Below are 276,778 nucleotides of genomic sequence, written 5' to 3'. Positions count from 1 at the left end.
AGTAGCTCGTGAAGATAAGTCAGTAATTTGTATTTCTTTTTAATTTCTTTTTTGAAGCCGAAAAGACATCCACCACTGGCACGCCCAAATCTATTCACTTTAGTTGCGTCCTGCCACTGCAAATAGTAGTTTTGTAAATAAGACGAGAGATACGTTTGTTTATTGGGTAATACATGTGTTTCAAAGAGAAAGAAAATATCAAAATTATTAAGGTAGGTTATAAAATTTCCATAATTTAAAGAACTTTCGAGATTTGAAACATTATATGATAACAAATGGCACGAATCAAATTGCTATTGCGATGATGGGGGAACATTAAGGGTAACATTTTCAGCATTGTTGCAATAAACCTCAATGGGACTACCGTTATCAACAAGAATGTTGCTCAGAAATTTGGCATCACTTAAAGTTGGAGCTAGTATTTTTCCGTCGGCCCAGCAATATCTTTTATCATTCAAGAAGAGACAGAACTCTCCTAACCTAACTTTAACGTCTTTTTTATGCTGGGATACGATTTTGCCAACTTGACGCAGGTTGTATCTGGTAGACTGTTCGACAGCAGTATAATCCTTTTGTATATATATAAATTGGCCATGCAATTTTTCTTTCGTATTTAAAATATTTTGCACTTGGGAATTGGTGTCCAGTGTAAATACGAACTATTTTCCTGAAGATAACATTCTAGCGTACGATATGTTAACTACGATGTTTAATTTGTTGTTGCAGATGTCGAGGAATTCTTTTTTTGCCGTAAATGTAGTTCTACTTCTAAGTCCACTCACCACAATATTTGTAGTACGAGATTTTCTGTCTAAGGTTTCTAAGCGATTTGTTAGTTTCTTGATATCTTCTCTCAATTTACAATTTTCCTGTTTAAGTTCTTCCACTTCATATTTGATTGCAGTAAGGTCCTCTTTTTTGGCCACATCTTTCAACTTATCATCCAACACATCGCCCAGCTTACTCCACGAAAAAACATCTTGTTGGTTATTTATGTTCATTTTTTGATATGGTGAATACTTTTTTGGGGTACTGTGACTGTTTTCTGGTGATATCGATAATAGCGTTCTCTTATTATTCATTTGCTAATACGTAACACCCTGTGTTTTACGTTGAACGATTATATCGGACAGCTGTTTGATCGTTATCGACAATGTGGTTTGATAGAAGAGCGCAGCTGTTGTTTACTTATAGCTATTCGTTGTATTAGTATTACCAGCGCCTTCCAGTGATATTACAAAGTTTAATAAAATAATTTATTTTTTAAATGTGGTTTTTAACGACAACGGGAGTCGAATGTATGCTGCAAACTCTACTGCGGCAACCTCCAACGTAGCTCTATGGCTTAGAGTTATTTCCAATAATGGATGATACGCCTGACACGAAAAATTGGCAGAAAACCTGGGAACCAACAAGTAACACACCCGACCGTATGTAAGCAACACACAACACCCATTTACCCTTATATGTGTTAGAGTGTCCCAAATAACAAAAAGTAATTTTTTGAAACGCATACCCTCTATTTTTTTTCTTCCGACGCCGGGCCGGGCCTAATCTTATATACCCTCCACCATGGATCGCATTTGTCAGTTCTTTTCTTATATCAAAAAATGATCGAATAAGAATTGTGCCCTTTGGGGACTCAAGAAGTAAAACAGAGAGATCGATTTATATGGGAGTTGTATCAGGGTATAGACAGATTCATACCATAAAAAACACGTATATTGATGGTCATGAGAGGATCCATCGTACAAAATTTTAGCCAAATCGGATAAAAATTGCGACCCCAAGAGGCTCAAGAAGTCAAGATCCCAGATCGGTTTATATGGCAGCTATATCAGGTTATTAACCGATTTAAACCCTATTTGGCACAGTTGTTGAAAGTCATAATAAAAGACGTCATGCAAAATTTCAGCCCAATCGGATAAGAATTGCGTCCTCTAGAAGCTCAACCGATGGACCGATTTGAACCTAACTTAGCACAGTTGTTGAAAGTCATATCGAAACACGTCGTGCAAAATTTCAATCCAAGCGGATAAGAATTGCGCCCTCGAGACCCACGATCGGTTTATATGGCAGCTATATCAGGTTATCATCTGATTTGAACCATACTTAGTGCAGCTGTTGGATATTATAACAAAACACGTCGTGCAAAATTTCATTCAAATCGGATAAGAATTGCGCCCTCTATAGGCTCAAGAAGTCCCCAGATCGGTTTATATGACAGCTATATCAGGTTATGAACCGATTTCAACCATACTTGGCACAGTTATTGGATATAATAATAAAACACGTGGTGCAAAATTTCATTCTAATCGGATAAGAAATCCGCACTCTAGAGGATCAAGAAGTCAAGACCCAAGATCGGTTTATATGACAGCTATACCAGGTAATGGACCGAATTGAATCATACTTAGCACGGTTGTTAGAAGTGATGGTAAAACACTATGTGCAAAATTTCAGTCAAATCGGTTGAGAATTGCGCACTCTAGAGGCTCAAGAAGTCAAGACCCAAGATCGGTTTATATGACAGCTATATCAGGTTATAGACCGATGTGAACCATACTTGGCACAGTTATTGGATATCACAACAAAACACGTCGTGCAAAATTTCATTCTAATCGGATAAGAATTGCGCACACTAGAGGCTCAAGAAGTCAAGACCCAAGATCGGTTTATATGGCAGCTATAACAAAACATGGACCGATATGGCCCATTTAGAATACCAACCGACCTACACTAATAAGAAGTATTTGTGCAAAATTTCAAGCGGCTAGCTTTACTCCTTCGGAAGTTAGCGTGCTTTCGACAGACAGACGGACGGACATGGCTAGATCGACATAAAATGTCGCGACGATCAAGAATATATGTACTTTATGGGGTCTCAGACGAATATTTCGAGTAGTTACAAACAGAATAACGAAATTAGTATACCCCCATCCTATGGTGGAGAGTATAAAAATACGAAATATTATTAACGACAACCCGTAGCGATACGACATCAACAGTTGGATGTAATGCTTCGCAGGGAATCCAGTTGAATAAATTAGGTTCTAGTATGAAATTGATAAGCTAAGTACGATATTTATTTTTTTATTATAAAACAAGTAAAAATGCATAAAGTTCGGCCGGGCCGAACTTTGCATACCCACCACCCTGGTGTATATATGAAAACCCCTTTCGCCGCAATCTGATGAAAATTGGATAACTTATGCACCCAAATTCGGCACGGACATTAAGTGGTCAAATAAATATAAGTCACTGTTGAATTTTGTATTTCAAATATCAACAAAATCGGGTATTAAACAAAGCTTTTATGAGCTTCAGACCCTTAACCGGTATATCGGTCTATATGACAGCTATATCTAAATACAGTCCGATCTTTACCACATTTGGGTCGGATGGCGGGTAGCCTAAAACTATTCATTGTTCCAAATTTCAGCGAAATCGGATAAAAAATAAAGTTTATTGGGCCGCAGACCATTTATCGGCAGATCACCCTGTATGGAAGCTATATCTAAATAATGTCCGATACAAACCATATTTGGGACGGACATCGGGAGACCTAAAACTACCCACTGTTTCAAATTTCAGCGAAATCGGGAAATAAAAAGAGCTATTATGGGCTTCAGACCCTCTATCGGCGGATCGGTCAATATGGCAGCTACATCTAAATATAGTCCGATCTAAGCCATATTTGGGTCCTATATTGGGAGGAATAAATCTACTCACTGTTTCAAATTTCAACGAAATTGGTTAAAAAATAAAGCTTTTATGGTCTTCAGACCCTTTGCCGGGAGATCGCTCTATATGATAGCTATAACTAAATATAGTCCGATCTGAACCATATTTCGGTCAGATGTCGGGAGGCTTAAAATAACTCACTGTTTTAAATTTCAGTGAAATCAGATAATAAATAAAGCTTTTATGGGCTTCAGACCCTTTATCGACGGATCGGTCAATATGGCAGCTATATCTAAATATAGTCCGATCTAAACCATATTTGGGTCCTATGTTGGAAGGCATAAAACTACTTACTGTTTGAAATTTCAGCGAAATTGGTTAAAAAATAAAGCGTTTATGGTCTTCAGACCATTTATCGGGAGATCGTTCCATATGGTAGCTATATCTAAATATAGTCCGATCGGAACCATATTTAGGTCAGTGTCGGGAAGCCTTAAACTACTCACTGTTTCAAATTTCAGCAAAATCGGATGAAAAATAAAGTTTTTATGGGCATTAGACCCTTTATCGGCAGATCGGTCTATATAGCAGCTATATCCAAATATGGTCTGATTTAGCCCGTTCTTAGACGTTAACCAGATGGGTCAAAAAGACGTATCTGTGCCAAATTTCAGCTCAATATCTCAATTTTTTAAGGCTCTAGAGTGATTACAACAGACGGACGGACAGACACACGGACATTGCTAAATCGTCTTAGAACTTTACGACGATCCGAAATGTATATATTGTAGGATCGGAAATTGATATTTCGATGTGTTGCAAACGCAATGACTAAATGAATGTACACCCTATCCTACGGTGGTGGGTATAAAAACACAAACTTACACCTTAACAATGCTGCAGATTTGATAAAATGTATAATACGACTCAGAAAATGCTGATTCGTCTTAGCCACATACGTCTCTCCACATATTCTATCTGTTCTGACTGTGCGTTTGCCATTTTTATACCCTCCACCATTGGATGGGGGTACACTAATTTTGTCATTCCGTTTGTAACACCTCAAAATATTCGGCTAATACCCCATAAAGTGTATATATTCTTGATCGTCATGACATTTTAAGTCGACCTAGCCGTATCCGTCTGTCGAAAACTCTCTAATTTTCGAAGGAGTAAAGCTTTTTTTTGCACAAAACTTTTCTTATTAGTGTAGGTCGGTAATTATTGTACAAAGGCCAAAAAGTCAATGTTTTGATATAGCTGCCATATAAACCGATCTTGGATTTTGACTTCTGGTTGATTTGGTTGAAATTTTGCACGAGTTTGTTTGCTATGACTTCCAACAACTGTGCTAAGTATAATCTTAATCGGTTTATAACCTAATATAGCTGCCATATAAACCTATCTGGGATCTTGACTTCTTGAGCTTCTAGGGCGCGCAATTATCATCCGAATTTGCTGAAATTTATACAATGACTTTTACTACAGTTTTCAACATTCAATTCATTTATGAACCGAATCGAACAATATCTTGATATCGCTCCAACTGCAAAGCAATTATTATCCATTATCCTTTGTTTGACTCAATAAAAAGAGATACCGGGCAAAGAACTCGACAAATGCGCACTCAGAAGACAGTTTTGTTGCCTCAATCATTTTTTTTTTTTTTTTTTTTTTGTTAACCTCAACTTTGATGTTGAGACAACCAACGTTGGAGTTCAGGTTATTATTATGTTTATGTTATGCTACCAAAAAAAAAATTGCCTTAAGCATGAGACGTCGTCCGAGTGTGCTGCGCTGCTTATCTGTTCTTTCCTGCTTATTGTTGCTCTCCCTCGGGATTTTCTCTCTCGACTTTAAAATGAATTCTATTAGTTTTGTCGGAACTGAACAATAATGAGTTTCTCAAATGAATTAAAATTAAAAATGTGAAAGCGTGCTAAGTTCGGCCGGGCCGAATCTTATATACCCTCCAACATGGATCGCATTTGTCGAGTTCTTTCCCCGGCATCTCTTCTTAGGCAAAAAAGGATATAAGAAAAGAGTTGCTCTGCTATTAAAACGATATCAAGATATGGTCTGGTTCGGACCACAATTTAATTATATGTTGGAGACCTGTCTAAAATTTCAGCCAATTCGTATAAGAATTGCGCCCATTGGGGCTCACGAAGTAAAATAGATAGGAATTGCGCCCTCTAGAAGCTCAAGAAGTCAAATCCCCAGATCTGTTTAAATGACAGCTATATCAGGTTATGGACCGATTTCAACCATACTTGGCACAGTTGTTGGATATCATAACGAAATACTTAGTGCAAAAATTCATTCAAATCGGATAAGAATTGTGCCCCCTAGAGGCTCAAGAAGTCAAGACCCAAGATCGGTTTATATGGCAGCTATTGGGTTGCCCAAAAAGTAATTGCGGATTTTTCATATAGTCGGCGTTGACTATTTTTTTCACAGCTTGTGACTCTGTAATTGCATTCTTTCTTCTGTCAGTTATCAGCTGTTACTTTTAGCTTGCTTTAGAAAAAAAGTGTAAAAAAAGTATATATGATTAAAGTTCATTCTAAGTTTTATTAAAAATGCAATTACTTTTTTTAAAAAAACCCGCAATTATTTTTGGGCAACCCAATATATGAGGTTATAGACCGATTTAAACCATACTTGGCTCAGTTGTTGGGTATCATAACAAAACACGTCGTGCGAAATTCCATTATAATCGGATAAGAATTGCGCCCTCTAGAGGCTCAAGAAGTCAAGACCCAAGATTGGTTTATATGGCAGCTATATCAGGTTATGGACCGATTTGAGCCATACTTGGCACAGTAGTTGGATATAAAAACAAAACACGTTGTGCAAAATTTCATTTCAATCGGATAAGAATTGCGCACTCTAGAGCCTCAAAAATTCAAGACCCAAGATTGGTTTATATGGCAGCTATATAATGTTATGGACCGATTTGAGCCATACTTGGCACAGTAGTTGGATATAAAAACAAAACACGTTGTGCAAAATTTCATTTCAATCGGATAAGAATTGCGCACGCATTTCAAGACCCAAGATCGGTTTATATGGCAGCTATATCAGGTTGTGGACCGATTTGAACTATACTTGGTACAGTTGTTGGATATTATAGCAAAACACGTCGTGCAAAAGTTTATTCCAATCGGATAAGAATTGCGCACTCTAGAGGCTCAAGAAGTCAAGACCCAAGATCGGTTTATATGGCAGCTATATCAAAACATGGACCGATATGGCCCATTTACAATACCAACCGACCTACACTAATAATAAGTATTTGTGCAAAATTTCAAGCGGCTAGCTTTACTCCTTCGGAAGTTAGCGTGCTTTCGACAGACGGACGGACGGACGGTAGGACGGACGGACGGACGGACATGGCTAGATCGACATAAAATGTCGCGACGATCAAGAATATATATACTTTATGGAGTCTCAGACGAATATTTCGAGTAGTTACAAACAGAATGACGAAATTAGTATACCCCCCATCTTATGGTGGAGGGTATAAAAAAATGTAGAAACCACTTTTCAAAAAAAAAAATTGTTAATAAAAAATACATATTTTTTTAAGCCGAATTTTCATAAATAGTAGAAAATTTAAAGAAAAAGTAACCAAAAAAAAAATTTGGCCGGCTGTGGGACTCATACCTCGGCTTCTCTTCTTCAGTGGTATGTGAAGATTTTATATGCAGTACTAACTGCCGGAAAGATAGTTAGCACAACTTTCGGTTAGGAATTAGTAGAATTCCGATATGGAAGTCAGTACAACTACCGGTAGGGTAATAAACAAAACTACCGTATGGGTATTGTGTCAACTCTTTGGTGGTACTGCAGAAAATAAAATATTTTTGACACAATAGGCAGAAGAAAAATAAATGTATTCTTTATGGAAACTATTGATGGAACTGATATATCGGTAAGTAAAATCTTCTTTTAACCCTATTTATGGTATCGTGGTTAAGATAGCTACTGAACTATGAAAGTAACCAAACTGTGGTTCAAACAATTGAAATTGTTTTGGCATTATTTTCTTTCTCTGGGTGCGATCCATGGTGGAAGGTATATAAAATTCGGCCCGACCGAACTAAGCACTCTTTTACTTATTTTAAGTTAAGGTAGAGATCGCACTTTTTCCCAAACATCGCGAAATTTTTCACATATTTCTTTTTATACTCACCACCATAGGAAGGGGTAGATCGAAATATTGATCTAAGGCCACATAAGGTACATATATTCTTGATTTTCTCGACATACTGAGTCGATCTTGCCATGTCCGTTCGTCCGCCCGTCTGTCGCAATCACGATAAGGGTGGAACGCGTGATGCCAGCCGCTTTGCACAGATACTTCGTATTGATGTAGGTCCCTAGGGGTTGTAAATGGGCCATATCGGTTTAGATTTGGATATAGCTCCTATATAGACCAATCTCCAGATTTGATTTCTTGAGACCCTGGAAGCCACAACTTTCACCCGATTTGGATAAAATTTTGCATGTGGTATTCTGTTATGTCTTCCAACAACTGTGCCGAGTCAGTCTATAACCTGATATAGCTCCCATAAAAACCATTCTCCCGATTTGACTTCTTGAGACCCTTAGAGCTTAAATTTTCATCCAATTTGGCTTAAACTTTGTACATGGTGTTATCTTATGGCTCCCAACAACTGTGCCAAGTACGGTTCAAATCGGATAGCTCCCATATAAACCGATTTCCCGATTTGACTTCTTTAGCCTTTACAATACGCGATTTTCATCCGATTTGGATGAAATTTTGTATAAAGTCTTCTGTTATGACTCTCAACAACTGCGCCAAGTACGGTTCAATTCGGTCTATAACCTTATATAGCTCCAATATTTTAGCAGAATCCATGGTCGGTGGTTTCCAAGATTCGGCCCGGTCTAACTTACCACGCTTTTGCTTGTTTAGCCTAAAGACAAACGCCATGAATTTTTAGTCGAAATCGATTCAGATTTCGCTACACCTCTCATATATATAATCTTCCCGATTTAAGCTTATAAGGGCATGGTCCCCGCAATTTACCACCGATTTGGTATGAAATGTTGTATTAACCATCTGTTATAATAAATTTAATCAAAATCGGTTCAGATTTCGAGCCCATCCAGCTTTGGACGCCATCTCGGTACGGATTATTGTTAACCGATAGCCAAACTATTTTGAATTTTGCTTATTGGGAGCAAAACGAAAAAATGGAGTGTATGCGAAATATGTTCTGGATTTCTTCTCTTTCGAATCAATAAGTTATTATCTCGTAAATGAAGAGCAAACATTTCGTAGGTGTTCTTTGTAATTTTTCTTATTATTTTAATAATAATTAATTTATTTATTTTGAGTTTTTTATCTTTTTTTTTTTTTTTTTTTTTTTTTTTTTTTTTTTTTTTTATTTTAATTGCAACTAGCTTTCAATAAGAAGCTAACAAGCAATTTTTTTCAAATTTAACATAATTATCATTGAAAATATGTAAATTTTATATAATCTATCTGAAAATTTATTTTACATTGGAAACAAAAAGAAAATAAATAAGTTTAAAGCTCATGATATTAAGAGATCATAGGGTTTAGTTCTATTCAGTCTACGTCTGGTACTTGGATCATTGAGATTAATGGCTTCTGGATTTACATGAAGGCGTAATCTGGCATCATGTTTCGTTGCTGCAATTGATATTTCCTCTGACACTGTGTTCATGCGGAGGTCTCTATGGAGATCACTGTTGCGAACATACCAAGGGGCGTTAACTATGCTCCTTAGTACTTTATTTTGAAAATTTTGAATCATGTAGATATATTTCTTATGCGTGCAACCCCATAGTTGGATGCCATATAGCCATATTGGTTTTAATTGTTGATTATATAAAAGTAATTTGTTTTGAATGGAAAGTTCAGATTTCCTGCCCATAAGATATTTGAGTTTTGACCATTTAATATTAAGTTCTTCGATTTTCTTCTTGACATGCGCTTTCCAGCGTAATTTCGAATCCAGGGTCATACCAAGATATTTCGCATTGTCCGAATAAGGGATACTGACTCCATTTATATGCACGGGGATGTTCCTGGTAGCTTTATTTGTAAAGTTTACATGAACCGACTTCGAATGGTTCAACTTTATTTGCCAAACAGAGGCCCAACGATTTATTTCATTAAGAGCGTGTTGCAATTTAGTGATTGCTTGCTCCTCTGTATCTGCCACAGCAAGTATAGCAGTATCATCCGCAAAAGTTGCAATGACTGAGTTTGGTGGTTCTGGCAAATCGCTAGTGTATAAAAGATATAGGACGGGACCTAGGATACTTCCTTGAGGCACACCTGTACCAATTTTCTTCATGTCTGAGTAGGAGTCATCCTGTTTAATTCTGAAGAATCTATCCGATAAGAATGATTTTAGAAATTCAACATATATTTCAGGCAACATCCTGCTTAATTTCCTTATAAGCCCGACATGGCATACTTTGTCAAAAGCCTGCGACACATCTAAGAATACAGCAGAACATATTTTTTTTATCCTCAAAGCTTTGTTCAATAGTATTAGTTATGCGGTGTATCTGGTCAATAGTTGAATGGGAATTTCTAAAACCAAATTGATGGTCTGGTATGAGATTTTTTTCTGCAATAATGGGGTTTAAACGACTCAAAAACAGTTTTTCTAGCAGTTTGGATAACATTGGTAGTAGAGATATTGGTCTATATGAGGTTACCTCTGTTGTAGGTTTACCTGGTTTAGGTATCATACGGATTTCTGCAATTTTCCAAAAAGTTGGCATTCTTCTTAACTTGAAGCAGGAATTAAATAATTGGGTTATTTTAATGATGCAATTATATGTAAGATTTCTTAGTATTTCAGTATTTATTAAGTCGAAACCTGGACATTTCTTTAGCTGCATACGGCCTATTTCTGCATATACCTCACCAACTGTAACATTCTCGATGCTTTGTTCGAAATTTCCTATACCTTCATTACCATTAGTTGGAACTTCATTGTTATTGGAGAAAACGTTCTCCATGTGTTCTGAAAATATTTGCGCCTTTTCCATATTCGTTTTGGCCCATGATGAGTCATCTTTTCTTATTGGATAATTTCTTGGTACAGGCCTCTTAACTCCTTTTGTTGCTTTCCAAAGTGAATAGTCGGTACTTTTATCAGTTGTTAACGACAACAGATGTTGCCTAAGTTCCATATCTCTGAAAAGTTTGGTTTCTGCACTGAGTTCCTTAGTGATTTTATTTAAGAGTGTCTTGTATGACGGATGTCTAGTTTGCTGCCATTTCTTACGTATTTTGCGTTTCAGTTGAATTTTTTCTCTAATATATACCGGGTAGGTTTGTTCAGAAGCAGTACTTCGATAATCAGGAGTACTTTGCCATGCGGCTTTCTGAATAGTTGCAGTTAGTATTTCAACTTCATTTTCCAAATCGTCTACAGAGATTGGTGCTTCGACTTTCAAATCTGCATTCCACAAGATTAAATTGAAATATTGCCAGTCGGTAAATTTATTTATCAAAAAATTTATTTTTTATCTGATAGTAACAATTTGATTTGAAGGAATAGTTGAAAGCGAAACCCACAACACAACCGATAAATTCATTGCGCTTATATCCACTGTGGTTAGTTTGTTTTATGTCCCGCAAAAAACACTGCTATGTATTGTACCACAGCTGTAAATTCTTTTAAATGTTTTGAAAATTTTTGTGTGGCTGGCTGACCAATAACTATTCCATAGCACGTTGAGTTTGCAGTCAGACAGCGAATATTGCTTAAGTCAAAGTTGCAGCTGATCAATCTAAGCATATGTACGACAATAGGTAAATAACTAACTGCTCGTAGGTATTGGTGTAGTAATTGTTTTTCTTTCGTTTTTATACCCTACACCATCACTGTGGTACAGGGTATTATAACTTTGTGCATTTGTTTCCAACGCTAATAAGGAGAAGAGCAAGACCAATTGATAAGTATACCGATCGGCTTAGAATCACTTCCTCATTCGATTTAGCTATGTCCGTCTGTTCGTCTGTCTGTCTGCCTGTGCATGTATTCGTGTGATCAAGGTACAGGCCGCATTTATTGTCCGATTGTCACAAAATTTTGTACATGCCACTTCTTTGGTTCAAGGATGGACCTTATTGATTTTGATCAAAATCGGTTCAGAGTTAGATTAAGCTCCCATATATACATTTCATCCGATATGGACTTTTAAGGATGCAAAAACCACAATTTTGGTCGGATATTAACAAAATTTAGCATGAGGTGTTTTATTCGATGTCCTCTGATGTGTGCAAATATTTATCAAAATTGGTCAAGGGTCTGATGTAACTCCCATATATATATTTCACCCGATATGGCCTTTTAAGGCTGTAGAAGCCAAATTTTAGCCCGATTTTTAGAAAATTTAGCATGAGGTGTTTTTTTTTTGACGTGTCAGTATGTCTGAAATATTGTATTAAAATCGGATCAGATTAAAATATAGCTCCCATTATGTAGGGCATTATGTAGTCGGCCCCGCCCGACTTTTGCCTTTCCTTACTGATTTTCTATAGTTTGACTCTATTGCGCGCCCAATTGGGATAGTATTTATATTGTTATATGATTTGAGGATAAAGGTATATAGATTAGTCATTCCGTAACACCTGGCTGATATTTTAGATATAGTGTTTTATTACGACTTCAAACAGTGCCAAGTCCAAATCGGTCTTTAACCTGATAAAGCTCCCATATAAACTGTTCTCCTGATTTTAGATCTTGAGCACCTGGATGCCGCAATTGTTAGCCGATTTGGTTGACATTTTGTAAGCAGTGTTCTGATATGACTTCCAATCGTGGTAATTACGTTCCAATGCTGTGTAGTGCTTGCGTGATATAGCTCCCATATAAACCGATCTCTAATTATTCTTCTACGTCTCTAAGAATCTATTACTGAAAGGAAGCAAGAAGAAGGTCAGCATAGGTATTGGTATCATAACGGGACACATAGGACTACGAGCTCACTTATGTAAAATCGGTGCGGCAAGTTATAGCATGTGTAGGGCATGCGGGGAAGATGATGAGACGTTGGAGCATTTCCTTTGTCATTGCCCGGCTTTCGCGTCCAACAGATACCGGTACTTAGGTGGAGACACAATATCAGACATGAATCAACTTAGGGAAGTGGTATTGGAAACAATTAAGGATTTTGTAAGTAGCACGGAATTCCTAACTTAAAATTTTCTTTTAAGAGGTTATTTTATAGTTTTTTGAGCGCACAACAAGCCGATTACTGGCTTAGGTGTATGTCCATAGTGGCATGGGGCGGATTAATATCTGCACCCTTTTTTCAACCTCCTATCCATGGTGGTGGCTTCTCTAGATTCGTTTACCGGATCAATAATTATTCTCTTGTGTCAATAATTATTCTCTTGTCAGGGACAGAAAGTGAGTATTTAAGCGTATAGACCAGTGATGGTTAAAAAGTGATGGGCTGGTGGCTTACTCGGAAATTGACAATTTTTAAAGTTTCGCCATGAGTATGTCCATTGACAAAAATCATTAGAGTTACATGCAATGCATTTTTTTTCAAAACATCGAAATAAATGCAAATATATTCTGAAAGATTTTTAATTAGCAACTTTGATTTGCTTATAATTGATAAAAATTTGAGTTAGAATTGTGTTACAACATTAAATTAAACTTTGGATCCTTTTCATGACATTTAATTAATTTATACGTAAAGAAAAATTAGTTGAAACCTCTAATGACATTCTATGTATCAAGAAAGAAAGGTAATGTCAGCGTAAGAAAAAAAATTTATATTTGACCATAAATAACCAAAATCCATTTATAATCATTTTCACAAAAGAAGTTTACTTGGTGAAGTTTTCTTTTGTATGAAATTAATTATTTTTTTTTAACATTTTTGAATTCATGAATATGACAACACTTGTGCATAAATAAGAACGTGCTCCTATAACAGGCGAGAACATCTTACTTTCTTTACTTTAATTGGCTTTGACAGAACATTTGTTCCACTAGCTGAAAGTAGAATAGCGTTCCAAGCTGCTTGATCTTCTGCGTTCATTTTATAATATCTGACACCAAGTTTCGAGGTGTCTCCCACCACTTGATCTTACCACGGGGCTTTTTGTCGTCCCAGTTTGCGTATACCACCGTGTTTGCCTTCAAAAGACTTCTTTGCTGAAGCTTCTTCATTCAATCTGACAATATGACCTAGCTAACGCAGCCGTTGTATTTTTATACATATAACTATGCTATGGCGTCATACAGTTCATACAGCTCGTGGTTCATACGACGCCTATATTCTCCATTAACGCAAACTAGTCCATTTACTGCCAGACCATTTTTCACTGACTCTCTTTCGATTATTTCAAAGGCTGCAATTATTACTTCCGGTGACAGACCTATGATATCGATGTCGTCGACAAAGGTGAGTTGCATGTGTTCTCTTGTGAGTAGTGAGCCATATCTATTTACATGTGCATTTCGTATAATCATCTCCAGCAGGATATTAAAGAGATCACACGATAAGCTGACTCCTTGTCAGAAACCTCGTTTGTTATTAAATGGTTCGGGGAGATTATTTTCCATTCTTACTAAGGTACGCGTATTAGCAAGTGTCATCCTGCAGAATCTTATTAATTTTGCAGGGATACCAAACTCAGATATGGCTTGAAATACTTTTGAACGTAAAGGGGTATCGAAAGCGGCTTTATAGTCAACAAATAGATGGCAGGTGTTGATTTGTGCTTCTCGGATCTTTTCCAGGATTTGGCGCAGTGTGAATATTTGATTCAGGATGGATTTACCAGGTCTAAAGCCGCATTGATAGGGCCTAATTATCTCATTGACTTTAGGTTTAATATTTCACACAGTACGATCGAGGGTATCTTGTATACGATGAGGAGGAGTCTTATTCCTCTGTAGTTGGCACATTCCTTTCTTGAGTACGGGACATAGTATGCTGAGGTCCCAATCATCGGGTATGCGTTCTTCTAGCTAGATTGCGCAGATAAGCTGATGCATAAGCCTTATCAGAGTGTCGCCTCCGGTCTTAAATAGTTCAGCGGGTAACCCGTCGGTTCCTGCTGCCTTGTTGTTCTTTAGTCGGGTCACTGCTACTTGGACCTCATTCTGACTAGGAGGTAAACATTCTATACCATCATAAGGGATTGGTTCTGCGGTATCCTCTTCGCCGCCAACGTCGAACACTAGCAGTTGGGTAAAATGTTCTTTCCATATACTCAGCATGTTACCAGAATTCCATCTATGAATCTGCAGGAGGATGTGCCTGCCCCAGAGCCATCGGTTTGATGTTCAATTCTTTGGTAGAATCTCCGGACTTCATTCTGTACATCTCAATTCGCTCACACTCACGTCTTTCCATTTCCTTTTTCTTTCTGCGGAATAGACGCTTCTCCTCTCTCCTTTTCTTCCGATAGCTCTCCTTCATCTGGCTCGTTGCTCTATATTCCGCATTATTGGTTTCAGTAGCATCTCGACACTCTTGGTCGTACCATGGGTTTTTTGGAGGAGACTTTCGGTACCCAAGTACGGATTTCGCGGCATTTTTCATGGAGTGGGCAATAGTTTGCCACTGCGCCATTATATCATCGGAACATGGAGTGTTTTCTTCAAGCAGTTAAGTCAGTCGAGTGGAGTATGCCGCTGCCATTTGTTGTGTTTGCAGCTTTTCAATATCCACCATCCGTGCAGTGTCAGATCGTACTTTCCTCGCCATGTTCAAACGGGTGCGAACCTTTGCTGCAACAAGGTAATGATCCGAATCTTTATTCGCTCCACGGATCGCTCGTACATCTAACACGCTGGATGAATGCCTTCCATCTATCACAACGTGATCAATTTGGTTCCTCGGGTTTTGATTGGGTGACAGCCATGTGGCTTTGTGAATATTTATATGTTGAAATCTGGTGCTACTAACTACCATGTTTTTTGCCGCGACGAAATCAACCAGCCTCAACCCATTACTGGACGATATCTCGTGGAGGCTAAACTTTCCGACTGTTGGACCAAAAATGTCTTCCTTCCCTATATTCGAATTAAAATCTCCCAGAACGATTTTAATATCATGGGCGGGGCAGCGGTCATATTCTCTCTCTAGGCGCTCGTAGAAAATATCCTTGGTCTGCTCGTCTTTGTCTTCCGTCGGGGCATGGGCACAAATAAGGCTGATGTTATATAGTGTTGTAGTGACCCCATTCCCAGTCCATCGCACTTCCTGTAAGGCGGTTATATCTGCCTTGTACTTCTCTAATACATCCGCCAGCGCGTATACTGCACCTTCTCTATAGAGAGTACGGACATTCCAGGTGCAGATCCGCAAATCATGGTCCTTTTTTCGTTTGCGTGGGTCGTCAACATTGGGCGGTCCGTTTTAACTATTTCTTTGTTTTTCATAGTAGTTCTATGTTTTCCGGGGGCGGGTTACTGGGTAGTCAGCCGGCGGGTTATTTGGAAGTCATAAAGAGTGCGGACATTCCAGGTGCAGATCCGCAAATCATGGGTGGGTCCGTTTTTACTATTCCTTTGTTTCTCATAGTTTTCCGGGGGCGGGTTACTGGCTCAGCGCCCCAACCGCATGGGTTTTGTGGAATTGCGGGATCCCTCGTTGTGACTAGCCGCTTGCTCCAGGATCCGACGCTTGCCTCCAGCCGTCCCTAACCTGGGAAGTTGTGCTCTAGCATTTACCTGATATAGGGAAACATATACATGGTGTTGGCCATAGGTTTCCGATTAACAATGCAACGCAATTCTTTAAATGCTAAACTTTTGTTTTCACTTTCCTTTACAAACTTTGCAGTTGATTTTATTCGACCGTCACAACAACAAGTTAAATTCATATTTTTAAGAGTTGCTCCACATTACTGCAGCATTGTTCTGCTAAAAAGCAATAATTGACGCTGCTGCATGGGTTGAATCGGGCTAGCTGGCTGCCTGGCATTACGCCGATACTGGTGGAGGTCTGGCTGCAGCAATTGACTTTGGTGTTGGCAGCAGAACAACATGCTCTTGCTGGTGGCAATGGGCGCTGGCGATGGAGGTGATATAAAAGCGTTCAACTCTTTGAGTTTCTTTTGAGTCCGTTGCTTTTCAGAGTCTTGTGCAAGTGCAAATTCTATTGATTTTTCTTTGTGCGAAGCAAAACTCGCTAATGTTTTTGTAGTGCACTTAGATCTTGAATCCCGCCTTTTCAGTTTTTACCTCCAGTGCTCTTAGTTCTTTTGTTATTCCATTATCCCACATAAGGTCAAAAGATTGGTTTAGCAACGTTCCATTAGTCATTTTGGCCAGACCAAAAACGAAAAGCCAAAAAAAAAGTGAAAACTAAAAAGAGATCTACTGATATCCGTTGACATTACACCCTCGCCTAAAATCAATTGTGGTGTTAGGACAACAAAGTTCTAAGAACTGCCGTCATCTACATTGGAATTCAGCTACATTCCTGTACAGACTGTTCGAAAACATAAAACAATAAAAAACATGTATAAAGTGGTAAGCATTTTGGACTACAAATGGCGATATGAATTTCTAATGAAGTGAATGGGACTCGTGAATGTTTGAGGGATTACGTAAAAAGGCCTTTGTTTTAACGGAATGCAAGTGTAAACGAGAATCCACAAAAACTAGACAAGAAATTTCTAGAAGCAAAAAATAAAACAAAATGCAAGTGGTTTTAAAATGTTCGCAAAAATAGTGTGAATCAACTGGTCTAGAGAAGTGTTTTGCAATTGCAGTGTTTTAAATAAAAGCTGCCATATGTGAAAAATAGATACAAATTGATTGCGATTTAAGTGAACAATTATTTGATTAAGTAAACAATTATTCAACGATAATAAAATATCATTGGCAAAAATCATACTATGCAGTGCCTAACTCAACTTGTCTAATGCGTTTAAAGTTGGAATTTAGAAAGTTAAATTCGCAGGGAAAAGATCATAAGCAAGCAAAAAGGCATTAAGTTCGGCCGAACTTTGGATAACCACCACCTCGGGTATATATGTAAACCCCATTTCGTCACGATCCAGTGAAAATTGGATAACTTAAGCACCCAAATTCGGCACGGACATTAAGTGGTCCAATATATATGTCACTATTCAATTTTGTAGAATAAAATATTGTTCTTTTTGGCAGATATATCCAATTATAAACCGATCTGAACCATATTAAGGTCGGATGTTGGGAGTTCTTAGCCTACTCACTGTTTCAAATTTGGCTTCAGACCCCTTATCGGCAGATCGGTCTATATGGCAGCTATATCTATATATAGTCCGATCTGAACCATATTGAGGTCGGCTGTCAGGAGGCTAAATATAACTGACTGTTTCAAATTTCAGCGAAATCGGATAAAAAATAAAGCTTTTATGGCCATCAGACCCTTTATCGGAAAATCGGACTATATGGCAGCTATGTATGTCTAAATATAGACCGATCTGAACCATATTTATATCAGAATTCGAGAGGCTTAAAATAACCCACTGTTTTAAATTTCGGCGAAATCGGGTAATATTGGGTTGCCCAAAAAGTAATTGCTTTTCATATAGTCGGCGTTGACAAATTTTTTCACAGCTTGCGACTCTGTAATTGCATTCTTTCTTCTGTCAGTTATCAGCTGTTACTTTTAGCTTGCTTTAGAAAAAAAGTGTAAAAAACGTATATTTGATTAAAGTTCATTCTAAGTACTATAAAAAATGCATTTACTTTCTTTTAAAAAATCCGCAATTACTTTTTGGGCAACCCAATAAATAAAGCTTTTATGGCCTTCAGACCCTTTATCGGGAGATCGGTATATATGGTAGCTATATCTAAATATGTACCGATCTGAACCATATTTACGTCAGATGTCGGGAAGCTTAAAATAACTCACTGTCTTAAATTTCAGCGAAATCGGGTGATAAATAAAGCTTTTATGGGCTTCAGACCCTTCATCAGGATATCGGTCTATATGGCAGCTATATCTAAATATGGACCGATCTAATCCATATATAATCGAATCGGACTATAACTTGATGTAGCTTCAATAGCATAAAAGTTCTTATCAATTACTCTTTGTTTGTCTAAAAGGAGATACCGCTCAAAAATCTCGACAGATGCGATTAATTAATTTTAAAAAAGACTTCGCATATTCAATAGACTGCACAGTTCAATTTTATGTTGTAACACAATTCGGGCCTAAATTTTTACCAATTATTAGCAGATCTAACATGATAATTCAAACTTTTTCAGAATAAATTTGGATTTATTTCGATGTTATGATACACACTTATATTAAAAAGCTTTCATGTTGCTCTAATGAATTTTGAATTTCTGGGTTTACCACAAGCCCATCACTTTTTATCCATCACTGGTCTATATGCTTAAATACTCACCCTCACGCTCTAGTACGAGAGCCATTATAATAATGATTGATCCGGTAAACGAATGATCGTTTGCGGCTATCGAGACACTATTGCCATTAAAGGATTTTTGGTTTTACAACAAAAGGTAATTTTGCCGCAGTCGGAGTTGCTAAAGGGTTTACAATAAACAAAGGGCTTACAAAAAAAAAAACAAACATTGACTATCCCACTCTAATTAATCCTAAGTTTGTAGACCAGTTATTTTCCCTAGTTGACAACTTACATCACCAAGTTGTCCTTAGCGACATAAGCAATGGTTCTTGAACCCATATTACTATTGTTCGCCTTAGTCATTTTGGAGATGGGACGCCCTCCAGGTGACCGCAGCCTTTTAACTGACTTGGTGCCGTTTTGTAAGTCCAGACATGTAGATTGTGTGTACTGTGTGCAGCAAATTTCCGGGTGCAATAAAAAGGCTCTCTCCTTATCGGTCAGAGTTTTGGGATCACTCACACCAAGCTTATCAATAATCCTGAGAGCGATGTGTCATTTATTATTCCTGCCTCTCAAAGAGCGTATTAGTTTGCAAGAGAAGGGCGAGGCAAATTATAAAAGATAAGATAAAAAAGGTTCGACCTAGTCCTCAAGACTCGAACCAGGTGTCTATATCAATAAACCCTGGGGACCAGTCGTTGGTTGGTTAGTAAATCCTGGCACAGCCGCTCCATCAGTCGTTGTCTCAGTAACAGATTTCAACACCACAGATGTTTGGTCTTTGGAGCCCATTCTAAGCTTACTCCCTGCCGCTGCTCTGGAAACAGATGCAGATTATCAAACACCTAGTGGATAACATTATCGCAGTCATCTTAAAGTGACTTATTTTTTCCGAAAAATTATTTCCTATTATGAGTTGCAGAATATTTTTATGAAACGAAATAACAAAACGTCCGCTCCACCAAACGGTTTAAACTAGAATCTTGCCTTTTATTAGAAGTATTGTATTTTGTATGACCTTCAACATCCAAATCACGAATGACTCAAAGCCGTCAATGGAATTAAATTTAATTCCTATATTTACAAGTTTGCCGATTTCACCTCTTGAACGCATACAGGGAGCAATTTTATCCCAACACAAAAAAAAAAAAATTAACAAGTAAAAGCGTGCTAAGTTCGGCCGGGCCGAACAACACAAAACTAAGCCCAGAAAATATATCAGCAACGTGCTCTATTCTCATATATCTGAACCCCATATTGCCATTTGCCTCACAATTATATATCAAATTCGTTTTCTAATCTCAAATACCATTCACTTAAACCCGTTATTGAAAAAGCCAGCAAATATGTCCGGTTTGGGGTATGTGCCCTAAAAACTATGAATATCGAGTTCCACTGTCTTGAAGATCCAAATTGCCTTGGTGAGCAAATATGTCCTACTTGGGGGTTGTCATGGTGGTGGGACGTACCCTAGAAGTTGGTCCTGAATGTTGATGTCAGATTCATGGTCTACTCCCAAATACCCTTCATTTGAGCTCCATTTTGCCAAAGTCGGCAAACATGTCCGGTATGGGGGGTGTTTTGGGGGATGGGGCGGTCACTCAGTGACTGGTTGGGTTTGAAAATATATACCAGATTCGTGTTCTACTCTAAAATACTTCTTATTTGAGCCTCATATTGCAATGGTCAGCAAATACTTCCTATTTGAGTGGTGTTTTGGAAGTGCGGTGGCCCCATAGACACTTTCCCCGAACATTGATATCAGATTCGTGCTTTACTTCCAAATACCTTTCATTTGAGCCCCATTTTACTATGGTCGTAAATTTGTCTTCTTCGGGGTATGTTCTCGGGGATGGGCGGCCCCCCAAACACTTGGTCCCACATCTGTGTATCAGTTTTCTATTCTACACTCAAATAGCTTTTATTTGAGCCCCATATTACCATGGTCAGTAAATAGGTGTTTGGAGGGTGTTTTGGGGAAGGGGTGGAATCCCATAAACTTTATCCCAAATTTGGATATCAGATTCGTATTTTACTCGCAAACACCTTTCATTCGATTTCCATATTGCCATGGTAGGTAAATATGTCCTATTTAGTGGTGTTTTGTGGGTTGGGGTTGACCCCCAAACACTTGGTCCGACAATTGGATATCGGATACGTTTTCTAATCTTAAATTCCTTTCATTTGTGTCCCATATTGTCGTGATTGGTATATATATATATATTTGGTTAATTTTGGGTTTTAATTTAATTTAATTAATGGATTTAATACCCCATCCGAAATTTGGATACCAAATTTTTGTTTGTAGGTAACTACAGAGGGCACACAAAATTTCGCTTAAATCGCATCACCCATCTCCGAGATCTGGCGTTTCTGAAAATTAGGGTAAGGGGGAGGGTCCGCTCCCCCTTTAGAAATCAAAAAATGTAGTACCCTTTTTTCACCACGGGATCATTATGCACCATCAGTGAAAATTTCAATAACATCGTTTCAGCCGTTTCTGAGTCTATAAGGAACATAGAAACAAACAAACAAACCTACAAACAAACACAAATTGATTTTTATATATAAGAATCCCAAATTCTTATCAGATTTGTCTCAAATTTTGTATAAGATATTTTGTTATGACTTCCAACATCTGTGCTAAGTACGGTTCAAACCGATTTAAAACTTTATGTAGGTCCCATATAAACCGATCTCCTAATTTGACTCTCTGAGCCTCTAGAGGGCGCAATGCTTACGCGATTTGGCTAAACATTATTTTAACGACTTCTCCTATAACCTTCCACATACGTGCCAAATATGGTCTGATTGGGTCCATAACCTCATATAGCTCCAATATCAACCGATCTCTCGATTTTAATTTTTAAGACACTATAGGTTTCAATTCGTATCCAATTTTTGCTGACATTTGCTGACATCTACTATGGTATACCTGAATAACTGAAATAGCTCCAATAGCTTTGCAATTTGTATCCATTATCCTTTGTTTGCCTATAAAGTGATATCTGGCAAAAAAAGTACAAATGAGATCCATGGTAGAGGGTATGTAAGATTCGGCCCGGCCGAACTTTTCCCGCTTTTACTTGTTGTCACTCGATGAGTTGTCACTCATCGACTTGGCGAAGGAATCGAGCGACAAAACGAAAAAAATGTGTGCTTATCGGCATGCCACTTGGGCTCGACTATAAAAAGGAGGCTTCTTATCTTTGAGCTAAATTTTCAATCATACCCGCTCCACTGAGCTTTCGCTTTCAAGACGTAGAAAAATTTCACCTCTGTAACGTAACCTACTCTCTAATAGCTCTGATTCTGTGTACGTTCATTGAGCCTTCCCTCTTACAGTTTAGTACAAACTTGGATATTCGCACTATACTAAATAAATTTTTATCTATGGCAAAGATAGCCAATGAAACTACCTGAAACACTTACCTTAGGGTGGGAAATTTAAAAAATAATATAGCAATAAACCTCAACGAAATTTCTATACATTACTTTTCTTTATTTTAGGAACCGATAGGTTCCCATAACAAAGATAAATGCCAATTTTTACCACTCTGTCCTCTCTCTGTTCGTGGTGGCGTCTCCACTAACATTCGTTTAAATGTTAGTGCTGCCATCAATAAGGGAAAGGTTTAGACTTTGATACCCAAAATATTAACAAAATAACTTAAAAGTTCTCCGTTCAATGTTGCCCTGGATGCTTGCTTAATCACATTTCTCCCATCTGTTAGAGCTTTTTTATACCCTCCACCATAAGATGGGGGGTATACTAATTTCGTCATTCTGATTGTAACTACTCGAAATATTCGTCTGAGACCCCATAAAGTATATATATTCTTGATCGTCGTGAAATTTTATATCGATTTAGCCATGTCCGTCCGTCTGTCCGTCCGTCCGTCCGTCTGTCTGTCGAAAGCACGCTATCTTCCGAAGGAGTAAAGCTAGCCGCTTGAAATTTTGCACAAATACTTATTATTAGTGTAGGTCGGTTGGTATTGTAAATGGGTCATATCGGTCCATGTTTTGATATAGCTGCCATATAAACCCATCTTGGGTCTTGACTTCTTGAGACTCTAGAGTGCGCATTTCTTATCCGATTGGGATGAAATTTAGCACGACGTGTTTTGTTATGATATCCAACAACTGTGCCAAGTATGGTTCAAATCGGTTCATAACCTGATATAGCTGCCATATAAACCGATCTTGGGTTTTGACTTCTTGAGCCTCTAGAAGGCGCAATTCTTATCCGATTTGAATGAAATTTTGCACGACGTGTTTCGTTATTATATCCAACTACTGTGCCAAGTATGGTTCAAATCGGTCCATAACCTGATATAGCTGCCATATAAACCGATCTGGGGTCTTGACTTCTTGAGCGTCTAGAGTGCACAATTCTCATCCGATTGGAATGAAATTTTGAACGACGTGTTTTGTTACGATATCCAACAACTGTGCAAAGTATAGTTCAAATCGGTGCATAACCTTATATAGCTGTCATATAAACCGATCTTGGGTCTTGACTTCTTGAGCCTCTAGAGGGCGCAATTCCTATCCGATTTGAATGAATTTTGACACGTAGTATTTTGTTATGATATCCAACAACTGTGCAAAGTATGGTTCAAATCGGTTCATAACCTGATATAGCTGTCATATAAACAGATCTGGGGACTTGACTTCTTGAGCTTCTAGAGGGCGCAATTCCTATCCGATTTGGCTGAAATTTCGCAAGACGTTTTTTATTGTTACTTTCAACCACTATGTCAAATAAAATACAAGTCGGTTCATAACCTGATATAGCTGCCATATAAACCGACCTGGGATCTTGACTTCTTGAGCCTCTAGAGGTCGCAATTATTATCCGATTTGCCTGAAATTTTGTATGACGGATTCTTTCATGACCATCAACATACGTGTTTATTATGGTCTCAATCGGTCCATAGCCCGATACAGCTCCCATATAAATCGATCTCTCTATTTTGCTTTTTGATCTCACAAAGAGCGCAATTCTTATTCGAATTGGCTGACATTTTACATAGGTCTCCAACATATAATTTAATTGTGGTCCAAACCGGAGCATATCTTGATATCGCTCTAATAGCAGAGCAAATCTTTTCTTTTCTTGTTGAACATATTTATGTTATGAGTGTTTTGTCTATGCTGCTACTCCCTTGGAGCGGCTTAGCGCCTATAATATTGACCATGATGTGGTAGTTGTCTATAACGTACTATATGGCTACCTGTTGAATAGTCATAATTTAGTCTTTTTTAAATCAAATCAAATTGCCATATTAAACGATTCTCAGTGGTAGAGAACTAATTTGCCGGTTTTATATTAGGTGCGGTGGCGACAGTTCTTAATAATTTAACCATTTAAAACTTTTTAACATTAAAGTTTTGCCCCGCAGCACGCTGTTTGTACTTGTCTAGGAGAAGAAGGCTCCTTGTTGATGAGCTAAAAATGGCGCCCACCTAGTTCTCCTTCCTGACCATTTTCGTAATCTACTCCCAAATGCCTTTCATTCGAGTCCCATATTGTCATTAAACTTATTTTATGAGTTTAATGACAATATACTTATTTTATGAGGTTTTGGGGTCGGGGCGGCCCCCAGTTACTTGGATCCGATTTTAATATGAAATTCGTAGTCTAATCTTGATTACCTTTCATTTGAATCCCATATTGTCCCGATCGGTCACTTTTATTTTGGGGACGTACACTTAGGGTTAGGGGAGGGTCCGCCTCCCTACCAATATAAATAAATTATATAACCTATTTCTCCTTCCGGACCACTCCCCACAACCTGTGAAAATTTGAAAGAAATCGGTTCAGCCGTTCTTGAGTCTATACGGAACAAATAAATTTACAAACCCACAAACAGACAAACAAACAAACACAAATTGATTTCTATATATAAGATATTTTTTTAATCCGATGTTGCCATATGGCAACGCAAAATTTTTTATGAGTTTTTCCTAAAATTATAACGGTTTAACATTAAGAAGTAAGTTATCATGATTTTTGAAGGTGAGAATTACGCCTTTCAAACAATTGGTTTTTTCGTCATGTTTGTAATCGTATATGTCAGAAAAATAATTCACAAGAAATCGTTAAAATTTAAATTTACCTAAAAGTTTCAGGCTGATTCGGGTTAAAGCTGGTTAATACCGATGGCAAAGGGTTCTTCAATCTCACTGTATTCACATGTTAGTCTTGTTTTTTATTTACCATTTTCTGTGGTATTGATGTTATATGAATTGAATTCTTGATATGAATTATTAAGCTCCAGCTTTGGTTATATTTGGCTGTAATCTTATACGGAATGTATCTTTATGCCTTTCAATAGCTGTACCAAGTCAGCCCAGAGAGGTTTAATTGATATAGGCCTTATGTAAACCTTTTTCAGCATTTTAATATTATGTTCGATTTAGTATGAAACCTTCTCGCATGCTGTTTAATTTAAATGATTCAGATAGATTCACGAGTAGATATAAATATAAATGGTGTAAAGTGTTCATAAAATCCATGGTGCTGGTGGCGAGTAATATTCGGCCTGGCCTAAGCTAAAGCTTTTTTACATGTTTTAAGGACATTTTTATATTGCGGTTCGTTCAATTAATGAGTGTTCTTAAATCGCAAATAAATTACTCATGTGTAAATAAGAACTTGTTCATTAGAAATTTGTTCTATTCCCTTGGAGAAAAGTATATGTCGATAAGAAGATTATTTCAGTTGTCCCTGTTGAACATTTGCCGTCTTTATGAGGCAAATAAACTTGAAATGACTCTATACACAAAAAAACCCTTCTCGGCATTTAATCGGTAAAACATGAATTATTATCTAATGAATATTGGTTTTGCTTTGCTACGCTAACAGGTGTTCAAACATATTAAAAGACTAATTGCTATAAAATGTGTAATAGTTATTTTTGCGTTTCAAAGAGAAGGGGTCTTAATTGTGTAAGAAAATGTCATAAAACAATTCCTATTCTCATGTGGACAACGTCAATTAACCAAACATGTTTGGTTGGTCTGAGAACCTTGGTAACTGGACTTTTAAATATTTTTTCATATGAATCATATTGAAATTGTATTTACCTTTGCAAAGCAATTAGTAATCTCTTAGTCATGTTAAGGGTAATAAAAATGTTACTTCATATTTGGAATTAAGGAAACATAAAAACTCTGGAGCATATTTTGCAACTATTAAACGACCTTGACCTTGATTTCCAGCTTTGCAGAGGGGTTCTCTATTCTGAAAACTGTAATTTTAAATTTTAGTTATTTTTTGTAGGGAAGAAGTACATTTTTTTTTAATGTGAACAAAATATTTTTAAACTGTCTTGAGTTAATTATTTATTTTTATTTAGAGCGCACAACAAGCCGATTACTGGCTTAGATATATGTCCATATTGGCATGGGGTGGATTAATATCCACACACTCTTTTCAACCTAACCTAATGAAACTTATTCCAAATTTTTACAACAAGAAATACAAGAAATTTTCAAAAATGTGGTGTTGATGTTTTTAAACAAATAGACCATTGCATTCTTTTTATAACAAAAAAAATTTTAGATAGACACCAGAAGTTTTGGCTATTTGAAATTCAAATTCTTAGTTCTGTTAAATTTAATGCATACCACTTTTGTTGTTCGTTTTATACTATTCTGTTATTATCCATTATGGATAAGCTAGTTAGGCTAGTTAGGCAATGACTTATTCAATCTTATGCAATATCCCAATACGAACTAAATAATAAATGTAATAGTTTGACTAGTCGAGTATGTTCTTAACAATTCCTAGCATCAAATATGGGAGTTAAGGTGTGGCCAAATGTTTAGCAACAAAAAGCATACCACCTCTACCGCTTTGAAATAAAAAATGCTGATGCCATATCAGCAACTTTGTCCGCCTTCACACCTCCAATGAACTGCAAGACAATCTGGTCTTAAGTTATTAAAGAGTTTTTTCCTTTGAATAACTCAAACTAGAGCGACATTGGTATCGAAAAGGTAGGGTATTAAATTGATCTATATTATGGTGTGTATATTGCCGAGTAAACAAGCACTTAACTGATGATTGATATAAATGATATCGGAAATATGTTTCCAATTTGAAAATGTTATGGGCAAACTCTTATTTTCCTACTTGCACTACTGTACCTAGTATTACGATCAAGGAATATAGTAGTTGACATAAGGAACTGCGTGTTTAACAAGTATCAACACAATTTTTTACATTAAATTTTTAGAAACAGTCTGTTTTAAAGTTGATATTTTAAAAGTGACTTTTTCCAATAACTCAAAATTTTTACTCAGCATCGTTTGATGCTATTTATATGAATAACAAGTAAAAGCGTGCTAAGTTCGGCCGGGCCGAATCTTATATACCCTCCACCATGGATCGCATTTGTCGAGTTCTTTTCCCGGCATCTCTTCTTAGGCAAAACAAAAAAGGATATAAGAAAAGAGTTGCTCTGCTATTAAAACGATATCAAGATATGGTCTGGTTCGGACCACAATTTAATTATATGTTGGAGACCTGTCTAAAATTTCAGCCAATTCGTATAAGAATTGCGCCCATTGGGGCTCACGAAGTAAAATAGATAGGAATTGCGCCCTCTAGAAGCTCAAGAAGTCAAATCCCCAGATCTGTTTATATGACAGCTATTAGGTTATGGACCGATTTCAACCATACTTGGCACAGTTGTTGGATATCATAACGAAATACTTCGTGCAAAAATTCATTCAAATCGGATAAGAATTGTGCCCTCTAAAGGCTCAAGAAGTCAAGACCCAAGATCGGTTTATATGACAGCTATATCAGTTATAAACCAATTTGGACCATACTTGGCACAGTTGTTGGATATCATAACAAAACACGTCGTGCAAAATTTCATTTCAATCGGATAAGAATTGCGCACTCTATAGGCTCAAGAAGTCAAGACCCAAGATCGGTTTATTTCATTATTTCATTCCAATCGGATAAGAATTCCGCACTCAAGGGGCTCAAGAAGTCAAGACCCAAGATCGGTTTATATGGCAGCTATATCAAAACATGGACCGATATGGCCCATTTACAATACCAACCGACCTACACTAATAAGAAGTATTTGTGCAAAATTTCAAGCGGCTAGCTTTACTCCTTCGGAAGTTAGCGTGCTTTCGACAGACAGACGGACGGACGGACAGACGGACGGACATTGCTAGATCGACATAAAATTTCACGACGATCAAGAATATATATACTTTATGGGGTCTGGGGCAACCATTAAGATGCCCAAGCGGACATATTGGTCGATAGGGAAAATATGGATCTGATATGATAGCTATCTGGGAGAATAGTACAAATCTACGTACAAATTTGGAGTCAAGTTTTTTCCGAGTCGTTGCACTCCTAAAATAATAGGGTGGGAAAAATAGGAATAACGACAATATGGTTCACATCTGATAATCAAATTTGTTATACCTCCAATCCAATCTACTTAAAATGGCATGACGACCATGAATATATATATCTTGATCCTCATGTCATGTTAAGTCTAATCTATCCATGTCCGTCCGTCCGTCTGTCTGTCGACAATAATAATATTCTAATAAAATACTTTTTATTAGTGTAGGTCGGTTGGTATTGTAAATGGGACCAAATCGGTCCATGTTTTGATATTGCTGCCATATAAACCGATCTTGGGTCTTGGCTTCTTGAGCTTCTAGAGGGAGCAATTCTAGTTCGATTTAACTGAACTTTTGCACGTAGTGTTTTGTTATCACTTCCAACAATTGTGATAAGTATGATTCAAATCGGTTCATAATCTGGTATAGCTGTCATATAAACCGATCTTGGATCTTGAGTTCTTGAGCCAATAGAGCGCGCAATTCTCAGCCGATTTGGCTTACATTTTGTTTGAGGTGTTTTTTTATGACCTCCAATTACAGTGCTAAGTATGACATAAATCGGTGTAGAACCTGATAAAGCTGCCTTATAAACCGATCTGGGATCTTGACTTCTTGAGCCTCTAGAGGGCGCAATTCTCATACGATTTGGAAGAAATTTTGTACAACGGCTTCTCTTATGACCTTTAACATACGTGTCTAATATGGTCAGAATCGATTAATAGCTTGATACAGCTCCTATATAAACCTATCTCCCGATTTTGCTTCTTGAGCCTCTACACGGCGCAATTATTATCCGAATGAACTGAAATACCACATAATGACTTCTATAATGTTCAGCATTAATTTATGGTCGGAAACGGATAATAACTTGATAAAGCTCCAATAGCGTAACAGTTCTTGTTCAATATTCTTTGTTTGCCTAAAAAGTGATACCGCTCATAGAACTTGACAAATGCTATGGACGGTATATAAGATTCGACCCGGCGGAACTTAGCACGCTCTTACTTGTTATTTTAATAGATTGTTTCTTTAAATTCGCTGATGCTAGTGCGCAGAGGTTTAAGAAATTCATGACCATGGGTCCTTTTCCGATCTATACTCAAATTCATGTTATAAAGGAACCACATCAGATACAACATTATAAAAAACCCGAAAGTCCTTGCTGGTTCTACGATACCTCAATACTTTTCTAAGATACTTTTCTCACAGGGCTTGTCGGGTCCCGTTTCGAGGCCTTCGCCTCTTGTTTTGATCGTGATATGGCGATGTGGTCGCTAGTTTCTCAAGTGTCCAGCCACAACTGCTGAGTCGTCTCCTGATTCTCCAACCCCACCGCTACAATACACCTTCAGTTTCAACCTTTTGAATCCGTAGGATACAACTCCTTCAGACTTTTTGTTGTCTGCGAGACAGTCGGAATTTAGTACGAATAGTGCATGTCTCCGGTCACCATCAGCCTCATAGAATCTACGAATCTTCCAGTCAGTGGGTGAAAAATTGGGACTACAGTCCCTAAGTCTCCAAGTATGGTTTCAGGATCTGAGGGAATTCGTGGTATCCAAGCGTTGTCATTGTTCGAGAAGGAATAATTTCCTTCTTGAGTAAATCCAGTACCGCGCCTGGCCAGATTTCGTCAATCTTCCTTAGGGCGCAAAGATACGTTTCAACTGAACGTTTATCCCCGAAAGCAATTCGTTTGTATTGGCCCTGATGCCAGCCGCATCGTCACAGACTGGAGGAGGCCCAGACAAGTCCCAGAGATACTGTCCTATACCAGATACAGAGATCAACTCCTTTGGGTTCTAGCTTATGGAAAAAAGTAAAAGTCGATATGACAAGGTAGTGGACATTTCATTCTTTCTACTCCAATCCTTTCAAGGTTAATAATCTGACAAAGCATTCGTTGATAATCCTGTGAACATCTTGGTGTTTCTCTAGAAAAAGGAAAATTAAGCTTTACAAACATCACATCGTTATTGGAGAGGTTTAGACAAGACATGCATACGTAAGTACTGTGGCATTCAGTAATGAGTACAAGTTTAAATATCTGTACATGTTTCACCAATTAAAAATAAACCATTGACCAAATTATATTATTTGTCATATCTTTCTTTTAAAAGTTTTCGAAAACATTACTGTTTGTTAATAAATGATAAAATTATAATTTTAGGCAATCTTTGTTTTCGATACATATTCGATTTGGCTGAAATTTTTGCATGAGGTGTTTTATTATGACTTTCAACAACTGTGCTGAGTATGGTTGAAATCGGTTCATAACCTGATATAGCTGTCAACTGTGTTAAGATTAGTTCAAATCGGTTTATAACCTAATATAGCTGCCATATAAACCGATCTGGGATCTTGACTTCTCTAGGCTCTAAAGGACGCAATTATTATCCGACTTGGCTAAAATATTGCGTGATGTGTTTGGCTATGAATTCCAACAACTGTATTAAGAATGGTTCAAATCGGTCTAAAACCTGATATAGCTGCCATATAAACCGATATGGGGTCTTGACTTCTTTATCATCCGAATCAGCTAAATTTTGCATGATGTGTTTTGTTATGAAATTCAATAACTGTGCTAAGAATAGTACAAATCGGTCCATAACCTGATATAGCTGCCATATAAACCGATACGGGTTCTCTCATGACCTTTAACATACGTGTCAAATATGGCATGAATCGGTTTACAGCCTAATACAGCTCCCCTATAAAATAGGGAGATCGGTTTGATCTCCCTATTTTATTTCCTCAGCCCCTAAAGTGCGCAATTCTTACTAGATTTGGCTGCAATTTTACACAATAACTTTTACTATGGTCTGCAATATTCAGTTCAATTATGGTCCAAAATGAACCATAAATTGATATTGTTCCAATAACATAGCAATTCTTTTCTTGTATCCTTTTTTTGCCTAAAAAATATACCGTGACAAGAGCTCGACAAATGCGATCCATGGTGGAGGGTATATAAGATTCGGCCCGGCCGAACTTAGCTCGCTTTACTTATTTTTACCATCATCAATCAAATGTTGGATTATTTACCTTAATTGCATCATGTCACTTGATCCATTAAAATACAATAAAATCGAAGTGCTACTTGGTAGAGAAACATGGTTTCCTTATATCTAATTATCATTAATAATATAACATTATCGCTTATTTGTGGTATTTAACTACAAAAAAGTAGCTCCAGTTAACAAATTCATTAACCCGAATATATTTTATGGCTGCAGTCATAAAAGTGTGCAAGAAATTACTGGTACCCCCCCACCCCCAATTATGGTCGTTGAGTGATGTTCGATTAGGTGACAACTACTACCACTCTTGGCAGCTGTCATATTGTTCAACGAGTGCTTATATTGGAAAAAATAATTAAGCTCTTGTCGCTAATCGGTATATTTTATTTCATTATTTTTCATGTAGAAATTGCAGTTCTCATATATGTCAATTTTGTGATAGAAATGGTTAATGCCCTAGCTATTTATAGACACTCAAACAGACTGATATACATACATAGCCGGATCGTCTTACAATTTCGCGATCGTTTTACAATTTCCAGAATGGTTAGTCCTTGCAAAAAAATAACTGTTGGAATTGTTATGGTACAATGAATGTTACCATAAGTATTTTTATACCGTCCACCATAGGATGGGGGTATACTAATTTCGTCATTCTGTTTGTAACTCCTCGATAAAGTATATATATTCTTAATCGTCATGACCTGTCCATATGTCCGTCTGTCTGTCAAAGGCACGCTAACATTCGAAGGAATAAAGCTAGCCGCTTGAAATTTTGCACAAATACTTCTTATTAGTGTAGGTCGGTTGGTATTGTAAATGGGCCATATCGGTCCTTGTTTTGATATAGCTGCCATATAAACCGATTTTGGGTCTTGACTTCTTGAGCCTCTAGAGTGCGCAATTCTTATCCGATTGGAATGAAATTTTGCATGACGTGTTTTGTTATGATGTCCAACAACTGTGTCAAGTATGGTTTAAATCGGTTCATAACCTGATATAACTGCCATATAAACCGATCTTGGGTCTTGACTTATTGAGCCTCTAGAGTGCGCAATTCTTATCCTATTGGAATGAAATTTTGCACGACGTGTTTTGTTATGATATCCAAAAACTGTGCCAAGTATGGCCCAAATCGGTCCATAACCTGATATAGCTGTCATATAATCGGATCTTGGGTCTTGACTTTTTGAGCCTTTAGAGGGCCCAATTCTTACCCGATTTGATTGAATTTTTGCACGAAGTATTTTGCTATGATATTCAACAACTGTGCCAAGTATGGTTCAAATCGGTTCATAACCTGATATAGCTGTCATATAAACAGAATGTTCCTTAGTGGAATGTTCATGGGCAAAATTTGCAATTTGCATAAACAGATTCGGGGACTTGACTTCTTGAGCTTCCAGAGGGCGCAATTCCTATCCGATTTGGCTGAAATTTTGCATGACGTATTTTATTTTTACTCTCAAAAACTGTGTCAAATAAGGTTTAAATCGATTCATATCCTGATATAGCTGCCATATAAACCGATTTTGGATCTTGACTTCTTGAGCTTCTAGAGGTCGCAATTATTATCCAATTTGCCTGAAATTTTGTACGACGGATCCTCTCATGACCATCAACATACGTGTTTATTATGGTCTGAATCTGTCTATAGCCCGATACAGCTCCCATATAAATCGATCTCTCTATTTTACTTCTTGAGCCCCCAAAGGGCGCAATTCTTATTCGAATTGGCTGTTTCCAACATATAATATAATTGTGGTCCAAACCGGACCATTTCTTGATATCGCTCTAATAGCAGAGCAAATCTTTTCATATAGCTTTTTTTGCCTAAGAAAAGATGCCGGGAAAGGAACTCGACAAATGCGATCTATGGTGGAGGGTATAAAAGATTCGGCCCGGCCGAACTTAGCACGCTTTTACTTGTTAAATATATTGGTGTCGTTTGCTAGAACCAAAGTCTCAGTCACAGTGTACGTCATGACAGCTCACTGTCTGAACGGAAAATATATTTTGATAGACTGAAGGTTGCAAGTAGCTTGGAAAAAGAGACTGTGGAACATCTGTGGCGTGTGTCCCGCAAATAGAGTTCTCCTTTCGCTTGTAATTTATTTGGAGACTTGTCTGACACTTACTCCCAACCTTCATCCTATAAATAGACGCCGCTCAACGGACTTATCCAATGAGATTCATGCTTTTATGTTTTCATTATTACTTACATACTTTATTTGGCCATTACAGAACATTTCGTAAAATAGATTTCCAACAGCCTCGGTCTTCAGCGTTCCTTCTCAAATCTCTGACACCCAGTTTTGTGATGTAATTCTCCACTTGGTCTCTTCATCGGAGTTTTGAGTGTTCCATTATGGTAGCCTCTTATACCCTCCACCATAGGATGGGGGTATACCATGGTACATAAAGAGGTATCGTCAACCTACCCCCAACGAAACTACCTTGAGTGATAAATACTGTACATTGAAATGTCAAAATGGTTTTAGAAATAAATTTTGTTTTACAACCTATCTTCTTCAAATGTGTTTTATATTTGTATTTTCATCATTATAACACTGTTTTGTTGCTTATGTGTGGAATATCGGATCAAATAGAACATCTTCTTAAGATTTTAGAAAAAATCACAGCTATGTTATCAAATCTTTGACATTTAGATTTACTGCAAAATCAAAACAAAAATAAAGAAGTAAAAGCGTGCAAAATTCTCCCGGGCCGAATCTTGGGAACCCACCACCATGAATTCTGCTAAAATATTGGACCGTACCGTACGCCATAATTGTTGCAAGTCATAGCAGAACACTGTGTGCAAAATTTCAGCCCAATCGGACAAAAATTGTGGCTTCCAGGGCTAAAGAAGTCAAATCGGAAGATCGGTATATATGGGGGCTATATCAAGTTCTTGACCTATTTGGACCTTACTTGGCACAGCTATTGGAAGTCATAGCAGAGCACTGTGTGCCAAATTTCAGCCAAATCTGAAAACAATTGCGGCTTCCAGGGGCTCAAGAATTTAAATCAGCAGATGGGTTTATATGGGAGCTATATCTAAATCTGAACCGATATGGCCCATTTGCAATCCCCAGTGACCTACAAAATTTCAAGCGTGCAAAATTTCAAGCGGCTGGCTTTACGCGTTCGACCGCTATCATGATTTCGACAGACGGACGGACGGACATGGCTAATTCGACACAGAAAGGCGAGACGATCAATAACATATACACTTTATGGGGTCCTAAAGTCATCAATATTTTGAGGTGTTACAAACGGAATGACTAGATTAGCATACCTCCACCCTATGGTGGTGGATATAAAAAATTTTTCCAGGAGGTATACCAACCTAGTCATTCCGTTTTTAACAGCTCGAAATATTGATCTGCGACTACACAAAGTATATATATTCTTGATAGTCCAGACATTTTGAGTCTATTTAGCCATGTTCGCCCGGCCGTCATTAAGCCCTTCTTTCGAAATCATGATAGAATTCCAACGCATAAAGCTAGCTGCTTGAAATTCTGCACAGATATTTATTATTGTTGTAGGTCATTGGAGATTGCAAATGGACCATATCGCTTCAGATTTGGATATAGTTCCCATATAAACCGCAATTGTTATCCGATTTGGCTGAAATTTTGCATGTTCTGTTGCGACTTTCAACAACTATAGCAAGTACGGTTGAAATCGGTCTATAACCTGCTATAGCTCCCATATAAACCCTCCTCTCGATTTTAAATCTAGATCGCCTAGAAGCCACAATTTTTGTTGAATTTGGGTGAAGTTTTGAACGTGGTGTTCTTTTACGACTTCCAACAACTGCGCAAAGTACGGTTTAAATCGGTCCAATTAAACATTTTGAGCCCGTAGAAGCCCCAATTTTCATACGATTTGGCTATAATTTTGCATGTGGTGTTCTGTAACAACTTCTAATAACTGTGCTAAGTACGTTTGAAATCGGTCTAAAACCCGGCATAGCTCCCATATAATCCGATCTCCCGATTTGACATCCTTAGCCCCTGGAAGCCGCAATTTTTGTCAGACAACAACAACTGTACTAAGTACGGTCTTTAACCTGATGTAGCTCCCATATAAGCCGATCTCTCAATTATCCTTGTTCGGTTCCTAGAAGCGTTCATTTTTGTCTATTTTGGCAGAAATTTTGTACGTAGGCTTAAATTAAACCTTTTAACAAATTTTATTTTGTGTAAATTTTTCGCAAAGATTCGGCCCGGCCGAACTTTGCACGTTTTTACTTGTTCTTACTATTTTTTACTATATGCACATTATGTATTCTTTGCAGTTCATTGCATCTTGTCTTGTGCTAGCCGTCCACAGTGCCATGGGGCAGCATCAGGATTACACAACACCAGTACCGATTTTGAAGCAAATCAATAAACATAACTCCGATGGCTCCTATACATACGGATATGAGGCGGCGGACAAAAGTTTTAAAATCGAAACGAAGTATCCAAATGGAGAAGTCTATGGCAAATATGGATACGTAGATGACCAGGGTCAGGTGCGTGAAATTGAATATGGAGCAAGTAGACGTGGATTTGAACCGGCAGGTGAGATCTTGAATTATATTTTAGAAAAAGTTTATTTAAAATGTTAACCATTTCTCTACATTAGGCAGTGACATAAATGTCCCCCCACCCACGTTAACTGCTAGCAAATCCACCCCATTGGGCCCTAATGAGATTGACGATGGCCAATACCGCGAAGATCCAGCCGAATACTACAAGGATCAGAAATTCAATCGTCCAGTGGCAGCCAGCAAATTTAGCCTTAATCAACCGTCTTACCAACAACCAAGACCACAGCCTGCATACAATCCAGCTCCAGCTCCATACAACCCTGCGCCAGCTCCCTACAGACCACCAGCACCAGCACCAGCTCCCTACAGACCATCAGCACCACAATACTATAATCCACCACAACAGCCTCAACCACAACAACATTACCAGCCCTCGTATTATCAACCTCCAGCACCTCAGCCTCAATATAATCCTTACAATCCCAATAGTCAACCCAGTCACTTTCATCCTGCTGTCAAGAGCCTAGACATTTGGAGCGGTTCATATAGTTTGGACTATACGGGACGAAAATAGAGCTTTCGGAGTAGGGCTACAATGCTTGATGTCGTTTATGGGTGAAGAAGTGTCAGTGAGATAACATGGTGATTTTCGTGTTTAGATAGAAACAGCGAGAGGAGTCTCCGAAATTCTGTTATTTTTTAAGACTAACGAACGAATGATTAGTTTTAATATTATTTTAAAATTTTATGCTTAAGTAATAAACTATGGAAACAAGTGCAAGGTGCTGATGTAAACCAAACTCATTGTTAAGGGTGTCCATTTGAATAGAAGATTTGAAAGATCACATAATTTATGCAAAATATTACAACTCATCATTGAAATTAACGGGTTAAAATCGTGGGCGACGCGTCGTACGAAATGGTCGGTAGGACGACGAAAATCCTATGGGAAGATCCGAAAATCCTATGGAAGATCCTGAGAAGACGAGGTCATTACTGATTGGAAGTAAGAAGGAGGTCAGTTTAGCTTTCGTTATCATATCGATACACACAGTACTAGATGCTCGCTTATGCATTTGGGGATGATGACGGGACGTCGACTTTGCCCGCTTTCGCAGGGTGAGGACATGAATTCACCTCTTGAGAGGGTGAGGATATTAATCCATCCCATGCCACTATGGACATGCACCTATGCCAGAAAACGGCTTGTTGTACGTTCAAGATGCCAAATAGTGACCTCGATAAAATTTAAGTAAGGATTACGTGCTACTCAAACCATCCCTTTTTGTTCTGCACTCCACGCCCTTAAGATGGTTCAAGTTTCGTTTGTAACCCGACCAAAGTGCAGGGGTCTGTTAGCTGCCAAAGTCGAGCAATGATATAAGAAATGCTCCAACGCACAATGGTCGCTGTCAATGGCCAAAATCCAAAAAATAAAGTTTAATTTTTGGTACCAAATATATATGCATTAGCTCCAAATAGGTTAAGCTTCCCCAAAGAATAATAATCTTGAAAAATTGAGAAGATGAAATTACTTGGTTTCAGATGTGATTTCATTGGAAAAGTGAGTGAAAACAAAACATCAATAACAACATAAATCAAATTTATATTAACAAAATTTATGATGAATATTGAAGAGAAATGTATAAAATTAAGTTTTATGCAGTTTTATGTACATATGTTAAATTGTTGTATAGTTAATTTATGTTAATTTTATGACATTTCGTGAATATTATTGAAGTTCATGTAAGGATTTGGTTACGTTACCCCTGAAGTCTGTAATGAAATTTTATTCCAATGTCAGTGGTGGTGTAAAATTTCAGCTGCAACTTATTGCAACCCTGGGTGTTGTGACCAGAATACTAGAGAGACCTCCATGTGTTTCTGCTAAATATTGGGTTGCCCAAAAAGTAGTTGCGAATTTTTCATATAGTCGGCGTTGACAAATTTTTTCACAGCTTGTGACTCTGTAATTGCATTCTTTCTTCTGTCAGTTATCAGCTGTTACTTTTAGCTTGCTTTAGAAAAAAAAGTGTAAAAAAAGTATATTTGATTAAAGTTCATTCTAAGTTTTATAAAAAATGCATTTACTTTCTTTTAAAAATCCGCAATTACTTTTTGGGCAACCCAATATTTACCCATATGAACAAGGTATTTATTTGAACTATTTTGAAGAAATCAAATATGATTATGTTGAAACTATTTTCTAAAGGAGCTATATCCAATCGATAAAATGAACCGCCCATTTCCAACGACGATGTACATCACTAAAAAAAGTATGTGCAAAATATCAAACAGATATCTTTATTCGTTCGACTGCTATAGTGATTTCCACTAACGGACATACAGACGGATATGGCTAGATCCACTTAGAATTGTTTAAATAATCAAGAAAATATTTACATATATACTTTATAGAATCGCAAATCGATATTTCGTAATGTTTCAAACGGAATGACTAGTATACCCTCCATTCCATGGTTGTGGATATAAAAATTATAGCATTATCTTCTTCTTATATATAACAAGTAAAAGCGTGCTAAGTTCGGCCGGACCGAATATTATATACCCTCCACCATTAATCGCATTTGTCGAGTTCGTTTCCCGGCATCTCCTCTTAGGCAAAAAAGAAAATAAGAAAAGATTTGCTCTGCTATAAGAGCGATATCAAGATATGGTCCGGTTTGGACCACAATTCAGTTATATATTGGAGACCTGTGTAAAATGTCAGCCAATTCGAATAAGAATTGCGCCCTCAAGAAGTAAAATAGAGAGATCAATTTATATGCGAGCTGTATCGGGCTATAGATCGATTTAGACCATAATAAACACTTGTGTTGATGGTCATGAGAGGATCTGTCGTACAAAATTTCAGGCAAATCGGATAATAATTGCGACCTCTAGAGGCTCAAAAAGTCAAGATCCCATATCGGTTTATATGGCAGCTATATCAGGTTATGAACCGATTTGAACCTTATTTGACACAGTTGTTGAAAGTAACAATAAAATACGTCATGCAAAATTTCAGTCGTACAAAATTTCATTCCAATCGGATAAGAATTGCGCACTCTAGAGGCTCAAGAAGTCAAGACCCAAGATCGGTTTATATGGCAGCTATATCAAAACATGGACCGATATGGCCCATTTACAATACCAACCGACCTACACTAATAGGAAGTATTTGTGCAAAATTTCAAGCGGCTAGCTTTACTCCTTCGGAAGTTAGCGTGCTTTTGACAGACAGACGGACGGACGTCATAAAGATCGACATAAAATGTCGCGACGATCGAGAATATATATACTTTATGGGGTCTCAGACGAATATTTCGAGTAGTTACAAACAGAATGACGAAATTAGTATACCCCCCATCCTATAGTGGAGGGTATAAATATCAATGTGTGTATGTTTGTAGGTTTGTTTGTTGAGTGTTCCTTATGGACGCAGAAACGGCTGAACCGATTTTCTTGAAATTTTCACTAATGGTGCATAATGACCCCGTGGTGAGAATATGGTACTACATTTTTTGATATCTGAAGGCAGAGCGGACCCTCCCCCTAATTTTCAGAAACGCCAGATCTCTCTGTGCTCTCTTATAGTAACCTAGAAACAAATATTTGGTATTCAAATTTCGGATGTGGTACCTATGCAGGGGGGGGGGCGCCCCACCCCAAAACCTACCAAATACGACCATGTGGTACTCAAATGAAAGGTATTTAAGATTAGAAAACGTATCTGATATCCAAATATCCAGATGTGGGACTACGTGTTTGGGGGCCGCCCATCCCCGAGAACATACCCCTAAGAAGATAAATTAATAAAAGCATTATGGGGCTCAAATGAAAGGACTTTGAAAGTAAAGCAAATGCAAATTTTGCCCATGAACATTTCACTAAGGAACAGGGGCGAACTTCCCACATATCAATGAGTGCAGTCCGATTCAAGTTTAAGCTCAGTGATAAGGGACCTCCTTTTTATAGCCGAGTCCGAACGGCGTGCCGCAGTGGGACACCTCTTTGGAGAGAAGTTTTACATTGCATAGTACCTCAAAAATAATGCCAGCATTGGGAAGGGAAAACTACCGCTGAAAATTTTTCTGATGGTCTCGCCAGGATTCGTACCCAGGCGTTCAGCATCATAGGCAGACCTGCTTACCTCTGCGTTACGGTGAAAGTAAAGCACGAATCTGATATCAATGTTCCCCACCCCCATAAAACCACCCAAATATGAAGTGTTTGTTGACCATTGCAATATGAGGCTCAAATTAGAGGAATTTTAGAGTAGAACATGAATCACATATATATTTTCAAAGCCAAGTCGCTGAGTGGCCGCCCCATTTCCCAAACCCCCCCCCCCCCAAACCAACATGTTTGCCGACTATGGAAAAATGGAGCTCAAATGAAGGGTGTTTGGGAGTAGACCATGAATCTGACATCAACATTCGGGACCAACTGTCTAGGGGACGTCCCAACATCATTATAACCCCCAAGTAGGACGTATTTGCTCACCAAGACAATTTGGGGTTTCAAGACAGTGGAACTCGATATTCATAGTTTTTAGGGCACATACCCCAAACCAAACATATTTGCTAGCTTTTTCAATAAGGGGTTTAAGTGAATGGTATTTGAGATTAGAAAACGAATTTGATAGCCAATTTTGAGGCCAATGGCAATATGGAGTTCAAATATATGAGAATAGAGCACGTTGCTGATATATTTTCCAGGCTTAGTGTTTGGGGGACTAACCCACTCCCCAGCCCACTCCCTTAAACACACGTCAATGTGGGGCTTAAATGAAAGGAATTAGGGGGTAGAGCAAGAATTGATACCCACTTTCGGGACCAATTTTTTGGGGGCCTACCCATTTACCAAAATACCCCACAAACAGCTATTTTTTTTTTGACCTTCGCAATATGGGGCTCAAATAAAGGTATTTGGGAGTAGAATACGAATTTGATATCCAAATGTAGAACCATGTATTTAAGGCATCACCCCTTCCCAAAAATACCCCCCAAAGGGTAAAGGGTTCTTGAGCCCCAACAAGGCGCAATTCTTATCCGAATGAACTGAAATATTACACAATGACCTCTACAATGTTCAGCATTCCCTTATGGTCCGAATCGGACTAAATTTATATATGTAGCTCCAATAGCATTACAGTTCTTATTCAATATTCTTTGTTTGCCTTAAAAGAGATAACGCGCATAGAACTCGACAAATGCGATCCATGGTGGAGGGTATATAAGATTCGGCCCGCCCGAACTTAGCACGCTTTTACTTATTCGAAATAAATTTATAATTTCTCAATATCGATTAAGAGTTTTAGTACCTTTACCCCGCGAGGCCTATATAACCTAAACAGCAAAATGTTGGCTGAGATCTACAGATTACAATTAAAAACATTTCAATTGCAGAAACTTGTAGATTAATGTGTGGCATCATTTACACTAAGTTAACCTCCATGTTTACAATTTTGGTTATTTCCATGGGCTTCACATTAAAATTAAGTTCTATGGGTTAAATACAATATAAAGATAAAATTCCTTGTGTACCTAAGTTCCATGAGAAACTATACATCAAAATATCGTTTAAGGTCTCAAGAAAGCGTCTAAATAGATGTTATCTCCAGAAGTTTGCAGATGTGTGTGTGTGTGTGGCATCATTTACACTAAGTCGATACAAATTTAGAATTTCTCAAATGTATGTAGCATTTTTGTACATAGTCTCCGCGAGTTTAATGACAAACTATACACCAAAATGACGGCTGAGATCTGCAGATTACATTTCATCTGCAGAAACGTGCTGGTGAATAAGTGGCGCTATTTATACTAAAACAACCTCGATATAAATTTTGAATGTTTCAATATTCATTTAGAGTTTAAGTACCTTGAATATTCGAGTTTGCCAAGCTTTTGATTTTATCTTCATATATGCTGAAAATTTTGTTTCTTTGAAATCGGAATAAAATTGTGGATGCTATGCTCATATCGGACAAAACTTTATATGAGAGCTATATCTGAATCTGAACCTATTTGTTCCAAATCAAGCACATTTGAAGAAAATAATGACAGTATAGTATGTGCAAAATCTATTTTAAAATTGAAGCAAAACTGTGGGTTTTGTTATCACATAGACGAAAATCGGACAAAAATTATATATATACAGCTACGATTTTCGCGGTTTATAGTGAGAGGATCAACATCATTTTGTATATTTCAAATTCTGTCCCTGTCACGAACTCCCACTTAAAATTTCAGGCCGAAATATCAGTGTTTACTATCTTTGTCACCTCTTCCCATACAAGTGTCACCACTGTGCATAGGTGTGTAAAAGAATGGTTCGTGGACTAAGAATTCCTGGATTTAAACTACACAAGGGTACGTGGAATGGGAGACACAGAGCCTGCTATCTTGGAAAAAGTAGTCGGAGATGCCGCCATCAAGCCTTAAGTTGCTGGTTGAAGCCGCATCTACTGAAAAAAGCCGCATTGCAGCATATGATGCTAATGCACGTCACCAAATATGGTTAAGTTCGGATAAGTTGCAATCTGACCATTTGTATTTCTGAATTCGAAAACCTCTCTCTACTGTCGCAGATTTTTAAAATTTTCTGGGTGCCGGGCCACAGAGATATCCCAGGGAATTGTACAGCGGATGACCTTAAATCGTGAGATTGGTCAATATGACAGCTATATCTAAATCTGGTGCGATCTGGGCCAAATTGAACAAGGATATCGAGGGGCCCAACATAACTTACTGTCTCAAATTTCGGGGAAATCGCCTTTTATGAATTGTAATATATATAATATATATATTACAATTCATAAAAGGTCGGGTTGATTTTCATCAAAAAATCGTATAGCAAAATCGTAAATCACGTACAATTCTAAAAAGTTTCTCTGAAGAAACTATGTATAAAAATAAAATCCTAGTCCGCGCCTCTCGACTTAAAAATGTATTTCCTGTTCTTTCGACATTCGATATTTGCTATTTTTGTGTTCAAGGTGAAGGCAGCATTTTTTGTTCGATTATCGTAAAATTTGTAACAAGTCACTTTTTTGGAACAAGGACGAACAGTGTTGATTTTTAACAACATCGCTTCAGATTTAGATATAGCCCCCATATATATATTTCATCCGATATGGTTTTTTAAGCTCTAGTAGCCATAATTTTGGTCCCATCTTTACAAAATTTTGCTCAAGACGTTCTATTTAATGTTTCAACGTGTGCGCATAATTTTGTCAAAATCAGTTCAGTTTTAGATATGTCTTCCATATATATCTTTCATCCGAAATGGCATTTTTAGGCTCTAGTAACCATGTTTACATGAAGCTCCCATATAAAAAGATCTTTGATTTCTCTGGCCACTTGATGTTGCAATTATTATCCGATTTAAGTGAACTCCTCAATGGCCTCCAATATCTATGACCTTCTCATCCATGCCGACTGTTGTCTGAATCAGTCCATTATTGCTTAGCGGAAGTGCTTGCAAGGCCCCCTAGGTACCCCAATTTTTAATGCGATTTGTGTTTTTGGATACTTTTAAAGTAATAACAAAAATTTGCATAAATTGGTCCACCCATCTCTGATATATTGCGGATATACCGCAAAATTTTGGGACGCTTCGTCTTCTCAGGACTCAAAACTCTTTACCTACCCCCAGATAATGACCCAGAAATTGTTCGATAGTCTTATTAGAGATAACGTCCTAAAGGCAACGAATGGTACATGTTGTGGTGTGTAAACGCTCGAAGATTATGTGGTCCAAGCTACATTCGAATAGGGTTACAACTTTTCTGTCGTTGGCTGTAACAGAAGTTTCATTCATGGTGTACTTCAAAGCATGTCACACCTCTGATTGGAAACATAACTGATTAGCTAGAAGCCAAGAGATCGCCAAGGAAGAAGAAATTATAGAACAGCTGTTGTGTGACGAACAAACGGGAAGATTTCACTTTATGTTCTTGAAAATTGGTCTGAATAAGAGGAAATGGACATGTGCATGTTGTTACGGTTAAAGCGATCTGGCAGATTTACATTTTTATACCCTCCACCCTAGGATGGGGGTATACTAATTTCGTCATTCTGTTTGTAACTACTCGAAATATTCGTCTGAGACCCCATCAAGTATATATATTCTTGATCGCCGTGACATTTTATGTCGATCTAGCCATGTCCGTCCGTCTGTCTGTCTGTCGAAAGCACGCTAACTTTCGAAGAAGTAAAGCTGGCCGCTTGAAATTTTGCACAAATACTTTTTATTATTGTAGGTCAGTTGGGATTGCGAATGGGCCATATCCGTCCATGTTTTGATATAGCTGCCATATAAACCGATCTTGGGTCTTGACTTCTTGAGTCTCTAGAGGGCGCAATTCTGGTCCGATTTGACTGAAATTTTGCACATGGTGTTTTGGTATCACTTCCAACAACTGCGCTAAGTATGGTTTAAATCGGTCCATGATTTAATATAGCTGCCATATAAAGCGATCATGGGTCTTGACTTCTTGAACCTCTAGAGGGCACAATTCTTATCCCATTGGAATGGAACTTAGCACGCCGTATTTTGTTATGATATCCAACAACTGTGCCAATATGGTTTAAATCGGTCCATAACCTGATATAGCTGCCATATAAACCGATCTTGGGTTTTGAATTCTTGAGCCTCTAGAGGGCGCAATTCTTCTATGGCAGCTATATCAGGTTATTGACCGATTTGAACCATACCCCCACAGTTGTTGGATATCATAACAAAACACGTCTTGCAAAATTTCAGTCAAATCGGCCCTCTATTGGCTCAAGAGGTCAAGACTCAAGATCGGTTTATATGGCAGCTATATCAAAGCATGGACGGCTATGGCCCATTTACAATCCCAACCGACCTACACCTATAAGAAGAATTTCTGCAAAATTTCAAGCGGCTAGCTTTATTCCTTCGAAAGTTAGCGTGCTTTCGACAGACAGACGGACGGACGGACATGGCTAGATCGACATAAAATGTCATGACGATCAAGAATATATATGTATACGTTATGGGGTCTGAGACGAATATTTTGAGGAGTTACAAACAGAATAACGAAATTGGTATACACCCATCCTATGGTGGAGGGTATAAAAAGGACGTGCGTGAGTAAAATTCCACTCATATTCACATCTCTACTTGTAAATGTATAAGCTTGTTAGTTACTGCAAATATGTAATACCCGTCCTTGGAATGGGTCAAATGTGATTTCGAAATGCTGTAATTTGCTTGGAAACCACACAACAAATCATGTGAATAAGAAATGTCAGTATTTTCTCGATTATTGGAAAACATAACAAATTCAAACCAAATCGACAAAGCAAGCAAAATTGAAAACAGAACCACACACATTGACTATTGCTCCCAGGTCTTGTGAGGGGAAATGAAACACATTTTTTTTCAAATGAATAACTAAAAATAAAAAAAAACTACAAGAATCTTGTATTAGATTGTTTGCTGCGAATGCCACCACATTTAAGTTGATTTAAAGTTTCATTTCATTTCATTTTACCATACGAGTGCAAACCGGGTTGAATGGAATCAAAGGTGAATGGTTGGTTGGTTACCATTGCATGGCGTTGGGTGGAGCAGTTTCTTTGTGTACCAAGACTCTTGCAACTAAACAACATGCTGTTTAGTATCAGAGTTTATATGATTAAATTAATGCAAATACGAAAAAAAGATGGATGGATGGATAGATAGATAGATTGGATGGAGCTAAATACGAGTATGTGTAACTATGCAACTGGTTCATTTGAATATCAGAATACTTCGAGGACAATATTAGGAAACATAAAATCATGTTTCCATTAAGGCTTGGTAGTTGCAGTGTCCCTCCAAGGACTTTTCTTATTTAACTTTCCAATTTCAAAGTAATATATTTTTCAAGCAAAGGCCATAGATTGCTTTGCATTGTGTATTTTTACTGTCTCAAGCGATTTGAATTTTACTCTGCCAGAGATACGCGGAAAGAAATTACTTAAGCTCGATAAACTCCATAAAATGTGAAAATCTTGAAAACATAAATTTAAGACTAGTAACTACAGACTTAAAGCGACTTAAACGTATTTTGATAAGTCAAACCCGAAACAAAAAGCTCACACATTAGGGAACAGTTTATCGATTACTGCACAAAAAGGACCACGAATTTTTGCCCGCTACCTGCCTTTGATTTTCGACAGTTTTGTAGCGCTATGTTGCTACTCATAGCCCGTACTTATGATGTCAAGGACGGCCATTAATTCTTAGTGGTAGCAGGCATGGAAAATACAAATTTTAAAATGGGACTAAAAAGGTACTTTTTGAACCGACAGGGTACTTTTATGTTTTGCATAAAGGTTTCAAGAATATTGGAGTGCAGGCATACAAAGTATATGTCTGGAAAACTTCTGCCTTACCGATTTCAGATTACACAATGATATTTAAGTAAAAAAAAACCGAAAAAAGTTTTGGTATATATAACCCTAACCGAAAACGAAGGCGGCCACCGTTGCGCAGAGGTTTGTGTATTTGTAAGTTATCTAACCAAGTATATCTACGAAGTGGTGTCTCTGTGCAATTAGCCATTCGAACTCGGCACATCGTTGAGCTAGAACTTTAATCGCACTGCACTCTGTAATAAGGGAGAAGTATCCCTTGTACCTTAATGGAAGCCGAAGACGAATCGTTTGCGATATATCCGAGATATTCATATATCGGAGATAGTTGAACGAGTTTGAGATTGTACAATGATAGTTACACAAGTGTGTAACTTGGGGGTAGGCCCCATCCTTAACCCCAGTGTTTATTACCCAATTTGGCTGGAATTTGACAATAATTTTTGTTAAGATCTTCGACATCCATGTCGTATTTGGTCGTGATCGGTCTTTCTTTGGATATAGCTGTCATATATTCCAATCTTCCGAATTAAGGTCTGAGGCTCATGAAAGCTGCATTCATTACCCGATTAAGCAAAACTTTGGCACAATGATGTGTGTTAAGATCCTCGATATCCCTGCTGAATATGGTTTAAATCGGTCTATATCTTAATATAGTCGCCAGATAGAACATTCCCCCGAATAAAGGTCTCAGTCCAATAAAAGCCACATTGAATGCCTGATTTCGCCGAAATTTAAACAGTGAGCTGTGTCCGGCCCTCCGATCGGACCATATAGACTGATCTCCCAATTAAAGGTCTTTCATCCATTTTTAGCGCATGTTTTATCTTATTTTGCTTAAATTAAGTAGAGTCAGCTATGTTAAACCCCTACATACAATCCCCGAATATGGTGTAGCTCATGTCATATTTGAATTTAGCTGTTATATATGTATATCAATCTCACGATTTTGCTGAAATTTTGAACAGTGAATTGTGGCAAGTGTGATCCAGATCGGACCGTATTTCGATGTAGCTGCTATATGTTCTGAATCGTGCATTTTTCCCGAGATTTTACTGAATGTTGTTTATTATTATTTATTTAAGTACTAAGCTTTAAGTAAATATAAATATAGTATCTGGGATATGATAGCATTGGCTGCTAAGGCCATCCGCTGAATGTTGGTTATACATATATATCCGAGATGTTGGGTATCCACCGAACTTTTTATTTTTTATATAATAGATTCTCACCCGATTTCTTACTTTTAGAGCCTTTGTCAACGTATTTATAAATAGATTTTCTCAAAACTTTTCAAAATGTCTTCTTTTATGTGTACCGGTTTTGGCTGAGATCGGTTCAGATTTAGATAAAGCTCCCATTTCTATTCTCGTCCGATTTATGACTAATACTACAATAATTTGGTAATTTTTTACCGACTCTAGCAAAATTTGGCACGTCTCTTTGGCAAAATGTCTCTTATAACTCTTGCGATAACCGATTAATTTCATAGAAATTGATTTAGATATACAAATAGCTCCTATATGTAAGTATCACCTTATTTTCACTTCAACGGCCTTTGCAAGATGGCACAACGCTTTCTTTTACCTACCTACTTTTACTACCAAAATATGGCAAATCCAGTGAAACAGCCCTACACGACCTAGTCGGCTACATAGAGGGTTCTCTCGCTGTCAAGGAATATACAATGGTAGCATTTCTTGACATTGAAGGTGTTTTCAATAATGTAAAACCGATGTCAATCGTGAAGGAGTTGGAGTTTCTAGGCATCAACTCTACCGTAAGAAAGCTTGTTAATAACTTTCTTACTAAAAGATGCATTACGGCAGGCTTGGGATCTGTGGATCTAAAAAGATTGGTCAAGAGAGGAACTCCTCAAAGAGGTTTACTGTCTCCTCTACTTTGGAATATAGCCATTAACAATATATTATTGTCTCTGGAAGAAAAAGGCGTAAAAGTGATCCCGTATGCTGATGACGTGGCAATTGCGATTAGAGAAAAGTGTCCTAGCACTCTAAGAGATATACTTCAGGAAGCTCTACGTGCAACATCAAAGTGGGCTGCCGAAAGTGGTCTGGGTATAAATCCGTGCTAGACAGAAGTAGTTATTTTCAGCAGGAGATACAAGTTGCCTACAGTGGAACATGTAGGGTTGGGAGAATGTTCCATTTACAGAAAGCGCAAAATACCTGTTGATGTTGTGGTCTGGTGGACGGCGCTTCAAAAATCCACCTACTGCTCAATACTTAACCGGATCCAAAAAATGGCTTGATTGTGCATCACAGCCGCACTGAGGACAACAGCATCTGATGCACCATCGACCGCCCTCGACTGTCGCAGATCTCTCAACGAGATGGCTGAACAGTTCAAAATTCACCTTTTCTGGGTGCCGGGCCACAGAAATATCACAGGGAATTCTAAAGTAGACGATCTTGCGAATCTAGGAACTACCTTACACACTCCAGGGACACTGGAATCTGTGGGTATGCCTCTAACGACATGTTAGCTAAGTTTTCAGGACCAGGCCAAAATGAGAACGAATGATAGATGGTCACAAAGAGGGAGCTGTGAGCATTCCAAAACTATGTGACCTCATCTAGACTTGGCTTGTACAGACGTCTCAGTCATTGTGTGCGTCATGACAGGTCACTGTCTAATAGGAAAACATGCTGACAGACTGAAGGTTACCAGCAACGATTTTTGCAGAAGCTGTACGGACATCGAGGAAGAATAGACTATAGAACACCTTCAGTGTGTGTGTGTCCCGCACTAGCAGTTAGAAGGAGTTCCACTTTAGGTTCTCATTTCTATGAGAACCTGTCTGATTTAGCGGATGTGAACATTCGCAAGTTACTGGGCTTTTTAAAGCGATCTGGATGGTTCAACGGTATGAACTTGAAGGCATCTTCTTTCTTCTGTTCCTGTGGTATCACAATGAACGAAAACGTCTAAGTGAGTCTAATGGCAGACTTCCACTGAAACCAAACCTAACCTAATCACATTATGTATGGATTTTCTTCGGAATCGGTTCAGATTTAGATATAGCTATCATACATATGTATGTTCGGTTTCATTATTTAGTTTGTTTAGTTCATGTACTTTTAATATCATATCATGTAAATAACATAACGTACAGGACTTTTCTGGTTAAACTATTGTACACTCATATGCACAGAACTTTCAAGGACCTTTCATTTTGCTCTCATGTTGTTTCGATCGTCCTATATATCCGTTCGATCGTACTCTACTCTCAAAGGCTTTAAATTTTAGTTTTATATTGCTACGACCTGTCCCTGCACTCATAAATCCCACTGGAGGGCTCAGACTCCAGGTGGATTTATGAGGTCAGACCGGCCAATTCTGATATCGGATTCATACTCTCCTCCAAAGACCTTTCTTTTGAATTCCATATTGATCCGATTGCAACACATGCCCGGCTTTGGAGCATTTTTGGAGGTGGGGCAGTCCCGTTTACACTTGGTCATATATCTTATTGCCAGATGCGCCCTTTACTGCATTTGTGTCCCGATGATTGGGCACCGCCTCAGATACGCTAAATTCTGTCCAAATACCTTTCATTTCAATTTAATATTATTCCTATCGCCCCATATGTCAGCTGGGGTTTTGTTTTGCAAAGGGACGACTCATCTGACACTTTGCACCTAGGTCGGACACCAAATTCGAACTCTACTCCCAAAGATCTAGCATTTGAGCCCCACATTGTATCGATCGTTTCAAATTCTTACTCTACTCCCATTTTTCTAGGTGGGGTACATAAATAATTTCCATATTTTTGTATTGAACTCATTTTTTGTTGAACTACTTACTGAATTTTCCCCTGGGGAAGACGGGGCTGTATTTATGGTTTTTATATTTGAATACTTTGTGAAGTAATTGCCTTTTAAATATTAAGGCAAGTTTAGTAAAGTATTTACACTTCTCTTAATTCTCGTAAGACCTATTCATTGATTTCATTTCGCATATTTTTTTCTAAACTTTAGTCGGCTGCAGAGATATGACAATGGGGCCATTTATGCAGACTGCCAAATAATGGTTCAACATCTATTATACTCCTCTGCCCCATATCCACTTGTGAAGCGGGAGCAGCGAATTGGTGGCGTGCAGGGGTACAACGGCTACATTCGACTCATTGGCGTGGAGCTGATTTAGTTTCATTGGCTTTGTTGGTCACTCACATTATTATGGTGATGGTTAGTCGGTTAGTCGGTGTTTTGGTTCGCTGGGCAGACAGACTGACAGTTAGTCAATGGGTTGTTTTAGTGGGTTGAATATTTTATTTTGGTGTGTTTAATTGTTGGTGTTTGGGTTTTTTGCCGCATGTCTGAATTTATTCTATGGACTTAGCCACCAACAACATTGCATAAGTCAAACAGGAAAAATTCCAGTTCGAATTAAACTCGCAGCACTTATGCGGTGGTGCTGTAGAAAAAGTGAGAGCATATCAAATATTTGTTGGGTTTGCTTTTAGTTTCGATTCTTTTGTGTTAGCAGTTTGGTCGAACTGTTTTGGGCAACGCGGTTTTCAATGTGTTGCAATGGAGACTTCAGATTATTCAGATGATATTTCAATTGTAATAATTGGTTTTTTGAATTATTTATCATAACCACAAAGAAAGATGCAATCGAATCGATTTTACTTTCAAAGGAGTATACTCGCATCTATAAAAATATATAGCTTATGACTTTGAAATCACCCGAATCAGATAAGAACTGCGTTCTCTAGAAGCTCAAGAAAAGCAATCGGAAGATTGGTTTATATGGCAGCTATATCATGTTTTGGACCATAAGAATGGATAAGAATTCGCGCTCTAGGGGCTAAGTAATTATAATCGGGAGATCGGTTTATATGGAAACTATATGAAAACATGTACCGATGAGGCCCATTCCCAATCGCAATTGACGTACACTTATAAAAGGAATTTGTGCAATATTTCAAGCCCTAGTTTTACCTCTTCGAAAGTTAGCGTGCTTTTGACAGACAGACAAACATATAAATGGGCAGACGGAAGGATATGGCTAGATCGACTTTAAATGTCATGGGAAAAAAATTTTTGTCCTGCATAATACTATTACACAACAGCATCGAGGGTACATTATTATCTTCGGTGATGAATACAAAGCATCAAACACTTTAAGCAAAACTCGTAGGGGGTGCTTTTCCAATGAACCAAATAAAACGATAAAATAAGGCACTAAAATAAACAAGTAAAGAGGCGTTAAGTTCGGCCGACCCGAACTTAGGATATCCACCACCTAGGGTATATATGTAAACCACCTTTCGTCAAAATCCGGTGAAAAATGCAAACCTTATGCCCCATAGCAACTATATCGAAAAATGTTCCGATTTGGACCAAATACTTATAAGTACAAGTCATTGTTCAATTGTGTATAGCAAAATATTGGTCTTTTTATTAGCTATATCTAACAAGTAGAAAGGCGTTAAGTTCGGCCGGGCCGAACTTTGGATACCCACCACCTCGGGTATATATGTAAACCACCTTTCATCAAAATTCGGTGAAAATTTCATACCTTATGTCCCATATCAGTTATCTCAAAATATGTTCCGATTTGGACCAAATATTAATAAGTACACTAGCTATATCTAAAAATAAACCGATCTGAACTCTGTACGACACGGATGTCGAAAAGCCTAACATAAGTCATTGTGTCAAGTTTGAGTGAAATCGGATTATAAATGCGCTTTTTATGGGGCCAAAACCTTAAATCCAGAGATCGGTCTATATGGTAGCTATATTCAAATCTGGACCGATCTGTGCGATATTGCAGAAGTATGTCAAGGGGCTTAACTTAACTCACTGTCCCAAATTTCGAGGACATCGGACAATAAATCAGCATTTGATGGGCCCAAAACCATAAATCAAGAAATCGGTCTATATGGCAGCTATATACAAATCTGAACCGATCTGGACCAAATTGCAGAAATATATTGAAGGGCCTAACACAACTCACTTTCCCAAATTTCAGCAAAATCGGACAATAAATGTGGCTTTTATGGGCCTAACACCATAAATCGGAGGATCGGTCTATATGGCAACTATATCCAAATCTGGACTGACCTGAGCCAAATTATCGAAAGATATCGAAGGACATTACACAATTCACTGTCCCAAATTTCATCAAAATCGGATAATAAATGTGACTTTTGTTGGCCTAAGACCCTAAACCGGAGGATCGGTCTGTATTGCAGCTATATCCAAATCTGAACCGATCTGGGCCAAATTAACGAAGGAAGTCGAAAGGCCTAACATAACTCACTGTCCCAAATTTCAGCGAAATCGGATAATAAATGTGGCTTTTATGGGCCTAAGACCCTAAATCGGAGGATCGGTCTATATGGCAGCTATATCCAAATCATGACCGATCTGAGCCAAATTGACGGAGGATGTCAAAGGGCCGAACACAACTCACTGCCCCAAATTTCAGCAAAATCGGATAATAAATGTGGCTTTTATAGGCCTAAGACCCTAAATCGGCGGATCGGTCTATATGGGGGCTATATCAAGATATGGTCCGATATAGCCCATCTTCGAACTTAACCTGCTTATGGAGAAAAAAATAATCTGTGCAAAATTTCAGCTCAATATCTCTATTTTTAAAGACTGTAGCGTGATTTCAACAGACGGACGGACATGTCTAGATCGTCTTAGATGTTTACGCTGATCAAGAATATATATACTTTATAGGGTCGGAAATGGATATTTCGATGTGTTGCAAACGGAATGACAATATGAATATACCCCCATCCTTCGGTGGTGGGTATAAAAATAAAGTATGTCGAGGGGCTTAACTTAACTCACTGTCCCAATTTTCGGCGACATCGGATAATAAATGCGCCTTTTATGGGCTCAAAACCTTAAATCGAGAGATCTGTCTATGTGACAGCTATATCCAAATCTGAACCGATCTGGGCCAAGTTGCAGAAAATTGTCGAAGAGCCTAACGCAACTCACTGTCCGGGCCAAATTGAGGAATGATGTCAAAGGGCCTAACACAACCTTCTGTCCCTAGTTTCAACAAAATCGAATATTAAATATGGCTATTATGGGCCTAAGACCCTAAATCGGCGGATCGGTCTTTATCTAAGTTTAAAGACTGTAGCGTTATTTCAACAGACGAATAAATGCTTCAATGCCTATAAAATATTTATATTCTTGATCGTTGCAAAAATCTAAGACCTATAGGCCTCTCGGCATCCTTCTTTAGTCTTGTGCCCATAATCGGCGATTCAGGGTCTTGTGCCCATAATAGGCGCATTATTGTCCGATTTCGCTCAAATTAAGGACAGTGAGTTGTGTTAGGGCCTTCGACATCCTTTTTTAATTTCACCCAGATTGGTTCAGATTTGGATATAGTTGCTTTATAGACCGATCTCTCGATTTAAGGTCTTGGCTCATAATAGGCGCATTTATTATCCAATTTTGCTGAAACTTGACACAGTGATTTAGGACAGGCTTTACGACATCCGTGCCCTATATGGTTCAGATCGGTATATATTTGGATACATCTAATGACCCAACAGTTCGATGTTTGGTCGGTAAAAAAAGGCGCTTGTTTAAGCCGATGTTTGAGGGCTTGAATTGTCATGGTGAACAATGATTCATCTTTGAATTTCTCCCAAGACGTCAGGCACACAAATTGTGGTGAGCCGCTCAGAGTTGACCCTCTGAGATGTACTACGGGTTTAAAAGTCAACTAATCGATTAGTTAGCTATTATCTTTTTGTTAACATTGGATAAACAGCCCAGCACGTTACTTGTTTTTTTATACCCTCCACCATAGGATGGGGGGTATACTAATTTCGTCATTCTGTTTGTAACTACTCGAAATATTCGTCTGAGACCCCATAAAGTATATATATTCTTGATCGTCGCTACATTTTCGTCGATCTAGCCATGTCCGTCCGTCCGTCCGTCCGTCTGTCTGTCGAAAGCACGCTAACTTCCGAACGAGTAAAGCTAGCCGCTTGAAATTTTGCACAAATACTTTTTGTTAGTGTAGGTCGGTTGGTGTTGTAAATGGGACAAATCGGTCCATGTTTCGATATAGCTGCCATATAAACCGATCTTGGGTCTTGACTTCTTGAGCCTCTAGAGTGCGCAATTCTTATCCGATTGGGATGAAATTTTGCACCTCATGTTTTGTTATGATATCCAACAACTGTGCCTAATATTCAAATCGGTTCATAACCTGATATAGCTGTCATATAAACGGATCTTGGGTCTTAACTTCTTGAGCCTCTAGCGGGCACAATTCTTGTCCGATTTGACTGATTTTGATTTTGTACGACGTGTTTTGTTATAATATACAACAACTGTGCAAAAGATGATTTAAATTGGCTCAAAACCTGATATAGCTGCCATATAAACCGATCTTGGGTCTTGACTTCTTGAGCCTCTAGAGGGCGCAATTCTTATCCAATTGGAATGAATTTTTGCACGTAGTATTTTGTTATGATATCTAACAACTGTGTCAAGTATGGTTCCAATCGGTTCATAACCTGATATAGCTGCCATATAAACCGATCTGGGATCTTGACTTCTTGAGCCTGTAGAGGTCGCAATTATTATCCGATTTGCCTGAAATTTTGTACGACGGATTCTCTCATGACCATCAACATACGTGTTTATTATGGTCTGAATCGGTTTATAGCCCGATAGCCCATATAAATCGATCTCTCTATTTTACTTCTTGAGCCCCAAAAGGGCGCAATTCTTATTCGAATTGGCTGACATTTTACACAGGTCTGTTAAGAAAGTTCATCGTGCGCCTCTTCCATGTTATGGACGAAGCTCGTTTTTGGCTCAATGGTTACGTAAAAAAGCAAAATCGACCAAAAGCATTGCAAGAGCTACCAATACATCCAGAAAAAGTCACAGTTTGGTGCGGTTTATGGGCTGGTGGCATCATTGGACCGTACTTCTTCAAAGATGACGGGAATCGTAACGTAACCGTGAATGGTGAGCGATTCCGTGAGATGGTTAGGAAAGCGTTGTACAAAGTTTTGGCAAGATTGGTCAATAAATACTTTTGCAGTTACCATAGAAGCGAAAATCGGGTGAAAAACATATATGGCAGCTTTATCTAAATCTGAGCCAATTTCTATGAAATTCTCCAATAATTTCGAGAGTCAAGAGAAAATCCATCCTACCAAATTACAAGGAAATCGGTAAACAAATGAGAATTTTATTTCAATATTACTGCAAATCGGACGAACATATATATGGGAGCTATATCTAAATCTGAACTGATTTCAAGCAACCTTCTCAGATATAGTGGCAGTAGTCGGCGAAAGCGCTGTACAAAATTTTGGGAAGATTGATAAATAAATGCGTCTGCAGTGGCTCTAGAAGTGAAAATCGGGCGATATATATATATATGGCAGCTATATCTAAATCTGAACCAACTTCTAGGAAATTCATCAGTAATATCCAGAGTTAAGAGAAAATCCTTCGTACCAAATTTTAAGAGAATCGGTTAACAAATGACCATTTTATTGCATTATTACTGCAAATCGGACGAACATATATATAGGAGCTATATCTAAATCTGAACCGATTTTTATGAAATTCACCAGTAATATCGAAAGTCATAATAAAATTCTTTGTGCCAAATTTCGAGAGAATCGGTTTACAAATAACCATTTTATTATTATTACTGCAAATCGGACGAACATACAAAGTATTGTAATTCTATGGGAGCTATGTCCAAATCTGAACCGATTTTTTCCAATTTCAATAGGTTTCGTCTCTAGGCCGAAAAACATTACGTACCAGATTTGAAAACTAAGTTATAGTACCCTGCCCACAGTAGTGGTGTAGGGTCTATAAAGTCGACTTTTTGATAGTGAAAGAAAGTCGAAAAGTCAACTTTTTGATAGTAAAAAGAAGTCGAAATGTCGACTTTTAGAAAATCCAAAAAAGCTGAAATGTCGACTTTTCGACTATAGAAGAAAAATTGAAAAGTCGAAATTTCACTTTAGATTCCTGCCTCCTACGTTGCTCAAGCGCAACAGTCGCCATATGACCAGTTTTGCTGAAGAAACAGGCGACCATTTGCTACAAAGTAATTCTTTCACGATTAACTTTAGTTGAATTGGGCTCGTCTTCAAAGACCCACACGGTTGATTTTTCCGGGCTCATACACATAAATCCATGATTCATCACCTGAGGCGATCTTACAAACGTCTTTAGAAGCATCGTATTTTCCTCTTAAAACTTCAGGCGCAAGCAAATGTTGGTGTACCACTCGGAATTGACCTCCTTCGTTACTCAAGCGGAACAGTCGCGATATAACCTGTCTTGCCGAAGAAACAGACGACCAATTGCTTCGAAGTGATTGTTTCATGAACAACTTTCGTTGGGTTTGGGTCGTCTTAGAAGACTCACACGGTCGATTGTTGTTTTGTTTCGTGCTCATACGCATAAATCCATGATTCGCCACCTGTGACGGACTTACAAACGTATTTTAAACCAATGCGATCCTATTTTTTTAAATTTTTTTTTTTTGGACCAATCGTCACGAGCTTTGTTTGAGAGATTATCAAACTCTGCGAGATTCAACTCGCGATAATTCATGGTGCGAGAAATGCCCAATAATGCCTATATCTCAAACTTTCCAATGGAAAGTCAGATTGCAACTGCCGAAACTTGGTGTTGCCTAAGCTTGAAATATTTATAGCAGCCCTCGTATCACGTTTGGGGGCGTTTTGGGCCATAGAAAATCAAAGAATGAAAGAAACCAAACTGAGATATATCTGCTAAATGTATTAAGATATGCGACCACAAGACGCTCGAAAATGCAAGTCAAATGGTACATAGCTAAACAAGGTTAAATGCCGATTTTTACCATACTTGGCTCGGATGTACGATTTCATAACGCAATAGGACTTATTTCCTTCTCTTGTTTTTGTGTTATCACTATAGCATTCAATTGAGACTAATTGGAGAGTGTCACCATAGCCGGATTGGTAAACCGTCATTATCATTATCAGTATAGTTACCTTAAAATGTTCTAGGTTTAAGTATTTAATTCTGTTTCCTAGCTTACCGCCCCATTGGTAAAAATAAATTTGAATAGAATACCAAAGATATTAACAATAAATATATCGATTCATTTAATGCCTCATTCATTCCATTACTTTTGTTATGCTGATGTGCGTCAATGGACAGTTTTTATTGCAGAAAATTCGAGTTTCTATCACAAATGGCATCCGCTTGGGTTGTCTCAATTTCAAAAAAAAAAAAAAACATTTCATAAGTGGAATAGTGATATCATTGCAATTGTCCGTTGTAAGAAATAATAAATTATCGAAACATCGATTGTAAACAATTTTTAACCACTCTGTTGAGGATTTCCTCAACGTTTCAATGTCAGTGTATATTGCTACATAGACCATTGCTTATTTCATGGGATTGGGGCTTTGCCAAACATTGTGTAGTGATGTCAAGCAATTCCCTAAATCGAACAAACTACAGACATTGCTGAGTTAAGGAACTCCGACAACAGAAACCAGAAATGAACCAATATTTTGATAAGTTAAGGCAACAAAATTTGCTTTAGTAATTAGGTTAGGTCAGGTTAGATTGAAGAAGACAATGGGAAATGTGGGAATGGCCACACAATCATCTAAGTTTCCGACATATGCCTGGTTCGATATTTGTTGTCGTGTGTAAAATACGACTAAAGAAGAAGGTTGGAGGAATTCTAGCAACAATTTTTTCTGATAGATGTTTTCCGACAGACCAACAATCAGGGATTGTGTACAGTGGTCGAGTGCTAACTGAAGACCGACAACTATAAACATGGACAGTCGAATAGCCATTGGGGGTAATTAAAAGTGATTATGTTAGGTTAGGTTGAAAAGTGTGTGCGGATATTAATCCGCCCCATGCCACGACGGACATACAACTAAGCCAGTTATCGGCTTGTTGTGCGCTCTAAATACAAGTGATTAACCCTTACCCTACACATGGCAGGATGCATATCACAATGACTGGTCACAATGAAGTAAGGGGAAATTAGAAAGCGGAAATTCTAATAGAGGTTTGTCGACGATAAACATCGCATGTAAAAGCGTGCTAAGTTCAGCCGGGCCGAATCTCATATACCCTCCACCATGGATCGCATTTGTCGAATTCTTTTCCCGGCATCTCTTCTTAGACAAAAAAAGGATAAAAAAAATAGATTTGCTCTGCTATTAGAGCGATATCAAGATGCGGTCCGTTTCGGACCACAACTAAATTACATGTTGGAGACCTGTGTAAAATGTCAGCCCATTCGAATAAGAATTGCGCCCTTTGGGGGCTCAAGGAGTAAAATAGAGAGATCGATTTATATGGGAGCTGTATCAGGCTATAAACCGATTCAGACCACAATAAACACATATGTTGATGGTCATGAGAGGATCCGTCGTACAAAATTTCAGACAAATGGGATAATAATTGCGACCTCTAGAGGCTCAAGAAGTCAAAAAAAAAACAGATCGGTTTATAAAGCAGCTATATCAGGTTATGGACCGATTTGCTTCTTATTTGGTACAGTTGTTAAAAGTCATAACAAAATACGTCATGCCCTCTAGAAGCTCAAGAAGTCAAGATCCAAGATCGGTTTATATGACAGCTATGTCAGGTTATAGACCGATTTGAACCTAATTAAGCACAGTTATCGGAAGTCATAGCGAAACACGTGCAAAATTTCATTCGAATCGGACAATAATTGCGCCCTCTAGAGGCTCAAAATGTTAAGACCCAAGATCGGTTTATATGGCAGCTATATCAGATTATGGACCGATTTGAATCATACTTCGCACATTTGTTGGATATCATAACAAAATACGTCGTGCAGAATTTCATTCCAATCGGATAAGAATTGCGCCCTCTAGAGGCTCAAGGAGTCAAGACTCAAGATCGGATTATAGGGCAGCTATATTAAAATATGGACCGATATGGTCCATTTACAATCCCAACCGATCTTCACTAATAAGAAGTATTTGTGCAAAATTTCAAGCGGCACAGCCTGACGGAAGGACGGACTTGGCTAGATCGACATAAAATGTCACGACGATCAAGAATATATATACTTTATGGGGTCTCAGACGAATATTTCGAGTAGTTACCAACAGAATGACGAAATTAGTATACGCCCATCCTATGATGGAGGGTATAAAAATGTGAAAACTTTTAAGGCTTCATAAATCTAGTAAAGTTCTTGGGTAAAAAAATGGAGATTTTGAAATAAAGCTACATAACATTAAAATCGAAGCTAATAATACGGGAAGAGATCACTGACACCATCGGCATCGCTATGAGTAACAAGTTATACCTGCACAAGGTAGTTGCAGCTAGATGACCCTGTCGGTGGGTCAATTTTTTTATTACAAAAAAGACACTCGGACTAATGATACGGAAAGAAATCACGGACAGACGGACATAATCAAAAATCCTTCAACCATTTAGTGTGGGCGTAGCAGATCAATTAGTAATGGACGGACTTGTAGATTTTGATAGCTGCTTCAACAGAAATCTTCAGGTGTATGGCTTCAAATGGTCTGTTTTCAATCTTATCTAACTTGACGTGGTATGGTTAGGTTGCAGTCGTCGGTTTTGCATTCTTCTACAAACATAGATGTAGATGGATTTTGAGGCTTCAGTTTTAAAAGCAATGCTAGCTACCCATTGTTTCTGCTACTTTATTATTCTTCAGTGGCTTACTGCGTTTTTTTTACCTCTAAAAAATGCCGAAAGTTATATATTACTGTGGTATGGAGAATCACCCATTTGTAAGCGTACTGATAGAGTCAGCAGCAATTCCTGATACGATTTTCGCCACATCGGTATGTCTGTCCATATTAATTTGTGAACAAAATATATATACCGTTTGTGATCGGGCTTTCTTGAAATTTAGCACATTTATCTTAAAGCGGGGTCGGTTCTGCGAAAGATTATAGGCCAATCAGTCCGATTCTCTGGAACCATGTGATAAACGAAGTACAATTGGATATCAACGGGATGGTGTGAAACTCATAGCATATGCGGACAACGTTGTCCTATTGAATCGAGACGATTTCTGTCGACGGTCAGCAAGATTATGGAAAGGTCACCAAGGAGGCTATCGAGATGGGAAATTTGGCAGGAAGGACTTTCTTATGGCTCTCGAAATTACAGCTGAATTTCGGTGAAAATCGATTCAGCTCCCATTCATATTTTTAGCCCGATTTTCACTTGTAGAACCCATCTTCTCAGAATTTCGCACAACGCTTTCCTTGATGACAACAACGGTATCCAGAAAGTTTGGTCAAAATCGGTTTAAATTTATATATAGCTTCCAAATATATGTTCGCCCAACTTTGAGTAATGTGCAATAATGTGGTAATTTGTCAACTGATTGTGACAAAAATTAGCTCATATAAATATCTTATTAGTATTGAAATTGTTGTTAAAATTAGCCAAAATTTAGATTTATATTAAGCTTCCGTAAACATTTATACATCGCCCTACTTGTAGATATAGAGCCCTAGTTATATCAATTTTGTACACATTGCTGGAAATTTGATACGGATTACTGTACAAACCATATGAATACCTCCACAGGGATCCATCAAATTCTGTGCAGAATTAGATATAGTTCTCAATTTTTACTTATGGGTTAGGTGTAGGGTATTATATAGTCAGCACCCCCCGACTTTTGCCTTTCCTTATTTGTTATACCCACCACCGAAGGATGGGGTATGATCATTTTATCATTCCGCTTGCAAAACACCGAAATATCAATTTCCGACCCAATAAAGTATATGATGGTCGTAAAAATCTAAGACGATCTAACCTTGTCCGTCTGTCTGTTAAAATCCCGCTACAGACTTTAAAAATAGAGATATTGAGCTGAAACTTTGCACAGATTCTTTCTTTGTCCATAGTCGGGTTAAGTTCGGAGATGGGTTATATGGGACTATATCTTCATATAGCGCCCATTAAGACCGATCTGCTGACCTTAGGCCCATAAAAGCCACATTTATTATCCGATTTTTCTGAAATTTGAGACGGTGAGTTGTGCTATTTTTTTCAAATTTTGCTTAGGTCGGTCCAGATTTGGATATAGCTGCCATATAGTCCAATCTTTTGATTCAAGGTCTTGGGACCATAAAAGGAGCATTTTATGTCCGATTCCGCTGAAATTTAGTGAGTTGTGTTAGGCCCCTTAATATCCTTCTTGAAGACTGCCCATATCGGTCCAGATTTGGATACAGCCACAATATATACAGATCTCTTGGTTTAAGGTCTTGGCCCATAAAAGATACGGTGACTTATGTTAGGTATGGTTCAGATCGGCTTATATTTGGATATAGCTGCATGGTTTTAGGCAATTAACCTGATTGAGGTAGGTTCATGCACATGCAGTTTTTTTTGATTTTTCAATTTAACATGATTTCGTATAACTTTTTTTTGAATTGGATCTACATCGAAAAATGGCCAAATGTTCACCTTTTCCATGTTATGGATAAAGGCCTAATACATTCGATACATCTATAAAAAAGTGACGTTCGTCATTTGAAAAGCGGCTAATTTAATCCATTTTAAATTTCATCGAAGAATAGTACTAGGGGTTGTTTTATATGTATGCACGATTTGGATTACTTTTTGTGTTAAAATGGGAGAAACACCTGTGTCTGGTTTTGGTATGCAATTTCCCTTAGCGACAGTACAATTGTGGAATGTTAAATTTCTATAAAATGATGTCTTTATCTCAATCCACAAACTAGGAAATATTTGCTCTCAATAAACGACTATTGCTGCTAAATAATCGAACGACCTTGAGTTAAACACTGCCTGTAACACTGGAGGAAAATATGGCAAAATGACGTTTTTCGTCTGTCCGTCCGTTTATTTATAACTATAAATGCGTTCCTACAACTGCACAAAAGTACGTAGAAAAGTCATTTGAACTTAACACTGCGTGTGAGTGAGTTTAGACGATATCGAACACTACCACACCAATGCTTACAGCCAATAAACAGACAGACGTACACTCGCCAATAAGTTGCCTCGAGACAATTATGAGGCAACACTTTAAGCGGTTTAAAGTGAACTAGAAAAGAAAGACTGCAGAAAAAAATTGAAGAAAAGTAAAACTCGTTTCACTCAACCGTCTCTGATTGTCTTCAGTCGTAATGCCCTCCTAGCATGATATCTGGTAGTTCCATATGTGGCTGGATTTGTTGGTTATAGTGTTCTTGTAACGTGTTGTATATTGAGCAGGCCAACTGAACCGTTGAGTGCTTAAAAGTGAAACCAGAACCATTGAAAGTAGTTGTTTGACACTTTTTCATAGTCCGGTTAAATGATTTCTGTCCACGAGTGTTACAGAACATTAAGGTGGTTTCAAGCTAAATGATAAGGTATACTTTTCTGGAAAATAAAGTTCAGATATAATATAAAATTATTTTACCCCTGGTAATAATTGTAGTCAGTAACTACACAACGGTGTTCAAGATCATTGAGCTTAAACTTCAATGGACATCACTCATTCATACATGAGAAACTTTTCTTTAATGGATTATTCGTGAGAAAATTTGCAACTCCTTGTGGTGTAGTCCTGGCATATATAGAAACAAGTAAAAACGTGTTAAGTTCGCCCAGGCCGAATTTTATATACCCTCCACCGTGGATCGCATTTGTCAAGCTCTTTAAATAACTTTTTAAAATATATATAACTGTATCAAGTTATTGACCAATATGGACCGTAGTTGTCATGACTGTTACAAGTCATAGAATAATACCATCTCCAAATTTTCAGCCTAATCGAATAATAATTGCTACCTACAGAGGGACAGAGACAGACAAATCTCTTCATATTTTATCAATCGATTTAGACCATACTACAATACAGTTATTGGAAGTCATACCAAAACGACATATGCAAAATTACATCCCAATATGATGAAGAATAGCGTCCTCTAAATGCTCAAGAAGTCTAATCGGGAGATCGGTTTATAGGACAGCTATATTAGGTTATGAACCGATTTGAACCATACTTTGCACAGTTGTTGGAAGTCATATCTCAACGATATGTACAGAATTTCATCCAAATCGGATAAGAATTGCGCGCTCTAGAATATCAAGATCTCTGATCGGGATATGGCTTTATATGCCAGCTATATCAGCTTATGAACTGACTTAGACCATATTTGGCATAGTTGTTGGAAGTCATTTCCAAACGACATATCCAAAATTTCAGCGAAATCCTATAAGAATTGCGCCTCTAAAAACTTCAAAAGTCAAGACCCAAGATGGGTTTATATGGCAGCTAAATCCAAACATGGGCATATATGGCCCATTTACAATCCCAACCGATTAATCCAAAGTCTTTTGGATCGACGTAGTCCGAGTTAAGGGCGTGATGAACTAACGAGCATGTAACACTGGGGAACAGCGAAGTGGTTGTTAGGGCGGAGATAACCCTATGGGGAGATCCGGATCGTGAGAAAACGAGTCTATTACCGAAAGGAAGCAAGAAGGAGGTCTGTATAGCGTTCGGTATCATAACATGTATAAATAAAGTGGTCACCTTGCTAATGGCGCTGCTATTGCAGTAAGGGGCAAATTTCCAGGTAAAGCTGCCGCACAGTGGGCCAAATGGCAAAAAAATTGGAAATAAGTCTACAACTTTTTATCTGTTGATTTTAGCCATACAAAATGTTCTAGACATTTGTAGAGGAGGACATAGGCTTTCAGAAAAGTGCTGTTGTTGGTCCATATCTTTAATACAGGGTGAGCTACAGGGTGTGAAAGTTGACCACTTTTGACTTCTCCAAGCTTCTGGGGGCCATAACTTTTGATCTACTCAACCGATTTACATGATTTAGGACTCTAGAGAAAGAGCTTGACAAGATCTAAAAAACTTATGCATAAAGTACCATGCCATCGTGTACTGTTAAGGAGTTATGAATTGTTTAATTTTAAAATATGAAAATTTGGCCTTGGTTTTTTTCAGTGTTTTTTTAATAACTCCGTCAATTTTAAAGCTATAAACTTCATACTTCACACAAATTATGCCAGCATATGTGTGCATAAAATACAAAAGGAATCACGTGAATATCTTTAGCGGTTTAAAAATGGCATCGTTTTCAATATGAAAAATATTTTTTTTGTCAAAAAATTGCAAAATTTTTCAAAAAAGATACTCCCATTTCCTTTAAGTTTTCGCAAACTTTGGCCGTCAAAGCATTATCATTTCTTTCCATTTTCACAAAGTCGAGGTATTAAGAAAAGTTTTAAGTGCTAATTTGGCTAATTTCGATATCAAACAACACCGTTATCTTAAGACCAAAATGGCCAATTTTTTTACTAAACTTCAAAAGTTTCTCACTGGAAAAAAAGTTCCACGGGGATTTTTTCGCTTTTTTTGAACTTAAATGAAAGCTTAAAATGTTCCCAACATTTTAAGGTATGTCTCGCCATATCCTAGCCATAAATGAGATCGTAGCGATCAAAATACTGAAAAAAGTCAATTTTCAAGTAGTGCTATATTCATTGCTAAAAAACAAGTATTACGTCACATTTTATTGCAAAGATGTTAAATAAACTTTTATTTGGTAACACTTCTTCTACAAAACACAAAAAGAATCATGGAAATATCTCTATTCTATTCCATTTTATGGAACCGGCAATAAAAAAGTCAATTTTTCAAAAAAGTCGAATTTCCCAAATTTTGTTTTTGTTGTCCTAATTGCACATGACACACTATAGCCATATTTACGCAACATACCTTATCGTAAAGGAAATTTTCATACCTTTCCAACGATGTATAAAACATTTCTCAACTCGGATTCTATCTACTCTAAAATTCATTTACACTTCATTAAACTCTATATAAAAATGTCTATTTGTGAAATGGAACCTTATATGGGGCCTACACTAAAACATTGATAGATTTGCCCAGGGTTTACAATACAAATGTGTTAGAATAAAAAAAGGTCTCCTGCCAAAGTTTAAAAAAATTGGAATAAAAATATGTGTTTTAGAGCGAAAACACTTCGCATCGGCGTGCGTTTATATGTATATTAGCTACTCCCAAAATAAAAAAGCATTTTAGTTTTGTATTATTTGATTTTATTCTCTACCAAATAATCTAAGGTATCAAAATTTAAAAGCTCTTTAATTTGAATGGCATCGGGATCGTCCTTATCTATATCGTCACATATTTTTGGTAGCCATTTAGTTCTGATGCTGTATAGTACCGGATCAGACGATAACAATAAATATTGAAGTAAATCATAATTTTGGTTAAATTTGGTGCTCTTTCGGGTATTGAAAAGCCGGAACTGTTTAACATCTCTATTACGGGATTCCTGAGCTTCTTCTGTAAGTTCTCCTAACGGAAGTATGTTGTATTCCACAATTTCCTTGCCATGATGTAAGACTTTATGTACTGTCGGTGTTAAAGCTTTCCACGAATATAAATCAGATAAAATGTTTTTTGTGTCATTACTATAAGCTTCAAATTTGGTTGAATTTATCATCTTTTTGCTATTGATTACAGCCAAAATCACTTTGAATCGTCTTAGCAAGTGTTCATCAAGACCGGTTATTTTAGATGTCGATACGGGGTCCTCAAAAAACCGCCTTGCCGAGTTGCCATCATTTGTGCTTCCGTATCCGTAAAGAGGTTTATCTATTATAAGTCCCTTTTGTTTAAACTCCAACTGGATTCGATTCTTCTCTTCCTGCCTCATTTTGTGAAGATCTTGGTTGTTTCTAGCAGAGACATCGCGGTTTCCAGGGCTAGTCCGATATTTAAGGTCATACGATAAATGCAAACAATACTCCATGAATCGAATTCTACAGTGCAGGGGCGAAATACCGAAATTGAGCGCATTTTCGTTTACTAAATTTTCATCAGACTTGTCCTCGAATTGCCCATTCTTCTTGCCACAAATATTGCATCTCCAATTGGACATAACGCCAGTTAATGCGTTTGCCACCTTTCCATCGATCATAGTGAGTTGTAGTTGAAACGAAACTTTTATATTTCTTCCCAATTGGTTTATAACAATCATGGGTAATGCAGCAATTTCTTCCTTTATTTCGTTCACCAAAGATCGTGTTGTGTTCCGGTCTTCCTTTGTATACTCAAACCGAATTGGGCGACATAAATATTTTGACCCAGGTGTTCTATTTATCCATATATCTTGAAATGCATTTTCTTTCGATGATGAAGATTGGTCCTTGTACAATCTCATTCTCAATGGTACTAATGATGCCATGAAAATTGATGCGAAGTTGGTATCTATTTCTGTTTGTTGCTTATATTCGGAAAATCCAGATGATCCATCACAACCCCATTTGCTGATCAAAACCACTTCGGAATTATTACATGTGTTCAACTGTTCTTCAGTAAAATTAGAAATAATTCTAACAGCTGTATTTTCAACAAGATCAGCAAGTTTCACTCTTGCTTTTAATTCGTCCACGTATATATTTGATGGCACCATTTTCGTCCTGGTGTTGTACAATTTATGTTTTGAGGGTAAACAACCCCATCCTTTTTCACGAAGAGCCTTCCTCATTGTTGAGTATTTGTTTCTTGAGAGGCCTAGGTTCAAAATCAGGGCCAGTGCATCTTCCTCCGTGAATTCTGTAGTCGATTTTGGAGTTGGAATACTTTCTACCATTCTCTTTACCCTTTTCGGAGATGCTAATGGTAAAACATCGACAATTCGTCCAACATTTTTTGGTTGTGTTTTTAACAATGCTGTTTTGAACGTATCTTTTATTAAATTTGGCGGATGTGCCGCCAATAGTTCCTCTTGTTTTTTCTTTTTGGTTTTCTCCGTAACTTCGTCGTATGCTTTGCTAGGCCGGCCGGGAATCAGCGGTTTAATTTCAATAAGTAGATCCGATTTCAGCCACTTCTCATACATTTTGAAAAACTTGATTTTTGCGAATGAACATTCTGGCAACCTTCTCTCAAATGATTTGTAGAATTTTTCAAGTTTGTCTAAAGCGTCTTTATTTAGCCTTATTCCATATATGTGGTCCAAAGTGTAAACAAGTTCCTTAAATGACTCCGTGTATGATTTGGAATCATTTTTGATGTCCCATACAATTTTCGAAAGAGTGGAATACTTCAGTATGACTTCCATAACTTATAAATGTCCTTTACGCCTCTACAAAATATAATGAAGAAAATTTGGATTTTGTTCAAATATTTATGCAATATATTCACAATTAATGACCCATTTCAGGTATCAGACGCAATCGTAAAAAGGGGTCCAAAGTGCCTCTTTTTACTTACTCTTCTATAATTATTTACCTGGACTCGAATTTGGTTAAAAAAAATGACAATGAATTTTTTATGGGTAGGTTTTTTCACATTCATTGATACGGTGGATTTCCTGGGAATTCGACATAGCGAAACAGGTAACATTTGTCTGCATCAAATCTTAACACAAATATATATATATATGCAGGTATATTTCTAGGTTACTTTTTATTCAAAAATCATCAGCTTACATTAAAAATAGATGTAGGTACTATACAAACGCACGCCGATGCGAAGTGTTTTCGCTCTAAAACACATATTTTTATTCCAATTTTTTTAAACTTTGGCAGGAGACCTTTTTTTATTCTAACACATTTGTATTGTAAACCCTGGGCAAATCTATCAATGTTTTAGTGTAGGCCCCATATAAGGTTCCATTTCACAAATAGACATTTTTATATAGAGTTTAATGAAGTGTAAATGAATTTTAGAGTAGATAGAATCCGAGTTGAGAAATGTTTTATACATCGTTGGAAAGGTATGAAAATTTCCTTTACGATAAGGTATGTTGCGTAAATATGGCTATAGTGTGTCATGTGCAATTAGGACAACAAAAACAAAATTTGGGAAATTCGACTTTTTTGAAAAATTGACTTTTTTATTGCCGGTTCCATAAAATGGAATAGAATAGAGATATTTCCATGATTCTTTTTGTGTTTTGTAGAAGAAGTGTTACCAAATAAAAGTTTATTTAACATCTTTGCAATAAAATGTGACGTAATACTTGTTTTTTAGCAATGAATATAGCACTACTTGAAAATTGACTTTTTTCAGTATTTTGATCGCTACGATCTCATTTATGGCTAGGATATGGCGAGACATACCTTAAAATGTTGGGAACATTTTAAGCTTTCATTTAAGTTCAAAAAAAGCGAAAAAATCCCCGTGGAACTTTTTTTCCAGTGAGAAACTTTTGAAGTTTAGTAAAAAAATTGGCCATTTTGGTCTTAAGATAACGGTGTTGTTTGATATCGAAATTAGCCAAATTAGCACTTAAAACTTTTCTTAATACCTCGACTTTGTGAAAATGGAAAGAAATGATAATGCTTTGACGGCCAAAGTTTGCGAAAACTTAAAGGAAATGGGAGTATCTTTTTTGAAAAATTTTGCAATTTTTTGACAAAAAAAATATTTTTCATATTGAAAACGATGCCATTTTTAAACCGCTAAAGATCCTTTTGTATTTTATGCACACATATGCTGGCATAATTTGTGTGAAGTATGAAGTTTATAGCTTTAAAATTGACGGAGTTATTAAAAAAACACTGAAAAAAACCAAGGCCAAATTTTCATATTTTAAAATTAAACAATTCATAACTCCTTAACAGTACACGATGGCATGGTACTTTATGCATAAGTTTTTTAGATCTTGTCAAGCTCTTTCTCTAGAGTCCTAAATCATGTAAATCGGTTGAGTAGATCAAAAGTTATGGCCCCCAGAAGCTTGGAGAAGTCAAAAGTGGTCAACTTTCACACCCTGTAGCTCACCCTGTATTAAAGATATGGACCAACAACAGCACTTTTCTGAAAGCCTATGTCCTCCTCTACAAATGTCTAGAACATTTTGTATGGCTAAAATCAACAGATAAAAAGTTGTAGACTTATTTCCAATTTTTTTGCCATTTGGCCCACTGTGTGCCGTTAGACGGTAAGACATATCATATGTAATATCAAAAACAGCAACTCTGAAAGTTGTACATATCGTGTGATACGTACAAAAAATTTAATAAATTAGTTTTTAGTATGGTGCAAAACAGCGGAAACAATAGGAAAATGCCAAACTAATATATAAGACATAAAAGTAGGGAACAAGGCGGATTGGGAGAACCTTTACCGGTGAGAGTATAGTCCAGCACGTACTGAACATTAGAAAGACAAGAGGACTAAGTGCCTGGATGGAATCTTTGCAGTTGTGGGGTAGTGACATAAAATAAAATCTCAACTGTTTCCAACTACTCCTCATCACACACATTCTCCAGCAGTGTGCCTCTCCCTGTGTCCATTGCGACATTAAGTCCGTGCTTCGCGAAATACCCGGCCATGGACTTTCGCCACCCTGCAACCCACAGCATGTTTTTGACTCCCCCAGTCTGAAAGCCTACTTCGTCGGCACAACCCTAACATACGGGTGCAATGGACTAAGATCGAATATGGCATTAAGCGCAACTCTCGGTAGACTCCAACTTATTACTGAGAACAACACGTCGTACGTTCCTGATCGTCCTGCGGAGGTCACCATTGTGCAGAGACCACTGGCACACCAGACATATATAAGTGAGAAATAGCCGATCAACCGACGTAAAAACCCAGTGTACCGCCTAAGACCCCAACATCTTTCTAATGAGTTGCGACAGCAGAAAAGCGTATTCAGACCCCTTTCGATCTTTTCGGTATGATACATTACTACTGGACAATATGTTAATGTTTCATAATGCTACTAATAAACCGATCCCTACCCATTATTCATCCTCTGCCAACACACTTCTTGATCTATTTTTTTGTTAACAATCCGAATAACACCCTTTCTTTGCTTTGATGCAAAAACTCATCATGTTTCTCTTAACATGATTTTATTATACCCTCCACCATAAGATGGGGGGTATACTAATTTCGTCATTCTGATTTTAACTACTCGAAATATTCGTCTGAGACACCATAAAGTATATATATTCTTGATCGTCGTGAAATTTTATGTCGATCTAGCCATGTCCGTCCGTCTGTCCGTCCTTCTGTGTGTCGAAAACACGCTAACTTCCGAAGGAGTAAAGCTAGTCGCTTGAAATTTTGCACAAATACTTCTTATTAGTGTAGGTCGGTTGGTATTGTAAATGGGCCATATCGGTCCATGTTTTGATATAGCTGCCATATTAACCGATCTTGGGTCTTGACTTCTTGAGCCTCTAGAGGGCGCAATTCTTATCCGATTGGAATGGAATTTTGCATGATGTGTTTTGTTATGAAACCCAACAACTGTGCCCCGTATGGTTCAAATCGGTCTATAACCTGATATAGCTGCCATATAAACCGATCTGGGGTCTTGACTTCTTGAGCCTCTAGAGGGAACAATTCTTATCCAATTTGAATGAATTTTGGCACGTAGTATTTTGTTATGATATCCAACAACTGTGCCAAATATGGTTCAAATCGTTTAAAAACCTGATATAGCTGTAATATAAACAGATCTGGGGACTTGACTTCTTGAGCTTCTAGAGGGCGCAATTCCTATCCGATTTGGCTGAAATTTCGCAAGACGTTTTTTATTGTTACTTTCAACAACTATGTCATATAAAGTACAAGTCGGTTCATAACCTGATATAGCTGCCATATTAACCGATCTGGGATCTTAACTTCTTGAGCCTTTAGAGGTCGCAATTATTATCAGATTTGCCTGAAATTTTGTACGACGGATTCTCTCATGACAATTAACATACGTGTTTATTATGGTCTGAATCGGTCTATAGCCCGATACAGCTCCCATATCAATCGATCTCTCTATTTTACTTCTTGAACCCACAAAGGGCGCAATTCTTATTCGAATTGGCTGACATTTTACACAGGTCTCCAACATATAATTTAATTGTGGTCCAAACCGGACCATATCATGATATCGCTCTAATAGCAGAGCAAATCTTTTCTTATATCCTTTATTTTGCCTAAGAAGAGATACCGGGAAAAGAACTCGACAAATGCGATCCATGGTGGAAGGTATATAGGATTCAGCCCGGCCGAACTTAGCACGCTTTTACTTGTTTTCCTTACCGTTAATTTTAATATACGTGCGGCTGAACACACTCATTTCGTGACTACCGTAGTTTGGACTACTGCTTTTTGAAGCATAATTTCCATCAGATAAATTGGAATGAGTTTTACTTTCTCATTACTGCTGATGAGCAACTGGAATTTCATCAGGATTATTTACTTTTATTGTATAATTTTTCGGTTCTTATTAGGAGTAAGAGATGCGGTTAGAACGTTTATGAATGATAGGGATAGAGCATACTCTAGGTGGAACCGCTACAAGACACCGGAATTCAATGAGGAAGTTCATGCTGCAAGAAGGTGTGTGAATAGTCAGATTGATAAAGCAAAAATTTAATACTATTATAATCGATTCAGTTTGGCCATTCATTCTAAGAGTAAATGGAAGGTCATTAAAGGAGCCTCTGGCTGCTCTGTTGGTGATGTGGACGAGCTCAACAACACATTCAATAATATACCAACGCTACTGGCAGATCCCTCATTTTATGAGTTTGATGATGGAGTCGTGGATGGCTTGCATGATGACGGTAACTTTGAGTTCCGATGTGTTACCCATGAAGAAGTTCTAAGATGTTTTACACAGCACAGTTCGAGCTCATTTCCTACTTCTTGGAAACAGGCTAAGATTGTGCCCTAATATGGAGTTTCGCAATCAGGTTTACGCACTGACCACAGTGGTATCTTCGCCTTTATCGAGGTCTCGTAATCCATAAGGAGCGACGTTGATGACAATAAGGTCTGCTTTCTGGTTCTACTTGACCACTCAAAGGCCTTCGACACCGTTGCTTGTGCTATAAAGTTCGTCGATCTTTCAATTTTTCTACTACATATACAAGAGGCCCCTGTAGCGCAAAGGTTAGCATGTCCGCCTATGACGCTGAACGCCTGGGTTCGAATCCTGGCGAGGCCATCAGAAAAAATTTTCAGTGGTGGTTTTCCCCTCCTAATGCTGGCAACATTTGTGAGGTACTATGCCATGTAAAACTTCTCTCCAAAGAGGTGTCGCACTGCGGCACGCCGTTCGGACTCGGCTATAAAACTTGAATCGGACTGCACTAATTGATATGTGAGAAGTTTGCCCCTGTTCCTTAGTGGAATGTTCATGGGCAAAATTTGCATACAAGACATATAATGTCATACGAATCGATTATAATCGGTACATACGGGGTCCACGGCGTATGGAATACTGACTGTTAATAAGGTTGTCGCCAAGGGTCTATCGTCGGTTCACTCCTTTTCTCTATGTATGCCTTCAGTTAGTCTACTTCCTCTTCAGTTAGTCTACGGCCGAGTACATATGTATGTAGATGACGTGCAAATCCACCTGTGCAGCCATATGTATGATATTGATCAGTGTATTCGAAATCTTAATGACGATCTCTTACGTGTTTGTGAGTGGGCCAGGGCGAATGGTCTTTATTTGTATCCTAAGAAATTGAAGTGTCTGATTGTCCACAGATATAAGAGATTGTCGTTGGGCGATATTGATAGTGCGACGTTAAATATACGGTTGTGAGCTCTTTGCTCACTGCGACTCGCAGAGTCGGTGCAAGCTAAATGTGGCACATGATAGTATTGTACGCTATGTGTATGAACTGAGTAGAATGCAACAATTATCGCCTTATATCAACTCCCTTTATGGATTCAGCTTCGACGCACTTCTCAATATGCGAGCACTTCAATTTCTGCACAAGATTATCGTCAGACTCAGGTTTGCGAGATCGAATAGGGGGAAAAAAATCACACCATTGGGTCGGGGAAGTCTAGTATCCGAATGTCAATTTTGGATTGGTAAAATCCGTCTCTGGAATACTTTTCCATTTAAATTACAGGGCATCAATCACGCTTTTACATTTAAAGTCAGACTTTAATTCTAGAACATTGAACAACATACATCAATATAAATATTATGATCATCGTGTTTAAGTTCAAATGAATGGCTTATTCCTTGCTCTACCCCGTCCTTTGAGCTTTTTCACACAGCTGGACGAAGAAAGAGTAGCTCTTATAGTTTTCCTACAACATACCATGGAGCGTATTCGCTACCTCGGATCGTAAGGGGATTCTTCCCATTAGCGGAAATTCCCCTACAACCTCTCCGTGGCTTTCTTCACTAAACTGGACTGTAGGAAGATTTCTTAAGAGCACTTTCTCTTTTTACGCCTCTCTTAGAAGCTTGTTCGCATAGTTCGGAGATAGAGACTTCTAACACCCTATCCCTCTTTTTATACCCTACACCACTACTGTGATACAGGGTATTATAACTTAGTGAATTAGTTTGTAACACCCAAGGAAGAGAGATAGACCCATTGATAAGTATACCGATCAACTCTGAATCACTTTCTGATTCAAATTTAACTATATCCGTCTGTCCGTCTGTCCATGTTAATTTGTGTACAAACTACAGGTAGCAATTTTCATCCGATCGTCTTCAAATTTGGTATGGGCATGTTTTTCGGAGTAGAGACGAAGCCTATTGAAATTGGAAAAAAATCGTTTCAAATTTGGATATAGCTCCCATATATATGTTCGTCCGACTTGCAGTAATATTGCAATCAAATGGTCATTTGTTAATCGATTCTCTTGAAATATGGCTGGAAGGAATTTCTCTTGAATCTCGACATTATAGATGAATTTCATTGAAATTGGTTTATATTTAGATATAGCTGTCTTATATGTATATCGCCCGACTTTCACTTCTAGAGGCATTGCAATCGCATTTTTTGACCAATCTTGCCAAAATTTTGCACAATGCTTTTCTCGACGAGTACCACATTATCTGAGAAGTTTGCTCGAAATCGGTTTAGAATTAGATATAGCTCCCATATATATGTTCGTAAAATTTAGGGTAATTTGCAATAACGTTATCATTTGTGAATCGTAGTTATTACAGTTTGAACATATTTGCTCGAAATGTGGTATGGATTGTTTAAGAACCCATCTGAAAACATCCGACGAGGTCTATCAAAATTGTTTCAGACATAGCTCCCACTATACCTATAGGGTAGGTGTAGGGTATTATAAAGTCCGCACGGCCCGACTTTTACCCTTCCTTACTGGTTTATATCTAGTTTAATATAATTAATTTTTATATCCACCACCGAAGGATGGGGGGCATAATTTCTCATTCCGTTTGCAACACATCGTAATATCCATTTCCGACCCTATATAGTATATATATATTCTTGATCAGCGTAAAAATTTAAGACGATCTAGACATGTCCGTCCGTCTGTCTGTTGAAATCACGCTACAGTCTTTAAAATTGAGATATTGAGCTGAAACTTTGCACAGATTTTTTTGTGTCAATCTGCAGGCTAAATTCGAAGACGGGCTATATCGGACTATAGCTTGTTATAGCCCCCATATAGACTGATCCGCCGATGTAGGGTCTTAGACCATTTAAAGTCACATTTATTATCCGATTTGCTGAAATTTGGGACAGTGAGTTGTGTTAGGCCCTTCGACAACTTTCTCCAATTTGGTCCGGATTTAGATAAAACTGCCATGTAGACCGATCTCTCGATTTAATGTCTTGGAACCCATAAAAGGCGCATTTATTGTCCGATTTTGCCGAATTTGGGACAGTGAGTTAAGTTAGGACCCTAGACATCTTTCTGCAATAATGCACAGATCGGTCCAGATTTGAATATAGCTGCCATATGGGGCGATCTCTCGATTTAAGGCGATTTCGACGAAATTTGGGACAGGGAGTGGGAGTGGGTAGGTGGGTATCCAAAGTTCGGCCAGGCCGAACTTAACACCATTTTACTTGTTTTTTGTTGGTCTTTTATTTCCCTATCGCATTAAATTTATTTCTGCTTGTTGTTTTCCATGTCAAATTTGTATACCTTTCAAAACCTTTAAAATTGTATCCCCAAAATTAACCTTTCATTTAAACTTTCATAATCTTTAAATTTTATTTAATTTGATTCATGTACTAGATTAAGGCTGGCATGTATCTAAATTTAAATTCCTGTACTGAAGGAGTAGAGTGTAATCGGCCATCCACCTTGATGACGTCCGCGTAGGCGACAAACTTTTCTCTCCTCCTCCTCTCGAAAGACCACAGAATCCCATTGATAACCAAAAGCCATAAAGGAGGTGATAAAGCATCTCCTTGTGCAGTTCCTCTTGTTTCAATCTTCCTAATCATCCGAGCCCTCCGCTAGTGTCTGTGGTTTTCCACACTATTTGGTCAACGCTAGAACGCTTTTATTTACGGTAAAAATCAGCTCTCAAATATACATAAATATAACGCCCGATTTTGGTGTAAGGACGTAGTTTCTACAACATTCAACCGATGTTTTTTCAACATTCAGTTATAACGGCGAAAATATTTGAAATTTGGATGGTATCTTCATAAGAGAACTATTGTACAAAATATCGAACTCTGAACCGATTTCGATCACGTTAAGCAGGGCTTTTAGGTGTGAAATTAAACATTCCGCACCAAATTGATTGTAGCTGTAGTTGTTTGGCAGAGAGTGTATTTTTACCCCGTCCGGATGAAAACCACTCAGACCTCCCACCACTCAATCGGAACTTAGTGCAATGGCAAATTAGGCAAATGGTACAGCTCTTTGCAACTTAGCAGGCAGTACGCAATCAGTCACCTTGACTTGTAGGATTCTAACGAAAGGCAGTGAGCCCCCTCCCCATTATCATGTCCTCACGACACTGTGTTTTATCAGAGGCACTATTTTACTGCACATTCACCATCCGGCTACGTCCAAGCCCTCAGTGAAGTGCGTGACAGCTTGTTGTTCGAATGTCTCGGAGCTAGACTCCGCCCTGGTTCAATCGTCTCTCAGAATGTTCGCCGAAAAATGTATCTGTCAAACTCTATGCAACAATAACAACTGTAACAAAAGCAAAGAATCCACAGAAATGCATGTATTTTGCGTAAGTGTGGCTTTGGCGATTATCAAACCAAAAACATATCTTAAAATAGTCTTTTAATTTGTTTGATCCGCTCTAATGCACGAATGTAGAGGTATTTAAACCCTATGTTAAATATGAACGCTAGTGCATAGCAACATACTTGAACAAAACCAACAAAAGTTTAGATTGCCTTCTGTTTAATATTTTTTAAATCTTTTAATATTCGGCCTGCAAAGGGTGTCCATCACATTTAAAAGAAAAATGTGGAAAGTTATGCATACTGGTGAACCACGTTTTAATTGCCAAGAAAACTTTGGGATAAAAACTGCTTGAGAAGAAAAAATCCATTTTTTCACAAAAATAAATTTGTACGTTTGCCTATTTGTTATAGTTTAAGGCTAAAGTTACATATCTAATATCCGAAATCAGCAGAATAAGTCTGCTGTTGTAGCAAATAAACACTGATTCAGCAATCAGCAAAGTTGCTATCTCATAAAATACTTTGTTTAAGACAAACATTTTCTGTTAGAACCTCATTGACGAAAAAACAGCAAAATTGATATTTTAAAGTATCCCAGTCCAACGCTTTGTTAACTAATTTCTATCACGTCGCCAAAGAACATACTTTGAAAATAAAAAGAAAGAACTGGCGCAAATGTTACGAACCAGTCAAATACGAATTAAAAACACGAGATAAAATATTACGGTGGTTCTATTCGTAGCTTTCATTAGAACTCGTTAGGGTATGACGTGATATGTAATTGTTTTGTTTTTAATTTTGTTGTAATTTAAGTCAACATTTTTTACCCTGTATCAAACGGGTCTATCGCACCCACTTCTGCACAGCAAACATGTTGAACGTTTACAATCACCCAATAGACACAATGAATCATTTAAAAAATGGTCTGTAAATTATGAAAATGTAAAAGAGCTTTGCTAGTCCTGTCCTTCAAAAACGAATTTTCAAGTTTGGAAACAATTGTGCAAATATTATTTGGCTTGAATTACTCCCCAATAATTGCTCCATTGTTATTCTAGAGAAATATTTTCCATTAAATTTATATATGCTCATATTTAAAGGAAACCTATTATTAGAATTTAAAATAAGTAAAAGGGTGTAAAGTTCGGCCGGGCCGAATCTTATATACCCTCCACCATGGTTCGCATTTGTCGAGTTTTTTGCGCAGTATCTCTTTTTAGGCAAACAAAGAATATCGAATAAGGGCGGTTATGCTATTGAAGCTATATCAAGTTATAGTCCGATTCGGATCATAAATAAATTGATTTCTGAACATTGTAGGAGTCATTGTGTAATATTTCAGTCCATTCGGATAAAAATTGCGCCTCAAGAAGCAAAATCAGGAGATCGGTTTATATGGGAGCTGTATCAAGTTATAGATCGATTCTAACCATATTGCACACGTATGTTGAAGGGAGGAGCCGTTGACATTTTATATGACAGCTATATTAGGTTATAAACCGATTTGAACCATACTAAGCATAGTTGTTGGAAGTGATATCAAAACACTACGTGCAAAGTTTCAGTCATATCAGACGAGATTTGCGCCCTCTAGAGGCTCAAGAAGTCAAGACCCAAGATCGGTTTATATGACAGCTATATCAAAACATGGACCGATCCCAACCGACCTACACTAATTTGAAGTATTTGTGCAAAATTGCAAGCGTCGAGCTTTACTCCTTCAAAAGTTAGCGTCTTTTCGACAGACAGAGGGTATAATGTATAATAGAGTACAGGCCTTGTTATTCACGGTTGTTGTATTTACCTTTAAGTGGTATAGGATATTAAGTTGTAGTAGCCGCACATTTGCATGTGTAGTTAGCGTCCATGTCTAGCTGTCATATGTGAGCAAGGTCGGTGCGGTCCTTAAACCAATCACCTCGGAAAGGTGATGACCATTGGTTATCTAAAGGCGCCAATAACTCGACTTGTCATATCGAGTATTTTACGCACTCAATATTTAAGCGAGATCTGGTGTCACCTGGCCTCTCACTGAGGCTCTCCATTCGATACTGCTGATTGTACGCTACTGCAAACACTAATGCCCCTTATATTGATTTTTGTATACCCACCACCGAAGGATGCGGGTATATTCATTTTGTCATTCCGTTTACAACACATCGAAATATCCATTTCCAACCCTAAAAAGTATATATATTCTTGATCAGCGTAAAAATCTAAGACCATTTAGACATGTTCCTCCGTCTGTCTGTTGAAATCACGCTACAGTATTTAAAATTAGAGATATTGAGCTGAAGCTTTGCACAGATTATTTTTTTCCATAAGCAGGTTAAATTGATGGGCTATATCGGACTATATCTTGATATAGCCCCCATATAGACCGATCCGCCGATTTAGGGTCTTAGTCCAATAAAAGCCACATTTATTATCCGATTTTGCAGAAATTTGAGACAGTGAGTTAAAATTGGCCCTTCGACATCCTTCGTCAGTTTGTCCCAGATCGGTCCAGATTTGGATATAGCTGCCATATAGGCCGATCATCCGATTTAGAGTACTAAGCCCATAAAAGCCACACTTATTATCCGATTGTGCACAAATTTAGGACAGTCAGATGTCTTAGGCCCTTCGATATCTTTCTTCAATTTGGCCCTGATCGGATCTGATTTGGATATAGCTGCCATATAGGCCGATCCCTCGATTTAAGGTTTTGGGCCCTTAATAGGCTCCTTTATTGTGCGATGTCGCCGAAAATTGGAACAGTGAGTTAGGTTAATCCCCTTGACATACTTCTGCAATATGGCACAGATCGGTCCAGATTTGGATATAGCTGCCATATAGACCGGTCTCTCGATTTAATGTTTTGGTCCCATAAAAGGCGCATTTATTGTCCGATGTTGCCGAAATTTGGGGCAGAGAGTTAAGTTAAGCCCCTCCCAATGGCGCCTCCGGCATTCAAACCGCACCAAAAAATTATTTTTAGTGGATGAAGTGTTGATTCGTGAAGAACATGTGGAATTTCACTTGTCCAGCAACGCATATTTTGCTTATTCACGAACCCATTAAGCCAAAAATGAGTGAAAATGAATTGTGTCCAAAAAATAGAGTTAACCTTCTAAAGGTAGCCGTCACCGACTTCGAATTTCGAAAATAAAATTTTATGAAATGCAGACGTTGTTCCTTCGTGTACCTTGCCATGATGTGAATGTTAAGTTTACTGAATAAACTGACAGTGGCAGTTCGATGATTAGTGTAAGAGTGAGTTCACAGATTAAGTCCAAAGTCGTCAAGTCCCTATTGGAAAATCCATTACCTGTGCAGCAATCTGTGGACCCGCCCGGTAGCTCTCAAATAAGTTTCTCATCATAACGCTAAACAAAACACATATCTGAATTCAAAGTTCCAACCATTGCACAGTTTGAGAAAATAAAAAACAAGTAAAAGCGTGTTAAGTTCGGCCGGGCCGCATCTTATATACCCTCCACCATGGATCGCATTTGCCGAGTTCTTCTCCCAGCATCTCTCCTTCGGCAAAAAGGATATAAAAAAAGATTTGCTCTGCTATTATTATATTATTACATGTTGGAGATCTGTGTAAAATGTCAGCCAATTCGCCCTTTGGGGGCTCAAGAAGTAAAATAGAGAGATCGATTTATATGGGAGCTGTATCGGGCTATAGACGGATTCAGATCATAATAAACACGTATGTTGATGGCCATGAGAGGATCCGTAGTACATAATTTCAGGCAAATCGGATAATAATTGCGACCTCTAGAGGCTCAAGAAGTCAAGGCAGCTATATCAGGTTATGGACCGATTTGAACTATACTTGGCACAGTTGTTGGATATCATAACAAAACACGTCGTGCAAAATTTCATTCCAATCGGATAAGAATTGCGCACCCCAGAGGCTCAAGAAGTCAAGACCCAAGATCGGTTTAAATGGCAGCTATATCAGGTTATGGACCGATTTGAACCATACTTGGCACATTTATTGGATATTATAACAAAACACGTCGTGAAAAATTTCATTCCAATCGGATAAGAATTACGCACTCTAGAGGCTCAAGAAGTCAAGACCCAAGATCGGTTTATATGGCAGCTATATCAAAACATGGACCGATATGGCCCACTTACAATACCAACCGACCTACACTAATAAGAATTATTTGTGCAACATTTCAAGTGGCTAGCTTTACTCCTTCGGAAGTTTGCGTGCTTTCGACAGACAGACGGACGGACGGACATGGCTAGATCGACATAAAATGTCGCGACGATCAAGAATATATATACTTTATGGGGTCTCAGACGTATATTTCGAGTAGTTACAAACAGAATGACGAAATTAGTATGCCCCCCATCTTATGGTGGAGGGTATAAAAATAGTAAAAACTATACCGTGTGAGAACGGTAAATAGAAATTTGGTTAGAGCTGAGGTGTTAGCGAGATTTTTTTTCAAGGCCCTATGTTGTCTGGGCATCTTTGGTCCCCTAAAGTTGGTCACCTTGGTATTTCGAAAATTTGTTGGGGCTGCGAAATCTTCATTTATGGTCCTATTTTCAAATGCAAATATGAATTTTGCCATGAACATTCCACTGAGGAACAGGGGCGAACTTCTCACATATCAATGAGTGCAGTCCGATTCAAGTTAAAGCTCAATAATAAGGGGCCCCATTTGTATAGCCCAGTCCGAATGGCGTGCCGCAGTGCGATACCTCTTTGGAGAGAAGTTTTACAAGGCATAGTGCCTCACAAATGTTGCCAACATTAGGAAGGAAGAACCACCACTGAAAATTTTTTCTGTGCTCAAAAATCCCTACAATAAAGTCCGCTTGAGGTGTACAATATCTCTACTGGTTTCGGGGATATACGAGTTTTAACTTTTATTTGTTGAAATTTTGGACGAGATTGGCATCGTATTTTGCAATTAACGAATGCATTTGTGGTTCGATTTTCATTTTAATGCATGATTTGGATTTGTGACAAAATTAACAACAACCGCAAAGAGATATCTCTACCTGTTCTTGCACGACATATTTTGTACTGTTTTTTTTCGATTTTCTCGCACTGTACGATAGGATGTTCATAGTTATCCCGGGTTTTCGGTCTATCGTAAATGTTTACGTAGCAATTTTTGGTTTTCAATAATTTCCAAAATGATGATTACAATGTGGTTGATACCATAACTATGAATTCCACAAGTATATGGTCACTGCCAAATGGTGAACAATTAAAATCAGTTTGTTTGCATTCAAACAAGCATAATTGCATACAATTAGTCAAACGAAAACCTAAACAATTAGTTCATTTTATTTAAATTTGACAAAGTGGTTAGCTCTGCTGTTCATGAATATGTGCAGCCTTCCTTTGTTTTCCACGAATGGTTTCGTTATAACAACATAATTAATAAATGTTTCACAATTGGCTTGAAACCGATGGTAAATCATTTTAAATTTATTTGCTTTTTGAAAAGAAACCGCAAATTATGTTAGCGTATTAAGTAAAAATGGTTTTACATTTTATACAAATAATGTATTCTATATTTTAATAATCAATAAAATTCAGTCCTGCAGAGCCCTGTGTACTCTCCATAATGGTTCGCATGCAGCTAGGCTCGCCAGGTCCTCCAAGTCAGAGGTCAGGAAATTTAATTTAAAAAAAAATTAGAGGCTCAAGAAGTCAAGACCCAAGATCAGTTTATATGGCAGCTATATCAGGTTATGGACCGATTTGAACCATACTTTGCACAGTTGTTGGATATCACAACAAAACACGTTGTACAAAATTTCATTCCAATCGGATAAGAATTGCGCACTCTAGAGGCTCAAGAAGTCAAGACCCAAGATCGGTTTATATGGCAGCTATATCAAGTTATGGACCGATTTGAACCATACTTCGCACAGTTATTGGAAATCATAACAAAACACGTCGTGCAAAATTTCATCCCAATCGGATAAGAATTGCGCACTCCAGAGGCTCAAGAAGTCAAGACCCAGGTTTATATGGCAGCTATATCAAAACATGGACCGATATGGCCCATTTACAATACCAACCGACCTACACTAATAAGAAGTATTTGTGCGAAATTTCAAGCGGCTAGCTTTACTCCTTCGGAAATTAGCGTGCTTTCGACAGACAGACGGACGGATATGGCTAGATCGACATAAAATGACAGGACGATCAAGAATATATATACTTTATGCGGTCTCAGACGAATATTTCGAGTAGTTACAAACAGAATGACGAAATTAGTATATCCCCCATCCTATGGTGGAGGGTATAAAAACAAGTAAAATGCGTTAAGTTCGGCCGGGCCGAACTTTGGATACCAACCACCTCGGGTATATATATAAACCATCTTTCGTCAAAATCCGGTAAAAAATACATAATTTATGCCCCTAGTAACTATAGATTAGATTAGAAAGAATAAAAAAACACAAGTAAATGGCATTAATTTCGGCCGGGCCGAACCTTGGAACTTTGGAACTTTCGTCAAAATCCTGTAAAAAATGCATAATTTATGCCCCATAGCATTGGACCAAATTCTAATAAGTACAAGTCATTGTTCAATTGAGTATAACGAAATATTGGTCTTTTTGGTAGACATATCTAAAAATAAACCGATCTTAACCATATACGACACGGATGTCGGAGGGCCTGATACAACTCACTGTTCGAAGGGCCTAACACAACTTTCTGTCCCAAATTTCGGCGAAATCGAAAAATAAATGCGACTTTTACGGCCCCAAAACCTTAAGTTGAAAGATCGGTCTAAATGGCAGCTATATCCTAATCTGGACCGATCTAGGCCAAATTGAAGAAAGATGTCGGGGGCCTAACACAACTCACTGTTCCAAGTTTTTTCAAAATCGAACAATAAATGCGCCTTTTATGGCCCCAAAACCATTAATCGTGAGATCGGTCTATATGGCAGCTATATCCAAATCTGAACCGATCTGGACCAAATTGAAGAAAGATGTCGAGGGGCCTAACACAACTCACTGTCCTAAATTTCAGCAAAATCAGATAATAAATGTGGCTTTTATGGGCCTAAGACCCTAAATAGGCGAATCGGTCTATTTGGGGGCTATATCAAGATATATCAAGACGGTCATGGCTAGATCGTGTTAGATTTTTACGCTGATCAAGAATATATGTACTTTATAGGGTCGGAAATGGATATTTCGATGTGTTGCAAACGGAATGGCAAAATGAATATACCCCCATTCTTCGGAGGTGGGTATAAAAACAAAATCAAAGAGTTAAAAATCTGTTTTATATACAAAAAAAAAAAAATATGAAAAATGCGTAAAATACGTTGATTTGGAACATATTGACCATGTTTTATGATTAAATCGACTAAAAATTGAGCCTTCTAGGGACTTCAGAAGAAGTGGAAGATCAACATTTGGATGTTGAAAGTCGGAGCAAAGCGCATTATGGAAAATTTTGAGTCAAATTGGATAATTACTAAACATAATGGAGCTGGATAATTTCTACACATAATGGAGTCAGATATGGGAACTACAAATATCAAGTTAAAGGCACCATGGACCAACTAGTTGTGTTTGTTAGATGTAATAGCACAAGAACATGAGCAAAATTTCATCACAATCAGTTAATTATTACGGCTTCGATCAGCTTATGAAGTTAAATTGGATGATAGGTTTATATGAGACTATATCTAATAATATAGTCTGGTTGGCCTAAGGAAGGCCTGCAGAAAACTCTTCAACAGAGCAAAAACGATAAGAGCACCACACGAATGGGACATCTACAAGGCTGAGCTAAGAAAATATAAGGGCGAGCTGAGAATTTTGCAGCTCCGGGGAGGATACATATGAGGCCTCTAGGCAAGGAAGATTCTGTCCTCGAGACCTACTACGGTGGGGCAGTGGGGTGACAATGTCTAGCGAGGAAACATTAGAACTACTCGTTGATACACATGTCCCAGGAAATTCTCCAACGGCCAGAAGAGGTTGTCACTGATATGCATTCGTCGAAGGCCATTAGGGAAATTGTTTCTGAGCCGAAAATGCTTTGGGCGATAACAAGTTTCGACTCCTTTAAGTCGCCAGGCCCTGATGATGTATCACCGGTTAAATTACAATCTGTGTCTGAAAGACTGGTTCCCTGGTTTAGGGAGATATACTCTGTTTGTATCAGCATGTCATATATGCCTGTGGAATGGAGGGACACGAAGGTCACTTTCATTCCAAAAGCAGGAAAATCCTACCACACGAAGGCGAAAGATGTTCGTCTGTCAACCTTCATGCTGAAGATTCTTGAGAGGTTGATAGAAACATATCTTAGAGCAAAGATACCTGGAGATCGCCTACCGCGGCAGCATGCATATAGTAAATGCAAATCCACTGAAACAGCCCTTCATGACCTAATCGGCTACAAGTCGGCCCGAAGAACAACGAATGATAGATGGCCACAAAGAGGGGACTGTGAACATTCCAAAACTATGTGGCATAATCTAGACTTGAAAAGGTCTACTGCTTTGACGTCTCAGTCATTGTGTCCGTCACAATGCTGACAGACTGTAAGTTGCCAGTAACGTCTTTTGCAGAAGCTGTGAGGATATTAAAGAAGAAGAAGCTATAGAGCACCTTCTGTGTGTGTGTCCCGGAGGAGGAGGAGTTCCATTTCTCATTTCTTTGAGAACCTGTCTGATTTAGCGGATGTGAATATTCGCAAGTTATTGGGCTTTTAAAGCGATCTGGATGGTTCAACAATAGGAACTAGAAGGCATCTTCCTTCTTCTGTTCCTTTTGTATCACAATGGACGAAAACGTCTAAGTGAGTCTAATAGGAGACTGCCACTTAAACCTAACCTATTGTGCGCACGTTTCCCCGTGCGAGTATGTTTTTATGTTATCCTTGTAAAACACCTTGTCATTAATGGTTAAGACCCTGCTTATAAGGTTCGAGGCGGTATTCAGTATAAACTACTGTATGCTTCGAGTGGAAATTCACCAATCTCCCTGGCGCGTTTGGTTTTTGGCATCAATTAATCCGTAGTCTGTTTCTATCTCTGGTTATGGTCGTATCTAGGTACGCCAGTTTGCCCTCTGTTTCCTTTTCGATAATAAATTGAATACGGTGGTCAAAGCCATTATATTCGACAGTACATTGTCTATAGCACAAGTTTTTAAAATCCCAAAAAGGTCGTCAACACATTAAGTTAACGCCTTAGTAGTAGACCTTTTATAGTAGACCGTTGTATATTTTTATACCTTCCACCATAGGATGGGGGTATACTAATTTCGTCATTCTGTTTGTAACAACTCGAAATATGCGTCCGAGACCCCATAAAGTATATATATACTTGATCGTCGTGTCATTTTAAGTCGATCTAGCCATGTCTGTTCGTCCGTCTGCTGTCGAAAGCACTCTAACTTTCGAAGGAGTAAAGACAGATTGATAAACCTATCACCCGATTTTGCTTCTTGAGCCCCTACAAGGCGCAATTCTTATCCGAATAAACTGAAATATTACACAATGACTTCTACAATGTTCAGCATTCATTAATGGTCCGAATCGGACTATAACTTGATATAGCTCTATTAGCATAACAATTCTTATTCAATATTCTTTGTTTGCCTTAATACAGATATCACACATAGAACTCGACAAATGCGATCCATGGTGGAGCGAGTATAAGATTCGGCCCGGCCGAACTTATCACGCTCTAACTTATTTGGTGTTTTTAATTTCAAGCTTTTTGTTTTTTATTTGAAGTATTTAATGATATTTCGTATGTTAAAATCGTATTTTATTATCATTTGGATATATCAAAACTTTGAAAATGTATTCCATTGAAATATTGATGAGTAAATTAAATAAAAACAAGTAAAAGCGTGCTAAGTTCGGCCGGGCCGAATCTTATATACCCTCCACCATGGATCGCATTTGTCGAGTTCTTTTCCCGGCATCTCTTCTTAGGCAAAAAAAAAGGATATAAGAAAAGATTTGCTCTGCGATTAGAGCGATATTAAGATATGGTCCGGTTTGGACCACAATTTAATTATATATATGTTGGATACCTGTGTAAAATGTCAGCCAATTCGAATAAGAATTGCGCTCTTTGTGGGCTCAAGAAGTAAAAAAGAGAGATCGATTTATATGGGAGCTGTATCGGGCTATAGACCGATTCAGACCATAATAAACACGTATGTTAATGGTCATGAGAGAATCCGTCGTACAAAATTTCAGGCAAATCGGATAATAATTGCGACCTCTGGAGGCTCAAGAAGTCAAAATCCCAGATCGGTTTAAATGGCAGCTATATCAGGTTATGCAACCGATTTGAACCATACTTGGCACAATTGTTGGATATCATAACAAAACACGTAGTGCAAAATTTCATCCTAATCGGATAAGAATTGAGCACTCTAGAGCCTCAAGAAGTCAAGACCCTAGATCGGTTTATATGGCAGCTATATCAAAACATGGACCGATGTGGCCCATTTACAATACCAACCGACCTATTCTAATAAGAAGTATTTGTGCAAAATTTCAAGCGGCTAGCTTTACTCCTTCGAAAGTTAGCGTGCTTTCGACAGACAGACGGACGGACATGGCTAGATCGACATAAAATTTAACGACGATCAAGAATATATATACTTTATGGGGTCTAAGACGAATATTTCGAGTAGTTACAATCAGAATGACGAAATTAGTATACCCCCCATCTTATGGTGGAGGGTATAATAAAGGAACAGGAACAGAAAGACCCGGAGCTTGAATTTAAAAACAACAAAATTAAAAATATCTTATTAATGTGTCCATACTCCAAACCGTGGTACGAAACGATTTTTAAGTATTTTAGAATTGCTTAGTATTATAAACTACAACGAATCTGGCACAAATTACCCATTTGCATGGGCCAACGACCATCAATAAGAAATAACTAGGAAAAATTTTCATGCGGATTTCCTCATCCGTTCGAACGTTATCATGATATCGGCTATCTGTCGAATGGATGGACGAATATGGTTAGGCTGACTTAACCCATTAACTACGAATAGGTAGAAATATACCCAAGAATATAACTTTCTTAGACAAATTCTGGCTTGTATTAGAAAAGAGGCAATCTAATGAAATTTTTATTGGCGTAAAGTGGACGAATGAAACTAGCTAAAAAAATTCCCGTCATATAAAGTCATGTTTTGGTGGGAAATTGGTTTGTCCAAAATTGTCAAATGTTTATATCTCAAAATATCAAACAAACAATTTTCTAAAAATTTGTAGGAGTGAGATTTCTGGAAACCGTTTTAGAGTCTAGTTGTATTTAATGGCCTACTATTTTTGAAAGCAGGCGTGGTTTTATATCAAAGTTACTAAAATCCATTTTTTATAAAAATCCGTACTTTCATAAAAGACATTTTGGTTCAGGAAATAAAAATCATTAAATTTTAACAATTAAATGATCTAAGTCGACTCCGGAGTGTGAATTGAGAAATCTACCTGGAGTCGGAGTCGAATAAAACTTGCTCGACTCCACTGCCCAGACACTAACTAAAAATTGTTGTAGCAAATATTTTTTTAATTGCATCTACATCCTGATCATATCGATGGTAAAAAGTTTCAGTAAAAGTTTCCTCGCGGGACCATCAGAAAAAAAATTCCCCTCCTAATGCCAGCATTTGTGAGGTACTATGCCATGAAATAACATCCCTCCAAAGAGGTGTCGCACTGCGGCATGCCGTTTGGACTCGGCTTTAAAAAGGAGGCCTCTTATCGCTGAGCTTAAAACTAGAATCGAACTGCAATCATTGATATGTGAGAAGTTTGCATTGTTAATTAGAGGAGTGTTCATGGGCAAGATTAAGAATTTGCAAAAATTTTCTACATAATTGTTCTTTCATACACATTTTATACCCTCCACAATAAGATGGGGGTATAATATTGTAATTTCATCATTTTGTTTGTAACCCCTCGAAATATGCGTCTAAGACCCCATAAAGTATTCGAAGTCGATATAGCCATATCCGTCCGTCCGTCTGTCAGTCCGTCCGTCTGTCTGTCAAAAGCACGCTAACTTTCGAAGGAGTAAAACTAGGCGCTTGAAATTTTGCATAAATACTTTCTATTAGTGTAGGTCGGTTGGGATTGTAAATGTGCCAAATCGGTCCACATTTTGATGTAGCTGCCATATAAACCGATTTTGCGTCTTGACTTCTTGAGCCTGTAGAGGGCGTAATTCTCGTCCGATTTGACTGAAATTTTGCACGTGGTGTTTTGGTATTACTTCTAATAACTGTGTTAAGTATGAATTAAATCGGTTCATAATCTGGTATAGCTGTCATATAAACCGATCTCGGATCTTGACTTCTTGAGCCAATAGAGCGCGCAATTCTCATCCGATTTGGCTGAAATCTTGCACGTGGTGTTTTTTTTATGTCTTCAAATAACTGTGCTAAGTATGGCGCAAAAGGGAACACAATCTGATATAGCTGTTATATAAACCGGTCTGGTATTTTGACTTCTTGAGCCTCTAGAGGGCGCAATTCTCATCCGATTTGGCAGAAATTTTGTACAACGGCTTCGCTCATGACCTTCAACGTACGTGTCTAATATGGTCTGAATCAATCGTAAGCTTGATACAGCTCCCATATAAACCGACCTCCCGATTTTGCTTCTTGAGCCCCTACAAGGCGCAATTCTTATCCCAATGGACTAAAATATTACACAATGACTTATGAAATGTTCATCATTCAATTCATTTATGGTCCGAATCAGACTATAACTTTATATAGCTCTACTAACACGTCAGATGTAAAGAAGCTCAGTCAGTCAGTTGAGCTTCTTTACATCTGACGTGTTTCTAATGGATCTCCCTCCAAATACTCTTTGTGCGAAGTGCTTCAAGGCTTTGAACGGGAAGTTCATAGCATGCCACATTTGCAGAGCTAAGCTACACTTCTTTTGTGCCAACGTCGATACTAATATTGGCGAATTATTTGTTAAAAATTCAAATATTGTATTTAATTGCAATGACTGCCTATCAGTTTCTTCTGATTTGGTTGCTCGCATTGCCTCTTTGACCAGTGAAGTGAGAGAGCTAAAAGTCTTAATAAACTCATCTTTATGTGCTGAAGTGCGAGAGATAAAAAAAACAGTGGAGAAAAACAACAAACCTCCAAGCAAAGAAGTTCATCAACAAAATGCAAATCATTATTCTGAGACCAGTGGTAGCGATGTTGTTGGTACTGTCCAAAGTCTTATTATACCAGTTACATCTACAGGTGCACAATCCATGAACAAGCCGAGCTCGCAACATGTTGTTTCATATGCACCATCGGTTTCGTCAGTGAGTACAAATGATGTTAATGCAGTAAACAATAGGAATGAAATGTTCGAACCAAACCATCAAGCAAGTATGGGTTGGGAAACTGTTCAAAGGCGTAGACGAAAAGGGGGCAAAGTCATATTCGGTGAAAATAATGTACCTAATGATTTGGAAGTGGTGGCGACCAAGAAATGGATTCATATATCAAAGTTTAAGCCAACTGTTTCATGCGATCAAATTATCAATTATATTGCTGCCAACTCCAACATTGATAAAGCTAATATTGAATGCTATAAATTAGTAAAGAAAGACGCTAATTTAAGTGAATTAAAAAGTGTTAATTTTAAGCTGGGTGTAGTATCTAGTTTTTATAATGATATTTTTAACTCTAAATTGTGGCCTACCGATATCAGGGTACGTCCGTTTAAAAATTTTCAAAAAAGGGAAATACAACCCTTAGTTCAGTAGTAGATGCTGCACATAATCTAAAAGTGTTTTATCAAAATATGTCAGGTATTCGCACAAAGGCCAATGAAATCATGAATTTTACGTCCCAATGTGACTTTGATTTAATTCTCATTGTTGAGACCTGGCTTAATTCCGACTTTTATGATGCCGAATTTTTCGACATGAATTTGTTTAATGTATATCGGAAGGATAGAAATGCTTATCGTACAGGATTATCCCGGGGTGGGGGTGTTCTTATTGCTGTAAAATCTAAATATAAATCCTATTTATGTAAAATTGATGATGATGATGGTCTTTTGGATCAAATTGCACTATATGTAATTGGATTTAATCAAAAACTGTTAATATCTCTATCGTATATACCTCCTGGAAGTCATGATAATATCTATTCTAAACATGTCTCTAATATTGTTAATTTGGAAGAGAATATGTGTTCTGATACTAATTTATGTGTAATGGGAGATTTTAATTTATCAAGTATTTGTTGGACCATGATGAACGACAATTATTTTTTAACGCCTAGTAATGTTAATAAAGGGTTTGAAGTTAATTTTATCGATGCGTTATTGAGCGTTGGTTTGGTTCAAATTAATCATATTGCTAATAAAATGCGTCGATTTCTTGATTTAATTTTTGTATCACGCGACTGCAATTTCAAAATATATGAATGTTTGATTCCAGTATCTCCTCCAAGTGTTCATCATGTTCCTACAATTTTAGAAATGGAATGTTTTATGTACATCCCTAATGATACTTCTGAGTGTTTCAATTTTAATTACAACGCATGTAACTTTAATGTGCTAAATTCGATGCTTTCATCTATAAATTGGGTATCGATGTTTCCTACGTGTGAACCATCCAATTGTTATGATATTTTTCTGGCAAAGGTTTTAGACATTCTTAAATTGAATGTTCCTCTAAAGAAGAAAAAGCCCTATAAGCTTCCATGGTATACTAAAGGCCTAAAAAAACTAAAAAATCTGCGCAATAAATTCCATAATCGATTCATTAAATCTGGTAATCTGGAAGAGCAAGTCAAATTTTTACATTATCAAAAAGAATTTAATTTTTTAAACAAATTTCTTTATAAACAATACATTCTATCTAAAGAGAATGAAATTAAAGTAAATGTTAAACATTTTTGGTCGTTTGTGAAGTCTAAGAAGAAATCTTCAGATATCCCATCTACTGTTCAATATAACAGTTGCATCTCGCAGTCTGGCCATGATGTTGTAAACATGTTTGCTAATTTTTTCCAATCTAATTTTGAGCAGCCTTCCACTTGTAATATGACGCTACCATGTTCTTATTCAGCCATAAATTTGGGAAGTATTTATATCTGTGAGGATGATGTTTTTGAAGCTATTGGTGCAATCAAAAATAGCTATAAAAGTGATGCTGATGGTCTTTGTGCTTATTTCTTAAAAAGTTGCTGTTTTAGCATTGTTTCCGTTTTGACTTTTATATTTCGCCTATCTCTTAAGAAAGGTATTTTTATAGCCAAGTGGAAGATAGCATCAATTACTCCTGTATTTAAAGAGGGTAGAAAAGATGATGTTACATGTTACAGGCCAATATCAAAACTTTCGTGTGTTTCGAAAATATTTGAAAATATCATTTTCAAAAAATTATTTTTTCTTTGCAAGTCTACTATCTCTCCTTACCAGCATGGGTTTTTTTCGGGTAGATCTACCACATCGAATTTAACATTATTTACAGATTACTGTATGACCGCCCTCGAGCGAGGTAAACAAGTAGAAGTTATTTACACTGACTTAAGCAAAGCTTTTGATAAAGTTTCGCATAGTATTTTACTTGCTAAGTTACAGAATCTAGGTTTGCATTCAAATTTTCTAAAATGGATTCATTCATATCTAACTAACAGAGTGTGTAAAGTTAAAGTTGAAGGATACGTGTCTCAGCCATATTTTCAGACATCGGGAGTACCTCAGGGTAGCATCCTTGGCCCACTTCTTTTTAACTTATTTATCAATGACATCTCTTCATGTTTTTCGCATTCCAATTTTCTTTTGTATGCTGATGACTTGAAATTTTTTACTAAAATTGAGTCTCTACAAGATATAAATAATTTGCAAGTTGATTTAGATAACTTAGTCATGTGGTGCAACATCAATAAGCTTTTTTTGAACCTTTCAAAATGTTTTCACGTTTCTTATTTTAGATCACTTAATCCCATTCAACCAACCTTCAAAATTGGCAGCCACAATCTTACTAAGCTAACTTCCATTCGTGATCTAGGCATTATATTTGATACATCACTATCATTTATTCCACATATAGACCACATTATTCCTGAGGCCTACAAGGTTTTTGCATTTATCAAAAGAAATTGTGCGGAATTTTCTGATCCTAATACCGCAAAATTAATTTATACGGCATTTGTTAGGTCTAAACTGGAATACGCTTCAATTGTTTGGGATCCTCAATGTAGTGCTCACATTGTTCGCATTGAGAGAATTCAAAAAAACTTTACAAAGTTTGCCCTTAAAAACTTATTTCCTGCTCAGATGCCTCCATATAGATCTAGATTTTTGTTACTTGGCTTGCAATCCTTAGAATCTCGTAGAAAATATCAATCGGCTTGCTTCATATTTGACTTGCTTAATAATAATATTGATTCACCGGATTTGTTGTCTTTAGTTCCAACATTTGTTCCTCCAAGAAGCTTACGAGTTGTAAATTTGTTTGACATACCGTTCCACCGCACCAACTATGCGAGAAATGGGCCTTTAACACGAACTTTTTTGAATTTAAATTTTATCAACAACAGGCTTCAAAGGGAGTCAAAACCATGTATTGATTTTAGCACATCAAAAGAAATTTTTAGATCCATTTTATATTATATATTTTTGTAGTATGCACCTCTTTATTATCATACATTACTATTTAAACATTTGTTACGGAAGTCATCTTAGTCTGTAAGGATATTTGTTCCATTGACTAATAAACAAACAAATAAAAAAAAAAAAAAAAAAAAAAATAGTTCTTAGTCATTATTCTTTGTTGCCTTAAAGGAGATACCGCGCAAAGAATTCGACAAATTCGATCCATGGTGGAGGGTATATAAGATTCGGCCCGGCCGAACTAAGCACGCTTTTACTTGTTTTAGTATGCCACAGATAACAATTTATTGTAGAATGTTATTTTTCTTGATTTTAAAATCAAGTCAACGATTTTTCTAACTGTTACGAGAATACGGGGGAAAAATATAGGAAATTTATATACTTATTCGCATAGCATGATATTAATGCAAATTCTTTGGTAATAGGGTAGGATTTCCGTAGTTATCCGTTTCATAATATAAGAGATCCAGAAGTGAAATAAAATTTATATACCCTATTTGGGAAAATTTTTACTATGAAATAAGATATTCCCTTTTTCCGTTCGGTTTCCACATATCTACCACCTAAAATTTTGATAAAAATTCTTGTTTGATTTTTTGAACTATAAAATATAGACGATTTTTGGCAAGCCAATTTTTCCCAATAACTTTGCTATATGTGGCGGCCTAGTTTCATTTGTCCGAAGTCCACCGTATCGCAGAGGTTTGCATCACCGCCTTTGACGCTGAATGTCTGGGTTTGAATCCTGGCTGGAACATGAGAAGGATTTTCAGCGGTAGTTATAGCCTCCTAATGCTCTGTCATGTATTTACCCAAATAGTTGTCGCATTACGGCACGCCGTTCAGACTCAGCTCTAAAAAGGAGGACCCATATCATTGAGCTTAAACTTGAATGGGACTGACTGCACTCATTGAAATTCAGAAGTTTGTCCCTGTTGATGGGAAAAACTGCATTTGGAATTTCATTCGTCCACTTTACGCCTAACTTGAGCTAGAATTTTTCTAAGACAGCTCTCTTCTTTTCTACCCATACGGCATTAATGGGTTAGATTGGAAATGCATAGCTTTTGGCCGTCACATTGATTGACTTCCCTTCTTCCCAAAATTGGTTCTTGTTTCTTAAAGCGGTTTTCACAATGCTTGCCCATAATTTTCAATCCGCTTCACTATAGTTTATTTATTTATGTTCTCTTCGAGTGATCGAATGTTAAAAAGCTTTCGAATGAGAGTCAATATTTTCATATGAAAAGCTTTGGCATAATTTTTCTTCGACATTATGCGAACTGAAAATCCGTGGTGAGTTTTAAACAAACGACAAAAAAATGCAAATGGATACTTTGAAATTTCGCTATAGGCTTAAAAGATTAGTAAAAAGTTTGAAATGGAAAATTCATGTCTGAGTACATTCACTGGAAAAGGGTTTAAAACTTTGCTGTGTTTTAGGAAGAAGTTGTTGACAAAAACGACAACAGCAATAGCCTCAAACTCCAAAAAGGTTTCTTACACTAAGCCAAAGCCACCATAGACCAACGACGTCAGAGCAAGCGCCAGCAATTGTTTCATTCCTCTTTTTCTTAGCCATACAAATCAAGTACAAGCTATAAAAAGGCCAAGTTGGTTTTGCAGCCGTTCAGTCCAAACGCGGAGTTTTACAAAGTCATTGAGAACCGACCGAAGACCGACCTAACCGGGTGCAAAGAAAAAAAAGAAAAACAAAAAACAAAAGAAAAGATTTCTTAAAACAAAAAACAAAACAAAGAAAATTGCAGGAATTCAAATCAAAGTTCAATTTCAACTGTTATTATTGTTGTTTTTGGTGGTGGTGAATATTCACAAGCCAAGTGTTTTTAAAGGATTGTTGCCTAAATGAACAAAAAAAATTAATTTTCCATCATCTCATTAAGAAAAAAAGTACAACAACGATTGGAAAAATGCCCGTGGTATGTTGAATTAAGTCAGTCAGTTCCATATTTAATGTCAAGCCTGAGGACAACAAAAACTGTGAAATCACAAAGTTACGAAGGCATCAATCGCATTCCTAGCAAAACAACCGATAAGTGTATAAGCCTCTCTTTTTCGCTGCATGCTGGCATGCACCCATGCAATCGAAAGGTCAAAGTTAAGATCGCAAAATAAACAAAAAACTTGCAGCTGTCTACAAAATAATTGAATAAAGTTTATTTATTCAACAAATCCAAGAGGATCATAGTGTGTTCATGTATGTGCCATATTGTTGTATTACATCATCGGTGGGAACATGACTGACTGTAATTTCCGTTGGGCCATTGTCGTCACCTCCTCAGGTGCCAGCTTAGTTGAAGCACCTTTCTTGCGAGTCAATTTGTGAATTTGTTTCACCTACTCAGACTTTTGTTCATTCGCAGTGTTTTTGCAATTTTTAGATTCCCCAAAGAGCCCTGTCCTCACAGTTACGGTCCATTTGATTGGATTTTATGTTAAGTGATTTTTCCATACACGATCTGCGCAGTCGGGGATATTGGTGGCTGGGTCGATTGGTTACTATGCCATTCGATAGTGAATGTGTCTAATGGCTCTGTTACAGTTATTCAGCCAAATTTGGTTAACAATGCACGACACTGCACTGCATTGTAGTGTAAAGTTGATTTTCCAGTCGATTGGCTTCAGTGCAATACACTAGAGAAAAAATTACAATACAATTTGCTTTCAAGATGAATCATAACCATTTGGATAGACAACAAAAGAATTCTCAGTTTTCGAATTTAATTCGAATAAAAAATGGCATTAAGATTGACTGGGTCAAGTTTGAGCTCTTTGTTGACTTCAAACCAGGGTGGATGAGACAATGACGGCTCCGAGCAAAGACTAACCTATAAAGGCGCCCATATAACTTAATTCAATATTTCTCAAACAAATTTTTCCAATAAAAAATTTAGGAGAATTTTCTTATATCTTTGAGTGCTGTTTAATTAAATGTTTGCTCAATTACGAGGACCATATTATCATGTGGCCTCCACATAAATAGTTATAGGTTACACGCCTTCTAATCCTAATGTTGAACCATCCATTTCGCTTTAAATAGCCCAACAACTTGCGGATGTCTATATCCGCTACATCAGACCAGTTCTCAAAGAAATGAGAACCTAAAGTCGAACTTCTTCTGACTGCCAGTGCGGGACACACACATCAGGTGTTCAATAGTCTCCTCACAATTTCTGCAGATCTTACTTGCAATCTTTAGTCTATCAGCATGCTTGCCGAGCAGACAGTGATCTGTTATGACGGACACCTAGACTGAGACTTTTGTTCTTGCTAGCGACAGCAAAGCGGTAGACCTCTTCAAATCTAGATTGCGCCACACAACCCCCACTTTGTGGCTATATGTCACTCGTTGTACTTCGGGCCTGAACCAGAAGACCTAGCCAAGATTTCAGTTCCCCTGGAATGTGTGAGGTAGTTCCTAGTCTTGCAAGCTCGTCTGCGCTACAATTCCCTGGGATATCTCTGTGGTCCGGCATCCACAACATTTGAATTATGAACTGTTTAGCCATCTCGTTTAGATATCTGCGACAGTCGAGAGCGGTTTTTGAATTCAGAAATATGTTCGCCAGAGCGTTTAGTTACATTTGCAAGTAATTAAACCGAAATTTATATTGACACAGCGACATATCACTCCTTTTTTGAGCATAGAACTCAGTGCAACTTCCACGGAATAGGTTCCGATGATAGGATCTTCCTTAGCCTAGATACCTCAGATGTATTCTCAGGAAGCTGCAAAATTCGACCCAGGATTTCCTCGGAGCCTTTTTCAGCTTTTGTAGCTTACGCCTGTTGAAGAGTTTTCAGGAAACCATCCTTAGACCAACCAATTCTGGGGTCCATCATAAATAGATATAGCACACATAAATACCAATTTGGGGTTAACTACAATCATCTTGTGCTGAAGTTTAATAACGTGAATTTCATTTCTGCTCCCCAACACCCACACTAGACACAGCTCAATTTAGTCTATTGGGCCGGGTTTTCACATTTATTAACTTGTGGTGTATCCTGTAGCATCAAGTGTAGTTTCCGGTTTTATACAGCTGGAATTTAGCCTTGGTTTCAGCTTAAGTGGTTTGTTGGTTAGGTTGTATAGCGATATAGACGCTGCGAACGACTTTGACCCAATCCAGTGGATATGTATTTTGATCCATTCCATTCAATGATAGACTCCAGGGTTACATGGCCTACTTTTTACTTAGATAATCTGGATAGATAGATGTCTGGTCGTAGCCAGATTACATTAACAAGGATAAAGCAATAGGCATTGTAAAGGATGATTTTTTAAAAGTTTTTTTTTTTATACCCTCCACCATAGGATAGGGGTATACTAATTACGTCATTCCGTTTGTAACACCTCGAAATATGCATCTAAGACCCCATAAAGTATATATATTCTTGATCGTCATGACATTTTAAGTCGATCTAGCTATTCGAGGGAGTAAAGCTAAACGCCTGAAATTTTGTAAATGGGCCACATCGGTTCATGTTTTGATATAGCTGCCATATAAACCGATCTTGGGGCTTGACTTCTTGAGCTTCCATATAAACCGACCTTCGGTCTTGACTTCTAGAGCTTCTAGAGGGCGCAATTCTTATCCGATTTGGCTGAAGTTCTGCATGACGCTGTTTGTTATGACTTCCAACAACTTTGCTAAGAATGGTTCAAATCGGTCTATAACCAGATATAGCTGCCACATAAGCCGAATCACTCCATAGATTTCTTGGGCTTCTAGCGCAATTCTTATCCAAAATGGTTGAAATTTTCATATGTCGTTTTGGTGTGACTTCTGACAACAGGTCCAAGAATGGTATAAACCGATCTCCCAGTTTGTTTTTTTATGCCTCTGGTGGGCGCAATTATTACTCGAATTGCCTGAAGTTTTGCAGGGAGTGTTTTTCTATGACTAGTGTTTCTCTTTTTGGAAAAGTCATTCAAAGAACTTGTTTTAATCTAATTAAGCACTCAAATTTGCAAATTTTTGAATTGGAATCGATGAATTGATCTTTGCCATTTTTTGTATATAACTTCATGTAAATATTGCCCGTGGCTCCGGTTCAATTGGTCCATTTTTTTACCATTTTGTAGAGTTTGGTAATAAATTTCAACCATTTGAAGTCGTTGCTCCTTGATGAATTAGCAGGCTATGCAAAACACTTTTCAGTTTCACAGATGATATTTGGAAACAAACATCAACTATCGCTTCCCCAAAGAACTTAACTCATAAAAAATCGCCCTTTAGTTGCAGACATATGACATTACTTGTAATTGATGCTGCAGAAAATATGCCGTCATAGCCAACGATGAGATGGCTGATTAAGGCAAAAATAAATGGGACGTTTAAAACTTTTTTTGAAATTCGTGAAAGTGTTTAGATAGAGTCGTTATCGCCAATGGAATCTGGATTCACTGTTATACTTCATAGCTGAAACGAGAGAATAGTCCCAACCAACTCTGATGTTTGAATAAAAATGTGAAATGTGACGTGTCTGGGGTCAAACTAAGGGTTTTGCCTTCCGAAATAAAACATAGGAAGTTTTATGTTTAAAATTCAAATGTGGTGGTGATTGTTTATTGTGATGTTCTTTTCTATGTTATTTAAATTCATTAGTTATAAGTAGATCGTAGTGTTTAAGTAGCAAATATTTAGGTTTAGATAGTACAATTCATAGATTTAAGTAGCAGTAGTAAGTAGATTAAAATTTAAATTATGAGTATAGTTGATTGTAGTAGATAGACATTGTATTTAACAGGTGGGGGGTTTGCAATATTAGAATTAGTTGGTGTTGTATGTTGTGTCCCGCACTTATGGTTGTTGTGATGTTGCAATTGTGGGTCGAGTGTAGATTTGGTTTTTGAGTCGGTTGTTATTGTGTCACTTTGTATCTAAAATGTTAAATATATTAGTTCACTGTTTCAAAGTTTATTGTTGCAATGTTCACTCTAGTTATATATGTTTGTATGTATGTTCACTTTTTACTTTTCACTTCACTTGGGTTGTCACTTTGAGGGGGAGAGAATACGATGCGCGGGTTTGAGATTTAAAACGAGACTGATCTTTTTTTGGTTGTTGCTTGTCACTTGGACCCCGCGAAAACGGTCAACTTTCCAAGCTACAAGCAACAATTCCAGGTAAACAAATATGAAGTCAAGGCGGAATCAGCGATTAAGAACTTACTTCAATGTACCGTTATGCACAGTGGGTCATGTGCATACGTGAACGCATGTCTGCACATGGGTGCACATGACTTCATGTTCAAACGTACTTTGAACATTCTCCCCCTCCAAGTGACGAAGTGACATCTTACCTTTTTAATTTTGGTTTCTTGCCTGTGAGGTGACTGGGCCGACGAACACGTATCCCCAATCTGTCTCCTGGGCGAAGACGGCTCCCAATCCGGGTTGTACAACACCACTCCTCCGGAGGTGGGCGTAGGCATCGGCCCCTACCTCTACATCGATTGGTTCGTTGCCTCTAGGGTCAGCATCTGCCAAAGAAAGGGATCTTAGGCTGCTTGTGGGGTCGGGAATGATGGGATCTGAATAGGGTCGTCGCGGCAAATCCCGGGTCACCACTGCCCGGATGGTATACATGGTCCTCCTCGACGCATGCCTTGACCGAAGTCTTATTGTTGCCAGACGGTGCCCTCTGCGCTCTCTCGTTGGTATCCCCAGGCGAGTTACTGTGGCTGCCGCGATTCGGGTGATGGTCGATGCCTGGCACAAAAGTACCCGTACCCCAGCCCAATCGTCCTGCTCCTCGGGTGCCAATTCCACCATCGCCGTGGGTACAAAAACAGTGGCCCGGCTGTAAGGTATCTCGACCGGGGGAGGGCCTTGGACGATGGGCATCTGGTTGGCTGGTTCGATTGCAAGTTGCCGTGGGTTGGCAATCTCCATTGGGGGCGGGCTGTAGCTGCCATATGTCTCCCTAAGCTGTGGGGCTCCATGCAGCATTGTGTGATGGCGGTAGTCGCATGTTCGGCAGGCAGTGACCACGGGGCAGTCTGGGGCCAGATGGCTGCGCGCCAGACAGTTCCGACAGTAACTCCGTCTCTCAACTGTCTCGTATCTCTGATACGGTGTCATTTGCCGGAACCGCGGGCATGACCGTATGGCGTGGTCCTCCTGGCAGAGGCCACAGGCATACTGCCAAGATGCGGGGCGATACCTGGGTTCCCGTGGGTCGAAGCGAGGGCGTGTGGGTCTGGCGGGTCGTGGGGACTCTGGGCGAGGTAAATATCCGGCCATTATCTGTAACCAAAATCTCGTGAGTACCGTGTTTTGATGTGATTATGAATTGCTAGGGGTGTCTGAGAATAATTTGACAATCTTAGTTATGGGTCGACTGACTATGCCATTGGAAGTTCGAATGTCTACAACTCGAGTGTTCTGATCAACACCGGGGTATGTTTTAAAAACTCGTCCTAACTTCCACTCGGTGGGATATCTCTCATCCCTGATGACAACTAAATCATTGACCTGTATGTTATCTTGCTGATACTTCCATTTGTATCTACGGTGAAGCTCATTTAAGTACTCTGACTTCCACCTCTGACAAAAGTTTTGGGATATAATCTTTAATCTCTTCCACCGATTTGCAAGCGTTATGTCCTCCTCTGAGATGTCGGGTTCTGCCGGGGTCAAAAGGGAAGAGCCTATAAGGAAGTGAGCTGGGGTCAAGGGTGCTAAATCGTTAGGGTCTTCAGAAGCTGGACTAAGGGGTCGTGAATTGAGGCAGGCCTCGATACGTGCCAATATGGTTGACAGTTCTTCGAACGTGAAGTTCATTTTGGGCATAGACTTCTTAAGGTGTATCTTGAATGATTTAACTCCTGCCTCCCACAATCCCCCCATATGGGGAGCTCCTGGAGGAATAAATTTCCACTCTAAATTCTGATGAGCATGTTGCTGAATGGCGCTGCTCTGTAAACTTTTCATAAACTCTTTCTGATCTTTCTTGAGCATTTCTGCAGCGCCTATAAAATTCTTTCCATTGTCGGAATATATCTTTTCTGGGCACCCTCTCCTTCCTATGAAACGAGCTAATGCCGCCAGAAATGATTGAGTCGATAAATCACTTGTTGCTTCTAAGTGGATGGCTTTTGTCGCAAAACAAACAAATATGCAGATATAACCCTTGGTTATTAAACACGCTCGTGCTGTTAAGCTTTTGATTCCGAAGGGTCCTGCAAAATCTACCCCTGTATTCGTAAAGGGTCTGGATAAAGTAGTACGCTCGGGTGGAAGAGATGACATAATTTGGGTCTGAGTCTTTAATCGATATAGGGTACAAACTCTGCAATTGTGTATAACTTTCTTGATCAACTGTTTCAATCTGAATATCCAAAACTCCGTACGGATGAGCCGGGTCATAAGTTGATTGCCTCCGTGCATTGAGACTTTATGAACAAATTCCACTAGAAGGAGTGCAAATCGCGAATCATATGGGATTAAGATTGGATGACGTTCGCTGTACGTCAAAGCTGGCGATTGAACTAAACGACCATTTGATCTAATTACTCCTTTTCTATCTATGAAGGGGTTGAATGGTAAAAGACTACTTCTAGGTGAAAGCCTTTTCTTTTGGGTCAAAGAACTGTATTCCTCAACGAAGTAATGTTTCTGAGTTGCCACTATAAGACGCATCTTTGTGTCTATGAGCTCTGGGCTGGTTATTTCTTGCGATGAAATTTTAAGTGAGGATCTAGTTGAACCTGTGTTACGCCAGAACCTAACTGCGTAAGACAAAACACGATATGCTCTAGCTAAAGACGAAAATCGAGTCAAAGGGTCATCAAAAGTGCCTGTTGCGAATACTTTAACTTGTTTTGCTTCAAGATTAGTGTCTGTATTAACTCGGTCTTGCGGCCACTGATCATGCGGCAATTTGAGCCACTGGGGTCCCGTCCACCATAAATTATGAGCTATTAAGTCGTCAGGAGAACAGCCACGACTTGCTACATCTGCAGGATTATATTCTGAGTCAACATGTTTCCAATTCTCACCGCCGACGTTCTCTAATATCTCTGAAACCCTGTTACCAACGAAAGCGCTCCATGAGCATGGTGGCTTTTGTAGCCAGGCTAGAACGATTGTAGAGTCGGTCCAGAAATGGGTCGTAAACTTTGATAATTGAAGCTTAGGCACAATGGCATTTGTTAACTTTGACAACATAACTGCACCGCATAATTCTAACCTTGGCAGAGAGATTTTCTTAACTGGGGCTACTCGGGTCTTGGCTGCTAGAAGAAAAGTGTCTACAGTTTTATCGATGTGTTCAACGCGTATATAAATTGTGGCTGCATATGCGCTTTCTGACGCGTCGCAGAATCCATGTATTTCCACAATACTAGCAGGTGTAAACCGAACCCATCTTGGTATCGATACAGTGTCTATAGAATGGCTACCTCTCACAAAGTTATTCCAGTTCATTTGAGTCACTGGCTTCAACGAGTCGTCCCATTCTACCTTATCTAGCCAAACCTGTTGCATGATTAACTTGGCTACAACTATTACTGGCGCTAACCATCCACATGGGTCGAAAAACTTTGCTATCGTTGATAATACTTCTCGCTTGGTGCTCATTTGCTTTTCTTCAACTGTAGGGGCCGTAAAAGTGAAATTATCACCTGATATATTCCAACGAATTCCTAGTGTCTTTGTCGAAGAAGCTTCGGAAATATTTAACCAATCTATTGGAAGAAGCATGTCTTCATTTAAATCCTTTAACAAACGTGTGTCATTTGACGCCCATTTTCTTAGCTCGAAACCAGCTGATTCTAATGCGGAGGCTAATTCCTTCCTAGCTGCTGTAGCTTCTTCTATGGAGTGTCCGCCCGCTAATACATCATCGACATATAAATTTTCTTTAATAATTCTTGATCCTAACGGATGAGAATCTTTCACGTCTTCTGCTAACTGGAGAAGGGTCCTAATCGCTAAAAATGGGGCGCAATTTATGCCGAAGGTAACAGTTAAGAGTTCGTAATCCTCAATTGGGTGGTTTTCTGATTTACGAAAGAGAATTCTTTGAAAAGCTGTTTGATTGGGGTCTACTAGGATCTGACGATACATTTTTGTCACGTCTGCATTGAAGACGTACTTAAAAAATCTCCATTTCAACACTTGTAGCACAAGGTCTTGCTGAAGTATGGGTCCTGTATGTAAGATATCGTTAAGACTTTTCTTGTTTGATGTTGGGCTAGATGCGTTAAAAACCACTCTAAGTTTTGTGGTAACCCTATCTGGTTTGATAACTGCATGGTGAGGTAAGTAGTAGTGAGGGGTCTTGTATACGCTGTTTGGGTCTACCTTCCTCATGTGTCCTAATTCCAAATACTCTAATATGGCTGCATCATAATGTGCTTTAATATCTGGGGTCTTAGACAACTTTTTCTCCATTCTATGAAACTGTGCCAATGCGATGTTCCTAGATGAACCGATCTCTGAACAGCTTTTAAAAGGTAAAGTTACGATATATCTCCCCGCCTCATTACGTCGTGTTGTATTTTTGTAATTATTTTCGCAATAAATATCTTCTGCTGACCTCAAAACCTTTTTTGGGGTCTCTTCCACCTCCCAAAAGCGAGTGATTATCTTTTCTAATGATGATGCACTATAAAGTGTGATTTGTCTGTCGGATTTAGGGTCTTCCGTAATGGGTCCTCCTATGATCCACCCAAAAACGGTGTCCTGCGCTATAAGTGATCCAAAGGATTTCATAGTACCGCCTTTTGTGAATATAAGGGGTCCAATATCTAATCCGATTAACATGTCCACGGGTCGACTTTCAAAGAATCGGGGGTCCGCGAGACTAAGGTGTGCAAAATCTCCAAATTGATTTTGCCTTAAATTGTGTGTTGGTAAATGAGAAGGTAGGGTCTTTAAGACTGGTGCCCAAACCTCCAGCTCAAAACTAGGATTTACTCGTGAGCAAAGATTGAAGACGCAAGCTTTTGTCGATGTTTCAGAAACTGCGTCGCTTAAACCTGTGACGTGAATTAAATTCTTAACTGTTGGAAGTTGCAATTTGTTTCTAATTTTTTCTGATATGAAAGTTGATTGTGACCCAGGATCGATGATTGCCCTGGCATCATATCTATGTCCTCTAGATTTGATTTGAACTATTGCTGTGAACAAAAGTGTCTCTTTGGGTTGCGGAGTGGGTCTGATTTCCTGAAGTGTCAAAGTCGTTGAACAAGGTGCTTCTAAACAAGGTGTGGACTGTATATTTGGCGATACCGATGGTTGTACTAGGGTGGTTAAAGCGGCAGCACTGGTACTAGGGCGTGCGTATTCGCTAACCGGTTGAGCTAGGGTGGTAGGATCAGTAGCACTGGTGCTAGGTCGTGCTTCCTGTCTACCGGGTTGAACTAAAGTGTTGAGAGCGGCAGCACTTGTGCTGGGTCGTGCTCCGTCTCGTTGGAGTGTGCCTGTTGTAGGGTACTGGGTCTGGTTGCCTTTATGTATCAAACTGTGGTGTCGTTGACTACATTCCCTACAACTAAAACGACTTTTACACTCCCTGACTCCATGATCCGAAGAAAGGCAGTTATAGCAAAGATGACTGGTCTTAACAATGTTTATTCGATCGTTGATCGACCTTTCTAGAAATTGAGGACATTCTCGCAAAGAATGATTGGATTTACAAAGTTGACAAACCGGTTTGTTATTCTGAGCATTATAGTGTGATTGTGTGTTGTTGCTGGGTCTTGAGCCCGTGTTCTTGAAATTGGGATTTACATTTGTTTGAAAACTATTAACTCGCTTTTCCCGCTTATCGTACTCCGATCTGGGTTGATTATATCTCGAATATTGTGGCTTGATATTGCCGACTGATTCTAGGGTCTTGAATTTATGGGTCAAAAATACATCTAGTTGATTCCACGATGGAAGAGACGAACAATCTGCTAGGCTGCTTTCGAATTCTTCTAAAAATATTCTTGGTAGTTTGGTTGACACAAGATAAACTAAGATTGGGTCCCATCCCCCCGTTTCTACTTCAAGGGTCTGTAAAGTTTGGGTACAACTACCTATAGTGCGCTGTAATTTCTGGATTGTTGACGCGTTATCAACGGAAACCGAAGGTAAATTAAAAAGAGCTCGCAATTGCTCATTTACCTGCATGCGTTTATTTTCGTACCTATGAACGAGATTTCTCCACGCTATGTCGAAACCCTCATGGGTCAGTGGAACATTGGAAATTATTTCGCGGGCTTCTCCTGCTGTTTTCTGGGTTAAGTGAAACAACTTCTCGACTTTACTTAATTTTGAATTGTTAATGTAAATTGCTGAAAATAAATCCCTAAAGGTAGGCCATTCGCGATATCCCCCTTTAAAAACATCTGTGTCACAGGGCGGCAATCTTAGAGCTGGTGAAAAATCATTAGTGTCTCGCTGTTGGGTCATCGATATTCTCTCCTGTTTTTCTTGATCTTGTTGCTCGTTAAGGGCCAAAATTTCTCCGTTAAGAGAGCTTAAACACCGTTTATAAGTTTCTAGTGCCTGTTTGTAGCTATTTCGAAGCTTAGTTTTATCTATAGGTGTCTCATCCTTTTCCGGAATGCGATCCCTACAATCTAAGTATGCCTTCTTGATTTGATCCCATAAAGAATTGAGTTCTACCCGCGTGATTTCTAACGAATGTATATTATCATCCGACTTAGCCGCGGAGTAAACGGTCTCAAAATCCACTAAATCATCCACACAGTTTACAAATCTTTCGCGTAAATTCTTATCCATTTGTAATTGGCTTGTATATGTTTTAAATAGGGTCAAAAAACTATAAAACCAAGGAAAATTTTACAACAAAATGTCCTAAAAAAAAAACTGGTTATTTGTAGAAATCAAATCTATTTCAAAAAAACCTAATGCGAGAAAAAAAAATGTGTGTCTTGATGATGGGTCAAATATCTAAGGGTCAAACCTGAAACTTTTTACAAAATTCGTAATAAATGTTTTATCTGGGTCACTAGAAAAAAAAACAGGTTAATATTTCTGATGATATCGATTATACAATAGCCGCAAAAAATTGTAAGAAAAATTTTCCTTTCAAATCGCAATACACCAGCAATTTAATTCCGCTCGAATTAAAGTTGCAAAAAAAATTTATTTTTCTCCAAAAAAAATTAAACTTTCACTTTTCAAAATTTGGCATACAGAACTAGATGATTCTTTACAATAATACTGCTTTGACTCGTTGGGTCAATTTGCTTTCTGTATAAAAAACAACAAAGGATTGCACAAACAACCACAGTCCTTTCCGACCGTTTCCACTTAAATTTGTGCAATAGAATGAAGTTTTAAAATTTCGAAGACAAATGAGGCCAGCACGCAATATTATTTTCGTTATTTCTCACACAAAAACAATTCTTGATAAAAAAAACTTCTTCTTTTCTAAAAGCACTTCGATTTTTCTTAGACACTTTTCCTTTTCTTTATAAAAAATTTCAACAAAAAATCTCGTGGATGTCTGTCCCGAAAATCCTACACACTGCCTTGAAAGTAGGGTCTGCTATATTGGGTCAAATTCACTTGGATCAAATTAATTTGGGTCAAAATTAATTGGGTCAAAATTTATCAGACAACCGAATTAGCGATTCATAATCAGAAAACGATCAAAAACAATATTAAAGTACGCTGGGTAAATGTATGAACTTTTCCTTTTTTGAAAAAAAGGTTATGTATGACGTAATACCCAAGCGCACTTTAATAGAAAAACAAAATGGTACTCACTTTGAAGCTTCTTTTTTGATGTGTGTGTATGTGTGTGTGTGTGTAGGTGGGCGCTTGGCTTGGGTCCAGAATTGTGTGTTGGCGCCTTTTGCAATTTTTGTAGCTTTGTGTCGTTAGAGTTTTGGATTTTGTTGTTTTAGTGTTTTTGATTTGATGAAGTTTTGGGAATTTAACCGTTGTAGCGGGTTTTTCCGTTTTTATCCCAGAGCGTAGATTTTTTGTTTTTGTGTTTTTACACGGAACGCACGAAATTGATTTTGTTGGGGTTTTTTGAAAATGCACAATATTTTATGTTTGATAGAAAAAGAAAGAATTAGTTTGGGATAAAATTTACAAATTTATCGAGCAACCCATAATTCTGTTTTAACACTTTAATTTGTTTTTTAAGTTAAAATACTGAAAAATTTATGATTTTTAGAGAAAAAAATTTTTCAAAATATGTAGAAAAAAATTAACATAAATTTTGGGTTGGACGATAAATTGTTAAGTTTTTCAATTTTTTAGCTCTTTTTTTTTCATTTTAACACAAAGAAACTTCTTTCAACAATTTAAAATTTTTTTGATTTTTTATAATTTTTGAAATTCCACTTTTTTCCACTTCTGTTCCACTGTGCGGGTCACTTTACGTTTTTTGGGTCACTGTAACACTTTTCTAATGGTTTATAACAAAATTTAATTAATTTTTGCAAATTACAAATTTAATTTAATTATTTTTATTTTCTTCGGGTCACCCTGTTGATTTAATTATCTTTTATTTTGATGAGTCTTCTTGTCCTTTGCAACTGTGTTATTCTTTTTTTTTTGTTTATTTCTTTTTGATACCGCTTTGGTTGGATTATTTTATCAAGAAATTAATAAAATAAATCCAGAAAACAAATTATGGGTTTCCGAAGCCGCTTAATAAATAAAAAAATTATTTTTTTTTTGTGTTGCTTTTAATAACTATGGCCAAATTCCTTTTATATGTGTTTTGTGACTTGTTTTATGTTGGCCGTCCGTCCATACGTGTCTGTATGTACGGTTGTGTGTAACCAACCCTTTTTTCGCACTTTTCTCTATTACTTTTGCTTTTAATTGTTGGGTCACTGCACTTTTGTTGTTGCGAATTTTTTGTGTTTCGGTCACTGGGTCTTTTGAAATGAAAATGAATTATTTTTGGGCAGAAAACAGAAAATTTTTTTTGATTTTTGGTTTTTTAATTATTTAAAAAAACCACTTATCCGGTTCGAAGGACCAAATGTCTGGGGTCAAACTAAGGGTTTTGCCTTCCGAAATAAAACATAGGAAGTTTTATGTTTAAAATTCAAATGTGGTGGTGATTGTTTATTGTGATGTTCTTTTCTATGTTATTTAAATTCATTAGTTATAAGTAGATCGTAGTGTTTAAGTAGCAAATATTTAGGTTTAGATAGTACAATTCATAGATTTAAGTAGCAGTAGTAAGTAGATTAAAATTTAAATTATGAGTATAGTTGATTGTAGTAGATAGACATTGTATTTAACAGGTGGGGGGTTTGCAATATTAGAATTAGTTGGTGTTGTATGTTGTGTCCCGCACTTATGGTTGTTGTGATGTTGCAATTGTGGGTCGAGTGTAGATTTGGTTTTTGAGTCGGTTGTTATTGTGTCACTTTGTATCTAAAATGTTAAATATATTAGTTCACTGTTTCAAAGTTTATTGTTGCAATGTTCACTCTAGTTATATATGTTTGTATGTATGTTCACTTTTTACTTTTCACTTCACTTGGGTTGTCACTTTGAGGGGGAGAGAATACGATGCGCGGGTTTGAGATTTAAAACGAGACTGATCTTTTTTTGGTTGTTGCTTGTCACTTGGACCCCGCGAAAACGGTCAACTTTCCAAGCTACAAGCAACAATTCCAGGTAAACAAATATGAAGTCAAGGCGGAATCAGCGATTAAGAACTTACTTCAATGTACCGTTATGCACAGTGGGTCATGTGCATACGTGAACGCATGTCTGCACATGGGTGCACATGACTTCATGTTCAAACGTACTTTGAACATGACGTGATTACAAACATACGTCTATCCGTATGTTTGTAATCACGTCACAACACATGAACAGAATCGAATCAAAACGTAGTTCGGAGTCAATCGGTACACTGCATTCCTGAGGAAGTAGGAGTACAGGGTATAATTCATATTTGAAACATAGAAGTACTTTATTATACATGAATTGCATTCCAAGATGTAAATTCCTCCAATAATTCCTTGTCTTATTTTGAAATGTCCAAACTGAAGTTAAAAATTGGACTAAAATAATAGGAGTCGCCTGGACCCCAAGTCGCACATTGGCCTATCTGGACAATATGAGATGCATAAGAAAAGTATTTGGGAGTAGAATACGAGAGGAACCTATAGCTCAAAATATCTTGGGCCAGCTAGTACCATATAAATCGTTCCAGATAACAATCCCAATCCCAATTGAAACTATGTCTTTTACCAAATTATGAACGATATGAGACCAAAAATTGCTTTCTGTGTGCTCAACAAATATTATCCCGAAATTGGCTTATGTAAAATATAATTCAAATATAGACCGATAGGGCCCACATTCGAAATAATCTATATTCGAACTAACCAAAGAGTGATGTCTCTTACTTACCTTTTATACCCACCACCATTTCTGACCCTATAAAGAATTCATATAAGACGATCTGCCCATGTCCGTCCGTCTGTTCGTCCGCCCGTCCGTCTGTTTGTTGAAATCACTATAAAGTCTTTAAAACTAAAGATATTGAGTTGAAACTTTGCACTTTTGTCCATAGGCAGGTTAAGTTCGAAGATGGGCTATATTGGATCAAATCTTGGTATACCCCCCATGTTGACCGATTTGCCGATTTAAGGTCTTAGGCCCATAATAGCCACATTTATTATCCGATTTTACTGAAATTTGGGACAGTGAGTTGTGTTAGGCCAGTCGACTTTCCTCTTCAATTTGACACCGATCGGTCCAGGTTTGGATATAGCTACCATATAGACCGATCCGCCGATTTAGGGTCTTTGGCCCATAAAAACCACATTTATGGTCCGATTTTGTGAAATTTGGGACAGTGAGTTATGTTAGGCCACTAGATATCCCTCTTCAATTTGGGCCAGATCGGTCAAAATTCGGATATAGCTGCCGTATTGATCGATCTCTCGATTTAAAGTCTGGACCCATAAAAGGCACAATTATTGTCCGATTTTGCCAAAATTTGAAACAGTGAGTTATGTTAGGCCCCTCGATATCTTTCTTTAATTTGGCCCAGGTCAGATATAGCTGCCATATAGACTGATCCGCCGATTTAGGGTCTTAGGCCCATAAAAACCACATTTATTATCCGATTTCGCCGAAATTTGGGACAGTGAGTTGTGTAAGGCCCTTCGAATTCTTTTTCAACTTGGTTCAGATCGGTCTAGATTTGGATACAATTACGATACATACCGATCTGCCGATTTAGGGTTTTGGGCCCATACATGGCGTTTTTATTGTTCGATTTCGCTGAAATTTGGGGCAATGAGTTGTGTTAAGCCCCTCGACATCTTTTTTTAATTTGGCCCAGATCCGTTAAAATTTGGATATAGCTGCCATATAGACCAATTTCTCGATGTAAAATCTTGACTCAATAAAAGACTTATTTATTTTTCGGCATCCGTGTCCTATATGGTTCAATACCAATATTTTGTTATACAAAATTGAACTGTGACTTGCATTTATTAGACCACTCAATGTCCGTGCCGAACTTGGTCTATATCGGACCATAATTAGATATAGCTGCTAAGGGTTAAAGGTCGTTTACATATATACCCGAGGTGGTGGGATCCAAAGTTCGGTCCGGCCGAACTTAATGCCTTTTTAATTGTTGAATTTGAGAATAGAATATCCCAGTTATTTTTACATGCAGTCTTGAAAATACACTGAATAAGTCGATTTATGAAATTCGTGTCCCCTCTTTGAAGCATATCGATATGTTGACAAAGTTCTTGAGTTGCGCTATGGTCCGTGGTCGATCGACATAAACCGGGGATTTCAAATTACCTTATAAAAATAAATCGCATGGATTTAAATCTCGACAGCGTGCTGGTCATTAGAGATCGCACAACTGACTGTCCCACTCTTTCGATATTTTCCAGAGTTCTGATGGTGCGATGAAGTTAATTTATGGGTTTAGCGACACTTCCACATCGAATCAGTTTACGGCCAGAAACGAGTCAGTGAGGAGGAATTTCAAAGCGAGCGCGCAACGATCGTTGCGTAGCAACAAGTTCGCGACCGTTAGGAAAGAAGCTCTCGACGGCGAAACCCCGTGGCTCCCTAGACCAGAGGATGAGAACTGACTAAACAGAGAAACAAACTTGGGGACTTCGCCCTCCAGATGTTCCTCCTCTCAATCACCTACCCGTCCAACGGGAGTTGTTTCAGCTAAGCAAGTTTCTCGGGCGTCAGTTGAAACCAGATTATTAAAGCTCACAAAATTACTTATCAAACTGTTTATATATTGTATTTGGTCGGACGAGGTCGGACTTTCTTACCATTTTCTTAAATTGCATTCCTGTTGGAGCATTTTCCATTTATTTCATTATAATACATTTTAAAATTTTGACACTACCAAAACCAAGCAGTTGATCATCATCTAATGACAACTTTCTAAGATGATTTTTAAATACAGAATTGCCCCCTAAGTGCAATATTTGGTTTTTTGGCTTTCCAAACTCTTATTCATAAAACGCAATTTCTAGTTTTTATACACACTACCGAAGGATGGGAGAATATTCAGTTTCTTATTCCGTTTTCAATGCATCGAAATATTTATTTCCGGCCCTATATTCTTGATCGTCGGAAAAATCTAACCCATGCATCCGTCTATCTGTTGAAATCGCGCTACAGACTTAAAAAATGGAAATAATGAACTAAAACTTTGCATAAATTCTTTTATTATTCATAGTTAAGTTCGAAGATTGGCTATATCGAACTCTATCATGATATAGCCACCGTATAGACCAATCTGCCGCCTTAAGGTCTTAGGCCAATTAAAGCCATATTAATTATCCGATTTCGCTGAAATTTGGAACAATGCATTGCTTAGCTTTTTTGGCATTCGTACCGGGTATTGCCAAAATTTGAATATAACTGCCACTTAGACCCATCTCCCGATTTAAGTCCTTGGGCCCATAAAAGTAGCATTCGCTGAAATTTGGCATAGTGAGCTGAACTCGGCTGAACTAAAAGTAGCATTTGCTGAAATTTGGCATAGTGAGCTCTTCGATATACATGTGCAATATGGCTCAGACCTCTCCATATTTGGATATATCTGCCTACATGGCAGTTTTATGGAATTTGGCTCATTAAAGAAGCGCTTATTATCCGATATCGCTGAAATTTTACACAGTAAGCTACATATATTATGATTTATTTGGTTATTGCTACCACATATACCGATTTTCCGATTTTTGTCCTTGGGCAACAAAAACAGCATTTTATACCCGATTTCGCTGAAATTTTGCGCAGTGAGCTGTGTAAAGCCTTTCGACATCCGTGCCATATATGGCTTAGATCGGTGTATACATGTATATAGCTGCCATAAGGACCAATATTCGATTTTACAAACATGAATAGTTAATTGTATGTATTAGACCACTAGATCGAAGTCCGTGCGGAGTTTTGGAGCATATGTCGATGTAGCTGCTATGGGTTCGTAAATGATGCATATTTTCAAGGGATTGTAACGAACGGTGGTTAACATATATACCCGAAAAAATTGCTCAGTTTAATAATAGACTTTTTGCATTGGAAAGTGATCATTGGGCCAACGTGCATAAGCAAGGAAGTATTCTAAATTTGGAGTTCCGCTTGTAATACTCATAGCCATAATTAAGTGCTTAGCCTTTATGAGCAATTTATGTTTTTTTTTTTGTTTTGCAGAATCTGAGTTACTGACTTTCATCTCGATGTGTAAGATTGCTGTCGAAATGAAGCATGCTACAGACATTTTTTCTAAGGCTCTTGATATAGCTCCCGTATAAAGAATTACAATAAATGGGGTAGGTAATACCTTTGACTGTTACCATGGGCCATATAAGTTCACAATATGATATAGTCCCCATATAGATCGATCATGCTATGTTACATCTTGAAGGTTTTTATTTAAACATATTTCACTGAAAGTGGGCCGGTGATTTTCTAACCATTCTAAACTTGGGCCACATAATGGGTCCATTACCAGTGAGGGGGTCGTGAGTTCGATTCCCACCAGGGGCCTGGAGTGGTATCACAATGAACTAAAAATTTCTAAGTAAGTCTGTTTAGAGAATAGACTGACACTCTTACCTAACCTAACCTAACCTAGGTGATATTGTGACCATTTCTTCAAATTGAATTCTTGAGTCTAAACCATATCACCTTACATGACCATATCATTTTACAAGTAGATTGAATATTATTTTCTAGTATTCTTAATGGGTTCTTTTCGGTTTTATTATCTCCTTTCGACAAAGGACAGAAATTACTAGGACGGATCAAAAGACAAAAATAAGTACCAAATATCTCAGAACAATATGGATTGATATGAGAATTTAGTAGTTAACTGTTTTTTTCCTCGAGTGCAATTCTTTCAAAATATTAAAATATTTTAAATAGAGTTATTAGTGGTGGTGTTCAACTTTGGCAAAACTTGTTCTTTTCAATAATAAAGTAGACTTGGTCAGTTACACTGCATATTGGCAATATCTGCATTACATTCAAATTGCTTCCAATACCTGCTGACGGACAGACTAGTTACCTACCTACGATAGGAATTAGCGGTTACTAGAGTAGACTTTTGCAAAACTATGCATAACAAATTAATAAATTTACCATTATATTATAGTGAAATCAAATTTGCTCCAAATATCAAAGGCTTGCTCTACAAAGAGACAACAAATGTTGAAAGATTAAATAAAATAAAAGAAACTTTTCATGTAGAAAAAAATTCATCATTAAAAGCATTCGGAACATCGCTACAAAAACAGCGATGTTCTGTTTTCGTCTGAGAATTTATTGTTTGTGGATCGGAAAAATGTTTGCGTTTAGAATACCAAGTGACTAGCCAGAAGATAGGTATTCTCCAACCATTGAACCACATTCATCCATTCAGCCATAGCCAACAACATCCAGGCAATGTGGCTTCACCAAGCCGGCCGACCACTTGTGTCTCGGTCTCGTAGTTCCACCATCTGTCCCCTGGTTGCCAAAACGTTTTATCCATGACAGATTTATCGACTACAAGTGCCTCGTAAGCAGAAAAACTCAACATCCATTGAAGTGAAAGGTTTATCGATGTGAGTTTTCAGATTTTACGATTTTTATGTTATTTTTATTCAAACGTTGTTTGACGACGAGGGAATTTTCCACTTAAAAAAAATCTGAAAATATTCCCATGTTCTTCAGGCCGGTGTTGAGTAGCCACAACACAAAAAAGACAGATCCAAAGATGTTCGTTGTCAAACAGTAGTAGAGCTGTCTGTAGATATGGCCGTAACTTTTAGATTTTTTTTTTATTGAGACTCCATTGCAGTGAGAAGCGCATCGTCAGTCAAGAGTATCGCTGTTTGTTGCCGCAGCGTGATGATGTTGTTGAAATTAAATTTACTGCAACGAAATACAAACAAAGCTGCACAAAACAAAAAACAATCATACATGGCTAATTGATCACTCGCATAATTAAGCATTTACCTATCAGATTTTTACAATATTTGTATGCAAAATAATTTTATGCTACCACGATTAAATAATCGTTGCAAGTTGCAGCCAAAGTTCGAAACCAATGCGAAAGCGTATTTGCTGGTCCTCTACCAAATGGTGAGGCATCTGATTGAAATTTGTTAATGAGCTTGATGAATTGATGAATTCATCATTTCCCAATCTAATGAAAGTGAAAACCCATCAACATGACATTCTATACAGGGTAGCAAGCACGAAGTGTTACCAATTCAAACGACCACTTTTTTTGTGTGAATGCATTTTTATACCCACCACCGAAGGATGGGGGTATATTCATTTTGTCATTCCGTTTGCAACACATCGAAATATCCATATCCGACCCTTTAAAGTATGTATATTATTGATCAGCGTAAAAATCTTAGACGATCTAGACATGTTCGTCCGTCTGTCTGTTGAAATCACGCTACAGTCTTTAAAAATAGAGATATTGAGCTGAAACTTTGCACAGACTCTTTTTTTTTTTGTTTTGTTCATAAGCAGATTAAGTTCGAAGATGGGCTATATCGGACTATATCATGATATAGCCCCTATATAGACAGATCCGCCGATTTTGGGTCTTGGGCCCATAAAGCCACATTTATTATCCGATTTAGCTGAAAAATGGGGCATTGAGTTGCGTTGGGCCCTTGGACATATTTCGTCAATTTGGCCCAGATCGGTCCAGATTTCGATATAGCTGCCATATAGACCTATCCGCCGATTTGGGGTCTTAAGCCCATAAAAGCCACATTTATTATCCGATTTCGCCCAAATTTTAAACAGTGAGTTGTGTTAGGCTCTTCGATATTCTTCGTCAATTTGGTTCAGATCGGTCCAGATTTGGATATAGCTGTCATATAGACCGATCCTCAGATTTAGGGTCTTAGGCCCATAAAAGCCACATTTATTATCCGATTTCGTTGGAATTTGGGACAGTGAGTTGTCTTATGCCCTTCGACATTTTTCTTTTATTTGACCCTGATCGGTTCAGATTTGGATATAGCTGCCAGCGGTCTCTCAATTTAGGGTTTCGGGCCCATAAAAGGCGCATTTATTGTCCGATGTCGCCGAAATTTGGGACAGTGAGTTAAGTTAAGCCCCTTGACATACTTCTGCAATATATCACAGATCGATTTAGAATTGGATATAGCTGCCATATAGACCATTCTCTCGGTTTTAGGTTTTGGGGTCATAAAAGGCGCTTTTATTGTACGATGTCGCTGAAATTTGTGACAGTGAGTTGTGTTGCGCTCTTCGACGTCCTTCTTCAATTTGGCACAGATCGGTACAGATTTGAATATTGCTGTCATATAGACCGATCTCTCGATTTAAGGTTTTGGGTCCTTAAAAAGCGCATTTATTGTCCGATTTCGCAGAAATTTGACACAGTGACTTATTTTGGGCTTTTCGACATCAGTGTCGTATATGGTTCAGATCGGTTTATTTTTAGATATAGCTACTAAAAAGACCAATATTTTGTTATACACAATTGAACAATGACTTATACTTATTTGTACTTGGTCCAAATCGGAACATATTTCGATATAACTGCTATGGGACATAAGGTATGCAATTTTCACAGGATTTTAATAAAAGTTGGTTTACAAATATACCCGAGGTGGTGGGTATCCAAAGTTCGGCCCGGGTGAACTTAACACCTTTTTACTTGTTATTTATTCAAATGAAAAAAAAATTGTGGAAATTGGTAATCTAATGTACAGAATCCATTCATCCAATTACCTTTTGCCTTGAATATTGTTCTGAGTCGGTCAAATAACTATTTGTAAGTTGAACGAATGTAACCTTCCAGTATTTCTTTATATTCTCGTACATTGGCTTTCTGCAGCTCATCTTACAGGCATAACACAATGTTCGGAAATTTGCCACGTTAGTCCAGCATTTTACTAATTTTTTGATGGGAGAATCGTTTTGAGAATATCAAAATGTCAACTAGAAGTCAAATATGGCAAATAAAGGGTGATTTTTTTGAGGTTAGGATTTTCATGCATTAGCATTTGACAGATCACGTGGGATTTCAGACATGGTGTCAAAGAGAAAGATGCTCAGTATGCTTTGACATTTCATCATGAATAGACTTACTAACGAGCAACGCTTGCAAATCATTGAATTTTATTACCAAAATCAGTGTTCGGTTCGAAATGTGTTCAAATTTTGACAAATTTTGTTCAGCGATGAGGCTCATTTCTGGTTGAATGGCTACGTAAATAAGCAAAATTGCCGCATTTGGAGTGAAGAGCAACCAGAAGCCGTTCAAGAACTGCCCATGCATCCCGAAAAATGCACTGTTTGGTGTGGTTTGTACGCTGGTGGAATCATTGGACCGTATTTTTTCAAAGATGCTGTTGGACGCAACGTTACGGTGAATGAACACATTTCGAACCGAACACTGATTTTGGTAATAAAATTCAATGATTTGCAAGCGTTGCTCGTTAGTAAGTCTATTCATGATGAAATGTCAAAGCATACTGAGCATCTTTCTCTTTGACACCATGTCTGAAATCCCACGTGATCTGTCAAATACTAATGCATGAAAATCCTAACCTCAAAAAAATCACCCTTTATTAGGCTTCAGGTGGTCAAATTGGGAAATCTGCTAATATGAAGGATTTATCTGTATATGAAACTATTTAGACCTTATTTTTTCGTGGGCGTTGTAAGACATAGAGTGCAGTACACTCTGCTCATAATGGCTGCTATTACAACAGTAGTTCTGCTGTTATGGCAAAAAGTTAGCAATTTCAAACCAGCAGGCTTCTTGCATAAAAGTCTGTTGTTTGTTGAAAATGTCTCGTGCTCAATTTTTTGAAGTGTTGGGAGAAAATCGAACAAAACTAGTAAAAAAAGCGAAAAAGAAGTTGGCAATGGCTAGAAAGAGGATTTGGTAGCCCCAGCAAATTTTCGAAATACCGAGGTGACCAGCTTTAGAGACCTGCCAAAGGGCGCCCGGACCATAAAGGGTCTTGAAATTTTGCACTTCATATCGCTCAGCTCTGACTATTCTAACTATATAAGAGATAACTAAGAGATATCTCTATCCGATCTCACACAGCATATTTTTATACCCTCCACCATAAGATGGGGGGTATACTAATTTCGTCATTCTGATTATAACTACTCGAAATATTCGTCTGAGACCCCATAAAGTATATATATTCTTGATCGTCGTGAAATTTTATATCGATCTAGCCATGTCCGTCCGTCTGTGCGTCCGTCCGTCCGTCTGTCTGTCGAAAGCACGCTAACTTCCGAAGGAGTAAAGCTAGCCGATTGAAATTTTGCACAAATACTTATTATTAGTGTAGGTCAGTTGGTATTGTAAATGGGCCATATCGGTCCATGTTTTGATATAGCTGCCATATAAACCGATCTTGGGTCTTGACTTCTTGAGCCTCTAGAGTGCGCATTTCTTATCCGATTGGGATGAAATTTTGCACGACGTGTTTTGTTATGATATCCAACAACTGTGCGAAGTATGGTTCAAATCGGTTCATAACCTGATATAGCTGCCATATAAACCGATCTTGGGTCTTGACTTCTTAAGCCTCTAGAAGGCGCAATTCTTATCCGATTTGAATGAAATTTTGTATGACGGATTCTTTCATGACCATCAACATACGTGTTTATTATGGTCTCAATCGGTCTATAGCCCGATACAGCTCCCATATAAATCGATCTCTTTTTGCTTTTTGATCTCACAAAGAGCGCAATTTTTATTCGAATTGGCTGACATTTTACACAGGTCTCCAACATATAATATCTTGATATCGCTCTAATAGCAGAGCAAATCTTTTCTTATATCCTTTTTTGCATAAGAAGAGATGCCGGGAGAAGAACTCGGCAAATGCGATCCATGGTGGAGGGTATGTAAGATTCGGCCCGGCCGAACTTAGCACGCTTTTACTTGTTTAATAGTTGTTTTTCCATTTTCTCTCACTATGTGTTGTTAGGAGGAGAGTAAATAACATAAAATAAGGTAGAAAAACTATTGGGTTGCCCAAAAAGTAATTGCAGCTTCACAGCTTGTGACTGTAATTGCATTCTTTCTTCTGTCAGTTATCAGCTGTTACTTTTAGCTTGCTTTAGAAAAAAAGTATATTTGATTAAAGTTCATTCTAAGTTTTATTAAAAATGCATTTACATTCTTTTAAAAAATCCGCAATTACTTTTTGGGCAACCCAATAAATAAATAAAATAGGAGGATAAAACACTATATTCCATAAAAATTAATACTCGCACTTAATGCAAAGCAATTTATTTGCTACCGTAATAAAATTTTTTTGCCTGTTCAACAGTATATGTGTTCAATATTTTAGCAGATTTTGTCGTTGAAACAGCAGATTATGTTAGGTCCAATAGCATACGGAAATGTTTGCTAAATCAGTGAGTGTAGAAAATTTCAGCCGCATAAATATTGAATGCCTCAAGAAGTGAATCCAGACAATTTGATAAAGTTAACTACTTTTCTATTTATCGAAATCCTCCAAAAAAATTTCTTTTTCATTTATGAATTTTTTTACTTGCTCATTTGAAACAAGAAAAAGTAAAATTAGCTCAGGACATTTTTACTTCGATGTTGGACCATTTTCATTATCACTCCGTTCAAAATACTCACCTCTGTTCTTAAAAAGTTTATGTATTCCGATAGCCGCAATTTATTTAAGATTTTTAGCCATGTCCGTGAATGATTTTTAATAGGGAAGTAGACAGCCAACACCGCAATTTTTGTCTTAATAGGTTCCGTTATGACCTCCAACAACTGTGCCAGGTATGATCGAAATTGGTTTAGAACCTGATATAGCTGCCATATAAACCAATCTCCCGATTTGACTTCTTGAGCTTCTAGAGAGTGCAGTTAAGATACGATTTCACAGAAATTTTGCTCGTAATATTTTGCTTTGACTTTTAATTAGAGTGCAATATGTGGTCTAAATCAGACCATAACCTGATATAGCTTATTTCTTGAGCTGAATTTTTGAACGTGATATTTTCTTACAACTTCTATAATCCATGACAAGTACAATTCAAGTCATTACAAAAACTTGGCAAATGTTCTCCATGGTGGAGCGTATATAAGATTCGGCCCGGCCGAACTTGTTTTTAGTCTTTTTTCACTTAAAGCCCCACACAAGTGTTTTATCGTTCTGATTGTACTGGTATACATCAACAAATACATATATTTGCGATGTGTGTAATATGCGACGTTTCCTTTATACCGGATTATGTCCTATAGCTCGGCGTGATCTGATAATGAAATAACGCGGGAGATATGTGAAGTGTTCTACGCCACGTGTACCTTTTCCTCCGAAAGTTTTCTCTGGGGTCAAAAGTTGTAAAACCTTTTAATTTGCCCATAGACTATCTAGTCATGCACGTCCGTCCGTCTTTCGTAATCACGATATCATTTAAACGATAACAACTATATAGTTGCAAGTTTGTTCAAATAAGTTTTGTTGATATAGGTCATAAGTGATTGAGAATGGCGCAAACCGGTTAATATTTCGATAATGTTTCAAAAAACCCTATAAACCGATTTTGGTCTTTGTCTATAAAACCGATTAAAGCATAGGGTTTTAAAGAATATTACAATGAAATAAATTCTAGAATAATTAACATTTAAAATTTGTTTGATATGTCTCAGTTGTATAATTTTATCTTGCCAATCGTATGAATTCCAATAAATATTCTGGCATATTAGTATACATGCTTTTATGAAGACTTAAAAGACTTAACCGACTATTAAATATCACACCACGTTTCTAAGCGCAGTCAGCAATCTCAATTTCTCTATCTGACAGTCTCGTCAAGATATCGTCTGGTATGAGAAATGGTCTCGTACTTGTAATTAAACATTTCGATTTCCTTGGATTGAGGCTCAAACTGTTAGCCCATGCTCAGACTACGATTCTGTTGAGATTGCTATTTAAACGTACAATACAGTTTCGAAAATCGGATTCTGGCGCATTTTTGTATACCTGAACATCATCTACATGCATACGGATGCTGGAATTTCTAATTTGAGACGGTTATTCATTGCTGTACAAAGAATACAATAATGGAACCTTAAGGTACTGCTCTTTTTATAATTGCCGAACTTGACGTTGTGGCATTAATATAGACAGTTTGAAATCTAGATCCAAGATAAGACTGTATGAGACAACAAGCATCAGCAGCAAAATGAAAATATTTCTCAAGCTTAAACTGGAGTATCTCATGATCAATTGTATCAAATGCGAATGGTCCGACAATACCAAATATGAAACATCCCTCTTGTCCATACTCGCCCTTAAATCCTCAGACACTGTTTACAAATTCGTCATGCAACTGTGCATGGTCCTGTATGCGGATTGAAACTCTGTCAATAGCCGAATTTCGGATAAATACTCCTTCATATGCCTACTCAAAAGTTTTTTAAATAACTTTGAAAGAAGTGGAAGTATAGCTATGGGCCGATATTTGCCCTGTACTTTGGAATCGGAATTATTTTCGCGTGTTTCTATGAAAGTTGATCTAGTAAAGTTTGAATTAAAAATGTGCAGAACATAGAAAGAAATGTATGGAAAGTTTATCCGAAAACTTTGGATTTACTCCGTCGAAACCCACCCAATTTGACTTGGTCTCTCTTAAACAATTAAAAACTTCTTCCTCTCAAAAATGCCTAAAGCCAGATTGGTCTGTATCCGTTGCCATATCATTATTGCTCGACAGTCAATAAAAACTTGCATCTGCGTCCTGCATGGGTATATGAACAAAATCTCTATTTAACTCTTTTAAGTCATCACAAAAAACATTTCTCGTACTAGTTTTACCAATTCCTAAATATTTTATGTTCCTCCTCTTCGGACTAATGGCTTCCGTAAACTTTCTACCAAAATATATCGCCTTCTTACGATTAATCATGTATGTTACCTTGTTGCGAAGGATCCTATAGTCCTCATATAACTGAGGAATTCTGAACTTCTACCTCATTGCCATCGTGCATCTCCTCGTCGAACCACGGATTCTTTTGTTCAATAAAGGTTTTAATGACAGCTACCTCTCATAGAGTCTATTTATGTTGCCTTGGAGGAAAGTTATCTGAACCACGGATTCTTTTGATCAAGAAAGGTTTTAACCTTTAATGACAATTACCTCTCATAGAGTCTATTTATGTTGCCTTGAAGGAAAGTTATCTGATCATCTGCCGACATCATATAAAAAACTTGGTCCCAAGGGATGTTGGTCTGGTCGCTCTACCGTCTGTTATAATCAACATTCCTAAAGTCCCTGCATGAGTAGGACTAACGAGGAGTCTGAGTATGGCAGCTGTTGGTCATCATACAGAGATCATGCTTCGAAAACATAGATGCCGACAATTGGTCATAAAATAAAACCTTATCTCTAGAGCTCACAAAGAATAGATCAATGAGCGTTTGTGATGCCGCGCAGTAATGCGTTGGGATTGTGCTATTTACTAAGTCTAGACCAAAATATCGTAACTCATCAGCTAAAGCAAAGTAATTTAAACCGTTTTAATTAAAGTCTTCGCTCAAAATTACGTCCAGATATCCCATAATCAAGTTCTCGATTCGATCAAGAAGTGCGTCATAAGCCATCCTGTCATTCGGATGATAGATGACACCAACCAGCACTTTACCACTCCCGGCAGAAATCTCCACAAATAAGTATTCGATGGAGTCGCCGTCATTTAACTTCGCCACCAATTGACATGGAATACGCCTCCTTTGCGCCTTTTATGAATTGTTCACACAATTTAGTTTAATCAGTCTCTAGGTGTCCTAATATGTGTCAAATTTTTTGGAAATTTTGTCTGTACAGTGCACAAATGGGTTCTTATATCAATACTTAATACGGATCATATGGAAATCTAACTAGACTAGCTACATTATAAACTAAACTATGACCCTTAACGGTCAAAATGTTTATCAGATTTACGATCCATATTAGATATTGCTAGTCTCTACCGATCTCTAGACTAGCTTCATTATAAACGAAACTATGACACCTAACGGACAAAATGTTTATCAGTTTTGCGATCCACATTAGATATAGCTAGTCTCTACCGATCTCTTGTATTTATATCCAATTTAATAAATATTTAAAACTTTTATTCAATTAAATTAAATTTCCTTGGAACCACTGAAGCAATTTTACTTTTTATCCCAGCTTTATTGTCTTCGACATAACGCAAAAACATAGATAGTCCTCTTTAAACTCCTCTCCTTTTAACACTTCAAGGTCACCGAATTAATTATTTCTGAGCGGAAGAAATACAGACAAACGCTGAAAGGAAATTATATTTTATTACCTTGCTACTTGTTTACGAAAGGCCCTAAAAAAGCTCAATCACACAAATACTAAAATAGAGAATTATGCGAGAACACTTAACATAGTTAATGCACTGTAGCTATTGTTACTCATTTGTTAATTGTGCGTTTTATTGCCGGCCCTTTCACTTTTCTTAATGGCCATTGACTGACGGCTGAATAAGATATGAATGCCACCACAAAATGGCAATAACAACACCAACACAAAACCAACTATAGCGATCAATGTCGTTCAGGAAGAAAACTTTACATCACAATGAATATTCAATTACATGAAATTAAAACAACTTCACGGTAACAGATACTCGAATAATATGCACAAGTTATTGCCGCCATCAACAACGAACTTGGAAATGGAGGTGTACATGTTAGAGAATACGAGGTGTGCAATGAAAGCACTATTCAGCATTATTGAATTGAACTTTGTATATGAACAGTATTAGTTAAAACTGCATACATTACAACAAAATGGTTTTTCACATCCTAAACCTCCAGTTAAAACTTAGGTTTAATATTGTTGAGTAAAATATTATAAGAAAACTTTTTACAATGGGGAAAATATACTCGATGGAATTAAAATCACCGACCGTTTCCACCGTAGCGCAGAGGTTAGCATGTCCGCCCATGACGCTGAACGCCTGGGTTCGAATCCTGGCGAGATCATCAGAAAAATTTTTCTGCGGTGGTTTTCCTCCCCTAATGCTGGCAACATTTGTGAGGTACTATGCCTTGTAAAACTTCTCTCCAAAGAAGTGTCGCACTACGGCATGCTGTTCGGACTCGGCTATACAAAGGAGGTCCTTTATCCTTGAGTTTAAACTTGAATCGGACTGCACTCATTGATATGTGAGAAGTTTGCCTCTGTTCCTTAGTGGAATGTTCATGGGCAAAAATTGCAATTTGATCTTTCCCGTATTGACAATAACTTAAAATATATTGCCAAAAAAGTAATTGCGGATTTTTCATATAGTCGGCGTTGACAAATTTTTTCACAGCTTGTGACTCTGAAATTGCATTCTTTCTTCTGTCAGTTATCAGCTGTGACTTTTAGCTTGCTTTAGGAAAAAAGTGAAAAAAGTATATTTGATTAAAGTTCATTCTAAGTTTTATTAAAAATGCAATTACTTTCTTTTAAAAAATCCGCAATTACTTTTTGGACAATCCAATATATAAAATTCAATTTGTGTTTGTTTGTTTTTATGTTTGTCGGTTTGTTTGTTTGTTCCGTATAGACTCAAAAACGGCTATACGGATTACCTTGAAATTTTCACAGATTGTGCAGGTTGGTCTAGAAGGAAACATAGGCTATATAATTTTTTGATATCGGGGGGTGGCGGACCCTCCCCTTTACCCCAAAAGTACTACTACTACTAAAATAAAAGTGGATCGATCGGGACAATATGGGATTCAAATGAAAGGTATTTAAGAGTAGAGTACGAATTTTATAATAGAAGTTTGGTCCAAGAACTTGGGGGCCGCCCCAGCCCCAAAACCATACAAATTCATGTCGAAGTATAGGGGGTCACCCCACACCCACAAAAACGCCCAAAATGGGCATATTTGCCAATCACGGATGTATGGGGCTCGGATTGTTTGTTCTGTATCGACAGAAAAACCGCAGAACCGATATTCTTGCAATTTTCGCATATTGTGTAGGTTGGTCTGGAAGAAATCATAGGCTATATAATTTTTCGGTATCGGAAGACGGACGGACCCTCCCCCTTATGCCAAAAACACAAACCAAAATCAAAAGTGGACCGATCGAGATAATATAGGTATCAAATGAAAGGTATTAAAGAATAGAATACGAATATGGTTTTAATTTTGAGTCTATGTACCCATCGGGCCGCCCCAACCCCAAATCTCCCCCAAACAAACATATTGGACGTTCATTTCAATATGGGGCTCAAATGAAAGCTATTCGAGAGTAGATTTCGAATCTGGCATACAAAATCAGATCGAAGTATAGTGGGTCACACCACACCTCAAAAACTCCATTAGACCCATTATGGCTATATGATACTTGGCTGAACCGATTTTCTTAAAATTGTCATAGATTGTATACGTTTGTCTGGAAGGAAACATAGGCTATATAATTTTTAGATATCGGGTGAAGGCGGACCCTCCCCCTTACCCCAAAAACGCCACCCTAATCCGAAAGTGGTCCGATGGGCACAATAAGGGTATCAAATGAAAGGTATTAGGGTCCAAGTACCCAATAATAAGGGACTGGTTTTTATAGCCGAGTCCGAACGGCGTCCTGCAGCGCGACACCTCTTTGGGGAAATTTTTTTAAATGACCATGCATGGCATTGTTCCTCGCAAATGTCACCAGCATTAAGAGGGGATAAACACCGCTTTGTCCGACGTTCTCGCCAGGATTCGAACGCGTTCAGCGTCATAGGCTACAATGGCACGAATTCGATATCCGCATTCAGGGCGAAGTGTCCCCACCCTAAAAAGATACTAGAGAGTTATAGAAGGCGCAGCGAAGCGGGCCCCGTTCGGCTGGTAACTTATAAATACTACATTTTAAAGAGTCGGATGTTAAACCGTAACAATTTCAGCAGAGAAAGAATAAATATGATAAGTGTTATTAAAATAATTATATACATTTTCACATAAATGGAAGTTGTTAAATTCACATTTGATGATAAAGTCAAACACACTTAAAAAATTATATATAATTAACAAGGTATTGCATTTTTTTCTAGTTGGCTTTACAAGGATAACGCTGCTGAAGGGCAGAGTAAATATTTTTATTTGAACAAATAATATAATATAAACTATTTCTAATATAATATAAACTATAATATAAAATAAACTATTTCTTTTTCTGTTTGTGACTGCCCTCGTACGCTTGTTGAGCATTTAATTGCAAAAAGATAGTTTTTGTAGTCGTATATAAGAAAAGCCACAAGTTGAAAATACAATAATATGATAATATGGTTATAACAAACACTGCATAAAACATAAGTATGTATGTTGCATTGATATGGAAATAGCAACCAATCTGAACAACATATTGTAAAAGTTTACAAATCAGCTTCATATAAACAAACAAGACGATATCCACAAAAACACTTTTTCAAACTTTGGACCACTATGCCGGAGCACGGTGCTGAGGAACAGTTCAAATTGTATATTTTGGTTTTAGTTAAAAAGAAACTATTCCGTATTTTTAACGCTTCGAAAGGGTGATTTTTTTAGCTATTATCTTTTTAGCAACACTAGTTTAAACAGTTCACGCACGTTTGGTGTTTTGTTTCACGTTCAAACATATTAAATTTAGTCTATAATTTAACCATGAATCAAGTCTTACAATCGAACAACGCTTGCAAATTATTGAATTTCATTATCAAAATGCGTGCTCCGTTAAAAACGCATTATGTTCAACAAAGAAGCTCATTTTTGGCTCAATAACGGAATTGTAAATTTTGGAGTGAAGATCAGTCAGAAGCATAGCAAAAGTAACTAATACATTCAGAAAAAGTCACATTTTGGTGCGGTTTATGGGCTGGAAGCATCATTAGACCATATTCAATTTTATTTTTTTGCCCAAAATGCAAGAACTTGACTTGCGTGACATGTGGTTTCAACAAGACGGTGCCATTTGCCGCACAGCACTATTTCAGAACTATTTGTTGTAGGGCTATGGTTAAGCTCATGTCAATACAGATAAGGCCGCTTCAATTGACGTATTGGAAGACAACATTGAAGCATTTATTCGTGAGATGCCGGCCGAAATGTTGGAAAGAGTATGCCAACAAGGATTTTCGGCTCAGACACAATTTCCCTAATTGCCTCCGAGGAATGCATATCAGTGACAACTTCTTCTGACGCCACGTTGTCCGTTGGAGAATTTCCCGAGGAAATGTGTATCAACGAGTAGTTCAAGTGTTTCCTCACTAGACATTGTCCATACATTCTCTGACTTCTGGATATAACCCACCGTAGTAAGTCTCGAGGACAGAATCTTCCTTAGCCTAGAGGCCTCAGATATATCCTCCACTGAGCTGCAGAATTCTACCCAGGGTTTGTTCTGAGCCTTTCTCAGCTCGCCCTTATTTCTTAGCTCAGCCTTATAGATGTCTCAATCGAGTGGTGCTCTTGTGGCTTTTGTCTGTTGAAAAGTTTTCTGCAGGCCTTCCTTAGACCAACCAGCTCTGGGGTCAACCATGGCGGTCGCTGTTTGCCCCTTGGCTTGGCACTAGGGCATGCTGACACAAGCAAGTCATTTAGGGCCTTCGTGATCCGCTTGACCACTATGTCTATATCCTCCGTAGTTTTCACTTCCTTTTCTAGTCTAGAAGGGATAGTGGTGCAGAATTTGTGCCGAAATTTATCCCAATCCGCCTTTCTTATGTTTAGCCGAGGGGCCACTACTTCAGTATTTTCTCCAAGGTTAAAACTAATATAACGAAGATCAGAGAAGCTCTGGTCATCCAACACTTCCCAGCCGCATATTCTTCCACTTATATCTTCCGATACAAAGGTAATATCTAGTACCTCCTGCCTGCTCCTGGTAATAAAGGTCTGTTTATCCCCTTTATTACAAATCTCCAGATTGCAACTTATAATATATTCAATAAGCAACTCACCATTTTCGTTGACATCCGAACTTCCCCATCCCTTCCCTACAGAAGCAGCTTCAACCAGCGACTTAAGGTTTGTTGGCGGCATTTCTGAATCATGTGCCACATATAGGGAAGCCAGCCAGTAATGAGACTTGTTTATTTCAAGGCTGGCTACTACAAAATCTTCAGTGCTTAGCGACGGAAGAAGAAAAACATTTAGACTACTCTTTGCAAGAATGCAGGCTCTGTGTCTCCCATTCCCCGTTTCCTTGAGAAGTTTAAATTTTGAATAATAACACACACTTGAAAGTTCTTTGCTATGATATTCTTTGAATAGAAAGCATTGAATATGAACTCGAGCTAGAATATGTTCAAATATATCCACGAAAAGATGTTAAAAATCTAAACAAAAAGCGCACGCAGACAAACCAAAGGAACCGGCCCGTCGCTGTGCTGTAGGGCAATGCGGCATAAGCACAAAAAGTCCTTGCAGTGACATTCAAAGAATGTTCAAGTGCACAACAAAAAGAGTTTGGCAGTGGCAATGTTGATGTATTTGATGTTCTTAGCAATGATGATTAGTTTGTATCGAAATAGGGGAAAGTAAGGCCTTCTTCTCTTTTACTGCGCTAAGGAGAGTTAGAGATGTTTCAAAACAAAAGCGTGCTCTACAACATACTCAAAAGTCGTTGGGTATGAAGGGCACCATAATTAATTTGACAAAAGTGTTGATGAAGACACATGGCGTATCAGAAATCGCGATCCACCATGCCAGTTTTGAATAATAACACACACTTGCCCAACTTTTATAAGTTCTTTGAATAGAAGACATTGAATGTGATCTCGAGCCAGAATATGTTCGAAAAATCACAAAAAGATTTTGAAGATCAAAATAAAAGAGCTCAAACGGATATATTATTCATGGTCGTAAATTTAAAAATGTCAGTGTTTCTATCCATCTAGCTGACCGTCAGTTGCAATCACGAAATAGCCCTAAAAATTTATATATTGAGCTGAAATTTTAAAATAGCTAAGCTCATAAAAGGTGTGTTTATTATCCGTTTTTGCTAAAAGCTTAAAATACATCACTTCTCACTTATAAAGCAAGATTGGATTGAAAATTATTGATTATTCCCACTTAGTAGTAAAATAAATGCGGAATTATTAAACTAGTCCTTCAGCAATAGCATTTTTGTGAGCCTTGAAACACTGTGATGCGTAGGTGAGACAAAAAGAAAAACAATGTTACCCATTGAACCACCAAAAAGTGAAATACAATGCCGTCCACTGAATATCGTTAACTTCAAAGCACATAGCAAAGATAAAGTTTCCACCGCATGTGCCATACAGAGCAGGAAGCAATTTGTATTCAAATGCGCTCAAACAGCAAATTTACCTTTTGGATGGACTTTACACTTTCATGTTTGTGAACATTTACTGCCAAACAAGTAAGGTAAGGCAAAAGTGGGGAGGTGCTGACTGAATAATACCCTACACCAACACAAGAAGAATAAATGGAGGAGATACGAGGTCTTCTATATTAAATGTTGGCCTAGGCAACACTAAGTGTTGTCAGATGCAATCTGATATTTCCATTGGAAAGTTTAACTCGTGAACATTTTTGTGCGACCTTTTTTCACAAATTACGACGTGGATTATCACGACAAGAGTGTATTGATGAACTTTGTTCGGTGATGGAGCACCATCCTACAGCACCGTTACAAAATTGGTTTAATTAATTAAGTCTTGGACGACACTCGCTAGAAGTCGAATTTCGTGAAGATCTTCAAAAACGACCGTTGTAACCCAGACAACGTTGATACCGCGCATGAACTTATAATGCAATATCATCATGTGACATACCGTGAGAGAGAGACATCATTGAATATTTGTTTCACCAACATACATTCGATTTTCCTTGAAGGCCTTGCCGCAAAAAATGTTTGTTCTATTTGGATTCCACAAATTTTGACAATCACACAAAAAAACGCTCGTGTCGATTAGTGCGAAATGTTGAAAAAATACTATGGAGGTGCTTCAATATACATTTACTAGCCGAACCGGACCCACTCCGCTGAGTCTTCTTTAACTCTCTAATATCCTTTTAGCGTGGGGACACTTCGGATCCGGCTTTAAAAAAGGTCCCTTATCATTGAGTTTAAACTTGAACCGGAAAGCACTCATTGATGTGTGAGAATTTGCCCCTTCTCGATTCCTGGTGGTAATGTTCTTCCTAATGGTAATGTTCTCATTAGGTAAGGGATGGCACCTCAGACATTTCTACTCAAATATGTATATCGAATTCATGCTGCACTTCCAAATCCCTTTAATTTGAGCCCCATATTGCCCTGGCCGGTAAATATGAACCGTTTGGAGGGTGTTTTGGGGCTGGGGCTGCCACCGACACTTTTTACTGAAAATAAATATCAAATTCGTTCTTTATTCCCAACGGAAATGAAGTTCAGTTTAGAGGCGCTTTAGGGAGTACCCCAAAACACCCATATTGTCATAATGGGTCAAATAACCCACTTGACGTATCTTTAGGACGAAAAGTGCCGCCTAGACTTGAACGCAAATTTTCAACCCGATATGTACAAATTATATAGCCTATGTTTCCTTCCAGACCAACCTACACAATATGCGAAAATTTCGAGAAAATCGGTTTTGCCGTTTTTCAGTTTATACGGAACAAACATAGGGTGAAGGGTCCGCACCTTTGCGTTATTAATAAATTTTAAAGCCTATTCCTACTTCCTGACCATATTCGTAATCTACTCCCGAATACCTTTTATTTGAGTCCCATATTGTCATGATCGTCAAATAAACCTATTTTAAGAGGTTTTGAGGCTGGGGCGGCTCCCAGTTACTTGGACCAAATTTTTATTATGAAATTCGTACACTACTCCTGAATACCTTTCATTTGGATCCCATAATGTCCCGATCGGTCCACTTTTATTTTTGGGTAGTACTTTTGGGGTAAGGGGGAGGGTCCGCCCTCTCCTGATATTAAAAAATTATATAGCCTATGTTTCCTTTCAGACCAACCTACACAATCTGTGAAAATTTCAGCCGTTTTTGAGTCTATACGGAACAAACAAACAAACCGGCAAACGAACACAAATTGAATGTTATATATAACAAGTAAGAGCGTGCTAAATTCGGCCGGGCCGAATCTAATATACCCTCCACCATGAATCGTATTTGTCGAGTTCTAAGCGCGGTAACTCTTTATAAGTAAACAAAGAATATTGAATAAGAATTGTTATGCTATTGGAGCTATAACAAGTTATAGTCCGATTCGGACCATAAATGAATGCTGAACATTGTAGAAGTCATTGTGTAATATTTCAGTTCATTCGGATAAGAATTGCGCCTTGTAGGGGCTTAAGGATCAAAATCGGGAGACAGGTTTATATGGGAGCTGTATCAAGCTATTAATCGATTCAGACCATATAAGACACGTATGTTGAAGGTCAAGACAGAAACCGTTGTACAAAATTTCAGCCAGATCGGATAAGAATTGCACCCTCTAGAGGCACAAGAAGTCAAGATCAAAGATCGGTTTATATGGCAGCTATATCTGGTTCTACACCGATTAACGCTATACTTAGCACAGTTATTGGACGTCATAACAAAACACCTCATGCAAAATTTCCAAATCGGAAAAAAATTGTGAGCTCTATTGGCTGAAGAAGTCAAGATCCAAGATCGGTTTATATGACAGCTATACCAGATTATGAACCGATTTTAATCATACTTAACACAGTCATTGGAAGTTAACACCACGTGCAAAATTTCAGTAAAATCGGACGAGAATTGAGCCCTCTAGAGGCTCAAGAAGTCAAAACATGGACCGATTTGGCCCATTTACAATACCAGCACTGATAAAAAGTATTTGTGCAAAATTTCAAGAGGCTAGCTTTACTCCTTCGAAAGTTAGCGTGCTTTCAACAGACAGACGGTCGGACATGGCTAGATCGACTAAAAATGACATGCCGATCAAGAACATATATACTTTGTGGGGTCTCAGACGCATATTTCGAGGTGTTGCATACAGAATGACAAAATTAGTATAACCCAATCTTATGGTGGAGGGTATAAAAATTGATTTGTGGTTGTTTATTTGTGTGTTCCTTATAGACTCAGAAACGGCTGAACCGATTTTCATGAAATTTTCACTGATGGTGCATAATGATCCCGTGGTGAAAATAGGGTACAACATTTTTTGATATGTGAAGAGGGTGCGGGATCTCGGAGATGGGTGGAGCGATTTAAGCGAAATTTTGTGTGCCCTCGTATAGTAACCTACAAACAAAAATTTGGTATCCAAATATCGGTGGGGTATCTAGGGTGGGGTGTCCACCCCAAAACCTACCAAATATATATATAAAGGGTGATTTCAGACATGGTGTCAAAGAGAAAGATGCTCAGTATGCTTTGACATTTCATCATGAATAGACTTACTAACGAGCAACGCTTGCAAATCATTGAATTTTATTACCAAAATCAGTGTTCGGTTCGAAATGTGTTCAAATTTTGACAAATTTTGTTCAGCGATGAGGCTCATTTCTGGTTGAATGGCTACGTAAATAAGCAAAATTGCCGCATTTGGAGTGAAGAGCAACCAGAAGCCGTTCAAGAACTGCCCATGCATCCCGAAAAATGCACTGTTTGGTGTGGTTTGTACGCTGGTGGAATCATTGGACCGTATTTTTTCAAAGATGCTGTTGGACGCAACGTTACGGTGAATGAACACATTTCGAACCGAACACTGATTTTGGTATATATATATATATATATATATGTATGTATACACCAATCGCACTCAAATGAAAGGTATTTTAGATTAGAAAACTTTTCTGACATCATATTGTCAGACTAAGTGTTTGGGGGACCACCCCAACCCCCCAATCGAAATTTGGAACAAATTTTCTGGGGAATACGAATCTGATATCCAGATGTGGGACCATGTGTTTGAGGGGCCACCTCAAGAACATGCCCAAAGAAGACTAATTTACGACCATAGCAAAATGGGGCTCATATGAAAGGTCTTTGGAAGTAAAGCACGAATCTGATATCAATATTCGGGAAAAGTGTCAATGGGGCCACCCCATCCCCATTATACCACCCAAATAGGAAGTATTTCCTGACCATTGCAATATGAGACTCAAATAATAGGTATTTTAGAGTAGAACACAAATCTGATATATATTTTCAAAGAAAAGTCACAGAGTGGCCGCCCCATCCCCCATATCGGTCATGTTTGCCGACTATGGCATAAACTGTTTAAATGAGAAAACATTTTGCTCATAACTTCGAAGAAAGCTGTCGGTAATGTTTTCGAAAACATTTCGATTTTAAAGCAGCTGCTCAAACTGCGGAGAGACTGCATAATGTTTGTTGTCGTTGTAAATGCTTCGAGGGCAAAACAGCCTGGTTTTGAATGTGGCCTGGTTTTGAATATTTAAAAATAGGTTTCAACTCCTGTCATTTTTATCACAAACGTATTTTTTTATTTGCATTTCCTTATTTTATTATTTTTTTTTTTTATATTTCAGTTAAAGCGTCTTTTCTTAATAACCATACTGTGTGCAGCGACACATGCACAAGATTATCAAGACTATCAGGAAAATACTCCAAGACCTGCACCCATAAGACTGCGACCCAGTTCCCCCCAAATAGATTCGCCAAGACCCACACCTGTGCCAATTCTAAAACAAATAAACAAGTGAGTTCTTCGATAAATTTTTTAAAAGAAATGGAAACTATAAACAAATTTTTATTTCACAGACATAATGAAGATGGTTCCTACACTTATGGATACGAAGGCGCTGATGGCTCTTTCAAAATCGAAACCAAATTAGCCACTGGCGAAGTGAAGGGTAAATACGGTTATGTGGACGAAACCGGCAAAGTGCGTGTTGTCGAATATGGAGCCAACAAATATGGTTTTCAACCATCCGGAGAAGGTATAACTGTGGCACCACCCACGTTAGTTGATGAAACAAAACGTGAACCAGAACCGGACTATGAAGAAGAGCCAATAAATAGACCACAGAGACCACAGGTGAGCGTAAGCGGTGTGAAAAATAATCTGTTTTAGTATTTACAACATTCTCCCTATTACAGCGTATCAATCGTCCCCAGCCTCAGTATAGACCGGCGCCTCCACCACCACCACCACCACAACCACGTCCCCAACCTCAATATGTGCAATACGAAGATGAGGAACCTGAACCTGAGCCACCACGCAGACCGCAATATGTACCACAAAATATACCCTCGAAATCCGTAGGTCCCGCACCGCCCAGACTACAAATACCAGGCGCTCAACGTACCACCGATGTAGTATATTCGCCTGTTCAGAAAGTTTCTCGTCCTGAGTCTGAATACTCGCAGAGCACATCATTCGGTGATGGTGGGTCCTCACCAAATTTGCGCTTATCTCGCCCAATATACGCCCCTGCTCCCGATACACCATCGCCATCGAGTGCACGTGCGCAAGGCTTTTTAGGACCAGCCTCTGGCGGCCGTCCTCTACTGGAACCCTTCCAATTCGGACCTGGTCCAGCTCCGGCTCCTCGACCAGCACCTCAGGCTATTCCTGTACAACAACCCCGTTATCAGCAACCTCAACCACAGAGCCGCAGCGGAGGTGGTAGCTTATTGGATCAATTGGCTAGAGACTATGCCCTGCCGGAGGGAACCTCACAGCCATTGCACGATATATCGTTTGGCTACTATTAGACGCTTGGGTTTCGTCCGGTTTACTCATGAAGATCGGCCGGCCAAGGATAGTCATTGAGGAGATTTTATGTTGCGTTTACAGTTATTGAGTTTTATTTTTAGTACTAGTTGATGATAAATAGTTTTCAAAAATTTTATCTACGAAATCGTTAATAATAAAGAAAAGATTTGTACCAGTTTTGCCAATTTTGTGGTGATGATAAAGTATTTACATGTGACGATTTATTTTCGTAAATGGGCAGTAGTATGACAGCATTACAACCCGACTACTGTTGAGAAAGTAAAGAAAATTGGAGATGTCGCGAAGGACCATAACTAATGGCTGATTATGGGTATTTGGTTATGAAATCGAAACTGAAAAGCCAAGACCGAAAAAAATATAACCGGTTCGAGGTTTGCTTTAAATCGTGGAGTGGCAAAATTAACGAATAAATTGTTTGGTAAAAATATAATTTCACCTTTTCGTTGATCAGTCTTCATACAGTAGATTAATTTAATAAAATCCCATAGTGAAGCCTTAGGTTATGTTAGGTTTAAGTGGTAGTCAGCCGCCAGAGACAGACGTCTTTAGCTCCTACCGTTTTTCCGTCCTCCACTTTGGTGTGTTTACAATCCCCACTTTGTGACTACATGTCATTCGTTGCCATTGTGTGTCGTATTCCAGAGGAACTGATTCAAGTTCCTCTGGAATGTGTAATGCAGTTCCTAGTCTCACAGTTCCCTGGGATATATCTGTAGCCCGGAATCTCGTTGAGAGATCTGCGACTGCCAAGGGCGGCTCTTGAATTCAGAAATAAATTACCCATTCCACCATATAATCTATGCTAGGAGGCCACCGAAGGGCATATAACGCTAAATGTCAGGTTTCGAATCCTGGCGAGAAAACCAGAAAAAAATTTTGGCGGTTATCCCCTCGTAATGCTGGCGATATTTGTTAGGTAATATACCCCTGTTCCTTAATGGAATGTTCATGAGCACATTTATATTTTTACCAATAGAAGCCATTCCGCCACTTCTTTAATTGACTACAGTGGTCGTGTTATCCCGAATTTTTACCTATGGCTTACTTGCATATATCTCTCTTGCATGTATATAGGGCAAAAGTTGACTTTATGCCGTTTCCAAAAAAAAATTAGGTTTTATGCTCCTTCGAAGAAGAAGGGTGCCACTGGCTGTAACTTGTATCTCCTGCTGAAAAGAACTACTTCCGTAGTAGACAGATTTACTGTTAAATCACTTTCGGTAACCCACTTTGCTGTCGTACGTAGAGCTTCCTGAAATATATCTCTAAGAGTGATTGGAAAATTTTCCCCAACCGCAATTGCCACGTCATTGGTAGGCACGACCACTTTTAAATTTTTTTCTTCCAGAGACAATAATATATTCTTAATAGCTGTATTTCAAAGTAGAAGAGTCAGTATACCTCCTTGAAGTTTTCCCTTGCTAACCCATCTTTGTAGAACTCGAGCTTGCAAATGCGCATTTTATAGTAAGGTAGGTTAGGTTGAATGGGCTACCCACCATATACACGAGTATTAGAAGCAGGAAGAAGGGTGAGCGAGGGTGAATACGCATATCCCTCAAGCAATCGCGCATATACCTTCGCCGGATTTTATCGCACCCTCCGTCCTAACTATTCCGTTCCGCTCGCAAATCTGAGGAGCCCAGTGTTACATACGCAAGATCACCCAGACCGCCAGGCGCAGGCAAACCCCACCTGTCGCGTTAGTCTGGTCCTTCATTTCCCGGAATCCCCTCGTATCCGGGAATCCATTTCAACTATCACATCGTGAACCCGAAGCTTATCCAGGGATTCCAAACAATCCGTCACATTCCTCGAGCTCACCGTCCTCATATCCAAGGCCTTGAGCGCCGCCATATTGTCCACATTTCTCTTGCGACTGCTTTCTTTCGGTAGTGTTGAAGCCTAGAAACTACAATTCCTTCATGATGCTACCATTAACAACGAGAGAAACCTCTATGAGGGCGACTAGACCGTGAAGTACTGTTTCAGTGGACTTGCCCTTACTATAGGCTAGCTGTTGCCTAAACAGGATGGCATAAAGGATGACAGACTAATAAGGCAAAGATCTTTTCTCTTTGTGTGGTAAGTTTTTCCGGCTTTTGGAATGAAAATTACCTTTGTGTCTCTCTATCCCACAGATATGTTCGGCATGCTGATAAAAAGCAGAGTATATCTCCCTAAGCCAAGCAGCCAGTCTATCGGACACAGCGTGTAATTCAACCGGTGATATATCATCAGGGTCGTGGGATTTAAAGAAGTCAAAACTTTTTATCGTCCAAAGGATTTACGACTCCGAAACAATTTTCCCAACTATCTCCAATGAATTCATATCAGTGGCAAACTCTTCTGGCGCCACGTTGTCCGTCGGGGAGTTTCCCAAGAAACGTGTGTAAACCAGTAGTTCCAGTGTTTCCTCATTAGACTTTGGCAGTACATTCTCTGACTTTAGGGATCTTCTTTAGCCTAGAGGCCTCAGATGTATCCTACACGATACAGGATTTGTTCTGAGCTTTTTTCAGCTCGCCCTTGTATTTTCCTAACTCAGCCTTATAGACGTCCCAGTCGTGTGGTGCCTTTGTGATTTTCACCCTTCAGAAGAGTTTTCTGCAAGAGGGTCCAACATGGTGGTCGCTGTTTGCCCCTTGGTTTGTCTCTAGGACATGCTGACATAAGAGAGTGATTAAAGTCCTTCGTGATCCGCTTGACGATTATGTCTATATCATCCGCAGTTTCAACTTCCTTTTCAGGTCTAGAGGATAGTCGTGCATAATGTGTGCCGAAATGTATGCCAATCCACCTTTCTTCTGTTTGCAAAGGTAACATCTAGTACCTCCTGCCTGTTTCAGGTATTAAAGGTCAGTTTATATCAGTATTGTTACAAATCGCCAGATTGCAACTTATAAAATGTTCGATAAGCAGCTCAAGCCTTTCGTTGATATACGAACTTCCCTATATGTAGTGTGTGCATGATCATCACTTCCCACTTTTTTTCCCTCCAGAACCAGCATCTTAAGGCTTGATGTGTGCATAATATAAGGAAGCTATCCAGTAATAGACTTATTAATTTCAAGGCTCGCTACTAGTGAATCTGTTCTGTGTCTCCCATTCCCCATACCCTTGAGTAGTTTAGATCCGGGAGTTCTTTGTCCACGAACCATTACCCCCACCCCGATGTCTCCTGGATAAAAAAAAGTCAAATCCTCCTGCCAACTGAAAAACCTTTAGTGCCCCAAAAGCGGGCATACAATGGACGAGATTTATCTGCGGAAACCATAGACAGAATTAAGAATTTTTACCACTGTTGTAGTAGTCTCGTCTTCTGAGTCCCCCAGAAGTTTGTCCTCACAAGAATCGTTCGACCTTATCATAATGAAGTTCGTTTCGCATCCAGGGGCAGGATAGAAGGCACCGGAAACTTGCGATATGGACGATTCCTTCTTACATGCTTCTCTAACTGCTGCTGTCGATGTATCGATGGATACTGGATGATTTACCCACACAGGGCTGGTCGGGTCCCATTTCGACGCCTTCTCCTGCAGTTTTGATTGTGGCAGGAGGATTTACAATTTCCCGTAATCCGCCAGACTTTAGAAATGTGGTCAATAGTTCCCCAGACAAGTGTTCAGCAAAAACTGCCAAGTCGTCTCCTGATTCCCCAACCCCATCGCTTCTATTGTTCGAAAATTTCTATAAATGGCTCATAATTTATTTTGTTTGAATATGAATTTTCCACTTACCTTTAATACAAGTACTTATATTTCAAAATAAAATACACATATATTTTACGTAAGTATAAAACTATTTATTTATTTTACAAAAGATATTAAAAAAAATGTGAGCGTATAACAGTTTATGCATATTTGGAATGGGAAACAGGATGCAATAAATACTTAACTCATAAAAAATAAAACGGTATAATTAAAAAGGATAAACTGACGAAATCAATAACATTTTGTCACTTGAACCATTAAACAATTTATCGAAATAGGTTGATTTTATTGAGGAAAAACAGCTGATTTAAATAAGTTGGCTAAAGTATCGAGTGACAACATATTACTGATTTTGCTGATAAGAAGGAAGTGGAAAACTGAAAATTATAATTCACCGATATTTAATACACTTTAGTTGAGGATATAGTAATAATGAATGATTCTAAATTTTGCAGCATAGTTTTAGGCTTAAACTAATTTTACTTTGTGTATGCGGATTATTAGCCGATGCAAAAACCACAATCAACTGTAGACAAATGTTTGAGATTTGAAAAAAATAGGTAAATAGTCTAATAGTTTGGGAAGATAATACAGCAGACTTCTGGAACTGGATAGCGAGGATAAACAATTACTGGTAGTAATAGGCTGAAAAGTGAATAAAGTAATTTACTCATTAGTATTAAATTATTTACATATGCAAATAAGCTTTTTATTAAAACGGAGTTTAAAACAAGTCATTGCTATGAAATTTCAAATAAACAACTCAAGCAATTTTTACTATACTGCAGCACTGTCATCTATTATTTTTGATGGTTCATTGTTAAAGAAAATGAGCTGTTGTTTGTTTATTTCGATTAAAAACCACTGAATCGATCTTCGGTTTTTTGGCAGCATGTAAAGCCTGTCAAGAACAACACGAGGCTTAACTCAACAACTGTGGTCATTTTGTAAGATCTCGACACCACCTCATATATAAAGTATTTGGTAGTAGATTGCAAATCGGAGTTTCTATTTTGACGCCAATTGTCTGCCAGGGTTGACCCATCCCAAAACAGCTGAGCAGAAGTTTAATCTTATCAGAATAAAATGAGGCTTAATTAAAAGTTAGGAGAGGAGCACATCACCCCAAATGCCTTCGAGCGGACTGGTTAACCGCTTAGAACAATATGGGACACAAATAACTCATATTCTGGAGTGGAGTGCGAGTGAGGATGTAGAGTGCTTACATATTAGGTTAGGTTGAAAAAGAGGTGCGGATATTAATACGTCCATGCCACTATAGACATACATCTAAGCCAGTAATCGGCTTGTTGTGCGCTCTAAATACTAAAAAGTAACCTCGAAAAAGAAAATCTAAGTTAGGAATTCCGTGCTTCTTACAATATGCTTAATTGTTTTCCATACTACGCCTCTAAGCTGCTTCATTTCGGGTGTTGTTTGCCTCCTAAGTACCGGTGTCTGTTAGCCGCGAAAGCCAGGCAATGATATAGGAAATTCTCTAACGTCTCATGATCTTCCCAACATGCCCTACACATGCTTTCACTTGCCACACCTATTTTGCTTAAATGAGCTCGAAATCTTATGTCTCCACTTATGATACAGAAAGCTATACTGACCTCCTTCTTACTTCCTTTCAGTAATAGCTTCGTTTTTTCGCGATACGGATCTCCCATAGGGTTTTCTTCGTTCTACCGACCGTTTCGCTGTTACACTGTTCGTCGATCACGCTCTCAACTCGGACTGCGTCGACCCGAAAGGTTCGGGATAACCAAGATTATTGACGGCAGTCCTCTGGCCTTCATCGCCAAATCGTCTGCTCTTTCATTCCCCCTTAATCTGCTTCTTAAACTCGAAGATTGTTCGTGACCTTTCCGTCCTTTTGTTATTACCGGACGGTTAGATTACTGCCCGTAAAGATATTCACACTGAACTTCCTCGTGTAAACACTGCACCACCTCACGCATTCTGTAATCGCCCGGAAATCTGCCTGCATAATCGAATATTGGTCAGGCAATTGAAAACAGATCTCAGTGCCTGGATTGTCAATGAAGATCACTCTGTTCTCTATCTTTGATCCATCCGTGTAACAGATGGCAATACCAGAGTTCCGTCAGTCCAAAATTGTGCATCTGGCAGTAGTGTCTTGCACTCGACCTCAAGTGTCATCTCATGAATCCGATTGGAATCTTCCAATCCATCCGTGTTTCCTATCGTCGCCTCGATTATATATCGCTGTATGACCTATTATGGATGTGTTGACCGACCAAGACAATATAGAACTCAAATTTTGGTGAAAACTGTAAATCTGTGATTCCACAAATACAGTTCACAACCAGTTGATGGGATAGCTTGTGTTTACGTTCAAACATAAACCCCTATTTACTTGTATCCCGAAAATTAAGTTAGAAATCCCATATTGGCTCTGTTAGTTACTATGTAAAACCGCCTAGAGAAAATAAGCGAATTTAAAAGTTTTATCGATTATTACGGCCATATTGTAAAAGCAATATCCGATGGGTTCTGTCTTGTATTTTCCTAACCTTTCGACAGTCCACACCTTGGTAAGCTCTAATCCAAAGAAATAAAATCCATCCAATGTCCAAACACTAATTACATACTTGTGTTTCATTGCTCTTTATTTCTACTTTCCATAAACTACATCGGGAGCTACAAAGCAAACAAAAATTATAGTTTGGTTTGCATTCGTTTCGGCTCGAGAGATCCATAACCAGTTTTACATCATCCAGGTTCCAGCTCTTTTCGCGCCCTTGCCTATCCCCTGTAGTCATTAAGCTGCGTTCCATTTCTATATTTGGTCCTTCGAGCCGGATCGGTTGCGATACTCTCTGAGATTTCAGCTCCACAACAACTATCATCTCTTAAAGGTACGTTCGTATTTCATATGTTTAGTGCTATCTAGTATTCCGTGGCATTTCATGTGATTACACACGTAAAGCACACCATTCCGATGTTTGCGGTATAGAAATTCTATTCACGTGTTTTATGTAGACAAGCAAGTTAAGAAATATGAAGAATTAATGTGTTTGATCAAGGAGCGTTTGTGCGAAAAGCTTAAACTTTGACACTGCATTTTATTTGGGACTGTCCTGCTCAAAAGTGAAGCCTGCGGAGTATTTTGGGACCAGAAGGATTATTCTTCATTTCTAATCGATTTTTGGAAAATAAGAAGTCGTTAAGTAATACTCCAGCCTTGAATTTGGAGAAAATCTTAAGTTGACAGATGTACGTTCAGTAAGTAAGCACTTATCATCCATTTCGGAAGAAAACTTAAGATTTAAAGAAAGAAAAAGGAAAAAGAAATAGAAAATTCAGTGATTTTATTGTGAAAGGTTTATTTGAACTCATTTTTGAGCTCCAGTGTTCACACGCATTCCAAAAACGTGGTCAACCTAAATAATTCAGGAGCGTGTTGTATTCATTTTTTTGCTTTGCATCCACCGCTTTCTCATACATGTTGGAAGAACTTGTTTGACTCAAACTTGGTTCTGGTCTCTGTTTCTTTTTATTTTTGGCGCGTGTTTGTCGTTTTCGCTGACATTCCCAATCTCTTGAGAGCGCTTTGCTTTGTAATCCACCTTGCAAGCTCTCCTCATCACTGGCCATCTCTTACTCACATTCACCCACATAGCGTTGTGGGTTTTGTACTCTCTCGTTCTCTTGAGTATTTTATTGCACTCTCCTTTTTCATATCCACTGGGAGTCATGTCGCTCTCCCTGTGGATCGTATGTGAACGGCATACAAAGAACAGGCTTTCGTCTCGCATGCATAACAAAAACACATTTGATAAGTGAGTTGAGTATGGATAATTTGTAAAACGTGATAATCAGAACAGAGAGAAGAAAAAACAACTATTCCAGATATTCCAGGCTCGTTGTTCATTCCAAGTTCGTTGACCTATTGTTGTCGTTCCACCGATCATATGGTTTTTGGTATGATATAGCACAGGGACACACAAGGCTATTATAAATATATGCAAAGTCGCACCCGTGAGATATTTGGAAAGGTTTGAAGCGGATACAAAAGGTTGCCACTGTCTTCAGACAGAATCTCTAAGTCGGATGAGGTCAGGCTGTAACATACTTGTTGTTTTTTTTCTGGCCTGCCATTGCTGTGCTACTAATCTAAAATTCCCTTAGGAGGAATTTGTGAACATTAGACCTTTTTTATCTTAATAGTGGGACGGATTCTTGTGCCTTAATTCTTTTTCTAATTTGTATATGACACACATATCTTTGTATCTCTTATCTTGGAGATTTTTCGACTATTTTGGCCTTAGTGCTTCGCAGATTTGAGTGCTGTTTTTGCACCTGATTGATATTCGACTGTGTTCGTCTGTTTTCGATTATGTCCCTGGACCGATTTATAAGATTGGCTGATAGCTTGGTTGAGTTCGAGGCTGCACTGAACAGCAACGAACTGCCAGTGGAATCCGTTTGCCTCTTGGACACGCATAAACATGAGATCAGGTCTACATGGGACAACTTGAAACATGCGTACGATCAATGCTTAGCTGATCTTGCTAATGAGGAGGAATTGGACGATAAGGGGGAGGATGAGGTAAGCGATATTGAAACGGTAAAGGAGAAGTATAAAACATCTTACTCTACCTATTGTCGCTGTGTGTCTAGGCTCACCCAATGTATCCGGGATATTACCCCCCCTCCGATGGCATCAAGTCCTAATTCCAGTTCCGGTGTTAACCTTCCCCCTCTTGAATTGCCGACATTCAGTGGGGAATACAAGGCATGGCCCACATTCCGGGACATGTTCACCGCTCTTTGCGTTAGGAATTCGAAATTATGTCCAATTGAGAAACTGTCGCACTTGAGACAGAAGACTAAGGGCGAGGCTCACGAAATCGTGTCAAAGAGCCCCCTAACCAATGATGGTTTCTCTTCGGCATGGAAGAATTTGTGCGCTCGCTTCGAGAACAGGCGTATTTTGATAAATGGACAATTGAAATCTCTATTCAACCTTCAGACTATCCATTCCGAGACTGCAAATTCTTTGAAGAATTTGCAGCGAGAGATAAATTCATGCATATCCACTCTCAAGCTTTATAAGGTTGATATCGATAGTTGGAACCCTATATTTGTCTTCCTATGTTCCAATTGTTTACCGGAGTCTACCTTGACACTCTGGGAGCAGACCCTTGGTGACAAGACGACCATCCCGCTATGGTGCGATCTGGATACCTTCCTCACCAATAGATACCGCACTTTGGAATCCGTTGCCGAAGTAAAGAATGGAGGTGATCAGAAGCACCATCAGTCCAAGCAGAGAAACTTTGCGAATCCCAAACCGGCCTCGGGGAAAGTGAATACATTTCAGGCTAACGTTAGTAAGACTCCATGTCGACTCTGCCCCAAGGAGTTTCATGTCATCAGGAAATGCCCTCGATTTATAAGTATGGATCATGGTCATAGACTGGCCGAGATCAAAGCAAGCAACTTGTGCTTGAACTGCTTTTCGGGCGCTCACGCTGTGAGAACTTGCAAAAGCAAACACTCCTGCTTTATATGCGGAAAACGCCACAATACTATGCTCCATAAGGATTCCAATCCTGGGGGTCAGTCATTGGATAACGTGCCTTCTTCTCCTTCCTCTCCTTCTTTCTCTGGAGTTGGTCAATCATCCCCTCAGTCTTCTCCAGTACAGTCCACTGATTCGGCTCATGGTGTTATACAAAGTTGTTTTGCCTCCAGGTCGAAGGGTATATTGCTAGGTACCGCCATTGTGAGACTTATGCACTTCGGGGTGCCCTACCGAGCCAGAGCCCTTATTGATTCCGGGTCCGAGGGGTCCTTTATTTCTGACCGGCTGTACAATACGCTTAGACTACCTTTCCGGCGTACTTCCGCAACGATTTCTGGCTTGAACAACACCATATCTGCTGATGTACGAAAAGAATGCGATCTTTTCCTACAGTCGAACTTGGACCCAGCGTTTGGGTTGAATATTTCTGTTTTGGTTGTTCCGCACCTGTCCAATGAACTACCCGCTAGGACCATAGATTATGAATCCATTCCAGATTTGCCAGGTCTTGAACTTGCCGATCCCGATTTTTTCCAAAGCTCCAGAATCGACATGTTGTTGGGGGCAGATGTATTTCCCTCAATAATGTTATCGGGTTGTAGACTCTGCGGATCCCTGATGGCTCAGGAGACCGTGTTTGGCTGGATCCTTACCGGCCCTACTCCGAATAATTCTTCCCCACCCCGCTCTACTCTTGTATCTTATTTTTGTGAAATCTCTTTAGACAAGGAGATTTCAAGGTTTTGGGAGGTGGAGAATGTCCCTCGGAAACGTTACTCGTCTGTGTCGGACACGTTCTGTGAGCAATTATACAGGAGTACGACGAGAAGGAATAGTGAAGGGAGGTACATAGTTTCCCTTCCGTTCAAGGAGGAATATCCGAAAAGCTTGAGTTTGGGTCAATCCAGGACAAGCTCGATGGCACAGTATTTTCGGACTGAAAGCCGGCTGTTAAAAAATCCTCTATTCAAGAGGGAATATGATCAGACTCTTCAGGAGTATCTTACTTTGGGACATATGATTCCAATAGAGTCCCCAAATACACTTGCTTCCTCCAGCCAATATTATCTACCCCATCATGCGGTAATCAAGCCCGAGAGCACAACTACAAGGGTCCGTGTAGTCTTTAATGCGTCGGCTTCTTCCTCAAACGGGCGTAGTTTAAACGATATGCTTCATATCGGCCCTACATTGCAGAATGATTTGACGATTTTGGTCCTGAAGTGGAGATTCTATCGATATGTATTTAATGGAGATATACAAAAAATGTATAGGCAGATCCTTGTGGATCCATCCCATACTCCTTACCAGCGCATATTATATCGCAAATCTCCTGACGAACCAATCCAAGATTTCGAACTCCAAACTGTCACATTTGGAGTAAATTGTGCACCCTATTTGGCGATTCGCACTATGATTCAACTGGCAGAGGATGTCCAGGATATCTACCCTTTGGCAAGTGCTATCTTGCGATCTTGTATGTATGTAGATGACGCTATAGTTGGGTCTCATACGATTCAAATGGCTGTAGAGGCAAGAGACCAATTGATTAAAGCGTTGGCATCCGCGGGATTTTGTATGAGAAAGTGGACGTCGAATTCCAAACAAATCCTAGCGGGTCTTCCGGCGGATCACCGTTTATACACCGATTTTTTGGATTTCGATGATCACAGTTCCGCCAAGACCTTAGGAATCCGATGGAATGCACTTGCTGATGCATTCTATTTTTCTATAGTCCAATTCCCCAACAATTGCCAATTTACCAAACGTGAAGTTCTTTCACATATATCGAGACTTTTTGACCCAGCCGGGTGGCTGGCGCCGATTGTAATAGTGGCAAAAGTAATTATGCAAAGGATTTGGATGGACCGCACCGAGTGGGACAATGAAATTACGCCAGAATCCAGAGAACTTTGGCAATCGTTTCAGCACCATTATCCTCATATTAATAATATCCAAATTCCGAGATGGATACATTTTACTCCAGATAGCGAAGTCCAAATCCACGGATTTTGCGACGCCTCACAAAAGGCTTATGCAGCGGCAATATATATCCGGATGGTTCGTCATGGTTCCATACATTCACATTTAATAACTTCCAAGACAAAAGTTGCACCGCTTAAAACATTGTCTATACCCAGGTTGGAATTATGTGGGGCTACACTTTTGTCTGAATTAATTGATACAGTACTTCCAAATTTTGACATTGCTGATTATTCGCTATTTTGTTGGACCGATTCCACCATCGTATTATCATGGTTGTCCAAGGCACCTTGCTACTGGAATACATTTGTGGCAAACAGAGTATCTAAAATTATACAAGTGGTTGATCCAACGCACTGGTTCCACATTGATTCTGAGCACAATCCTGCAGATATTGCAAGTAGGGGTGTCCATCCCCAAGATTTGGTAGACAACCATCTCTGGTGGAATGGTCCACAATGGCTTACGGAACCAACGAGTAATTGGCCGAAATCCAAGCTAGATCCTGTGGAAGAGACCACTATGGAGAAAAAGTCCCTTAAAGTCCATTTCGCGTACTTCACGGATTTCACAGATATACTTGATCGATTCTCTTCATTTTCAAAGGCGTTGCGAGTCGTTGCCTATATATACCGCTTTTTCCATCGCACTCATCCGAAGCACCGCAATGATTATACCCAAGATTCCATAAATATTACCACAGAAGAGATTTTATTCGTACGCAAACAACTGATATCCATTTCTCAGAAGGCCGTTTATCCCAATGAATATCTAGCACTTAGTGCAAAGAAATCCATATCCTCATCCAGTCCATTGCTCAGTTTAAACCCATTTATAGATCATGAAGGCGTAATGAGAATATGTGGTAGATTGGAATCATCGCTTTCATTGACTTATAATGAAAAACATCCTGCCATCGTTCCGTATGGCTGTCAATACGCTAGGCTATTGATAAAATTTATCCACGAGATTACTCTGCATGGAGGAAACCAACTTATTTTACGACTGGTTCGAACCCATTACTGGATCCCAAAGGTACAAAATCTCATAAAAACTACGATTTACCACTGCAAGCCTTGTGTGCTGTATAAGAAGCGATGTCAAACGCAGTTGATGGCGGCCTTACCCCCAGAAAGGGTAGAATTTTCTCGTCCCTTTACTCACACGGGATTGGATTTTGCTGGACCATTCGACGTCAAAAGCTATGCAGGCCGCTGTTGCCGCATCACCAAGGGATACGTCTGTGTCTTCGTCTGTTTTTCGACAAAGGCGATACACCTCGAAGCTACCTCAGACTTGTCCACCCCTGCATTCCTCGCAGCATTCAGTAGGTTTGTTTCCCGCCGTGGTTGTCCTTTACACCTACATTCGGACAATGGAACTACTTTTGTTGGGGCGTCCCGAATCCTAGCCAAAGAATTTATCCAAACATCTCATCAAGCTATCACCTCTAGCTATTCCTATCAAAATCTTATATGGCATTTTATTCCGCCTGGAGCCCCACACATGGGCGGGTTATGGGAAGCTGGTGTCAAAAGCTTCAAGCAGCACTTCAAAAAGTCAGCAGGTTGTTCCAAGTACACGTTTGAAGAACTTCAAACTTTGTTGTCTAGGATAGAGGCATGTCTTAATTCCAGACCGCTGTCTCCCACGTCCGCAAGTCCATCTGACCTAACAGCCCTAACTCCAGGCCACTTTTTGATAGGTACCCCCATATTAGTACCATTAGACCCAGAGTATTCGCAAGCTCCTATTTCAATCCAAAATCGGTGGGAACGTCTAAAGGCGATTCATCAACATTTTTGTTCTAGATGGAAAGATGAGTACTTAAAGGAGTTGCAGAAGCGCTACAAGTGGCAGAAATCTAGCGACAACTTGAAAGTAGATGCTCTGGTTGTGATTAGAGATGAAAATCTACCTCCTAACTGTTGGCGACTAGGAAGAATTACCAAAGTTTATCATGGTAGCGATAATCGGGTCAGAGTCGCTGACATACTCACTCAGAAAGGCCTAATAACCCGAGCAATAACCAAACTAGTAGTACTCTTTGGCGAAAACTCCTAGATTCCAAGATATTCTATTTTTCACCTTTTAGAGTTTTATTGATTTTACACAATATTTAGAATCTTCCAAACATTAATCAATTTCTTTTGCAGTATAATGAATTCCCACCACCATGAGAAAAAGAAGCCGGGTCATTCCTCCTTTGTATGCAGGCTGTGCAGGAAAATACATTCCCTCAAAACATGCCGTTTATTCCTCCAAATGAACACAAATCAGCGAATGGATGTGGTCAAAAAATACGGATACTGTCTAAATTGTCTGGCACACACACATTCTCAAGGTTCTTGCTTCACCAAAACGGGCTGCAGATATTGCCATCAACGCCATCATTCACTGCTACATATGCACCCCAGGTTAAAGAAGAAGACATTTTCTAGATCAACAAAGTCTCAAGCTCGAAGTAAGCCTAATAAGAAGTCCGAAACAGCTTCAGCCTCAAAAAATACTCCCACGCCACTCAGGCCCAATGAAGCAGCTAAAGAATCGTCGACTTCGCTCACTGCAATACTCCGACAGAATGCTGCCACCTTACTGCCAACAGCCTCGGTTATAATAAACGCAAAGGATGGGAAGCATTATGCCAGATGTCTACTGGACTCTGCATCCAGAATGAGTTCCATCTCCAAGCCGTTCGTGGACAAGCTGCAACTTACAACGTTAGAACTGGATAATGAGACCATTTGCCCCATCACTTTGTGGTCCCGTATTGAGGAAAATTTCAAGATAGAGACCACCTTAAGGGTTCATCGACGTACAAGTACGATGACTCCGAAAGAATCGTACCCGGTGAGCATAAAGTCGCACTTCCATAATTTAGTTTTGGCCGATAAAACATTCTACAAGTCTTCGGCTATAGATATAGTCCTAGGAGTCGACATACTTTCTCGAATCATGCGAGAGGGTCTTTTTGCAAGAGTTGGTCTTCCTACGGCCCAAAATACTGCTTTTGGCATGGTGATTTACGGAACATTTTCTATTTAATTAGCAATACTTGCTGTTATGTTATAATATAATTACTCTATATAGCAAAATATTTTGAATTTTAACATTAGAAAAAATAGTAACAAATACTATAGAATTATCATTAGAATTGAATATATATAACCTTAAAAGAACCGTATGCTTGAATTACTTTCCTTGAATTTGATTAAATTTGAGATATATTGCCCTTATTGAATTTCCAGTAATACTGCAAGGCGGGCGGAATGTTTACGTTCAAACATAAACCCCTATTTACTTGTATCCCGAAAATTAAGTTAGAAATCCCATATTGGCTCTGTTAGTTACTATGTAAAACCGCCTAGAGAAAATAAGCGAATTTAAAAGTTTTATCGATTATTACGGCCATATTGTAAAAGCAATATCCGATGGGTTCTGTCTTGTATTTTCCTAACCTTTCGACAGTCCACACCTTGGTAAGCTCTAATCCAAAGAAATAAAATCCATCCAATGTCCAAACACTAATTACATACTTGTGTTTCATTGCTCTTTATTTCTACTTTCCATAAACTACATCGGGAGCTACAAAGCAAACAAAAATTATAGTTTGGTTTGCATTCGTTTCGGCTCGAGAGATCCATAACCAGTTTTACATCATCCAGGTTCCAGCTCTTTTCGCGCCCTTGCCTATCCCCTGTAGTCATTAAGCTGCGTTCCATTTCTATATTTGCCCATGGCCGATAAAACATTCTACAAGTCTTCGGCTATAGATATAGTCCTAGGAGTCGACATACTTTCTCGAATCATGCGAGAGGGTCTTTTTGCAAGAGTTGGTCTTCCTACGGCCCAAAATATTGCTTTTGGCATGGTGATTTACGGAACATTTTCTATTTAATTAGCAATACTTGCTGTTATGTTATAATATAATTACTCTATATAGCAAAAATATTTTGAATTTTAACATTAGAAAAAATAGTAACAAATACTATAGAATTATCATTAGAATTGAATATATATAACCTTAAAAGAACCGTATGCTTGAATTACTTTCCTTGAATTTGATTAAATTTGAGATATATTGCCCTTATTGAATTTCCAGTAATACTGCAAGGCGGGCGGAATGTTTACGTTCAAACGTAAACCCCTATTTACTTGTATCCCGAAAATTAAGTTAGAAATCCCATATTGGCTCTGTTAGTTACTATGTAAAACCGCCTAGAGAAAATAAGCGAATTTAAAAGTTTTATCGATTATTACGGCCATATTGTAAAAGCAATATCCGATGGGTTCTGTCTTGTATTTTCCTAACCTTTCGACAGTCCACACCTTGGTAAGCTCTAATCCAAAGAAATAAAATCCATCCAATGTCCAAACACTAATTACATACTTGTGTTTCATTGCTCTTTATTTCTACTTTCCATAAACTACATCGGGAGCTACAAAGCAAACAAAAATTATAGTTTGGTTTGCATTTGTTTCGGCTCGAGAGATCCATAACCAGTTTTACATCATCCAGGTTCCAGCTCTTTTCGCGCCCTTGCCTATCCCCTGTAGTCATTAAGCTGCGTTCCATTTCTACAGCTTGGATATCTTCCAAACCATCCAATACTCTCGTATAATTGGAGCGGCCCCTTACGTATTGGACGACTCCATCATTTTTATTCATATGTGGACCCCCAAAAAAACCCCTTTATGGATATTGAACCCGGCCAGGACAATATGGGATTTGAATGAAAGTTATTTCGCAGTAGAATACAAATCAGAGATCTGCAGTGGCGTATCGCATTTGCGGCGCATCTCCAAAATACATGACTTTTTGATTTAACGCAAACATTTAACTCCAAACACAAATGATTTTGCGGTGGTGCTGATGTGTATTAAAATAAATGGTCTTCCGACCGTTGTTATGATTCGAGTCAATGTGTTGTTACATTCACTCATAACACCGCCATGGGTAAAGACGATGTAAAATGCAGTCGTACGCGAAGCATTAAAATAAATGTGTTAGTATTAGCCAATCATATCAGTGTGCTGAGCATAACACTGCATAAACCGCGGTGACGAAAAATACTATCTCAGCATTTATATGTGTATAACGCAAATCAGAAAACCGCTTGTAGTTCTCTGATACAAATTCAATTTTACGGTCAAGGATTTAGGAGAATAACGACGTTTCATTTCAAAACACTCATTTTGGCTAAGTAGACCAATCAGGACAATAAGGCATACAAAGAAGAGATGTTTGGGTATAAAGTAAAATTGTCTCCTCCTTCACGATGATGTTGAATGTACCTTTGGCTAAATGGGTTACATAGTTTTTTGATATCAAGGACGCCAGTACCGGAAGTGATTTAAGCTATTTTTTTTTGTTTGTTTAAATCCTTACAGTAAACTAGAAACACAAATCTGAGCAGAATTTTTTGGATCAGTTGTGAGGTTTAGAATCGGACACCTGAGGTCATGTGCCAGACACTATTGTCTGCGAGACAGTCTTGGCTTGACGAAAAGCTGTTATTGCTATATGATAGTTCATGTTTTACGGATGCTTTGAAGTTGGACGAGGGAAAAGGTCCGTGCGTCAATGAAGACGCATTCATTTGGATGGAACCACTTTTGCATAATCTATTAAAATTACACATATATTGGCCCAATCCATGCTCGGATAATATATTTATTTAAGGGTTCACAGATGCAAAATTACCAACGACATCTGTTGACCACTAATTGCAACTAAAATATATTTGCATTATGGGGCGCATTTGTACTTACATCTGGCATCCAAAAGGCGCAATTGAAATACTGTATCTGGTGAATACAATTGAAATACTGAACTGAATACGGCAACCCTATATTGTTCGTTGAGACTTAATAAAAGTATACTTTTAGGCTAAAAGGAATTTTTTGAACGACCTCTTTTACAAGTGATCAAAAGATGTATAAAACGAAAAGCGCAATGGTGACTTTGTTCCTGGAACTTTGCCTAAGAATGACAGCTACTTTAATCCACATCGCTAAGTTTGCCACAAAGAGGAGACCCGACAGACCCTATGTGAGTTATAGGTTTTTAGGTTGTATCAGACTCAGAGTGTGCGATAGGGGGAAGACTACTTTGACAAGGGCTAAAGAGTCTTAATTTACTTAATAGAGGTACAAAGTCATTAAACCGCTTCGGCGGCTAAAAAGGATGTTCTAATGGCAGGAGGATTTGATGTTCTTTATATCCAGGATCCGTTAGTGAATAGAAGTGTTGTCCGCGGACTAAGAATACATTTATTTAATCTTAATGGTGCGGGTAATAGGTGACATAGATCCCTTATCCTTACCTGGAGTAGTTTTTTGTTTTTCCATCGCTAAGCTCTAAGCGTTGAAATAAATATATCGCACTACTAAGTGGCTTTTAAATGACCCACGATTTAGAGATGCCGCCTTCAAACTTAGGCGTAAGCACCTTCTACGACTTTAGAACTGAAAAATCTACCATCGTCCAGATATTCACACTACACCAGATATTCAATAACGACATTTGTCCATCACAAGAAAGTTTATCAGATATTAAATAACGACATTTGCCCATCACAAGAAAGCTTAGGAAACGTTTAAATATATTTCAAGCCATATCTGAGTTTGTATCCCTAGAAGGGATACAAACTCAGATAGACAGTAGACAGATCGAGTGTCTACTGAGTTTGTACCCCTGTAGACAGTTTTGATCGAGTGTAGACACTCGATAATTTTTTAATATCGGGAGGAGCAATTAGGTACTAAAACCAGTTTCAGATAAGGGGTCAGGATAACGTTTTACCAAATCTTATTATAGATTGTTTATACGAATTGCGGATGTTTAAATAATGTCTTTATCTCGGTAAATATAAAGGCAACTCAAAATTCGTGCTCTGAAATACACTGCGATCTATTGTTGACAAGAGTTCTACTTCGACATTGATTTACTTGGTGTATTTTGGGCTCATGGTGGGGTAGAGAGAGGAGAAACGTCTATTCCGCAGAAAGAAAAAGGAAATGGGAAAGACGTCAGTGTGAGTGAATTGAGATACATGGGAGTCAGAATTAGGTTTGTAAATTCTACCAAAGAAATAAACCTCAAACCGATGGCTTTGGTGCAGGCTTATCCTCCTGCAGAGACAAAGAAAGAAATCTGGTTACTGATACAAATAGTGTGCTGAGGATATGGAAAGAAAATTTAACCCAGCTGCATATATATATATACCGCAGAACCAATCTCTTAAGATGTTATGGAATATTTACCTCCCAGCCAGAATGAGGTCCAAGTAGCTCTGACCCGACTGAAGAACAACAATGCAGCAGTAGCCGACGGATTACCCGCTGAAACATTTAAGATCGGAGGCGACACACTGAAAAGGCTTATGCATCAACTTGTCTGCGCGATCTGGCTAGAAGAACGCATAGCCGATGATTGGGACCTCAGCATACTATGTCCCGTACTCAAGAAAGGAGACAAGACGGAATGTGCTAACTATAGAGGAATAAGTCTTCTCTCCATCGCATACAGGATACTCCCGAGTGTACTGTGTGAAAGATTAAAACCTCAAATCAATGAGATAATTGAGCCCTATTAATCCAGTTTTAGACCTGGTAAATCCACCCTAGAACAGATATTCACACTGCCCCAAATCCTGGAAAAGACCCGAGAAGAACAAATCAACACCTACCATCTCTTTGTTGACCACAAAGCTGCTTTCGATAGCCCTATACGTTCAAAGGTATTTCAAGCGATGTTTGAGTCTGTAATCCCTGCAAAATTAATAAGACTATGCAGGATGAGACTTGCAGGAGCACGTTCGTAAGTAAGAATAGTAAACAATTTCTCCGAACTATTCAATACCAAACCAAGTTTCACATAAGTACACAGATCGTGTGATCTCTTTATTATCCTGCTGGAGTAGATTATACGAGATGCAGATGTAAATAGATATGGCACACTACTCACAAGCCAACACATCCTACTCTGCTATGCTGACGACATCGATATCATAGGTCTGTCACCGGAAGTAGTAACTGCAGCCTTTGAAAGAATCGAAAGAGAATCTGTGAAAATGGGTCTAGCAGTAAATTGAGATAAAACGAAATGGATGGTTTCAACTCCCAAAATGCCGTGTACAACCGAGTAGATAAACGAAACGAATGACATCAGTACTAAAATATAGCGAAGGATAATTTTGGCAACCAAATGCTACTTTGGATTAAGTAAGCAGTTTAGAAACAAGGCCACCTTTCGACAGACGAAGATTTCACTATACAAGACACTGATACTACCTGTGTTGTTATACGGTTCCGAGGCATGGGTACTTGAGAAAGCATACGAGGTAGTGCTTAGAGTGTTTGAGAGATAGATTCTTCGTAAAATAAATGGACCTGTTTGCCTTAATAGAGAATAGGCGTCGTATGAGCTGTATGGCGGCGATAGCATAGTTGCACGTATTAAAATACAACGGTTGCGTTGTCATGTTGTCAGAATGGATGAAGATGCTCCAGTAATGAGGTTTTTTGAAGGCTATCATGGTAGCACACGCAAACCGGGACGACCAAAAGCCTAAAGGAAAGATCAAGTAGTGGAGGCACATCGAAACTTGAAGTCAGAGATTTTTAGAATGAGAGCAAACGATCCAGGTGCTGGGAACGCTATTCTATGTTCGGCTAATGGGACAAATGTTCTGTCAAGTAAAGTAGGTAGGGCTAGACCGAACATCTTTCTGGAGTTTTTAGAAAAGGGAGCTTGAAACTTGGTGTTAAAGGTTGAAGAAGAAGTACAGATGGCCGAAGAAGTAAAACGAAACTAGAATCAAATCAAATACATCAATGATTTATTTTAACTGTTTCGCGCGTTGATATGTTCTATAATTCAGGATGCTAAAGGTAGATAGAAAAAGTAGTAATACAACAAAATATAGTATAATGTATTTTAGAATTGTAACAGAAACTGCAACTTAAAAAAAGGAAAGTTCTTTAGTTCCACCCCAAAAGAAAATTCGGTGCATGCTTTTTTTAATTTAAGTGCTGAAACTGTGCTCAAATTAATTTAAAGCGAAGTGAGAGCAGTAAACAATAAAAAAGCTCATAAAATATTTTTTTAAGTATTTTTTTTTTCGTTGGTGTATCGTTTTCACAAAGTGTAAAAATGTGATAAATATAAAAAATAAATTAATAATGACAATAAATAAGATGCGAATAAATACAATTTTATGAAAATGCAAAATTTTAGGAATTCAACAAAATAAAAAATAACTTAAAAATGACTAAGACTAGGATTACGATAAAGAAGAGCTGATTCTTGGTATTTTTATGCGCATTCACATTGTTTCCACTATTGGATTATAGAGTAGATGATCTTGGTTTCCATAGTCATGAGCTTTGAATAGGGGGGATTGTGCTCTACGCTTGGCTCGTGTCTTTTGTGTTTCAACATAACGCCTGACTTTGTGAGGCCCATTATAGGAAGTGTGAAACTCGGTATACCTTGAAGGTGTGGGAGGATAGTAGGTATACTTGGTCTTCTTTACTGCAGGTGGTATGTACTTGTAGGCAGGATTATTTGGCGGTGGTACTTTGTGCACACTCTTCTCCACCGCATATGAGACGGTGGCTTGTGAAGGCCCCTGACGCTTGGCTACTTCAAGAGCTGCCAATATGGGAGTTAAATCCCTTAAGGCATCGTGCGATGACCCTGATCCTGATGGGGCTCTGTAACCGTTGTGTGTGTATCCTGCAGCAGAATTTTGATTTTGCGACGGACGATAGTTATAGCCCTCTTGTGGATGTTTCTGAATATACAGCTCTTCGGCACTGAGCTTTTGTTTTTGCATCTGGTGATAGATGTCCGCAGCATAGGCAGCTGTTATGGACTCAGTGTGGGAGAGGGACTCCAATTGGCCTAAATTGTTGGGTAAGCCATAAGAGTTCAAATCAGCCTGATCACTGGGGCCAGTATGGCCAGGGCCCGTATTGAAATTCGATGTGTCCAAGGCCACAGTTTTAGACGCTGTGTATTGTGTCTTGCCATTGGGCAGCATATTCAGTATTTCCTGCAATTGAACCGCAGCCTTGCGGGCTTCTTCGTCGTTGAGCTTCTGGTGACGTCCATAGATATTGAACTCTTGTCCCGTGGGTGCTGTCACATGATGATGATGGTGATGGTGATGCTCTTCAGGGGCTGTTCACGGAGGAACACAACGCATTGGCATACGCCCAGGTATTATGTGTTGATTGGAGTGTATGTATGTGATTGTGTGGCAGTAGTGTAGGTGTAGCATTGATGTCGGAAGGATGCAAGCCGGCATGCATGAAAGAATTTTGGAAAAGAAAAATCTCAGACGTATCAATTCATGTGATTTCTTGGAAAAAAATATTTCAAAAAATTCGTTAGTGTTTTATGGGTTTAGCTTAGGCACTGTTATGGTTTTAGCGAGGTGTGTGTTTGTGGATATATTGTTATGTACAAGCGCAATGTAGGTGTATGTGTTGTAGTAAGTGTACATGTAAAGTAATGTTTTGTTATCTTTTTATCTCTGAGTGGCGGGGTTTTAAACTGCTTAGCCCATAAAAGGAAATTTTTTTCGTGACAGTTTTTTCAAACATTCAGTTTCAGATACTTATTACCTGTCTGTTCTCCATTCAATCGGCAGATCTCAATCTCGGGATCTATCAGCTGCGGCGGGGTTATAAGACCATAGCATACTGTCTACTACTGAAACTTCAACTGGGAAAGTGACAGTCCCAGGCTTACCAACCAACAAGCGAATGGTTGGTTAGGGCGAACCTTCGCGAAAAGTTTGGGCCGAATTACCGCATACGTAATCGAGAGCGCTTTCGTATCGAATGAAATTTCATGTCGTATTTTATGGATGTTATACCACTTTATATACATTTTAAAGTAACATTTTTAATAAATCATGATCAATTTAAAAATTGCGTTCCAAAATATCAAATCTTACAAATGAGAGATTTCGAACAGTATTACTCGTGCACGTAAGCTGTAATTCGACCTCTGATTTGGGAGTAATTCTATCTCATATTTCCAGGCATGCGACATTGCAATGCCATGGATTTTCTATCGTAAAAATATCGGGCCCGAGAAGAATTCGAATTAAAACAGCCGTCTCGCTCAAGGTCTTTGGGAGGCTTCAAAAGCTGGCCATGCTCTCCAAAACACCCCATTCCTAAATAGCAACAACTCGTAATCGTTCATAAGATTACCGTCACCTGGTGAAAATCTCACCTCTAACAGAACTGTGCTAATAATAGTATTGTTGGTCTAAGAACATTCCCTAACGTCGCCAAAGAAAGGCTGAGGATACCAGTTATTAACAGAAGAGGACAATGTGGAGAGTGAAATAGGCTGTTTGACCTACACTGAAAATTTGTTTTCCCAAATTCTAAAGATTCTAGCTAAAGATAAGAACAATATTTAAAAGATAATAAATTTTCCAACTTTTTAAGGGAAACGTTTCCTTTGGTGAAATATATTTTCGTTGATATTAAGGATTTCTTATTTTGAGTTGTAGTTTAATACATCCTTAACTTTGGGTCTTGCTATTAAAGACAAAAATCTAAAATGATGGTCAAAATATCGTTGAAAGTGAGAAAACTGACTTTGGGACAAGACAACAGTGAACCTTAGATAATGACGCAAAATATCCTTAGAAATAGGAGTGCTTTATATGTTTAGTTTTTTTGAAAATTTTTGAAAAAATTATAGTTGAACTGTCATCTGTATAGTAAAATAAGAATCAATCAGCGATCGAAATTTTAAAGGGATGGTTGTGTCCGTTAGTAAAAATAAAACTAAATTTAAAGATATCAACTTTATATTGATGTTTTAGATTCTTGGATTGTTTTCATTGCTAAAATCCTGCAAATAAGGAAAAAATCTTAAATTTGGGCCAACTGTATTGCTATGTAGAGATTTTTACGTAGCAGGCTTGTATTGGGGTAAATTCATACTAATTTTTTTCGGAATCAACCTTCAGCTGACATATTTTACTGCACCTTGAATAAATAATTGAGATTTAACAAGGTACAGTGCAAAATTAAGCTAAGAAGGAAAAACTTCATTCCTATCAATGGCATGATATCAAGGAATCCTTCAGATCCTAAATCCACAGTTAAAAGACGTAGTGACTACAGTCCCAATCTTCCAAACACCGAATGAAACCATGGTACATTGGATGAGACTGCTGGGAACTGAAGATATTCAGTATTCTTGCTATGCTTCTTTGATCCTAGGTTTTTAGGAGCGATGGTGTAAGCGTCTTTGGAAACGACTCTTTAGCTGTTACTGAATACATGCCAGAAACGGAGGGAAGGGGGAAGATTACGAGACGCAGCTAATCAATCACGAAAATTACGATATCAACCACCATTTTTGAAAAAGTAATTGAAAACAAGTAAGAGCGTGCTAAGTTCGGCCAGGCCGAATCTTATATACCCTCCACCATGGCAAGCATTTGTCGAGTTCTATGCGCGATATCTCTTTTTAGACAAACAAAGAATATTGAATAAGAACTGTAATGCTATTGGAGCTATATCAAGCTATAGTCCGATTCGGACTATAAATGAATGCCGAACATTATAGAAGTCATTGTGTAATATTTGAGATCTTTCGGATAATAATTGCGCCTTGTAGGGGCTCAAGAAGCAAAATCGGGAGATAGGTTTATATGGGAGCTGTATCAAGCTATTGGTCGATTCAGACCATATTAGACACATATGTTGAAAGTCATGAGAGAACCCGTTGTACAAACTTCAGCCAAAATCGGATGGGAATTGCGCCCTCTAGAGGCTCCAAAATTCAAGATCCAAGATCGGTCTATATGACAGCTATACCAGATTATGAACCGATTTGAATCATTCTTAAAACAGTTATTGGAAGTGATACCAAAATACGACGTGCAAAATTTCTGTCAAGTCAGGCGAGAAGTGCGCCCTCTAGAGGCTCAAGAAGTCTAGACCCAAGATCGGTGATATATTGCAGCTATATCAAAACATGGACCGATTTGAATCATACTTAGCGCAGTTGTAGGAAGTGATACCAAAACACCACGTACAAAAATTTAAGTCAAATTGGACTAGAATTGCGCCCTCTAGAGGCCCAAGAAGCCAAGATCGGTTTATATGGCAGCTATATCAAAATATGGACCGATATGATTTACATTTACAGTCCCAACCGACTTACACTAATAAGAAGTATTTGTGCAAAATTTCAAGCGGTTAGCTTTACTTCTTCGAAAGTTAACGTGCTCTCGACAGACAGACGGACGGATGGGCAGACGGACGGACATGGCTAGATCGGCATAAAATGTCTCGACGATCAAGAATAAATATACTTTGTGGGTTCTCCGACGAATATTTCGAGTAGTTACAAACAGAATAACGAAATTAGTATACCCCCATCCTATGGTGGAGGGTATAAAAATCATATTCAATTAAAAAATTATTGATCAATTAATTTTTAATTGAAATCGATTTTATTTTTAATTGAAAAATTTTTTGCGATTTTTTTTCTGTGTATAAAGGAATAATTCCATCATCCTGAGGGAAAGATGCGGCAATTTTCTCTAAATTGATTCTGGATGTTCAACAAAACCCACCATGAAACGATTAAGTAAATCTTTTGGGGATGAACTTTTGCCCGGTAAAGATGCAACAGTGGTAGAGAAAATTTGAAACCTATAGGAAAAGCCAGGTACTAGATATTTCTTTTGCATCGGAAAATATCAGTGGAAGGATGTGTGACTGGTAAGTCTTGGCTAACCACAGTTCTCCACTTATCGCTACATTGGTCTCAGCTTTGATGTTTAAGAAAAGTTTCGATTATCCCAAGCAGTCTTAAAAAGGAAGTGGAAACTGAAGAGTCGATTACGAACGGCCTATATAACATTATTTAACTATTGGATTTTTATTTACCGAGAAACTTTAAAAACGCTCATTGGCATAGGGATTATACCATTTTCCATCGTCATATCGGGTAAACTAGGAGCATGCAGGAACGCGAAGTTTAAAAGCAAAAGATTTTCGTCCTATTAATTAGTCATCGCTCATTTTAAATATTCTGGGAAGATTGATGTGTACATAGCTCAGGTCAAAGATTCCTTAGAAATGCTTGTCTCGTCAACAATGTGTTAATACAAATGTTCTTGTCATTTGCAAAGGAGGACATAGGGTTTCGGGTCTATGTTTTTAATACGGTGTAAGGCACAGGGTATCAAAGATGACCACTTTTCACTTCTCCAATCTTCTAGGGACTATAACTTTAACTGAACTGATTTGCATGATTTAATTCTCCTAGGACAACTTAGAAATTTAGCACACTATCTCGCTAGCACCTCAGCTCTATCCATTCCAAATTTCAAAGAGATATCTCTACCCGTTTTCACACGGCATATTTTTTACTATTTTTTTTTTCATTTTTCTCCCACTGTACTACGTATATCGTGAAGGAGCTGGGAATTCAAGACTTTAACACTACCGTTATAAACTTTAATTGGTTACTATAAGCCGTATTACGGCCAGCTTGGTATCTGTAGACAGACCTACAGAGGGCCACCCTAAGGAGGTGCACTGTCCCCATTGCTTGAGTATAGCTATAAACAATGTATAACTGTTTCTGGAGAGAAGTGGTGTCGTGTATATTTATTACGTGGCTATTGCGGTTGGTGGAAAGTTGCCAGGCACTCTTAGCAATATCCTATAAGAAGCTTAACGTGCGACAGCGAAGTATGCAGGCGATAGTTGTATAGGCAATAATCTGTCTAAAACGGTAATTTTATACCCATCACCGAGGGATGGGGGTAGAATCATTTTGTCATTCCGTTTGCAACACATCGAAATATCCATTTCCGACCATATACAGAATATATATTCTTAATCGGAGTAAAAATTTAAGACGATTTATTCTTGGCCATTCGTCTGTCCGTCTGCCTGTTGAAATCACGCTACAGTTTTTAAAAATGTACATAAGCAGGTTAAGTTCGAAGATGAGCTATAACGGACTATATCTTGATATAGCCCCATATAGACCGATCCGCCGATTTAGGGTCTTAGGCCCGTAAAAGCCACATTTCTTATCCGATTTTGCTGAAATTTGGGTCAGTGAGTTGTGTTAGGTCCTTCGACATCCTTCTCCAATTTGGCCCAGATCGGTTCAGATTTGAATATAGCTGCCATATAGACCGATCCGCCAATTTGGGGTCTTGGGCCCATAAAAGCCACATATATTATCCGATTTTACTGAAATTTGGGTCAGTGAGTTATGTTGGGCCCTTCGATATCCTTCTCCAATTTGGCCCAGATCGGTCTAGAATTGGATATAGCTGCCATATAGACCGATCCGCCGATTTAGGGTCTTGGGCCCATAAAAGCCACATGTATTATCCGATTTTGCTGAAATTTGGGTCAGTTTGTTGTGTTAGGCCCTCCGACATCCTTCTCCAGATTAGGATAGAGCTGCTATATGGACCGATCCGCCGATTTAGGGTCTTGGGCCCATAAAAGCCACATGTATTATCTGATTTTGCTGAAATTTGGGTCAGTGACTTGTGTTAGGCCCTTCGAAATCCTTCTTCAATTTGGCTCAGATCGGTCCAGATTTGAATATAGCTGCCATTTAGACCGATCAGCCGATTTAAGGTTTGGGGCCCATATTTGGCGCATTTATTATCCGATGTCGAAATTTGGGACAGTGAGTTGGGTTAAGCCCCTCGATATAGCTGAAGGTCAGATTTGAATAAAAAGGTCTTTACCTTTCTCTCGATTTATGGTTTTGGGTTCATAAAAGGCGCATTTATTATCCGATTTCAACGAAACTTGGGACAGTGAGTTGTATTAGGCTCTTTGACATTTTTCAGAAACTTGGCCCAAATCGGTTCAGATTTGGATATAGCTGCATTTATAGACCGATATCACGATTTAAAGTCTTGGCCCCATAAAAGGCGCATTTATAAACCGATTTTGTTAGGCTTTTCGACATCCGTGTTGTATATTCAGATCGGTTTATTTTTAGATATAGCTACTAAAAGACCAATAGTTTGTTATACACAATTGAACAATGACTTGTACTTGTTAGTATTTGGTCCAAATCGGAATATATTTTGATATAGCTGCTATTGGACATAAGGTATGCATTTTTCGCCGGATTTTGACGAAAGGTGGTTTGACGAGGTGGTGGGTATCCAAAGTTCGGCCCGGCTGAACTTAACGCCTATTTACTTGTTTCTTTGCAGCAGGAGATACATGGTACCCACGGTGAAAAAAAAAGTTCAATTTACTAAAAGCGCAAAATACATTGTATTGCTGGATAGGAAATTAAACCAACAAAGGTAACTTTTGCTGCAAAACAGTTATTGGCAGTTGTTGGAATGCAATGTAAATTTGAAGAGGTATGTTGCTGTCACTGAGCTTCCGCCACAGCAGGTCATTGTTTGTTCTTCAGGCATACCCGAAGACTAAAGGTTGCAAGTAACAATTGGAGCAAAAGCGATGAGGATAATAAATATCAGTTCAGATTTTAATATAGTTGTCATATATATGAATTGTCCGATACGAATCGAAAATTCAAATATTTCAGTGTTTTGTTATGAATCTCTCACTAACTTTCATTTCCCTGCAAGTCAAGTTTAGATTTAGATTCGTCTATATGGCTCGATTTACTAACCGAATTAATATTATTATACTAATAAGTGAATTTGAATTGAAGGATTACTACTTAAATACTTGAGTTTTCTGCTTAAATACTTTAATCTCTTTTTTTGATAAAATCTGAAAATATTTTTCTTCTTATGCTACATTAAACACCCAATGTCATTGAAGACCCATGACATTGGGTGTTTAATGTAGCATAAGAAAAAAAATATTTTCAGATTTTTTCAAAAAATAAAAGTATTTAAGCAGTAAACTCATATCGTACATGTATCATCATTCGGTTTATTTAAGCAATTATTTCTACAAACCTTCTTATTGCCGTTGGCTATAAGTGGTATTGAGTACAATTACTTTCGGAGGTTTCTTTTATTTAAAGTTCAAGTATAGCCTATTGAATGGATACTAAGTTTTTAATATGTAAATGCTTGTATTAAGAAATACTCTTAAAGGTATTTTAGTGTATGGGACGATTTCCTTTGGCATTTTGATGAAATAAATTGTAAATATGTTTCAATGTTCGTGTTTGTATAAATGGGTTATTTACTTACAAGTCTTACACACTGGTCAGGCCTTTCCTTGTTTAATTCATGTTACAATTTATTTTCTAAATTAAATTCTTTTGTTTCAATTTCAGGCCTACATCAATATTTACAAGTTCATTTACAAAAAATGCATACAAGGCCTAAAGCAATACCGAGATGTTTTATACAATGGAGTGCAAGACATGGATGTTGTCTGTCGTTATTAAGGCATGGCATTTATTGAACGCATACTTAAGAACTATTAAATCTCAATGTAGTGTTAGTTTAAAGTTTCCTCATATCTAAAAATTAAACATTTTAAAGCAATGTACATTTACTCGTATATATAAAATGCTTATTTACATAGTCTTATATATAATCTTATGTTATATAAGTTAGTATTTTAAAAAATAATCATGATATTTTTTTAAAAAATTTTACAACGTATGCTAAAAGTTTATAAATTCCATGTACATGGGCCAAATTACCGCATACTAGAGCTGGATAAATATCGATGGTACTATCGATATTTAATTTTTTGGCTAAATATCGATTGTAATTCGTTTCTATCGATATTTCCGCCATTTGCAAAATTAAAAAAAAAAAGGTTAAAGCGTCCTAAGATCGACCGGGGAGAATCTTGTGAACCCACCACCATGGATTCTGCTAAAAATGTATACAAAATTAATTTTGTTGAAAGGTATAATTTTATTCTACATATAAATCTGCTGGCAAAACAGCAAAAAAAAGCTTCTTGGAACTGAACAAGGATGACTGAGAGACCAGTTTGCATGGGAGCCATATCAGGTTAAAGACTGATTGGGACAGTATTTGGCACAGTTGTTGAAAGTCGTAACAGAACACTATGTGCAAAATTTAAGCCAAATCGGACAAGTATTGCGGCCTGTAGGGGCTCAATAAGTCAAATAGGGGGATCGGTTTATATGGGAGCTATATCAGGTTACACATACACTTAGTTGGACCGAATTTGGCACAGATGTTGGAAGTCATAACAGAACACTATGTGCTAAATTTAAAACCAATTGGACAAAAATTACGGCTTGTAAAGGCTCAGGAAGTTAAATCGGGAAATCGGTATATATGGGAGCTATATCAGGTTATAGACCGATTTGAACTGTACTTAGCACTGTTATTGGTAGCCATAACAGAACACTATATGCCAAATTTAAGCCAAATTGGAGAAGAATTGCGGCTTGTAAGTGCTCAAGAAGTCAATTCGGAAGATCGGTTTATATAGGAGCTATAGACCGATTTGAACCGTACTTGGCACTGTTGTTGGAAGTCATAACAGAACACTATGTTAAAAAAATAAGTAAAATCGGGCAAGAATTGCGTCTTGTAAGGGCTCAAGAAGTCAAATAGAGAGATTAGTTTATATGGGCGCTATATCCAAATCTAAACCGGCATGACCCATTCACATTCTTCATCGACCTACATCAATACTACGTTAGCTTAGGTAAGAATGACAGTCCTTTACAGACTGATTTGGACAATTTTAAGTCCATTGTGATACCACAGCCACAAAAGCACTACACGATTGGGACGCCTATAAGGCTGAGCAAGGAAAATAGAAGGGCGAGCTGAGAAAAGCTCAGAACAAATCCTAGATGGAATTCTGCAGCGCTGTGGAGGATACATCTGAGGCCTCTAGGTAACGAAAGATGCTATCCTCGAGACCTATTACGTTGGGTTATATTCAGAAGTCAGGGAATGAATGGACAATTTCATGTGAGGAAACACTAGAACTACTCGTTGATACACATATCCCGGGAAACTCACCAACGGACAACGTGGAGCCAGAGGAGGTTGTCACTGAGTCGCAAGTCTTTTGTGCGATAAAAAGTTTCGACAGCTTTAGTGGCCAGGCCCTGATGATGTATCACCCGCCAGAAGCCTTGGTCTGTCGAACCCACGACCCCTGTACTGGTAATCCAAACACGCTACCAACTCGACTGCCGGGGCGCCACTCAATACTTAGTATCTGTGCAAAATATCAAGCGGCTTGCTTTACACGTTCGTCCGCTATCGTGCTTTCGACAGACGGACGGATGGACATGGATAGGTCGCTTCAGAATGTCAAGACAATCAAGAAAATATATACTTCATAGGGCGCAGGACAATATTTCAAGGTGCAACAAATGGACTGACTAGATTAGCCTACCCCCATCCTATGGTGGTGGGGATTATAAGGCGAATTTACTTAGTCCCTGAAAGAATGTTTTATAATTCCGCTTTTCTAACCTGGCACTGGAACTGTCTTTCGCTGGCATGCAAACTCATATGAACAACTGTCTGCATATTTCATCGAACTACTTTTCTAGTTTTGTTTTCATTTGCAAAAACTAGGAACATGAGACTGAAATGTATGTTTTTTTTTTTTGATTGAAGTTTCTGAAATTAACGATGGTATCGATAGTTATCGATATTTTTTTGAAAAATAACGAAAATATCGAATGTTGCGAATATCGATAGTTTGCCAGCTCTACCGTATACGTGATCGAGTGCCCTTTCGTATCGAATGAAATTTCCACTCGTATCTAATGGAAGTTACACCACTTGTATATAAATTTTTTTTACCAAAGTTTTTATTGTTAATGAACGATTTAAATATTCGCCTTCTTTAATTTTAAAATTTTTCTTGATAAAAAGATACATAATTCACAACAGAGAGATTTCGATCGAACGATCGTTCACGTATGCGGTAATTCGTCCCCAGTAAAAACTCTCTTGTACAAAAAAAGTACAAAACATTAAAATATATTTCCAGGGACACTTTAAAATAAGTTTGATAACTTAAAATTTATTTAATTAAAATACTTTAATGTTATTTAGTTTGTATCTTACTACGCAAACAGAAAATGTTCGATGACTTGTATGTTCTCTACGTGTGGACGATCTAGACATGTCCGTCCGTCTGTCTGTTGAAATCACGCTACAGTCTTCAAAAATAGAAACATTGGGCTGAAATTTTGCACAGATTCTTTTTTTGTCCATAAACCGGTTAAGTTCGAAAATGGACTATATCGAACTATATCTTGATATAGCCCCCATATAGACCGATCTGCCGATTTATGGTCTTAGGCCCATAAAAGTTGCGTTAGGAACTTCGACATCCTTCGTCAATTTGGCTTAGATCGGTCCAGATTTGGATATAGCTGCTGTATAGACCGATCTCTCGGTTTTAAGTTTTGGGGCCATAAAAACGCATTTATTGTTCGATGTCGCCGGAATTTGGGACAGTGAGTTAAGTTAAGCCCTTGCACATATTTCTGCAATTTGGTCTAGATCGATGAAGATTTGCATATAGCAACCAAATAGACCGATATGGCAGCTCTGGCTTGGCCCCAAAAAAGGGGCATTTATAATCCGATTTAACTGAAATTTGACACATTGACTTATGTTAGGCTTTTCGACATCCATGTTGTATATGGGGCAGATCGGTAAATTTTTAGATATTGCTACTAAAAATACCAATATTTTGTTATACCCAATTGAATAATGGCTTGTAATTATTAGTATTTGGTCCAAATCGGAACATATTTCGATATAACTGCTATGGGACATAAGGTATGCAATTTTCACCGCATTTTGATGAAAGGTGGTTTACATATATACCCGAGGTGGTAGGTATCCAAAGTTCGGCACGGCCGAACTTAACGCTTTTTTACTTGTTATGTTGAAGAAAGAGATATATAAATATAGACATCTATCTTCAAAATAGCATGATAACTGTAACTATTTGGGACTCAATAAGTTAAATCGGTGGACAGGTTCAATGTTTGATGGAAGATGTATACAAATTCCAAAGAGCTTAGGTTAGTTTCAAAAGAGGGTGCGGATATTATTCTGTCCACGGACATGAACCTAAACCAGCAGTCGGCTTGTTGTGCGCTTCAAAATAAAACGTTTGATTTCCTAGAGGAAATTGTCTGTTTTAAGAGGCCAAGGCTTCACTAAAAGACCTCAATTTTGAATCTGTGATGTAGTTTTGATTAAGGCATGTCAATAGCTCAGATAGATGCCCGTGTCGCATGTATCACTTCTCTGATGTTCGTTATCAAAAATCAAAAAAATTTACACAATTCCAGTACTGTAAATATAAGACCCAAATCATGTTATACAGTGTCGAACTTTGACTATCCACCACGGATATATTTATATATAAATAAAAAAAATATATATTTATATTATTCTTATCCGAATGCACCGAAATATTAAACAATGACTTCAGCATTCAATTCATTTATGGTCCGAATCGGACTTTAATTTGATATACAATATCTCGAAAAGTATAACAGTCTTATTCATTATTCTTTGTTTGCCTAAAAAGAGATACCGCGCAAAGAACTCGATAAACGCGATCCATGGTGGAGGGTATATAAGATTCAGCCGGGCCGAACTTAGCTGTTATTGTAAACAAAATAAGGATGACTTTTCAGGGTTAAACAGTTAAGTCAGTATTTTTACTTTTTATACTTTTTTTTTATTTGCTTAAAGTCTAAAACTTGACTTTTAAAGTCGACACTGAGTTCAAGTATGGGAAATTGCCAATTAAATGTTACTACAATGTTGCACATGGTCCATTATAAGATTTCTAGCAATTTTTGCAGTCACTTATTCGTTTCAACAAACGTTTAAAGATGTGTCAATTTATAGCCTATTTCAAAGTGGCAAAATTCAAGGTCTTCTGGATTTACATATGACTAAAAAAATTTTGTTGTAATAATTTACATGCTCGACGAAAGTAGTGTGAATAAGGCGTTTGTGATTTACATAAAAAGCAACGAAACGAAGGCACGCACATGCCTAATTTCGGGTTGTTTTTACTACATACAATACGATACAAACTATCGAACTAGGAAGTACGTGCTAAAGTCACAACTACCAAATTTACGAATACAAAATTGCATAATATTAAAATGGACTGACGGACGGACACAGCAGCGGACAAATCAACGCACAACAAAAACAGTTATAATTTTTTCGGTCAAATTCGATTGAGACCACATCACCAAATAAGGCTAATAAAATCTATAAAAAATGTATGCAAAGAAAAAAATAAAACTTGAGATGCGATTCACACCCATTTGACGATATAAAAGACCAACAAAAGGTAGAAGTAATAGCCATGCCCGGGCTTTGAATGCCAAACTCACTTCTCATAGCCTAAACACGCAATGACGCTCACACGGAAGAAGTTCAACGGCAGTGACTTCACAACTCTCCAGCTGAGAGTTGTAAGACTCTAAAGTTAAGAGTCGAAACTGTTTGTGAGTGCGCAAGCGGGTAATTATGAGTAAGCTGACTGTGAGTGAAAATTTAAAAGCCGGTGGTTGTGCCTCACAGACCGGCCTTAATTCAGCTGCAATAGCAGCAATGTTTGCACATGCTTTCACTTTCAAGTGTACGTGCTAAAATACAGTTACGACGAAACACATAATAGTTGACATAAACATTGTCAACAGAAGCAGATTACTTTTTTTTGGGAAAATCTTGAAAAATTGGCAAGTTCTTTAAATTATTTTCTTTTACATAAAAAGATCGGTTATATGAACAATATTTACTATGGATGTTGGAAGTCATTACAAAATATCACATACAAAATTATAGTCAAATCGAATAATAATTGCACTGCCTTTAAGCTGAAGAAGTCAAATCGGGAGTGGATTTATAGGGGAGCTATTTCAATTTTGAATTACTGGATGTAAATGTTAAAAAAAAACAAAACACCACTCATAATAATTGCGCTTTCAGCGGCTGATGGGTTCAAATGGGGGCTATATCTAATCAGGGGCTAACTACACAGTCCGTGATTATATGTACCCGAGTAAAAAAATTGATATGGTCAGATCCAAATATATCTGGTATGTTGAAAAAACAAAATACCACGCATAATAATTGCACTTCTAGCGGCTGACCAATTGACTCACTAATTGTAACTGGAGATTTCAATTTACCATCTATTCATTGGAAGGAAAATACTGATACAAACTATTTATTACCCGTCACAAAAAATGGTCATGTTGTGGAATTTATTGAAACAATTTTGAATACTGGTTTATGCCAAATTAATAGAATTTTCAACGCTAATGATAAGATGTTGGATTTACTATTTACCACTGAACCTATGCAAACTTCGCTACAAAGAACAAACGCTATTACTAGTCCAGAGGATGTATTTCATCCTACTATTCACGTTGATGTCAACCTTTCTACCTCTTTCCTTCGTAAAACACGATTGTCTAATATTGATAGTATTTATGCTTTTTCGAAAACTGATTTCCGAAAACTTAATACTCTTATATCCGAAGTTGGTTGGCAAGAACCACTTCCATTAAATGATTTGGATGAGTCGATTGTTATATTTTATGATATTCTTAAGGGTTGTATCCAGAAATCCGTTCCTGTTAAATGTAATTTCATTGGTAATGGGCCACCTTGGAATAAAAACAAACTGCGCAACTTGAAGAATAGAAAAAATAAACTATATAAAAAGTATAAGAAAACTTGTACTGCGATGGACTTTTCCAAATACTCTGTTGTTCGTTCTGAATATAACATCTGCAATAAGATCTCATACAACACTTATTTGTCGAATATAAAAAGTCAACTACAAGTAAACCCTAAGTCTTTTTATAAATTTGTAAACTCTAAACGTCGGTCAAATACTTTTCCAAAAGTTTTGAAATTTGGAGGCATCGAAGCGGATGATGACCTTTCCATCAGCAATATGTTTGCAGACTTCTTTGCCACTACTTATTCCTGGAAAACATAAAATAAAACTAATGAGCCCTCCCAAAGCTTCTACGGAAATAGCACGATATCTGTTCCACTAACAACATCTGATACTGTACAGCATTATTTGAGGAATATGAAATGTTCCTACAATCCAGGTCCAGATGGTATCTCTAGCAATATTCTTGCAGCACTGAATGCGCACACTGCGCAAATTCCCTGTCCGGTGTTCTCTCAATATTGTTTAATGAATCTTTACGGAAACAATATTTCCCTCCATTATGGAAAAATTCTTTCATTATACCCCTGTTTAAAAGTGGATGTAAATCTGAAATCACCAACTACAGAGGAATCGCAAAGCTTAGCGCTATTCCGAAACTTCTTGAAAAAATCATCACTGACTCACTGTCTCATCAAGTTTCTTCACTGTTATCACGATATCAGCATGGATTTCGTAAATCGTACTCAACTGTAACAAATGTTTTGGAATTAACTACAATTGTAAACGAAGGATTTAGAAATCGTTTGCAAACTGACGTTATATATACTGATTTTAGCAAGGCTTTTGATAAGGTAAATCATAGTCTTCTATTACACAAGCTAGACCTCCTGGGGTTTTCAGACTCGTTGCTAGCATGGATATCAAATTACCTGTCTAATCGCACTCAAACTGTAAAATTGAATGATTCTGTTTCTAAAACTATTGCTGTTTTATCTGGAGTCCCACAAGGTAGTCATCTTGGGCCTATTTTGTTTTCATTATTTATTAATGATCTACCATCCACTGCCACTTTTTCTCGAGTACTTATGTATGCAGACGATGTTAAACTTTTCAAAACCATTCAAAATGACACAGATCAACTGAAACTACAATCCGACCTTGACCGATTATACGATTGGTGTCAACTGAATCTAATGGAATTGAACATAAAAAAATGTAAAAATATATCGTTTTACAGATTAAATCATCTAACAACAATTTACTCTATAAACGGTTCGCCCCTAGAAACTGTGGAATCAATCATGGATCTTGGCTTCTTGTTAGATCAAAGGTTAAACTATAGATCACATATATCTTTGACGATCAATAAAGCCTATGGTTCTTTGTTAAGCGCTGGAGCAAAGAGTTTGTTGATCCAATCGTCACAAGAAATCTATACCCATCCCTTGTTCGACCGATACTGGAGTATGGTTCTATAATATGGTGCCCAAATTATAAAATCCACTGCAATTCAATTGAGTCTGTGCAAAAACAGTTCGTGTTATTCTGCTTACGTAGACGTAACTGGACATTTAATACTTTACCATCTTATAAAGAAAGATAAAATTTGATCAAATTGCCTTCGTTGGAAAGTCGGCGTACAATGCTGAATCTGAATTTCATGTTAAATATACTAAACGGAAACTTGAAGTCGGAGTTTCTGTTGGACCACATCTACTTGAACGTGCCGCTGAGACCTTCACGAAATTTTAATCTTCTTCATGTTGAATACTATCGTACGAATTTTGCGAACAATGACCCATTTAGGCGTTTATGTGTTGAATTTAATAAATTTTACAATAATATAGATCTGTGCGAAAACAAATATTCTTTAAAGAAAAAGATTATTATTTTGCTGAATTCGTAGTTATTAAGCTTAGTTTGTATATATTGTATATAGTCTAGTCTGTAAGGATTATAATATCTATAGACTAATAAATAAATAAAAAAAATGGGGCTATATCTAATCAGGGACTTACTACACAGTCCGTGATTATATATATCCGAGTAAAAAATTTATATAGTCAGATCCAAATATATCTGGGATAAGATAAAGTTGGATCTAATTGGATCCAAATGAAAATGCCATATCCAATTACGTATAATTATATCTGATGCTATCTATAACTATATCTGGTAGTAGATATAATAAGATATGGGACCAGATACAATTATATCCGCTATATATATTCATATTCAAAGTGATATTCTATTTATACCTATATTCGCCTTGGATATTATAAATTTGATCGATATGGATTGTCTATGTTAACAATTGGTAATTTGTGATGCATGGAAGTTTTATTTTCTAAATGTAATAAGCTTACAGAATGTAAAATATTACAAATATTTTTAATGAAGTCTGCACATTCCGCCTATTTAAGGTTGTTCATTGTTTCTCGGGTCTTCATTGAAATTCAAAAGGAACAGCAGATATTGCCCATAAAGAACTCAGTGCTTGATGTTTCACTCATTGTTTCAAATTTCATCGAAATCGCATGAAAAAGGCCCAATAGTCTGTTTCCGGAGATCGGTCTATATGACAGTTATATCCAAATATGGTCCGACTTGGACCACATTCGACAAAGGAGAGTAGAGGTCAATAAATATACTTTACACATGAACGATAAGTTGGGTGTGAGTGCAACCCAAGCGCATAGAGTAAGAGAAACTCAAATTCATAACTACTTTCCAAGGTTAGGCAAACAAGTAAGAGCGTGCTAATGAATAAGAACTATTGGAGCTATATCAAGTTGTAGTCTGATTCGGACCATAAATGAATTGAATGCTAAACATTGTAGAAGTCATTGTGTATTATTTCAGTCCATTCGGATAAAAATTGCAGCTTGTAGGGCCTCAAGAAGCAAAATCGGAAGGTCGGTTTATACGAGAGCTGTATCAAGCTATAGGCCTCAGTAGCGCACAGGCTAGCATGTCCGCCTATGACGCTCATCGCCTGGGTTCGAATCCTGGCAGGAACATCAGAAAATTTTTCGGCGGTGGTTATCCCCCTACTAATACTTCACCCCAAAGAGGTGTCACTCTGCGGCACGCTGTACGGAATATGTGGAGGTCCCTTATCATTGAGCTTAAAATTGAATCGGACTGCACTCATTGATTTGTGATATGTTTGCTCCAGTTCCCCAAATGGAATGTTCATGGGCAAATTTGCATTTGCATCAAGATATAAATCGATTCAAACCATAGTTAACATGTATGTTAAAGGTCATGGGAGAAGCCGATGGTTAAAATTTCAGCCGAATTGGATAATAACTGCGACCTCTAGAGGCTCAAGAAGTCAAGATCCCAGATGGGTTTATATGGCAGTTATATCATGTTATGTATTGATGTGTGCCATACTTAGCACAGTTGTTGGAAGTCATGGCAAAACACCTCACGCAAAATTTCAGCCAAATCGGATGAGAATTGCGCCCCCTAGCGGCTCAAGAAGTCAAGATCCGAGATCGGTTTATACGGCAGCTATACCAGTTTATTATCCGATTTAAACCGTATAAGGCACAGTGGCTGGATAAGAATTGGGCCCTCTAGAGGCTCAAGAAGTCAAGACCCTAAATCGGTTTATATGGCAGCTATATCACAACATGGACCGATTTGGCCCATTAACAATCCCGACCGATCTACACTAATGAAACGTATTTGTGCAAAATTTCATGCGTCTAGCTTTAATACTTCGAAAGTTAGCGTGCTTTCGACAGACAGACGAACGGACATGGCTAGATCGACATAAAATGTCATGACGATCAAGAATAAATATACTTAATGGGGTCTTAGACGCATATGTGTTTCGAATAGAATGACGAAATTATTATACCCCCATCTTATGGTGGAGGGTATAAAAAAAAAAACAAATAAAAGCATACTAAGTTCGGCTTATATACCCTCCACCATGGATCGCATTTGACAAGTTCTTTGAATGACTTATTCAAGTAGAAAAACACCAGTCATAGAAAAACACCAACTAAAAAATTTCAGGCAAATCGAGTAATACTTGCTCCCTCCAGAGGCTCAAAAAGTCAAACTGGGAGATCGGTTTATATAGCAGTTATATTAGGTTATATACCGATTTAGACCATACTTGGTACAATTGTTGGAAGTCGCACCAAAACGACATGTGCAAAATTTCAACCTTATTGGATAAGAATTGCGCCCTCTAGAAACCCAAGGAGTTTAACCGGGAGATCGGTTTATATGGCGGCTATATCAGGATATAGACTCATTTAGACCATACTTGACACAGTTGTTGGAAGTAAAAAGAAACACTTCATGCAAAATTTCGACCCAATCGGATAAGAATTGTGCCCTCTAGAAGCTCAAGAAGTCAAGATCCCAGATCGATTTATATGACAGCTATATCAGGTTATAAACCGATTTGAACCTTGCATATCACAGTTATTGGAAGTCATAACGAAACACGCCACGCAAAACTTCAGTCAAATCGGTGGGAATTGTGCCATCTAGAAGCTCAAGAAGTCTAATCGGAAGATCGGTTTATATGGCGGCTATATCAGGTTATGGACTGATTTAGATCATACTTAGCACAGTTATTGAGAGTCATAGCAGAACACTTCATGCAAAATTTCAGCCAAAGTCCCAAGGTCGGTTTATATATGGCAGCTATATCAGTGATCAACCTATATAGACCATACTTGACACAGTTTTCAGAGACGATGTTGTTTGTCCTAAAAATAGACCAATTGTATTTGTTTGCCTTTAGCAGGGCACATTATAAGCAAGTGGTTGGGTGAGTTGGTAGCGCATCTTATTGTATCAGATGGTATCCAATTAGATATAATTTGATACAATTAGATCCAATTATATATAACCATTTTTCGGATCCAATTATATCTGATGCTAGATATAATTGGATTTGACCATATCAACTTTTATTTACTCGTGTATAAATAAATGAACATTCCATTAAGGAACAATATCAGTGAGTGCTGTCCAATTTAACTTTAACCTCAATGGTAATTTAGCTCCATATATGCTATATGCCATTAAATTTAAAGATAACATGCAAAATACAATTTCTTATTTTTTTTATATTTTTTAGGTTATTTTCAACTTTTTACCAACTCACATTTTTGCTGTTTTTATCGAGACCAAACGGGTCAGAGAGACACTTCTTCGAAGAAAAGGTTTTAGTATTGGAAAATAAACGTGCATCGCACAAAGGAATAGCATCGAAACAAACTATTACCATGTAAAAAGGCATGAAGTTAGGCAGGGCCGAAATTTGGATACCCACCAATTTGGGTATATATGTAAACCACATTCCGTCATAAACCGGAGAAAAATTCATAATTTATGGACCCATATTATTTTTTTTTTTTGAAATATGGTCCGATTAGACCAAATTCGGCACGGACATTAATGGTTTATTAAATACAAGTCGCTGTTCAAATTTGGTTCAATATTGGTCTTTTTGGCAACTATATCCAAATATAGACCGATCTGAACCATGTAGGACACGGATATCGAATAGCCTAACATAAATCACTGTGTCAAATTTAAGCGAAATGGGATAATAAATGCGCCTTTTTGGGGCCAAGACCTTAAATCGAGAGATCAGACTATATGGCAACTATATTTAAATCTGGACCGATCTGGGCCATCTTTAAGAAAGATATCGAGGGCACTAACACAACTCACTGTCCTTAAAGTATATATATTCTTGATCGTCTCGAAGCTCTGAGTCGATCTAGCCATGTCTGTCCATCCGACTGTCGAAATCACGTTAGCGGTCGAACGCGTAAAGCCGCTAGAAGTTTTGCACAGATACTAAATATTGATTAAGGTCGTTGGTCTAAAACCAGATATAGCTCCCATATAAAACGATTTTCAAATTTGACTTCTTGAGCACTTACAAGCCGCAATTTCTGTCCGATTTGGCTTAAATTTTGCATGCGATGTTCCATTACGACTTCCAACAACTGTGCTAAGTACAGTCTAAATCGGTCTTTAACCTGATATAGCTCCCATATAAACCGATCTCCAGATTTGACTTCTTGAGCCCTTACAACCGCAATATATGTCCGATTTGGCTAAAATTGAGCATGTAGTGTTTTATTATGACTTCCAACAACTCTGCCAAATACGGTCCAAAACAGTCTCTCGATCATCTTTGTTCGGTTCTTAGAGGCTTTATTTTTTGTTGGTTTGACAGAAGTTTTTTATGTAGAATTAAATTATGCCCTTCAACTTAATTTATTTTGTATAAATTTCTAGCAGAATCTATGGTGGTTGTTATTTTTTAGTACGGAGTAATAGGCAACGTCTGGACGAAACGGCTAAAGGTATATTTTAAAGTTATGCATGGTGGTTAGGAATCAAAGGGGTCAGGAAGGTTTGGATTGGAACACATTTGTACAAAAAAATGCGCGAAATTAACCTTTTTTCGTACAACTGAACGAAATGTAAATTTTACCGTACCACTTAACGAATGGATCAGGAAATCCAAAATTTGGAATATACTTGATTTGAAAAATATAGAATTTTGTGCAAAAATCGTTCTATTTGGGATCAATAGTACTATTTGCCATCAAAATGTACTATTTGGCATCAAATAGTACTATTTGGTACATAAAATATTAGATTTGTAAAACGTATTATTTTCACGCAACGGATTTATAAGACGAATTATTTTCACTCAGCGGATTAAAATATTGCATTAAAATTTTGTATGTGGCGAATGTGTAAAGTGATGACTAAAAATTGTTGAAAGTATTATTATGCCCTAAATACATGTATTTACTGGTATTAAATTGAATGCAAGTCCCAAATCAGGAATATACAATTTCAACCCCGAATCCTTTAAAGATAACCAAAATTTCTTTCTTTTTTAGAATGAGTTTTATAAGTGTAAAAGAGCGGCTTGACTGCCTCATTGACTTCATCCACAATTACCAAAGTTAAACCTATTTGTGAACTCAAACATGCAGCTGCAAACGGCTGCAGCCAAATATAACATTTTCGTTATCTAAAGGCCCATGGCTTTTAAACGATGTCTAAATGGTCGCTGTGTCAGGCTGTACTAGTTGTTAAAACTTTATGGACATTTTGTCAAAAAAATGAGTAATTCTAAGTTTGGCATTATTTCTAATAGGTTAGCATGTCCGTCTATGACGCTAAACGCATGGGTTCGAATCCTGGCGAGACCATCAGAAAAAAATTTTCAGAGGTGGTTTCCCCCCCTAATGCTGGCAACGTTTGTGAGGCACTATGCCATGTAAAACTTCTCTCCAAAGAGGTGTCGCACTGCGGCACGCCGTTCAGACTGAGGTCCCTTATCATTGAGCTTTAACTTGGATCGGACTGCACTCTTTGATATGTGAGAAGTTTGCCCCTGTTCCTTAGTGGAATGTTCAAGGGCAAAAAATGCAATTGCAATATTATTAGAATCCAAGTAACACCGTAAGCACATGTTAAATTCAAAGAAAAAATGCCTTTTCCTTGCCCTACATCTTCCATTTTACAAAATTCGTTTATCACTTTTTTCACAGATATATGAAATTTTTCTGACAACACCTTTCTTCTCCCTATTAATATGAGATTTTTTTGAGAAAATTGAAAAAGTACAGTTATAAGTTGTCTAATAAAGATTATATTTAAAAACTGTTACATGTTTTAAGACGATTTAGCTTACAAAAAGCATTGATCGCAGACATTGTCTTTTTATTTTTGTCGTATGGGCGAGACCACTATGACAGTCGACCATTTGCTTCGAAATGATCCTTCCTCTAACAAATTTCGTTGGATTTGGCTCGCCTTGAAGATCCACATGGTCTACGTGACGTTTTTATTTTGAAGCACCGCGATCGCATTTTTTAGCATTTCGTCGCACTTGTCGCATCGAGCCTATTTTGAGAGATCGTCAATTTGTGTGGAAACCAACGTGAATAAACCTTGAAGGAACAGCGGACACTTCTTTCATATCAATGAGTGCAGTATGATTAAAGATTAAGCTCAATGATAAGGCACCTTTTTTTATGCCGAGTCCGAACGGGGTTCGGCATAGCGACACCACTTGGTAGAGAAGTTTTAACATGGCAGGATACCTTACAAATTTAGCCAGGATTCGTTAGGGGATAACCACAGCCGATTTGAACTCAGGCTATTATTATTGAACTCAGATATTAAAACACTATGTGCAAAATTTCAGTCTAATCGGACGAGAATTGCGCCATCTAGACGCTCAAGAAGTCAAGACCAAAGATCGGTTTATATGGCAGCTATATAAAAACATGGACCGATTTGGCCCATTTACAATCCCAACTGACCTACACTAATAAAAATATTTGTGCAAAATTTCAAGCTGCTAGCTCTACTCCTTCAAAAGTTAGCGTGCTTTCGATAGACAGACGGACGGACGGACATGGCTAGTTCGACTTAAAATGTCACGACGATCAAGAATATATATACTTTATGGGGTCTTTGACGCAAATTTCGAGGTGTTACAAACAAAATGACGAAATTAGTATGCCCCATCCTATGATGAAGGGTATAACAAGACGAGACGACGCAGTGCTTGGAGTGTTTGAGAGAAAGATTCTTCGTAAAGTTTATGGATCAGTTTGCATTAATGGAGAGTATCGGCTTTGTTTGAACGACGAACTGTATGACGGCGTTACCATATTAAACATATCAAAATACAATGGTTGCGTTGGTGCATGCATATTGAAACGACATGGAAAGTTCAAGTGGTGAAAGACATCTCGAAACTTTGTGTCAGAGATTTTAGAAGTAGCGCAAAAAATCGAGGCTCTTGGAACGCTTCTCTAAGTTCGGCAAATGTTCTGCAATAGTCCATTAAAGTAAGCAAGTTTCTTTATAGAGATGAAACTATAAGATTACCGTTTTCGACCAAAAGATGCAAGAATTTGACTTCTTCACATTTTTTGATTTGTAACTCTTTGTTTTTGACTAAAGACTCCGATTTTGGCATATATAATAACTGCACATAATCTGGTTAACACTTAACTAAAAATTCTCTTATGACTTTCGACATTGTTGGTGAATTTCATATACGTCGGTTCAGGTTTAGGTATAGTTCTCATGTGTATGCATTGTCCGCTTTTCACTTCTAGAACGTTTGCCAGCGCATTTATTAAAACCAATCATCTCTACATTTTGCATAATATCTTCTTCCATGAATTCTGCTATGTGTTCGGAATTTGGTCAAAATCAATTCAGATTTATATATAGTTGCCACGTATATATAAATTCGTCCGGTTTTGAGTAATATTGCAATAATGTGGTAATTTTTCTATCGATCCTCTCTTATGACTATTTGCATTCATAGGGATTTTAACTAAAAACGGTTCAGAATAGTATATAGTTCTCATGTATATGTAAATATCTCGCCTTATTTACTTTTCGAGAGCAGTAGTTAGACAATTTTGATCAGATTTGCCCGAAATTTGGTACAGATGTTTTACTATTACCAAACTGAAAACTTTTGACGAAGATCATTAACATTGGTTCAGAATTAGATATAATGTATGCGTCTGTTATATTGCCCAATTTTCACTTACATTACTTATTGGGTAGGTGTAGGGTATTATATAGTCGGCACCGCCCGACTTTTGCCTTTCCCTACTTGTGTCTATTGAATGTTTCATGTGTATAAGATGATCTTCACCACTTTCAGATATGCTTAATTTAAAGGTCATATAAGAAATACATGTCGTCTGTCACTTTAAGCTAGTATTGTATCGTGGTAGTTGTAGTTACAAACATGTTAACTAGGCTAAGCATTACATCCAAAATGTTGTACATTCTTCTGATCTGATAAGAAATTCTTATATTCCAAAAATTTGTAAACTTAATTAATTCTAACAACGTCCTTTTTTTTATCAATATATACAAATTTACAATAAAATATATACAATCGAAACCGCATAACTGCAATACGCTTTAGGGTTGGTACTCTATCAACTTTTCAATTAAACAGCAGCCAAACTCCATATAAAAATAATTTAAGATGAAAAATGTGTGCAAAATTAAAACGCTTTTTTAGAGTAATGACTTAAAAGTAGCAATTAAGCACAATTAATCCTAGTGTAATATAATGACATTAAGGGCTCTCCTATTAAAAAACGGCGTGCGGCAGTGCGATACCTCTTTGGGGAGATGATTTTATATGGCCGCCATACCATTTTTAAATGGCATAGTACCTCACAAATGTCGCCAGCACTAGGAGGGGATAACCACCGCTGAAATTTTTTCTGATGTTCTCGGCAGAATTCGAATCCAGGCGTTCAGCGTCAAAGGCAGACATGCAAACCTCTGCGGTACGGTGGCCTCCAGAATTGTGTTGGTGCAGAAAAATTGCCGTAAATATGTTCAAGTAAATTAAGATGTTTTGTTGAAGTTTTTCACAACAAAAAACAGAGTACCCTGCTTTAGAGAAAAATCCCGAATAAGTGAATTTTGTTGAAAAAAACATTCGTTTTTGATGTTGTTTAATGCGCCTGAATTCGGTTTAGTGAAAAATCGCTTAACTGAAAATATCGCTTATCCTATGTGAAATGGGAAAAACACGCGTCATCAATAAAATTAGTAAAAACATATTTTAAGATTTCACTTACGATTGTCTCTGATTTTTAAAGAGCTTAAGTGAGCATTGCACTTTTTCAAAATTCGACTTAAATTCTGCTCTTATCGCTTAACTGTAAGTGAATTTCACTTATCCGAATTATGCTTAACTGAAAATTGCGGATAATCGAAAGAAATTTGATGCATTTTTTATGTTTCACTTATCTGGTTTCGACTGTAAATATAAATACTCCTCTAGTTTACTCTATGCTAAAATAGTTGTATTGAACATATGAATTTCCAAGAAATATTTACAAATATATCTTTCCATAAACGAATATTCATTTGATGATTTTTAGAGGTAACAGCTTTAAAGCCTGTAACGTTGCACAGTACAATGACCCAATCACCAAAGCAAAACCCTTCTCCACAATGTATAAGTTTGGTATTATATACATATCAATATTCATAATGGGCAAATTAATCATAATTATACACACCATCTGGTCCATATGCTGTTACCAAATAGTTGCTGGATGGCTCTTCGAATGCAACATGGCCACCACCATAGCCGCCGTTACCGCCTGGGTAGGCATTGCCGGTCGGTGGCAAATACTGATGTGTGGCACTGCTGTATGTTGGTGGCTTTGATGGAGGACCATAACTGGTGTGGCCACTTGGAATTACGTATGAGGTTATACCTGTAAAAAAAAAAAACAAAGAAATGCGAATTTTTAAAGTTGATACATAGTCATCGAACTGCAACTATGTATTATTCAAAGAAAAAAGTAATTTAAATCAATACATCCATAACATGATGAAATTTTTATGATTTAAAATGTATTTTTTTTTTTGTTTCCAAATATTTTCAATACTTTGTCTATTGGAATTTCATTGTTATGTGGTTACAACTTGAATACTTGGCCATCATGAAAATCTTTTTGGCCTATGTGTCCGCAGAGGAGGCGACTCACTGGAGTCTGTTGACATATGCTGGACATAATTGCAACAGAGCATCCACAATAATTGTCAATGACTTCAAATAAGGAAGTCCGTGTTACATGTTTAGCAATTGAAATTCAATCATCTTGCCTTTCATTGCCCACAAGATCCATAGTGAGGCTAAAGTCTTTCATAAGAAATATAATATCTTGTAGAACTGTCCAAGGTGTAATTCATCAATTAGATCAGGCCAAATTTGGAGTACAATTAACACCTTTTTCCCACTCACAAGCATGTAAAAATACATCATAATATTTTTTTAGTATTTTTCTTTATTAATATGTATATTAGGGTGATGACTTTTTGACTTTTTTTCTCAAAAATTAATGAACTTTTGCCTATTTATGACTAATGTAACCTTTATTCCATTTAAATATTAAAAAATGTTCCGCACGAACCACGTTGAAATAATATTATTTTTGTGAAAAAATTAAATTTTTCTTTTTTTTTTTAAATCATACAAATCCAAAATGGAAAAATGTGTCAAGTCTTATATCTTTCACGATAAGCCACATTACCTATGAAATCTTGATCGTAAAAATCGGTTTACATACTTCGTTTTTATTAACAACTAGCTGAACCGGCCCCGACCCGCTGGCGTTCTTTAACAATATGGAATAAAATTATGCTTTGAATATTTTTTTCGACAATTAAAGAGCTTTTATTGAAATACTATGCTATGAAAGTGGTTTATGCATGTCGCTTGACTTACAGTATAATGCGATCGGAATGTTTAGGATCATTTAGAATGGATGCTAGATGTACTCCATCCTTAAAAGACTTCATTAGAGCTCGATACTCTCATGGAGATTTTGGGAGTGGTAAGGGCCTCAGAGTGGTGGTCCTGAATGTGGGTACCAACTTCGTGTTTTTCGTGCATATTGCCATGGTCTATACATATGTATGTCCGATTTAGGGATGTTTTGGGGGGTGGGGTGGTCCCCCAAACATTTAACCCTGAAAAAATATCAGCATCGTGCTCTACTTTCAAATATCATTGAATCCTATGGTGCCATTGGTTTAAGGGGGCCAAACACTTGGCCCCAAAACTGGATATCAAATTTGTATTCTAATCACAAAAACCTTTTATTTGCGCCCCTTATTGTAATAGTCAGCAAATATCTCCGGTTTGGGGGGTTGATCTTAAAAACTATCAACATCGTGCTCCACTCTCTTTATGTCATGGTGAGCATATATGTCCTATTTATGGGAGTGGGGCGTCCCCTATACAGTTGGTCCCGAATGTTGGTATCAGACTCGTAATCAACTCCCAAATATTTTTCATTTGAGCCCATATTTCCATAGTCGACAAACATGTCCGATTGGATGGAGCGGCCACAGAGTGACTTGTCCTTGAAAATATATATCACATTCGTGTTCTACTCTAAAATAGCTTTTATTTGAGCCCCATATTACAAAGGTAAAAAAATACGTCCTTTTAGTGGGGTGGGGTGGCTCCTTAGACAGGAAATTGATTTATATAAAAGCAATATCTATGCACAAACCAAATAAAACCAAGGTTAATAAAGTCAGTTGGAAGTGATGAGTGAAATCATTGTACAAAATATTAGTCTAACTGAAGGAAGAAAATTGTGCCCCCTATTGGCGCAATGTTTCTTAAAGGATACATTCAGTGTCGGATTGCTTATTTTTGCAAAAAATTTAACTTTGCGATAGTATGCATCGGAAAAATATCAATCAATATTCAGCCAAAAAATTAAATATCGATAGTGTCATTTTTGGTCCAACAGTCTGAAAGTTTTTTGTTAGATGTTCAATCGATCCGCCGAGCGAATATATTTACGGATCATTACCTTGTTGCAGCAAAGGTTCGAACCTGTTTGAACATGGCGAGAAAAGTACGATCTGACAATGCACGGAAGCTGGACATTGGAAAGCTGCAAACGCAACAGATGACAGTGGCATACTTCATTCGACTAACCTAACTGCTTGATGAAAGCACTGTTTGTTCCGATGATATAATTGCGCAGTGGCAAACTATTGCCACTTCAATGGAAAATGCCGCGTAATCCGTACTTGGGTACCGGAAGCCTCCTCCAAGAAACCCATGGTACAACCAAAAGTGTCGAGATGCTACTGAAGCTAAGAATGTGCAATAAAGAGCAACCCTGCAATCAGTAGCAACGCACCAGATTAAGTAGAGGTATCCTGAGAGAGGAGAAACGGAAAGAAAAAGGAAATGGAAAGACGTGAGTGTGAGCGAATTGAGATGTACAGGAGTCAGAATGAAGTCCGGAAATTCTACCAAAGAATTAAACATCAAACCGATGGCTTTAGAGCAGGCACATCCTCCTGCAGAGACAAAGGAGGAAATCTGGTAATTGACAAAGTAGCGTGCTGACGATATGGAGAGAACATTTTACCTAACTGCTAGTATCCGACGTTGGCGGCGAAGAGGATACCGCAGAACCAATCAATGATGATGGTATAGAATGTTTACCTCCTAGTCAGAATGAGGTCCAAATAGCAGTGACCCGACTAAATAACAACAAGGCAGGAGGAGCCAACGGGTTAACCGCTAAACTCTTTAAGACAGAAGGTGACACGATGATAAGGCGTATGCATCAGCTTATCTGCGCAATGTGGCTAAAAGAACGCATACCCGATGATTGGAACCTCAGCATACAATGTCTCGTACACAAGATAGGAGACAAGACGGAATGTGCCAAGTATAGAGGAATAAGTCTCCTCCCCATCGCATACAAGTTACTCTATAGCGTACTGTGTGAAAAATTAAAACCTAAAGTCAATGAGATAATTGGGCCCTATCAATCCGGCTTTAGACCTGGTAAATCCACCCTGGACCAGATATTCACACTTCGCATACACAAATCCTGGAAAAGACCCGAGAAGGACAAATCAACACCTACCATCTCTTTGTTGACTACAAAGCCGCTTTCGATACCCCTTTACGTTCAAAGGTATTTAAAGCCATGTCTGTGTTGGCTATACCTTCAAAATTAATATGGCTGCAGGATGACACTTGCTGATACGCGTTCCTCAGTAAGAATAAGAAAGAATCTCTCCGAACCATTTAATACCAAACGAGGGTTCAGACAAGGAGACAGCCTATCGTGTGATCTCTATTATAACCTGCTGGAGATAATTATATGAGATGCAGATGTGAATAGATATGGCACACTAATCATGCCATGCTACTCGCCAATGCCGACGACATCGACATCATAGGTCGTTCACCGGAAGTAGTAACTGCAGCCTTTAAAAGAATCGAAAGAGAGTCAGTGAAAATGGGTCTGGCAGTAAATGGAGATAAAACGAAATGGATGGTTTCAACTCCCAAAAGGCCTTGTACAACCAAGCAGATAAAGAATATGGAGAAAGTTTGGAACCAAAACTTTGAGATAATCAGCAACTTTATTTACACTATACAAGACACTGATACTACCCGTGCTATAACAGCACGGTTCTGAAGCATGGGTATTTGTGAAAGCAGATGAGGCAGTGCTTGGAGTATTTGAGAGAAAGATTCTTCGCAAAATATATGCACCTGTTATGTTAATGAAGAATATAGGCGACATATGAACCACGAGCTGTATGACGACGATAGGATAGTTACACGCATCAAAATACAACGGCTGCGTTGGCTAGGTCATGTTGTCAGAATGGATGAAGAAGCTACAGCAAAGAAGTCTTTTGATGGCAAACTCGGTGGTCCACCCTGCACCTGCACCCTGCTGCTAAACATCCCCACACATTATTAATGCAATATTCCTAATGTATCCTCATTCCAATATTTTTGATTGGTAACTAAACAGTTATTAGCAAAATAATTTAATTTTCTTTACAGAGAAAAAAAGGATATGTAACCTCAGCATGAAATTAAGGTGTTAAACTCATAATTAAATTTGTTATTGCAACATATATTACACCTTTTTCTAATTTGAGTCTTTATTATATTAAGCATAAATCGACTCATGCTGCAAATGCTGACGGATGTTGTAAATATGAAAAAATGCTTGCAGTATATCCCGCTAGCATTCACATTCATCACACACTTGACTCCCTTCTTCAGCTTCTCTTGACATGACCTTCATCGAGTAACAAATTCAATTAGGAAACACACATTTCAAAGAAAATCGTTTAATCCGTTTCAACTTAGGGGTAAACCAAAATATGTGGGATGTACTCTTATTTATATATCCAGCCATCCAAGCATCCATATGTTGCTGGCGGCATTAAGTAGGAGGGTAGGTAAGGTAGCTGAAACCTAAACGGACTTAACTAACATATAAGGAGACTAAATGATGTAACGGTTGTTCAAACCGTCGCACAGTGGGCCAAATGGCAAAAAAATTGGAAATAAGTCTACAACTTTTTATCTGTTGATTTTAGCCATACAAAATGTTCTAGACATTTGTAGAGGAGGACATAGGCTTTCAGAAAAGTGCTGTTGTTGGTCCATATCTTTAAAACAGGGTGAGCTACAGGGTGTCAAAGTTGACCACTTTTGACTTCTCCAAGCTTCTGGGGGCCATAACTTTTGATCTACTCAACCGATTTACATGATTTAGGACTCTAGAGAAAGAGCTTGACAAGATCTAAAAAACTTATGCATAAAGTACCATGCCATCGTGTACTGTTAAGGAGTTATGAATTGTTTAATTTTAAAATATGAAAATTTGGCCTTGGTTTTTTTCAGTGTTTTTTAAATAACTCCGTCAATTTTAAAGCTATAAACTTCATACTTCACACAAATTATGCCAGCATATGTGTGCATAAAATACAAAAGGAATCACGTGAATATCTTTGGCGGTTTAAAAATGGCATCGTTTTCAATATGAAAAATATTTTTTTTGTCAAAAAATTGCAAAATTTTTCAAAAAAGATACTCCCATTTCCTTTAAGTTTTCGCAAACTTTGGCCGTCAAAGCATTATCATTTCTTTCCATTTTCACAAAGTCGAGGTATTAAGAAAAGTTTTAAGTGCTAATTTGGCTAATTTCGATATCAAACAACACCGTTATCTTAAGACCAAAATGGCCAATTTTTTTACTAAACTTCAAAAGTTTCTCACTGGAAAAAAAGTTCCACGGGGATTTTTTCGCTTTTTTTGAACTTAAATGAAAGCTTAAAATGTTCCCAACATTTTAAGGTATGTCTCGCCATATCCTAGCCATAAATGAGATCGTAGCGATCAAAATACTGAAAAAAGTCAATTTTCAAGTAGTGCTATATTCATTGCTAAAAAACAAGTATTACGTCACATTTTATTGCAAAGATGTTAAATAAACTTTTATTTGGTAACACTTCTTCTACAAAACACAAAAAGAATCATGGAAATATCTCTATTCTATTCCATTTTATGGAACCGGCAATAAAAAAGTCAATTTTTCAAAAAAGTCGAATTTCCCAAATTTTGTTTTTGTTGTCCTAATTGCACATGACACACTATAGCCATATTTACGCAACATACCTTATCGTAAAGGAAATTTTCATACCTTTCCAACAATGTATAAAACATTTCTCAACTCGGATTCTATCTACTCTAAAATTCATTTACACTTCATTAAACTCTATATAAAAATGTCTATTTGTGAAATGGAACCTTATATGGGGCCTACACTAAAACATTGATAGATTTGCCCAGGGTTTACAATACAAATGTGTTAGAATAAAAAAAGGTCTCCTGCCAAAGTTTAAAAAAATTGGAATAAAAATATGTGTTTTAGAGCGAAAACACTTCGCATCGGCGTGCGTTTGTATAGTACCTACATCTATTTTTAATGTAAGCTGATGATTTTTGAATAAAAAGTAACCTAGAAATATACCTGCATATATATATATATTTGTGTTAAGATTTGATGCAGACAAATGTTACCTGTTTCGCTATGTCGAATTCCCAGGAAATCCACCGTATCAATGAATGTGAAAAAACCTACCCATAAAAAATTCATTGTCATTTTTTTTAACCAAATTCGAGTCCAGGTAAATAATTATAGAAGAGTAAGTAAAAAGAGGCACTTTGGACCCCTTTTTACGATTGCGTCTGATACCTGAAATGGGTCATTAATTGTGAATATATTGCATAAATATTTGAACAAAATCCAAATTTTCTTCATTATATTTTGTAGAGGCGTAAAGGACATTTATAAGTTATGGAAGTCATACTGAAGTATTCCACTCTTTCGAAAATTGTATGGGACATCAAAAATGATTCCAAATCATACACGGAGTCATTTAAGGAACTTGTTTACACTTTGGACCACATATATGGAATAAGGCTAAATAAAGACGCTTTAGACAAACTTGAAAAATTCTACAAATCATTTGAGAGAAGGTTGCCAGAATGTTCATTCGCAAAAATCAAGTTTTTCAAAATGTATGAGAAGTGGCTGAAATCGGATCTACTTATTGAAATTAAACCGCTGATTCCCGGCCGGCCTAGCAAAGCATACGACGAAGTTACGGAGAAAACCAAAAAGAAAAAACAAGAGGAACTATTGGCGGCACATCCGCCAAATTTAATAAAAGATACGTTCAAAACAGCATTGTTAAAAACACAACCAAAAAATGTTGGACGAATTGTCGATGTTTTACCATTAGCATCTCCGAAAAGGGTAAAGAGAATGGTAGAAAGTATTCCAACTCCAAAATCGACTACAGAATTCACGGAGGAAGATGCACTGGCCCTGATTTTGAACCTAGGCCTCTCAAGAAACAAATACTCAACAATGAGGAAGGCTCTTCGTGAAAAAGGATGGGGTTGTTTACCCTCAAAACATAAATTGTACAACACCAGGACGAAAATGGTGCCATCAAATATATACGTGGACGAATTAAAAGCAAGAGTGAAACTTGCTGATCTTGTTGAAAATACAGCTGTTAGAATTATTTCTAATTTTACTGAAGAACAGTTGAACACATGTAATAATTCCGAAGTGGTTTTGATCAGCAAATGGGGTTGTGATGGATCATCTGGATTTTCCGAATATAAGCAACAAACAGAAATAGATGCCAACTTCGCATCAATTTTCATGGCATCATTAGTACCATTGAGAATGAGATTGTACAAGGACCAATCTTCATCATCGAAAGAAAATGCATTTCAAGATATATGGATAAATAGAACACCTGGGTCAAAATATTTATGTCGCCCAATTCGGTTTGAGTATACAAAGGAAGACCGGAACACAACACGATCTTTGGTGAACGAAATAAAGGAAGAAATTGCTGCATTACCCATGATTGTTATAAACCAATTGGGAAGAAATATAAAAGTTTCGTTTCAACTACAACTCACTATGATCGATGGAAAGGTGGCAAACGCATTAACTGGCGTTATGTCCAATTGGAGATGCAATATTTGTGGCAAGAAGAATGGGCAATTCGAGGACAAGTCTGATGAAAATTTAGTAAACGAAAATGCGCTCAATTTCGGTATTTCGCCCCTGCACTGTAGAATTCGATTCATGGAGTATTGTTTGCATTTATCGTATGACCTTAAATATCGGACTAGCCCTGGAAACCGCGATGTCTCTGCTAGAAACAACCAAGATCTTCACAAAATGAGGCAGGAAGAGAAGAATCGAATCCAGTTGGAGTTTAAACAAAAGGGACTTATAATAGATAAACCTCTTTACGGATACGGAAGCACAAATGATGGCAACTCGGCAAGGCGGTTTTTTGAGGACCCCGTATCGACATCTAAAATAACCGGTCTTGATGAACACTTGCTAAGACGATTCAAAGTGATTTTGGCTGTAATCAATAGCAAAAAGATGATAAATTCAACCAAATTTGAAGCTTATAGTAATGACACAAAAAACATTTTATCTGATTTATATTCGTGGAAAGCTTTAACACCGACAGTACATAAAGTCTTACATCATGGCAAGGAAATTGTGGAATACAACATACTTCCGTTAGGAGAACTTACAGAAGAAGCTCAGGAATCCCGTAATAGAGATGTTAAACAGTTCCGGCTTTTCAATACCCGAAAGAGCACCAAATTTAACCAAAATTATGATTTACTTCAATATTTATTGTTATCGTCTGATCCGGTACTATACAGCATCAGAACTAAATGGCTACCAAAAATATGTGACGATATAGATAAGGACGATCCCGATGCCATTCAAATTAAAGAGCTTTTAAATTTTGATACCTTAGATTATTTGGTAGAGAATAAAATCAAATAATACAAAACTAAAATGCTTTTTTATTTTGGGAGTAGCTAATATACATATAAACGCACGCCGATGCGAAGTGTTTTCGCTCTAAAACACATATTTTTATTCCAATTTTTTTAAACTTTGGCAGGAGACCTTTTTTTATTCTAACACATTTGTATTGTAAACCCTGGGCAAATCTATCAATGTTTTAGTGTAGGCCCCATATAAGGTTCCATTTCACAAATAGACATTTTTATATAGAGTTTAATGAAGTGTAAATGAATTTTAGAGTAGATAGAATCCGAGTTGAGAAATGTTTTATACATTGTTGGAAAGGTATGAAAATTTCCTTTACGATAAGGTATGTTGCGTAAATATGGCTATAGTGTGTCATGTGCAATTAGGACAACAAAAACAAAATTTGGGAAATTCGACTTTTTTGAAAAATTGACTTTTTTATTGCCGGTTCCATAAAATGGAATAGAATAGAGATATTTCCATGATTCTTTTTGTGTTTTGTAGAAGAAGTGTTACCAAATAAAAGTTTATTTAACATCTTTGCAATAAAATGTGACGTAATACTTGTTTTTTAGCAATGAATATAGCACTACTTGAAAATTGACTTTTTTCAGTATTTTGATCGCTACGATCTCATTTATGGCTAGGATATGGCGAGACATACCTTAAAATGTTGGGAACATTTTAAGCTTTCATTTAAGTTCAAAAAAAGCGAAAAAATCCCCGTGGAACTTTTTTTCCAGTGAGAAACTTTTGAAGTTTAGTAAAAAAATTGGCCATTTTGGTCTTAAGATAACGGTGTTGTTTGATATCGAAATTAGCCAAATTAGCACTTAAAACTTTTCTTAATACCTCGACTTTGTGAAAATGGAAAGAAATGATAATGCTTTGACGGCCAAAGTTTGCGAAAACTTAAAGGAAATGGGAGTATCTTTTTTGAAAAATTTTGCAATTTTTTGAAAAAAAAAATATTTTTCATATTGAAAACGATGCCATTTTTAAACCGCCAAAGATATTCACGTGATTCCTTTTGTATTTTATGCACACATATGCTGGCATAATTTGTGTGAAGTATGAAGTTTATAGCTTTAAAATTGACGGAGTTATTTAAAAAACACTGAAAAAAACCAAGGCCAAATTTTCATATTTTAAAATTAAACAATTCATAACTCCTTAACAGTACACGATGGCATGGTACTTTATGCATAAGTTTTTTAGATCTTGTCAAGCTCTTTCTCTAGAGTCCTAAATCATGTAAATCGGTTGAGTAGATCAAAAGTTATGGCCCCCAGAAGCTTGGAGAAGTCAAAAGTGGTCAACTTTGACACCCTGTAGCTCACCCTGTATTAAAGATATGGACCAACAACAGCACTTTTCTGAAAGCCTATGTCCTCCTCTACAAATGTCTAGAACATTTTGTATGGCTAAAATCAACAGATAAAAAGTTGTAGACTTATTTCCAATTTTTTTGCCATTTGGCCCACTGTGCGTCGGGTGAACTGAGTTTTCAGTCCGCTTCCGATAAGAGTGTTCAATCACTTAGGCACCTCGTTCTAATGATATTGCCAATACTGGAGATAAGCGCCAGCGCTCGGGCGATGTGCAGGTGCCTGAGGGGAAAGAGGTCAAGAAATCGAACAGCTCCTCATCAGCACCAGATCCAAAAATGGCTATCGTGAACCGGAGCAATCCCGAAGCCAGCTATCCACTGAGACATGAATGATGATTGAAAAGAGGATTCTTTTAGCTCTATCGGAAGCCAGAGGATTCGTTGGCACCAAATGGTGCCTGCATCAGTGACCAGACATGATAATGATGGACGAATATAAGATAGTGAATAACCCTTCCGAAACTGGAGGATGAAGTCATACACCATTAGCCGAAGTTGCATAATAAGCTTTCTACCAAAGGATTTGAATATTATGAGGGGACGTGCGAGCGGTAAAAAATGGAAAGGATCTCAGGATTAGGATGCAGTAAAAACATTTTTTTTATCGAAGAACTGAAAACCGATGGCGGCGACGCTATCCAAGGTGTTCGGGGCTTGAGCTGCCTACAGGTAGTGCAGATTAAACTGCACCATTCAGTGGCCGCCTCGGATGTGCTGCTCAGAATTATAAAATAAAATCATCGCAACCCCGACAGGTGATACAATTTTAATCTGTATCGTAGCCAAACTTGACTCCGATTTCTCTCAATGAATTTTAAACGAAAGTGGCCCAGGGTAGGTCAAGCAAACCATTAGCACCCACAGTATGACAAAAACTACCTCCCGCCAGACATGGACCTGGGTTTTGGCCGACGGTGCGAGCTAGAGCCATTGAAAAACCATTTATTTCGAATAAGGGTTTTTAAAAACTGCAAATTTTTTAAAGCCGGTGGAGGTAAAATTTGACGAAAAAATTGTTAAAACTGATGGAACCGGATTTTCTTTTAAAATCATATAAAAACCTAGATTTTTCCAGAAAAAAACAAGTGAAAGCGCTTAAAGATCGGCAGTCAAGCAATGTAAATGCAAGTTCTAATATATATAGGGTTTTAATATATATATATATCATATTCTCGACCAGACTTGTCATGGCTGTTTTAAGTCAAAAAGCGGGACTGTGGCAATTTTCTGCGCGATTTCTCAACTTTCAAAGGCTGTAGCGTGATTACAATTGACGGACAGACAGACACATGGACATCGTAGGTTTTCTTAGAATTTAACGACGATCTATAATATCTATTGTCTAAAAATGAAAATGTTGCGATTTGTTTGTTTATTTGTTTGTCTGTTCCGTATAGATTCAAAAACGGCTGAACCGATTTTCATAAAATGTTCACAGATGGTAAATATTGAGCCCCCTCCCCCTTACCGCAATTTTCAAAAACCGCCAGATCTCGGAGACTGGTGCACCGATTTAAGCAAAATTTAGCATGGTATCTTATGGTACCCCAAAACACACAAAATTGGAATACAATTTTGGGGTCAAATAACGTGGTGGGATGCCCCATCCCAAAACCCACCCGAACAGACATGTGTACCGATTGGGACAATATGGGTATCAAATGAAAGGTATTTAAGAGTAGAGTACGAATTTGGTATACAAAAGTACGAATTTGGTACAAAAAAGCCCCAAGAGAGCACTTTCCCCGCTTTGGGCAATATGGGTATCAAATGAAAGTTATTTAAGGGTAGAGTACGAACTTGGCTTTAAAATTTAACCCTAAGTGTTGGCAATTGGGCTCATATAAAAGAAATTTGAGAGTATAGCACGATGCTGATATTTTTTCAGGGCTAAGTACGTGCGTGGCTGCCCAACCCTGCATATTCCTCAAACTGCACATATTTGTGGACTAAGGCAAAAAGGGGCTCAAATCTGTATCTGTTTCATGGCCAAGTGTTTCAGAGACGCCTCACCTCACAATCTCCCCCTAAACCACACATATATACCGACTATAGCAATATGTAGCTCCAATGTGGTTTTTGGGAGTGGAGTATAAATCTGATATCCACTTTCTAAACAAAGAGATTGGCTACTCCAATCCACCACCAAATCCAAGAGAATGAAGTAGATCTAACATCCAAACTTTAATGGGCGCACCCACCCCTTACTTTTTTTTCAAAAACGCCTATCTTGGAGAACGGTGCGGCGATTTCAACGAAATTCAGTTTGTTTATAATAACTTCCATACAAAATTTTATATTCTTATTTAGGGTGGGATTTCCAGGCAGGCCGCTCCACCTCCAAAGTCCGCCAAAAGGAAATATAAACCAATAAAGACAATATAGGGTTCAAATAAAATGTATTTAAGACTAGAGCACGAATCTGATATATGGGAGTCCACCTCACCCCCAAAAATACCACCATACCGGATATATTTACCAACCATAGCAATATAAGGCTCCAATGAAAGGTATTAGGGAAAAGAGCACCAATATAATATCCACATTGGCTCGAAATATTTGAAAGGCCGTACCAGCACCACTAAACAGGACTTATTTCCGTTCGTGACCGTATAGGGCTCAGATAAAATAAGAGAGTGAAGGAAGGGGCAGGAGAGCGGGCCCTGTCCAGCTAGTACATATGTAAAGGGTCGGAAATGGATATTCCATGTATTGCAAACGGAATGGCATTCTTAAGGTGCTATGGACATATTTCCAAAAAATAATTGTTGTTCTAAAAAAAGGTCTATTGGTCGGAGTTGACCAAAATTTTTCGATCGGTTTAGATCATGCTTTGCGTGGATCTTAGAAACCGACATAAAAGTTAGTGCAAAATTTCAGCCAAATCGGATAACAATTGCGGCCTCCAGAGACTCAAAAGTCCAATAGGGAGAGCGGTTTATATGGGAAGTATATTGGGTTAGCACTGAAGTCAAAACTAAACGTCATGTGTATTGTTTCGGCTAAATCAGACAAGACTTGCAGCCTTCAAAGCCTCTGGCTGCTGCCATATCAGGTTATGGATCGATTTTAATCTCAGTTGGCACAGTTGATTGAAGTCAAAACAAAACGCCATGTGCAAAATTTCAGTCCAAGAAATCAATTCGGAAGATCGGTTATATGGCTGTCAAAGCAAAACAACCCGTGCAGAATTTCAACCAAATCGGATATAAATTGAGCTCTCTACAGACTAAAGAAGTCAAGATTCGGGTTCAGCTAGCTTAACTTCTTCGAATGTTAGCGTTCTTCCGGTAGATATATAGACGGACGGACAAGGCTAAACCGACTTTGAAGACAATCAAGAATATATTAGCTTTTTGGGTCTCAGATCAATATTTCGATAAGTTGCTAACGGATCGAAGAAATTAGTATATACCATAGCGGAGGCTATAATAAAAGGTTTTTTTTGTAAGATATAAGTTAAAGCCTTAATTTATGTGAAAACGTCCGTCATGTCTCTATGTCATATAAAGCTCAATTCATAATGCTTTAATTTACATTATTAATTGTATATCTACAATTCAAACCGTATAAGCGCATTTGGTAAAAGTAAAGAAAGTAATTCCATATTAATTCCACGGTTTTAATTATTATACAATAAAAAGGGTAGAATTTTATATTTTTAGTTGCAATTACAAACCCGTAAACCGGCATTTTAGATGAAAAACCCCGGTTGCACTGGTCCACCGAAAATTTATATTTTTGAAAAACCAACAATCGGTGGAAAGAGAAAACCCGGCCGACAGGTCTTGATCACTCTAGCTCATAGATACAAACAATGGAGACAAGCCAAATTTTATCTACATTTTATTCACGAACTGAAAAATTTGCATCAAAGGGAATGCTCTAACATTCTACGAGCGGATCGGGGAACAGGTTATAGATATCAGGCCTGTGACGAGCGGCGACTCGGTTAAAGTTTCAAACTGGAACGTCTTCACCCAGTGCTCCTTTTGGGACCACAACTGGCTAAGTTTTCAAGATTGAAATCTAAAAGTCGACTTTCCACGAATTGATTAATCATTTTGTTGTTTTTATTAGAAAAAAGTGCACTTTGACTTCAAATAATCGACATGTGAAATTTATTTTTATGGTTTTGGAGTCCAATAATCGATTTGTCGGAAGTCGATTTTCACTGCCATAATCGGTTACTGCTGGTACGAATGTTAAAAATTTTAACACAAAGAATGTTGGCGGAAAAACCAAACATTCTACCAGCATTTTGCTAATATTTGGGACAATGATTTGCATAAGAATGAAATCTTTGCCGGAGATTATGCATATTGCTGCTTGTTTCTCAATAGATTTTTTTAAATTTTTTAAACAAACGCCAAGGAGGAGTCAAGCGGAACTTAGATCAAGGGCAACCAAAAGAGGGTAGAAGTAATGATGAAGACAGATTTCTAGCGATATTGCAGAAATTCCTTGGAGGAATCCTCTCATGTCAAGAACGGTTTTTCAAAACTAGCCTGACATAGTTCTACATACCGAGGGTAAGGAGAGAGTTCAGAGTACACTCATAGATAAAAGTCTTCTGCAAATAGTAAACGCTGTCTGCTAATTGTTAGTAGTTAATTGTACTGCTATTACAGAAATAGTTCTGCTATTACAGAAGTAGTTCTGCTATTTCAGAACAGCAGGCTTGCTGCTTATAAGCCTGCTGTTTGCTGGAAATGACTGCTGCATAATTTATGATGGATTTGTCAGAAGAAATAAAATGAAGGAGAAGATTTTTGGGAAGAAAATGAGTACACAAAAGGATAACCTTTTGTTGTTGTTCATGTTTATTACACACGGTGTTTGTAAAATAATTTTGAGCAGAGACGGAGAGCATGACACGGAGAGCATGACACAGTTGACACAGCCAGATTTATGGAAGTTTTTGAATGAAATATTGACTGATTTTGATGGATTTTTTTCATAAAATAATGGTATAAACAAAATGAGATATAAAGCCAGTAGCCACGACGAGAGACTTTTCGCCACCTTCATAACAATGGCTGCAATGGCTATGTGTACGAGGATCTGTTGATGAGATAATTTCCTTTCCACAAATTAAAATAATATTCCACTAATTAAAATCTTCTCTTCCAAACTAATTTGTTGTTGTTTTACATCTGGTTGCCATAGGATTTGTCTTGGTCATTAGCTCGACTCCCTTTGAAGAAATGTCCAAAGTAATCAAAACACATGACAGTAGGTAAAAGCAAACATAAATAATGCCATTAATAAAAATGATTTTTATACCCTACACCATAGGATGGGTGTCATTCTGTTTGTAACTACTTGAAATATTCGTCTGAGACCCCATAAAGTATATATATTCTTGATCGTCGTGACATTTTATGTCGATCTAGCCATGTCCGTCCGTTCGTCTGTCAGTGGAAAGCACGCTTACTTTCGAAGGAGTAAAGCTAGCCGCTTGAAATTTTGCACAAATACCATGAAATCCTACACATGCGGTCATACATGCGTAGATGAGTAGTGCTACTGGTTTGAACTCACCGAGTAGACACCGCGAGAGTGGACCCATGCTCTGGGGATGCACAAATAAGTGAGTGTGTAGGAAAGGAGCTTGTTGTATTTCTTCTTATGTTTCATACTTTTTTTAGCTTCTGACTGGTGTGTCACAATGGAGCAGACTGCCCTCGGAGTGAACTAACCTTTCATAGTGAGCTACACATTCAACAACATGGCGATGTCAGTCCGTTTGTCGACAGGACAAACAAAACTTTCCGCTTCAAGTTTTTCATAAATAGTTACTTCATTTTAATATATCGCAGTTATCATTTAGTTAAAACTTGAATCGGACAGCACTTATTGATAAGTGCGAAGTTTGTCCCTGTTCCTTAATGAAATATTAGTGAGCATATTTTCATCTGCAATTAGGATAGACAGTTCCTTAATAAACTGACCTTCCGATTTGCCTTCATGAGCGTCTGGAAAACGCAATTAAAAACTTTCAATACTGCACACACCGTCTCATAATATCCCTGTGAACAGGTCTTTCACAAAACTTTAAACCGAAATCTATCACACTTTTTTAGTGTAGTTATTTCCTTTTGCTTTTTAGCACACCATATTTGTACTAGATAATGTATCTCATGAAGCAAGAAAAATGTAATACACTACAATCCAAACTATTGCAGCATAGCACAACAATAACTATACTTCACATTCGTATTGCCATCCAAATATTCCTACAATGTTTGTAGTATTATGTGCGTTTTAGACTCCCCCTTTGCAAATGTTGTCATCGATTGGAAAGTTGTCATTGAAATCCATTGATATTGCCATTCACCAATGGCTCTCTATCAAGCCACACCGCCGCTAACCCAACCATTCGCTAGCCATTCCACGTTAAATGTGGTTTTGTTTAGGTCAATGTACATCTCTAAATAAGTACCCACCAGATCAGTGGAGGCTCCATGTATGCTCGTTTAACACAACTGAAGACCTCTCCCCACCGCTCAACAAGTAGTGCAGCACGCGTCCATGAAACACGACAAATGACTATGAATGGAAATGCCCCAAGCAAGCTGTGGAAAAAAAAAATCTATGAAATATTTAACTGCAGCACAGCATGGAAGAATGCGTCATCTTAAGGGGTATTTGAAGATGTTTTTTTCTTTAAGCACGGCAAATAAATACAACTCAATTTACTATAAGAAAGTGCAAAGATTTCCGAAAAATATTACCACGCTTTGCTACAGCAGTGGATAGATGGGATGGGTAGTAGTTTTGCACAGTGTTTCATAATCGCTTTTGGGGAAAATGATTATTCGTCATATTATATTTTGATAATGCATATAAAAATGTAGGAAAATGACCTATCCAGTGCATTAATATCCTTCTTACACTCCAGGACCTGACCGTATCGTGGCGGTTGTTGTCGAGTTCTTTTCCCGGCATCTCTTCTTAGGCAATAAAGGATATACGAAAAGATTTGCTCTGCTATTAGAGTGATATCAAGATATGGTCCGGTTTGGACCACAATTAAATTATATGTTGGAGACCTGTGTCACCCAATTCGAATAAGAATTGCGACCTTTGGGGGCTCAAGAAGTAAAATAGAGAGATCAATTTATATGAGAGCTGTATCGGGCTATATCAGGTTATGGACCGATTTGAACTATACTTGGCACGGTTGTTGGATATCATAACAAAACACGTCGTGCAAAATTTCATTCCAATCGGAAAAGAATTGCGTACTCTAGAGGCTCAAGAAGTCAAGACCCAAGATCGGTTTATATGGCAGCTATATCAAAACATGGACCGATAACGCCCATTTACAATACCAACCGACCTACAATATCAACCGACCTAGCTTTACTCCTTTGGAAGTTAGCGTGCTTTCGACAGACAGACGGACGGGCATGGCTAAATCGACATAAAATGTCGTGAAGTCTCAGACGAATATTTTGAGTAGTTATAAACAGAATGACGAAATCAGTATACCCCCCATCCTATGGTAGAGGGTATAAAAATTACCTCCTTTTTATTACGGGTCCGTTCAGACACGGAAATCGCCCAGATATCCGCCTGTAACACCGTTTTATGGTTAGGCAGCCGGAAACCGATGTCAGTCCTCAAAGTCAGAGTTAAGGGCGTGGGCGACGAACACGGCGACGAACCGGAAGAAGATGAGGCTATTACAAAAAGGAAGTAAGAAGAAGATAAGTATAGCTTTCTGTATCATTTTGTTTATTTACATCCGGCTGTTAAATTTCAGCAATTAAACCATTTTTAAAACATTCTTAATTCCATGGAAAATTTTCGATAGTGATGGGTATTGACACAAGAGCAAGACTTGCACCCGATCTCGCAGACATGTCCGCCTTCTCATTTCCTATAAGACCTTTATGTCCGGGAACCCAGCAGAAAGTCAGATTATGATTCCTCTGAAGATAATTTAAGACCTCTCGACTGCGACCCAAAACTTTTTTTAGATACTTTACTCATGCCAACTAGACTGTAGCTGCTATAGCGCAGAGTTCTCTCTGCCGACGCCTTTTTAAACAAGTCAACCGGCTGGATTCCCATCATAACCTCTAGGGACATTGTCGCAGTAGGGCCCATAGTCTCAGTCATGGATCTCGAGGCAACCCTATTAACCCTGATTGGTCACGCACACGTGTCCCTTTATCCGTCATCGGCCACCAAACATGACAGCCATACGTCAAAACTGGCTTTACCACCGCCGAGTACATCCAGTGCATCAACCAAGGTCGTAGACCCCACTTACTTCCTATAAGCTTCTAATAAGAGTAAAGAGCAATAAAGGCAATCTTTACCCGCGAGGCTCTGTTTAAGTTCCAGTCCAATTTAGTATCAAGAATAACGCCAAGAAATTAAACTGATTTAGCCAACTCCAAAGCTACCCCTTGCATCGTGGGTAGTTCGAACTCTGGAATCCTTCTCTTCCTTGTGAACAAGGTCAGTTCCTTCTTATTACGATTCATCTTTAGCAATTCGCGGTCCAAGACGCCGTGCACCCAAGAGCACCACTAACAATGCCTGATGTAGTGTCTAGAAATTTACCCGTATCGAGAATGACAAGGTCATTTGCATAAGCACACACCTTCATTCGTTTCGCCTCTAATCTGAACAGAATCACATCAACTAAAAGAGTCTTCTCGATTCATAATATTTGATATCGCGTCCTTGCACATTTCAATATAATTTGCATACTTTTGAATTTACAACACTAATGGCTCGTCTACGCCGATAATGTCAGCATTGCCGATCTAAGCGAAAATCTCCAGTTACTCCAGTTAGTAGTCAAGTGAAAAAACACCTGGTGGTTCACGCAGAGGAAATATCGAAAGAAAACAACTAAAAAGGCCATAAGTTCGGCCGGGATACCCATTACTTAGGGTATATATGTAAACCACATTTCGTCAAAATCCGGTGACAAATGCATTCCTTATATCCCATAGCAGCTATATCGAAATATGTTCCGATATCGACTAAACACTAATAAGTACAAGTCATTGTTCAATTGTGTATAATTAAAAAATGGTCTTCCTTCCTTCCTTCCATTCTATAGACCGGTCCTTCCGGTCTATAGTCCTGTCTCGGCCAGAAGAATCTCGAAGGGCCTAATAAAGAATGTCGAAGGGCCTAACGCAACTAACTGTCCCAAATTTCAGCGACATCGGACAATAAAAGCGTCTTTTATGAACCCAAAACCTTAAATCGAGAGATCGATCTATATTAGGTATAGTACGATATAGCTCATCTTCGAACTTAACGTGCTTATGGACAAAACAAGAATCTGTGCAAAATTTCAGCTCAATATTTCTATTTTTAAAGATTTCAACAGACAGACGGACAGACGATCTAGGACGTGGCTAGATCGTCTTAGATTTTTACGCTGATCAAGAATATATAGGGTCGGAAATGGATATTTCGATGTGTTGCAAACGGAATGACCAAATGAATATACCCCATCCTTCAGTGGTGAGTATAAAAATCAGGAAATTTGGTTTGAAAATAAACAAGTAAGAACGAGCTAAGTTATGCAGAGCCGAATCTTGGGATACATGAATTCTGCTACAAATTTGCAGAAATGGTATAAGTTAAAGCCATATAATATATACTCTATGTGCAAATTTTCTGCAAAACTTCCCAAAAATTAAGCTTCTAGTGGCTGTAGAAGACAAATTGGGAAATCGGTTAATAAGGGAGACAGTTTTCAAACCGATTTAAATAGTACCTGCAAAAGTCGTAACAGACCGCAACGTGAGAAAATTTTTGCCACATTGGGCAAATATTGCGGCTTCGAGGGACACAAGATGTCAAAATCGCGTGATCAGTTCATGTGGGAGCTATGTCAGCGTATGGAACGATTTGGGACGTACTTGCTACCACTATTGGAATTTGTAACAAAAACACACCATTCAAAATTTCATCCAGATTAGATGACAATTTAGGCATCTAGAGGTTCAAGAAATAAAATCTGGAGATAGGTTTATATGGGGGATATATCTATCTATGGATCTATCTGGACGGGATTAAGTGCTGATTTTGGAGGATGTATATGTACTTTGCGTAAAAAATTTCAGCCACATCGGACAAAAATTTAGGCTTCCGGTTCAAGAAGTAAAATCCGGGGAGAGGTTTTATGAGGGCTATATCAGTTTATAGACCGATTCAAATCAGAACAGAACAGTCTTTGTGTCAAATCTTAGTCAAATTGGACTAATATTGAGTCCTCTAGTGGATCAAGAAGTCAAAAGCGGAGATCGGTTTATATGGGGGCTATATCCAAATCTGAACCGGTTGTTCGTACCGGATTGACCCGATGGATTCCTTCATCGGCAAGGGCTGCCGCCTCAGTGTATAACACTGCTACAACGACAACAACCTACATCAATAAGAAGTAGCTGTGAAAAGTTTCAGGCGGTTGCCTTAACGCATTCGACCGCTATCGTGATTTCGACAGACGGACGGACAAGGCTAGATCGACTTGTCAAGACGATTAGGAATATATATTCTTAATAGGGAACTCATATCGTAAAGAAAGTACTTAACGGCACCAAAAATTACACGAAATATACGAAGCCAATCATTTGGGTCAAATGTCCTAATTCCAGATCTTTGGTTCGCTTTGGCAAAGATAGATTTAGATACCTAATTTAAAATTATATAACTATTAAATTATTCGACTGAATACAAAATTTAAAAACAGGTAAAAGCGCGTAAAGTTCAGTCGCGCCGAATCTTATATACCCTTCATCATGGATTGGATGGGATAAGTTTCTTTAATAACTTTTTTTCGGATATATGGGAGTTCTAACAGGTTATGCACCGATGTGGACCATATTTGCCATGGGTGTTAAAATCAAAAAAAAAAAAAAAAAAATAGCGCTCAAATTTTCAGCCAAATCGGATAATAATAGCGCATTTTAGAGACTTAAGATGTCCAATTAAGAGATTGGTTTACATGGGAGCTATATCAGGTAATAGACCGATTTGGACCATACTGAGAACAGTTTTTAGAAGTCAAAACAAAACACTCCACTCAAAATTTTAGTCAAAGCGGATAAAAATTGCGTCCTCCAGAGGCTCCAGATGTATAATCTGAAGATCGGTTTATATGGCAGCTATGAGGTAATGGACCAATGAGGTAATGGACCAATGAGGTAATGGGCCAATGAGGTAATGGACCAATGAGGTAATGGACCAATGAGGTAATGGACCAATTTGGACCATACTTGGCGCAGTTGTTTGAGGTTATAGCAAAACATTACCAACAAAACTTCAGTCAAATTAATAGGTAGTATTTGTGCAAAATTTGGCTTATTCGAAAGTTAGCGTGCTTTCAACAGACGGACAGACATATGGACGGACATTGCTAAATCGACATAGAATTTGAAGAAGAACAAAAATATATTTTCTTTGTTGGGTCTCATATCAATTATATACCCCCATTTTTTGGTGGATTTCGCTTCGGGCCAAATCTTTTAAAACGTCTAGTATGGAACGAGTTTATTGTGATTTTTTACATTTTTCTAACAGAATAGTCAGCAAAATACAATAGTTAAATATTTAGCTATCCAGATTCTCAATAAGCCAAACCAGGAAATCGGTTTATATGACAGTTATATCCGGATATTGTATGATTTCATTACATTTTAAGTGGATCTAACCATGTCCGCCCTTCTGTCTGTCGAAAGCACCATGGTAACCAACGAAAAAATTACACACCGGAGGTACCATATATGTTTATAACATATGGGTTTATAGCATTTGACTCGTAGTTTTCATTTCTCTTCTTTTTGGGCTAATTGGGAAGCTCAGAAAATTTTCATCAATTATGACTATCTATACTTTAAGCAATTAAGCCTAAGTTCGGTTTGACATATCTTCCTGTTCTGTAAATGTGAACATAGGATGTATTAAGGAAACTAAACTCTAATTGGCAAATGGATTAGCAGCTGTATATGAAATTATTGCCAATTCAGCAAGAACATCGTTCAGTACTAGTGGCCACCCAATCGATTTCTTCCTTTGAAGCCATTTATAATTCATGCAAATTTTGTACGAATACTTACTCTCCGTATGGACAACTTGGCCAGATGAGTGCTTGCCACCGCTACTACTGCTGCCACCCGACGAAGCTCCAGATAGAGAGGCAAATTTACTGAAAGGACTTCCGTGACCACCTCCGCCACCACCATGACCGCTGGGAATGGGATGCAGCTTAGATTGTGCCGAATTAATAATGTATTTGCCCACGTCTGTGACTTTGTCGCCGGACGCCGCTACCAAATTGCCACTGGCACTAAGAGCATAACCACTGCCCTTAATCAATTGACCCTTAAGAGCTGTTACGCCACCAGTAATTGCCTTAACCGCCTGGAATATGGTGTTTAGCACACTTTTCTTCAATGACCAAGGATCGAACTCTGCATGACCGCCGTATGACTGAAAAAAAAAAAAACCAAAATGAATTAACACCCTATACTCAGGCAATATTTGCATACGGTAATCCATGTGTGGCAAACACTTACATGATGAGGGTCTCCATGGGGTTTATAACTATGCCCCCCTCCGCCGCTACTGCCACCCGAACTGCTGGAAGCTATGGAGGCTGAAGCATGACCCAGGCTGGACAATAGACTGGATTTCAAATGCACCGCATAATCAAGACCGCCTGAACGTTTTTGCAGCTGTGAATCTTTTGCACTGGCTGCTTCATCCGTGTCCACTGCAACATCGTCCAGAGCTGAGGACTTTTCTTCGGCGGCAGGATATGTGTGCGTTAATAAAGGCAGTGCCAACGTCAGCAACAGTAGTTGCAGATACTGCAACGAAGAAACAAATAAAAAATGAATTTGAGTAAAAAAGTGTACACCAGCGTTTGTGAGTCGTTATGTCAGTTAATGTCTAACGTAGTGACTGTCTTTGGAATGGTGAGTTGCGTTGACAAAGTGCTGTGGTAAAATTTGCCTCAGTCACGTAGAGAGCATTATGAGCGCTACTCGTTGGAAAGTCGTTGGGAAATATTTTCAAGTGTTACTTTTGCATTAATTGCAGAGAGTGTGTGGGTGCGTATAGCATATGGGATGTATGCCAAGTGTTCAGCAAAATGTTGGTTTAAGAGGTACGTGAAATATAACAGAATCTTATTGTTTTAGAAAATAATTTTCTACTAACAAAACAATTAATTTCTAAACTAAATAATTTTTTAATTTTTCTGAAATTTCGTATACGTTTGAACTTTATGTTGGTGTAATCCAATAGGCAGATTTATCAGTAGGGCAAAAAATATGTATATCTATATTTTGAAAATCTATCTCTTGAGTAAATAACTAAATAAAACAAGTAAGAACGTGCTAAGTTCGGCCGGGACGATTCTTATATACCCTCCACCATGGATCGTATTTGTCGAGTTCTATGCGCGGTATTTCTTTTTAGGCAAAAAAAGAATATTGAATAAGAACTGCAATGCTATTGGAGCTATATCAAGTTATAGTTCGATTCGGACCATAAATGAATGCTGAACATTGCAGAAGTCATTGTGTAATATTTCAGTTCATTCAAATAAGAATTGCGCCTTGTAGGGGCTCAAGAAGTAAAATCGGGAGATAGGTTTATATGGGAGCTGTATCAAGCTATTGATCGATTCAGACCATATTAGACACGTATGTTGAAGGTCATGAGAAAAGCCGTTGTACAAAATTTCTGCCAAATCGGATAAGAATTGCGCCCTCTAGAGGCTTAAGATGTCAAGATCCCAGATCGGTTTATATGGCAGCTATATCAGGTTATGTATCGATTTACGCCATACTTAGCACAGTTATGGGAAGTCATAACAAAACACCTCATGCAAAATTTCAGCCAAATCGGATAAGAATTGCGCGCTCTATTGGCTCAATAAGTCAAGTTCGAAAATCGGTTTATACCACATTATGAACCGATTTGAATCGTACTTAACACAGTTGTTGGAAGTGATACCAAAACACTACGTGCAAAATTTCAGTCAAATCGGACGAATTACGCCCTCTAGAGGATCAAGAAGTCAAGACCCAAGATCGGTTTATATGGCAGCTATATCAAAACATGAACCGATATCGACCTACACTAATAATAAGTATTTGTGCAAAATTTCAAGTGGCTAGCTTTACTCCTTCGAAAGTTAGCGAGCTTTCGACAGACAGACGGACGGACGGACATGGCTAGATCGACTTAAAATGACCACATTATTGTCCATTAGTCCATTCAATGTCTCATAATCTACCCCACATGAGCAACAAACACAGTAAACACTGGCAGCACCTATTTACATAAGTGCGTGCACCCGTTGTCCAATGTGACCAGCAATAAAGCCGGAAGCCATTCTGACATACTTCCTGCTTTCTCTCAGTAAAATAAACGACTTCTCAACATCCCGATCTACCCATAGGGTTTCGTCGTTCTACAAACCATTTCACTGTCCCACAGCGCGTTCAAAGCCCCCACTCTTTACTCCTCGCCCGAATGTTTCGTATTCAACAAGCTAACTGATGACTGTCCTTTGCCCCGATCCCTACCAATTCATCTGCCTTTCGGCCCCTTACTACACTGTGGCCAATTACCGAAACGATGGCGATCGTGCCATCCCCAGAGGAGGCGTTAATCTCCTTCTTACACTCTTAGACTATTCGTGACCTTACCGTCCTGGTCGTTATTGCTCTGATGACCAGTTAACTGTAGGTAAAGATGTTCACACACGACGTCCTCGCGTTAGCACCACACTACCTCACGCATTCCGTGATAGCCCGGATCTTCGCCTGCAGGATCATATTATGGCCAGGCAGTCTAAAATAGATCTAAGTCCCAGGGTTCTCAATGTAGAACCACAGACCCACATTGACCTCCAGCTATGATCCATCTATATAGCATTATCTTCCAAATGGCAATACCAGGGTTCCGTCAATCCAAGACTGTGCCACTGGCAGCAGTACCTCCCAAATGCAACCATCGAATTAATTAATAGGAAAAAATATGACACATCGGAAGCAATTGTAAACACCAAAAAGACATAAGATAACTAAAGATTTTGTCCTTGTTGATAGAGTTTTGGTAATGATTGTGAGCCAAAGAAGTGGACCTTCAAAATAACGATGCTCTCCTAAAATATAAGTTGCTTTAAACTAACAGACTTCAGACTCGCATTTATATCGCTGTCTGATTCTCCGTCCGCCCGTTTGTCTGTCGAAGCACGCTAACTTTCGAAGGAGTAAAGCTAGCCGCTTGAAACACAAATATTTCTTATTGGTGTCGGTTGAGATTGTAAATGGGCCAAATCGGTCCATGTTTTGATATAGCTGCCATATAAACCGATCTTGGGTCTTGATTTCTTGAGCCTCTAGAGGGCGCAATTCTCGTCCGATTTGGCTGAAATTTTGCACGTAGTGTTTTGGTAACACTTCCAACAACTATGCTAGGTATGATTCAAATCGGTTCATAATCTGGTATAGCTGCCATATAAACCGATCTTGGATCTTGACTTCTTAAGCCGCTGGGGGGCGTAATTCTCATCGGATATGGCTGAAATTTTGCATGAGGTGTTTTGTTATGACTTCCCATAACTGTGCTAAGTATGGCGCAAATCGGTACATAACCTGATATAGCTGCCATGTAAACCGATTTGGGATCTTGATTTCTTGAGCCTCTCGAGGGCGCAATTCTTATCCGATTTGGCAGAAATTTTGTACAACGGTTTCTCTCATGACCTTCAATATACGTGTCTAATATGGTCTGAATCGATCAATAGCTTGATACAGCTCCCATATAAACATATCTCCCGATTTTGCTTCTTGAGGCCCTACAAGGCGCAATTTTTATTTGAATGAACTGAAATATTACACAATGACTTCTACAATGTTCAGCATTCATTTATGGTCCGAATCGGACTATAACTTGATATAGCTCCAATAGCATTGCAGTTCTTATTCAATATTCTTTTTTTTGCCTAAAAAGAGATACCGCGCATAGAACTCGACAAATGTGATTAATGGTGGAGGGTATATAAAATTCGGCCCGGCCGAACTTAGAACTCGCCTACTTGTTGGACATAAGCTTAGAGCCATAATTATGTAAAGCAGAAATCTATGGTATTTCTGTTCGGGTGGGTCAAATTGAGGGTCATTAGAACCCACCAAGTGAATATCGAAATCTACGACTACTACTAAAAAAATTTGCCCAAGAAACAATAGGAATAACAAGTAAAAGCGTGCTAAGTTCGGCCGGGCCGAATCTTATATACCCTCCACCATGGATCGCATTTGTCGAGTTCTTTTCCCGGCATCTCTTCTTAGGCAAAAAAGGATATAAGAAAAGAGTTGCTCTGCTATTAAAACGATATCAAGATATGGTCCGGTTCGGACCACAATTAAATTATATGTTGGAGACCTGTGTAAAATTTCAGCCAATTCGTAAGAAGAATTGGGGCTCACGAAGTAAAATAGAGAGAACGATTTATATGGGATCTGTATCGGGCTATAGAACGATTCAGACCATTATAAACACGTTTGTTTAATGTCATGAGAGGATCCGTCGTACAAAATTTCAGGCATATCGGATAATAATTGCGACCTCTAGGGGTCAAGAAGTCAATATCCCAGATCGGTTTATATGGCAGCTATATCGGGTTATGAACCGATTTGAACCTTATTTGACACAGTTGTTGAAAGTAAAAATAAAGTACGTCATGCAAAATTTCAGCCTAATCGGATAGGAATTGCGCCCTCTAAAAGCTCAAGAAGTCAAATCCCCAGATCTGTTTATATGACAGCTATATCAGGTTATGGACCGATTTCAACCATACTTGGCACAGTTGTTGGATATCATAACGAAATACTTCGTGCAAAAATTCATTCAAATCGGATAAGAATTGTGCCCTCTAGAGGCTCAAGAAATCAAGACCCAAGATCGGTTTATATGGCAGCTATATCAGGTTATGGACCGATTTGAACCATACTTGGCACAGTTGTTGGATATAATAACAAAACACGACGTGCAAAATTTCATTCAAATCGGGTAAGAATTGCGCACGCTAGAGGCTCAAGAAGTCAAGACCCAAGATCGGTTTATATGGCAGCTATATCAGGTTATGGGCCGATTTGAACCATACTTGGCACAGTTGTTGGATATCATAACAAAACACGTCGTGCACAATTTCATTCTGATCGGATAAGAATTGTGCACGCTAGAGGCTCAAGAAGTCAAGACCCAAGATCGGTTTATATGGCAGCTATATCAGGTTATGAACCGATTTGAACCATACTTGGCACAGTTGTTGGATATCATAACAAACACGTCGTGCAAAATTTCATTCCTATCGGATAAGAATTGCGCACTCTAGAGGCTCAAGAAGTCAAGACCCAAGATCGGTTTATATGGCAGCTATATCAGGTTATGGACCGATTTGAACAATACTTGGCACAGTTGTTGGATATAATAACAAAACACGACGTGCAAAATTTCATTCTGATCGGGTAAGAATTGCGCACGCTAGAGGCTCAAGAAGCCAAGACCCAAGATCGGTTTATATGGCAGCTATATCAGGTTATGGACCGATTTGAACTATACTTGGCGCAGTTGTTGGATATCATAACAAAACACGTCGTGCAAAAATTCATTCCAATCGGATAAGAATTGCGCACTCTAGAGGCTCAAGAAGTCAAGACCCAAGATCGGTTTATATGGCAGCTATATCAAAACATGGACCGATATGACCCATTTACAATACCAACCGACCTACACTAATAAGAAGTATTTGTGCAAAATTTCAAGCGGCTAGCTTTACTCCTTCGGAAGTTAGCGTGCTTTCGACAGACAGACGGACGGACGGACAGACGGACGGACATGGCTAGATCGACATAAAATTTCACGACGATCAAGAATATATATACTTTATGGGGTCTTAGACGAATATTTCGAGTAGTTACAAACAGAATGACGAAATTAGTATACCCCCCATCTTATGGTGGAGGGTATAAAAATACAATCAATCTTCCGGGTTTTAGCTACAATGTCCGACAGCAGCTAATTTATCTTCTACGCGCAGACGAAACGGCTGAACGATCCTTCAAGGTAGAGGTCGCATTTCTTCAATCCCAATCATCTCGATATTTTCCACTTATCACTTTTTTGGCCTAAAAGAAAACGCTATGAACTTTGTTTAAAATTGGTTCAGATTTGCAAATACGTGGTTTGCCTTTTATATTTCGGGATTAGAGAACACAAAAACAAATATTTGGCATCGAAAAACGCTTTATTGTTTTTCAAAATATTCCCCATTGAGATCTACATATATACTTTTTCATGTGTTTGAACCAATTGACGTAGCACTTATGCCACTCAGATTCAAGCATCTCCAAAACATGCATTCTGAACGCATCAACCGCTTCTTCAGTTGTCGAAATATGTCGACCTCTCATTTTAGTTTTTACTTACGGGAATAAAAGGAAGTCATTCGGTGCCAAGTCAGGACTATACGGTGGATAACTCATCAAATCGATGTTTTGAGTGCTCAAAAATGCAGTTGTTTCGTATTTTTGCCGCATTTCTTTCGACCAATCGACACGAGCTTTTTTTGATCGCGTGACAAATTGTGTGGGATTCAACCCGAACAAATTTTTTTTAACGGTCAAATGTTCATGTATGCTAGTCCCACTAATGCTTAAGGTTGTCTCAATCTCATGATGGGCCACATGCCAATCTTGCAATATTAGTTGGTGCACAGCATCAATGGTTTCTGGAACAACAACTGATTTTGGACGACCTTTACAAAATTTATCTTGTTGTGAACTACGACCTCGGTTGAATTCACCATACTATCGATAAACACTGGTCCTTGATGGAGCTTCATCGTCAAAAATTGAATTATGTTCATCGATACACTGTTGTTGAGTTAATCCACGTCGACAGTTGTAAAAAATATTTGCCCGAAAATGTTCACGATTTAATTCCATTTTTTTGGGCGAGATCAATTATTTAAATTACGGTAAACAACACAAAAAGCGCTCGTATGTCAAAACGTTCTGAGTACGTTTAACTTCAAAAATGTCAAGTTTTCCGATAGAGTTGTCAATTTGCAGATTGCAACACAAGGGTTGTCCAATCTCGAAATATATAAGATATAAATTCGCCACATTTACACATATATGGACGAAGTGGCCTTGGATTCACACAAAATTTGGTAAGATATTTGGTATTACCCATCTGAAAGCTTTTGATAAAATTCATAAAAATTGGTTCAAATTTGAATATAGCTCCCATCAGGGACGTAGCCAGAATTTTATTTTTACAAATTCAAAAAATTGCCTAAATTTTTCTGTGAAATTGGTAAAGATACCTCAAATTTTTGATTGAAAATTATGGTCGCTTCTGTGTGCGGTGGGTGACATTTGGTCATAAAGGTGGAGCTAAATTGTGTATACCCTTCACCATGGATCGCATATGTCGAGTTCTTTGCCCGGTATCTTTTAATAGGCAAAATAATTATCATAGATAAGATTTCCTATACTATTGGAGCTATATCAGGTTATAGGCCGTTTCAGCCAAATCAGATAGGAACTGCGCTCTATATGGGCGGAAGATGTGAAATTGGGAGATCAGTTTATATGGGAGCTATTTCTGGTTTTGGGCCGATTGAGACAATACTTGGAACGTCTCTTGATAGTGCAAAATTTCAGCTAAGAATTGAGCTCTGTAGAAGATTCAGAAGAATAATTGCACTCTGTAGAAGATCCAGAAGTATAAAAGTATAATTGGGAGATCGGTTTATATGGGAGCTTTATTTAAACATAAACCGATTTAGCCCGTTTACAATCCCAACCGACCTACATTAATAAGAAGCATATTTGCAAAATTTCAAGCGACTAGCTTTACTTCTTTCAAACTTATTGTGCTTTCTTCGGCAGATGGACGGGAGGTCATGGCTAGATCGACTTAAAATGGGTCTTGGGCGAAAGTACAGTTTTTTTTATCAGAGTATTTCAATACGAAATAATTGCTAGTTATCTAAATTGATTTTAAACCCCAACCCATAGAAGATCATATTTCCACATTGCACTAGCATTGCATATACAATGCATATCAGATTCATGGAACTAAATAGCAATGTTTACGATCACTTCTATTTAATATAATTTCAATTATAAATATATTTTAATTGATAACTAGTGTTTACGTAAAATAGGGTTACCCCACAAAAAGTTTTTATCCTATTCATATGTGGTTCCCATAATGGGTATACTTCTTGCAGCAAAGCTGTGATGCAAGTCTATATGGCTGCGTTAATGCATGCAACCGACCTCATATGTGTGTAGCTTGACTGCAATTAAATTATGACAATTATTTTTTCTGAATCGCATTAATGTGCGTTACACAATTGAAAATTGACATGTTAAAAACACTTTAGACATTTTTTTAATGGGTGCTTTTTGAGTCTAATGGCTGGGAATGGTAAACAAATATGCACATATGTGCGATAATGCCGAGCGAGATGTTCGCACATGTCGTACAATCAAGCCCTAATTACTTAAGAATGCGTTAATAACTCCAAGCAGTAAAAAAAACAAGACAAAAATGCAAGGCAAATTGGTAATGCTATACAACGAAAATATTAATTAGCGAGTGACAGATTAGAAGGAATAGGTTGGGACTGTTCTTTGACTGCTTTCATTGGTGGAATCACACTGTACTAACGCTTGCTAAAAAAACTATTTCGCAAGCACATTTCCTTAAAATCCCTTCACTGCGGGAATGTTTTATCTGAAACGTTCTCCCCCTAGAGACACTTGACGGTCTTTAAAAATATAAAAAAAGGAACAAGCAGTTTATTACATATAAAATCAATTGTTTGTTTCTTTACCCTTTTAGTAGCATTATACTAATATTCTTGCCGTTTAACTTCTTGACTTCTTGAGCCCATGGAAGCCACAATTGTTGTCCGTTTTGGCTGAAATTTTAGACATAATGACTTCCAACAACTGTGCCAAGTACAGTTCAAATTGGTCAAGAACATGATATAGCTCCCATACAAACCGATCTCCCGATATGACTTCTAGAGCCCTTACTAGCTGCGATTTTTATCCGATTTGGCTGAAATTTGACATATAGTGTTCTGTTATGACTCTCAACAACTGCGCCAAGTACGGTCCAATTCGATCTATAACTAGATATAGCTACCATATTTAAGCAGAATCCATGGTGGTGGGTTCCCAAGATTCGACTCGGTCGAACTTAGCGCTCTTTTACTTATCATTGCTAAAATACTACAAATAATGAAAAATCTTAAATTTTTGGCAAACTTGTGTTTGTTGGAGGGTACATATGTACCTTCTCTATGATATATCAGTTCTATGGCGTATTAATTGAGGATTCTGGGGCTCAAGAATTAAAATCGATGGACCAATTTATATGGGAGCTATATGTGTGTCATGTTCGGTCCAAATCGGACAATAATCTGATATAACTCCCATATAAACTTATCTCCCGATTTGACTTCTTGAGCTCATGGATGCCTCAATTTTCATCCGATTTGGCTGACATTTTGTTATGACTACCAACAACTGTGCCAAGTACGGTTCAAATCGGTCAAGAACATGATGTAGCTCCCATATAAACCGCTCTTACGATTTGACTTTTTGAGCCCTTACCATCCGCGATGTTTATCCGATTAGGCTGAAATTTTGCATATAGTGTTCTGTTATGACTCTCAACAACTGCGCCAAATACGGTCCGATTCGGTCTATAACTAGATATTGCTCCCAGATTTTAGCAAAATCCATGGTTCCCAAGATTCGGCCCGGCCGAACTTAGCACGCTTTCACTTGTCATTTGCTAAAATACTACAAATAATGAAAATTTTAAATTTTTTGCCAACTGTGTTTGTTGGAGGGTACATATGTACCTTCTATATGATATTTCAGTCGTATGGCGTAGAAATTGAGGATTCTGGGGGCTCAAGAATTAAAATAGATGGACCACTTTATATGGGAGCTATATCTAAATATCATAACGATCAAGAAAATAATGTATTCTTGTCATATTATACTTTAAAGAAACGCAGCTCAATATAAAACTTAATGCAAAGAAAAATTAAGGATGGTGGTCATTCTGTTTGTAATACATCAAAATGAATGCTTGAAATAAAAACTTTCTATTAGAGACCACCGTGGCGCAGAGGTATGTTATCCGCCTGTGAAGCTGAGCGCCTGGGTTCAAATCTCGGCGTGAACATCATCAATATTTTCAGCGGTGGTTATCCTCTTACTAAAGCTGGCTACATTTGTAAGGTATGTTAAATGTTAAAACTTTTCTACCAAGTGGTGCATATGCACCACCTTTCCTCAATAAGACTATTTCGATATATGGATGTGATCTTGGACAGGAAACTGATTTGGAAGTGTCATATTCAGGAGCGTACTGAAAAGGCTCACAGATGTTGGGCACTGTGTAGACGGGCGGTAGGCTTGAAATGTGCCCTGAATCCGAGGCTCTACAGGAGCGTGGTTAGAGCAATACTTACTTACGCCTCATTAGTTTGGTGGACTGCTATGGAGAAAAAGTGCAACATAAGGACCATACAACAGGTTCAGAGAACATGTTGTCTTGGTATAGGCGGAACGATATGGACCATACCCACTAGGACACTGGAGACTATTCTAGATATCCTATCCATTGACATACAGATTAAGTGTGAGGTAGCCACTGCGGCTATGAGACTTAAGGCGATGAGAGAATTAATTGGGGATGGGAGGAGCGCATACCATCGCGGTATAATCGAGGCGACAAAAGGAAAACTGAAAGAAAGGGAAGAGGTTTGCGATCGGATACCTGAGATGAACCTTGAGGTCGAGTCGACGCACTGCTGCCATCGGCACAGACCTTGATTCAGGGAACCCCGAATGCGTGGGGTGGTGTGGTGCTAACGCGAGGACATCGAGTGTGAATATCTTTACGGACAGTAAAATTGCCATAAAGCCAATAACAACCAGGACGGTAAGGTCACGAACAGTCTTGCAGTGTAAGAAGGCGATTAACGTCTGCTCTGAGGATGGCAAAATGCGCATCGTTTGGGTACCGGGCCATAACGGAGTAAGGTGAAATGAAGGGGCAGACGAACTGGCGGTGAAGGTCAGAGGACTGCAGTCAATAGACTTGGTTGACCCGATGCCTTTCTCGTCGATGCTGTCCGAGTTAAACACGTGGGCGACGAATGCGCATGCAACCCTGTGGAACAGCGAAAAGGTCGGTAGGACGGCGAAAATTCTATGGGGGGATCCAGATCGTGAGAAGACGAAGCTATTACTGAAAGGAAGTAAGACGGAGGTATCATAACGGGACACATAGGACTACGAACTCACTTATATAGCATCGGTGCGGCGTGTGATTCCATATGTAGGGCATGTGGGAAAGATGATGATACATTGGAACATTTCCTTTGTCATTGCCCGACTTTCGCATCTGAAAGATACCGGCACTTATTTTGGGACACTATACCAGGCATGAACCAACTTAGGGGAGTGGCATGGAAAACTATTAAGAATTTTGTAAGTAGGACAGAATTCCTAACTTCTTCCTTTTCGTGGTAATTTTTTTTTATTTAGAGCGCACAACAAGCCGATTATTGGCTTAGGTGTATGTCCATAGTGACACCCTCTTTTCAACGTAACCTAACCTGTAGTATTGGTGTAGGTCAGTTGAAATTGTAAATGGGCCACATCGGTGCATATGGGGGCTATATCAAGATATAGTCCAATATACCCCGTCTTCGAACCTAATCTGTCAATGAACAAACAAAGAATCTGAGCAAAGTTTTAGCTCATTATCTTTATTTTTAAAGGCTGTAGCGTGATTTCAACGGTCAGACGGACGGACGAACATGGCTAGATCATCTTCGATTTTTACGACGATCAGGAATTTGTGTACTTTATAGGGTCGGAAATGGATATTTCGTTGTGTTGCAAACTTAATGACAAAATGAGTATACCCCTATGCTTCGGCGGTGCGTCTAATGCTAAGCATGCTAAGTTTAGCCGAACAGAATGGATCGCATTTGCCAATTTCTTAGCTGGGTATCTCTTTATAGGCAAACAAAGTATAATGGATAAGAATTGACATGCCATTGGAGCGCTATCAGGTTATCGACCGAGTCAGACAACACTTGCTATGGATGTTTAAGAGCATTGTAGAAGTCATTGTGCGTAATTCATCAATCAGCCAAAACGTATAGGAATTGCGGCCTCTAGGTGCTCAAGAAGTAAACAAGTAAAAGCGTGCTAAGTTCGGCCGGGCCGAATCTTACATACCCTCCACCATGGATCGCATTTGCCGAGTTCTTCTCCCGGCATCTCTTCTTAGGCAAAAAAGGATATAAGAAAAGATTTGCTCTGCTATTATTATATTATTACATGTTGGAGACCTGTGTAAAATGTCAGCCAATTCGAATAAGAGTTGTGCCCTTTGGGGGCTCAAGAAGTAAAATAGAGAGATCGATTTATATGGGAGCTGTATCGGGCTATAGACCGATTCAGATCATAATAAACACGTATGTTGATGGTCATGAGAGGATCAGAAGTACATAATTTCAGGCAAATCGGATAATAATTGCGACCTCTAGAGGCTCAAGAAGTCAAGATCCAGAAGGGTTTATATGGCAGCTATATCAGGTTATGAACCAATTTGAACCATACTAGGCACAGTTGTTGAATATCATAACAAAACACGTCGTGCAAGATTTCATTCCAATCGGATAAGAATTGCGCAATCTAGAGGCTCAAGAAGTCAAGACCCAAGATCGGTTTATATGGCAGCTATATCAGGTTATGGACCGATTTGTACCATACTTGGCAAAGTTTTTGGATATCATAAAACAAAACACGTCGTGCAAAATTTCGTTCCAATCGGATAAGAATTGCGCACTTTAGAGGCTCAAGAAGTCAAGACCCAAGATCGGTTTATATGGCAGCTATATCAGGTTATCATCCGATTTGAACCATACTTGACACAGTTGTTGGATATAATAACAAAACACGTCGTGCAAAATTTCATTCCAATCGGATAAGAATTGCGCACTCTAGAGGCTCAAGAAGTCAAGACTCAAGATCGGTTTATAAGACAGCTTTATCTGGTTATAAACCGATTTGAACCATACTTGGCACAATTGTTGGATATCATAACAAAACACGTAGTGCAAAATTTCATCCCAATCGGATAAGAATTGCGCACTCTAGAGCCTCAAGAAGTCAAGACCCTAGATCGGTTCATATGGCAGCTATATCAAAACATGGACCGATATGGCCCATTTACAATACCAACCGATCTACACTAATAAGAAGTTTTTGTGCAAAATTTCAAGCGGCTAGCTTTACTCCTTCGGAAGTTAGCGTGCTTTCGACAGACAGACGGACGGACGGGCATGGCTAGATCGACATAAAATGTCGCGACGATCAAGGATATATATACTTTATGGGGTCTCAGACGAATATTTCGAGTAGTTACAAACAGAATGACGATATTAGTATACCCCCCATCTTATGGTGGAGGGTATAAAAAGGGAGAACTGGTTAGTTGGGAGCTATATCGTGTTAAAGACGCTTCAGACCATATTTGGCACGTATATTGAATCCCACAGGAGAAGTCGTTTTGCAAAATTTCACACAACGACGACAAGAAGTGAACTCGGAAAATAGGTTTATATGGAAGCTATATCAGATTTTAGACCGATTATGGCCGTATTTTGCACGTATGTTGGAGGTCGTAGACGAAGTCATTGTGATAATTTTCAGCTAAATTCGGGAGTATAATCGGAAGATTGGTTTATGTGGGAGCTATAACAGGGTTTGGACCGATTCGAACCATACTTTGCATATCTGTTTGATGTTATAGAGATCGTATTAGTACAAACCTTCACCCAAATCTGATATGAATTGCGCTCTCTAGAGACTCAAGAAGTTTAATCGGAAAATCAGTTATATGGGAGCTAGATCAAAACGTGGCTCATTTACAATCCCAACCGACCTACACTAATAGGAAGTATTTGTGTAAAATTTCTAGCACCTACACTCATAGCAAAAAGTTAGCTGAAAATAACAAACACATATTAGTAGTTAATTTTGCTGCTATTGTGGCAGTAGTTCTGCTATTACAGCAGTACTACTGCAATTTCAGAGTAGCAGGTTTACTGCTGAAAAGTCTGTTGTTTGCTGAAAATGACTGCTGCTTAATACAAAGGGGATGTTAGAAGAAAAAATAGAACACATATGTGAATGTGTGTCTCAGTGGATGTTTATAATCACCACTGAATCTTTATTTTCCATAACATTTTTTTTTTTAAATTTAGACACAAAAGGCTATGCCAGTCATGTGCTCATTAGTAGAGAAACAATGATAAATTCGAACGTGCTCAGTACATTTCAAAATTTATACCAATGTATGAATCAGGTAGCTTCTTTACAGCAATATTCCACAAATTAAAATCATCTCTTCCAACAAAAAAAAAAAATGTCTAAAGTAATCAAAACAAGTAACAGGCAACCGTAAAAAGTAGCATTAAATTTTTTTTCAGCGGACTTGTGTATTTATGGCAGCAAATTTTGTTAGTTGAAATAGTATAAAGATATGTTTGCTAATACAGCAGCCCTATGTTTGCTGAAATAGCAGTAATGTCTGCTTTCCCATTTTCAGCAGACAAAAACTGCTATTTTAGCAAACATTTTTGCTGTTTTAATAAACAACAAATTTGGTTGAGTGTAGTTTTATTCCTTAGAAATTTAACGTACTTTCGACAGACGGACGGACACACTGATGGACTTGGCTAGAAGGACTCAAAATGTCATGGCGATCAAGAATATATATACTTTATGGTGTCTTAGACCAATTTTTCGATGTCTTACAAAGGGAATGACGGCTCTTCAACGGACTTTCAGATAGGTATAGACAAAGCTGGCTAGGGATTAAATGTACAGTTAGCTACTAGAAGATGAATGCTGAAAGTAAAGAAGACACTACGTTCGTCATAAAAGATCAATTTCGATAAACCCGATAAAGTTGTTTTGATAGTAAAGCAAAGAAATATGGAGATTCCTTGAACCACAGTTAAAGAAATTTGCAAGGGCACTCAGCATATGCTTGGCTCATGCCATAATTTTTATTCTCAAATTTCAAGCATTTGAAAGTGAAATAGATTGAAATGTTACTGAGGCCGGATATACCACTGTTAGAATATAAAGAGGACACATATCTGCTCCCTCATATATAGTCAGATCGGTCTTTACTTGGAAATAAGAACGTTGCTTATGGAGAAGGCTACCAAATTGCTGTGAAGACTAAAAATTTTTGCAATTTAATAACAAGGGCTGAGTAAACTGTCAGCCTGCTATTAAATTTCTAGAGAACATGTTACTGAATTCAAATGCCGAGCTCGTTAGTCTTAAATCTTTTAACGCGATGGCGGTACTGTTCAAAAATTTTTTGGGATACATTTCCAGAGAATTGTATGACACACGAGCATACAAGGCTAGAAACTACATTAAAGATTCCAGAGTTGGAATCAGAAGGTCTGCCCTACTATATTTAAAATAATTCTTCGATGTTAAGTTCGAATGATTACCGATATTCCGATGCAAGGTTTTAAAGGTGAATTTGTTAACCGATTTTGCTGAAATTATACACAGGGAGTTGCGTTAGGCCCCTCGACATTCGCACCGGGTATGGTTAAGATCTGTCTATATTTCGATATAATTTAAGGTCTTGGGCCCATAATAGGCGCATTTGTCGTCAGATAACGCAGCGGAACAGCGAGTTGCTTTAGACCACCCAATTCAATACGGTCCAGATCGATCAAGATTTGAATGAAGGTGCCATTAGACCGAACTTCTGATTTACATTTTTGGGACCGTAACAGTACGATTATTATTCGATTTCGCTGAAATTCGGCACAGTGGGCTGTGTTAGGCTCTTCATCATTCGTGTTCAAGGTATTGGGCCCATAATAGGCGCATTTGTAGCCGATATCGCTTAAATTTGGAACAGCGAGTTGCTTCAGACCACCCAATTCAATACGGCCCAGATCGGTCAAAATTTGGATGTAGCTGCCATTTGACCGATTTCCCGATTAAAGTTCTTAGAACCGTAACAGTACGTTTATTATTCGATTTCGTTGAAATTCGCCACAGTGAGCCCTGTTAAGCTCTTCGATATTCGTGACCTATATAGTTCAGATGGGTCTATATTTGCATATAGGTGCCACATACATATACCGATCTCCAGATTTTAGTGCATTTTTAACCAATGAGTTTGGTACATTAGTTGTGTTAGACCCTTTTATAGTCTTCCTGATTAAGGTGGAGATCAGACTATATTTACATATAGCTGCTATGGTGATAAATTCTTCAACGTGTTATGACGAAAGGTGGTTAATATATATATAATTCTATATATATATATATGTATGTGCAAAGTTCGTCCCGACCAAATTTAATGCCTTTTTACTCGTTTCAATTGTTTTGATTCAATCAAATCTATTGTTACAAGTTATAACATTAAGAAGAGATATAATAACTTATAATAAAATTAAAAAAATAATAAAAATATTTCATTTGATGGTGTTCTTCAGCTTTTAAGAATATTCATTGCATTTTCTAAAATAGTCAATAAACTTAAAATTATCGTATACTATTCTTGTATTTACTATAAGCTAAGCATCTAGTAAATAAATATATAATAAGACTAACAAATTAAACAAGTAAAAGCGTGCTAAGTTCGGCCGGGCCGAATCTTATATACCCTCCACCATGGATCGAATTTGTCGAGTTCTTTTCCCGGCATCTCTTCTTAGGCAAAAAAGGATATATGAAAAGATTTGCTCTGCTATTAGAGCGATATCAAGATATGGTCCGGTTTGGACCACAATTAAACTATATGTTGGAGACCTGTCTAAAATGTCAGCAAATTCGAATAAGAATTGCGCCCTTTGTGGGCTCAAGAAATAAAATTGAGAGATCGATTTATACGGAAGCTGTATCGGGCTATAGACCGATTCAGATCATAATAAACACGTATGTTGATGGTCATGAGAGGATCCGTCGTACAAAATTTCAGGCAAATCGGATATTAATTGCGACCTCTGGAGGCTCAAGAAGTCAAGATCCCAGATCGGTTTATATGACAGCTATATCAGGTTATGAACCGATTTGAACCATATTTGGCACAGTTGTTGGATATCATAACAAAATACTACGTGCCAAAATTCATTCAAATTGGATAAGAATTGCGCTCTCTAGAGGCTCAAGAAGTCAAGACCCAAGATCGGTTTATATGGCAGCTATATCATGTTATGAACCGATTTGAACCATACTTGGCACAGTTGTTGGATATCATAACAAAACACGTCGTGCAAAATTTCATCCCAATCCGATAAGAATTGCGCACTCTAGAGGCTCAAGAAGTCAAGACCCAAGATCGGTTTATATGACAGCTATATCAAAACATGGACCGATATGGCCCATTTACAATACCAACCGACCTACACTAATAAGAAGTATTTGTGCAAAATTTCAAGCGGCTAGCTTTACTCCTTCGGAAGTTAGCGTGCTTTCGACAGACAGACGGACGGACGGACGGACGGACGGACGGACGGACGGACGGACGGACGGACAGACGGACGGACATGGCTAGATCGACATAAAATTTCACGACGATCAAGAATATATATACTTTATGGGGTCTCAGACGAATATTTCGAGTAGTTACAATCAGAAAGACGAAATTAGTATACCCCCCATCTTATGGTGGAGGGTATAAAAACAAATATGTGTCCACTCCCCAGGTTATACAATATATATTCGTGAAAATTTATTTATCATTTTTGAATAGTAATGCGAGTGTTAACCACAACAATAATTAAAAATATGCAATTACAAAAATATACAAAATTTCAAGTTTTTGCATGACCAAATGAAATCAAAATTGGCATACATCAATATCTGTCATGCTAAAAATGTCTAAGATTTCCGCCCATTTACCAAAAAGCATTTTAAATGACTTTATAAACACGTAAGTTATGATTTACCATTGCATTTGAGGAGTAACTCAAATAGTTAAAGGCATGAGTGCATCCGAGTTGAAGTTATTTCATAAAAAAATCCCAATGACGAGTATTTAAAATTTATGGTTCAACAATTGCTAGACTCAAGCGGAGCATTTAATTGAACATTTATCGCATCTGACCCTATTGTAATGCAAATGCCATTATTTGTTAAAAATAATATAAAAAAAAATTCAAATACATTGTTTATCATTTTTGTTCGTTTATGAAGAGTAAAATGTAGTTGGTGTGGTCAACTTAAAAAAAAAAAACAGAAAAACCCAAAACATTTCCCAAGTTTCCCTTGAGTGGGCGTAGCACCATGTCACGGGCAAGATGGAAATTTCCGATGATATAATTATTGAGTCAAAATCATATCATTTTGTTCAAAACAATCTTCATAGCATTTGATTTATGCAATAATTTATTGATGTTCCACTTCTGTCACAGACGTGAATATGAAAGCTCCACTATGATTTCATTCATTATTCATTCGTAATTAAATTATCACTTTTGCTTCGCCAGACAGACCAAAGCAAAAAGTCACAGTGGAGAGCCCTTCTGCTCGATTACAGCAGCAAGCAAAATGGAATGTGTTGAACCTTCTTCAATGGCAAAATGAAAATTTATTGCAGTCCTTAGGATTGGAGATTTCATTGGGTATTCAATGCACAAAGAACCATGTAAGAGTGTTAGAAAAATTGTAAAATGATTGCTAATAAATTTTTCATAAATATGGAAATATTTTCAACCTTTTGCCATTGTCAAAGGTTTGCATGAAAAAGAGACACTTTAAGTCTCAGAGAAAACTAAAACTCATGTTGAAATTTGATTTTTGAAAATAAGAAATTTTTAGATATACTTTAACATTTGTTGGTTTTCTATTGCCCAGTCAGCGAGTTTTACACAAAAATAACTTCTAACAGTGGAAACTTCTGACAGTGGAAACTTCTGACAAGTGAAAAGTTTAATATTTAATCAGATAGTTGGTTTTTATTCTTTTGACCTTTTTATTGTATAAAAAATTTAATGCAAATAATCAAGCTCGAGTTCTTTTGTGTTTAATTAATCTCCGTTTATTTCTATTCCATTAAATGACATATTCATGGTTAGTTTTCTACAAAGAAAAATCGAACTACAGCTTTAAATTTAGCTTATTATACTGGAAAGATGTCTTGGTGTAAATGAATTTTAAATGATATTTTTATTATTTGTGTTGATTCCAGTAGGAGATATTTGCAGTACAATATTTTTTGGTAAACAAACAGAAAATCTCTTCGACTTCTCAAAATGCAAAGCTGAAACAACTTGATAACACATTTTTGTTACCCCTGTACCTATGTACATACAAGCAAAAAATGCGCTCTCTACGCAATTTTACTGAAACTTCAGATTTTGCAAACATCTTTCCCCAGTATGTGCATTTTGGGAATTATCATCAAGAATCAAATGGTTTAAAATACTGAAATTTAGAACGATATCTTTATTAGTTTTGATTTTATGATAGTCTCGATTTGAATTTTGGTTTTCAAAATGGTGTACATTTTGGGCTAATTTTGTGTTTTACTTAAATAGTCCGGCCAAAATTTAAAATTTTTATTTTTATACCCTCCACCATAGGATGGAGATATACTAATTTCGTCATTCTGTTTGTAACACCTCAAAATAAAGTATATATATTCTTGATCGTCATGGCATTTTAAGTCGATCTAGCCATGTTCATCCATCTGTCTGTCGAAAGCACGCTAACTTTCGAAGCGTAGGTCGGTTAGGATTGTAAATGGACCATATCGGTCCATGTTATGATATAGCTGCCACATAAACCGATCTTGGGTCGGGATTTCTTCAGCTTTTAGAGGGCACTATTCTTATCGGATTTGGATGTAATTTTCCACAAGGTGTTTGGGTATTACTTCCAAATCAGTACATAATCTGATATAGCTGACATATAAATCGATCTGGGATCTTGACTTGTTGAGCCTCTAGAGGGCACAATTCTCGTCTGATTTGGAGGAAATTTTGTACAACGGCTTCTCCCATGATCTTCAACATACGTGTCCAACATGGTCTGAATTGATCTATAGCTTGATGCGATCTCCCGATTTTGCTTCTTGATCCTCTACAAGGTGCAATTCTTATTTGAATGGACTGAAATATTACACAAAGACTTCCACCATGTTCAGCATTCAATTCATTTTTCGTCCGAATCGGACTTTAACTTGATGTAGCTCCAATAGCATAACAGTTCTTACTCATTATTCTTTGTTTGCGTGAAAATATATACCGCGCAAAGAATTCGATAAATGCGATCAATGTGGAGGGTATATGAGATTCGGCCTGGCCGAACTTAGCACGTTCTTACTTGTTTTAGGTTTTTTTGTAAAGCAAGTCTTGACCTTTCCAAAAAGAAATATTTTGTACATGAAATATTTCAAAATATGGGCAAAAATGTCTGTCCAATATGGACACTTCGCCTGTTTTCCAATACATTCTCAACAAATCACGCATTCTGATAACCTGAAATAATTGAAAATCAGTCTGTCATTTTTGAAAGAATTGAGATATATTTACGAAATATTAAATGTATAGAGCGGAGGTGTTTAGTAGACGATATATAAAATTTCAGGGTCTTAGTGGTCCGGGGCACCTTGGTGGGCCTTCAAAGTTGGTAACCTCAGTCCCCGTTCACTGCAATGCTATGACTAGTATTTTTTCCTGAGCAATATATCTGAAAACAAACTCCAATTCCAAACGTTGGATACCCACCACCTCGGATTTATAATTGGTGATTTTTAGCTATTATTTTTTGGCAACACTGGTTTAAACACATCACGCACGGTTTGCAAATTATTGAATTTTATTATCAAAATGCGCTCTCTGTTAAGAAAGTTCATCGCGCGCTTCATCCATTGAGCGAGGAAGCTAATTTTTGGCTCAATGGGTACGTAAATAAGCAGAATTGTCGATTTTGGAGTGAAGATCAGCCAGAAGTATTACAAGAGCTACCAATTGATCCAGTAAAAGTAACAGTTTGGTGCGGTTTATGGGCTGGTGGCATCATTGGACCATACTTCTTCAAAAATGATGCGAATCGTAACGTAACTGTGAATGATGAGCGCTATCGTGAGATGATAACCAACTTTTTTTGCCCAAAATCCAAGAGCTTGACTTGTATCGCATGTGGTTTCAACAAGACGGTGTCACATACCACACATCACGCGTAACAATGGACTTATTGAAAAGCGAGATCAGTGAACATTTTATTTCACGTTAGGGACCGGTCAATTGATCGCCTAGATCGTGCGATTTGACGCTTTTGGATTATTTTTTGTGGGGCTATGTTAAAGCTTATTTCTATACAGACAAGCCCGCTTCAATTTACGCATTGGAAGACAACATTGTAGCATTGTTGGAAAAAGTATGCCAAAATTGGACTAAGCGGATGGACCATTTGAGGCGCAGTCACGATCAACATTTACATGAAATAATCTTCAAACATTAAATTATATGGACCGTACTATCGATTCAATTAAAGATGTCATGCATTTTTCTGAATTTCATGTGTTTGTTTTTGAAAAACTTTTCTATAGCTTTTAAACAATCACCCTTTACAAACCTTTCGTCATAGTATAGTGAAAAATGCGTTATTTACGATCCCATAGCAGCTATATCTAAATAAAGTCTGATCTCCACCATTTTCAAGAAGGCTATGTAAGGGTCTAACACAACCCATTGTACCATATTAATCGGTACCTTTTTGGGCCTAAGAACTTATGAAGATCGGTATTTGTATATGGCAGCTATATTCGAATATAGACTGATCTGAACCATATAAAACACGAATGTCGAGGAGCTTAGCACAACGCATTGTATCAAATTTCAGCGAAATTGAGTAATAAACGTGCTTTTATTGTCCCAAGAACTCAAATCGGGAGATCGGTGCATATGGCAGCTATATCCAAATATAGCCAGACCTTCATCACTTTTGACCAACGGTTAACACATTCACCTTTTATGGCCCTAAAACCTTAAATCGGAAGATCGGTGTATATGGCGCCTGGATCGATCTGTGCCGAATGAAACAAGGACACAAAATGCACCTTTTATAGACCAAGACACTTAATCGAGAGATCGGTCTATATGACAGCTATATCCAAATCTGGACCGATCTGAGCCGTATTGAACAGGGATATTGAGGAACCGAACACAACTCGCTCTACCAAATTTCTGCGAAATTGGACAATAAGTAGGCCTTTTATGGGCCGAAGTCCTTAAATCGAGAGATCGGTCTATGTGACAGCTATATCCAAACCTGGACCGATCTGTGCCAAATAAAACAAGGATGTCGAGAGACCTAACAAAACTTACTGTCCCAAATTTCAGCGATCAGATCGGTATATATGGGGGTTATATCAAGATGAAGTCCATTATAGCCCTTTTTCGAATTAAACCCGCCTATGGACAATCGAATAATTATTAATATACATAAAAAGTTTTAATATTCATTTGTCATGAGCCAAACTTAATGCTGCCACTGAGACCTAAGTTGGGAGTAAAATAATCTCAAAGCCTATGCAAATTTTCCCCTGAATATTCCATCAAGGTACAGAGAGCAAACTTCTGACATATCAATGAGTGCTGTACTTTTCTTTAACCAAACAAAGTATGGAGATGCATTGACATTGCAAATATTCCAAATCTATTTTATCATATTGCTGCACAACTTGGAGTCTGAATTAAACGACAACGCGCAAAATCCAAGTTTTTAAAATTACTGCCTACGACGAATACTGCGAATTTTCCAAACCTAATATCGAATAGAGATTTGCAACTACACCCATAGAAAAAATCAAACACAGGATCGACAAAGTGACAACATTTGATCATAAAGGTGAATCAACACACACATGTTATTAGGTTAGGCAGACTCACTTAGACGTTTTCGTCCATTGTGATACCACAGGAACAGAAGAAGGAAGATGCCTTCTAGTTCCTACCGTTGAACCATCTAGATCGCCTAAAAAGCCCAACAACTTGCAAAGGTTCACATCTGCTATATCAGACAGGTTCTCAAAGAAATGAGAACCTAAAGTGGAACTTCTTCTAACTGCTAGTGCGGGACACACACACAGAATGTGTTCTACATTCTCTTCTTCTTCGATTCCTCACAGCTTCTGCAAAAGTCGTTGCTGGCAACCTTCAGTCCGTCAGCAGGTTTTCTGATTAGACAGTGACTTATCTTGACGGACAAAATGACTGACACGTCTGTTCTTGCCACTGACAGCAAAGCAGTAGACCTCTTCAAGTCTATTAGGCCATATACAATAGTTTTGGAATGCCCACAGCTCCCTCTTTGTATATGCGTCGTGAAAACTTAGCTTACACCCAGAAAAATTAGTCTGCTGATAGCAGCAAACATTGTCTGATGATATTAAATTAAAAATTTCAAACTTTTGAATAAACCCAGTAAAAATTTTTGAACTTCTGCATAACAATTGAGACAAAAATGCCAATTTTAGGAATACATTTTTTGTTTAAGAACATAAATATAATGTAGTAGTTATTTTGTCTGCCGTTATTTAAATTCGACCAAAAATTAGCAAATTGTATAAAATTGTAAAAAGTTTTAAGTTATATGCTTGTAAAATTAAAAAAAAAATACAAGATGGAATATAAAAATTTGTGAAAATAGCAGAAAATGTTTGCTATTTTAGCAACAAATTACTGCTGTCCCATTTTTAGCAGACTTCAGCCCTTTCAGCAAACATTAATGCTGTTTTTTCTAACAAATTTCTATGAGTATACATCTTGCCGTAAGGACAGCGAAGGAGGGGCGCCCGAGAAACACATGGATCCACTGTACCTAGAGCGAAGTGGAATAAACCGATATATTGTGGAAGCAAGCCAAAGATTTGTCTTACATTAGAGTCAGATGGATAGAGCTTGTTGATGCACTTTGTCAATTGGCCTTCTATTTGAAATATGATATGCAAATGCAAATTTGCTCAATCAAAAAGAGGCTCCTTTTTTGGGAGAAGTTTTTACATGGTTTCTATGCGTAGTATACAAAGATAAAAATAATTTTGAAAAACAACAACTTGGGTTGAAAAAACAAGTACGAAAGTTGTTAATTTTCCTGCAACAATTTATGTTGAATCTCAACGAAATATCTGTACACAAATTTGTTGTTGACAGGCACTCTTTGCAAGCAAACATATTACGACAACAACAACAATATAGCCAAGCAAGGCAAAAAAACATCTAACCATCCAACGCATGTGCTCTCCTTCAGGTCGGGGTGTTTTTGTTTTCTTGGTTCGGCTTGCGCTGCTTTGTCTTAATTAATAATTTTTATGCCGCATTTTCTAAAATAAGTTTAATGAAAAAATAATACAATTTTTTTTTGGCCGACCGGGGGATTCGAACCTGGGTTTGAAAATGGGAGTTTTGTGCTCTACATGGTAGTGCGCCTATTTTTACTACTACCTCAACTAAAGAATTTGTTGAAAGTCAACAAAATTTCATTGATTTTGTCTGTCAAGTCTCTTATAGAGAATTACTTACGTACTTCAACAAATAATGTCTTCGATTCAATGCTCAAATTCGTTGAGATTTTAAAGTTACACTTACACATTTGGTAGTTGGTTTTTTCTAAGAGTTATTTTTTTCTGTATGGTACCACACAAATGTCACGAGCATTAGTAGGGGATACCACCACTGACAATTATTTCTTATTTTCTCGCCAAGATTCGAACCTAGGCGCTCAACGTAATAGGCGGACATGCTAACCTATGTGCTACGGTGGCTTCCAATATGCATGTTTCAAATATTCCAATTCTAAATATATAGTAAATGTAATATTAATTATTAATCTGATTAAGGTGAGATAATAATCAATTAATGTGATAATAATATTCAAAACATATAAGGCGGAAAAAGAGGGTTATTTTGAAAGGCTTATTAACAGTCGGTGGCGGCATCATCATTTTGGTTCATCCACATGTTATTAAGTTATAATCATGTTCATGCTCTTTAATGAGGTCTTTTCCCACGAAGACATTAGACATTAAATTTTCTTATCAAAAACCAAATATGCGTATGTGTATGGTACCGAAGCACTATTAAATCTAATTATTCACGCTCAAAACGTATCCTACAGGGTTAAATTGCATCATCTGGGACATTCGCACATTCATTCTTACTCATTCGTTATGACACGCGATTATGTCAATATCTGACTCTGTCGCCAGAGTCAAAGTGAATGACATGAAATGGTCTAAGCAAAGAAAAATAAAGGAATGCCGAAATGCCAACCGTCAATAACGTCCAAGACAATGCATATGATCAACAAATGAACAATCCGGCTCATCATTAAATCATTTGAATCACATTCTGCTTTGGAACTACTCTTTCTTTGGCCACATTAAATTCATCATCACACAGCGAAGGCCCAGACTAACACACTAACTAGCCACCATGACTTTGGTAAGTCTATATTTATGCTGTTGTTAAGTGAAGGCAATGTGAGTTTGAGCGGTTAATAAGATGGCCCTTACCTACCACAATTTTCTTAGCAACATGAGAACTGGTCGTGTAAGTTTGGAACATATGTTCCCTTACTTTTCCGCGTTACATATTTCATGATGGATAGATCTCTGGTGGAGGTGTTTTCTCACCGTACAATCAGGTGTTGTTGACTCGATGCTGGGCTTTAGCTTGGATAAGACCTTCGGTAATCTGTGCGCATAAAGACGTCATCTGTAGACTCCATTAACTTTTTTGTCGAATTCATCTGCTTATCAGCAGTGTTCCGGTGTATCTGGCCGCTTTCTCCTTTGAAGGGAGTGGTTGGCTGCTCTGAGCTTTTGTTTACATCTTTTGTTTATTATTTTGTCAAACATGTCGGTTTTTTTGTATAGGTTTTTGTTATGGCCTTTGCATTTTACGTTAAAATTTATGTACTTTTCAATTATGTATTTTTTTTTTGTTTTCGCTTTGTGTAAAGTTAAGTTGTTGTTTTGCGTTTTCAGAGGGCTTTTGTTTATAACACAAAAGCGAAAAAAATTGGAATAATTGATTTTGCGAAATCTTTTAAAATATTATTTCGGGTCGACAGTTACATATAAATGAACTCAATTGCAATTGTGGATAATAAATTGTCTAATACAACACTATAATTGAAACAATTTTAAGCTATTCAACCAGCTTATAGCGGTCCTGAGCTGGCAAAAATATTTTCTAATATAATTTGAAAAAATTTTGAAAATAAAAACATATTCGGTATCGTATTTGATGTTGGTTAAATCTGAAAACTTAATTAGGGTAGAGACGAATGTTGTAACAATTTTGGACTGAAACTCCTTCAGATTGTGAAGATACCGGCCCATTCAAACTAATATTTTTTCGGGATCAACATTCAGCCAATACCCTTATGCCCTAAAATAGATTGGTTAAATTTGGACCTTGGTAGGATTTGATTAGGTCAAGAAGGAAGATAGTCCTTCTCCCACATGATTTTAAAAGAGAAAAAAGAGTTTGGGGGGATTAATTCCTGTCGGACGCAGACAATGATGCTATAGTACCAGTGGTAGAGAATTTGAACCGTTTACCCATTTTAAAACAGTTTCGTAACTTCAAGCGCTTCAAGCCAGGAGCCATGCGTAAATTGAGGAGTGGATTACCTGCATTAAACTACCAAATTGCGTGGGAAATGAGAGACGTAGATAGAAGATGTACCTTCAACCATGTATTAAGTACCAGCCTTGAGATTGCAAATGCAAATTTGCCCATGAAAATTTCACTAAGAAACAGGGGAAACGTTGAAAAACGGGTCAAGCAAACGCCCTGAACGACCCACTAAACTCTGCTTGTCCTAGTACAAAACCAAAGGCAAACGACGACCGCCATAGTGGTCGACCGAAGTGGTTAGATTAGGTTAGGTTGAAAAGAGGGTGCAGATATTAATCTGCCCCATGTCACTTTGGACATACACCAAAGCCAGTAATCGTTTTGTTGTGTACTCTAAATAGTAAAAAAGTAACCTAGAAAAAGAAAATCTATGTTAGGAATTCCGTGCCACTTACAAAAACCTTAATTGTTTTCTATGCCACGTATCTAAGTTGGTTCATGTCTGGTATAGTGTCCCTCACCCTAAGTGCCGGTATCTCTTAGCTGCGAAAATCGGGCAATGACATAGGAAATGATCAAACGTCTCATCCTCTTCCCCGCATGCCCTGCACAAGCTATCACTTGCTGCACCGATTTTGCATAAGTGAGCTCGTAGTCCTATGTGTGCCGTCATGATTCCAAAAGCTTTCAGTAATAGCCTCGTCCTTTTACGATCCGGATCATCCCATAAGATTTTCGCTGTCCCACCGACCGTTACGCTGTTCCCCTATGTTACATTCGTGTTCGCAGCCCACGCTCTTAACTCAAAGTGCGTCGACCCAAAAGGCTTTGGCTTAACCAAGTTTGTTGACGGCAGCCCTCTGGCCTTCACCAACAAATCGTCTGACCTTTCATTCCTCCTGACTCTGCTATGGCCCGGTACCCAAACGATGCGGATGTTGCCATTCCCAGAGAAGGCATTAATCTCCTTCTTGCGCTGCAAGACTGTTTGTGACCTTACTGTCATTGTTGTTATTGCTCTTATGACCATTTTACTGTCTTAAATATGTTCACCACACCACCTCACGCATTCCGTGATCGCCCGGATCTCCGCCTGCAGGACCGTATTATGGTCAGGCAGTCTAAAACAGATCATAGTACTTGGGTTCTCAATGTAGACCCCCAGGCTCACTTTGTTGTCCAGTTTTGATACTTTCGTGTAACATGATCTTCCAGATGGCAATACTAGGGTTCCGTCAGGCCAAGACTATGCCGATGGCAGCAGTCCCTCGCACCTCAAGTGTCGTCTCAGGTATCCGATCGGAAACCTCTTACCTTCCTTCAAGGTTTTCTATCGTCGCCTCGATTATATCCCGATGGTATGAGCTGCTCCAATCCTCAATCCATTCTCCCATCGCTTTAAATTTCATAGCCGCAGTGGCTGCCTCGCACTAATCTGTATGTCTATGGGTCGGATATCTAGAATAGTCTACAGTGCCATAGTGCGCGTGGTCCTCATCGTTCCGCCTATGCCAAGACAACATGTTCTCTGAACCCGTAGTATGGTCCTTATGTTGCACTCTCCATCGCAGTCGACCAAACTACTGAGGCGTAAGAAAGTATCGGTCTAATCATGCTGCTGTAGTGCCAGTGGTCTATACTCGGATTCAGACCACATTTCGAGCCTACGGTCCGGTCTACATAGTGTCCAACATCTGTGAGCCTACTCAGTACGCTCCTGATTGTGACACATCGAATTCAGTTTCCTCAGGTCCCTATGACTTAAATGGTTTGAAGCTCCTTAAGAATTCATTCACCATAAATTCTGTAATGATAAACAGTCGATCAACATCTTGCGTTACTTTAATTGGCCATGACAGAATATTTGTTCCTCTAGCCGACATAGAATAGCGTTCCAAACGCCTCGATCTTCTGCGCTCATTCTAAAATCTCTGACACCAAGTTTGGGTGGTGTCACCCACCAGTTTATCCTTCCATCGGGCTTTTGGTGTTCCCGGTTTGGGTGTACCACCGTGTTTGCCTTCAAAAGACTTTTTCGCTGGAGCTTCTTCATCCATTCTAACAACATGATCTAGCCAACGCAGCCGTTACATTTTGATGTGTGTAACTATCGTCATCAAACAGCTCATAAACCTCGTGGTTTATACGACGCCTACATTCTCCATTAACGCAAACTGGTCCATATATTGTACGAAGTATCTTGCTCTCAATAAACTCCAAGCACTACCTCATCTGCTTTCACAAGTACGTATGGCTCAGACACGGGTAGTATCAGTGTCTTGTATAGTGTCTTCGTCGGTGGAGAGGTTGCTTTGTTTCTAAACTACTTACTTAGTCCAAAGTAGAATCTATTTGCCGGTATTATTCTTCGCTTTATCTCAAAACTAGTGTCATTCGTTTCGGTTACGGTGATGCCAAGGTAGATAAAGTTACTATCTCAATGTTGTGGCTCCCAACTTTCTCCATTCTCCTTATCTGCTCGGTTTTACAAGGCCTTTGGGGAGTTGAAACCATCCATTTCGCCTTATCTCAATTTACTGCCAGACCCATTATTCCAAGATTCCGATGTTTCCGTGAGTCCCGTCGTATCACATGAAAAATAGATTTTCATGTCCTCCCTTGTCTCTAATCTCACTCCCATATCGTCTACTAACGTTTCAGTTCGGACATGGGTTTTTGAGAGAAACTTTTTCATCTTGGCAGCTTCATTAACGCTATCGACCAGTTCGCACAAAAGCTTCCAGGAAGCACGTTTTGCCTCTTTGGTAATCTTATCGTATTCCTTGTGCCGTGTGTAATGCACATCCCAATATACTTCCGCTTTTTTACGGCGTGCTCTGTTAAAAGTCTACGGACGTCTCTCCCAATATTGCGAATCTCCCTGGACATCCAGGGATTTTCTTGGGCTGATTTCCTTTTCCGAAGAGGACAACTATCTTCGAAAGGTGCCACCAGTGCAGTCCTAATCCTAGTGGCTTTGTCGTCAATGTCTTCTATGCTTGGACTATCTGAATTATCTTGCCCAAGTCTTCTTCTGAGTAGTCTTCCGAATTTCGTACAGTTGGTTTTCAACTTATTCCGGAAGCTTATTGGATTCAGCGCTGACCGTGATATTCTAAACCTAATGTAGCGATGGTCAGAGAAAGTGTGTTCCATGGAGACCCTCCAATCCTGAACCTCATCGATTAGGATTTCCGAACATATCATCACATCTAACACCTCCTCCTTATTCTTATTAACAATTAGCGGTGTTACCAATATAAAGTGTTATGAGGCCATTAGTATTCAAAAATATCCAGGGCTTGGCCCCGCTTATTAGTGTTGGTACTTCCCCGCGAAATGTGGTTAGAGTTCGCATCGCACCATATTAGTTCTTCCTTTCCTGTCTGCTTTGCTTTCCCACAGACCGTTGCAGCCCCGACATAGGTGGCGGTGTCGAAAGACAGATGGATATTGTGGAAGACGTCGAGGAAAGCTTTGTACACCATGTTGGGAAGATTGGGGAATCGGACGAACTATATATATGAGAGCTATATCTAAATCTGAACCGATTTATATGAAATTCACCAGCAATGTGGAGAATCAAGAGGAAATTTTTCCTGCCAAATTTCGAGAGAGTCGGTTGACAAACAACCATTTTATTACATTATTACTACAAATCGGACGAACATATATATGTGAGCTATATCTAAATCTGAAATGATCTTTTCCAATTTCAATAGGCTTCGTCTCTAGACCGAAAAACATGCCTTTACCAAATTTGAAGACGATCGGATGAAAATTGCGAACTGTAGTTTGTACACAAATTAACAGACACACATAACTATATCGAATAGAAAGAGATTTTAAGTCAATCGGTATACTTATCAATGGTATATCGGTATACTTATCAATCTCTCTTCCTTCTGGGTGTTTCAAACAAATTCACGAAGTTGTAATACCCTGTATCACAGCAGTGGTGTAGGGTATCAAAATAAATTTATGGCAATAAGCCAGCAGATGCTATTTTATGTCAAATGAAATGAATTCCACCTTTCTTCGATAAATGGTTATAATATATTAAAAAAAATATTTTTTTTTTGTTGTAAATGCATAATGGCTTAGGAAATAAAAAAAGTTTTTTTTTATTTTTTTACAAATTTTTACAAATTTTTGTTAAAAAAATTAAAAAGGAATATGTAATAAGGCGTTAAGTTCGGCCGGGCCGATCTTTGGATACCCACCACCTCGGGTGGGTATCCAAAATCCGTCAAAATCCGGTGAAAAATGCATACCTTATGTCCCATAGCAGCTATATCGAAATATTTTCCGATTTGGGCCATATACTTATAAGAACTAGTCATTGTCCAATTGTGTATAACAAAATATTAGTCTTTAAAGTAGCTATATCTAAAAAACCTAACATAAGTCACTGTGTCAAATTTAAGTGAAATCGGATTATAAATGCGTCTTTTATGGCGCTAAGACTTTAAATCGAGATATCGGTCTATATGGCAGCTATATCCAAATCTGGACCGATTGGGAAAAGTTACAGAAAAATGTCGAAGAGCCTAACACAACTCACTGTCCCAAATTTCCGCGAAATCGGATAATACATACGCCTTTGATGGCCCCAAAACCCTGAATTGAGAGATCGGTCTATATGGCAGCTATATTCAAATCTGGACCGATCTGGGCCAAATTGAAGAATCGTGCCGAGTGACCTAACACAACTCACTGTCCTAAATTTCAGCATAATCGGATAATAAATGTGGCTTTTATGGGCCCAAGACCCTAAATAGGCGGATCGGTCTATATGGCAGCTATATCCAAAACTTAACCTGCTTATGGATAAAAAAAGAATCTGTGCCAAATTTCAGCTCAATTTCTAAAGACTGTATCGTGATTTCAACAGACACACGGACGGACATGGCTAGATCGTCTTAGATTTTTACGCTGATCAAGAATATATATTCTTTATAGGGTCAGAAATGAATATTTCGATGTGTTGGAAAAGAATGACAAAATGAATATGCCCCCATCCTTCGGTGGTGGGTATAAAAAAATGACAACGTCAATATAAACGCTCAAAGCTATGAATATATGATATTTCATTTAAATTGAACAAGGGAATCGAGGGTCAAGCAGTTAAAAATTTTTCTTTAAAAATTTTGTTAAAAATTGTCTATGGAAAAAATTTTAGGAAAATTTTTTCGTTTGAAAGTTGTTGTTGAAAAGTTTCACTAACATTTTGTGTTAGAATAAATTTAAGTTCATATTTTTGCATAGACAAAATTAATTTGGGGTGGGGGCGCCTACCCCCCTGGCAACGTTCCTGGCTCATATACATTTGTTTGTAAAAGTCATTTAAAGAACTTAACAAATGCGATCCATTGTGGAGGGAATATAAGATTCGGCCCGGACGGTAAATTTCGATACAGTTAAGAGGTTCAGGTTAAACTCGGTTGCAATTCAAAGTTAATGTTCAGAGTAACCACCACTTAAACCAAAATTCCTTCCTTATTATGAAAGCAAAACGTAACGTTAATTTGAAAATTGTTAATTTTTTAACAATAGCCTGTTGCAAAGCCCTAAGTATTTCACCGTAGACAAGAAAAACTTCAAATGAGTAGCCGTTTCCTCTTTTCTATGAGTCGCAGTAAATGAAGTTTTTTTTTTTCAATGAATATCGCATCATCTTTTCTTTTTAATTTCATCTGCTATTGCAACATAATTCGCTTGCCGTTTATTATAAAAATATTTAAATTTTATAGTTAATCATCATCGATGACAATTCACAAAACAAAAAAAAATAAAAACTTTTTATTTGCACACAACATTATTTTTGTGGATGACTGGATTTCGGCACTCTTCGATTTGCATAATTTTCAGTCAAAGGGAGGTGAATTGGATCGCTTGCTTGGCTTAACATCATGACATGGGTTGGCTTATGTGGGGGGGCCACCACCATCAGCTGAGCTCGCATGGAATTGATAAAATTACATAATTTCCAAGCCACTCACGTTATTTGGTGTATAAAAACAAAAGAAATGAAAAGACACGCACACTACTCTCACCAAGTCACATCTATTCTCTTATTGACTCTCACTTGGGGAGGAAAGGTAGGTCGGGTAGAGAGAGAAGGTGGCTGCCTCAAAATGAGTGGTTTTTCCAAACAAAAGAAGTAGTGATTATAAAATACTGAACTTGAGCAACTTCTCTTTCTCTGCCTCTTTCTTCCCTGGTTAAAGAGGGCAAGTTGGAGGTGAATGCAGAAAATAACAAAAATGCACTTGAACTTGTTTTTTCGCCACTAAATAATGGCCAATTGATTTTGGTTGGGGATCCAAATTCACTCAATGCTTATTTTCACTTGAATCAATAGCAGCAGATTGTGGTTCCAATTTCTTCCGAATTGGTTTGATATTTGTTTATCTTTCTTTTTTGTCATACGATTTTGGTCATTGCCATTCAATTTATTTCGTTGGTTGCTTTTTGTGTCAAAATATTTCAACAAAATTGAACATGATGGCTCTTTGGCTACGCACATTGTCACCACAAACAGCCATACATCGTCTGTTTGGCTAAATAAAGTATTTGCCTAAGCCCCATCCCACCACTTTCACTCTTTTCGTAGCCAATAATGAGTTAAGTAAACACACGCGTATGCGCACACACTCGTAAAGATGCTTTCGGCTTTCCTGACTTTTGTTGTTATGTGGCCTGGGAACACTCGGTCATGTTTCCTTTGCTGCTGGAAATCCCATGCTTTGTTTAACTCTCCTTTTCCTTTCGATTGCAGAAAAAAAGTAGATCTGGTTTTGATCTCGTAATACTCACCTTCATTGTGTGATGATGATGGCCTATTATCTTTGTGTATGGGTTTTTGAGATGGGTTCAATGATTTCTTGTAAATCCGTTCGATTAGATGCACTTATGATTGTTTATTTCCGTTTCGAGCGAAGGGAGAAGGAGGAGACGAGTTTTTTTCCCGCTTACGCGCGCACTTACAAACACGTCCGCTGTGTTTAAGGTTTTGTTTAAGACTTTTACTGACTCAAGCCGGCAGCGTGTGGTTGCGCATTGGCAATTATGGTGGTTCAATATTTTTTGTTTTTGTCTTTGTTTCACTTTCCGTTAACCTATCTCAAGCTTTTTTCGAGTGAGTCTTGGTTTTTTGGCTCTTCTTTTTATTTTCACTTTCTTTACAATACTCTTACAATGTCGTGTCTTGACTCAAACCGTGGTGAGTTTCAGTAGTTTTTTTTTTTGGTTTTGTTTTGATATTTTTTGTTTGGCTTTTGATCGAAATTGATTTGTATCCACTCTTTGCTTTGCGAGACTGAGCGCAAATATGTTTGAAGCTGTTACTAGTTTAGTGTCTAAAAAACATTTGAAAGATTTTCCACCAAATCTGCGTCTTTTAAAGAAAATCTTTTTATCAAGTCATAACACAAAATGTTTGAAAATTTACACTAACACATGCGCATGCCGACAATGGTGGCACGCGTTTAATTTATTGTGTGGCGCATGTCCATGGCTAACAGAATGCTATCTGGGGGCCTTTTTATACCCAACAGAAGCCCTAGAAGCCCCATTTATCGATTCCGATTGGGATACAATTTTGCATGTAGTATTTTTTTTTTATCTGTCAATATCCGTAATAAGTATGTTCGAAATTAGTGTATAACCTGATATAGCTCCGACCTTCCATTTGAAATCTTTAGCGCCTGGAAGCCGCAATTATTATCCGATTTGGCTGGAATTATGCACGTAGTGCTCTGTTGCGACTTCTAACAACCGTGCCATGAACAATTCATATTGATTTATAGCCTCCCTAAGTAAACTACTTTTGTGACAAACAATAGACTTTGTTTACGATAAAACTACACGTTTCTTTGCGAGAAATTCTTGCAAGAATTTGTGACAAGAACCATCAATTTAATACCAATTATAAACAGATCTCAGTTGATAATTCAAATTCTTTAGGAATTTATTTTGGTTTATTTCGATGTTATGATACACAACTATATTAAAAGTCTTCCAATTTAGGTCTACTCCATTATAATTTTCTTCTTCTTTGGGACGGACATTTCTTTGTTGCGTAAATATTACCAAGCAATGTATTTGCCCTAGAAATCCTTGATGCGTTTTCTTGTACCCAGCAGCCACTTGTCCGTCGTTCTAATGATTTTAGCCATTGGACATAACAGAATTTTTGTTCCTAATGCAAAGCATTAACAATTTTCATTTTCCGATTTTACGCACATCCGCACTCGACCGAGCTTGACAGCATAATTTGGTCAGTCAAAAAAAAAAAACAAGTAAAAGCGTGCTAAGTTCGGCCGGGCCGAATCTTATATACCCTCCACCATGGATCGCATTTGTCGAGTTCTTTTCCCGGCATCTCTTCTTAGGCAAAAACATCTCTTCTTAGGAAAAAAGGATATAAGAAAAGATTTGCTCTGCTATTAAAACGATATCAAGATATGGTCCGCTTCGGACCACAATTAAATTATATGTTGGAGACCTGTGTAAAATTTCAGCCAATTCGTAAAAGAATTGGGCCCATTGGGGCTCACGAAGTAAAATAGAGAGAACGATTTATATGGGATCTGTTTCGGGCTATAGACCGATTCAGACCATAATAAACACGTTTGTTGATGGTCATTAGAGGATCCGTCGTACAAAATTTCAGGCATATCGGATAATAATTGCGACCTCTAGGGGTCAAGAAGTCAAGATCCCAGATGGGTTTATATGGCAGCTATATCAGGTTATGAACCAATTTGAACCTTATTTGACACAGTTGTTGAAAGTAAAAATAAAATACGTCATGCAAAATTTCAGCCAAATCGGATAGGAATTGCGCCCTCTAAAAGCTCAAGAAATCAAATCCCCAGACCTGTTTATATGACAGCTATATCAGGTTATGGACCGATTTCAACCATACTTGGCACAGTTGTTGGATATCATAACGAAATACTTCGTGCAAAAATTCATTCAAATCGGATAAGAATTGTGCCCTCTAGAGGCTCAAGAAGTCAAGACCCAAGATCGGTTTATATGGCAGCTATATCAGGTTATGGACCGATTTAAACCATACTTGGCACAGTTGTTGGGTATCATAACAAAACACGTCGTGCGAAATTCCATTCCATTCGGATAAGAATTGCGCCCTCTAGAGGCTTAAGAAGTCAAGACCCAAGATCGGTTTATATGGCAGCTATATCAGGTTATGGGCCGATTTGAACCATACTTGGCACAGTTGTTGGATATAATAACAAAACACGTCGTGCAAAATTTCATTTCAATCGGATAAGAATTGCGCACTCTAGAGGCTCAAGAAGTCAAGACCCAAAATCGGTTTATATGGCAGCTATATCAGGTTATGAACCGATTTGAACCATACTTCGCACAGTTGTTGGATGTAATAACAAAACACGTCGTGCAAAATTTCATTCCAATCGGATAAGAATTGCGCACTCTAGAGGCTCAAGAAGTCAAGACCCAAGATCGGTTTATATGGCAGCTATATCATGTTATGGACCGATTTGAACTATACTTGGCGCAGTTGTTGGATATCATAACAAAACACGTCGTGCAAAATTTCATTCCAATCGGATAAGAATTGCGCACTCTAGAGGCTCAAGAAGTCAAGGCCCAAGATCGGTTTATATGGCAGCTATATCAAAACATGGACCGATATGGCCCATTTATAATACCAACTGACCTACACTAATAAGAAGTATTTGTGCAAAATTTCAAGCAGCTAGCTTTACTCCTTCGGAAGTTAGCGTGCTTTCGACAGACAGACGGACGGACGGACGGACAGACGGACGGACATGGCTAGATCGACATAAAATTTCACGACGATCAAGAATATATATACTTTATGGGGTCTCAGACGAATATTTCGAGTAGTTACAAACAGAATGACGAAATTAGTATACCCCCCATCTTATGGTGGAGGGTATAAAAACAAGTAAGAGTGTGCTAAGTTCGGCCGGGCCGAATCTTATATTCCCTCTACCATGGATCGCATTTGTTGAGTTCTATGCGCGGTATCTGTTTTTAGTCAAACAAAGAGTATTGAATAAGAACTGTTATGCTATTGGAGCTGTATCAAGTTGTAGTCCGATTCGGTCTATAAATGGGTGCTGAACATTGTAGAAGTTATTGTGTAATAAAGGGTGATTTTTTTGAGGTTAGGATTTTCATGCATTAGTATTTGACAGATCACGTGGGATTTCAGACATGGTGTCAAAGAGAAAGATGCTCAGTATGCTTTGACATTTCATCATGAATAGACTTACTAACGAGCAACGCTTGCAAATCATTGAATTTTATTACCAAAATCAGTGTTCGGTTCGAAATGTGTTCAAATTTTGACAAATTTTGTTCAGCGATGAGGCTCATTTCTGGTTGAATGGCTACGTAAATAAGCAAAATTGCCGCATTTGGAGTGAAGAGCAACCAGAAGCCGTTCAAGAACTGCCCATGCATCCCGAAAAATGCACTGTTTGGTGTGGTTTGTACGCTGGTGGAATCATTGGACCGTATTTTTTCAAACATGCTGTTGGACGCAACGTTACGGTGAATGAACACATTTCGAACCGAACACTGATTTTGGTAATAAAATTCAATGATTTGCAAGCGTTGCTCGTTAGTAAGTCTATTCATGATGAAATGTCAAAGCATACTGAGCATCTTTCTCTTTGACACCATGTCTGAAATCCCACGTGATCTGTCAAATACTAATGCATGAAAATCCTAACCTCAAAAAAATCACCCTTTATTTCAGTTCATTTCGGAATTGCGCCTTGTAGGGATTCAAGAAGCAATATCGTTAGATGGGTTTATATGGGAGCTGCATCAAGCTATTGCTCGATTCAGACCATATTAGACACGGATGTTGAAGGTCATGAGAGAAACCGTTGTACAAAATTTCTGTAAAATCGGATGAGAATTGCGCCCTCTAGAGGCACAAGAAGTCAAGGTCCAAGATCGGTTTATATGGCAGCTATATCAAAAGATGGACCGATTTGGCCCATTAACAGTCCCAACCGACCAACGCTAATAAAAAGTATTCGTGCAAAATTTCAAGTGGATAACTTTACTTCTTCGAAAATTAGCGTGCTTTCGACAGACAGACGGACGGACGGACATGACTAGATCTACTTAAAATGACATGACGATCAATAATATATATACTTTATAAGGTTTTAAACGCATATTTCGAGGAGTTACAAACAGAGTGACGAAATTAGTATAACCCCGTCCTATGGTGGAGGTTATAAAAAAACGAAACTAAATACCAGTGACAATTGAAAATATTTGCAAGCCCATGGGCTTGCTTGTGATTATTATCCTGTATACGTACACAGTAATTTGCAATAGTGTAAGTAAGTTTGCCCAGCACTTGTCTATATGCTCAAATATTCACCTTTTTCTCTAGTAGGATAAAAACAAGTAAAAAGGCGTCAAGTTCGGCCGGGCCGAACTTTGGTAACCAACCTCTCGGGTATATATGTAAACCAACTTTCGTCATGTTCGTCGTGTTCCGATTTGGACCAAATACTAATAAATACAAGACATTGTTCAATTGTGTATAACAAATAAACAGATCTGAATCATATATGACACGGATGTCTAGAAGCCTAACATAAGTCACTGTGTCAAATTTCAGTGAAATTAGATTATAAATGCGCCTTTTGTTGGCCCAAAACCTTAAATCTAGAGATCGGTCTATATGGCAGCTATATCCAAATATGGACCGATCTAAGTAAAATTGAGGACGAATGTCGAAGGGCCCAACACAACTCACTCTGCCAAATTTCGGCAACATCGGGCAATAAATGCGCCTTTCATGGGCCCAAAACTTTTAAATCGAGAGATTGGTCTATATGGCAGCTATATCCAAATCTGAACCGATCTGCGACATATTACAGAAGTATGTCGAGTGGCTTAACTTAACTAACTCTCCCAAATTTCGACGACATCGGACTATAAATGCGCCATTTATGGGCCCAAAGCCTTAAATCGAAAGATCGGTCTATGTGGCAGATATGTCCAAATATGGACCGATCTAAGTAAAATTGAAGAAGGATGTCAAAGCCCTTCGCCCAACCCAACGATCCAACACAACTCACTGTTCCAAATGTTGGCAAAATCGGACTATAAATGCTCCTCTTATGGGCGCAAGACCTTAAATCGAGAGATCGGTATATATAGCAGATATATTCAAATCTGGGCCGATCTGGGCCAAATTAAAGAAGTATGTCGAAGGCCCTAACGCAACCCATTGTCCCAAATTTTAGCAAAATCGGATAATAAAGGGTGATTTTTTTGAGGTTAGGATTTTCATGCATTAGTATTTGACAGATCACGTGGGATTTCAGACATGGTGTCAAAGAGAAAGATGCTCAGTATGCTTTGACATTTCATCATGAATAGACTTACTAACGAGCAACTCTTGCAAATCATTGAATTTTATTACCAAAATCAGTGTTCGGTTCGAAATGTGTTCATTCACCGTAACGTTGCGTCCAACAGCATCTTTGAAAAAATACGGTCCAATGATTCCACCAGCGTACAAACCACACCAAACAGTGCATTTTTCGGGATGCATGGGCAGTTCTTGAACGGCTTCTGGTTGCTCTTCACTCCAAATGCGGCAATTTTGCTTATTTACGTAGCCATTCAACCAGAAATGAGCCTCATCGCTGAACAAAATTTGTCAAAATTTGAACACATTTCGAACCGAACACTGATTTTGGTAATAAAATTCAATGATTTGCAAGCGTTGCTCGTTAGTAAGTCTATTCATGATGAAATGTCAAAGCATACTGAGCATCTTTCTCTTTGACACCATGTCTGAAATCCCACGTGATCTGTCAAATACGAATGCATGAAAATCCTAACCTCAAAAAAATCACCCTTTAAATGTGGCTTTTATGGGCCTAGGACCCTAAATCGGCGAATCGGTCTATATGGGGGCTATATGAAGATATAGTCCGATATAGCCCATCTTCGCACCAATCCTACTTATGGACAGAAAAAGAATGTGGGCACAATTTTAGCTTAATATCTCTATTTTTAAAGACTGTAGCGTGATTTCAACAGACAGACGGACGGACATGTCTAGATCGTCTTAGATTTTTACGCTGATCAAGAAGATATATACTTTATAGGGTCGGAAATGGATATATCGATATGTTGCAAACGGAATGATAAAATGAATATTCCCCCTCTTTCGGTGGTGGGTATAACAAGAGAATAATTATTGGTCCGGTAAACGAATAATCATTTGATGTCATCGAAACTCTTACGCTATTAAAGAGTTTTTGGTTTTACAACAAAAGATAGATCCTTTTACCTATTGGCGAAACTCTTTAAGGGTTTATAACAAATAAAGTAAGTTTTAAGGCTAACATTTGAAATGCTTAAGCGAAACATTACAACGTTACAATAAAAGAAAAACCTTGTAAAAAAGTATTTTGTTTGTCGTAAAAATGTCCCAAATGTTATATTTTTTGCGTGTATCTAACCTTCTATGCCATGAAGACGTCTTTCTGTGGACTTGCTCTTGCTTTGGAAGTACATTTCTCCAGATGGTCGAAAATCTTTAGCTTTTGTGTTGAACGAGTTTCCTGTTTAACCCCTTCTCATGTGAACAATAATTTATTTCATAAACTTACGATTCATTTCATAAAGGAATGACTCATTAGCTAAAAATGAAAATTTCGCCTATTTAACTTATTTTTGAAAAAACTTTAGGATCTTGTTTACGATAATATTGCAAGATCTGTTACTAAAAATTAATGCAAGAATTTGTGACGAATGCTATATTTTGTACATATCCTTGCAAAATTGTAATAACTACGGCTCTATTATATGTATGTAAATCGGGCGATGCTAGCTGTATTCTAAACTGGAACGATTTTGATAAAACTCTACAGAATATTCAACAGTCATAAAAGAATACTAAATGGTTCCAAATTTCGTGAGCAAAGATTTAAAAATTTCCATATTAGTCCAAAGCCTACAAACTTATATATGCACGTAAAATAAAAAATATTTCGTTTCGCACAGAAGAAAATTTTGCTAAGTAAACTTCTTTTCTGAAAAACATAGGATTTTGTTTACGATAAAATTAAATGTTTTTTGCGATAAATTCTTGCTAGAATTTGTGACAAATATAAGGTATCTTAAACTGAAAATACCTTTCACTCTTGATATATAAAATATTATTCGGGATTTCAACTAGTTTTCCTTCACTTGTAAATGCAAACACAAATTTTGTCCTTGAACATTCCATTAAGGAACAGGGGCAAACTTCTCGCATATCAATGAGTGAAGTCCCATACAAGTTTAAGCCCAATGATAAGGGTCTCCATTTTATAGCCGAGTCCGAACTGCGTGCCGCAGTGCGACACCTCTTTGAAGAGAAGTTTTACATGACATAGTACCTCGCAAATGTTGCCAGCATTAAGAGGAGAAACCATCGCTGAAATTTTTTTCTGATGGTCTCGCCAGGATTCGAACCCAGGCGTTCATAGGCGGACATGCTTACCTCTGCGCTGCGGTATAATAAAACATTTGTAACACCTCGAAATATGGATCTGCGACCCCATTTAGTATTTGTTCTCTATCGTGTTCACATTTTTTAATAGATATTGTCATGCTTGTCCATCCGTCCCTCCGTCTGACGAAGTCACGAAAACGAAACGAGTCACGAAATCGGTCTATAAACTGATATAGCTGCGTGGTGTTCTATAGTCCGTGTTTCAATTCAAATAATTGTTTCATTCAATATATCTATACGTTTCATTCAAATAATCCCATAATAAAAAATCGCGCGGACTCAAAACTAGAGAGCGTGCTGGCCAAGGCACCATGCGTAGCAGCAAGTGAGCGACCGTTAGAGAACAAGCTCTCGAAGGTGAAGGCTCGCTGATCCCTAGACCATAGCATGATGGTAACTGACTGGAGAGAGAAACAAATTTGGAGATCCCCCTCCAGATGTGCCCCATCTCGACCCCCTCCTCGCCAAACTAACCGCTCGGGAGATTTTTTAAATAAGTAAGTTTATACGGCGCACCCTGTAAATGCGACATAAATGTTTCCTTTGTTTTTGCTAATTTTATGCTGGATTCACTAAAGATCACTACATCCAACTTTGGGTGTCTTGTCGGTAGAGGTTAACTTTAACCGTTTACCATAATATTTAGTATTTTTTTCTTATTGGGATCAAAAGGCAAAAAAGGGATCAAAAGGCAGAACTCAAAGATAGAACATATGAGGCTATCGAATGCATATGGCAACAACCACTTTGCGATTTGGTTATGCAAAATTTTCTGAAAAGAAAATGGTGCATACCTTCCTCTTTATTACGATATTAAAATCCAATCATTTATCTCAAAGAATGCATTTTTCTTTGAATACCAAAATAACCCCTCTCATTGGTAAACTCATTATTAACAACTTAACATTTGAATGCGGCATCTCTCAATCGGTCGCGTACAGAGCAGTGATGGGCACACTAACACAGTTGAAAATAATAAATTGTGTTTGTATGGGGTGCAATAAATCCCGACCAATCTACTTGACAGGGGGTACTTTCTTTCATATCAATGATTGCAGTTCGATTAAAGTTTAAGCTTCTTGCTTTGCCGAGTCTGAACATTTTTGTAATGTTCACGCCGGGATTCGAACCCAGTCGTTCAACGTCATAGACGACCAACGACCAAATTTAAAATACCAACAATGCGTCGTCCGATTTTTTGCAAGGACAAAATTCTTATAAATAAAAATGTCAATAAAAGAAAGACTATATTTTAGCGTATTTCTTTAAGGAAACCCCGATCTGGGCCAAATTGCAGAAAATTGTTGAAGAGCCTAATGCAACTCACTGTCCCAAAATGCGTCTTTAATGGGCCCTAAACATTATATAGAGAGATCGGTCTATATGGCAGCTATATCCAAATCTGGACCGATCTGAGCCAAATTACAAAAGAAAATTAAAGGGCCTAACACAACTCACTGTCTCAAATTTTGGCGAAATCGGATAATAAATGCGCCTTTTATGGGCTCAAGACCTAAAATCGAGAGATCGGTCTATATGGCAGCTATATCCAAATCTGGACCGATCTGAGCCAAATTGAACAGAGATGTCGAAGGGCTTAACACAACTCACTGTCCCAAATTTCAGCAAAATGGGATAATAAATGTGGCTTTTATTGGCCTAAGACCCTAAATCGGCGGATCGGTCTATATAGGGGCTATATCAACATATAGTTCGATATAACCCATCTTCGAACTTAACTTGCTTTTGGGCAAAAAAGACTCAGTGCAAAGTTTCAGCTTAATATCGTTCTTTTTAAAGACTGTAGCGTGATTTTAAACAGACAGACGGACGGACATGGCTAGATCGTCTTATTGTAGATTTTTACGCTGATCAAGAATATATATGCTTTATAGGGTCGGAAATGGATATTTCGAGGTGTTCCAAACGGAATGATAAAATGAATATACCCTTATCCTTCGGCGGTGGGTATAAAAATTGAGATATCTTTTCCAATTTCACAGTATCAGGAGAATTTTGATGATTTTCGATTTGGAATGTAATGTGGGGTGGGCACCCCCTAAAATAAAATCTTGGCTGCGTGCCTGCTTTGTGGGATCGCAGGTCAAAATTTCGATGTGTTATAAACGGAATGCCTAGATAAGTATACCCTTTCCTATGGTGGTGGGTAAAAAAAGTAATCTCGAAGGAAAGTCAGGAATTTCGTTCTACTTATAAAATCCCTAATTGTTTTCCATACCACACCCCTAAGTTGGTTCATGTCTGGTATTGTGTCCCCACCTAAATGCTGTTGTCTGTTAGTTGCGGAAGCCGGGCAGTGACGTACGAAATGCTCTAACGCACGGTGGGAGAAAATCGGAAAAAAAACTAGTAAAAAATATGGAGCGTGAGAACGTGTATATATCTCTTTGAGATTTAAAATAATTAGAACCGACATATTAACGAGGTCGTGTGCAAAATTTCAATGCCCTAGGTAGTCCGGTTGCCTTTTGGCAGGCCCCTAAATTTGGTCACCTCGGTATTTCGAAAAATTGTTCGGGCTGCCAATCTTCAATTATGGTCTGATATTCAAAATTTTTACTAGATAGTGATCAAAAAACTATACAAGAAGTAAGATTGAGGTCTAAATAAATTTTCACTAGTTTCGAAGATATTCGACTTTAATTTTTTTGTGCAATTTTGACCGAGATCTGCTTCGTATTTTGCAATTTTCGAAGGCATTTGTGGTTAGATTTTTATTTTGAATATATATATATATATATATATATGTATATATATATATATATATATATATTTCTTCTTTAGAAATATAATATCGAGAGTCATAAGAAAATCCTTCCTGTCGAATTTCGAGAGAACCGGTTAACAGATGACCATTTTATTGCTGTATTACTGCAAATCGGACAAACATGTATATTGGACAAACATATATATCCAAATCCGAACCGATTTCTTTGAAATTTATCAGTAATATTGAGAGTCATAAGAAAATCCTTCCTGACAAATTTCGAGAGAATCGGTTGACAAATGACCATTTTATTGCTGTATTACTCCAAATCGGACGAAAATATATATGGGAGCTATATCCAAATCTGAACCAATTTTTTTCCAATTTCAATAGGCTTTGTCTCTAGGCCGAAAAACATGCCCTTACCAAATTTGAAGACGATCTGATAAAAATTGCGACCTGTTGTTTGTAAACAAATTAACATGGACAGACGGACAGACAGACGGACGGACAGACAGACAGGCAGACGGACATAGCTAAATCGAATCAGAAAGTGATTCTGAGTCGATCGGTACACTTATCAATGGGTCTATCTCTCTTCCTTTTGGGTGTTACAAACAAATGCACCTAGTTATAATAGTACAGGGTATTACAGTAGTGGTGTAGGGCATAATAAATAAGCATTAAATGCCCTTGTTGTTGTAAAAGAGGCCCCTGCGTTTGGCAAGTCTGAGTCCGGTGCTGTGTATGATTTAGCGAATGCCTATTAAATGGTGCCTTTAGTGACTTCTTTTAAATTTTTGCTTTTGTTATTGTTGCTAGCAGTTTGTTGTTTACAATCAACAGCCTCTTCGCTGTATGCTCTTAATAGTATTATTTTTGTTTTGTTTTCTGTTTCTTTTTTATTACATTTTTATAGACGTTTAAACTCCATATATATTTAGGTTTTCCAAAATATACTCAGACAGTTTCCTTGAATGCAATGCTGGTTGAAGTGCGTTAAATTTTTTGGCTATTCGGCTATTTGGCTGGGGTTGGGTGTGTGTGTGTGTATGTCAACATGAGCTTTGTTCGATGTTAAGAGGTCCACAAGTGTTGTAATACAAACACACAAACATACATAGTTCATTAAGTTTTTGAGCATATAGAAGTCCAAACACAAATGCTCTGTCCTCCCATTTGGTGCATTCATTCGTTAAATACAAAGTGTACCCATGTAATTTTCGTTGTTCAGCGTTATAAGATTTTGCAAATTTGTCCAAAAACATAGAAAATTTATTTATCATATGTGTGCACTCAGTGTGTGAATGTGTGCACAAATTTCTTTGTCTGATGATGAAGCACTGCATGATGTGGCAAAACGAAAGACTTAAGACGCAAACATGATTTGCTTTTACCCATGCGCTTGCTGCTCATTGTCGTCTGCATGCATGCAAAACCGCATAAACTCCAAATGCCATTCCAACGGTGTTGCATCACTTGCATTTTCCGACCGAAATGGGTGTTTTTTTTTGGGGATTGGGGACATAGGAGTTGGTGTGAACTCGTTTTTGTGTGCAGGACTTTAATTCGTTATATCTTCGTTTGCGGACTACCAGAGTAGGCGAAATTGATATGATTAATGCCGATGAAGTGTTGGATTTAGTTATGTCATACTTATGAGGAAATTGGTGTGAAAATTGTCTTCTTTTTTCTCTAAGGAAGAAATGGGAATCCACATGTTCAGTGCAGTCGGAAGAAAATAGATCATCATTAACGTTATGAAAACCTTGGCATTTCATTGAAGGCTTAAATAATTTATTGAAGAATTCAGTTTCAATGCAATCGTTGTGCTGGAAAAGTTGCATTCATATTTCATCTGGACGAATTTCGTAATACTCTGTGCTGAACAAGTTGTTAATTTCTTATGCAGCAGATTTGCAAGAGATTGTCTTGAAATCCCATTGCGACATGGACTTTTTCCAGCAAACCAATATATCGAGTTGACCAATTTGTTTTTCTTTTTTTTTTAACAGTAAGTAATAATGGTGCCACAAATTGTGTTTATTAAAAGAAAATATATAAACCGGAGTTATTGGCAGTTAATGTCGAAATCTTTGCTTCGTATACTAAAACCCAATGCGAAACAGGTATGACATCGATGTCAGTCGGAGGTGAATTGAACAGTTTTGTGAACATTTCACAATTACTCCCCTATATAAATTGTATTTTGATTTGACAAGTCTGAGTTGTCGTCTAGTCGTTGGATTCGGGGAAGTAATAAACAAGTGAAATCCTCCAAAGTTTGGACGGAACGAAACTATGGTACCCACCACCATTTCATACAAATTATTTTAAACAAATTAAATCGGGTAAAACTTGACTCTTTTTGAGCCTCGAGAATTAATCGCGAGGCTCGGTTTTAGTTTAAGATGATATTTTTATGGACGCCTTTCAATGAGAATTCCGAAGGACATAAACGAACTTTAAGTAAAAAAAATCAGTCAAATTGGTCACAGATTGAGGCTTTTAAAGGCTAAGTAAATGTAATGGAGAGAACGATTCTAATATGGACTCTATATTTTTATGGTCCTTAGTATTTGGGTCCCATTTTGTGAAATATACGAGGGGCTTATGTGTAGCTCTCGTTTAAAATTTAAGCCAAATTAGTTACAAATGGATGCTACTAGAAGTTAAAGGAGTAAAATTTGAGTTAAAGGGGTAAAATTAGAGGACATGGGGCCACAGCTTTTTGTGGACTTATCTGGTTAGCATTTGATGTAGGTGTTGAAGGGCATTAATGTATTTCATAAACCTGTCTCAAAATCCAATTTGATAAAAATTGAATCTGCAATGGGCTCAAGACATCAAACCGGAGGTTAGGTTTATTCCACTATGGGTATACAGCTAAGCAAGTGATCGGTATGTTGTGCGCTCTAAACACTAAAACGCAAGGTCGTGAAAATTGAACTCGGAAATTCTGTATTTCTCACAAAATCCCCACTTGTTCCCCAATGCCCGCCTCGAGAAAGCAGGACAATACCATTGGAAATCCTCCAGCGTCTCATCATATTCCCCACATTCGCTATACATTCTATCATTTGCCTTCATGACCGTATTATGGTCAGGCAGTCGAAAACAGATTTCAATCACTGATGCATTACACCCTCAGACCCACTCTGTCTCCTAGCTTTGATCCTTATGTGGCAGCAATGCCTCGCATTCAACCACAAGTGTTGCCTCAGGTATCCCATCCGAAACCTCTTTCATTCCTTCGAGGTTTCCTATCGTCGCCACATTTATACCCCGATAGTGTGAGCTGCTCCTACCATCTTTCCATTCTTCTCCTCAGTCTCATAGCCGCAGTGACTACCTCACACTTAATCTGTATGTCTATGGGTTGGATATGTAGAGTAGTCTCTAGTGCGCTAGTAGGCGTGATCCTCATCGCTCCGCCATTGCCAAGACGTATTTCCTGAACTTGTTGTGTTATCCTTATGTTAGAATTGGTCTAATCATGCTCCTGAAGAACCGGTGAGCTATCCTCGTATTCAGACCACATTTCGAGCCTTAGGCCCAACTACTTAGTGTCCAACATCTGTGAACCTTCTTGGTATGCTTCTGAATGTGACATTTCCCACTCAGTTTCCTGTCCAAGATAACTCCCAAGTATTTGACTTTGTCGGCTATCGAAATCGTTATGTTAAGGAAACGTGGCGAGTTAAATTTGCTAAATTTGTCTTTCTCGTGAAGAGGGAGATTCAGCATTCTTTGGGTTAACATTCAGACTCCTTGGTCTAGAGGATTCCAATCCCTGCCCCTTTGAAGTATTAGAACATCGTCTGCGTAGCGGACGTAGACGGATTCAAATCTCTCTAGAGTCAGGATCCGTAGTTGGTTAATTATGCTGGTCACCCATAGGACAGGCGATCAAATGGCCCCAGTGCCTTACGCTTTACATTATTTAAAGCCCCCTCGATGAAGATGCATACCGCATCAAAGAATTCTTCTATTTTATGAACAATCTTGGCCAGGGTGGTCTCAACAGATCTTCCTTAGACATAGATATGCTGCATGTATCTGAGCAATTTGCTGGATGTCATACTCTTTGATATGGTAACCACAATACGTTCCATGGTTTTTAGGTGATTTGGTGGCGCATACTTTAACTCGGCGGGTTCGGGTATAAATATCACCCTTGCACCCTACCTTTCTACTTAGGGGTAAATGCAATTCTACTTACGCTCTGAATACAGCGGCCAGCGAATCCTTCTGTAGTAACGTTGGAAATATTCCTTCAAGTCCAGGATGCTTAAGTGGTTGGAAGGAGTGGTTTCCCATAAAGTCTTTAATGTAAGCCTTCAATCAATCTCATTGTTCCAAGATTCTAGTGGCTCCGTCTGTTTCGCCGTATCCTGTGGAAAATGAATTTTCATAAAAAGCCTCAACATGTCATCCATTGCCTCTGCACTTACTCCCATGTCACCAACCAACGTTTAAGTTTGAACATGGGTTTTCAAGAGAAACTCGTTTATCTTACTGGCGTCATTAACGCTAAGGACCTGTTAGCAGAAAACGCTTCCAGAAGGTACGCTTTGCAACTCTGATTATCATATTTTATTCCATTGAGCCTTATACCCGGCGCAATATCCCAAACATAAAAACATTTGGCTGAAAATCTAAGATTTTGCCTTCCTCTAAGGAATTTAGCCAACGAAATCTTCAATATAAGAGGCTATCTTAAAATTTTAGTTGACATACAGTTACGGACACAACCATTCTTTTCGAATTTCGGTCGCTTATTGATTATCATTCAAATTCAAAGATGACTGTCTAATTACTATTTTTTGAAAAAGTCTATTTTTATACCCTCCACCATAGGATGGGAGTATACTAATTTCGTCATTCTGTTTGTAACTACTCGAAATATTCGTCTGAGACCCCATAAAATATATACAATCTTGATCGTCGCGACATTTTATGTCGATCTAGCCATGTCCGTCCGTCTGTCCGTCCGTCTATCTGTCGAAAGCACGCTTACTTCCGAAGGAGTAAAGCTAGTCGCTTGAAATTTTGCACAAATACTTCTTATTAGTGTAGGTCGGTTGGTATTGTAAATGGGCCAAATCGGTCCATGTTTTGATATTGCTGCCATATCCAACAACTGTGCCAAGTATGGTTCAAATCGGTTCATAACCTGATATAGCTACAATATAAACCGATCTTGTGACTTGAATTCTTGATCCTCTAGAGTGCGCAATTCTTATCCGATTGGAATGAAATTTTGCACGACGTGTTTTGTTATGATATCCAACAACTGTGCAAAGTTTGGTTCAAATCAGTCCATAACCTGATATAGCTGTCATATAAACAGATTTTGGGACTTCTTAAGCTTCAGAGGGCGCAATCCCTATCCGATTTGGCTGAAATTTTTGCAAGACGTATTTTATTCTTACTTTCAACAACTGTGTCAAATAAGGTTCAAATCGGTTCATAACCTGATATAGCTGCCATATAAACTGATATGGGATCTTTTGAGCCTCTAGAGGACGCAATTATTATCCGATTTGCCTGAAATTTTGTACGACGGATCCTCTCATGACCATCAATATACGTGTATATTATGGTCTGAATCGGTCTATAGCCTGATACAGCTCCCACATAAATCGATTTCTCTATTTTACTTCTTGAGCCCCCAAAGGGTGCAATTCTTATTCGAATTGGCACATTTTACACAGGTCTTCAACATATAATTTAATTGTGGTCCAAACCGGACCATATCTTAATATCGCTCTAATAGCAGAGAAAATCTTTTCTTATATCCTTTATTTGCCTAAGAAGAGATGCCGGGAAAAGAACTCGACAAATGCGATCCATGGTGGAGGGTTTCGGATTCGGCCCGGCCGAACTTAGCACTCTTTTACTTGTTAAACTTAGTATTTTTACTTAAAACCCCAACATTAACAAACGCTTCTATTTGTAAGGATATTCTGTGTCTTTAACTAAGGTATACATTGCCTTTTTCCAAAGTCCGTTTCCTAAGCTACAACGACATTTTTGCTTTCATTAAAAGATTTGTGTCTTTAAAAACAATGCTTGCCTTTTATTTACCTAGACCATCGGACTTCTTGGTAAACCAATACGATCTTTGTGGGCTTTTTATAATAAAAGGCACTTCGCTATCTGTTTTGTTGAGAGACTTGGCGCAAGAGATCCTTTAACAAAAATGCAAAATTTTCCCATGATTCCACTAAACAATGAGTGCAGTCCGATTCAAGCCCAATGATAAGGGGCCTCCTTTGTAAAGCCGAGTCCGAACGGCGTGCCGCAGTGCGACACCTCTTTGGGGAGAAGTTGTACATGGCGTAGTACCTAACAAATGTTGCCAGCATTAGGAGGGTAAAAACCACAGCAGAAATTTTTTTCTGATGGTCTCGCCAGGATTCGAACCCAGGTGTTCGGTGGCCTCCTTCCTTAAGCACTCAGCGATAAAGAGAGAGGCTCCCCTTATTGATCCCGGAGATTCGCTGCGCAGGCTACCTTAAAAGCTACACAGGGACAGCAGGCTGCCAAAAGGCTACGAACACCTGCCCAAAAAAACTAAGGCGAACAATAGTAATATGGGTCCAAGGACCTTTGCTAATGTCACTAAGAACAGCTTGGGTTGCATACCTACTTGAGCTGGCAAAGTACCGATGGCGCTATCGATATTTATTTTTTTTGACTGAATATCGATTGATATTTTCCCGGGACACTTTTACGATAAACAAAATACTTTTATTACGAAGTTTTTTTTTTGTATCTATGTAATGCTTCGCTTAACATATCAGACGTTAGGCATAAACGTAGCATTATTGAACGTAACTAACTTTGTTTATTGTAAGCCCGTTAGGAGCTTCGCCTACTGTAAAGGACCTTTCTTTTGTTGTAAAACCAAAAACTCCCTACTAGCGAAAGTGTTTCGATAGCCGCAAATGATTATACGTTTACCGGACAAATAACTATTCTCTTAAATCAATCAATCTAAACCGTGTTTTAAAATTTAACAAAAATGTCATGAGTTAAAACAGAATTACTTTCGTGACAATCGGTTGACGAAAGACAACTACCGACTTTTGAATTTCATGACTGGCTTTTATACCCTCCACCATAGGATGGGGGTATACTAATCTGTTTGTAACTGCTCGAAATATTTGAGACCCCATAAAGTATATATATTCTTGATCGTCGTGACATTTTATGTCGATCTAGCCATGTCCGTACGTCTGTCCGTTCGTCCGTATGATATCCAACAACTGTGAAAAGTATGGTTCAAATCGGTCCATAACCTGATATAGCTGTCATATAAACTGATCTTGGGCCTTGACTTCTTGAGTCTCTAGAGGGCGCAATTTTTATCCGGTTAGAATGAAATTTTGCACGACGTGTTTTGTTATGATATCCAACTGTGCCAAGTATGGTTTAAATCGGTTCATAACTTGATATACCTGCCATATAAAACGATCTGGGATGTTGACTTCTTGAGCCTGTAGAGGTCGCAATTTTTATCCGATTTTCCTGAAATTTTGTACGACGGATCCTCTCATGACCATAAACATACGTTTATTATGGTCCGAATCGGTCTATAGCCTGATACAGCTCCCATATAAATCGATCTCTCTATTTTACTTCTTGAGCCCCCAAAGGGTGCAATTCTTATTATTATCCGATTTTCCTGAAATTTTGAACGACGGATTCTCTCATGACCATCAACATACGTGTTTATTATGATCTGAATCGGTCTATAGCCCCATACAGCTCCCATATAAATCGATCTCTCTATTTTACTTCTTGAGCCCCCAAAGGGTGCAATTCTTATTCGAATTGGCTGACATTTTACACAGGTCTCCAATATATAATTTAATTGTGGTCCGAACCATATCTCGATATCGCTCTAATAGCAGAGCAAATCTTTTCTTTTATCCTTTTTTGCCTGAGAAGAGATGCCGGGAAAAGAACTCGACAAATGCGATCCATGGAGGAGGGTATATAAGATTCGGCCCGGCCGAACTTAGCACGCTTTTACATGTTCTTATTGATATGAAACTTGTATTTATAAGATTTGTTTGCAACGCTAAGAAGGACAAGACGTAGACCCATTTATAAGTATACCGATCGACTCAGAATCACTTTCTGATTCGATTTAGCCATGTTCGTCTGTCCGTCCGTCCATCCGTCCATCTGTGAGTCCATGTATTCTTGTAATCAAAGTGCAGGTCGTATTTGTTATCCAATCATAACGAAATTTTGCACATATAACTTTTTTGGCCCAAGGACGAACGCCTTTGATTTTGGTAAAAATCGGTTTAGTTTTAGATATAGCTCTCATATATATGTAACGCCCGATTTGCACTTAAATGGCCGTAGAACTACAATTTCAAACGATCTGCACAAATTTTGGGACGGATTGTTTTCTTGCTGACTTTAACATATTCGCAAAATTTTATTAAAATCGGTTCAGATTTATATATAGCTCCCATAAATATGTATCGCACGATTTGAACTTAAATGACCGTAGTAACTACAATTTCAAACGATCTGCTATATTTTCTTGTTGACTTTAACATATTCGCAAAATTTTATTAAAATCGGTTCAGATTTAGATATAGCTCCCATTTATATTGGGTTGCACAAAAAGTAATTGCGGATTTTTTAAAAGAAAGTAAATGCATTTTTTATAAAGCTTAGAATGAACTTTAATCAAATTTAATTTTTTTACACTTTTTTTTCTAAAGCAAGCTAAAAGTAACAGCTGATAACTGACAGAAGAAAGAATGCAATTACAGAGTCACAAGCTGTGAAAAAATTTGTCAACGCCGACTATATGAAAAATCCGCAATTACTTTTTGGGTAACCCAACCAATACAATTTTCAACCAACCTGCACAAACTTTTGCATAAATTATTTTATTACTGATCTTAACATACTTACAAGATTTCATCAAAATCGGTTCAGATTTGGATATTGCTCCCATGTATATGTATCGCCCGATTTACACTTATATGGCTGTAATAAACACAATTTGTAACCGATCTGCACAAAATTTGGCATGGATTGTTTTGTTACTAATCTTAATATATCATCAAAATCGGTTCAAATTTGGATGTAGCACCCATGCATACTTATCACCGGATTTGCACTTATATGACCGTTGTAACAACAATTTTCAAACGATCTGTTTGAAAGTCGGTTCAGATTTAGATATAGCTCTCATATACATTTCTTTATATATAGTGTCCGAATTTAAAATTGTAGGATAGGTGTAGGGTATTATACAGTCGGCTCCGCCCGACTTTTGCCTTTCCTTACTGGTTTTTTTATACTTCCTGTTTTAATAGAATAATTTTAAGTTTGTTTCTCTTTTAGCTTCAAATAAGTTTTGTTTATAATTTCTCAAATAAGTGTTTTACTCTTTCTTTGCAGACTGTTGGGGCTTCAAAAAACACACCACCAATAGTCATTTTCCCCAGTGGGACGGACACACAAACAGGACAGGTATTACCCCGAAAAAGAATTTGTAAGTGAATACCCGGGATATTTGTGTGGTATAACAGGTTTAAACATTGATTTTACTGACGGTATCCCTCTCTTTTGTTCCAGATTTTCGCATACGCTATGGTTTTCCAGGGATCTCTTGTCTTTAAAACTTCACTGGGGATACGTGAACTTCTCAGTTTCTCAAAGCCTTTCTATGGCTCCAACCCAAGCCATCCTCCTGGCGGCTTTGTCCGGCATTTCCCTCCATTTGGCTTGTTGTAGATTTCGCATATTTTTATAAAAAACACGTATACATCGAAACAGACATGTGCATGCATTAATCCCCTTCTTGCAACATAATCGCAACTGGCAATGTTGTTCGCGAATCAACTCTGTTACACCCCATGTATTCACAATGAGTGACGCCCCATCTACAGGTGGACGCATGTCCCCTGCGTCAATGCATGTCACACAACAAAAATACTTTAATTAGTAAACTTATAATCTGCCCATAAATACTTCAATGGATGGTAATATTTTGCACTACCCTTTCTTAAGAAAAAAAAAACACTCCTTTAAATCGTGTTAAGAACTTCTATTTTTTTTTTAAATTCTTATGACAATGTCATAGTGATTACTGTTCACCTAGAGTAAGCGGCCAGTTTGAACATGCATATTTAAGCCATCATTTTAACATTGCATTTTCAACATTGCCATATTGAAATACTAATGACTGTCATAAAACATTTATCCAATACCCCTCAACCTAAAACTGCAGTGTGAGGCACGTCGAGCTATGTTCATCTATGGTTTATTATGGCAAATTAAGGCTACGAAGTATGAGCAGCCAAGTTGTTTTATTTAATTACCCAAAATATTATATAACATCCTTGGAATCAGTATTTCGCAATTAAATAAAACAAAACCAAATTTCTAGCAACGAAGCAAGTGTAATTTACACGTAGGCTTTTAGTGGAAAAAATATGTCATCGAAATGTACCCAAAAACCCATTAAACGCAAATTCGGTATTCGAATGCTTGTTTGTACATTGTCTGCGACCCAAGTAACTAAAGGCAGCCAATACGACACCCAGTCCATGACTAATTGTCTGTGTGTCGGTTTTGTAAGCATACATTTGCTCTAGTCTTTGCCCTTCTGACATTGTGATAATGAACTTCCTTTGCCGGGGTTAAGTTCCAATTTAAGTTATGTTTTCAAATTACGGCTTGCCCGAGTAAATGTTCCGAAGTCTTGATTTTATCAAGTTGCCAGTAGGACACATGAAAAAAGGTTAAAGGTTCAGAGTGATGAAGCTCATTAAACATAGGCTGGGCATTTTACACAAATTAAAGACCATCAACATACATGTATATAATAAAACTAAAGAAGCAGAGTTCAATATTCCTGCACGCTTCAAAATTAAGGCATTATTTCATGAAAAAGATTTTTGAGTGAAATGAACTTTGTAAACTCAACTTTTTGTACGAAACTTCGATACCCACCGCCATGGATGTTGGTAAATAGCCTGGGAAGAACAAGAGCAAGGGGAGTCGTACAACCCGATCTCTTTTCTCTCACCAGTGGCCTTGGCGCTTGAAAGATTACTACTCCCAAACCGCGTTGGAGAATTTCCATTCGCCGATCACCAGCACGGATTTCGAAGACTGCATAGCACAACAACTGATTTGTATGCCATCACCGCACACATTCACCGTGGCTTCAATCAGCGCAGGCCATGTCAGAGGACGGATACAGAGGACTGGAACGAAATTATTCGACACGGTCAGCCATGCCAAACTACTTGAGGGCATCGAAAACCTGTCGCTCCAGCCAAGCCTGAAACGCTGGGTCATAAATTATCTGTGTGTTGCCGGTAGTTTGTGGAATTTAGGGATAAAAAGGCAAAACACCTTAGAGTGAAACATGGAGTTTCCCAAGGCCGGATGATACCTTCGGCACTGTTTAATCCCTACCTATCCTCCATTCCACCTCCTCCATACGGCATAGAGATCGTATCATATGCGAACGATTGTGCGATCATGGCATCAGGCTCCCTCCCCCAATTATTGTTGATATCTGCGATAAGTTAAACGTATACCCCAATGAACCTGCCGCTTATTTCGCTGAAATGGATTTGAAGATATCTGCCACCAAATCTTTAGCCAAATTGTTCACTGCAACCACGCATGAGGTGATTAATGAGCGGAATGTGATAATCGATGGAGTGCCGATTCCGTCCATCAAGTGTCACAAAATACTTGGTGGCCTATTTGATAGCCCTTACACACTCTCCTCACACGCCACTTCAATCTGCGATAAGGTCAGGACAAGTAAAAGCGTGCAAAGTTCGGCCGGGACGAGTCTTATATGCCATCCACCACGGATCGCATTTGTCGAGTTCTTTGCTCGGTATCTCTTTTTAGGCAAACAAAGGATAATGGATAAGAATTGATATGCTTTTGGAGCTAAATGGTATCTTTTTGGCAACACTGGTTTAAACAGCTCACCAAAGTTTCGTGTTTTATTTCAATATCAAGCTTCTTCAGTTTGGTCCATAATTTAACCATGAATCGTCTCGCAAACGAACAACGCTTGCCAATTATTGAATATTATTATCAAAATGCGTGCTCTCTTAAGAAAGTTCATAGTACGCTTCTTCCATTTTACGACGAAGCTTATTTTTGGCTCAATAGGTACGTAAATAAACAGAGTTGTCGATTCATCTTCACTCCAATGAAGATCAGCCAGATGCATTGCAAGAGCTACAAATGTCACAGTTTGTTGCGGTTTATGGAATGGTGGCATCATTGGACCGTACTTCTTCAAAGATGATGCGAATCGTAAAGTAACTGTGAATGGTGAGCGCTACCATGAGGTGATATCCAACTTGTTTTGCCCAAAATGCAAGAGCTTGACTTGGATGACGCGTTAAAATGGACTTATTGAGAGGCAATTTCGGTGAGCATTTTATTTCACGTTCGGGATCGGTCAATTAGCCGCCTAGATCGTGCAATTGAACGTCTTTAGACAATTTTTTGTGGGGCTATGTTAGACCTCATATCGGCCGAAATGTTGGAAAGAGTACTCCAAAATTGGACTTAGAGGATGAACCATTTGAGGCACAGCCACTGTCAACATATTCATGAAATAATCTTCAAACATTTATTTATATGGACCGTATTATCGATTCGAATAAAGATTTCATGCATTTTTCTGAATTTTTTGAAAAAATTTCCTACAGCTCCTAAAAGATCACCTCTTATATCAAGTTATGGTCCGATTCGGACCATGATTAAATTGAATATTGGATACCATAGTATAAGACGTTATGTAAGATTCCAGCCAATTTTGATAAGAATTGCGCCCTTTAGGGGCTCAAGAAGTAAAATTGGGAGATCGGTTTATATGGGAGGTGTATCAGGCTATAATGACCGATTCACTTGATGACCGATTTGACACGCATGTTGTAGGTCATGGGAGAAGCCGTTGTACAAAATTTTAGCCAAATCGGATAAGAATTGCGGCCTCTAGAGGCTTAAAAAGTATGATCGGGAAATTGGCTTATATGGGAGCTATATCAGGTTATGAATCTATTTAGACTATACTTGGTATAGTTGATGCGAGACAAAACTATATACTTAACGTTAAAGTTCAGTCAAATCAGATAATCATTGCGCCCTCCAGAGGCCCAAGAAGAAGAAGATCGGTTTATATGGCCTCTTTATCAAAACATGGACCGATATAACCCATGATGGCTAACCAAAACCTTCTGGGCTGTTACCATCCAAATCATCATCATGTGGACAGGTATGCACCGCCCAGAAGCCTTAAGGTGGTTCTTCTTGACCTAGAGCGAGAGGTTCTGCGCTACAAGAGAGAACCTTTTGATCAAGCGGTAAATCAGGCGGCTCTGGACAGCATTCATGCAGATGCGGAAGCAGATGTGGTGAATAGGTATTGGGTGAAGTTGGTCCTTGGAGAACGACCGCCACCCATATCACCTGAAGAAATTGAGCTCCCCCGACAAACCAGAACTACTCTGGCAAACCGGAACTACCCGGGGGATACGATCCGGCAGCGTAGCCGCCTCAACTACGAAGCAAGGATATCAACGTGCGGGATGGGTGTTCTGACTATGACTTGGGACCACACGTCACCTGTGTAACTAGCCAGCTAGACCCACTCGACTCAGACCCAGAGACTTAATCGCAGAGTTCCTAGATCTAAAAAGTTCAACAGAACAAAGTAGATGAAAGACAGAACACAACACACTGATACAACAACAACAACTAATTCTGAAATTTTAAAATTTTCTCTATTAATATTCGATGGCCATTTGTGAAGTGCTATATGTGAAAAAAAAATCATTTATCCATTTCCATGGAATTGGTGAAATTCATATTAGTGCCAGCAATTGGGATTTTAAAATTGGCTATTTAATTCATTGACACATTTTCGGGTTGTTTGATGTCTCTTTTCACATGAACTATGTATGTATAACGTATTTGGAGTGTGACTAGCAGTAATGGATGCGGTGCAACAGAGAAGTCAAACTATTTGTAATTTTCCATAGTATCATAAGATTGCATGAATGCGCAACTGGATGTATGTTAGCTGGAATAAGTGGTCCCACAAAAACCAAACTTAATAAATAAAAGCAAGAAAAAATAAAAAATAGTTTAAAAAATATTTGTATTTGAAGTAAAATTTATTTATATAAATGCACCTGGAAATGCTTCCTTATGAGATTAGGTTAACAAAAGTCACAGTGAATTATTGGAACACGATTGTTGAACAGTAATTTCTCGGGATGCTTACTTCAACTATGATACTATAATAGAATATGTCTTCTGGTTTCTACCGTTGTACCAGCCAGTTAGCTTTAAAAGGCTAAACGAATGTTCACCTCAGCTGATTCAGACAAGACTTCAATGCAATAAGAACCTAAGTGAAACTTGTAACTGCAGGAAAGGCACACAGAAGACGTTTTATGGATTCCTCTTCTTGACAACCTCACAGCTTTTACAGTAATTGTTACTTGCAACCTCTATGGCCGTTTTCTCATTTTCGATTAAAATTTATGGTATAGATATTCTTCTGATTAAAGGCATTTGGTTTTCGCAAATATTGCTTATCCTAATGATAAACCGTCCCGAAAAATACAGCTGTTTTTTGTTTACCGATTGCTGCATAATATTAGGTGTGTTTGCGTACTTATCCAGTAACAATGTGAAAGTAAAATTTTGCAGGAGAGTAAGAAATTTCTGCTGGGAAATAAAATCTTAAACCTAAATTTGCAAACTCTAATTTACAAAACTCTTCAAATGTTTTTCGATTTTACGCTCTCTTTCAGGAAAATGCAAAAGTTTGTGCAAATTGTTGAGTACCCAAATATTTTAATTTCTGATAGTATCATATCTTCTAAATATTCTTAAAAGTGTAAAAAAAAATTAGTTTGAATCAAGCCTCAGCAGCGTCATAAGTACAGCATGTCCTGTTGGGTTTCATTTGAGTTCCATATTGTTCGATCGGTCTACTTTTGAGGCGGTTTTGGGCCTGGGGCGCCCCCTAGGTACTTGCACCCAATTTTTAATACCATATTCGTATTTAACTCCCAAATATCTTTCATTTCAGTCTCATATTATCCCAATCGGTAATATGTCTTACTAGGGGGTTTTCGGGGATGGTGAGGCCCCTCAGAGACCAAGGAATACATTTTTATACAAAATTTCGCCTTAATCCGTGCAACCATATCCAAGATCTGGTGTGGGCCCAAACTCTACGATCTGTGAAAATTTTATGAAAATCGCTTTAGCCGTTTTTGAGTCTATACGGAACAGCCAAACAAACTAACAATAAGCAACAATTAAATTTTTATATAATAAATTCGATAAGTAGCTCCTCCCTTCCATAAATATCTGAACTACCCTAAATCAGGTGAATTGCATTGCAATCACTGCCCACAATGGGGGTCTGCTTCTCTTCAGAAGCAGCTTCTTCCTGCAATTTTAAGTTTGAAGGCGGCATCTCAGAATCGTGTGTCATGTAGAGGGAAGCCTGCCAGAATTGTGATAAACTTATTTCAAGAATGCCATATACTAAGGGGCGATTTTTAAAGAAAAAAAAAAAACACATAATATTCAGAAAAATGAATGAAATATTTATTTGAAAAGATCCATATAATTTCAACTTATTTCAAGAATGCCATATACTAAGGGGCGATTTTTAAAGAAAAAAAAAAACACATAATATTCAGAAAAATGAATGAAATATTTATTTGAAAAGATCCATATAATTTAATGTTTGAAGATAATTTCATGCAAATGTTACCCGTGACTGCGTCTCAAATGGTCCATCCGCTTAGTCCAATTTTGGTATTCTCTTTCTAACATTTCGGCCGGTATCTCACGAATAAATGCTTCGATGTTGTGCTTCAGTGCGTCAAATGTAGCGGGCTTGTCTGTATAGATATGAGCTTTAACATTAGGCGTTAAGTCGCACGGTTTAGGTGGCCAATTGACCGGTCCCCCCGAACGTCAAATGAAAGGTTCGCCGAATGCGCATGCTGTGTGACATGTGGCACCGTCTTGTTGAAACCATATGTCATGCAAGTTGGATATCATCTCACGGTAGCGCTCACCATTCACAGTTTCGTTACGATTCGCATCATCTTTGAAGAAGTACGGTCCAATGACGCCACCAGCCTATAAACCGCACCAACATGTCACTTTTTCTGGATGCATTGGTAGCTCTTGCAATGCTTCTGGCTGATATTCTCTCCAAAATCGACAATTCTGTTTATTTATGTACCCACTGAGCCAAAAATGATTCATCGCTCAATGGAAGAAGCTCGCGATGAACTTTTTTAACAGAGCCCGCATTTTGATAATAAAATTCGATAATTTGCAAGCGTTGTTCGTTTACGAGATGATTCATAATTAAATTATAGACCAAACTGAAGATTTTTGAGAGTGAAACAAAACACGAAACGTGCTTTGGCTTTTAAACCAGTGTTGCCAAAAAGATAACAGCTAAAAAATCACCCATCGCATCGGGACGGAAGAAAAATATATTTTTAGTACTCCTAGCAAGAATACGGACTCTATTCTATTCCCTACCTTATTAAGTTTCTTAGCACACGAACAATGTCTTCATGCACCAATGGATCCTGGATAGAAAAACGTCAAAAACTCCTGCCATCAGGAGGATCGTCGAAGTGGTTTGACCATTAGAATGATTTATCTGCTAAAACCAGACCATGGTCTGGGTTCAAATTCTCCCCACTGCTGCCATAGCCTCTCATCTCCGATAGAAGTTCATCATCCCAAGGCGCTTCTTGTGTAATTCAGAAAAAAGAGGCACCACACGTGCTCATATACTCCCAAAGCTTCTTCTTTTTGAGTTCCCTTCTTTACTGCTGGAGCATATTCTAGCCGAACGGTCCATTCATAAAGCGCTTCTTGTGTAACGTTTCGAAGCACTCCCCTACACTTTTGTTCTAAGTAGAGGGATTTCACGTTTTCAACAATCCGCTAGGCTTTAGATGTGGATGTTAGTTCCTCAGACAAGCAATAACTCCTGAATATCCGAACCTTCAATGTACCGTTAGACTTACCCTGCTGAATCCGTAGGACACAAGGCCTTCAGACTTGTAGAGATCTTCGAGGCAGTAAGAGTTTAGTACGCATACTTCACGTCTCACTCTTATGGGTAATCAATCATCCTTTTCTTGTTATCGCAAGTATATATTCGCTATATGTATGATATGCGCATGCCATTGGTCAAGAAGGGATATAATCTTTCTTGTTATTGCTCAAATTTCACCAAGGTGTTGAAAGTGTTTAACGATACTTTTATTTATTTTCTAATTTCCTTCGCTAATTATTCCCTAAATAAGCAGTAATTAATCTGGAACCACTGTTCGACAATATTGCAACGCCTTTTTGAAGTTATTATGCAACACGCAGTATGGCAACTATTACTGAACTTAAACTTCACAGAAGGATTAAAAACCTGCCGCTCTTTCTACCCGAACGACCAAATACCAAAGTAAGGAAAAGCAAACAACAAGCAAACAAAACATTGGCCAACTTGTAACCATCAAATTTGTTACATTTGCCTGAATGCCACTGCCAATATCGATGGCAACCACCACTCCGTGCCCATGTAAAAAGAAAAAAATAGATATTTACTTTCATAGCACAGTGCCACTAATTAAAATATTCACCTTTTCCTCAACTGGTTTTGCAATTTAATGATTTCAAATTATCTGAGTTTACATTTTGCTTTTTTCTCCCATGGCCTTACATGAACGTAGTAGCAGGCGTCCAAATGTCGCCTGTTGATCGCCTTGTAACGGAAACCTCTTGACTTGCTCCTCTCAACCAAGTGGCGGTCATGGTGATGTCGTCCCAAAATCGGAAGCAAATGATAAATAAATTTTTTGTCGGAAGTCTTTATTGTCCCGGCAACCGGTTTGTGCTCTCCAATGCGAATGCTTTGAAAGCCTCTTAGCCCGAGTTGTTAAAGTTTTTGGCTCAACTCGCAACTTCAAACGCGGCAACAAGGAAACAAATTTTGAGTGCCTAATGTGTGTTTGTAGTCACATTCAAAAGTTGCGATGATTTTATTTCGTTCAAATCCTGCAAACGAGAAAATATTATGTCACAGTGCAAATGGTGTTCAATTCATAATGCATGAGTTTGGCAGTAAGGAGGATTTCCTATTTGCAACAGTCACATAAGAAAAAATGCAACGAATTGTTGCATTGTCAGCGATTACCTAATTGCGGACAAACCACCGAAATACCACAAATGGTTAAGTGACTTATATGGGATCTAAACTAGTGGACGGTTTTTTTGGGAACAGTTATTTTTTGGGGAGTTTATCAATGTGATCATTTATTGAGGCGAAACGTTAACTCCCCGAAGACTTAAGCTACGAAATGTGATGAATTTAAAGCGTTATAAAATTAAGTTTAACTAAACAAAAAACAAGTAAAAGCGTGTCAAGTTCGGCAGGGCCGAATCTTATATACCCTAGATCGCGTTCGAGTTCGAGTTCTTTTCCCGATATCTCTTTTTAGGCAAACAAAAAATAAAAGAAAAGAATTGCCATAATATTGGAGCTATATTAAGTTATGGTCCGATTTGGAACATAATTGATTTAAATATTGGCGACCATAGTACAATAGAAGTCATTGTGTAAAATTTCAGCCAATTCGAGTAAGCAATGCGCCCCTAATCGGTTTATATGGGAGCTGTATCGGGTTATAGGCCGATTCGGACAATATTTAATACGTATCTTTAAGGCCATGAGAGAAGCCGTTGTGCTAAATTTCAGCGAAATCGGATAATAATTACGCCCTCTGGAGGCTCAAGAAGTAAAGATACCAAATTATATGGTGGCTGTATCAGGTTATGGATCGATTTTAACCATATTTGGCACATTTATTAAAATTTATATATGTATAAAAGTTATATATATAAACACTTCATGCGAAATTTCAGCCAAATCGGATAAGAATTTCGCCCTCTAGTGGCTCAAGTAGTTAAGATTCAAGATCGGTTTATATGACAGCTATATCAGATTATGGACCAATTTAGACCATACTTCGCACAGTTGTTGAAAGTCATACCAAAACACGTCATGCTAAATTTCAGCGAAATCGGATAAAAATTGTGCATTCTAGTGGCTCAAGAATCGAAGATCCCAGATTGGTTTATATGGCAGCTATATCAAAACATGGACCGATATAGCCCATTTACAATCCCAACCTACACCAATAAGAAGTATTTGTGCAAAATTTTAAGCAATTAGCTTTATTCCTTCGAAAGTTACCGTGCTTTCGACAAACAGACGGACGGACATGGCTAGATCGACTTAAAATGTCATGACGATCAAGAATATATATACTCTATGGGGTCTTAGAGGAATATTTCGGGGAGGTACAAACAGAATGACGAAATTAGTATACCCCCTATGATGGAGAGTATAATAATCACGAAAATTTTTTCAATTAAAAATTTAATTGAAAATGAAAATACTTTTAATTAAAAAATTAATTGAATCAATCATATTGTAACTGAATCTTACCTTTACCTTCGGCAATCAGCGCTGTATATTTCTCGACACTCGAACAAATAGTTCATTAGCCATGAGCAATCATTTCCATACGTAAATTTCGTTTACAAAAAACGTTGGGACTTTTTTTAGGATAAAATTGCAAGGCGCAAAATATTGTCAAGCAATCTATGCGCTGTAGAAATTTTTGTTGTCTCCAGCCTGGCGGCGTTTGGTGCGAGGTTTTTTTTGACGAACTCTCATAACGCCCAGCGGTCATAAGGCCCGCTCATACAGCGGCCATCAAAATAAAATTGGGCGTTAAGACCGCCCGGTCATAAAGGCCATGGGGTGTTGTAACCATTTTTTAATAATAAAAGAACCCCCAATTATCAAATCTAAAATTAAATAACCCCTAACAAAAACCAGTAAGGAAAGGCAAAAGTCGCTCGGAGCTGAATGTATAATACCCTATACCTACCCTACAATTATAAATTGGGGCAATCTATAAATATATATGTATATGAGAGCTATATCTACATCTGAACCTACTTTCAAACAGATCGTTTGAAAATTGTTGTTACTATGGCCAAATAAGTGCAAATCCGGCGATACATATATATGGGAGCTATATCTAAATCTGAACCGATTTTTACCAAAATCAATGGCGTCCGTCCTTGGGCAAAAAAAGTGATATGTGAAAAATGTCGTGATGATTGGCAACAAATACGACCTGCACTTTGATTACAAGAATACATGGACTCACAGACGGACATGGCTAAATCGAATTAGAAAGTGATTCTGAGTCGATCGGTATACTTATCAATGGGTCTAGCTCTTCTCCTTCTTAGCATTGCAAACAAATGCACAAACTTATAATACCCTGTACCACAGTGGTGATGTAGGGTACAAAAATAAAAATACCTTCAATGAATTTGAAAGATTAATTTGATGGCCGTCGCTTTTCAGTTGTTGCAACATTTTCAGCCAATTGCTTAAACTCATACCAGTACAAAAATGTTTGCTGAATATTAGTAGTTTATTTTGCTGGTATTGTGGCGGTAGTTCGTCTAAGACCCCATATGGTATATATATTCTTGATCGTCCTAACATTTTATGTCGATCTGGCCATGTCCGTCCGTCTGTCTGTCGAAAGCTCGCTAACTTTCGAAGGGGTGAAGCTAACCGCTTGAAGTTTTGCACAAATACATCTCATTAGTGTAGGTCAGTTAGGAATATAAATTGGCCACACTGGTCCATGTTTTGATATATAGCTATCATGTAATCCGATCTAAGATCTTGTCTTCTTGAGCCACTACGGTGCGCAATTCTTATCCGATTTGGCTGAAAATTTTCACGACGTGTTTTGTTATCGATCCCAACAACTGTGCCAAATATGGTTGAAATAGGTCCATAACCTGATATAGCTACCATATAAACCGATGTTAGCGCCAACTGAGGGCGCAATTCTTATTCGATTTGGCTGAAATTTTCAGCATACGTGTGAAATTTGGTCTGAATCGGGTACAGCCATATACAGCTCCCCTATAAACCGATTTTCCTATTTTACTTTGTGATCCCCTAAAGGACGCAATTCTTATTCGATTTGGCTGAACTTTTGCACAGTGACTTCTATGGTCCGAATCGGACCATAACATGATAAAGCTCCAATAGCATAGCAATTATTTTCTTTTATCCATTGCTTGCCTAAAAAAGATACCGGGAAAAGAACGCGACAAATGCGATCCATGGTCGAGGGTATATAAGATTCGGTTCAGCCGAACTTAGTATGCTTTTACTTGTTTCTTTAAATGTAGATACAAAAGGCCATGACAGTCATGTACACATTAGTAGAGCAATAACAATCAAGTAAAGGCGTGCTAAGTTTGGCCGGGCCGAATCTTGGGAACCCACCACCATGGATTATGCTAAAAATGTATACAAAATAAATTTAGTTGTGGGGCATAATTTTATTCTATTTACATACCAAATTTCTGTAAAACCAGCAAAAATTAAAGCTTCTAGGAACCCAACAAGTATGATCGAGAGACTGGTTTACATGGGAGCTATATCAGGTTATAAACTGATTTTGGCCGTATTTGGCACAGTTGTTGGAAGTCGTAACAAAACATCTGCCTAATCAGACAAAAATTGAGGCTTGTAACGGCTATAGAAGTCAAATCGGGCTATCGGTTTATATGGGAGATATATAAGGTTATAGACCGATTCGGGCCGTACGTGGCACAATTATTGAAAATCAATCAGTGTAAATTTCAGCTTTGACTTTATGACCAAATGTCACCGCCGATGTATCAGTTCCTGCACCCAACTGCTACAAAAAAAAGTAAAAAATAAGAAAAAAATTGAGGTATCTTTACCAATTTCACAGTAACAAGAAGTTTTGCAATTTTCGATTTTGATAAAATGTGGTGGGGGCCCCCTCAAAATAAAGTCCTGTCTACGTCCATGATGGCAGCTATATCAAAACATGGACCGATTTGGCCCATTTACAGTACCAACTGACCTACACTAATAAAAAGTATTTGTGCAAAATTTCAAGCGGCTAGCTTTACTCCTTCGAAAGTTAGCGTGCTTTCGACAGACAGACGGACGGACGGACCGACATGGCTAGATCGACTTAAAATTACATGACGATCAAGAATATATACTTTATGGGATCTTAGACGCATATTTCGAGATGTTACAAACAGAATGATGAAATTAATATACCTCCATCGTATGTTGGAGGGTATAAAAACTACACAAGGATAAAGCTGCCTTAGAAAGTATCTAGCTCCAGTTAGGAAAGAGGTATATTACTGAGATTTGTATTAGCTTAAATTGGACATGCGAAACCAATTAAAATTATTTTTCTCGTCATGTTTTGGGGGAAAATTGACTTGTCGAAAGACAACAATTTTTGTATCCCAAAAGTCCAACAAAAATATTTCTCAAAATTCTTAGGAGTGAGATCTGGAATCTGTTTTAATGTATTGTTGCATTACATGGTTTCTATAAAAAAAAAATTGATTTATGACAATAATTGTACTTCTTTTGACAGTAGGTTCTATTTAATACCAAAATCATTAAATTCAGCTTTCTTCGCTAGATGGTCATAAAATATTAAGATAATGATTTTTTGTTGTAGTGGCATATTGGAAATAATAACATTTCTTTTTTTTTAATTTTTTAAAATTCAAAATATTTGAAAAAATTGCAACGTCAATATAAATTCTCTAAATTTTAAATATACTAACAAATGCCCGGTCGCTTCGCTGCCCTCGATGGTACACCCAATATCAAGATTAAACTGTACGCTATTTTGAGGTCTTTAGCTTAATCCGTAAATAAAGTACCATTTTGTACGTTTTAGTACCTTAATGTACAAATTTCAAAACAATCTTTCAGTAATCCGTTACATACTGCCAAGATGTACCAGTACATAGCGCCTAGATCTAACTGTGTTCAAAATTTCAGAACTATAACTAACCCGCAAAGAATGTGCCATATTGTACGTTTTAATACCAAAATGAGCGAATATCAAGAAAATCTTCTAGTCGTCCGGTACGTACTGCCAAATACGGTACTAAACGTAAGTTTCTTCAGCTTCCATTATATTTTTCATATTTTTTCTATCTACCCTCTTTATTTCGCAATAACAATTATTTAAGCCAAATATCCAAAAACTCTTTGGCATCCGATTTTAAGTTGCCATGGTGTACCTAAAGTGTAAAGCTCTGGCTCAACTAACAAACAAGGTACCAAAAAGTACCAATTGCGGTACTAAACGTACTATTTTTCAAACTTCCGGTACTATTTTGGGAAATTTTCGTCACCAAATCTTATTTTTTTGAGACGCTCTTTAAGTCTAAAATGTCGCCATTTCGTACTTTTTAAGTACCTAAACGTACAAATATCACAAAACCCCGTCTTATCGCGAGCCTACGATCCAAGACCCACATTCGTGTCAAATTTCATGATTCTAGCTTTAGCCGTTTGGACTGGTAGTTGATCAGTCAGTTAGCCCATCAGTCAATCACGCGTTTTTCGATATAGAGATAAAATTTCATCAAAACCGGATAACTGAATCAAAGGTCAGATGTAATGGGTTAAAATTTTGTCTTTATTGTATTGAATTTATATTGAATTTAGTCCATAGAAAAAATTTTAAGAAATTGTTGTTTAGGACAGGTAAGCGTAATAAAATGACTTTAAGAATATGAATGCAAAATTTAAATTTTGGGAGTATTTCGCTGAAAGTTTGTCCTTAAAAAAATTCATTAAAATGTAGTCTTTAGAAAAAATTAAATAATATTTTTATATAAATTTTGTTATAAAAAAAAATTAAAAAAAAATTTTGTCTTAAAAAAATAATTTCGAGGGGACCCAGCCCGTGCTGAAGTTTTATCATAAGAGAATATTACATTGAAATTTTGTTTCTAAAAAAATATCATTTAATTTTTTTTAGAAAAAATTTCATTAAGATTTTGTTTTTACTAAGAAATTCATTACAACTTTTTTCTTAAGCAAAATAATTTTAAGGCGGCCCTGACCTCAGCAAAATGTTGTCTTTGTAGAATATTATAATTATGAAATGTAGTCATTATAAAAATGTTAACGAAATTTTTGTTTAGAATAAATTTAATTTAATTTTTTTTAATACTAAATCATGGGGGGTGGGGCTCAGCCCGAGGGCCCCCACCCTTTGGCTACGTCCCTGGCTGCCATATAAACCGATCTTGGATCTTGACTTCTTGAGCCTCTAGAGGGCGCAATTCTCATCCGATTTGACTGAAATTTTGCACATGGTGTTTTGCTATCACTTCCACACGACAACTGTGGTAGGTATCATTCAAATCGGTTCATAATCTGGTATAGCTGTTATATAAACCGATCTTGGATCTTGACTTCTTGAGCCAATAGACCGCACAATTTTCATCCTATTTGGCTAAAATTTTGCAGTGTTTTGTTATGACTTCCAATAACTATCCTAAGTGTGGCGCAAATCGGTACATAACCTGATATAGCTGCCATATAAACCGATAAGGGATCTTGACTTCTTGGGCCTCCAGAGGGCGCAATTCTCATCCGATTTGGCACAAATTTTGTACAACGGCTTCACTCATAACCCTCATTATACTCGTCCAATATGGTCTGAATCGATGAATAGCTTGAAACAGCTCCCATATAAACAGATCTCCCGATTTTGCTTCTTAAGCGTAATTCTTATCCAAATGAACTGAAATATTACACAATGACTTCTACAATGATCACCATTCATTTATGGTTCGAATCGGACTATAAAATGATATAGCTCCAATAGCATAACAGTTCTTATTCAATATTCTTTGTTTGCCTAAAAAGAGATACCGCGCATAGAACTCGACAAATGCGATTCATGGTGGAGGTTATATAAGATTCGGACCGGCCGAACTCAGCACGCTTTTACTTCTTATAACAAAAATAAGCAGACGGTGTTTACTGATATCAGCAAACTTATTTTTCCGAGTGTTTTATTGCGTCTAAAGTATTTATTTTTTCTAAAGAGTCTAACAGGCTTGTCCTTAAGCTATTACATCATTATCCTAATTTTGAATTTACTTCTACGAATTTAGGTATTTCTACTTCACAGAACAGAAAACAGTCGCCAACAGTTCCACATTTATGTTGAAACTCCAATATCTTCAATGAAATATGTAGCTGGGATGTATGAAAACATCTTTTGTAGACGATCACCCATAATTGACTCTACTGTCTCTGTAATGGAAGGACGCATCACTTCAAAGTATTCTCTCCAGTTCTCATTAACAGCTGAATTAGTGGCTTCTTCTAGAACAGTCTGCTCACTTTGGGGATTATCCAAAGTCAGACGAAATTCGGCAGCATCCTTGAAATCTACACGTATTTTTTCAATGTCAGCGAACGTTAGACCGCCTTCTTCACGCAGCTTATAGCGTAGAGCTAATTCCGCCTTAAGATTGCCTGGAAAAAAATAAAAAAAAAAAATAGTATATTGACTTTATTTGGTATTTTAAGCTGGAACAGAAACAAACTTTTTAGCCATTATAACAATATAATTATTAACTTTGGGTCGTTATTAGGAAACTATTATAGAAGATGGTCTGACGTCCTGCAAGCACTCAGACGGGACTTTGACATTTCGGAGTATCTGATGAGAGTAATGAGAAGTTATTTGCATAACAGGGTACTTATCTATAACTCTCAGGATGGAACGAGTGAATATGAGGTCGCATCAGGAGCGGCGCAAGGACCCCATCTTGGTGCGGATTATTGTAATATCAGTTATGATGGAATACTTCGAACAGAAATGCCACACGGAACCTTTCTAGTAGGATATGCTGATAACATCGGTACGGACATCACGGCAAGAGACACGGAAGGTGCAGAGAGCAAACTAAGACAGGTGATGCCAAGGCAAAAGACTGACAGAACTTCCACGGCTTGTAACTTGCGATGCAGAAGACAGAATTGCTACTCCTAACGAGAAAAATATGCCACTGGAAGTGAATATGCGCATAGAAGACATACTGGTGCAGGGATCCGACTGGATACAAAGCTGACCTATGAAGAGCAAATCACACGACAAACGCAAAACGGCGCAACTCAGTCGACTGATGGCAAACATAGGTGGGCCTCTCTCGAGCAGGCGCAGGCTCTTAATGGAGACATGCAACAGCATCGTCCTCTATGGAAGCGAAACTGCATACAGCATGCCGAGCGAAATCCCTGCTCTCAGTACAGAGGACAGCGAATCCGAGGGTCATATTATCCTGCTGGACACTGGCGGAGCCTGCAGACCTTGTGATATCCGAAATGGTTCTGGTAGACCTACACCCCATGGGGCGCGCCAGGCTCTACACCGCGAAGTGCAACACCCCGAGAGGATAAGGTGTTTTTCAAACGGATTATACGCGGGACATATGAGAAGAATCTATTGAGAGAAGGAAACAAAGGTGGAGGAATGGGAATCGGGTCAGGTAGACGCGTCGACTTATACCTGATGTTCGAATGTGGAGAGATAGGAAGAACGGTGAAGTTACTTATAACGATACGCAGATGTTGACAGGTCCTGGTTACTTCCGGAAACACCCGCATAGAATGGATAAAAGTGCTTCGACAACTGGTTTAAACGCATGAAGAAGTGTAAAGATCTTAATGGATCATAAATGCACTTCCCGCGGGCATAGGAAAAACAAATAGCACGAGGGTTGCCTTTTATATTTCGGGATTAGAGAACACAAAAACAAATATTAATCATTGAAACCCGCTTTATTGTTTTCAAAATATTCCCCATTAAGATCTATAAACTTTTGCATGCGTTTGAACCAGTAGTCGAATCACTTTTGCCACTCTGATTGAGTAATATTCAAAACATGCATTCTGAACGTATCAGCAGCTTCTTCTGGTGTCGAAAAACGTTAACCTCTCATTTTATTTTTTAAGTACGGGAATTAAAGTCATTCGGGGCTAAGTCAGGTCTATACGGCGGATGACTCATCAAATCTATGTTTTGAGTGCTCAAAAATGCAGTTGTTTCGTATTTTTGGAGCATTTCTTTCGACCAATCGACACGATCCTTTTTTTGAGCTATTGACAAATTGTGTGGGATCCAACGGGAACAAATTTTCTTTGACAGACAAATGTTCATCCAATATTGAATGTTCAATGCCTAAGGTTGTCTAAATCTCACAATAGGTCACATGACGATCTTGCAATATCAGCTGGCGCACAGCATCAATGGTTTTTGGAACAACAACTGATTTTGGGCGACCTTCACGAAATTGGTCTTGGATTGATCTACTACCTCTGTTGAATTCACCATGCCATAGATAAACAACGGTCTTTGATGGAGCTTCACTGTCAACAATTTAATTAAGTTAATCGATGCACTGTCGTTGAAAAAAATCGCACGAAAATGTTTACGATTTAATTCCATTTTTTAGGCGAGTTGAATCTTTTAAGATACTGTAAACAACATAAATAGCGCTCGTATGTCAAAACGTTCTGAGTACGTAAAAGGAAATTTTGCCCATGGACATTCCACTAAGGAACAGGGGCAAACTTCTCACATATCATAGAGTTCAGTCCGATTCAAGTTTAAGCTCAATGATAAGGGACCTCCTTTTTATAGCCGAGTCCGAACGGCGTGCCGCAGTGCGACACCTCTTTAGAGAGAAGTTTTACACGGCATAGTACCTCACAAATGTTGCCAGCATTTGGAAAACCACCGCTGAACGTTGTTTCTGATGGTCTCGCCAAGATTCGAACCCAGACGTTCAGCATCATAGGCGGACATGCTAATCTCTGTTCTACGGTGGCCTCCTGAGTACGTATAACCTAAAAATGTCAAGCTTTACAATAGAGCTGTCAGTTGGCAGATTGCAACACAAGGTTTGTCTAATCCCGAAATATAAAAGGCAACCCTCGTAGCACACTGACAGTGTAAGCAGCTCGTGTGTCTTCGTTCGGTCGATGAATTGTTATTATATCATCCGCCATTGGATGGGGGTATACTAATTTCGCCATTCCGTTTGTAACACCTCGAAATTTTCGTCTAAGACCCCATAAAGTATACATATTCTCGATCGTCATGACATTCTAAGTCTATCTAGTCATGTCCGTTCGTCTATCGATTCATATCCAATTTGGCTGAAATTTTGCATGACGTGTTTTGTTATAACTTCCAACAAGTGTGCTAAATATGGTTCAAGACGGTCCATAACATGATATAGCTGTCATACAAACCGATCTGGGATCTAGACTTCTTGAGGCTCTAGAGGAGCAATTCCTATCCGATTTGCGTGAAACTTAGCATGACATGTTTCGTTTTGACTTTCAACAACTGTGCTAAGTATGGTTCAGATCGCTCCATATCTTGATATAGCTGCCATATACACTCAATCTTGACTTATTGAGCCACTAGAAGGCCCAATACTTATCCTATTTGGCTAAAAATTTCCATGAAAAGTTTTGTTATGACTTCCAACAAGTGTGCTAAATAGGGTTGGGTTCAAGTCGGTTCATAACCTGATATAGCTGCCTCTAAAGGGCGCAATACCTCTCCGATTTCGCTGAAATTTTGTGCAACGGCTTCCCCCTTGACCTTCAAAATACGTGTCAAATATGGTCTGAATCGGTCTAAAGCCTGATACAGCTCCCATATAAACCGATCTTCTGATATTACTTCTTGGGCCCCTTTAGGGCGCAATTCCCATTCGAATTGGCTGAAACTTTACACAATGGCTTCTATTATGTTCTCCAACATTCAATTTAATTATAGTCCGAATCGGGACTTAACTTGATATAGCTCCAATAGCATAGCAATTCTTTTCCTTTATCCTTTGTTTCCCTAAAAGGAGATACAGGGAAAAGAATTCGACAAATGCGATCCTTGCACAGGCCTGTCGTAATGCATCTTTTAGTAAGTAAATTATTAATAGACTTTCTTACGAAAGGGTTTATGCCTAGAAACTCCAGCTCCTTCGGTTTTACATCATTGTAAGCACCTTCAATGTCAAGAAATGCTACAATTTTATATTCCTTGACATCAAGAGAACCCTTTATGTAGCCGTGTAGGTCGTGAAGGGCTGTCTCAGTGGAGATGCCCTTACTATATGCATGCTGTTGCCGAGACAGGCTATTTCAAGGGATATTTGACCTAATATATGTTTGTATAAACCACTCAACAGTCTTCAGCATAAAGAACGACAAACTAATAGGACGAAAATCTTTCGCCTTTGGGTGGTAAGGTTTTTCTACTTGCGGAATAAAAATTACCTTTGGGGTTCCCCCCATCCCACAGGTATATATGACATGCTGATACAAGCAGAGTATATCTTCCTGAACTAAGGAACCAGTCAGACACAGCTTGTAATTCAACCGGTGACACATCATCAGGGCCTTGTGAATCAAGTATTTTTGGCTCAGACTCAATTTTCCCAATAACCTCCGACGAATGTCATGGCGTACCAGTGGAAACCTCTTCTGGCAACATGTTGTCCGTTGGAGAGTTTAAAGGGAAATGTGTATCAACGAGTAGTTCAAGTGTTTCCTCACCAAACATTGTCCATGCATTCTCTGACTATTGAATATATCCCACCGTATTTGGCTTAGTCTTATATACGTCCCAATAGTGTGGTGCCCTTGTGCCTTTCGCTCTGTTGAAGAGTTCTGCAGTCCTTCCTTTGAACAACCAGTTCTGGGGTCCATCATGGCGGTCGCAGTTTGCCCCTTGGCTTGGCACTAGGGCATGCTGATACAATCGAATCATTCAGAGCCTTCGTGATTCGCTTGACCATTATGTCTATATCCTACGCAGTTTCACTTCCTTTTCTGGTCCAGAAGAGAAAGTCGTGCAGAATTTGTGCTGAAATCTATCCCAATGAGCCTTTCTTTTACTTAGCCAAGGGACCACTTCTGTAGTATTTTCCCCAAAGCTGGAACTAATATACCGATGATCAGAGACGCTGTGGTCATCCAACACTTCCAAGTCGCATATCCTTCCACTTAGATCGTCTGATAAAATGGTAACACCTTTCGTTGACATCCGAACTTCTCCATATCCGGTTATGTGCATTACCATCATTTCAATCAGCAATTTAAGGCTTGAAGGCGGCAGCTATGAATCGTGTGCCATATATAGGGAAGCCAGTCAGTAATGAGACTTAATTATTTCAAGGCCGTCTACTTCTGAATCTTCAGTGCCTAGCGACGGAAGAAGAAAAAAAATATTTACACTACTCTTCGCAAGAATAAAGGCTCTGTGTATCCCATTCCCAGTACCCTGGAGTAGTATAATCCCGAAAATCTAAGTCCACGAACCATTCCATGACTCCTAAATATGAACTAATTTAAATCCTC

General features: G+C 38.0%; 7 protein-coding genes across 7 annotated transcripts in view; 4 read left to right on the top strand and 3 right to left on the bottom strand.

The window, feature by feature from the left end:
• The first annotated feature begins 16,769 nt into the window (after positions 1 to 16,769).
• LOC106089018 (uncharacterized) lies at positions 16,770 to 36,810 on the top strand. The gene is made up of 3 exons (XM_013254761.2): positions 16,770 to 17,213; positions 35,774 to 36,041; positions 36,106 to 36,810. Exons 1-3 carry the CDS (start codon positions 17,202 to 17,204, stop codon positions 36,582 to 36,584), a joined length of 759 nt encoding a protein of 252 aa, XP_013110215.1. The 5' UTR covers positions 16,770 to 17,201; the 3' UTR covers positions 36,585 to 36,810.
• Positions 36,811 to 94,642: 57,832 nt separating this feature from the next.
• LOC106089013 (tyrosine-protein phosphatase non-receptor type 23) lies at positions 94,643 to 134,387 on the top strand. Its single transcript, XM_013254754.2, has 4 exons — positions 94,643 to 94,949; positions 132,992 to 133,161; positions 133,224 to 133,500; positions 133,563 to 134,387. The coding sequence occupies exons 1-4, from the start codon at positions 94,941 to 94,943 to the stop codon at positions 134,178 to 134,180; spliced, it is 1,074 nt and encodes a 357-aa protein (XP_013110208.2). The 5' UTR covers positions 94,643 to 94,940; the 3' UTR covers positions 134,181 to 134,387.
• LOC131995085 (uncharacterized) lies at positions 99,042 to 107,222 on the bottom strand. The gene is made up of 2 exons (XM_059362912.1): positions 106,769 to 107,222; positions 99,042 to 100,285 (listed from the first exon to the last, which is right to left on the bottom strand). Exon 2 carries the CDS (start codon positions 100,280 to 100,282, stop codon positions 99,344 to 99,346), a length of 939 nt encoding a protein of 312 aa, XP_059218895.1. The 5' UTR covers positions 100,283 to 100,285; positions 106,769 to 107,222; the 3' UTR covers positions 99,042 to 99,343.
• A 7,894-nt stretch (positions 134,388 to 142,281) lies between the features above and the next one.
• LOC131994755 (uncharacterized) lies at positions 142,282 to 147,519 on the top strand. Its single transcript, XM_059361630.1, has one exon. The coding sequence runs from the start codon at positions 142,282 to 142,284 to the stop codon at positions 147,517 to 147,519; it is 5,238 nt and encodes a 1,745-aa protein (XP_059217613.1).
• A 96-nt stretch (positions 147,520 to 147,615) lies between these two features.
• On the top strand, positions 147,616 to 148,500 carry LOC131994754 (uncharacterized). Its single transcript, XM_059361629.1, has one exon. It carries the CDS (start codon positions 147,616 to 147,618, stop codon positions 148,498 to 148,500), a length of 885 nt encoding a protein of 294 aa, XP_059217612.1.
• A 6,263-nt stretch (positions 148,501 to 154,763) lies between these two features.
• Positions 154,764 to 266,902, bottom strand: LOC106089012 (hornerin). Its single transcript, XM_059361628.1, has 6 exons — positions 266,822 to 266,902; positions 202,839 to 203,138; positions 202,386 to 202,758; positions 180,225 to 180,425; positions 174,578 to 174,583; positions 154,764 to 155,602 (listed from the first exon to the last, which is right to left on the bottom strand). Exons 1-6 carry the CDS (start codon positions 266,900 to 266,902, stop codon positions 154,785 to 154,787), a joined length of 1,779 nt encoding a protein of 592 aa, XP_059217611.1. The 3' UTR covers positions 154,764 to 154,784.
• A 4,517-nt stretch (positions 266,903 to 271,419) lies between these two features.
• The window catches only part of LOC106089011 (protein takeout-like), a gene marked incomplete at its 5' end in the record, with an annotated part of 22,464 nt that continues 17,105 nt past the window's right edge, over positions 271,420 to 276,778 (bottom strand). Inside the window, one exon of the mRNA XM_059361627.1 lies at positions 271,420 to 271,879. Coding sequence (XP_059217610.1) covers positions 271,560 to 271,879 — 320 coding nt within the window. The remainder of the gene's footprint in view (positions 271,880 to 276,778) is intronic.

This window comes from Stomoxys calcitrans, chromosome 2 (assembly GCF_963082655.1).
Source record: "Stomoxys calcitrans chromosome 2, idStoCalc2.1, whole genome shotgun sequence".
Taxonomy (NCBI): Eukaryota; Metazoa; Arthropoda; class Insecta; order Diptera; family Muscidae; genus Stomoxys; species Stomoxys calcitrans.
Note: the sequence above shows the minus strand (reverse complement) of the source record. Positions and strands in the feature narration are given on the sequence as shown.

Bases quoted from the DNA above. Each gene is read 5' to 3' on its own strand.
- LOC106089018 (XM_013254761.2), top strand. The intron at 36,042-36,105 runs GTGAGATCTTGA...TCTCTACATTAG, and splicing joins ACGTGGATTTGAACCGGCAG to GCAGTGACATAAATGTCCCC.
- LOC106089013 (XM_013254754.2), top strand. The intron at 133,162-133,223 runs GTGAGTTCTTCG...TTTATTTCACAG, and splicing joins ATTCTAAAACAAATAAACAA to ACATAATGAAGATGGTTCCT. The intron at 133,501-133,562 runs GTGAGCGTAAGC...TCCCTATTACAG, and splicing joins ATAGACCACAGAGACCACAG to CGTATCAATCGTCCCCAGCC.
- LOC131995085 (XM_059362912.1), bottom strand. From the start codon at position 100,282: ATGGCCGGATATTTACCTCGCCCAGAGTCCCCACGACCCGCCAGACCC.
- LOC131994755 (XM_059361630.1), top strand. From the start codon at position 142,282: ATGTCCCTGGACCGATTTATAAGATTGGCTGATAGCTTGGTTGAGTTC.
- LOC131994754 (XM_059361629.1), top strand. From the start codon at position 147,616: ATGAATTCCCACCACCATGAGAAAAAGAAGCCGGGTCATTCCTCCTTT.
- LOC106089012 (XM_059361628.1), bottom strand. From the start codon at position 266,902: ATGAGTTTAAGCAATTGGCTGAAAATGTTGCAACAACTGAAAAGCGAC. The intron at 203,139-266,821 runs GTATTTTTATTT...TCTTCGTTGCAG, and splicing joins ATCTTTCAAATTCATTGAAG to TATCTGCAACTACTGTTGCT. The intron at 180,426-202,385 runs GTAAGTATTCGT...TTTTTTTTACAG, and splicing joins CCAAGTTGTCCATACGGAGA to GTATAACCTCATACGTAATT.